The 243,793-nt window shown below is 30.7% G+C and overlaps 3 protein-coding genes, 3 long non-coding RNA genes and 1 pseudogene across 16 annotated transcripts; 4 read left to right on the top strand and 3 right to left on the bottom strand.

The window, feature by feature from the left end:
• Positions 1-4,248: 4,248 nt before the first annotated feature.
• Positions 4,249-43,545, bottom strand: LOC142334134 (uncharacterized). The gene is made up of 3 exons (XR_012758780.1): positions 43,348-43,545; positions 6,072-6,206; positions 4,249-4,642 (listed from the first exon to the last, which is right to left on the bottom strand). It is a non-coding gene; the product is annotated as an uncharacterized LOC142334134 (long non-coding RNA).
• On the bottom strand, positions 24,193-36,071 carry LOC142334133 (uncharacterized). Of its 3 annotated transcripts, none has more exons than XR_012758779.1 (3): positions 35,958-36,071; positions 31,551-31,961; positions 24,193-24,406 (listed from the first exon to the last, which is right to left on the bottom strand). It is a non-coding gene; the product is annotated as an uncharacterized LOC142334133 (long non-coding RNA). The 3 variants fall into 3 exon arrangements; XR_012758778.1 differs by lacking the exon at positions 35,958-36,071 and adding an exon at positions 35,290-35,483; XR_012758777.1 differs by lacking the exon at positions 35,958-36,071 and adding an exon at positions 34,717-35,282.
• Positions 33,205-92,777, top strand: LOC142334132 (uncharacterized). Of its 5 annotated transcripts, XM_075381882.1 has the most exons (5): positions 35,775-36,080; positions 51,618-51,801; positions 63,103-63,231; positions 67,185-67,313; positions 90,952-92,777. In XM_075381882.1, exons 3-5 carry the CDS (start codon positions 63,154-63,156, stop codon positions 91,054-91,056), a joined length of 312 nt encoding a protein of 103 aa, XP_075237997.1. In that variant the 5' UTR covers positions 35,775-36,080; positions 51,618-51,801; positions 63,103-63,153; the 3' UTR covers positions 91,057-92,777. The 5 variants fall into 5 exon arrangements, with proteins under 5 accessions (XP_075237999.1, XP_075237997.1, XP_075237996.1 ...); XM_075381884.1 differs by lacking the exons at positions 35,775-36,080; positions 51,618-51,801 and adding an exon at positions 33,205-33,226; XM_075381881.1 differs by lacking the exon at positions 51,618-51,801 and having other exon boundaries at positions 35,776-36,080; positions 90,952-92,776.
• Positions 92,778-114,150: 21,373 nt separating this feature from the next.
• On the bottom strand, positions 114,151-198,147 carry LOC142333556 (uncharacterized). 5 transcript variants are annotated; one of them, XM_075380839.1, is made up of 6 exons: positions 197,978-198,147; positions 187,141-187,351; positions 180,523-180,687; positions 131,628-131,765; positions 122,559-122,760; positions 114,151-119,368 (listed from the first exon to the last, which is right to left on the bottom strand). In XM_075380839.1, the coding sequence occupies exons 3-5, from the start codon at positions 180,559-180,561 to the stop codon at positions 122,605-122,607; spliced, it is 333 nt and encodes a 110-aa protein (XP_075236954.1). In that variant the 5' UTR covers positions 180,562-180,687; positions 187,141-187,351; positions 197,978-198,147; the 3' UTR covers positions 114,151-119,368; positions 122,559-122,604. The 5 variants fall into 5 exon arrangements, with proteins under 5 accessions (XP_075236954.1, XP_075236953.1, XP_075236957.1 ...); XM_075380838.1 differs by lacking the exon at positions 197,978-198,147 and adding an exon at positions 189,809-189,945; XM_075380843.1 differs by lacking the exons at positions 114,151-119,368; positions 197,978-198,147 and adding exons at positions 130,564-130,664; positions 189,809-189,945 and having other exon boundaries at positions 122,598-122,760.
• Positions 137,883-141,072, top strand: LOC142333728 (protein toll-like; annotated as a pseudogene).
• LOC142333557 (uncharacterized) lies at positions 192,850-203,778 on the top strand. The gene is made up of 3 exons (XR_012758631.1): positions 192,850-192,969; positions 195,063-195,284; positions 203,440-203,778. It is a non-coding gene; the product is annotated as an uncharacterized LOC142333557 (long non-coding RNA).
• Positions 203,779-204,513: 735 nt separating this feature from the next.
• On the top strand, positions 204,514-232,869 carry LOC142334000 (uncharacterized). The gene is made up of 5 exons (XM_075381666.1): positions 204,514-204,590; positions 212,843-212,875; positions 227,235-227,361; positions 229,734-229,841; positions 232,264-232,869. The coding sequence occupies exons 1-5, from the start codon at positions 204,514-204,516 to the stop codon at positions 232,759-232,761; spliced, it is 843 nt and encodes a 280-aa protein (XP_075237781.1). The 3' UTR covers positions 232,762-232,869.
• Positions 232,870-243,793: the final 10,924 nt, after the last annotated feature.

Below are 243,793 nucleotides of genomic sequence, written 5' to 3'. Positions count from 1 at the left end.
AATAAACCGTTGAAAATATTCAAAAGTTGTTGTAGTGCCGAATTAGGAAGGTGTGAAAGCATGGAAAGGCGAATGTTGTCCGGTTCAGGAGAAGTGTCCTGTGAGTTTTTAAGTGCATGTAACAATTCCTTAAATACGAATGGGGTGTTTAATTCACCAACCAAATCACCAATGTTTAACGATAATACTTCTATCTGTATCTTGTACCTTTGAAAATCGTTATTATACGATGAGGTGAGAGACACCGAGCGGAAAGATTTTGCTCGACTATTTGCCACTGCTGAAGGTGATGAAAGGAGTTCTCCTTCAACAATAAGATCGAGAATAGATTGTTTCGGTGATCTGAAAATTGCACGAATTTTTTTCCACACAGTAGACGTGGGAGTAGTGCGTGAGATAGTGCTCACGTATTTCGTCCATGAATTCCTCTTAGAATTCAAGAATACCCGACGGCACACTGCTCTAGCCCTGCGGTATAAATTTAGATGTTCAGCTGTAGGCCTATGATTAAATTTGCGTAGTGCCTGCCGTCGATTCCTAATAGCATATTTGCAATCATCGTTCCACCATGGAACGAAAGGACGTCTAGGATTACCCGATGTTTGTGGAATACATCTGTTTGCATTCTCAAGTATCATGGACGTAAAAGAGGAATATTGGTCAAGGATGTTCGCATCATCGTCATACTGCGATTGGAATGCTTTATGGTATCCATTCCAATCCGCCTTTTCAACAATCCATCTCCGTGGCCTTCTTTTAATCTCGCAATCTACATCGAAACCAATAATAATTGGTCTTTCACTACCGTGAAAGTCATCACAAACAGACCAATTAAAATGTGGGAGTAAATTCGGTGAGCATATGGAGAGATCAATGTTAGATACAGTACCAGATGATAAGGACATGAATGTGTGTGATCCATTATTCAGTAGACAAAGGTCAAAGTCTTGTCTCACTCTGTTTATCATATTTCCTCGAGTGGAGCAGAAGATTGAGCCCCAGGAAATATGATGGGCATTGAAATCTCCTACTATTAACAGTGGAGATGGTATTTGCGTGAGGAGATTTGAGACATCTAGAGCACTGAACTCAGTGTTCAGTGAGAGATACAGATTGCAGATATGCAATTTGAAGGGGATAGAGAGCTTTACTGCAATAGCAGGAATGACAGTGGTTAGTTGAATTCTTGTAGCCGACACCCCATTCTTCATGAAGATAGCCACTCCACCACTCTCCCTACTGTCTACTAGGCAATCGTATCTCTCACAGAACTATCGTCTGAGTGTAATTGGGTCATTTTGTAGAAGGTGAGTTTCTTGAAAACACATGATTAGTGGATCATGTGCATGCGCCAGTACTCTAATATCTTCAATGCGGGACCGAATACCTCTAACATTCCACAGAATAATGTTCATAAGCGTAGAAAAAATAAATAAAAAAAAAATTAAATAATTAAATTTTGGAAATTATATAAAAATTAGCTGTACGTGATCTGGTTTTTATTTTTTGTATTTTTTATTTTAAAGAACTCTGATGCCCTAGGGTCGGGTGGTTCTTCAACCATATCCTCAAGTATATGAGGTGATGGTGGAGGAGATTTATTTGAATGGGATGCTGCAGTTGACATCCCAGAGGGGGGGGGTGGTTATGTGGGTTCCCTTTATGGGGAGCTTATTAGGTGGCTTACTGCTAGCTGTAATAGTCGCTACTCGTGCCGGTACGACTTTGGGAACAGGGACATTTGTATGTATCACACTGTTGGATTCACTAACTGCGATGGAGGACTTTTTATTCATTTTTGTCAGCTCTGAGATAGTGGCTGTAAGTGAAGCTACTTGTTCAGAAAGCATCTGAACAAGTTTTTTAAGCTCATTGCAGGATCCACACTGCTGATTATTAACATTTGTAGGAATTTGTTTAGATGTAACGGTGGCAAAAGATACATCTGGTTTAACCAGGTTCCGTGAATTGTTTATCTTTTTATATTCTCTGCGTGCAGCCGGGAAAGATAGTTTTTGCTCCGTACAGATTTTGAGAATTGCCTTTTCTTCTTTAAAAGTTGGGCAATCTCGGGAGCGGGCTGTATGTGGACCACTCCAGTTTGCACATTTTTCACTTTCTTCGCAGTTAGTGTCATTGTGACCTTTAGCACGTCGAGCACAGATCTCAGTTTTCATGCAAGATGTTGTAGTGTGACCAAAACCTTGGCATCTGAAACATCGCCGTGGGTTGGGTATGAATGGTCGTACCCGAACCGAGAGGTAACCTACTTTAATCTTCTCTGGTGGAACAGGAAGATTGAATGTTAGTATAAGAGACAGTGTCGGTTCTTCTGTTCCGTTCTGTCGTTTCATTATACGTTTCACTTAACAACATCTTGGTGGCAAAGCTCATCAACTATTTCAGAGATATCTATATCTAAGAGGTCTCGACAAAAAATTACACCCCGGCTCGTATTTAATGTTTTGTGGCTTTCTGCACTTATATTTATACCACCCATATTACGGAGATGTAAGATAGATCGACTCTGTTCATCATTGAATGTTTCAATCACAATCGATCCGTCACGTAATTTCCTGATATTCTTCGGGGAGCCACTTGCACCTGTTTTGGTTTTGTTTATTAAGAAAGGTGAAACCTTTTGAAGGGAGTCACCTTCCTGACTATTTCTGACAACAACAAATGTAATAATAATAATAATAATAATCTAATTTTTAGAATTCAATTCTAATAATTTGCGGTTCTCTTTGGTAGGACTTTTATCCTCATCAGACAAAGCTGACCGAGGTCTCTTCACAAGACTAGATTTGGTGGTTTTTTCAGATGGACCACCAACCATCATTGTGTTTGTTATTGGAACTGAAATTTTGGTCCCACGAGTACCGGCGAAAAATGGACCACTCCAGCAGAGCGCATGCGTACTGGAGCTAGAGCTAAATACAACTAGGTTCGCCCTGGTGCCCAGTGGACATCGTTCGAGACTCACTACGTAGAGTCATTCACCCATCGGCACGATTTGTTCCCACCTTGGGTTACGGTTGCGTTTCATAAGATGTCGCAACACCACCGAGTGTAGATGTAAGAAATATAAGTATAGGTTGTTGTTGTGTAATTGTGTAAGTGTGTATGTTGTAATTTATGTAGTGTTCTTGGTGTAGTATATGTGTATTATGTAAAGTGTTCTGCAGCTCATTGTATAGTGGGAAGAAAAGCTGCAGAGGTCAAGAGAAAATTGCATCTTTATTCTGGACTACATTGGAGCATTCTCCATACAGTCTGGACTTATCGTCCAGCGATTATCATTTGTTTGGACCACTAAAAGTAGCACTTGGAGGACAGAAATTTGAAGAAGATGCTGCTGTTGAAGTGTTTGTGAGCAATTAGTTGACATCATGCTCACCTTCATTTTACGATAGTGGGCTTAAATGTTACCTTTGTGCTGGGAAAAATGTGTTTTCGAAAGAGGAAATTATGTAGAAAAATAATATTGTGCGTATATTTTTATTATCCAATTATAAAACAAAAATTCTGGTTTATATTTGATTCACCGTCATATTAAAAAATAATGAATATATTTATTTTCTATATTGTTAATAGTCATACAATAGTTTGCGGTAAAGTGAGTGCAAGTTAATTTTTTTTTTCAGATATAAGTAGCGTTTTCTGTTTTTCTTTTGTGAACAGTCAATCATTATGTATGAATTAAATAATAAGTGAATTAAACAGAAGTACATGAATAATTTTTCAAGTTTAATTATTCACCCCAATATTATTAGTCTTAGATCAAGGCCCAAAAATTAATACCTCTAAGGTTAAATTAAAAATGTAACTTTAAAATTTTACAATAGACAATTAAGTTAAAGTAAATGTGTTGCATAGAATAAATACTAAAAAATACAAGTCAAATATTGCATTTCACATATTATAAGGACCAAAACCATATTATTGTTTGTTAATGTTCAGTCGGGTCATTTAAGTTGTAATCTGTGAACAAATATGGTAACTGATAATTTGATGTGTCTTTAAATTAATTTTTTTGTTAAATCACCTTTTATTTTTATTATTTTGCAATTGGTTATAAGTAAGAATGATGAGCTCTTAAGTGAAAAAATTACCTTGCTGGAAACTGAAGACTATTTGATAAACAAGGAGTCGGTTCCTTATTCTCTTCAAACTCATTATAAGTAAAATTAATTACATAATGAAAATACATCAGATAAAAAATAAATTATCCAAATAAATGTAATCTCATAACATTTTTAATAAAGTGTTTTCTAAAAATCTGTTTTTATTTATTAACTTAAATCAATTTTTGTAGAATTTTCTGGTATTATTATAAAACATTTACAAAAATATTGTTTGTTTTTTAAATAATACTAACATTTTAATTTTTATTTTAGAAAAAAAAATTATACAAGAAAAATACATATTAATGGCTTTAACCAAATTAATCACATAAGAGAAGATATTAATCTTATTGACTCAAAGAGTATTGATAAATTAATAAAAAAATAATCATACTTGCAACTAACAGCAGACATTCTCTCTCGACTTCTTCAGCAGAACCAGAAAATTCAATTGTTGAACTAGATAAATTCAACGCCTTACTAGCCTGTGATATTACTACCTGCTGACAAGATATCTGTAATAAATAAAAAGATATTTTTGTTAACGTTACCATAAGATTTAAATTTATTTTCAATAATATTAACTAATACGGTAAAAATCATTTTTAGTGTTACCATTTCTATCAATTTACTGTTCGTAACTCTTACAACAGGTAAGACCTGTCCAGGCCTGAAAAGAACAATATTAATATTTCACACCTCTAATTGACATAATTTTTTGTACATATTAACCTAATGACAAAAAGTTATAAAGCATTTTTTGATGTTTCTTAATGCTTTGTTTCAGATTTAAGTAGCAGTTTCCGGTTTTTCTCTTGTGAATCATTACATGTGTGAATTTTTCATAATTAAATTACATTTTTCAAGTCTTTTCCCTAATATTAAGTTTTAACCAAATTTAATTTTTTGTTTCTAGAAAGAAAAATGAGTACTGAAAAGGCAGAGGTAAATTACACATCTTTGTAAGTTGTTTAACTTCTTCAAGTTGATTAACAATGGTAATTAATTAGCAGCAGCAGCAGGTGCTTTAACATCTGGCTCAGTGAAATTATACAATGAATACATAGTAATAAAGATAGTTTTGCTTTTTATCTTTCATGTTTATTGATATTTAAATATCACTGGTAGAGATGTGCTCAACCTACAGTATGATTACAATAGGTACATAAGTACGTGGCAAAGAAATTATGTAATTATGCGACAATGTTATTATTAGATTTCCAAATTTATAAACATGCAATTAATGATTGCAATTACTGTAGATACTAAAAAAACAAAGCTTTCTTTTAAATGCCGTATAATGTAAACAGGTCCAAGGGTAAGACACGTAATTCAGTATTGTGTAGAATAATAGATAATAAAATTAGGTTGTTCTTGAAAAATCATTTTATTGAATGTACAAATCATAACATCTGACAATTTCTACTGACTTAATTTGTTATGCATTTTTAGTACAGCAATTACAGAAAGAAATAGATAAATGTATTAACTTGATTTATATATTGGAATAATAAGAATAATCATACTAAATTAAAACAAATAGAATATTTTACTTTATAACAAAATCACTTAATCCCCCACTAACTTCATGAGAGGGGATCAAATCCCATCTACAGACACTTTCACTCTCTCTCTCTCTCTCTCTCTCTCTCTCTATTCTCAAGGTCTTAATTGCACTTAATATTCTGTGTATTAAGTGTAAAATTTCTCAATTTGTTAAATGCTAATGAGTCAGTATATACGGTAAAACATCTATCACTTCTACTAATAACTTAACTTTAAGATTAATCTGTTTCCTTTGAGAAAACCTCTAAGCATATTTTAATTTAAGTTTACAAGCATCTACTAATTAGCATAGCTTTACAATTAATAACAAATTTTCAAGAGGAAAAAATACATTTCAACATTATGGTAACAGCCAAGAATTAATTAGAAACAGCAAACCTGCTGTTGAAGTTCAGCTATGCTTCTTTCCACTGCCTCCTGTTGCTGACAAATATCTTCATCTGAAGATCCTTCACATTCTTCTCTGAATCCATGATGTACAACATGATGTTTTGGTGACAAAGGCTTGTGGCTCTGGAACGACAATAAAATATTTGCACATTCATTCTGGTTTAAAAAATAAATTATCAATTACAAGGTGAAATATAGATATAAGAAGAATTAAATACCACACAATCCTTAATTTCTATTAGATCATCACTAAAGGAACAGAGATACAGATGAGTGAGTAGTGATTGGCGCTTCTCGTTTTCATTGTATTATGAAACTCAAGAAGCATTTTGTGATATTAAAAACAAACACATTATTTTTATGAGTACTTCAGCAATATTGAGACTGATAAAGTGAGTTCTAGAAGAATTTTTATAGTGATATAATTGTAAATCAGATTTTTATAATTAGTATACCTGATTCAAAATCTGTTGTTTTTCCATTACCTAGTAAGCACTTTATATGTTCACAACTAATACACACACACTCACTATATGGTTCCTTAATATTTTGTTAATAACAAAATATTAAGGAACGTGGTGAAAGTAAAGAACTATATGGTCTGACAAAGGAGATAATTTAAAATATTTTTAGTTTATGAAAAAAGTGTGCAAAAGAGTAGCAAATGAAATTTTCCCCTGGGAGTCTTTAGAAAAAAGGAGCAAAGAATTTTAAAGGAAGCATTTCTTAAGGCAATTAAGAACATTACTTCCTGTAACCACACAAAAAGCAACCACAAGAAATAGAAACATAGGCATGAACGATTTTGTTAAGAGTATCATACCAAGTTTCTCCTTGCCAAAGATAAAAATTACAACTTTTCTTCCTGTATTAAATTTCATAACCAGAGAATACTCTATATAGAATATTAAATTTAGCAGGAAAAATCTAGCGTTTACGAAAAAATTGAAAAGCCTAATACCTACAAAGATAACTTCTCATCTTTGGGAATTAAAATGTAAAAATGATAATTTTATCCATGTTTACATAGATAAAATTTGCATTTTAATAATAAATTCTGAGCTCTAAATATAACATATAATAATTGAATTTTTTGTTCCTAGCAGTAATAAGAATGGTTTTGTTAAAATGATGTGTCTCATCTTCAAAATGGTTCAAAAGCCTGGAAATTACCATGACGTAGAGGAGCTTCTTAGATGAAAATAAAAGTTGATGATGATGATAGATTTGGTAGTCAAGAATCAAGTATGTTGAGAAAACCAAAAATTATTAATATAACCATCAATCAATCCATTTATGTAAGGCATATTATCTTTGAATCAATCTATTGAAAGATATAGTAGAAGCTCAATGATAAAGTCGGTGATGATTGTACAACTGATAAACTGAGGGTATGGAAATCAAATTAAATAGCATTTAACTTGCAACATTAAAATGTTTCTATATGAGATTATAAAAACTCCATTCCATAAACTTACACAATTAGCACTTACAATAATTAACACTGATTCTATTGTTTTTGCTATAGTTTTTTTTTCAAGGGATGAGGTATTTAGAATCAATTTTAATGAATATGCAACAACCTATATTCTGATTTTTTAATTAGTCCTTTACATGTAAACACTATTGGCGACAAATAATTCCTGTTATTTCCTTTGTATATTCATCTCCAAAATAAAATCATAAATTAAAGCGGTCAAATTTTTCACACTGTAATATTAAGCAAAAAAATAAAATCTTCCTGTTAAGGCTAACATGTACTTCATTGTTTACATTTTTTTATTATTATTTTACTGAACCAGCAATCCAAAATTATTAACAGTATTGTGAATTAGCATTTTAGTTATTTAGTAATGGATGATGTATGTTTTTTGAGAACTACAATCTCTCCAAATTCATTCATAGAAAGCAGTAGTTGTTTTATAGAATTTGTTTTTACTTACAGCTTTGTGAGCTGTAAGTAAAAACAATGAGAACAAATAAATTTCAATATTACCTTCCATGATAAAATAATATTAAGCATGTTGTGAAATAATAATTACTTGTTATTATGCACCTTCAATAAAAAATCTTTAAGGATATTAAAAAAAATTATCTTGTTCCTCTTTTAAAATAAAATGTTTATGAAATAAGTTATACTAATATTTTAAAATTAGTACGATTATTAAATGAAGAGTTAAATAAAGTTCGTAGGTACAAATATGTATTAAGATATACAAGTTCAGAAACAATAAAAAAAAGTAGTGTAACCAAACAGGTATAAGTTTAATTTTATTGCTAGTAAAATATTAGTCATTAGCAAAAGAGTATATAAAAAAATGAAAAAAGACTATGTCATTCATTTAACAGAAAATCAAGAGGTTTTTATAAACCATTGGCGAATCCATACACAAAATTCCTAACAAAGAAAAATTTTTAATTAATATACTTTATGAAAGAAAAAAAAATTGCATAAAAGATACATAACTTAATACCTATCAGAATACAAAAAATTTCCCATACAAATAAACTGCTGTAGTTGTCAATTATCATTATCCTAATGGTTTAAAAAATTTAATTTTTCCACTGGCTGCTTTACTTTTCCCCACATTATTAAATACTTTTACAGAGATCTCTGCTTTATCATAACATTTATATGGAGACTTAAATTAAAAATATAGGTTTTTTTTTTGTCTTCAGTCATTTGACTGGTTTAATGCAGCTCTCCAAGATTCCCTATCTAGTGCTAGTCGTTTCATTTCAGTATACCCTCTACATCCTACATCCCTAACAATTTGTTTTACATATTCCAAACGTGGCCTGCCTACACAATTTTTTCCTTCTACCTGTCCTTCCAATATTAAAGCGACTATTCCAGGATGCCTTAGTATGTGGCCTATAAGTCTGTCTCTTCTTTTAACTATATTTTTCCAAATGTTTCTTTCTTCATCTATTTGCCGCAATACCTCTTCATTTGTCACTTTATCCACCCATCTGATTTTTAACATTCTCCTATAGCACCACATTTTAAAACCTTCCAATCTTTTCTTCTCAGATACTCCGATCGTCCAAGTTTCACTTCCATATAAAGCGACACTCACTTTACACTTTCATACACTTTCAAAAATCTTTTCCTGACATTTAAATTAATTTTTGATGTAAACAAATTATATTTCTTACTGAAGAATCACCAAAGATGCAAAAAAAATTATGATTTTGACCAGAGGAGGGCTAACTAGATTAGAAGTTAATTTTTTTAAATGGGACACATTTGCACCTCGAATTTGGATTCTAGAGACAATGATACATAAGTCTTGTCAGAAACATTTTTCCATAAAGTGGAATCTAACCTCTAAATAACCTTCGAACTTTACCTTTCTTTTCTTTTCTTTTTCCTGTTCAGCCTCCGGTAACTACCGTTTAGATAATACTTCAGAGGATGAATGAGAATGATATTCAAACTTTACCTAGTCCTGAATTCCTTTCAAAAACTCTTTTAAGCACCAAAAACTTTATATTTACAAAACTTTTTAATGTTTTCTATGCAAACACTATAAATAAATAGAATGTATCATTAAGCTCACCCGGGAATTTTGTAACCTATTCTGCATGTGAAAATAATGGAAAAATTCATACAAACATATGTCCTAAAACGGATTGTTTGCAAGTTACGGCTTGTGCAAAATTTCACTCGATTTCAGCTACCCAGGTGAAATGAGATCGTATTGAAATTTTTAGGACGTTAATTAAGGGACGTAATTAGTGATTTCTTATGGTTTTTAACTTAAAAAAACCGTACTTATTTACAACAGAGAAATACACTGATGTGGTATACATTTTGGCTGTCTGTAATGGTAATGCTACAGCTGCAGCAGTAGAATATGAAATAAGTTTTCCGAATGAAGCCGATCGTCCAAGTTTCACTTCCATATAAAGCGACACTCCAAACATACACATTCAAAAATCTTTTCCTGACATTTAAATTAATTTTTGATGTAAACAAATTATATTTCTTACTGAAGAAATATTCGTTTAGCTTGTGCTAATGATATGCATCATTAACTGCTAGTTCCATGTAAAGATTAAAAAGTACCGGAGATAGGGAACATGCTTGTCAGACTCCCTTTCTTATTACGGCTTCTTTCTTATGTTCTTTAATTGTTACTGTTGCTGTTTGGTTCCTGTACATGTTAGCAACTGTTCTTTTATCTCTGTATTTGAACCCTAATTTTTTTTAAATGCTGAACATTTTATTCCAGTCTACGTTATCAAATGCCTTTTCTAGGTCTATAAACGCCAAGTATGTCGGTTTGTTTTTCTTTAATCTTCGTTCTACTATTAATCTGAGGCCTAAAATTGCTTCCCTTGTCCCTATACTTTTCCTGAAACCAAATCGGTCTTCTCCTAACACTTCCTCCACTCTCCTCTCAATTCTTCTGTATAGAATTCTAATTAAGATTTTTAATGCATGACTAGTTAAACTAATTGTTCTGTATTCTTCACATTTATCTGCCTCTGCTTTCTTTGGTATCATGACTATAACATTTTTTCTGAAGTCTGATGGAAATTCCCCTTTTTCATAAATATTACACACCAGTTTGTATAATCTATCATCGCTTCCTCACCTGCACTGCGCAGTAATTCTACAGGTATTCCGTCTATTCCAGGAGCCTTTCTGCCATTTAAATCTTTTAATGCTCTCTTAAATTCAGATCTCAGTATTGTTTCTCCCATTTCATCCTCGTCAACTTCCTCTTCTTCCTCTATAACACTATTTTCTAATTCATTTCCTCCGTATAACTCTTCAATATATTCCACCCATCTATCAACTTTACCTTTTGTATTACATATTGGTGTACCATCTTTGTTTAACACATTATTAGATGTTAATTTATATACCCCAAAATTTTCCTTAACTTTCCTGTATGCTCCGTCTATTTTACCAATGTTCATTTCTCTTTCCATTTCTGAACACTCTTCTTTAATCCACTCTTCTTTCGCCAGTTTGCACTTCCTGTTTATAGCATTATTGCCGATAGTTCCTTTTACTTTCTTCATCACTAGCATTCTTATATTTTCTACGTTCATCCATCAGCTGCAATATATCATCTACCAGTTCTCTTTATTCCGCCTAAGTTTGCTTCTTCTGATTTAAGAATTTCTTTTTTAACATTCTCCCATTCTTCTTCTACATTTTCTACGTTATCTTTTTTACTCATACCTCTTGCGATGTCCTCCTCAAAAATCTTCTTTACCTCCTCTTCCTCAAGCTTCTTTAAATTCCATCGATTCATCTGACACCTTGTCTTCAGGTTTTTAAACCCCAATCTACCTTTCATTATTACCAAATTATGGTCGCTATCAATGTCTGCTCCAGGGTAAGTTTTGCAGTCAACAAGTTGATTTCTAAATCTTTGCTTAACCATGATATAATCTATCTGATACCTTGCAGTATCGCCTGGCTTTTTCCAAGTGTATATTCTTCTAAAATGATTTTTAAATTGGGTGTTGGCAATTACTAAATTATACTTCGTGCAAAACTCTATAAGTCAGTCCCCTCTTTCATTCCTTTTGCCCAGCCCGTATTCACCCACTATATTACCTTCCTTGCCTTTTCCAATGCTTGCATTCCAATCTCCAACTATTATTAAATTTTCATCTCCTTTTATGTGTTTAATTGCTTCATCAATCTCTTCATATACACACTCTACCTCATCATCATCATGGGCGCTTGTAGGCATATAGACGTTAACAATCGTTGTCGGTTTAGGTTTTGATTTTATCCTTATTACATTGAGGGTTGTAAGGTTCAGTTAACCCTGCATTCTTCCGCAGTTTATTTTATTAACTCTCAAGAAAAATCTATGATTAAAAAATGTTGTGGCACATTCTCATAAAGTCTTTGCCATGATCCTGCCTCTGTTCTGACTACTTGATGCCAGTTAATAATAACATAAAATCAATGAATTGTAGATGAAAAGTTCGAATTTTAAGTGACAAAGCCTAGTGACAATATCATAACAAATTTTTTTTTTTTTGTAACTTATTTAATGGAAAATTATAAGCAGAAGAAGCCATTTGGCATTCTCAGAGGTTAGACGTGGGAAAGGAGCACCTGATAATGTGGGAGTATATCTGGGTATAAGCAATTTTTCATGCAGTGCAACTTTACAAACTTCAATTGCCCTAAAGGTTGTCATCAGGAAGGGTACCGGCCATAAAATCCTGCCAAATTGCTTCTTCATAACCCAAAAGACAGGATGAAAAGAAAAAAAATGGAAATAAGAGTGCATATTTTTCATTGTTTTATTGTTCCAGACTCTTTTCAGTATATTAAAACACCATGCTGTACATCATGATAAAAATTGAGTATTTTGGTCTCAAACATCTATTGTGGAGAGGGAAGCAAGTTGGAAATTTTCATTATTAAAATACAGCGTTTAGAACTATATTTCAGTCATTTCACAATGCAACGAACAACATGTGAAACGACCGTAATTTGTTTGCAGTTATTTTTTTCTTTATCTGTAAAAAGTCTTTTTTTTAATTAACTGTTTATTATTAGGTTAAATTAAAGTTGTTTTTTTTTTTTTTGTTTTTGAACTCTAGTGAAATTAATATTGAATCAATCCAGTTATTTGTCAAGAAATTAATTATTTTATTTTGTCTGTATTTACAGCTTAGATCTTGTTATTTCTTTAATTTAATAATCTAACTATTATCAACGTATCTTTAGTGTAGGGGACCAATACCTTGCTTTGTCTGCCAATACTTATTAAAAAATCATGATGTTGGTACCACCATGTAAACTCAGTCAGATACGATAATACAGCAACCTGGAGGGCTATATTAAATCTGCAATTTGGAACACCCCAAAACCTCAAGGTAGGTATGTTAGTAGACAACAGTATGTTGTGCAGGTAGTTGGAAATCAATGTCATGTTACAATTTACTAGATGGTTAAAACTGTATGGTTAAACTAGATGGTTTATCATGTTTTACACATGATAAAGTACAGTTTACCAGGCAACTGTGTGGATAATCATGTTAATCTTACGCATAGATATTCAGATGGATCATCAAACTAGTAAAGGTAACCCGTGAAGATGGAAAACAAGTCTGAACTGTTATAAATAAACAGAGGTAAGACTGAAGCAGTCCAACCTCTGTTTGTAAAATGATGAACACAGTATCAAAGTACGAGAAGATACACAAAATCATTTTGCAACAGAGAACGATTATAGATGATTGCAAATATTGATCAAACTTTAGTGAAATATTGGACAATACCTGTGTTCAGACATGAAATCAAGTAATGATTTCTTCTTTATTTAAAATTATTATTTTATCACTTATTATATCTTACACCTGTCACTTAATTTTGTTACATTGTAATACTGGTCTAATTAATTAAGTTTTACTGTGATTTCTCTTAATATATCCAGGTAAATGTTGGAACAATTTTTTTTATCTGTGGAATATCATATCTCTTTCTTTTTTCTGTTTAGCCTCCCAAACCACCGTAAGGTATTACTTCAGAGGATATTTATGAGTGTAAATGAAGTGTAGTCTTGTAAGTCTCAAGTTAAACATTCCTGAGATGTGTGGTTAATTGAAATCCATGTAAAGTAATTCCCTTTACTAGGATTTGAATCTTAGAACTCTCAACTTTGAAATCAGCTGATTTGCAATGACGAGTTCATAGAGTATCATATATATCCATCCTGTATGTGATCTATATAATATGTTATGTAATGATTACAATAAAAGAATTATTTTAGTTGACAACTACATTAAAGAACTTGTGTAATAAAATATTTAGTCGATGTTAATGGATACATACCCATACTTACAGATAAAATGTTATATAAAAAAACACATTTAACATGAAATATTTAATGTTATATATAGATTGGTTGTAAAGTAACTATTTTAAATTCCTAATAGTTTTATATTTAATAATATATTATAATGAAACAGTTTTGTTCTGTTTCTTAGAACTTACTTGGGTAGAAATAGAACAATACCTGTTTATCGGAGAATATGCTCAACAATGCTTTATATCACTTCAGCTAATGCAGTCAGCCTTCCACTATGAAGTGTATTTAATATGAGTTCACCAATGGTAGCTGGACCACTCATCAAATATTGCTGTATTTGATCCTAAGAATATTACAAACTGCCATGTAAAGCCAATATGATCTGTAGAACAATCATATTGGCTTGATGCCAACCCTCTACATCCAGGTTGTGAGGTTTTATAAAAGGTGTGGGCTTTACTTGAACCTGAAGTCATACCCTGCAAAATTTTCTTAAGGAAGTGGATGTAGAAGTTTTATTACATTTTTAATTCTTAGTCGAGTGTTGATATAAATTTGATGCATTCTGATCAATATTCCACTGCAGAGTTCATGCTGAAATGCTTTGTAAACATTCTCAAAACTTACAGTCATGAGAAATGCTGGTGCTGATGTTATGTATTAATAAAATAGGTGATCTCTTATATTGTAAACATCTCTTATATTATAGCAAATTAAAATATGGAGGTAATTTACAACCTTTCTGTATACCGATAAAACTTCATAAAGATTTTTTGTGTGTAACTTTCAAAACTACACACAAACAAAAAGATTTACATTATAAGACAAATCAATAAAACACTGTTGATCAAACAACCCATAAACCCATGAGTATAAAATTAAATTACAGTACCTGTAGTTAATATTACATGGACAGACTGAGTGTATATTTTCAAAATACAAGGGACATGCACAAAAAACATTACTTCATATAAATGAAGTAATATATATTACTTAAATATATATATATAGATATATTTAAAACAGGTGTCCTAGACCTCCCCCGTCCTCCTTTTCTAAAATTGAAGGAAGTGATTTTTCTGGAAGATGCAAAAAAAAAAATTATGATTTTGACCAGAGGAGGGCTAACTAGATTAGAAGTTAATTTTTTTAAATGGGACACATTTGCACCTCGAATTTGGATTCTAGAGACAATGATACATAAGTCTTGTCAGAAACATTTTTCCTTAAAGTGGAATCTAACCTCTAAATAACCTTTTCTTTTTCCTGTTTAGCCTCTGGTAACTACCGTTTAGATAATACTTCAGAGGATGAATGAGAATGATATTCAAACTTTACCTAGTCCTGAATTCCTTTCAAAAACTCTTTTAAGCACCAAAAACTTTTTAATGTTTACAAAACATATTTAATGTTTTTACATTAAATTTACAAAACTTTTCAATGTTTTCTATGCAAACACTATAAATAAATAGGATGTATCATTAAGCTCACCCGGGAATTTTGTAACCTATTCTGCATGTGAAAATAATGGAAAAATTCATACAAACATATGTCCTAAAACGGATTGTTTGCAAGTTACGGCTTGTGCAAAATTTCACTCGATTTCAGCTACCCAGGTGAAATGAGATCGTATTGAAATTTTTAGGACGTTAATTAAGGGACGTAATTAGTGATTTCTTATGGTTTTTAACTTAAAAAAACCGTACTTATTTACAACAGAGAAATACACTGATGTGGTATACATTTTGGCTGTCTGTAATGGTAATGCTACAGCTGCAGCAGTAGAATATGAAATAAGTTTTCCGAATGAAGCCGATCGTCCAAGTTTCACTTCCATATAAAGCGACACTCCAAACATACACATTCAAAAATCTTTTCCTGACATTTAAATTAATTTTTGATGTAAACAAATTATATTTCTTACTGAAGAAATATTCGTTTAGCTTGTGCTAATGATATGCATCATTAACTGCTAGTTCCATGTAAAGATTAAAAAGTACCGGAGATAGGGAACATGCTTGTCAGACTCCCTTTCTTATTACGGCTTCTTTCTTATGTTCTTTAATTGTTACTGTTGCTGTTTGGTTCCTGTACATGTTAGCAACTGTTCTTTTATCTCTGTATTTGAACCCTAATTTTTTTTAAATGCTGAACATTTTATTCCAGTCTACGTTATCAAATGCCTTTTCTAGGTCTATAAACGCCAAGTATGTCGGTTTGTTTTTCTTTAATCTTCGTTCTACTATTAATCTGAGGCCTAAAATTGCTTCCCTTGTCCCTATACTTTTCCTGAAACCAAATCGGTCTTCTCCTAACACTTCCTCCACTCTCCTCTCAATTCTTCTGTATAGAATTCTAATTAAGATTTTTAATGCATGACTAGTTAAACTAATTGTTCTGTATTCTTCACATTTATCTGCCTCTGCTTTCTTTGGTATCATGACTATAACATTTTTTCTGAAGTCTGATGGAAATTCCCCTTTTTCATAAATATTACACACCAGTTTGTATAATCTATCATCGCTTCCTCACCTGCACTGCGCAGTAATTCTACAGGTATTCCGTCTATTCCAGGAGCCTTTCTGCCATTTAAATCTTTTAATGCTCTCTTAAATTCAGATCTCAGTATTGTTTCTCCCATTTCATCCTCGTCAACTTCCTCTTCTTCCTCTATAACACTATTTTCTAATTCATTTCCTCCGTATAACTCTTCAATATATTCCACCCATCTATCAACTTTACCTTTTGTATTACATATTGGTGTACCATCTTTGTTTAACACATTATTAGATGTTAATTTATATACCCCAAAATTTTCCTTAACTTTCCTGTATGCTCCGTCTATTTTACCAATGTTCATTTCTCTTTCCATTTCTGAACACTCTTCTTTAATCCACTCTTCTTTCGCCAGTTTGCACTTCCTGTTTATAGCATTATTGCCGATAGTTCCTTTTACTTTCTTCATCACTAGCATTCTTATATTTTCTACGTTCATCCATCAGCTGCAATATATCATCTACCAGTTCTCTTTATTCCGCCTAAGTTTGCTTCTTCTGATTTAAGAATTTCTTTTTTAACATTCTCCCATTCTTCTTCTACATTTTCTACGTTATCTTTTTTACTCATACCTCTTGCGATGTCCTCCTCAAAAATCTTCTTTACCTCCTCTTCCTCAAGCTTCTTTAAATTCCATCGATTCATCTGACACCTTGTCTTCAGGTTTTTAAACCCCAATCTACCTTTCATTATTACCAAATTATGGTCGCTATCAATGTCTGCTCCAGGGTAAGTTTTGCAGTCAACAAGTTGATTTCTAAATCTTTGCTTAACCATGATATAATCTATCTGATACCTTGCAGTATCGCCTGGCTTTTTCCAAGTGTATATTCTTCTAAAATGATTTTTAAATTGGGTGTTGGCAATTACTAAATTATACTTCGTGCAAAACTCTATAAGTCAGTCCCCTCTTTCATTCCTTTTGCCCAGCCCGTATTCACCCACTATATTACCTTCCTTGCCTTTTCCAATGCTTGCATTCCAATCTCCAACTATTATTAAATTTTCATCTCCTTTTATGTGTTTAATTGCTTCATCAATCTCTTCATATACACACTCTACCTCATCATCATCATGGGCGCTTGTAGGCATATAGACGTTAACAATCGTTGTCGGTTTAGGTTTTGATTTTATCCTTATTACATTGAGGGTTGTAAGGTTCAGTTAACCCTGCATTCTTCCGCAGTTTATTTTATTAACTCTCAAGAAAAATCTATGATTAAAAAATGTTGTGGCACATTCTCATAAAGTCTTTGCCATGATCCTGCCTCTGTTCTGACTACTTGATGCCAGTTAATAATAACATAAAATCAATGAATTGTAGATGAAAAGTTCGAATTTTAAGTGACAAAGCCTAGTGACAATATCATAACAAATTTTTTTTTTTTTGTAACTTATTTAATGGAAAATTATAAGCAGAAGAAGCCATTTGGCATTCTCAGAGGTTAGACGTGGGAAAGGAGCACCTGATAATGTGGGAGTATATCTGGGTATAAGCAATTTTTCATGCAGTGCAACTTTACAAACTTCAATTGCCCTAAAGGTTGTCATCAGGAAGGGTACCGGCCATAAAATCCTGCCAAATTGCTTCTTCATAACCCAAAAGACAGGATGAAAAGAAAAAAAATGGAAATAAGAGTGCATATTTTTCATTGTTTTATTGTTCCAGACTCTTTTCAGTATATTAAAACACCATGCTGTACATCATGATAAAAATTGAGTATTTTGGTCTCAAACATCTATTGTGGAGAGGGAAGCAAGTTGGAAATTTTCATTATTAAAATACAGCGTTTAGAACTATATTTCAGTCATTTCACAATGCAACGAACAACATGTGAAACGACCGTAATTTGTTTGCAGTTATTTTTTTCTTTATCTGTAAAAAGTCTTTTTTTTAATTAACTGTTTATTATTAGGTTAAATTAAAGTTGTTTTTTTTTTTTTTGTTTTTGAACTCTAGTGAAATTAATATTGAATCAATCCAGTTATTTGTCAAGAAATTAATTATTTTATTTTGTCTGTATTTACAGCTTAGATCTTGTTATTTCTTTAATTTAATAATCTAACTATTATCAACGTATCTTTAGTGTAGGGGACCAATACCTTGCTTTGTCTGCCAATACTTATTAAAAAATCATGATGTTGGTACCACCATGTAAACTCAGTCAGATACGATAATACAGCAACCTGGAGGGCTATATTAAATCTGCAATTTGGAACACCCCAAAACCTCAAGGTAGGTATGTTAGTAGACAACAGTATGTTGTGCAGGTAGTTGGAAATCAATGTCATGTTACAATTTACTAGATGGTTAAAACTGTATGGTTAAACTAGATGGTTTATCATGTTTTACACATGATAAAGTACAGTTTACCAGGCAACTGTGTGGATAATCATGTTAATCTTACGCATAGATATTCAGATGGATCATCAAACTAGTAAAGGTAACCCGTGAAGATGGAAAACAAGTCTGAACTGTTATAAATAAACAGAGGTAAGACTGAAGCAGTCCAACCTCTGTTTGTAAAATGATGAACACAGTATCAAAGTACGAGAAGATACACAAAATCATTTTGCAACAGAGAACGATTATAGATGATTGCAAATATTGATCAAACTTTAGTGAAATATTGGACAATACCTGTGTTCAGACATGAAATCAAGTAATGATTTCTTCTTTATTTAAAATTATTATTTTATCACTTATTATATCTTACACCTATCACTTAATTTTGTTACATTGTAATACTGGTCTAATTAATTAAGTTTTACTGTGATTTCTCTTAATATATCCAGGTAAATGTTGGAACAATTTTTTTTATCTGTGGAATATCATATCTCTTTCTTTTTTCTGTTTAGCCTCCCAAACCACCGTAAGGTATTACTTCAGAGGATATTTATGAGTGTAAATGAAGTGTAGTCTTGTAAGTCTCAAGTTAAACATTCCTGAGATGTGTGGTTAATTGAAATCCATGTAAAGTAATTCCCTTTACTAGGATTTGAATCTTAGAACTCTCAACTTTGAAATCAGCTGATTTGCAATGACGAGTTCATAGAGTATCATATATATCCATCCTGTATGTGATCTATATAATATGTTATGTAATGATTACAATAAAAGAATTATTTTAGTTGACAACTACATTAAAGAACTTGTGTAATAAAATATTTAGTCGATGTTAATGGATACATACCCATACTTACAGATAAAATGTTATATAAAAAAACACATTTAACATGAAATATTTAATGTTATATATAGATTGGTTGTAAAGTAACTATTTTAAATTCCTAATAGTTTTATATTTAATAATATATTATAATGAAACAGTTTTGTTCTGTTTCTTAGAACTTACTTGGGTAGAAATAGAACAGTACCTGTTTATCGGAGAATATGCTCAACAATGCTTTATATCACTTCAGCTAATGCAGTCAGCCTTCCACTATGAAGTGTATTTAATATGAGTTCACCAATGGTAGCTGGACCACTCATCAAATATTGCTGTATTTGATCCTAAGAATATTACAAACTGCCATGTAAAGCCAATATGATCTGTAGAACAATCATATTGGCTTGATGCCAACCCTCTACATCCAGGTTGTGAGGTTTTATAAAAGGTGTGGGCTTTACTTGAACCTGAAGTCATACCCTGCAAAATTTTCTTAAGGAAGTGGATGTAGAAGTTTTATTACATTTTTAATTCTTAGTCGAGTGTTGATATAAATTTGATGCATTCTGATCAATATTCCACTGCAGAGTTCATGCTGAAATGCTTTGTAAACATTCTCAAAACTTACAGTCATGAGAAATGCTGGTGCTGATGTTATGTATTAATAAAATAGGTGATCTCTTATATTGTAAACATCTCTTATATTATAGCAAATTAAAATATGGAGGTAATTTACAACCTTTCTGTATACCGATAAAACTTCATAAAGATTTTTTGTGTGTAACTTTCAAAACTACACACAAACAAAAAGATTTACATTATAAGACAAATCAATAAAACACTGTTGATCAAACAACCCATAAACCCATGAGTATAAAATTAAATTACAGTACCTGTAGTTAATATTACATGGACAGACTGAGTGTATATTTTCAAAATACAAGGGACATGCACAAAAAACATTACTTCATATAAATGAAGTAATATATATTACTTAAATATATATATATAGATATATTTAAAACAGGTGTCCTAGACCTCCCCCGTCCTCCTTTTCTAAAATTGAAGGAAGTGATTTTTCTGGAAGATGCAAAAAAAAAATTATGATTTTGACCAGAGGAGGGCTAACTAGATTAGAAGTTAATTTTTTTAAATGGGACACATTTGCACCTCGAATTTGGATTCTAGAGACAATGATACATAAGTCTTGTCAGAAACATTTTTCCTTAAAGTGGAATCTAACCTCTAAATAACCTTTTCTTTTTCCTGTTTAGCCTCTGGTAACTACCGTTTAGATAATACTTCAGAGGATGAATGAGAATGATATTCAAACTTTACCTAGTCCTGAATTCCTTTCAAAAACTCTTTTAAGCACCAAAAACTTTTTAATGTTTACAAAACATATTTAATGTTTTTACATTAAATTTACAAAACTTTTCAATGTTTTCTATGCAAACACTATAAATAAATAGGATGTATCATTAAGCTCACCCGGGAATTTTGTAACCTATTCTGCATGTGAAAATAATGGAAAAATTCATACAAACATATGTCCTAAAACGGATTGTTTGCAAGTTACGGCTTGTGCAAAATTTCACTCGATTTCAGCTACCCAGGTGAAATGAGATCGTATTGAAATTTTTAGGACGTTAATTAAGGGACGTAATTAGTGATTTCTTATGGTTTTTAACTTAAAAAAACCGTACTTATTTACAACAGAGAAATACACTGATGTGGTATACATTTTGGCTGTCTGTAATGGTAATGCTACAGCTGCAGCAGTAGAATATGAAATAAGTTTTCCGAATGAAGCCGATCGTCCAAGTTTCACTTCCATATAAAGCGACACTCCAAACATACACATTCAAAAATCTTTTCCTGACATTTAAATTAATTTTTGATGTAAACAAATTATATTTCTTACTGAAGAAATATTCGTTTAGCTTGTGCTAATGATATGCATCATTAACTGCTAGTTCCATGTAAAGATTAAAAAGTACCGGAGATAGGGAACATGCTTGTCAGACTCCCTTTCTTATTACGGCTTCTTTCTTATGTTCTTTAATTGTTACTGTTGCTGTTTGGTTCCTGTACATGTTAGCAACTGTTCTTTTATCTCTGTATTTGAACCCTAATTTTTTTTAAATGCTGAACATTTTATTCCAGTCTACGTTATCAAATGCCTTTTCTAGGTCTATAAACGCCAAGTATGTCGGTTTGTTTTTCTTTAATCTTCGTTCTACTATTAATCTGAGGCCTAAAATTGCTTCCCTTGTCCCTATACTTTTCCTGAAACCAAATCGGTCTTCTCCTAACACTTCCTCCACTCTCCTCTCAATTCTTCTGTATAGAATTCTAATTAAGATTTTTAATGCATGACTAGTTAAACTAATTGTTCTGTATTCTTCACATTTATCTGCCTCTGCTTACTTTGGTATCATGACTATAACATTTTTTCTGAAGTCTGATGGAAATTCCCCTTTTTCATAAATATTACACACCAGTTTGTATAATCTATCATCGCTTCCTCACCTGCACTGCGCAGTAATTCTACAGGTATTCCGTCTATTCCAGGAGCCTTTCTGCCATTTAAATCTTTTAATGCTCTCTTAAATTCAGATCTCAGTATTGTTTCTCCCATTTCATCCTCGTCAACTTCCTCTTCTTCCTCTATAACACTATTTTCTAATTCATTTCCTCCGTATAACTCTTCAATATATTCCACCCATCTATCAACTTTACCTTTTGTATTACATATTGGTGTACCATCTTTGTTTAACACATTATTAGATGTTAATTTATATACCCCAAAATTTTCCTTAACTTTCCTGTATGCTCCGTCTATTTTACCAATGTTCATTTCTCTTTCCATTTCTGAACACTCTTCTTTAATCCACTCTTCTTTCGCCAGTTTGCACTTCCTGTTTATAGCATTTCTTAATTGCCGATAGTTCCTGTTACTTTCTTCATCACTAGCATTCTTATATTTTCTACGTTCATCCATCAACTGCAATATATCGTCTGAAACCCAAGGTTTTCTGCCAGTTCTCTTTATTCCGCCTAAGTTTGCTTCTGCTGATTTAAGAATTTCTTTTTTAACATTCTCCCATTCCTCTTCTACATTTTCTACCTTATCTTTTTTACTCATACCTCTTGCGATGTCCTCCTCAAAGATCTTCTTTACCTCCTCTTCCGCAAGCTTCTTTAAATTGCACCGATTCATCTGACACCTTGTCTTCAGGTTTTTAAACCCCAATCTACATTTCATTATCACCAAATTATGGTCGCTATCAATGTCTGCTCCAGGGTAAGTTTTGCAGTCAACGAGTTGATTTCTAAATCTTTGCTTAACCATGATATAATCTATCTGATACCTTGCAGTATCGCCTGGCTTTTTCCAAGTGTGTATTCTTCTAAAATGATTTTTAAATTGGGTGTTGGCAATTACTAAATTATACTTCGTGCAAAACTCTATAAGTCAGTCCCCTCTTTCATTCCTTTTGCCCAGCCCGTATTCACCCACTATATTTCCTTCCTTGCCTTTTCCAATGCTTGCATTCCAATCTCCAACTATTATTAAATTTTCATCTCCTTTTATGTGTTTAATTGCTTCATCAATCTCTTCATATACACACTCTACCTCATCATCATCATGGGCGCTTGTAGGCATATAGACGTTAACAATCGTTGTCGGTTTAGGTTTTGATTTTATCCTTATTACATTGAGGGTTGTAAGGTTCAGTTAACCCTGCATTTTTCCGCAGTTTGGCTACCAGACATGGCTCCCTGTGATTTTTGGCTATGCACCTTCCTATGTTTAAAATTCTGCTTAGAGGAAAGAAGTCTTGAAGAACAGAGAAGAGATCAAAAGAAATGCAGCAAAATGACTTATCGGTTCACTTAAAATGACTTTGGAAAAAGCTTCCAACAATAAAAACATTGCTGGGATAAAACTGTTACATCAAAAGGAGTCTAATTTGAAGGGAAAAAAGTCACTGAACTATGTTAACTATTTTTGTTTTTATGAGCCAAGATTGGATATTTTTTGTTTACACCTTGTATTTTACTTCATCTGAATATAAATCTGAAGCAAGTCTAATTTTACGTTTGTTAGTATCTTTGGATATCATTCCTTTAGTCTAGTATCTTACCAGTCAGTGGTTATCAGATGATTATTTTACAACCTAAAGAATTACAAATTTACACAACACTAAATTAATGGCCACTAATTATGGCTAATGAAAAGTTTTTTATAAATAAAATAAGCAAGCTATGAATAATAAAATTGTTTTTATTTGTTGTTGATTAGGGCTTAATGAATACAAGTGCCCATGTGTTACTTATAGCATGTACAAGGGATAAAATAATTTCTCACACATAAGATATCACATGAGAACAGAACCGATTGAACTGATGATGATCTAAACTGATAAATAATTTTTTTATAAAATCAAAATTATTTTCATAATCCTGTTAAGAATTCAAATCATTAATAATTTTAACCGTATAAAAACAATCTTTAGAAGTTTGAAAACATTTGAACTTAGGTATAAAAAGCTGCATAAATAATAAAACGTATTAGAAAAAGGTTTATTTGTTTATTTAAGTTGGTTCATTAAATTTACACAAACAAGGTTGTAAAATAAATAAAATGAATTTCAAATTTAGTCAACTGAAATTAACTTCCATGTATTTAGACTTTAAAAATTATGTTAAGAATATATTTAAAATTAACCGAAGTAAAATATTCCAACTGAGTAACTGGTTGGTGAAACTGGAATTTAATTAATGGCCATACCTGTAAAAGAAAATATATATATATATATATATAACTGATTAATAATTATTTAAAAAACATATTTCAGTAAAAATGCTATTGAAAAACTAGCTTTTCTTCTTTTATACAGTCAATTCAGATGCTATACATGTAAAAAGATGATGCAAGGTTATAAAGCATGGTAATAACAACAAAGAATTGAATGATCCAAAAGTGAATGATGATTTTTAACAAAACAACCACAAATTGTAAAACTTTTTAACAGTATTTTGCTGTAGTTGAAGAAAGTGGAAAAAATAGAAAGATATATATGAGGGCCTTGCAGGCATAAGTCTTATTATGTTGCCGCATACTTTGCTTCATGTTGGCAAGTGCAGCAGTAGCCAGTTCAATGTCAATGTCAAAAACACATGGCTACCCCCGCATCCACCAATCTGGCCTTCCCCACCAAGCACTGGCAGCTATGTAAACAGCAATGCAGGAAGGTGAAAGCATTTACTCTTGAATTCCCACCAGGGGGAGAAGAAAAAGATGGAAAATGTTTCCTGACCAGCCCAATGTGGGGCTAGGAGATCTGCTGATGGGATGCCAACATCCCCACCTCAGCAACAGGCCTGGTCGGCCCACCAAGTCACTAGGAGCAGACGGCACATTTCTGCCCCACCCTGCCAGGCTTCAAGCACTCTTGCTGGCAGCCTGACTAACAGGTTTACCAGCAGGAGCCGGCCCATCATGGGATCACCCAGCAGACGAACACATTCCCACTGGCCTAGCACAACAAAGCCTACTACAGCCAGGATACATAGTGGTGACAACAACAGATGCTGACCCAACACTGTGAGCACTGGGAGCCACACAGTATTGGAGAACAAACTGTCACTGAGGAGAAGCTCAGTCTGATTCCAATAAATGAGCTGCAACTCCCCACCAGCTGAACCAACCAACATCACCAGAGACCGGCAACTGAACTCAGCAGCCGTTTTCAGGGTTACCACATCAAATGCACAAATTGCACTTTTCAGGAACACCATTACAAAATCCCAAACACCCCTTTTCTGAGCTACAAGGTTGTTATAAGGTACCGTGTGCCATCAGAGGAATCTGGCAACAATTACAAAGAATCAATTCATAGAAGGTATTTATAAAAAAGTGATACTACAACCCTATAATTCTTCATACATTAGAGATGAGCAATGAAGAGAAGAAAAAATAGGCAGACAGCTTGCAAAATTAAATTTATTAATAAGGTATGTTGATGAGCAGGATCAATATTAAAAATGACCATGGATATGATGAGCAGTAATTAGAAAGAATAGGATCGTCAAATGAAATCATGATATATATTTTCTTTTTCAAAGAGTATACAGCGAAAAGGTTTTTACAACCTGAGCATCAAAATCAAAAGAATGCTATATTCAGAATTTATTGAAACAAGTATTTAAATTTTTGGTAAAGAAGAATGTTAAATTATTTAAAAAAGGGAAGACATTATAATGGTAAAAAAAAAAAAAAAATGGGAATGGATAAGCTCCTTTTATTCAAAAAATTGTTAAAGTAAATGAGGTTATGTTAGAAAATAAAAACACCTTAACAATAAATAAATCTATTTCAGTTAAATCTACTGTCCAGATTGTTATAATAATATGAAAAAATCATGCACTAACTGCATTAACCACAATTCAAACAACAAATAACATGTTAAGGCAACTATCACACACTGACAATTTTCATGGCAATAAAGTATAATCAATTCATCATAGCTTATTATGTACAATATGTGGTTGCGTACTCATTACACTGCTTTTTTACCAGTATTTGTTACATACATTCTATCTACAGGCAATGACTAACTGTGGAGGCTATTCAGAAAGTAACTTCTGATTCGTTAATAAAAAAACACAAACTGATAAATGAAAAACGATTTCTCATGTACATCTTACAACTACTTTTCTACATAACTGCCATCTGAATTAAGGCACTTTCATATCTGTAAACAAGTTGTAAAATATCCTCATCATAAAACTTTGCTGTCTGTGAATTAAGCAGGTAGTAACACTGTTTTTCAAATCATCATTTTCAAAATACTGTGTTGCTGATTTCTTTATTTTTGGGAAAAGGTGATAATCACTGGGAGCCAAATCGGGGCTGTACAGAGGATGGTTAAACAAATCCCACTTGAAATTGTCAATTTGGCGTTGAGTGTGCACTGCAGTATGCGGACAAGCGTTGTTGTGAAGAAAAACAATGCCTGAACTCAGCATGCTGTACAGTCCTTCTCAATTTCTGTAACAACTCACGATAAGTTTCAGCATTGTCATAACTCTTTACATAAAATCAACCAATATCACACCTTCACGATTCCAAAAAACTGATGCCATCAATTTTTAAGAAAAAAGTGTTTGACGTGTCTTTACGGGTTTTAGAGAACTGGTGCCCCCACTGTATTGATTAAGCTTTTGTTTCCACGTTAACAAATTTAACCAATGTCACATCACCTGTTACAATGAGGTCAAGGATTTCATCCTTCTCGTTACAGCAACGGTGAAGGAAGATTAGTGGGTGACCTCATTCTCTTTTTTGTGCGTTAGTCAGAAAGAAGCTTAAGCACCTAGCAAAGCACAAAATTTGTAAAGCCTAACATATCAGTTACAATTTTACAGCACTTTTGCAATATGCAAGGAAAAATTCAGATAACTCTGTTATTGATGATTTTCTCAAATTTTCACATTGACAATAATAATTGCAGGTGCTTACAAGAAGTGCAGAGTTAATCACTTCTTTCATTGTCTTGAATGTTTCTTCAACCTTTTTAAAAACATATAGCACCACTGTCTTACTTCACTGTCACTCATGATATTCTTCCATATACTACAGAAAATTCACGATGAATTTCAACATCTGACAAGTTTTTTGCATGAAGGAAATGGATGAGGTCCACACACACTTCACAATCAATGAGATTTTCTAAACAGCAGCCATTTTGAATGATAGTTTTACAAGAACAAACAAGAGAGCGATATTTCCAGTAACACTACTATAAAAGCTCACTGAATTGGGTTATTCAACTGTACAAAGATAGAATCACTATCCCCATTCCTTCACTCAATACCAAGGACCAGAAGTTAATTTCTGAATAGCCCTCCCAGTTCAGCGAGATGAGATGAGGAATTATTTTTTTCTCTGTGAAATCTAATTTCTCATTGCACTTGGTGATATCAAGCAAAATCTCTTTCCAAGATTTTAGCATTGTGTTCAGTTTGACTTTGCCAGTCATACAATTACATGAAATTGTGTAATGACAGTAACAATGAACGTGTTTATTGCACACTATGTACTGGAGAATTTTCTGTTGCACATAAAGGAAAGGGTGATATTGAAGACCATGTGAAAACAGCTAACCATAGGAGTGCTATTAATGGTACTGCTTCAGCAAACATGAGATTTTTTTTAAAGCCAAAAATGGGAATAACAATAAGAGTGATCTAGTGTGCTGTTAAAGAAGCTATAATTTCATACCACACTGCTAGACACAAACTCGGTTTCAAAACATCAGACTGCACATCTAAACCGGTTAAAAAGTTATATGACACAAAATTTTCATCTGCTAGAACCAAAACCGAGGCAATTATTGTTTCACCATTTATTTGATATGTTGAGTTCTTTGGAAATTCATTAATTATGTAACAGTAATGATGGATAGCTCAAACAGAAGTGAAATAAAATTTGTTCCAATTTTGTACGATATTTCAGTCTGGAGGAGGGAATCAAGTTAAACTTTTAAATTTTGATGAAGTGTCAGGTGAAACTGCTCAAATTTAGACTCTGTATCTTTTGCAGTGTGTGAAAAAATACAAACTTGGAGAAAGGTTGATTTGTTATACTGCTGATAACACTAATAGTAATTTTGGTGGTGTGAGGAGAAGGAATGTGAAGAAAATGTGTTCAGAAAAGTTCAAAGTGATTTAGATAGACCTATTTTAGGAATTGGTTATTCAGCCTACATTGTACACAATTCAATACAAACACTCCTGGACGTAGAAGTTATTGTAATAAAAATTTATAAATATTTTCACATATATGCACTATAACTTATATTTTCACATATAACTTAAAGAATTCTGTGAATTTTTGGAAACAGATTACAAAAAGTACTATCTCATAACAGTACGAGGTTCCTTAGTTTGATACCTGCAATAGAAAGAATTCTTTCCATTTTTGATGGCCTAAAATCATACTTATCTTGTCACAAATGCCCAAAATTATTATTTGATTTTTTTGGAAATCTAGAAAGTGAACTGCTTTTGAAATTTTTATATGGTACTCTACAATCGTTTAATAATATATTTCTGAAATTAAAAGCTAATTCTATCACAGCAACAGAAGCATTTCACACATATTCTGAATTAATTTGTCAACTTCAGGAAAGAAAAACCCACAGATTTATACCATCTTCTGCCAAAGAATTGCTATGCACTCTAAAAGAAAATGATGTTCAGGAACAAAAACAAAAATTCTTCTCAACCTTAGACAATTTTTATAATTCTGATATCGAATGCCTAGAGTTGTGGAAAGCCAGTTTTGACAAAGTTAATAAGTTTCAGTGGATAAAGTTACGAACTGAAATTGCCTGGTCTGATTTAGAAGAGTGCACAGGTTGTTAATGGAATTATAAAAGATTTTGTAACTATTGATGATCTATTTGATGAACTTACATGTTGAACCAGGTAATTCAAAACCAAAGGGTAGGTTGTGGTTCAAGTTCTGAAAAAGTACCAGATACTACTGAAAAGAAGTGGAAAGCAATTTTTAAGGTGTTTCAAAAGACTGATATTTCATGTTACAACATTTCTAAAATGGTGAGTTTGTGATGTCTTTGCCTGGGACATCTGCTCCAGTTGAGAGAATTTTTTCAATTACGGGGAATGTTTGGTCTGCAGAAAGGGGTAGACTTTCAGTATCTACTGTTAAACATCTGCTAAATGTTAAAATTAATTTAGAATTTTCTTGTTATGAATTTTATGATGTAATTAAAATAAACAAACCATTTTTGAAAAAAGTCATGTCTAATGAAAAATACAACTGAATAAAAATAGTTTAATGTTTCAGTAAACTGTTAAAACTTTTAAGTAATTTCAAAAATATGTCCTGGGTTGGACCCAAAAAAATATGATAAGCCTATTTATACTTAATAATCTCATATACTGTCATATGACAGTTAACATACTCTCATATACTATCATATGAGAGTATATAAGATTATAAAGATTTCTCTTATTGCTATAGAAAGACACAGATTTGTCCAGTATTACTGTACCAGTGTGAAAAATTCTGCAGTATTTTAAAGCATAATCCTTTCAAAGTTCATAGATTGATAGCAATCGTACATATCACCTCCCTATGCTTCAAACTTCATCCTTTGGTAGTACCCCTTCTAATATATATTAATAATATGATTAATATATATATTTTGAGAAAACCACTGATCCACTACACTTGCTATCCATTAAATTTTGTGATTAAATTCTTTATGGTCAGACATTCTGTTTTCATTCTTGGTTTTTCAACCAAGATGAAAACATTGTAACACCTTCAACTGTCTGATTTCACGGGGAAAAATAAAATATCATAGCATGTGAATTGTTCTTCAAGAAATGTTCTATTTTCAGAAAAAATTAAAAATCATAATAGGTCTAATATATTTGGGTCCCCTTGCTCCTCCATGGGACTCTTGCAAGAGTCCCTAATCCCTTTAATTAAAAAACTCTAGTGCCCTTAAATACCAAGAATTAAAATATTTGATGTTTGAATCATTCTCTTTGAAAATAATTTCTCTCAAAAAATATTTAAAAAAAAGCCGGGAAAAGTTTGCATATCCCAGGTTAACACTTTACAGGATATTTAAATATTTAGAGTACTACTGTGAAAAGGGTCAAAACGCTCATTAAAAAATTTTGATTTACTTGATCAACTGATGTTTTTACATTAAAAATTATGCAGTGTTAAATGCATAAATTTTTAGTAAAACATTTCCATCCCAGTAGATTCCCTTAACCAAATCATCAAAATTAATTTGATTTTATCATCAAAATTATTTTTATTTTAGAGTATAATTGCCAAAAAAAATTTTGGGTCCCATTTGACCCCCATCAGTCAACAGCTACTTCATAAAATATTTTGAATAATAGCCTGCAATTTGAAATCATCTGTGCTAAAAAGAATAGTCACAGATTCATAAATAATAACAATATTTACCTCCATCAAATCAGAAACAAAATGTTTTCATGTAATACAGTACAATACTTGGGCTTACAAGAAATAATGGTTGCATTGCCATTTTTAGTAAATTACTGGACCATTTAAAAACATTTCCCATCCATTTATTTAAAATATAATTAAAAAATGTTCTTTTACAGAAACAGTATTACTCTTGTTTGATGGATTTTTAAATAATAATTAATGAAAAATGAAAAAACCTGAATTTTCTGCATCTCTGTTCAACATATACATAAATGTAGGCTCATATAATTTTCATCACCTTTTGAATTGTGTTTATACGTAAATATTATTTCTAGTGTTTATAATTTTAAAAATACTGGCAAAGTATAACATGACTTTCCTGGCTATTAATAATAAAAATTAAAATAGTTAGAGCCAAAAAAAAAACATTATATATCTTTTAGAGTTGGGAATAAAATTTAAGGAAAGGTTTTCTAAAATTATTCATATATAGGTTAAGCTTAACAAAATTTACTTATCTAAATCTAACACCTTTTAATAACTCCTATAATAAGAAAAAACATTTTTTCAAAAAGACTTTTCTGCATTTTAGATCCAGGGTCTAATTTATAAAAAAATTATAGACATTTCTTGATGATCCTGTGTATGGTATATAAGTTTTAAAGATTTTTTGAAAACTGAAGGAAGTTGGAGCAAAAGAACAAAAACTTTCAATTTTAATTTACACAAAATCTCAATTTTAAGAGGTGGGGGTTGATTTTTAAAAAAGATCTTTTGGATTACTCATATATGCATTGTAGGTAATAAATTTACTTTAATACATTTTTCTCTAAAATGCCTTTGAAAAAAATCAAAATTGTTTTTATTGCAACCCCCTTAATGAAATTAAAAAAAAAAATTATCAGTATATATAGAAGAAATATTTGACCTGATTTGAAGATCCATTTGATCAGTCCTGAGAAGTAAGGTCAAAAGCGCATAAGTAGATTTTTTTTGGTTTAGATCAACTAGTTGGATCCTAAAATGTAAAAATTCACAAAAAATCCTAAAAATGTAAAAATTTGCTTCATTTTCGACATGATCGCCATACCTTCTCTTTTAATAAAGTAATATAAACTTTATGATTTCTTTATTTTTATTTTTAACTTAATTAAATTAGTTTTAATTAAAAAGACTTGATCGGATTTTTTATTTTATGATTAATTGTTAATTTTTGAATACTCCTCTGTTTAAGGCTTTATCATGGATTCCCTCGATCCATTCAGGCAAGTGCTGGTGCTATTTATATTTCTTTTCTCTGTAGAATAGCTTATCTACCCATTGACACTCCAATCTGTAACTAAAATTCAAATGAATTGCTTCCTGAAATCTGTGATAGTATTTTGGTCCTGTTGTTGCAGGTACATTTCGCAGATATAAAGTGAATAAGAATATTGTTGGGTATGATATTCTCCTATAGAGAATTGCAGTTAATTCAGTTTTTCATAACTAATGACAGATAACTATCTTTCATTTATATGGCTTATGTTAGGATATTGAATTTGTAAATTATTACAGTACTCTTTCGGAATCAAAATGAAAGTAATTTTACCATTACTTGGACTTGAATGCTGCCCATAATATTGTGTAACAGCTGATCAGCAACAACACTGACGAAAAATGAAAAAACCTGAATTTTCTGCATCTCTGTTCAACATATAAATAAATGTAGGCGCATATAATTTTCATCACCTTTTGAATTGTGTTTATACGTAAATATTATTTCATGTGTTTATAATTTTAAAAATACTGGCAAAGTATAACATGACTTTCCTGGCTGTTAATAATAAAAATTAAAACAGTTATAGCCAAAAAAAAAAAAAAACATTATATATCTTGTATCCGCATTAGTAAATCCTGTATCAGCAAGACAAAACTGTTTTGTTTGATAACAATTGGAAGTCTTGGGGTTTTTGATAAACTCCAGTACAGTTGTCATTTATAAATTTTTTTTCAGAATGTAATAAAAAAAACTATAATCATGATACAACTCTGTGCTCTTCAATAGGAATATCATTAAAGTTAATTTCTGTTTTATATTTATTCTTGCATGGAAGGTGTGTGTACATAACTCTCTGTCTGCCGGTCTTTCTGAGTGTGATCTTAGTGCAAAGGAACAAGCAGTAAGAATGGCTAAACCGTTTTTAACTGCTTGCTTGTACTATGTTAGTCTCTAAATTAAATCGGCTAGACTTATTAATTTTTTTGAGTTCTAAAGCAGATTTTTTTTAATGTGCTGCATGTATATAACTTAATCTATTATTAATTGGCCTCAGAATAGTAACCTTTCCCTGCCTAATTTAATTGAGAATGTAGAATCAGGTTAGATAATGTAAAAGGCCTGATGTGAACTTGTAAAAAGATATTACTGTTAAGCGATAGATAAAACTTCTTATTTGAGAAGTAATAATGGTTATCTTTTCTTTATTATAATGTATAAAATTTTAATTTAAGTTGGATTTACATAAAGAAAACTTGTATGTACGTGTCTGTGTATGTTTTTTTTTATATTTCAGGTCTATTACGTACATGTATTTTCAGGATGTGTAATTAATAAGTGTAGTGGTGAGTGTACACACATATGATTAAGTTGCATATTATTTTTTAGTTACACTTAAAGTTACTGCTTAAGTACTAACTTAAGCAGTTATTTGCATAGTTTTTAGATATGGTACATATTAATTGAATAGCTAGTTAAATAAATCAACATCACTATAAAATTTAAATAAGATATTTTTTGAGTTATCAGTTTACATTTAATTATCATTTTTAAACAGGCCATCTATTCGTTAACTAAGCCATACTTATTTTTTATTTCATAAATGTAAAATTTGTAATTATTTCAGCTGTTTATGCTCATGAGATGTTTCTAAAACTTTCAAGTTATTTTGGAAATTTACATTTGATGATTTATTTTTAATGAAATATTTTATAACATTTTCAATTTTTTCTGTTTATTTTTAAATTTATTCATTTATCAAAAAATCTTCCCTTCACATGGTCTTATGCATCTAATCGCAATAAATAGTACTTGTTCCAAGTTAAAATATTTCCTTCATCATTTAAAGTAGAGATTACCTTGTTCAAGTTGAGACCTCTGTTAATATTAAACAGTAAAAATATATTTTTTATTTTAAGACTAGTAAAAGGTTTTGAGAGTATAATGTTTACACGTGCCTGCTTCTTAAGTTCTTTTATTCTAATAATATGTATTGTAGTATTACTAAAAGTGATTTGTAATTTTTAAAAATAGAAAAGTTAAGACAAAAGATTACATGATCGTATATTATAATAATATTACTATTACGATAATTAAAGTATTACTAGTAAAGTATGTAATGTTCAGATATATTTGAACAATAAGAAGTTTAACTAATTGCTAAGTAAAATAATTAAATACTTTATTTACTTATGTAGTTAAAGTTCTGAATGACTTCCAACATGAAATGTTTATAATAATTAATTAGCAGCGATGCTAACAACTTGTCTATTTCATGGATTAAGTTATAACTAATTAGTGATGTTGCAGGATGCACATCCAAATTCAGTTTGTATCCAGTTTAAAGTATCATTACTTTTCTATATTCATGTTACCAGTGTTCTTGAACTGGTCACAATTTAATTAATTGATTTACATAACAAATGTCAACCTGAAAATTGGTGGCTACCAAGGTGATCACTGTTTTATTGTAACTAAAAAATACGTTGCTGAATAATCTTAAATTTAAAAATATATAATTGTAGTTACATGAGCTAAGTAATTTATATTTCTTTAATATTAATATAGTATAAGGATTCATTTATTTAGTTCATATTATGTGAAATAATTACTATTGATTATAGTCATATGGCATATAGTTAGAGTAGATCTATCTATTGCACAGATACTGGAAATGATTCACACCATCGCTTTTGGTGATGGAAATAATATATTGCTTTCAATCTTAATGTAAATTAGTAATAAATTAAAGATTTGCAGGCTGGAAATTGTTTTATTTATAAAGCAATGTTAAAAAAAGGGTTAAATCTTTATTATTGTAATATTCTAGAATTACATTTATCATATAGTAGTAAGTAATGTGAAGATAACGAGCTTTCTCATTCATATCAACCATTCCTACCCTATCCGGCTTCAAATTGAGAAAAAGCTTTTTCAGATCTTCACAGTTTCAGAAACCTCCATGCCTGCGTCTGAATAGAGGCAGTATTGACCTCAGGATGTTCCCTAGAAACAAATTAGGAATTTCCTGTTCTTCAGAAAATAAATGATTTAATGTATGTAATTCTGCAGTATTTGCAATTCAATACTCCCAAGTAAAATGTTGTCAGGGAATACGAGTTATTTTACACTTGGTGACCTTCATGTAACAAACCACTGCATTATCCTCAACTGAATACACTGTGGATACTGAAAGATTCATATTTCCTATGTATTAATAAAGCAAGAGTACTTTAACACTTAGTGCTGGGGGTATCAAAATGTGCCTGTTTGTAGAATGGTAGCCATTTTTGCTTATATTTGTAACTTCGTAAATTTAGAACTAAAAATAATATAAAATTTGTACTTAAAACAACATATAAAACCTCAACTCTTCTAGTTTCAAATGATATATAATATATACTTCTACCATTTATGAATAAAAAGATATAGCAGATTTTTGAAAGCCTGTTTTTAAATAAAAAATTTTTTTACATTCGGTTCACACTTAAACTATCACCAACACTAATATTTATTAAAATTACAGTAGGCCTACACCAAAATAGTTTTACTTTTTAAAAAATTTAATTTTTAGGTAATTTTTTTTTAATGAAAAGTTTTAAAACAAGGATCTTTACATAAAGCGATTTTGCATTCACAACATTGAAATGATGTATCCTTTCTTGTCACTTTCTCATTTTCATTCAATCTTCATCGCTTTGTAAATAAAAAAAAAACATCGACTGCATCATTATACGAACTGCATCAAACACGTAATTTCAACGATTGTAACTGCACGATACCAAATCGATTTTATAATAATCGATATTACCAAAAGCGCACTCCTTGCCTTATTTAGGTACTAAAATGTATACGAAAGTAGTGGACTTGAATAAATCCAATCTTTTTTTTTTTTTAATTCTTTTGACGTGGCTTGCTAGCAATAACAAGATGGCTGCATGTTGTGTGGAAACTTGTCTTTCTAAAATTATTTTAAATTCAGTCAGATTGAATGCTAATTGACTTACTTATAAATAAAGTATTATTTTAATAAAGCTGTAGTTTTACTATAACATTTAACGTATATTAAAGTGTTACCGTAACGTATGTTAAAGTGGGCCGTATACTCGTCCGTTTGACTGTGATGAGATTCGGCGTCCAGGTTCATCGCTCGGCTCTACCCTGCGTATTTGTTTTTACATTAGACTGTTGTTATTGTGGGTGAGTACGTTACGTTAATTGTACATAATTGTTTTAATTAGTTATTAAATAAGTGATTTTATTGCATCATATAAAAGAATTGTAAAGAACAAATATGGCTGATGCAATACATTCGTAGTTTTGGTCTGCTTGGACAGTGATATTTTTATAGATATATATTTTTTTTAATTTTATTATTTTTCCTGGATTGTAATATGACTTGAGTTTTAAATTATTATTTTTTCGATTATTTAATTGTAATTAATGTAGTGAGATGGACCAAACGTAAATTTATTTTCTAGCCTAACACTATAAATTTAGTGCGAAGTGTGTATTGAGTAAAAGTTTTATTTATTTTATTCGGTTAATTATAAACTTCGTGTACATTAAGTGTTTGGTGTTTCTGCCGGTGTATTGAGAATTTTTCGTTTCGCTTTCGCGTTCTTTTCGTCTCAGTATTATTAGTTGTCAAGTTCGTGTATTCATTATTTATTTTGTTAAGCCCTGTTAGAAATTTATAAATCATTACTTAAAGCATAATACATTTATAAAGCAATAACTTGTAAAGAATTTATAATTTTTTTACATTTTTATCTTTTGCAACTTTAATGTCATTTACATGATTTTATGGTGAAATGATTTTACCTTACCAGAGTAAAAAAAAATATTATATTTTAATTAAATTCATTCTTATTTTGTTGTAAGAATAATTCATGTAATATAGTGGTGTATGCCTACTTGCTGACATTGTGCTACAGTACCTGTACGTAATGTTTTGTAGCAGTATGAATTTATTTCTGTTATTTTTAATCCTTGAAAATTCCATTGAAAATTATTTTAATAGTACATGCTAGTTTCTTCTACAAATTTTACATATTCCTGAATTTGTGTTGACCATTGTGCCCTTCAACTTTAACATGTTAATTTTTACATATATGATAATGAAGAGGTAGGTTGTTTAGAAGTATACAGACAATTATTTATATCTACGTAGAATATAAAATTTAATTTTTTCATGCTGTGTATATGTGTGCTTACTCGATCATTGTCAAAAATATAGTATAGATATAAATTTTAAGATATCTTAAAATCTTTTTTTCTCTCTTTTTTAAATATAAGTTTATGTATATTTTATTGTTTTTAAATTATATATTTATTTATGTTTTCTATTTTACTTTATGCTGTAAACTCAAAATTAGTTATTAGTCAGATAGGAGTACACCTCGGACATTTTTGTTGCCACTATATTTTTTTTAATAAAAAGGATTCTATTAGTTGAACATGAGTTACGGTTCACTTACCGACTTAAAAATTATTTGCTTGACTTTTTTGTGGTGTGGTTGGTATAAATTTAATTGTTACTATTTATCTTCTTGATTTAAGTTAATGTTACATTAGATTTTCTATTTTGTATGTATATATCAGGTGAACTTCTAATATCATTACAATTAGAATCACTTTTACAGTTTGTCTGATGCCACGCCTTTTATGAATGTAATAACTTATAAAATTGTAAGCATTTTCCATAATAATTAACCGTTTGTCCAAACTAGAAAGTGCTGGCTTTTGGAGTTCTCTACGTGTTGAAGAAAGATAGTTTCATAAAACGATTGTAATTATTGCTTTTTCTTAATGTATATGATTGTTTTGACTACTGATGGTATTAAATTGCATAACTAAAATTATTTAAATTCAAGAAATTTTTGTTGTAAAATATGGTAATTCTGAGCAATTGATCAACTTCAGTTTTTTTCATGTTACCATAGAAGATGTTTAGGATCTAAATGTCTGAAAGCATGTTTGGATAGCGGGTGACCCGTAAGTTCACACCATGTTAGTACTCTAGTCGATTAGTAATCAGTTTTTGGAGTTATTGAGATTTGTTCAGTTTACTGATCTGTTCTGTGTTGGGAGATTAGGGTTAAGGTTAGGAATGAACCGTAAACTAACCTTAATGGTCATTAGAGTCGAATCGAACTGTGATTCTGGTGTTGAAGATGACCGATTGTGTTTTTTGTAAGGTGACATCCATCATTCAAATGACTTATAGCATAGAAAATGTATTATAGTCTCTTTATAGTGACCATATTTCCATTTAAAAATAAATTCAGCCAAGCGTTATATGAATCCATTTAAGTATTCTCATACCTTAGTAATTTATCTCCAACCTCTCTTCAAAAAAGTGTAACCTTAACTCAACCTCATGACAGAATGGATCAGCATCTGAGCATGTATCGATGATTCACAGAACCGGTTGCTGATCGGTTAGACTACTGTGATAACACGCTGCTGACTTTAAAATTGCACAAGTCACCTGCTTTCCAACATTTAGATTTTTTTCTCTTGATACTAAGCATATTTCCTATGATATATTAAAGTATGAAAAGAATTAAATTGATCTAGTAATTGCGCAAAATTACTTAAAATAAACTTTCCATTCTAAATTCTAATGCACGTTGAATCATTAAAACTATAAATTTTCATTTAATAATAGTAGATGATTTTTAAAACAAAAGTATGTTTATAAAGTTTCTGCATTCAAAATAGAATAAATCAAAATATGTGTGTGTTTCTTGAAAATAAAAATAAATATCGCGTTATAAGATAGATTAAAAATTTGTAAATAATAAATTACAGACTTTGCGTATAAAAATTCATAATTTCTCACTAGAATATTTCTGTTTATCGAATCAGCATTTCATGATTATTTTATCTGCATTTAAGATAAAACAGATCTTCTGATTGTAAATGCTTTAGGATCTGTTTAGTGTGAGCAAAAAAGACCATGTTATATCTTGGGAAAAATTTCTATTTCATTGAATATACTACTGTAATTTTACTAATATTATAACAAAGTAGCCGAATATTTCCAAATCATATGCTGTGTCTGAATATTTTGAAGTTATTCGGTTTGTTAAATTTATGTTTTCGATTTGTTGTAATTTAAACAGAATTAAATAAATTTTAATTATATGTTCATTTGGTTTTGTTGTTCAGTCAGAAACGATCTTCCCTGTTGTTCACAACCCTTCTCCCCCCAAAAAAGGCAATACATATATGCATTAGTTTATGATTACAGCTAAGACATATTTTCAGTTCTGTTAATTGACCACCACTGTTTTATAACTTACAACAAATATTAGTCTGCCATTAATTAGTATGCAACTGCACATTTACTCGCCACACACCTTTCTACACCTCCATCTCTCATGGTCGTCACTTACATCCGACACCGTATATTTGTAGTGATTTTTCTTTAGGTAAAATGTTAACATTTTCACTTTGAAATAGAAAGGACCAGCCAGAACACGCTTAACTATTAAATTCTGCCGGTGTATGTGTATTATAAAAAATAGTAGGGAACAGCTAACAGAACCTGTCCCTTATTTTTTACGGTTTGTAATATATATTATTTAAAAAACAGTACATGTTAACACCTTTTTGGGTCGAATGAATCGAGTCTTTTGACGGGATATTACACTTAATAACAAGTAAATATGAACTCCGTCAAATGACGGGAACAGCACTCTAAGTGTTAAAGTACAATGATTTGTGATTTTTAGACATGATGGTGAGGAATAATTGTATTATTTAATAAATAGGGGGTCTTAATTATAAAATGGCCGCCACATATTTGTTTCTAGAAGTAACAGTTATTACCGATAATTAATATCAATCAACTAATTAAAATACTATTAATAATAATAATAGTATCGGTGTTAATTAAGTATTTAAACATTTCACATATATAAACATACAAATATTTAACTTTATCGGTAAGTAAAGTATTTAATTATTATGTTTAATTAAATTCCCTGTTATAAAAAACATATTCAAACGTTACATTAAATTTTACAAAATAGCCAATTTGGTAACTACCCCTAATAATTACCTCTTAAGTAAGGGATGAATAAAATACCGAATTTACCGTCAACAGTTATTAATAAAAAGAAGGATTAACGCAGTTTAATTTCATTTCATTAGATTATAATATAAAATTATTTATCTACGAAAACAAATATCTTTTTAGAAACACCTTAAATAAATAATTATATAATACAATTTAATGGAAAGTTGTGTTTACATATCGGTCTTACGTAAAAGTTATAAAAATTCCTCAAATAAATTTTTTTTAAATATTAGGCATAGAGAATTTAGATTGTCAAAATGTCTCTGCTACAAAACGGTCTAATTTTTACTTCCTTGTACGAAGTAAAGGAAGTATTGTAATCGCGAAAAGTGTCTGTTTTCAGATTTCAACGGAAATATCCATTTTCATCATCCCCGATTTCATTTTGACTAGTTTCGGCGTGACTTCTGTACGTCTCGTATAACTCAAAAACGATTAGCCGTAGGATGTATAAATTTTTGGGTTTAGAACAGTTGTAACATCTAATTGCGGACCTCTCGTTTTGATTGCAATCAAGCGGACCAAAAATGTACAAAACAGCCCGAAATCCAATTTTTATTTGGATTTTTGAGGTTTCTTAACTGCAGTAATAAATCCTCATCGAGAGCTTGTCAACGATATATCATAAGCGGTATTTATTTTCATCGGTTTCATAGTTATAGCTCAATAAAATTTTAATTAATGAAATATTTGGATCTTACAAAGGGAAGGCACGTCGGTTCAAATCTGATTTCATATACATATTTTTTTATTTATTTAAATATATTGATTTATTAATAATTATTAATCTCAGATTGTAATAATAGTTTTAAAATAAATAATGATTCAATAATAACAAAAAACTATATGTATATATATATATATATATATATATATATATATGAAAAAAATCGGAAGTTATTAATGAAGTAAGATTTTATGTAATTTTCATTTTAAAAAAATATGTATATGTAATATAATAGGCGTACAAACAAGTCATGTGGTGTCCACATTAGATATTTCCTGTATGACACAAGTACATCAGGGAGGCTTCATGGAGAAAATCTGAAGTTTTTAATCGAAAGAGTACCATAACTTAGAGGAATACAAAAACACTATTTTCAAGTTAAAATAAAAAATTAATTAAATCTCTGAACGGGTATGGGGTGGGTTTCGAAGTAAATATTACGGGATTTTTTCTTTACCTTCTGTTCACTAAAGATCACGTTTCCAAAATTTAGATGGGGCTTGTCGTATGCTAAACATGTGCTTTTTTCAGTCACATTCAATACGGTGTTACTTTCAATATAATTTATTATAAATGTATTTTTTAAATGTTATTAATAATTTTTTTTCACAAAAAATGCTTCAATTTTGCTTTTAATTTTTATTTTCAATTAGAATTGCATTATCTTAAGTTAATTTCAGTAGTTTTCTTAGGAAGACTGATTATTAGACTAAAACGCTATGTTGCCATTTAAACTGATTTACTATTGTAACATTTAAACTGTTATGTTGCCACTTCTTCCGTTGTGGTCCCGTAGCCGCCGAGCTTGGCATTAGACAAATCGCCGCATTGCGTTTTTTCGTATTCAATACGTTTACGTAGAAGATGAATAAAAATAATAATTTTTAATATTTTGGTAAAATTTTTATTATCTATTTTTTTTTAAATTTAATAACGAATCAATATATTATAATTTTACTATTAAAAAAAAAAAAAAAAATTACTGCATTTACACCCTCGGGCTGCTCTTCATAAAAATATAGATCATAGGAAAGTAATTTGGAAGTCGTAAAAATATTATGGGCATTTTACTAAAAATGAATTAAACTTGCAAAATTAATGATTGCCTCCACTAGTAGTATTTTATGCATAAAATTTTTTTTGGAATCTTTGTAATTTTTTTTATTATTTTCATTTCTTAAAAATTAAATAATAATAATAATAATAAATTGTACTTAAGTTGTATTATTTTTTTATCGTTATATTTATCCGAGATATGATAAGGCGTAAATGTTCCTCAGGATTGAACAATGAGCAGCGCCCGTGCGAAGTTAGATACGATAACTAATTGTACTACATTGCATCTTGAGTGAAAAATAATATTACTGTCTCTTTTGTCAAATGAAAAATGACAAGTGACAAATGAAGAGGTATTGCGGCAAATAGATGAAGAAAGAAGCATTTGGAAAAATATAGTTAAAAGAAGAGACAGACTTATAGGCCACATACTAAGGCATCCTGGAATAGTCGCTTTAATATCGGAAGGACAGGTAGAAGGAAAAAATTGTGTAGGCAGGCCACGTTTGGAATATGTAAAACAAATTGTTTTACATATGTAGGATGTAGAGGGTATACTGAAATGAAACGACTAGCACTAGATAGGGAATCTTGGAGAGCTGCATCAAACCAGTCAAATGACTGAAGACAAAAAAAAAACAATAAATAATAATAATTCAATAATAACAAAAATATATATATATGAAAAAAATCAGAAGTTATTAATGAAGTAAGATTTTATGTAATTTTCATTTAAAAAAAATATATATATGTAATATAATAGGCGTACAAAGAAGTCATGTGGTGTCCACATTAGATATTTCCTGTATGACACAAGTACATCAGGGAGGCTTCATGGAGAAAATCTGAAGTTTTTAATCGAAAGAGTACCATAACTTAGAGAAATACAAAAAACTATTTTAAAGTTAAAAAAAAATTTAATTAAATCTTTGAACGGGTGGGGGGTGGATTTTTTCTTTACCTTCTGTTCACTAAGGATCACGATTCCAAAATTTTGATCTCTTTTGCTTTCCAAAATGTCACATTTCTTCGGTCCATCTATTCAGGTTTATACCTTCTTTTTCTTTTTCGCTAGAAACGTAGATTTTCAAATCAATTTTCTAAATTTATCTCTGTCTTTATACAGATCATTATAATGTTTATTATTTTTAAATCTGTTTATTTTTCTTTAAACCGGGCTCTGTTTATGTAGAGATTAAATAGGGTTTAGTCAAGCACCGATTCCGGTGGCGTATTGTACTTGAAATTACTGCGGTGCTGCTCCAGAAAAACCTTTTCTGGACCTTTTCAAGGCCGTGGTCAAATTTTTATGGAAATTAAAAGAACCGACAAAAATGAATCGAATAGAATAGCTGGAAGCAGGATATTAATCTAATTCTACACTTTATCGGTTTTTTAAGCACAGCACATTCTGCTTTAAAAATCGTATTCGGTTTAACCGAATTATTAATAAAATGTCAATACGGATAATATTTTTTAGTATTATTAGATAATAACTTAATAAAATGTCGGTTTAAAAACACTGCAGTCTAACGGTACTTAATTTAAATTTCTATTACATAGAAACAAATACGTAATTATTTTTTACTAATTACCTTCTCTTTTGCCCTTCCAGCGTATTTTTGGACGGTTGTGGCGATCAAAGAGTTCTTGCTTTACACAATCTTCTGATCGCTACTGAAAAACAACTAAACCGCTTTCGTATTCCTTCTACCGACTAAACTAGAAAAGGGAACGAACGTGGAACGTTCCACACACACGCGGAGTAAAAACAAAACTACCTTCTACCGGCACGCAAGGGTCAGAACTGCGGGAGCGACAGTGCTTTCTCTCCCTCAAAGCATCGTTCAGCGTTCTTTACGCGCATGCGTAGAATAGCCAAACAGTACGCCGCTGTAACTGTGAAGCTCACAGTTTCATATAAAGATTTTTGTATGTTTTCATACACGCGCAGTTTGTTTACTTGAATTCTATAAGCTAACCGAATAAGATATACATGAAAAATTGATGATTTTTGACATCGAAGTAACTTAACTAGGAAGATTTCCTTCAATTTTAACGCGATTCAATATAATTGTGTCAAGAATGCTTAACTTTTGAAAAGATTTAAATAAAACCTCTTTCTGCAATTCTAAATTATTTTATCAGAGCAAAGGTATTTAACTTTTCGCTGAAAAATAATAAAATAACAAACTGTAGTAAATCGTAAAGATACCGTAATAGATTTAGACAGATCTTAGAACTAATAATATGATTCGACACCCCCCTCAATTTATTTTGTATATAATCGCATAATTGAGGGTATAAATTAAAATAAAGGACTGTATAAATTTTATAATTGAATTTATTCATACGCATAAGAAATTTTACACCGCAATAGATTCATTAAATAAAAAGTCGAACTTTAAATTCACTTCTTTGATTTTTCTCCTGTTCTTTCTATTTTTATTAAAACATTCCTTTCTTGATTGTAATTAGCTTAAATTGTATGACACCCTACCATGTAATGCATAGAAAATTGAAATACAGCATCTATTTTAATGACAATTGAACACCTACCGCAAAAAAGTTGACAACACAGTTGTAGGATTTTCCTGTCACGCGGATTTTCTCTGATGCACGGCTTACGCACACAACTTAATTTGAAATATTTATCATTTTATTTAAATATAATATTTTTGTTTATTTAATTCGATGATTCTAACTAGAGTGCGCGCGCATACAGTGTATTATTCGCGCGTGTTAGGCGGTACTAGCGGTTACTTTAGATAATTTTTATACTTTAAACATAATTCATTTATTTAATTCTACCGCTCTCTCTCTCTCTCTCTCTCTCTATATATATATATATATATATATATATATATATATATATATACTACTGCTGCATCAGAACATTTTGTAAGTAATATTGTTTCCTTAATTCATCATGTTCAAATTTTATTTTATCACTAGGATCCCTCGTCCGCGCTATATGCATAATTTGGCATATGAAAATATTACTACCAAATCGAATGTCGAATTCATGCCAATTACGAGAACGGCTTACCCTGATGATGTAAATTCTTAGTTCGGGAACTAAAAATATACAGAATGTTACTCTGTACAGCCGCAAATTTCTAAACTGTCGTCATTTCCTATAATTTTATTATCAAATTAATTTATTTTTACGTATATTATGGCGCTAATACAAACTGATATTTTATAGACGACGAATTAAATTTAGTAAATCAAATAATTACTGTTTGAAGTCGATATTAACATAGACATTAAATCTTGGTAAAGGAAGTTATAGATTTTTATCTATAAGGTTTTTATTTAATGATTTACATAGCAGTGAAATTGATGAGATTTAAACTGCGGTTAAGTTTCCCGGTGTCATAAGAAAGTTACAGGTAAAATTTCGTAATGACTGATTCATTCGTTTTTGCGGTTATCGGAAACAAACGAAACGCACGGCGTCAATATATGTATAGATTGAGGTTAATTATATTTTTTTTTTTTTTGCTGTTAACGTATATTTTTCAACAGTAAAGGATTTAAATTTTTTGCCGTTATTTAAAATATTTCCTTGATATTTTACTACAAAGTATGTGATTATTTTTTCCTAATGTGTCAGAAAATAAAATCTATTTATGGATTATATTTAACTACACTTCTGTAAATGATTCTGATAGCGGTTTATTTATTATATATATATTTTTTTTATAATTTTTATCTTCAAATTATATTTTATAAACATTACGTTTAATTTAAATATATTAGAATTAACATTCATTATTAATTATTTTATCCGATCCTTTTAATTTTAAGATCGATTGACGAATTAGTTAAATGTATTTTATTTGAAAAATATATTCACGTCGGTATAAATTGAATGTAAAATATTCCAATGGAATATAAAAATTCATATTTCAATGATATGCACAGGTTAGTTCATTTTTTACCAGCGACTGAAATATCAAACATACAGCTCTCTACAATTTTAATATATTTATAATTAGAACATACGTACAGAGTGTTGCAGGACGTATTCGCCGAACTCCAGAAACTGATTCAGGACACCAAAAGATGCAAAAACGTTCAAACCGACTTAAGTCCTGCTTTGCTTTGTTTTCCTTCTGGACGCAATTTTGTGGTTTTCAACAAAAAAAATCCCTTCTCAGGAACGGGTTAACCTACAATAATTAAATTTGGAAAATTTAATTTTTTATTCTACATAATAAAAAATTTTGAAAACATCAACTTCAAAGATTTCAAAATGGAGCCATCTTAATTTTTAATTCTTCCATATCTTTGTAATTAATTGTTTGATAAAATTTTTACTTATTACAAAATTTATTAAGCATTTTATGCTGAACAAAATGGCACTTCACTTGTCATGGAAAAGATACCACCGTATTACAATTTGTCGGTAAGAGAATTTATTGGCCAGCGGGTCGGAAGACGTCGTATAGCTGATCATGTGACGATACATAAAAGTACATTCGCGTGCGCGGTTTTATATTTTTTTAATTTTAATTTAAAGCAGAAATTTAAAAAACTCGAATATTGTAATTAACAATAAAAATGTAATGTCGCCGCGACCGTTTCACAGAAAGCGTACTTCCTTGCTACATAATACACCAAAGGTTTTGGGTTCGATTCCAGAAGATATTTGAAGAATTTTCCACAACTAGACTGTAACTTCTTCAATAGCTAATCAAAGAAAAATAACTGAACTACAAATTATTATAGATTATAAAAACGATTAACGAGTGATACATAAGGATGTAATGTGTGCGCGCTCACACACACACAGTGAGAGAGAGATTTTTTTTTTATTAATACGATCAAAAAGTAATGTGTGAAGTTTATTCTATATCCACCACCGACAATTGTTTAGCCAGGTTTCATACATTAAAAAAAATTAACAGGTCTTGAATTCAATTCTTGTCTTACAACGATCTTTTCAATAATTACAATCGAAATAATGGCCACAAAGGATTTAAAAAAATAAATGCATCGGTGATGAAAACGTTTGCAATGTTAATTTTATATTTTTGGTTCGTTATAATTTTATAAAATACTGCAGTAATATATGGGATGCATTTAAGTTGTAATGTGTAACCTTGAACGGTTGTATGTTGTCGAAGTGTCGAAGGGGGGACCTCCCTTCCTCATACAACGAACTAGGTTGCTAGGAAACCGATCGGTTTCCTAGCAACCAGAGTTGCCAGACTTACAAATACACCAACCAGAGTTGCCAGACTTACAAATATACATTACCAGATAGACAGCGGTCAAAGACTTTGTTATTATGTCTTCCGCGCTACTAAAACAAATATTCAATTAACGCGTCAAAATGCATCTATTAACAAACTTGAATCGACAGCATATCAACGTTCAATTATTATTATTTTTTTTTTTTAGCATGTTAAAAATACAAAGACTGACTGGGATTCGACACCTTTATTTTAAAACGGATTATTTTTATAAACACAAGGGTCAACATTGTATTAATCTTTCATATTATACGTATTTTAAAGTTTATGTAATTTAACATTACATATTGTGTAGGGGGCTTGATGATGATCGTAAAATAATAATAATAATGAAAATTATTTTATATTGAAACGGTTTTTTATACTTTTTTGCATTTGAGAAACACAAAACATTTGCTTAGATTTAATACATAATTTACTACGCAAATAAGAATCATAATGTTAGTATATCATTTTTTTCATAATTCACATATACTTCACACTCACACATTTACACTCCCAATAAAAGTTATGAATTATTATAAAGCTAATCGTCGATTTTTCTTTCTCGCCATGATATCTAAAATTTCATCAGGATTAACAGTAATATCTCTACATGTAATCTATTATATCTCTAAAAGAAGCACAAAGACCGACATCATATTCATATCAATAATATTGCAATTCCTTTTGTATGCGTTTGTAATACAAACATCTCTTGTTTTGTGTTTGTTTTTTCTGTATCTGAATATGACTGGAAATGTCATTACTAGAAAAGAGAAAGCGAACGAATCGTCGGTAAAGTTGAATTTCATTTTATTTATTATATATAAACTATTTTATCATCGTGTTTTCCATTTGCTTAAGATTTGAAATTTTTTTTCAAAATTCAATTTGATTATAAACACGAATTTTCCTCAGTAACGATGGATTTATAATTAAAAACTTGCGCTTTACAAGTTCAAGAACGTTCACGATCGTAATTCTTCAACTTGCAGAAATCTGATGATTGCAATTTACATGTCCTCGGAACAGGTTTTGCACGCGTGCTCGAGATAGAAGGGGTGTTACATCTTGTACAATAGTTAGTTGTCATTCGTTTCTTTTGGTAACGGCACATTTCACAGAAGGTTCTCTATTTTTCTTGTCTTCCGGTCGGTGTCTGTGCTTCATTGTTTCCTAGGATCCCTCCAATAATTGTTTTCGATGACCGAGGTAAAGTAACAACTTGCAGAAGAGTTTCCGGCCAGGGTATAACTAGATCTTTCATGAAATTTGTCCTTGTCATTTATTTTTGCGGTATTAAAATTTACAATGCGTGAAAAATGCCAGATTTTTTTTGTGGGATTTGAACCCAAAACCTTCCCGATGAGTTAAAAAGAGCAATACTTACGCATCGTTTATTTTATAATTGAACATTTTTAATCATTTTAATTTTTCGATATCAAATAAATTTTTTATAAAGTAGGAAAATATACGGCTCTATAGTTTTAATTACTTTTATTATTTTGATTTTGTACGTGAAACGATTTAAATAATTCGATTAAGCTATCTCTCTACAAGAGTGAATGATTGTTTTAGCACTTTCCGACAAGACACGGCGCAGTACCGACATCGACAAGAATATTTTCACGTTACAAGTTTTAACTTAGTTGTTGTCTACCAGTTTCAGTGATTTTTTTTTGTTTTACTACCCGACATTATTTTTTATTATAGTTTATTTCTATTATCGTCATTAAACTTATCCCACAAGCAGGGCTTACTATAAGTTCGATTAATGTTACTACATCGTATTTAAAATTAGCCATATTTTAGAGAAAAATTGGAGACGCAACCGGTACAAAACAACGAACTGAGACGACACAGTACCGACGCCGACATGTCGGTCATTGTGAAAGGTATTCGTGAGTTTAAGTTAATTCTTACGACCGCCGACAAAGTGTCGGTAAGTGTGAAAACAGCCATTGCCTGTAAAAAGATTCTTTAATTTTATACTACAAATTCATTACAAAATTTGTTGATAAGCAATGGCTCCCAAATTTTGCCGAATTGCGCCCTTTTTCAGTTAAAACTTTTCCACGGCGCCATACCCTAAGTAAAATAATGACTACTCGTGAGTAAGAGATAAAAATAAATTAAACTCGTGTATCTTCATTACTTAACATTTTCTTTTTTCTTTATTAACGTTAAATTAATAATTATAAATGTCTTGGTTCAATTAATTATGAAGCTTTTACAATATTTCGAAGGGCGCCGCGGCGTCAGGTTTGGGAATCGCTGGTCGATAAGGTTTCTAACAAAAAGGTTTCGGTTACCGTCAATACGAAATTGGAAAATTATTCTCGATTAATTTTTCCTCATCGAGAAACAATTATTTCCATTTAAAAAGTTTTACTAGCGGTTTTAGCATTAGTTGCCGTTACATTCAACGCGTATAAAAGAAATTTCTTCTACTAAAATAACAGTTTGTTCAAAATATTGTCATATGCTTTATTGTTTCAACCGTGTTTACATTTACGTCTGCTATTTTGTCCCGATTTGGTTGAAAACAGCTCGGTCAGTTATGTATTATTTTTAAAATACTTTTTAAAAAAACATTTCTATAAATAGGCCAAAAATGTCAAATCTTGGCTTCGTAATAGTTATATCTATATGTAGCGATATCATTTCTGTTTCTAATTTTATCTTTTTTTATTTAGTCTGAAACAAATAAATTAGACGTTGAAATGGATTTTATTAGAATTCCTTTTTTTTCAGTAAAAGAAGACTGATCGGTGAATCATAAACGTAAGACCGCATGATATAAGGTCGGTTATAGTTTATTTTAAATGCGTTAAAGTAGCTTGTTCCCCTCCTTTCTTATATTTTAAATGGAAGAGTACTCGGATGAAATATCAGAACGTTTTACTCTTCGGTAAAAACATTAATATAGTATTGAGGTATATTATTTGAACAGCAGGTATTTTCTTAGCGGTTTCCACATCGTTGAGGTAACGAAATAATAATTTAAAAAAAAATCATGAGTATGCTCAGAGCAGAGAATGAAATAGCATTCGATCGCGTTGCAAATAAGTTTTTAATTTATATATCGCATCGACTATGTTTATATAATAATATTAACAAACAAACGAAACAAAATACACACCTGGGCTGTTTCAAAATTGGCCTCTAACTGTTGAAAATGTTTTGCAGATTATTTCGACTAAGCGGTACGGTCAGGAATGTCTCTAATCCTGTTGCACGACTGTCTGCCATCATCCGTTCTGTAGGGTGCCGGCAAAGCATCGTGTAAAGGCTGAAACTTGTCGTGCGCTCCCGTCAACCGTTACGAATATTGTACGATTAGTATTTTCTCCGGCAGAAGGAAGAACAGAGATCTGTCAGTGACTTTTTTTGGTCGATTTCATAAGAAAGCTAACTATTGTAATGATACCGTGGTTCGACTTTCGGAAAATTTCGACATATCTTCGCGTTTCACATCCTCCAGACTCCAAAACCACCCGGTTAAAAATGTTGCGCGCGCGCACACGCACACACACTTCACTTTCTTGTTGACACGATAATTTCCGTAATTTTGCGCCAATCGCTTTCAAATTTATACGTAAAATATAACCACCCAAACTCTCGGTCGAGTTTGTTAACGGGCAAAATCGGACCGTGGGACTGGAATTGGGGGCGCTTTTTTGAAAAAATACTATACCTTTCTTATTAAGTAAAATATCGAATTCGTTTAAAGATTCTTCGGGTAAGGACCTAGAACACCTAAGTAAAGTCTTTTGATATCACCGACCGTTGGCCCAGGGGGTGGAAAAAATGGGGTTTCGAAGACAAAAAAAATCGTACCTCCTTTAATAGGCACAGCGTCGAATAGGTTTAAAGCGGTAATTAGTTGTATAAACGTACCTAAAACTTTTGTCTTAAACAATTTTTGATATGACCTACCCTTACGGCAAGGGATGATCAAAATATTGCTGGAACTGTAACAAGATGGAGCTTGCCGTACGCTAAACATGTGAAACTTTTTTCACATGTACCTACTTAGCACCGGTGAAATCTACTACCGCCTTCCGACGTCTCGAAAGGAATTTTTTGTCATGAAATGTAGACGTTATTGTGCACTGAATTGTCACGATAAGTTTGGTAGTTACCGAACAATAAACACAAATAAATAACATTTATGTAAAAAATTTAAATATAAGGAAATAAACTCGTAAAATAAGAGCGTTACATTACGAAATTGACAAGTAAAATTCAAAAAATTACAATTAAATAATGAATAAACGTTATAATTAATTATTTTTTGGCATTTAGGGGTAGCGTGATAGATCCTTTCAGCTGTCAAAGAATTTATTTAACATATTAAAACATTTCTATTTTATTACAGATTTTTATTTTCTCTTAAAAGTATACGCAATTTCAAATTTTTAATTTCGGTTTATATTTTTGATTATTCATTTCGATGATAATTCATGAAAAACAGTCGTGTGTCTTTCAAATATTACTCGCTACGCTCTTAAAAGTTACAGATAACTTCGATCAAGCTTTTTTTGAATGTTTAGGATGAGAAACAACTCGAAGAGGTAACCGCATTCGTATGATTTGACATGTGATTTTTTTTTCAGGGAAATCTTCATGTTTTCTTCAAATCCGATCATCCTGAATTACCCCTCACAGGCGATTGAAAACTTATTTATTCAATTTCAAAAATCGGATAAAAGCTTTAGGAAAAAAATTTGTAATTCTGAAGTAAATACCATCGTGAATGCATAAGAGTGAAAGCATGATGTTTTGAACATATTCATTAAGGTATGTTAAACATATAATAATAAAAATAAATTTTTTGTTAACTTTTTCTTTTTAAATACTATTAGTAACTGGGTAAACTCGAGTTTTAGCCCGATCGATGAACTGGAACTTTTACAAAAAAAATTTTATCGGTAAATTTTCATCTTCAATTTGTGAGAAAACTGTTTGTCGTTGAATTAAGAGAGAATTCTTAATAATTTTTTGTTAATTTTGTAAAGGTATTCCCTTAAGATTACGATGAACTGTAATCTTGTACTCCATGTTGCGCTTTAAAAGTAGGTCTGATATTACAGAGTGACAAATGCGCAAAGTCGTAAAGTTTCATCGATAAGATAAATCGACGAGTAAGGTTATCTATCTAATTTGAAATATTAAAAAAAATTGTACCGTTTAAAAATTGATTATCGGTATCTCTCTCTTTTTCCTGTTTAACCTCCGGTAACTACCGTTTAGATAATTCTTCAGAGGATGATATGTACGAGTGTAAATGAAGTGTAGTCTTGCACATTCTCAGTTTGACCGTTCCTGAGATGTGTGGTTAATTGAAACCCGACCGCCAAAGAACACCGGTATCCACGATCTAGTATTCAAATCCGTGTAAAAATAACTGGCTTTACTAGGACTTGAACGCTGTAACTCTCGACTTTCCAAATCAGCTGATTTGGGAAGACGCGTTAACCGCTAGACCGACCCGATGGGTTGATTATCGGTATCTAATATTTCGTATCGCGTTGTTTTAGTCTCGTTTATACTGAGAATCTTTACTTCCTTATTCGAAGTAATAAGGAACCGCGAGAAATTTCTGTTTTCAGATTTCAACGGAACAATCCATTCTGATCATCCCTGAATCCATTTTTACTAGTTTCGGTGCGATGTCTGTACGTACATACGTCCGTATATATCTCGTATAACTTAAAAGTCATTAGCCGTAGAATGTTGAAATTTTGGATTTAGGGCTGTTATAGTATCTTTGGCACCTCTGCTTTTGATTGCAATCGACTAAATCAAAAAAGCCCAAAATCTAAAAAAAAAAAATAGGATTTTGGACTTTTTCTTAACTGCAGTAACAACCCCTCGTCGAGAGCTTTTCAACAATATATCATAACCGGTACTATTTTCGGTTGGTTCCAGTTACAGCCAAATACAATTTTAATTAATATAATATTTGGATCTTACAAGAAGGCACATCGGTTCGAATCCGTAATTACGTATATTTTATTTTCATTTTTTAAATTTAAATATATTGATTTATTATTCCTCCTCTATGAATCATGAGACCTTGCCGTCGGTGAGGGGGCTCAAGAAAATGTGGCTCTCTGCATTTTCATATAGCAATGATGGAGGCGCCTTCCTCGGTAAAATATTCCGGAGGTAAACTAGTCCCCGACCGGGTGGCGACTACAAAGGAATGGGTCACCAGAAAATTAAAAAATAACATTCTACGAGTCGGAGCGTGGAATGTGTTAGAAGTTTAAAAAAGGTTGGTAGGTTAGAAAATTTAAAAAGAGAAATGGATAGGATAAATGTAGATGTAGGCAGGCCACGTTTGGAATATGTAAAACAAATTGTTAGGGATGTTGGATGTAGAGGGTATACTGAAATGAAACGACTAGCACTAGATAGGGAATCTTGGAGAGCTGCATCAAACCAGTCAAATGACTGAAGACAAAAAAAAAGGAAAAAAAAGATTTATTATTATTTCAATAATATGTTTGTATTCATATAAAATGTTTACAATCAGAGGTTAAAAAATATTAATAAATCAATATATTTAAATTAATGAAATAAAAAATAAAAATACGTGTGTGAAGTCGGATTCGAACCGATGTGTGCACGGTTACGGACTCGACACGTTGTCATTTGCACCACTTATCTACTTGAGCGACGCGAAACAAATGTGTTTTATTAATAGTTTCGTTTATTTTTCTAAAATATTTAATTCTTTTGTTTTGTAGTTTTGTTTCGTTTAATACCTAATAAAATCCGTCACATTTTTAAATATATATATATATATTTTTTTAATAAACTTCGAAATTCTTTTGTTTCTGTGCAGATTATTCATAGTTTTACTCGGAATCAAATTCTCTACAAATTTTGTTTAAAACCTTAATGCGTTTTTATCACCGATTTAACAACGTTATTTTACACCAAACGTAAAATAGTGTTTTTTTCAACTCCGATCTTTTGTTTATTACCCCAGATTTCTCAAATACTAACTAAAAAATACAGTTATAAGACCTTTTTTCTTTTTCCTGTTTAGCCTCCGGTAACTACCGTTTAGATAATACTTCACAGGATGAATGAGGATGATATGAATGAGTGTAAATGAAGTGTAGTCTTGTACATTCTCAGTTCGACCGTTCCTGAGATGTGTGGTTAATTGAAACCCAACCACCAAAGAACACCGGTATCCACGATCTAGCATTCAAATCCTTGTAAAAATAACCGAATTTACTAGGACTTGAACGCTGGAACTCTAAGCTTTCCAAATCAGCTGATTTGGGAAGACGTGTTCACCACTAGACCAACCCGGTGGGTACAGTTATAAGACCTACCTCTTTTCAGTTTTTCAGGTCAGATTTCATATAAAACCGCAAAAGTTCCCCCTTAATTTGGATCCCAGTATTATAGTATAGCTTAATTTGATGGAAGGCACATAAATAAGGGTGAAACCTTTCGCCAGCCGACGTTTGTTAACGAAGCCGTTTCCGAACCTATAGTTGTACAAATTTTCTTCTTTATTTTCATCGGTATTTCACGTCCTAAATGTTTGTTATATACTTCGTGAATCACTCTGTATTAAAGAGGTAACTGATATGCGGAACGCTAGAACTATATCGAATGCTTTTCTTTTAATACAATATTCTGGAAATATATTTTTCTTAATTTGAAACCAGCAAGCCGAGTCTTTTGTCTATTTTGTGCCTGTAGCGTCGGAACAAATCCTGAAAGTTTGTGATATTTTTCGTGAATATCTCTTCTGTACATTCCTGTCTTGTAACTTCTCTAACGTTTATTTTCTTGTGCTATTTTTTTGATTTAATTTCCTGATATCTCAAAACGTAAAGAAAATTCAATTTCAACCCTCACTCCCACCATCTAACCGAAAGTAAAAACCGTATTTTTCTTCGAAAATTGTGTAAAAAATAGATTTTTGAAATTCAGATTAATTGTTTAAATACAAACGCACGAAAAAATGTCGACATATCTACATGAAATATAAAAGATTACTAAAAAATGATTCACAATTTCAGTATTAAAGATTATTTTGACCATATCTTTCAGTATACGTTGAACGGGAAGCAGCTAAATAGTGTTTTTTGTTGTTTTTAATTAGGATCATTTAAAATTTCACGAACAGAATAATATTGTTCCTGTAAAATAAATTTTTTTATCGCATTTTAAATAAATCGGTTAAAAGATTTTTCAAATGAGATTGGCAATTTTTTAAAACGATAACATAATAAGGCCGCCCTTTCTCGTAAATATAGTATCGAGTTATAAACGAAAACAGCTCCGTTGTCTGTTTTGGTAAAAGTGGATATTGTTATTTTTTTAATTATAAGTGACCGTTCTTTTGAACAAAAATTGCACATAGAATGCAGAAAAATTAAAAATATAGATTAAGAGATGTAAAATCTAAACTGAGTTTCCGATCTCTAGAATAGCGTTTTTTCTTATATTAAAATTATATTAGTCCTTTATTTTTTCTAAATGTATTTAACACTTGAATTAATAATTAAGAGTATTCTGTACCTATCCGTTGTGTCAAGACTCATTTTTTATGTTACGATGTAGATATTAAAATATTTCTAAACTTTTTTAACCTATTAGCGTGAAATAAAAAGTTTTTATAATGAAATTATCGTCTTACTAGATTTTCTTTCTGAAGTTGTATTAACTGTATCTTAAAATTATTCATTTACTGCCAAAGTTAACAAAGTTTGCGAATAATTTTTCTTAGATATAATAAAAATATCAACATTTGAAGAGGGATAGTAATATGACTTTAATGAATTAATTTTTGAAAACCACAATGTCGAACAATATTAAGTCCGTAATCTAAGGAGACCTTGTAAACGTTTTCAATGCGGCCAGTAACAAACCTCTTAATCCATTTTAGCACCTAGTGAATGTGCTTAGTACTTCCGGGTGATTCAAAAAGGACCGTAACTCTAAAAGCTTATAAAAGTCTATTTAGATAACTTACAGATTTAAGTTTCTATTCTTCTAGTGACTGTGATATATGTAAAATAATCTCCTACACTAATATTAATAATTAAGAGTAATATTTTCTATAAAAGTAATGATGTTTATTAATTAGACGATCCATTTGGCGATCGTAATGAACATTTTGAATCGGTATATCGATATTTAAAATATATATTCGTCTTTTGTAAGGACAGGAAACCATTTCATTTCTCATTCTATATTCCCTAGTAAGCCTGAAAAAAGGATTTTTTATTGAAATTTTTTTGTATTTGTTCGGTCAAGAGTTTTGTATATACATAAAATTATTGATGAACAAGTATAGAACTGTAAGATATATATATATATAGTGTCTAAAACTCTTTTTATAATTACCCTGCCGCTTGTGCTAAAAAAAATCAGTTAAAACTCTGACAGTAGTTAAAACAAAGACGCAAACGCTATTGTATGTAACCAATTCAAGGACAAGTATTATAAAAAAAACTACGTAACAGAAAGGCTTGTACATGACCACTGTTCGTGTCGGCAAGACAGAGGATGTAAAAAACAGGCCATCGTTGAAGATAAATCATTTATTTTAAGATTAATATTTGCTTTGTTTTTGTTTGAAAAAGCGTTTGTTTAAATCAAAGTTTATATATTTAAAATAAAGTAACAAAATAATCTGAATTATGTTGCTAAATTTTTTTAACTAAAATTTTTAATTTATCGACTTTAAATATGTTTTATTTATAAATATTTATATGAACAGTAAAGGAAAACCACAACTGATAATTTTTTATTGCGATTAAATTTATGAAATGTTTTTGTGTTTTGGTCAAAATGGATTTTACAGCAGTTAAAATGAATATAACGATTTTAAAAACCGTTTTTGTTTATAAATCGAGTAAATTTAATGTTTAAATGCAATTTTTATTTATATTTTCTCTTAAATTCACAGTTCAATAAGAACGAATTCACTAAACAACTTTTTATTTTATTTTTATTTCGGTATTATAAAGTAATATTCATTTTGGTATCCGTAAAAAAATAAGTAATATCTCATTTTCCCGTGTAAATTAGATTATTAAAAGCAATTTCTTTCAAAAATTGTTTTGCGATAATATTTTTAATTAAACTAAAAAATCATCAATTCTGAAGATCGACCAAAATAAAAATATCAGATCTATAGTTATAAAATTTTGAAATAAGTTATCTCCCATTTAGTTGATTTTCCATTTTAACAACATTAAATAGTTTCACATAAAAAATGGAAAATAATATTATTAAAAAAATATTTTATGAGCATAAAAAAAAATTATCGGTGATTCGATACCGAACCCCACGAATAGCAAAAGGAGTCGTTACCGTAGAGCCACACACGCTACACAAAGACTTAGTGTCAGTTGCACTTCATAAGATGTGTCCCCTGTTTGTTTGTTTAGTTTTTCATTCATTATTTTGAATTTTATCTTAATTAACAATCGATTTCAATACTCTTAAGAATCAATAGACTTGTATAAAATATTTATTTTTATTAAGGATTATTAAAAAAAAAATTTTAATATTTTTAATAAATATTACGACTTTATCAGTGCCAAATAATACTAATTAATATTGAAAGTGAATAATCATTCATAAATATTCGATTGTTAACTCGTTTAATCGTTATCATGTATTTAAGATTTTGTAAAATTTTTGTACGACTAAAAACTTTTGTCCCAAAATCCCTTACTTAAATGTTCAAATAACCCGGTAGAAAATGAGATTTTGTGACGAGCGTATACGCATGCGCGCCGAATACTGAGCGCAATGCTACACCTTGTTACTTTCATCATGGTGTGAACGTTTGTCTAAGACCTTTGTGTGGGAGGGGTTTATATTATAATATAAGTATTATTTATTTGGTGGTGTTCACTTTTGTTTATCTGACCAAGTAAGTAATTTTATACCATTCTAACATAAATTAATAGAATTTAAGTAGATTTTTTTTTATGATAAATTTGTCATTACTAATGCTGTACGGTTAATTGATATACAATGTAATCATTTCTTAAAACATTACTGTGTTAATTAGTCTTAAGTTAGCGAGCGTAGGTTAATTCGTTAAATTATGTTTATAATATAATAGTTATATCGGGCGATATTGACAATAATCCAAAGGTTTGCTGTTTATAGTTATAGATATAAATTAACTTAACCTAAGCTCGCTAACCTCGACCAATTAACATAAATGTTTTGATTATTTAAATAATAAATAATTGCAATAATTACTGAATTTATAATTTAAATACTCAAAACATTTAACAGTAATGACGTATACAATAAAAAAACATTAGGTTGGATAACATTGCATAAGTTCCACGATTATCTTTCTATTTATTGAAAATAATAATACTTATTTTCTTATTTATATTCTACGATACTAATAAATAAGAACAGTGTATAGTTGACAGTTTTGCAGTAGACTCTTGAAGTTTTCAATTAGGTTATAATTACAATAGGACCTCCATTGCTCGTTACCCGTTAATTCATCTCGTTCAATAATTCGTCATCCCTCTGGAAAAATTTGTGATTTTTATTTTAGAGGTACAATACTGATACACAAAAGAAAATTAAATTTTTAATTACTAATAAAAAGTACACCATCTGTTAGGCCTACAGCATAAAAGTTCACTTAATTGACTGATGTTTTTATATGAGCCTATTGTACATTATGTATAAATTACAGTAATCATGTGAGAAAAGAACTGATAAAATTACTTTACATATTTTTCATTCATATAAACATTTTCATTTGGGCACTATTATTTGATAAGTTTTTTTCATATTTCTTACACAGTATAGTACTTTATTTTCTTTAAAACACATGAACTAATATATTCACCAACAGTTCCAATAGTCCAAACTGAAGAACCAATAAAAATAAGAACCTGACCGTCTCCTTTCTACCACTAACCATCCTCTACCGTCTTCCTGTTCAGGAGTCGACTTAACTATATCCATTTCAACAGACACACTTGCCTGTTGCTTGTCAGCTGCCTTAACACCATTTACCTCAGTCGATTTCCCTTTAACATCTATACCAGTGACCACCGTCTCTGTATCCTTACTGCCAGGGGCAACATCCATTGGTTGGACTTATTCTTTTTTTGTCATCAGACGCCTTCCTAGACATCACTGAAGAACGCTTTCTGTCGTAGCAGCTAGAAATGAATTCTGTGGCTTCATAAACTTTAAATGTTTATAAATTTTTACAAAAAATTATTTTTAACAAACCGAGTTCAGAAACTGATTACACAAAAAAATCTGAAATTTGAGTACCCACTTTCACTATTTGGGGTAGCAGGGGGGTCGGAAAATGTATAAACCTAAATCTGGGATATGATTTGGGGGATGTCAGGGGGTCCGGAGATAAATGAAAATAAAAAGAAGGAATTTCCCCTTATAGCTCACCTTAGACTTAGAAAATATTCCAATTGGCAATACCTGTTTAGAATATTGCCACAGCTGTACACTACAAAACTGACAGTAACAATCCTGTCGAATCTAACTGGCCACTCTTAACGTAAAAACACTATAACAGTTGAAGTACACTTCACTGAAAACGTGATTACTCATTTACTCATTAATTTACAAAAGTAAATTACACCCACTCGCATGAATCTTAAGAAACACTCATTTTACGTAATCTAACACTTGACATTACCAAAATCACAAATAACACCACTAAAACACCTTTCACTTCTGGGAGTACAATTTAATGAACTCCTATACCAAAGGCTACTCAACAACACCTTTTCTTTTCTTATTCCTGTTTAACCTACAGGAATCATCATCGGGTATTATTTCTGAGGATGATATGTATGAGTGTAAATGAAGTGTAGTCTTGTACAGTCTCAGGTAGACCATATCTGAGATGCATGGTTAATTGAAACCCAACCACCAAAGAACACCTGTATCTTCGATCTAGTATTCAAATCTGTTTAAAAGTAAACTGCCTTTACTAGGACTTGAACGCTGGAACTCTCGACTTCCAAATCAGCTGATTTGGGAAGACACGTTTACCACTAGACTAACTCGGTGGTTCGCTCAACAACACCTAGGATTTGTCTAATTAGCACACACAAAGATCATCTGCTTGACATCATCAAGGACATCAGGATATGAGAACAAATCGTACTCGCTGGTACAGATACGACATGAAGCAGTTATGACATGACAGTAACTGAGTAAGGAAATAAGTCTACCTCACAGCTGTTTCTCATTGGTTCCAAATGAAATTATTAGACGGTTTATGTTTTTAAATCGTATTAACATATTTTAGAATGTGGTTGAAATAAATAACAACTATATAAACTTTTTTTTTTAATGCAAGTAGATACCTATAATCTGTTTGTTCAGGACAATGAATAAATGTTTACAACTGTCTTGAAGGAGAAACCTCAACGGCAAAAGTTAATTCTTATTTACATCATACTTCTCATAAAAGGATTTACTTCTTAAAGATCTTGAATTTTAAAAAAGGTCAATTGGATATAAATGTCAAAGATTAACTGTCAGAACATTTGGATGACTGTTGAGTTTTGGTTAAAAAATTGAGATTTCTTCTGTAACTATAGGTATCTTGAATCGTGTACATTGTTATTTGTATTGTACAAAGTTGTAAGGAAATAAAGTCTACCTCACAGCTGTTTCTCATCGGTGCCAATGACATTATTAGGTGGTTTATTGCAATGTGATGATGTGTAAAACTTTGTATTGTATACATAATATAATTATATTAGATCCTGTTAATATTTCTGCCATAAGTCCAGATCAAATTTTCGATGGCTTTGTAAATAATCTTGTTCAGAGATAATTTTGAGTTTCAATTTAGAATCCAGTACATTTGACAAAATTTAGTAGTATTCAGTTGTTCCTTTTTTTCCAAATGTGAGCCTTTTGTCAAGGTAAATACCAAAGCATTTTGGTATTCACTAAAATGCTTTGGTGAACACTTTAGTTGCTGCTTTGAAAATGCATAACTAAAATGTGTACTTTTAATTTTCATTAGACTTTATTTGTCACAACTTCTGCCACTCTTCAATGTTGTTAAACTCTTCTTGAAGGTGCTGTGAACTTGTGAATTACTTTTACACACTACAAGCAAATCGCTTATAAATATGCTATTTTAGTGTTGTGAGAACAAGCGTATTGGAAGTGCGTGTAGAATACACTTCCTTGAGCATTGCCTACAGTTACGGAAAATATTAGAGATAATTCAGTCTCGAATGTAATCTTGAAATATCTATTACTTAAAAAAAAACTGATAATGTAGATGTCGGATTAATTTTATAAAGGCCAGCATGTTACACTTCTTAAGAGTTGGCAGATATCAAGAAGAACAAGCAGAGCAGAATTTTTTGTCTGAAGCTGTGAATATTAGGGAAAATTTGATGAATCTGTTGGTTGAATGGTACTATGATCTGTTTGAAAGCCGATCATATCATACTGATATGATGTTATAAGAGAATTAGCATTAGTTATGCAAAAGCAAAAATTCTACTCGTTTATTAAAGACAGAATAAAATAATCTAATGCTGTCTGATTGTATATGTGATTTTTCACTCGTCATATTTCTTATATGTGCATGCCAACAATCTGGAAGTTTTTTAAACAACTTTCAAATTAAAAGTCCTTTTGGATGGTATTTGGGATAAATTTAATACATATTCTTAGAATTAACCTTCACTTCGACAAAGCAATACTTGTTGACACTTACTATCTCTTTTAAGAGATCTAATCCGTGCTTAATTCCTTTGGGCAACCAAGTTACAAGGTCGTGGGATTTTTGTACAGAAATTAAAAAAAAAAAACATTTAAATGACAATTTTTTGAATATACATTTTGTACAATGTTATTATACCATCCAAATTTAAAACCCTCTGTACTATCATACTGTTGAAATCGAACATTAATTTGGTGTAAAACATGTTTATATTTATACTACAATATGTAGTATCTGTATGTGTATCTGTATATGTAATAAGACACAGATCAATGACAACAATTTTTGTTGAAGAGAAAAATCATAACAATTATTTAGAAGGATGATGCGCATTCAAAAGTCAATAGACTTGGCATGTGTTGTTATAGTCATCATGGTTATTATCAATAAACAAGAAAAATGGGTCGCTCTACAGTAGTTTTTAAATGTTACAATCTTTTTTTTTTTTGTAATAATGATCAATTTTTAGTTATATGTTTATGACAATAAAACAATTACTGTCGTTTTCATTCAATCATTTATTCTTGATCTGTATACCGACTGGTAGAGATTGATTTGTTTTTGCAGTCAATAGGAAGTATAAAGTTTGTAGGAAATGTTTATTATGTCTACATATTTCCTCTATAAAGTTTAATATCAAATCTTGGCACTCCCTCAAAGTCAGATTGAGCTTTTAAGATAGAAAATTGGGCTGTCTGATCATTAACTGGTGTTTATAAGTGAAATTAAATATCCTTGTGTTTATATTTATGGATGTGCAATCTTTACTAAAAACAATTGTCACTTATTCTTAAAAAAACAACAATATCCACCTAAACTGAACCATATAACAGTACTGTTTTCGCGTAACTTGACATGGTACTTCAGATTACAAGAAAGGGGCCTTTGTGTGCTTCTGAATTCCTGAATCATTTGAAAAAAATCTTCCAGCAATTTATTTAAAATACAATTCAACATTTGTTTTATGGAAACAACTTTCCGTTGTTGATGAATTTTTAAATAATACTAATTAAAAAAAAATCTCAATTTATCTGGATTCCGATTAACATGTATTTAATTTTCAATAGTGCCCTCTAAATTGTGAATTATCATTTTGTGACTTTTTATTTTTAAATATTTACCTTAACATTATTTCATGTGTTTTTATAAAAAATTTGTATAGACTTTAAACACATCTTTTTTTATCGTATAATCTGTTTTATTATTACTAATTTATTTTATGATGACATAATATAATTATATAATGGTATTATTAAGTTACATTCAGAATAAAAAAAGACTATTTGTCGAATAATAATTAGTTTTTCAAATTTTTATAAGGTTTTTTTTTATCTTATTTAAAGGAGTCTGAGATCTCATTAAATGATGAAGTTTCACCACAGATTAATCTTAATATGAAAATCATTGAACGTGAAATAAATGATTTACACACTGTGAAGACAGAAGAAGAGATGGAATTTTATCCGGGTCATGTAAGTATTTATAATTATTGGATATTATAACAAACATGGGTTAATCTCTTGTTAATTTCATTTCTGTGTGTGTATGCGTGCACGCGTGTGTTCTGTTATAAAAAAAATTGTTTTTAATTCTCTTTCTATTTAATTAATATCGACTTATTAAGTTGTGTGTGAATGATAAACGGTTAATGTTTGAGGGCAAAAGTGTTGTTTTTAAACTTCAGTGATATCTGAAATGCGTGTATTTTTAACTTTTTCATAGAGTTATCATTTTAATAAGCTCTGGGTAAACGGTTGTTATTTGTAATGGCTTTTCATATTTGAATATTTATCAAGTTAGTAATAAAAACCTAACCTGATGCAGATTCAACAGAGTTGTGACATATAATTTTATTATTGAAATAAAAATAAAATAAAATTTAATTCTGTATTTACATTAGGAAAACTTAACATATTTACCATATTAAATGATATTTTAAGTTATGAGCTAACTTATAAGTTATGAGTAATGATATAAGTTATAAGCTGCTCTGTGGAGCTGATGCAGCAATGCTAAAGAAATCATACTAGAGTCACCTGGTGCAAAATGTTGTCAATAATTTCAGTTTTTTGTTGTGAACATTTGCCTTCAGTTATTGATAGTGCAATTTCAAAAATATGATAGTAGCGCAGAGGGTTTTATATTTGTACAGTATTATAATGTTATTAAAAGTTTATATTCAAAAATAATCATTTAAAACTTTTTCTAATTTTTGTAACCCTGTAACTTGGTTCCCCAAAGGGATTAAACACATGTTAGGTCTCTTATAAGAGACTAGATGTCTAACCAGAACCTGGACCATTCGAGGCTCAGGTCAGCCCATGCGAATCCCAGAGCCAACTCGGGGGCCACCTCAAGGTCTACCTCATGGCTGCAGACATCGCTTCAATTGCCATTCCCAATTTTCCAGGGGGACTGGTGTCCTGGACATCTGTAGATTTTCCTTTGGTTGTCGTTTCCATCTACCCAGGTGACTCCATATCCTAGACTCCCGCACTGTATGTTATTCTCATGGTTATGAGAATAATACTGATTAATAATAGTTACAGTATTCAGGCTTCACAGAAATCTGAAAAAGGAACTAAATTACAATAGGTAGAATAATGGGAACTATAGTAACTAAAGTACACACACCTTTGACGATGAAAAATTCTTAACTTATTTCTTTTTAAGGGCAGAAATATAATAATGAAGTAAAAGGATTAGTTTATTTTTTCCTTAATGAGTATCTTTAATTCATAACTTCACCCACCTTGGGGGCGAAGTTAAGTTATATCTTAACTTACAAGGGAGTTAGGGCCTCGGGTGATGGTTTAAAAGCTTCTCTGGGATAACATGAATGTATCCTGCAAATTTGAAAGTAATTGCTATTTTGTTTTTTTATCATTTTAGACGTTAACCAAATTTTCAATATTGTTGTTAGTGTAGCAATATTTTATATAAATATTTTCATCAACACTTTTATTATTTATAGGTATCAACATGCTTTTATTATTAGATTTAAAATTTTGCTTTTTATAACTATTATCAATTAATGACATGTTATATCCATTTTTTATTGTAATAACTTTAATCTAGTTTTTTTTTTATTATTATGTGTGTAATGTATGCTCTATTTAACATGTTTGTAAATTTATTATTAATTTTATGCGCCCAAGGATGATTTGAATTTTTGTTAATAGTTATTTTATTAGTTGTTGGTTTTTTATATACATGTGTTATAATTTTATTACGTTTACTAATTTCTGTCAACATCTAAAAAAAATTTTTTTCTGTATTTGTCAGTTTCGAATGTAAATTTTAAATTATTATAAGAATTAAGTTTTTTAAAATTATTAACTGTTCATTATTTATAATAGGTTCATAGATTACCAAAATATAAATATCATCCACGTATCAAACCCGTGTTCGAATTTTATAAATATGGGTAATACCATATACTATTCTACTCTCAAATTCCTGTAAATAAATTTTGTTCATAACGGCCAATGATGGAAATCCCATGGGTAAAGTATTATCTGGCGTGTAAAAATTTGTTGTTAAACTCAATTATTTGTAAAAGTGCTGTCATCTACTGCAGCTTTGGTTAATATGTACCTTTATAAGTTTATTATTTATAATATATATATATTCTCCATTTGAATTTTGAAAATCGGATGATTGTGTGCAAAGATATTATAACAGCACCACATTGCATCTCCTAAAACAGCGCCCTAGGGGCGTCCTGTTTGTTACCAGTGATGGTAATAATTGGTCTAGCCTCCCATGAGGTGCTCATATATCTCATCACTCTAGCCTCACACGCAGTCCCCGCTGGAAGTCCCATGGCTAAACAGAAATTTTATTACTGTAACAAAAATTTGTTGTTACAGAAATTTTTTTAATATTACTCGTATTATTTTTTTAATATTATTCAATTGACCGATATGAATCATTCATTTCAAACCCAGGTCACACAGTGACATCTCTGTCACTGTTCATTAATTCAATTCTCTCAGTTCATTAATTCAATTCATTAAAGTTTGTGCTTGAACCCATAAATCTCCACTACTGCATACACATACTCATTTTTTTTTTTTGTTGAGATTGTTCATATACCATCTAATTCATAAATTACCTACAATGTGAACTTTGATCGTCATAACGTTCTTGTTTAGCTAGTTTTAATTATTATTGCTTTACATCCATTCTCAAAAATAAATATTTTCTGGATCTATGGAAAATAGCTGAAACCAATCAAACTAGGTAAACCATCTAATGATATAACATCGTATCGACTGATAAGCTTGCGAGGTGTGTGGCAGTAATGGACCCGCTAGACTCAAACAACGTAATAATTTTTTGAAGTACTTTCTATAATTTTGCAATTTTCTTTGTTGTTAAGAGCTAATTTTCCATTTTTATCATCAAGCAAAGGCTGAGTAATTGGTATTTGATTTTTTTTTCAATTTCTGTAAGTGTGGTAAATGTTTAACATCATTTATTTATTTAATTCAGATAAATGGGCATGAAACCATAAAAAGATCATAAGTACATAAAGTAGAAGATCTGTCATCATTTTTGTTAGTAGATTTAAAAGAAATATTTGGAATCATTAGATAAAGATTCCTCAACTTTAACAGTATAATTAAAAATTAAATCTTTGTGACTAAAAATTTTACATATACATTGTTGTTAAATAGTCTTAATAATAAGTAGATCTATATTATTTTTGAAGCTTATGGAAATTTTTCTTATTAATAACTGTGATAATAAGTTCACTATAGAACCGCTTTGATAATTACATTTTTGTATAAGTATATTTGGTACATGACAAAAAAATTTCTGTATTGGTGATTAATATCAAATCCCAGTCAGGCATGGCATATGCTGCAAAATTCAGCTTCCATGTTCCATGCACAAACTTAAATATTACCAGGCAGTACAAAAAATAAATAAATATTATTTACTATCAAACTCTCATTTAGTAAATGTTGAACGTTACAAAATTTATATTTTTATATCTGGTAAGAATTTATGTAAATCTTATATTTATATTTATAAGATTAGAATTCAAAATTGTAGGTAACGTTTTCTCTAAGATAAATGATGTTTATTATGATAAAAAATTTCACCATAACCAGTATTAACATCAGTGTCAGTAAGATTAGAAAAAACAAAATCATGAGAATTACCGCAAGAGTTTTAACAAATTATTTGATTGTTAATTTGTAGAAAAATATGAAAGGTGAATAGCAGGATTTTTTGATAACATTTAGCAAAACCTGGCATATTAAAGTCGCCTAATAATATTAGTAATAATTTAACTGTGATTGCACTATTTATGTGTGTTAAGCGAATTAAGAGATACAATTATTTTTATTTTATAAATTATACAAATAAATCACATTTACTTTGAAGCATTCATGTTTGCTTTTTATTACAGCAAGCAGATTTACTGCAACTGGAAGTGGAACTGCTTGATATTAGTAATGGTGATATCATAAAAGATCTTTTAGCGATTGAAGAGACTGACTTGGTTAAATCAGAAAATTTAAAAGTTGAAAATGAAATGGTAAGAGTGTTAGATTTTGCGTACAGTGGAACACCAATTATCCAGATGGACCTTTGCAAGGCCAAATCTGGATAATTGAAAAGGACAATTTAAAAAAGTTTTATCATATAACACTTCACATATCATTCAGTTTAATGTGTAAGATACTATGTAAATAAAAAATACATAAAAAAAAAATTAAATGTATTTTAGTAAAATTAAAAAGAAATTTGGAACATATGTACCATGTAAGAAAAAAGAGATTCAGTAATACGGTTAAAGAAAATAGTGTGTAGACATTTGCTTTTATAATTAGTTTTACAAAGGCCAAAACACACATTTATATTTTTGCTAAATGACTTGGAAAAATTAAATTAAAATTTCTGTAAAAGTAACATCAATAAAAAACATTTGTATTGCAGCGAAGATTTATTTGAATAGTGTTTAAATTTTTTAAATAATGTATTGGTTTTTTTAAGTTGTCTAGTCTGGATTTAAGCAGTGCAATTAGTTGGACATCTGGAAAATTGGTGTCCCACTGATATCTTTTAGTCATCAACTCCTATGGTCATTAGCCCCAAATTTTCATTATTATTATTATTATTTTCATCAACATTTTTTTGTTATATAAGTGCTTTATTACAAACACTGCACATTGGTCTTTCTTCGCCGGTTAACAAATATAAATTTCTTATTCGTGTTTGACCAATTGTAAGTCTGGTCACCACCTCTTGTTCTCAGCGAGTTTTAATTCACGTGCCTCTTCCATTTATATGAAAAAGTTTTAACTGCATTTAGTTTTGTATTTAATCTTCTCCATTTATTACTCTACCTGTTTCTTATAGTATTAGACAATTTTTAACATCGGCCACTCGTACAGGAAATATATCAAAGTTATCACAGACTATTGCTGTACTGGCAGCTTCATCTGCGCTTTCATTTCTTGCAATGCCAACATTTCCTGAAGTTCATACAAATACACATCGCTGTCCTCATCGATTTAAAATATATAAAATGGACAGGATGTTTGCAATAAGAACATCCTTAATGTTCTTGTCCCTGTTTAGCCTCCAGTAATTACCATTCAGATAATACTTCAGAGGATGATATGTACGAGTGTAAATGAAGATTAGTCTTGTACAGTCTCAATTCGACCATTCCTAAGGTGTGTGGTTAATTGAAATCCAACCACCAAAGAACACTGGTATCCACGATCTAATATACAAGTCCGTGTAAAAATAACGACTTTACTAGGACTTGAACGCTGGAACCCCTCTACTATCAAACCAGCTGATATAGGAAGATGTGTTCACCACTAGACCAACTCAGGTGGGATAATGTTCTTGTTCCGAATTGCAGTAAGTGCACTTAACGAAACGAAACATATAAGCACCATCTCTTCGCGGAAATGTTCAGAGTAGTGAACAGATTGCTGTATGGCAATAACTTCTGCCGTTTAAACACTAAAAATTTTTGGCAGTTTCCATTAATGGACTTTTCCATTTACATATATGGGGCATCCAACACCATGTTTGGTTTTAGAACAGACAGTTTAAATTACTATACATTATTTGTAACTACTGATGGTTGATAGAAATTCCTGTCAGTTGATTACTGCTTGCTTGTCTTTTTTTTGCCCAAGGTATAAACCTCCCTAAAAAAATTAAGAATCTTTAAAATAAAAAAAATACTGTGTTGCCACCGGTATATTCTCTGATATATTCAATATATTTTAATAGATTTGTATATATGATTTTATTATTCTTTTTTTTTCTTTGACTGATGAATCAATTCGTCAAACGTTGGACGAATTGATAGGAAATAGATAATCGAATAGTTGTAAGAAATAGATAATTGTGTTTATCACTTTTTCAATTGTGTTTTTAAGTATTGTTTGTGAAATATGTTTATAATACATAAATTGTGATTTTTATGTGGTATAAATAAATAACATTTTGTCCTTAATGTAAACAATTTCAGAATTATGTACTATAACATCCACTTAAATATTTAAGCAGATTGATTATTGATTAATTTCGAAATGTACATTACAAATTATTTATTTTTTAATTTAATAAACAAAGTTACACAGAAAACAGGTTGTTTCTTTATTTTAATCGTATACCATTTCTTTCCATAAAAGCAAATCAATTGTATTACAGTGCGGACTGGATGCAAGTTTATTATTTATCTTGTAATAGTTGTGATAAACATTAAATCGAATCTTTCCAACCTGTATACTGAAAGTGGTACTAATGTGTGTCTACAGGTTTGGGGGTTTGAATCTGAGGTTGGTTTTGAATTTTTTATTTATAAGTGCCTGCAATTATTTGTCAACCTGTCTGTTTAATATTTTGAAATTTTTTTATATCGACATCATTTAAATATGATGTGCAATCTTACTCTTTCTATTTAAAATTGTATTGTTCCAACCATGGGAGTTTGAGCAGTGGTGGATTTCTAAATATGCTAGCTAGGCTGTAGCCTATTGTGGCAAATTTTCAAAGGCAGTAATGGGCTGCCTGAAACCGAGTCAGGCCCCGGACACTTGTTGGGATATAAGGTGGTTACCGTAGATTTAAGCTAATCAAGCACTACTACTATCTCCCTCCATTCGGTCTCTACAACTGGAAATAATCGTTTCATCTTCTCAATCGCCATTTCACCCAGGAAGAGGAGCTCTTATTCATGATAACGATTTAATAACCCACCTTATGCATAATGAAGAGAAAAATTATATTTGTAACTTTTGTCAGAAATCTTTTAATCAGAGTTCTAATTTAAAATTACATTTAAATAATCATACCCAAGAGAAAAGTTATATTTGTAACTTTTGTCAGAAGTCATTTAATCATAAAATCACTTTTAAAGACGCATATTAATATTTATACAAAAGAGAAAAATTATGTTTGCAACTTTTGTCAGAAGACTTTTAATCAAAGTTCTAATTTAAAATTACATTTAAATATTCATACAAAAGAGAAAAATTATATTTGTAACTTTTGTCAAAAGTCATTTAATCATAACAGCAGTTTAAGGACACATATTAATATTCGTACAAAAGAAAGAAATTATGTTTGAAAATTCTGCCAAAAGGCTTTTAATCATCTTTCGAATTTAAAGAAGCATATTAATTTACACACCAAAGAAAAAATTTGTTTGTAACATTTGTCAAAAATCTTTAATGAGAGTTATACTTTAAAAAATTACTTCTTTTTGTTGTAATGATGTTGTTTCTAAGGCAGAGATTATGTGCGTTCTCAATATTGTACAAAATAAGTTATACTTAAGTTTACGTGAAGATATTGGTGCAACTTTTACTTTTCCTGATAGTTGTATAGTGTCAAAATTCCAGCTTGGAGCTATTAAATGATGTCATCAATCATGTTCCTGTACTGTACTTTGATGGCATTCTGCAAATACACTGGACTAATAATGACAAAATATTTTTCAAGTAAATATTAGTAACGTTTGTTTTCTGTACAAAATAAGTTGTGATCATACATATATTTTTTGTTAAATTGAAATCTGTTTATTTTAGAATTTTTATGCAAACCAAGTTATTAAATATTGTTTTCTTTTTACTTGGCAAAATAATGTAGGCTAGTTTTTGTGAAAAAGTTTAGCAATCTTATGTAGAAGCCAATTATTTCTAAAAATGTCTTTAGTTAGTTTTTATTTCTTATCTATGTTACTTTTAGTTACCGTGATCATTTTTATGCAAGAAACTTGTTAAATTTTTTTTGTACTTCAGTGTAATTTACTGAAACAATTTATCACAAAAAATGGTGTAATTTTAAATGTATATTGTAAAAAAATCAATAAAAAATAAACTTTAAGAATGAATGTAATAATAAATAATGAAAGGTACGAGTTGGGCAGCTATAGGGATGGTAGAGGCTGCAAAAAAATAAAATGTTTATTTTTTTTCAGAGTAAACTGTGATAGCATACCATTATGAGAGTCAGGAAATTTTTATCAAGGTCAGTATAATAAGTCAGGGAAAACAAACCTTAAAATTCAGTGGGAATCCTGTTTATAAACATTTTTACAATCCTTCTTCTTAGAGATCCTTTTTAATTGCTTTTTATCTAATTTACTTTGGGTTTTTTTCAGCAGAAATCTGTTAATTTTTAAAGCACAAAATAATATTTCAAAATTGTTGCTATCAGTGTAGGTATACAATTTACAATATTAGGTACTTTTCTTTTAACATAAGGGGGGCCCACTTGCTTTTTTATTTGTGGATTTTTGCTTCTTTCTGTTACACAGTAAATACCTTGGTTTAATTGAGTTTAGGTTGGATGAGGAAATGTAACTGACGATTCAGAATACCGAACTTTGTATCGTATTACCATTGCGTTAACCTTGTCTAATTACATAAACCCGCGATCGATGTGATTTTTAGTTTTTGATAATTGATTATGTATTTTTTAGCGCTGAATAGAAAATAACCTTCATTTTTGTTTCATCATGTCAGGATTGCAAATTTCAATATTATCAAAAAGATTAAAAATTACAAAAATGTGATACAATAAAGTAGACATTTTTTTTTAATAATAAATTAATGTAATATATATAATATTGTATTTTATATGCTTGTTTGGCTTATATTATGCATTCTTAGAGCTAAACAGTTGAGTGGTCTGAAGAGGGGGGCAGGTGGGGTCATTGACCCCTAAATTTCTAATGAAAATTGCCATAAAATAAGCCTAATTTCTATTATAGTGGTTAATTTTTATGAGGTATGTAGTGCCTTAGGAAACCACTCCCCCTCTTCACCTACCTTTCATGATGAAGTATGTAACTTTTATTTCAAGTGTCGAACTTTCTTTGGACGGCTTATACTCTGCTTTGCGCTTTTCCTTCTATGTTCTCTATAGGGTTCATCTTGGTGTAACAGCCAGGCAGTAGTCTGCCATCATTATAGTAATCCATTTTCCTTGATATGTCCTTTCCATTTCTTTCATGTCCTGATGAAATTTCTCACCCGTCTCTTCACGTCTCGTCACAAACGGCACCCAGATTTTCAGGAAAATAGTTCACATGTGAATTTAGGAAGTGAACCTTCAAGCACACAGAACAGCCTAAATTTTTGTACTTCTGCAGCATGCTCGAGCGGTTGATTTGAAGTTCAGATTCTTCTTATTGGCCAGAAACTTGGTTAGTACTTCTTTAAATTCACCCCCAAACTTCTTTTACTGCAACTTCATTTGTTTATCAAAATTACCTTGTTTGAGAAGATTTCTAATGTCAGGACCAGCAAAGACATGCTGTTTATTTAGCATTTTATAAGACGGGAAATTTGTCGCAGATCTATTTACAACATTTACCTTCTTTTGGTAAGGCTTTGACCAAGCCTAACTTGATACGCAGAGTTGGAAGAACTTTATTCTGAACCGGTCTACGTACATCGGTGCAGAAGACTAATTCCTCCTTCTGAAAAATGTGTAAGAAAATCCTTTTCTCTATACCTGAACCAGGAAAGTAATGTGCCAGCTGCTAGTAGGTTCTTCACTTTAATCTTCAAACCAAGCAATTCTGAATTTTCTTTGATCAGATGTAATTCTCGAACCAAATCATTTAGTTCAGACTGTGAATAAAACTCTGGTGCATAGCTATCTCCAGGTTCATACACCTTGACATTATCTTCATTTAAATCGCTTGTGGAACCATCTGTTTCAGTTAAATTTTCTGATGGAATTGGCACTGGTATGTCTGGACCATGTGGAACCAGACATAAAGCGTATGGCATATTTGGATAAACGATTCTTTTTTATTCTTTAAATTGAAACCATGAACACCAGTTCAAACAAAAGTAACAATCGTCGGTGTAATTTTGTGACTCCATTAAAACTCCAAGTCTGTACGCTTCTTGTTCCCTTTGACCATCATCTAAGTCCTTCAACACATGTGCAGCAAACTTATTGGGATGCCCAAGTTTTGCCTTGATCTCCTATTTTCACCTGAAATATGACAGGTACACTTGTCAATCGAAACTTGTTATTTTTTTTTTTTGCCTTTTCACCATTAACTCATCACAAATGTAACGAAAAGAATCTGCAGCCTCTTGAAGCCATTTAGAGAACGGAAAGTTTGCTTATGGTCTGGAAACATATTTTCCACTGACAAAAACAGCAGTGGCGGATAGCTGCCAATAAAGTATTACATCTTGTTAAGTGTTATCGCAACCTGTTGACCAAGCTCTTCTTCCACTGTCTTGTCATCTTCAACCCAACCCCCCCCCCCAACCATTCTCTTCAGACCACTAATCTGTTTAGCTATATAAATGCATAGTAAAGGCCAAAAAAATGAATATGTTTTTTTTTATTTTTTAATAAAAAAATAATGTTTTATGTCTATTTTATAGTATCACATTTTCAACTTTTTACAAATTTTGAAATTTGCAATTTGTGAAAAATTCTGACATGATAGAAAAAATGAAGACTATTTTTGGATTCAGTGTTAAAAAAATACTTAGCAATTAATTATGTCAGTAGTTAAAAAACATTCCTCTACATCCCAAATTTTGCAGGTCTGTGTTATATATACAAATTTGATACAATTTATTTATAAAAAAAGCAATAATTAAACTAAACACAATAATAAAATTTGAAAAACCAGAAACTAGTGAAAATCAAATGGCCTCTGTTAATACAGAAATACTTAATACTTTTTCAGGACAATGTTAAGTTTTTAACAGCTTTTCTTTTACGATTGATGTTTCTGTTTTGTTTTTTTTATTACATTGTTGTCTGACAGGGCCGTGCATGTTTGTAAGTAAGATTTCTTCTTGTGATTTTATTTTTAAGATTTTTATAATCTGTACAATCTAATGTATTACTTTAATGCAATCTAACCAAAATAATAAATGAAAAAAGCAGTTTGATTTTTTTAAAACGGGTTGGTTGTAGATTTCTGTCATATTATGTATATGGATAAGTAGATATGAGTTATAAGCTGAAATACTTGGTTGCTATTTACTTTATAATTAAAAATAATACAATATAAAAATTGTTGTTTTAGGTCTCTCTGATTATATGTTTATGGATAGGTACATTAATGTTATTTTGTGATAGAATAATAGTGGAATTAAAATTGCTGGAAAATGATTAATGTTCAGTAATGACACCAATTTATATAATATCAATGAAATATTAGCAGTTTATAATTTGTACAGTCAAATACTTCAAAAGAATAAATAAAAAGTTGGGGATAGATTATTTTCTTTTTAAAAATGGATGTTTAGACATAACTTCCCTTCAGCCAAAATTGTTGTCAAAGATCTCTCTCATATTATATACATAAACAGATCATGAACAGAGTTCAGTAATACACAGAAATACATTTCGTTGCTATTTATTTTATAAAGTACTAGCTGGCCGTCTAGCCAGAAGCTGGACCCTCTGGACTCGGGTCAGCCCAGGCGAATCCAGAGCCAACTCTGGGTCAATTCTTTTAGTTGGTTCTAAAGTGATGCAATAACAAACAAACAAACTTTATATATATATATATATATATATACACATTTCCGAATAATCATGTCAATTTGTTAGATTGACAGTGTACCCTGATGCATGTAAAAAGTTAGCCTTCAACATACTAACAAAGTCCATGTTTGAATTTTGAAAATCTGATGACTTTCCAGAGATATTAGAGAAGCACACCATTTCACTTACCAAAACAGCACGCCGTTTGTTACCAGTTAATGGTGATGATTCATCATCATCATAACTTATTCCAACCTGTTCTGCAATTTCAGATACTCTCAACCTGATCGTCTTCAAGAATGCCTCAAATCGCACGAGTGTTTTTGTCTGTAATGCTGGTCCGAGGACGGTGATCGTGTTCTTGATTTTCCACTTGTTTTCGTTCTTCTTTGAACTCTTTATGCCAGGCAAACACAAGAGTCCTTGACAATTTTTGGTCCCTGAACTGTGCAGTCAATATATGAAAAATTTCCAACGCTTAAACTTCATGAGCAAGAAATTTTATAATTATACATTGCACGGTGGAAGGGTGCACCTATTGCTGCTACATTGTGAGCGTTACTGATGAATTGGTTGGAAGTGTGGAATGGCTGGCTCTCCCCACTCATAATGACTCCACCCAAGCATACTAGAAGCACAGGCCCAGTCCTACCAACCGTAGATCCTCTGGAACAAAAATCCCGTTTATATTTGATTTACCCTCGTATTTTATTTAACGTAAATTTAATTCTATTATGTTTGTAATATTATTCCTTTGATCGATTCGAATAATTCAGTTCAGTTCCAGATCATAAAGTGATAGAGACTGGTAGTTCACAATTCATTAATTCAGTTCATTGAAGTTTGTGCTTCAACCGGCAAATCTCCACTTTTACATATATATTAGAGATTTTTCAGAAAAACTCATCAAGAATAAAGCAGATCAGTTCATAATAACAAATTACTTGCAATTACTAGCAAAAAAGTGGATGATGAGTTATTTCTTCAAGGGCAATTTTTATTAAGGTAGTTAATGACAAGTTATCTCTTCAAAAACTGGTAAGGGGTTAATGATTATTAATCATGAAAATAATGTTTTTATTGATTTGGGTGACTTAATACCGAAAGCAAATTTGACACGATATCTGAAGAGAGCGTAGAAAAATTTGGGTCTGATTAGGTTCCCCACGCTTAACACGACATTAGTCAGGTGTAGAGAACTTTTCTTGTATTTGACATTAAAAAAAAAATGATTTATTTTGTCCCAGATATGTTTAGTTCTTGCAAGATATAATTGCGAATAAGATATTAGACAAATGAAACATCACTGGTAAACAAAAATTGGGCTATGTAAAAATAGTATGATAGAAGTTACATGTAATCAATATTTACTTATTGTTTGCATATTACAAAGATAAAACAATTTGCTTTGCTTTATATTTAAAAAATTAACATAATTTCTTATAAATTGTTTTAATTCAGTCACTGTCTTTGTTGACACATTCAACGCAGACAAAGACTGCCCTAGATACTGGCTCCTTATAAATAGGGGCTCTGCACTTGTTAGTGTACCTGTTCTTTCTTTTAGGGCAGTACTTGCACTTTGGAGGCTTTTGATCGTTAGGTTCAGCAGGCTAATTTTAAACATTGTAGGCAAGGTCTACAATGTAATTTTTTGTTTTGCGGGAATAGTCAGTGTTTTGATTTGTACTCTTTTCAGCAGTTGATTTTTCACTAACTCTTTTCCAAGGTCCATCAAAATCATTTTTTCTTATATTCACATGTATGTTTTGAAAATAATCAGAGCATTGATAGCACTGACATTTAGCATACCATTAAAAATAGTAAACGGCCATTTCAACCGACAACAGACTGATTCATGATACACAATATTCAGTTTTTAGACGATCGGTGATCCACCTTTAGTAACATTACAATAAGTTATAATTTCGGGTTTCAGAGCATGTCCACTACTTTCATACCATGGAGAATAGGAAGTACAAGAACAAGTTTCTTTTCTTTCTTATCCAGAATGCAAGAAACTATGGAACAATAATTTGGGGGATTTGATAAAGCAAATATAGATGAACATCTGGGATTTTTTGAAACGTTGAGAAGCTCTCCTGGAATTTCCCGTTTATCTTTGCAGAGAATCCAAATTATCGTAAATCCGTAATTGGCATAGAGATCGTTTACTAAAGGTGTAGAGGTGAAAAAATTATCCATAGTCGCATTTCTAACTGTACCATCTATTTCACTGACACAGAGTTTGACTACATTTGATACGGATAAAGGGGGGCTGTCTTTAAGTTGTTGACCTGTATATCTCTGTATGTATTTGTCTAGATGGTTCTTCAGTCTACGGTAGCATAGATTTTATTCTGTATCGACACAGTTTACTCTTCATATACACTAAATTTACAGCGTCCTCTGAAGACCTGCATCATCACGTCAACCGTGACACTTTTTCCTACACTGTATCTTTCACTACATGTTTTTACAAATCCATCAAAAATATTACGAATAGGGGCTAAATTATCAATCTTTTTTCATTCAACGTGTATAGAGTAATCATTAAATCTCAGTGCTTGCGGTAGCAAACGAAATCTTCACTGGAACATAGTGGCAGTAAATATTTCAGTTGCTGTTACATCTACAGCTCAAAGATCATTTAATTCAATGCGATTCTTTTTTTAACTCCAATGATATACATTAACCCTAAAGATACAGCTAATTCTGTTTCATTAGTTAAATAACAGTCCTGTACACCTCTTGAATATTTTATATTCATTTTAGTCCAATTTCTGGTTTGTAAAATTTATGATTTCATGCATCATTGAATCCAGACAAAAGTGTTTCCAGCACTCCATAGTTATTTTGTTGTCTTTTGCTACTACTCTTGCTAGTTTAGTAATGTTTTAAGAATGAGCATCAACTAACTGCCACGACTACAGCTCTTATAATTTTGGAGAAATTCCTAGGACGGTTTCATCCTTTTCCCAGTAGAGCAGAAATGGCGTATAAAAAGGTGAGGTTTTTTCTCACAACCTGACTAATGGCTGGTTAACCAAATGACATTTTTGATTATTAAAATTATGCAATATAATCACAAAAAAAATTGTAAATTCATTGACCTCTTTGCTGAACAGCTACCTCATGTGACATTTTTAAAAACAGCCACAGCTTAAGAAAGATGAAGTCTGAAAAATTGTTTATAACCTCTTTTTTTTTAAATTTGCATTTCATTTACATTAATACAATTAGATTTTTGATCATGAAATTAAAGTTAAAAAAAATGATTTTTTAAGTATGGATTTCATTAAGCCCTGTTGATTTTTGGGCTTAAAATTGTATTTATCAAAGTAATTATTTATTTTGATAAGTTACCCAATTTGATAAAGTATTTATTATTCAACAAAGGTAAAAAATGAAAGTTTTCCAAAAAAAATATAATCAAGTCATCTATAAGCTGGTAATATAAGTTGGTCTGAGATATATTCAAGTAAACAAAAATCAAATCCACTAAAAGAGAAATTAAATTTATTAAACTAACAAAGAGAAGTCAAAGTATTAATTAAGGAGCTCTGTAATATTATTAAAGGTTTTCAATGATGTGAAAATGAGACATTAAATAAAGACTTGAAAAAAATCACAAGTTATTACAGCATTAAAAATAGTGCTACACTGGTTGCAATAAAAGAATGAGTTCTTTGTAATTTAATGATAGTAAAAAAAATTTATATTTTCTATTTAAAAAAAAGACAAGCCGCAGCCTGCCCCGATCCAGTCTCCTTAGGTTACAAACCTTTGATCACTAACCTGGCCTTGGGCCAGACAGTCCAACTACTTGTACACCTAAGCAGACCCCCCGTCACCAAGGTGACGTCGATGTAACTTTCCCCCAGTTCAGAAGAGAAAGGTGGCGGTTCTGCCTTGTTAAGCTTGTAGAGGTTCCTGGCATCAATGAACTGTGCGACACTGGGGCCAGCGAGTGGTGAACCCCAGGCGGAAGACTGCGTTAGCAACCAGCATTCTTGATGCCCGGGAGATCGTTCAGAATCTTCGCCAAGCCATCGGCGTACTCCTTGTGACTCGCACAACGGTGAACTACTCGTCAGATAACTGAGGCGAAATATACCATATTTCGCTCGTTAATATTAGTACAAAGATTAGTTTCTCCGCGCCAAGCTTATTTTTTTGTTTAATTACAATAATTGAGTAATTATTCAAAAATACAAAGTATCTTAAAAAGAAATGAACACAAATAGTACGAAATGTGCACGAGTTGAAAAAGTAATAGGAAAAATAAAATATATACATAAATACGTACAGCCAATAGTAGATGTATCTTTTGCCAGCATATGCGTATACTGTTTTTAAAAATGTAATCTAATCGGTCTACTTATTATAAAACTACGCCAATAATATTTTTGTTTTGCTTTATTTTATTAAACGTGTTGAAGGTTCATCTAATAGATAAATGCGATTGTTTGTGAATCTGTCTGTTTGCAACAGCATTATACGAGAACCAACCGACCGATCACTTTAGTTCAGTCTGGAATATAACATTGAAATATCAATTACTTAAAAAACAACTGAAAAGGTACATGCTGACTAATTTTAAAAGAGTCGGTGTGACACACTTAATCTAAAGGCTTGGCAGATATCAAGAAAACCGGGAGAGCAAACGTTTTTTTGTCTAAAGCTATCTGAATATTAGCAAAGTCTCTATAAATCTGTTCGATGATACTATGATCTGTTTGAAAGCCAAAACGGTAGTCGGATAGTTTGTTTTGTTGTAAAAAGGTTCTTCTATATCTGAAAAAGACAGGATCGGTATTCAAGATCGACATTAGGCCAATTCATTAAACATAGTTATTTTTTATAAATCATCAATAAAATAAATATCTTTCTCCAATCTTATCTGTTTTAACGTAATTTAGGATTAAAAGTAAATAAAATTGATTAAATTTTCCTAGCTTCTTTAAATTCAAATTTCCATTATCAGAAGAATAGGAGATCGACTTTAGATGAATTCATTAAACATAATTGTTTATATATCATCAATAAAACTAAATATTTCTCTTTCAAACTTACTTTTTTTAACGTAATTAAATTTAACTTCATTTTTTCACGTAGGGGGTAAACGTATCCTGCAAATTTGAAAGTAATCGGTCGGTTGGTTCTTGCATGATGTGATAATAAACAAACATGCAAACTTTTATATATATATATATAAATTTCCGAATAACCGTGATCTGTTAGATCGAGACTGTACCGGATTCATGCAAAAGCTAGCCTTCAACTTTCTAAAAAATACTCTGTTTGAATTTTGAAAATCGGATGACTGTAGAGCACCCATTGTACCTTCCAAAAAAGCGGCACAGTGGCATCCCGTTTTATCAGTTGATGGTGATGATTGGTCTAGCTTCCTGTGAGGAGCTTGCGCACCTCACCACTCTAGCCTCACACACAGCCCCAACGGGAATCCCATTATTGTTAAAAAAATTTATTTAATGTGGAGTTAATTGTATTATTTTTTTATATTATTCATTTGATTGATTCGAATCATTCAGTTCAAACCCAGTCCACACTGTGATACCCACCGGGTTGGTCTAGTGGTTAACGCGTCTTCCCAAATCAGCTGATTTGGAAGTCGAGAGTTACAGCGTTCAAGTCCTAGTAAAGCCAGTTATTTTTATACGGATTTGAATATTAGATCGTGGATACCGGTGTTCTTTGGTGGTTGGGTTTCAATTTTCCACACATCTCAGGAATGGTCGAACTGAGAACGTACAAGACTACACTTCATTTACACTCATACATATCATCCTCTGAAGAATTATCTAAATGATAGTTACCGGAGGCTAAACAGGAAAAAAGATTCCACACAGTGATAGACACTCGCAGTTCACAGTTAATTAATTCAGTTCATTAAAGTGCGTGCTTCGCTCAGCAAATCTCCACTACTATACATATAATTTTTTTTCGAGATGAAATACATCTAAAAACCTTCTCGGTTATGCCAAGAAACATGGATAAACAAATTTGGTCGTAACTGATTGAGTAGTTACTTTGAGTAGTATCCCGAACAAAAAAAAACCTCTTCATCTTTTTTATAATAGTATAGATAGAGTACAGTATCTTGCATCTCTTACAGTATTTTAAATGCAATTAAAAAACTTTTGAAGAACTAATATTACTTTATCGATGCATTTTTAAATAATACAAATAAAAAAAACTTAAAGTTCTGCATCCTTCACAGTGTGTATATAAATGTCCTCAATTACTTTTTGTTAATGCCTTCTGATTTGAAGCTCATGACTTTTTATTTTTCTTTCTAGCCTCCGGAACCACCATTAATTATTACATCAGAGAATGAATGAGGATGATATATATGAATGTTAAGTGATGTGTAGTCTTGTACAGTCTCAGGTCGACCGTTCCTGAGGTGTGTGGTTAACTCAAAACTCGACCACCAAAGAACACCAGTATCCACAATCTAGTATTCAAATCTGTATAACAGTAACTCTCTTTACTAGGATTTGAACCTTAGAACTCTTGACTTCAAAATTAGCTGATTTGCGATGACTAGTTTGAAAAAGAAGTTGCTACTAGTAACTTCTTTTTTGAACTTTTTTTCAATGTCACTACTAGTGACTTCTTTTGATTTGTGATGACAAGTTCACCGCTAGACCAACGGTTGGTCTAGCGGTGAACTCGTCATGACTTGAAAGCTCATGACTGCTACACCATACGTCCAACAATGGACATGTTTCAAAGCAGCAGCTTACTGAGCAGTTCGTAAACTCCAACAATTCATTTGCTGCATTATATTAAAATTTCTTACCATTCATAACAACGGTTTAAAGAAACCGTCTGCAAAATTTTTCATTCTTTGTCTTGCACAACAAATAAGAGACAAAAGAGATCACATTGGCGGCTGCTGCAACTGCACCAGTTGTATAATTTTCATTGCGAGGACTACTGTATTTGATAGAGACTTTGCATTGCCATCAACGTTTAACACGCGGTGAGACAAAGCATAAAATGGCAAACATTGAAGTTAATGTTTGAAACAAATTTGAGATCAATGTTACATTTGTACATTTCTTATTATAACCCGAATGTATTCTGAAAATTTTTATTTTATTAAACTTATTTAACTGTTACGTGAATGAAAAATTATTTATTAAGTCTGTTGTGCAATATCATATGTGTGTGTGTGTGTGTGTGTGTGTGTGTGTATATATATATATATTTTTTTTTTTTCATCATTATAACCAGATATCGTTTGTATTGAAATATACAATTACATGTGTTGGCGTCACTGTTTAGTAGATTGGGATCATTTGTTTATAAGCGTTGTTAAAGTGAAATTTGTATTGTAATATCAGTATTATTTATTTGTGTTCACTTTTGTTGACCAAGTAAGTAATTTTATACCATTCTAACATAAATTAATAGAATTTAAGTTTGAATTTTTTGTGTTTATGAACTGAGTGTAGCTTTAACTTGTGATGAAAATTTATTTAAGTTCGACGTAAAATCGTTTATTTAAGCAGCACATTAAAAAATTATTATATCGTGGGCATATTATTACTAGTCGTTTTTTAATTAGTAATTTAGGCAATTAAGCAGTTTGTTCCACCTTAACTTTTGTATCGTATACGTTATTACTCACGTGGTGTAAGGCAAGGTTAGCCTGCGTAGGTTAACCCACCGGGTTGGTCTATTGAACGCATCTTCCCAAATCAGCTGATTTGGAAGTGGAGAGTTCCAGCGTTCAAGTCCTAGTAAAGCCAGCTATTTTTACACGGACTTGAATACTAGATCGTGGATACCGGTGTTCTTTGGTGGTTGGTTTTCAATTAACCACAATTCTCAGGTATGGTCGGACTGAGAATGTACAAGACTACACTCATACACATCATCCTCTGAAGTATTACCTAAACGGTAGTTACCGGAGGCTAAACAGGAAAAAAAAGAAAGAAAAGCTTCCGTAGGTTAAGTTTCGTTGAATTATATTTATAAAATAAATAAATAACAGTGGTAATATAATGGTTATATTGGATGATATTAACTATAACCCAAAAGTTTGCTGTTTATAATTATAGATATAAATTAACCAAATTTAACCTCTGAATCTTAAGTCACTCTGAGGTCAGAGCGTAAAAAGTAACAACTTTTTACTTGTCTAGAAAATAAACTACATAACTGCAGTCTGCATATCTAACCTTTAATGATTTTACATCAGATTTTCTTCTTTTTTTGTCTAGAATCCAAGCAAAACATTCAGTTCAAAAAATTCTGAGGTAGTTGATATTCACTTCCCTTTTCAGAAACAACTCAACAGAGGCATTTCCTTTCATTTTTGTCAGTGCTGTTCTATTTATTGTATATGTAGCAGAAAGGACTGCTTCATTACTTCACCCCTAAGCAATTTGGGTAAGTTGAGTGCAAATGCAACCAGGATCTTGCCACCTCACAAATGATTCTGTTTTCTTTCTCAGCTACTCTAGATTGTTGTGGAGTATTAGATACAGTCATAAAATGTTAACACTTGCATTAATTTTTCCAAGCCTGATTCAACTATAGCAAAGTGTTGTTTTATTAGATGGACATTCATTTGATTTATGCCATATAATTTGCTTTTACAACAAATAAGTCCCACTTAACAATTTTTAGAGAGATGACCTAATTTTCTACAACAAAACATTTCTTGCCATTGTGATTAGCCTTAGCATGACTCCCTTTTGCTAAAGTTTGATCTAGAAGCATGCTTCCTGGGTTGACTGACAATCAACCTTGAGTTAAAGATGTTTCGTATCATAATCCCAACTCATATTTAAAAGTTGTTTTGCAATTCAGACCGTGTCTTCTGTTGGCAAGTCATGCCATGTGATGTAAATGGGGTAAAACACATGAGGCAATGTTTATTAAAGCCTTGCGCACGCCATTCTCATATATTGTTTTGCCTAGGAGTATCATTTCATTTGAAGTTCACTGTACTTTGCAAGAGGAGTGTCAGATTTATTTTAATTTCAACCATACTTTGTGGGCAGTAGGATGTAACTCTACCCAATAAAAAATTTCTATCTAGAGAAAGAATAATTCTTTCTTGACTATTCTTCTTTTTTCTATTTGCTATGATCCATTCACCAGTTTCTTCTGATAATCAACACTTCCAGTCTCAGGCTTTTCAAAGGTTCTATTAACAACTTGAACAAAAATATGTTGCTCTAAACATGTCTGCACAATAATATGCCCATTAGTTTTTCAATTTTGTTTTCTTCTGATGTCTGTAAATATTCCATGATTTCCAACTAGATGTAGAAAAAAAACACCCCATCGCTTGATAACCGTAAACTTATATTTACAACAATATAAAGGAAAAACCTCCACGTCAATTTTCCATCTAATGTGTTTACCGAAAATTGCCTGCTCACCTACTATATTTGGTAAAACTCGCTAAAAAAAATCTGAGATCGGTTACAAAAAACTATTTCTTTAATTTTTGATTGTGAGATCCATGTAATCCTTACAGGGATCACTTGATAAATTTTAATATTATTTACAAAGTATTCTTATATATAAAAAAAAAAAAAAGTTATATTTATAACCCTTAAGGAAACTACCTATGTACATCTCTTAACTACTACTGCTATTATTACTTACATCATACTATGTTATAAAAAACTATTTACAGAAAACAATAACATTTCATTATATCTATCATTTAATTATGAATTTTGTTATAAATAATTCAATACAGATTTGTTTACACAAAATCATGATCACAACAACGTTTCAATCAAAAGTTTTATGAGATAACAAAATTAGTTAACAGCTGAAGCAATTAAGATAAAATAAAGCTTCATACACATAACATTTTGTCATTACCCTTTTGATAGTTTTTGTTGAGGTTTCTCTGTCTTCTGTCTGCATCTTTATTTTTTAGTAGCCACTGCAGCTCTGTCTTGCTGTTTTGATGACTTCTTACCTTCAGTGTTGATAAGCCTATATACTGTTGCAGTCTCTTTTGTAGCTCCATCTTGACTGATTTAAATTTGCATATCATTGTTAAAAATTTGTAAAAAAAAATGTAAAGTCAATTCTTCCCTAAATATTTTGGTTCTCATTGGAAGTTTATTACTTTCTTTAGTACACAGATAAAAGTAATCGATGCTGAACCACTCCCTTGTCTTAGTTCTGTTTTAATTTCTAATTCTTCTGACAATTTTACATCTGATTTTGTGTTTAGAATAGTCTGTCTGTTTAGTAATGTTAATTATGTTGAGATCCTTACCAAATACTAGAACATTAAATAAGGAAGTTCTATAGATCGAGTTGTATGCCTTGCCATTTTTTCTCCTTATTATTGTTTTAAGGGTTGTGTTTTGTTGTGCATATGATCATAATTTTCTGAATCCTTCATGTTCTCCCAGTTATTAAGTCTATGATTAATTCAATTCTATTTTGAAGTACTTTTCAAAGTATTTTATTTGTCAAAGGTAAGAGGAAAATCCCTTTGTGGTTGTTTACTTCTGTTTCATCTTTTTGTTTGTGTAGTAGATCTATTAATACATTTTTCTAATTTTCATGGAATTTTTCAGTTTCCATATCTCTTCTAGCAAGTTCTTCAGTATTTTCTTGCGTTTTTCATGATTCTTTCCATAATTCCATATTTTTCAAGCTATCACCTGCTATCTTGTTATTTAATTTCTGGCAAATTTTGTCTATTTTCATTTAAAAATTTTTTTTTTTAAATTTTGCAGTTTGTTGTTAGATTTTGGAATTGAAATCTTAACTTCTTGGTAGTGTAATCATTTTTCAAAGTACTTGCTGGAATTTTACAGTTGTCTTTGTTGTTATGGCCTATGCTATCAAATCATACAGCTAAGTCTTTAATAGAAGATACCTTTTGTATTGCAGTATTATTTTGTATTATTCAGTTCCACAATATATCGGCATTTGCAAACCTTCAAAATTGAGTATGAAATCAATTTTCTTTTTGTAATTTAAAAGAAATACTAAAAGAAAAAAAAACTAAAAAAAGAAAGATGTGAGTAGCTTATGAATAAACTGTCATTTATAAATACTATGAAAATTAGAGAACCGAAGTGCATGCCTTGTCTTACTCCACATCTAGCATAAATAGACTTAGAAATAAAATTATCAGTTTTAACATAGGGAATTCTGTTTGTACAAAAGGAACATTTTATGGGAAAAACACATCGTTGTAATCATTGAAACAATTTGAACAAGATGACTATATTTTGAAAATAAAGTATTTAATATTAAGCTTTTTATTGAGGTCAGAAAGTTATAAAAATATTCTTCCAAAAGTACAGCCGCAACTAGTAGTTTGCATGTATCCTGTTTGTTATAATAACCAGCGACACACAGTCATGGTTTAATAATGCCTTTCGTACAGTTTTATCAGACTACTTTATACTTTGTTGACATTAATATTATTATTATTATTATCATTATCACATTATTATTATTGTTATCATTATCATCATCATCATTATTATTCGCAATATTTCTGCCAAAGACTCATCTGTGTAAAAAGAATAACAAATTTAAAGACATTAAAATCATATCAGTAAACATTGTACAATTTAATATAATGGTGAAATTTAAAAAAAAAATATGTAAACGCAGTTGCAAGCAACCACTTTTTCTTAAAGCCACTGTTTGATTTCAGCTTTCCTTCAGTTGTTGTGGTAACTTTATTATTTACAACTTATTTACACACTCCACAAAGTACAGAATGAAAGAATATTCATACCTTACTTTTTTCACATTGAAGCGCTTTCGGGCATAAGCCTTTTTTTTTTCTTTCTTTTCTTTTTCCTGTTTAGCCTCTGGTAACTACCGTTTAGATAATTCTTCAGAGGATGAATGAGGATGATATGTATGAGTGTAAATGAAGTGTAGTCTTGTACATTCTCAGTTCGACTGTTCCTGAGATGTGTGGTTAATTGAAACCCAACCACCAAAGAACACCGGTATCCACGATCTAGTATTCAAATTCGTGTAAAAATAACTGGCTTTACTAGGACTTTAACGCTGTAACTCTCGACTTCAAAATCAGATGATTTGGGAAGACGCATTAACCACTAGACCAACCAGGTGGGTTTCAGGCATAAGCCTGTCTTCAGTAATGTTTACTGAATTTACACATAGGTAACATTTGTTAAAATTTGTTCAGTCAATAAAAATTTTGTTTTAAAAATTTTAATGTTATTAAAATTTACTTTAATTTGCGATCTTATGTTAACATATTACTGTACTGATTATCTAATTTATATGAAATTGCTTATAAATTATAAATTACCAACTTAAATAATATTTATAAGAATATCCCTAGTGAATTCTGTCTGCAGATTCATTAAGCTGAATTTACATTTGCGTCTGGTTTAAAAGTATCTAATTGTACAGTGTTAAAGTGTACAGTGTATATTAAGAGAACAAACAACTCTCCCTGTTTTATTATAGGTTATTCAACTTCAATGTATGCACCTTTTGTAGCTTGGCAGATGTCTAGAACAATAATCTAACTCTTGGCAGATGTTTAGGAGCATCTGCGGCATTATTAGACATATGAGTAGTATAGAAACCTCGGGTTCAACTGTCATTTTGCTTTCTATGAAAGTAGTGATTATTTGGAATTGAACCCGATGTCATGTTTTTTAGATGAACATGTGTTTGTAGTTAAATTTATGAGCTGAAAGAGTGGATTTACTGCAAAATATATAGCCAAACATGGATTTGAGATGTCCCCCAAAATTACAGTAAATAACCAACAATCAAATGAAGTTTGAACCTGAAGGTCTCTTTTCACGGGTTTATTAGATACATTAAAGAACGGCTACTCACGATGATGAATGTGTGTTCACGTTAAATTTACATGTTAAAACAGTTAATTTATTGAAAAATTCATAGTAAAACAATTGTTTTATTCATTGAATAGTTTGATGCTGTCATGGGGATTCCCCCGTCTCTATTAATAATGATTTCTCAACTATAAAGGGAACCACTGTTTTATTATTATATTCTCATCGAATCCAATCTTTCATTTAACTGCAATCACCATGATTAAGTGCAAATTGTATTATGATATTTGGTCATCATTACTTTCAGCGATTGTGTAATATATCATTGATTATTATTTAATGTCTATAATGTCAGTTTAAACTTCAAAATCATTGTTAGTTCCTTATCTCGAAAATGGTGTGTCCTAGGCCAATTCTAACACGATTTTGAATGGGTACTTTCTAACTTCCTGGAGCAATAGCTGCTAGTTTCATGCGTCTAGGTCCAACCATTCTCAAGATATGCTTTTTCTTACAATATTTTTTGTATTTGATGAAATAAAATAAAAATATGTTTTTATTATCTAGCAGTCAACAGGTTAACAGTTCTAATCACTTTTAAATTTATTACTATGTTTTGAAAAAATCTGTCATCATTACTTTAAGCGAAAGCGGGATGATATGTGATAAAAGTTGTGGATTGTTTATTTTTTTATTGTTGAGATAGCTAATGACATTATCTTATGTATATTATACATAAAAAATTGATATTTATTATATTAAATAATGATTTATAAAAAAGGGCGTATCTTGAAAAGGGTGCGTCCTACACAATCTTTGATGCGATTTTGAAAACCTTAACGGTTTAAAAGAGTACTTTCCAGAACAATAGGTCCTAGTTTCATGAATCTAGGTCCAACCGTTCCCGAGATACTTGCGCGAGTAGAATTCGCTAATGTCAGTTCACCTCAAACCTATTTCATTATCAGTTTTTAAAATAATCTTCTTTATAGTATATGTTCCTTCAGATTTGCAAGGCTAAAATAATTTCATATAAAACCGGAAAAAAACAGTAAATGCTGAACAAACTCTATAATGCTATATTGAACCCGACGTTGAATGTGAACGTGTTCAGTGTAGCAAACGTGAATAGCATAATATTTATACTCATCATTAGCTTTTTGTTTATTTAAAATTACAAGGATTAATTATATATATATATATATATATATATATATATATATATATATATTATTTTTTATTTATTTAATCAACCAAAGTACAGAATAAATAAAGTAGGATGACTTAACTTATTATACTACAGCTGCATTATATATTCATCTCAAATTACATTACAAACTTCGTAAAATATAACATATCATGCATTTATTTATTTTATTTAAAATTTAAAACCTTTAATCTTTTTTTTAAACTTATTCAGTTAAATTAAAAATTAAAGAAAGTAGTAATTAGTAAAGTAGTTGGTGAAGTAAGTTCAGTTAAATGGACAACATGCATAATTAATTGCTTTACTTAAAATTATTTTTTTAATTTTAATTTGATTTTATGCCTTGATGTCATATTTTTAGATATGTTAAAATGTTTAAATGTTAATTTTAATTTTTCATATTTTAAATTTTGTTTAATTTTTAATTTAACCGAATAAGTTTAAAATAAAAATAAAAGGATTAAAGGTTTTAAATTTGAAATAAAATAAATAAATGCATGATATGTTATTATATTTTACGAAGTTTGTAATATAATTTGAGGTGAATATTTGCATATATAGTGGAATAAGGTAAGTTATTCTACTTTATTTATTCTGTACTTTGGTTAATCTAATAAAATAAATATATTTATATATAGTGCAGAGGAGTATAATTCTTAAAAGAATTGTTTAAAACAAAAATTTATATATATATACATTTCTAAATAATTGTGTTCTGTTAGATTTTGAGTGTACTTTGTGCATCCAAAAGTTAGCCTTTAACCTTCTAACAAATACCCCATTTGAAAATCAAATGATTGTTTGCAGACATATTATAAGAACACAACTCTGCCCTCCCAAAACAGTACCTCAGGGACATCCCATTTGTTACCAGTTGATGGTAATGATTGGTCTAGCCTCCCACGAGGTGCGCTCATATATCTCACCACTCTAGCCTCACACGCAGTCCCCACGGAAAGCCCATTATTATTGTTAAACAGAAATTTTTTAAATTTATTTAATATTATTCTTATTATTTTTGTAATATTATTTAGTTGAATGATACGAATAATTCAGTTCAAACCTAACTCACACAGTGATAGAAACTCACAGTTTAATTAAATTCAAACTCTAATTCAATTCATTAGAGTTTGTGTTTCAACCGGCAAATCATATACTTATATACTCATATATATATATATTTTTTTTTTTTTTGAGATTGGTATAATATCTAAAATCTTCTTAGTTATGCTGAGAAATGTGGGTAAAAATCTGGTTTCATTGATCGAGTAGTTTTTTTTGTGTATCTCGAACAAACAAAAACCCTCTTCCTTTTTATATAATAGTATATAATATGTAAATATTAATATTTATACTATAGTATTATATAGTATAAATCTTTATGACTAAGAATATACTTTGTTCTTAAATAATTTTTGATAATAAGTAGATCCATATTGTTTTTGAAACCTATGGAAGTTTTTCTTATTAAAAATTGTGATAATGAGTTCACTAGAGAACCGCTTTGAAAATTACATATTTTTATGAATATTTTTGGTATGTACCAAAAATATTATAGTCATGTGACTAAAAATATTGAATAGTCATGACTATCAATATTTTGATAGTCATGTGACTATCAACAATATTATTTATTAATACATAGTTGCAATTCCTAAGCAAAGATTTCTATATCATGATCAATATCAAATCTCAGTCAGGTGAGATATTTTTCATACCCTGTAAAATTCCGTTTCTATGTTTCACACATGAGCTTCATGCTTATGTGGCGATATAAAAAATAATTATTATTTACGATCAAACTCTCATTAAGTAATTGGTGTATATTACAAAATGAGTTTTTTTATAATTTGGTAAGTATTTATGAGAAATAAGATAGAATTCAAAATCTTAGATAACGTTATCTGTGATGATGTTTGTGATAAATGAAAAATTTCACCATAAGCAATATTTACACTAATGTCAGTAAGATGAGTAGCAGCATTTTTTGATAACGTTTAGCGAAACTTGGCATATTAAAGTCACCGAATAATAATAGTAAGCAAATTAGATATACAATTTATTTTTATTTAATAAATTTTACAAAAAATCATAAACATATTTACTTTATAACATTCATGTTTTGCTTTTTATTACAGCAAGTAAATTTACTACAACTGGAAGAGAAAGTGCTTGATATTAGTAATGGTGATATTGAAAAAGATCCGTTAGCAATTGAAGAGACTGACTTAGTTAAATCATAAAATTGAAAAGATGAAAATAAAGTGGTAAGGGTATTAGATTTTACATAGAGTGGAACACCAATTATTCAGATGGACCTTTGCAAGACCAAATTTGGATAATTGTAAAGGACAATTTAAAAAAGTTTCATCATATATACTGCAGATATCATTTTAATGTTTAATAGGTAAGACACTAAGTAAAAAAAATAAAAAAGTAAATGTATTTCCGTAAAATTAAGAAGAAATTTGGAACATATGTACAATGTAAGAAAAAAGAGATATAGTAATACGGTACAATGTGTAGAAATTTGCTTTTATAATTATTTTTACAGAGGCTGGTATCTATGTTTTTGCTAAATGAATACAAAAACGTCAATTGAAAAACTCAGTAAAATAATTATCAATAAAAATAATTTACATTGAAGCAAAGATTTATTTTTTCAAATAATGTATTGTTTTTTTTTTTTTAAATTGCCTAGTTTGGATTTAAGTAGTCCGGTTAGTTGAACATCTGGAAAATTGGCATCCTACTGTATTTTTCATTGTTATTACTTTATTTGTAAATTGTAAATTTTGGATTACATGCAGTTCATTTCTTAACTCATATATATACACATATATAAAAAATGTTTTTGGGTCCATGCCCATCTTTAATGATATTTTTTATTTAATAAATTCTTCTTTGTTTACATTTACACATTAATTTTAAGCTTTTTACATTTCATTTTTTAAAAATTGTTTGTTAATAAAATTAAAATATTTTAAAACTTTCAGAACAAATATTTTGTTCAGTCAAGAGAATGAAAACATATTCCAATCTTATGATTAAAATTGATGTATGTATATATACACATTAATCAATTATATAATATATAAATATATTTATTTATTTATTTATTATCACATTTGGGTGTAACATTTAAGATCAGACTTTCTAAATTTTCTTCAAAGTAACTTTTACAAAAGTCAGATTGAGCCTCCACAGATTGTTCCACATATAGCTGTTGGCTATATGTGGAACAAACATGAGAAAATTGTCTGGTGAACTGAATCTAAACAAACTTCATAGCTTCATTTATCATCAAATCACACCTCACTAGATCACATCTAGAGTTGTAACTCAGGACCTAGTCTCACTACAGGTGAATGAGTTGTCTATATATATATATATATATATACCATCATTTGTATGTTTACATAACTAATTTATCTCCTTGTTTTTTTTTCTTCAAAACATCCAATATTTAAATCCAGTAATTAAAATTGTAATTAGCTGCTATAATTTTGTTGAGCTCATGAACTAAGTATTGCATTTTCAAGGTTTCTCTTTACTGTATCTACTAGATTTATTACTATAGTTAAATTAATGTTTTTACTAACAACAAGGTCCTTAAAAACCTTTGCTGCTGAAACTAAAATAAATTTGTAAAATAACATTAATACTTTTTTATTTTAAATGAATCAACAAAACTATATTTCTTTTAAAAATGTATAATGCTTGTATTGTATTGAATTTTGTATTATATATTTTAATGTATTTTGTTATTAAATAAATTAATAAATAAAGGTGACAGAAAAGTTAAATATTATTTGTTTATTGCTGACAAAATATACCTACATTTGTTATTCTCAATTGTGATATAACTTATATACATCACACTCTTTTTGAACTAGCATGAATAAGCTTGGTTCACTGCAAAATGACACACCAATTAGGTTGCTAATGGCAGCTTTAGAATATTATGGGCAGATGTAATTTTATGTATATGCATATTATTATAAATGTAATTATGTAAAATGTATAAATAATAATTTACTAATCGAATGTTAAGTGTATATGTGCCCCTGATTTTAATATATATATATATATATATTTTAATTCTCTGATTGTTTTTTGTTTTTTAACATTATATGAGCTTCAGTAAGAAATATAATTTGTGTACATCAAAAATGAATTTAAATGTCAGGAAAAGATTTTTGAAAGTGTATGTTTGGAGTGTCGCTTTATATGGAAGTGAAACTTGGACAATCGGAGTATCTGAGAAGAAAAGATTAGAAGCTTTTGAAATGTGGTGCTATAGGAGAATGTTAAAAATCAGATGGGTGGATAAAGTGACAAATGAAGAGGTATTGCGGCAAATAGATGAAGAAAGTAGCATTTGGAAAAATATAGTTAAAAGAAGAGACAGACTTATAGGCCACATACTAAGGCATCCTGGAATAGTCGCTTTAATATTGGAAGGACAGGTAGAAGGGAATAATTGTGTAGGCAGGCCACGTTTGGAGTATGTAAAACAAATTGTTGGGGATGTAGGATGTAGAGGGTATACTGAAATGAAACGACTAGCACTAGATAGGGAATCTTGGAGAGCTGCATCAAACCAGTCAAATGACTGAAGACAAAAAAAAAGGTCGTAAAAAAAGGAAGTTAAAAATAAGCCAGACGTAAGCTGTGTAACCCACTGAGTGGTGAACGCGTCTTTCCAAATCAGTTGAGTTGGAAGTCGAGAGTTCCTGTGTTCAAGTCCTTGTAAAGTCAGTTATTTTTACATGGATTTGAATACTAGATCGTGGATACCGGTGTTCTTTGGTGGTTGGGTTTCAATTAACCATACATCTCAGTAATGGCCGAACTGAGACTGTACAAGACTACACTTCATTTACACTCATATGAGTGTAAATATCCTCATTCATTCTCTGACGTATTATCTGAAAGGTAATTACTGGAGGCTAAACAGGAAAAAGAAAGAAGACATAAGCTATACTCGCTAACCTCGTGTTAAATACACAAATTATATATGATATTCTCTAACACTCTGGAGGCGATTAATCAAATTCACCGCATTCAGTATGCACTGATGGTAGAAGTTGAATAAAGATATTTAAAAAAAATTGAGCATTTTTGAACATTATCGTTCATCAATGCACTTAGCATATTCTTTATATCCTGATTGGCCCTTCCAAATTATAAAATGTGGAAAATTTGATTAATTTTTTTTTATAAATGAGGTGAATTTGATTAATCGCCTCCAATATTAGAGATTAACATATATAATTTTTATATTTAACGTTAATTAGACGAGTTTAGCGAGCGTAGGTATGTTTTGCTTAAATTTAAATTTTTTTTTTTAGAAAGGTTTCTCATAAAAAATTATTTACCTTAGAGGTTGGTATTAGATGATTGTTTTTTTTAATTATTATCGTTTCGACCCTCACCATAGGTTAACTGTGTTTGTCGACATATACCGGCGAAAGTCTGAATAAACAAATATTTCACTGACTTATTTGGTATGTGTCGACATTCAACGGAGAATATCGATATGTGCCATATATTGATTTTTCACAGTAACATTATATACTAAGCTTTTATTATGATGATTAGTCAAGAAATTAAATTGGTATTACGTAATAGATATATCCGCCGTACTGTGTGTGAAACTTCTATTTCTATTTGATTTGCTCATTCGACATCTTTTCGGTCAAGGAGATGACGGAGTGTGCCACTCTTCGCTTTGTTTCAGGATCGTACTCAAATATCCAGGATTCATCACCTGTGGTCACACGATTGAAGAATTCTTGGTCATTGTCAATCCTCTCAAGAAGATTAACGCACACGTTTCTTCGATTGTTCTTCTGTCCCGTTGTGAGGTTTTTTTGGCACCGATTTTGCATGTCCAAATCGTCTGTCAAAATTTGATGTACGGTGAAAGAGTCTAAATTTATCTGTTCACTCATCATCCTTATAGTTAAACGACGGTCTGATCTCACAAGAACCTACACACGCTCAACGTTTTCGTCAGATTTTGAAGTTTAAGGTCTCCCTGAGCGAGGTTGATCTTCAACGTGTTCTCGGCCTTCCAAAAATGATTTGTGCCAGCTGAAAACTTGTGCTCTTGATAAGCAATGTTCCCCATAGGCCTGTTTCAACTTTTCAAAGGTCACACTCGCGAATTGCAATAATAATTGATAAAAATATAGGTATAAAGGCAAATATATAATATTGAAAACATATATAGAATTGTAAGATAACGTAAAAAGCTCTTTCTTGAGATATTAACAGATCAGTATTATGTAAGCAAAGGAATCATTTATGCTGCTAAATTGCATGAAGTAAATAAATAAATGTTTGCTTTCAGGCTTTTATGCATGTTAAAAAAGCCGGCAACCAAGCACTCAGTTCATTTGTTTTGAACTTCAACTTGACTGATCAAACCAATTCTGAGGTATCGCTGTGAAATATATACACAAACATCTAGGAAAAATTATAAAACATTTTTTGTTATTGCAGCTTAAAATTGAGGGGCCGAACTACAAAACTCATATTCTTCATCCTTTTCTGAAAATTATATTTTAATGGATTCTTGTATTCTATGTTGAAATCTACATTTCTTTAACGTCAATATAAAGCAAAACAAACACTATCCTATTTAATAATGAATATAAAATCTGGATTACCGTCAAAAAACTCACATTCTCCTTAATGTCTGGCTGAAAAACTGATGTTCTCTTCGCCAACCAATGAGAGGCTTCGACTTTGATCACATGACATCAGCTGTTTTCAGCAAGCCTGTTGTTCAGGTAGTAGTGTTGCGAGTTAAAATATTTGTTTTTCATTTTATTTATGAAATTTTAATCTTCAAAAAGATTGTTATCCTTTCCTTTGACTGTAAAAAAGATCAACCTCTTCCCAACCTACCCGACCAGTCTAGTTATTACAGTAGACAGCTATATTTCAACAAAGTTTGTTTCGTTAAAGGACACTCAACTCGAAATCTAAGCTTACAAAATAAAATGCAACAGCCTGTGTTTGGACAGAAAATGAATACAGTAAAAGATCTGATGACATCTCATCCTTCTTTTTGATTGTTTGAATGCCACTAACCTTGAACTCTAGGGCACTGTTCGCCTTATAAGTGATGGGTGTGGAGAACAAAATAACAATTCTATTTTGACAACTATGATAGGTAATCGGTTATAAATTGCACCACCCCATATTGCAAAGCTGCAGATTGTATTTCCTATGACCGGGCATAGTTTCCTATCTCTGGGCTGAGTATTCAGAAATATCGAAAAAGGAGAATAAATATGATAAATATAAATATATAAATACGATGCTTTTTACGATAGAAATAAGATGAAAATAATTACAATGCAAACTTTTTTTAAAACATATAATATACCATGAGGTTGACTGAAGACTTGAGGTTGTGTTTTGTTCTGCCCTGCGATAGTACAATTTGTGATACGGTTTTATGTTTGTTAAAAAGGATTGTTTTACGTATTAAGATTATTTGGATGATGGACTATAACATGTTGCTGTGATTTTTGCGATTGGACCTGTTACACATAGGATACAATCTTTTTTTATATATTCTATTGTATATAGTATGTTACTATAGTATAGTTTTAATAAGAAAGAGATGTTTATTTGTTTACTGCATCGGCAGTAAACAACTTGTTTTGTTTGAACATTTAAATTAAATTGTTTCTTATCAGTGATTAATAATTTATTTTGACTTTAATAATAAATACTGCTCGAGGCATTCCAGAGGTCACCTGTGCGGAGTAGAAGGCCGCTCACCTTGTGGACTTCCTTCGAGAAGTCTGTTCCAGACTACTCCCCAAAAGATAGTTGGAAGAGGCCATGAAGAGAAAAGAATGTTATCGCTTTAGGAGACTGGCGTCGCGGGTGTATTACTACTCTATGAAAGATCTCTACACTGTCCGGTACAGAGAATATAGAAAACAGCGAACTCTACTTATTCGAGTCTCGAAAAGGGCGGCGGCTGAGGTGGACGCTGACTGTTGCGGGAGACCATAATCTATCTGATACCTTGCAGTATCGCCTGGCTTTTTCCAAGTGTATATTCTTCTAAAATGATTTTTAAATTGGGTGTTGGCAATTACTAAATTATACTTCATGCAAAACTCTATAAGTCAGTCCCCTCTTTCATTCCTTTTGCCCAGCCCGTATTCACCACTATATTTCCTTCCTTGCCTTTTCCAATGCTTGCATTCCAATCTCCAACTATTATTAAATTTTCATCTCCTTTTATGTGTTTAATTGCTTCATCAATCTCTTCATATACACACTCTACCTCATCATCATCATGGGCGCTTGTAGGCATATAGACGTTAACAATCGTTGTCGGTTTAGGTTTTGATTTTATCCTTATTACATTGAGGGTTGTAAGGTTCAGTTAACCCTGCATTCTTCCGCAGTTTATTTTATTAACTCTCAAGAAAAATCTATGATTAAAAAATGTTGTCGCACATTCTCATAAAGTCTTTGCCATGATCCTGCCTCTGTTCTGCCTACTTGATGCCAGTTAATAATAACATAAAATCAATGAATTCTAGATGAAAAGTTCGAATTTTAAGTGACAAAATCATAACAAATTTTTTTTTTTTTTTTTGTAACTTATTTAATGGAAAATTATAAGCAGAAGAAGCCATTTGGCATTCTCAGAGGTTAGACGTGGGAAAGGAGCACCTGATAATGTGGGAGTATATCTGGGTATAAGCAATTTTTCATGCAGTGCAACTTTACAAACTTCAATTGCCCTAAAGGTTGTCATCAGGAAGGGTACCGGCCATAAAATCCTGCCAAATTGCTTCTGCATAACCCAAAAGACAGGATGAAAAGAAAAAAAATGGAAATAAGAGTGCATATTTTTCATTGTTTTATTGTTCCAGACTCTTTTCAGAATATTAAAACATCATGATGTACATCATGATAAAAATTCAGTATTTTGGTCTCAAACATCTATTGTGGAGAGGGAAGCAAGTTGGAAATTTTCATTATTAAAATACAGCGTTTAGAACTATATTTCAGTCATTTCACAATGCAACGAACAACATGTGAAACGATCGTAATTTGTTTGCAGTTATTTTTTTCTTTATCTGTAAAAAGTCTTTTTTTTTAATTAACTGTTTATTATTAGGTTAAATTAAAGTTTTTTTTTTTTTTTTTTGTTTTTGAACTCTAGTGAAATTAATATTGAATCAATCCAGTTATTTGTCAAGAAATGAATTATTTTATTTTGTCTGTATTTACAGCTTAGATCATGTTATTTCTTTAATTTAATAATCTAACTATTATCAACGTATCTTTAGTGTAGGGGACCAATACCTTGCTTTGTCTGCCAATACTTATTAAAAAATCATGATGTTGGTACCACCATGTAAACTCAGTCAGATACGATAATACAGCAACCTGGAGGGCTATGTTAAATCTGCAATTTGGAACACCCCAAAACCTCAAGGTAGGTATGTTAGTAGACAACAGTATGTTGTGCAGGTAGTTGGAAATCAATGTCATGTTACAATTTACTAGATGGTTAAAACTGTATGGTTAAACTAGATGGTTTATCATGTTTTACACATGATAAAGTACAGTTTACCAGGCAACTGTGTGGATAATCATGTTAATCTTACGCATAGATGTTCAGATGGATCTTCAAACTAGTAAAGTAACCCGTGAAGAAGGAAAACAAGTCTGAACTGTTATAAATAAACAGAGGTAAGACTGAAGCAGTCCAACCTCTGTTTGTAAAATGATGAACACAGTATCAAAGTACGAGAAGATACACAAAATCATTTTGCAACAGAGAACGATTATAGATGATTACAAATATTGATCAAACTTTAGTGAAATATTGGACAATACCTGTGTTCAGACATGAAATCAAGTAATGATTTCTTCTTTATTTAAAATTATTATTTTATCACTTATTATATCTTACACCTATCACTTAATTTTGTTACATTGTAATACTGGTCTAATTAATTAAGTTTTACTGTGATTTCTCTTAATATATCCAGGTAAATGTTGGAACAATTTTTTTTTATCTGTGGAATATCATATCTCTTTCTTTTTTCTGTTTAGCCTCCCAAACCACCGTAAGGTATTACTTCAGAGGATATTTATGAGTGTAAATGAAGTGTAGTCTTGTAAGTCTCAAGTTAAACATTCCTGAGATGTGTGGTTAATTGAAATCCATGTAAAGTAATTCCCTTTACTAGGATTTGAATCTTAGAACTCTCAACTTTGAAATCAGCTGATTTGCAATGACGAGTTCATAGAGTATCATATATATCCATCCTGTATGTGATCTATATAATATGTTATGTAATGATTACAATAAAAGAATTATTTTAGTTGACAACTACATTAAAAAACTTGTGTAATAAAATACTTAAATAATAAAATACATTTAAATCTTTTAATGCTCTCTTAAATTCAGATCTCAGTATTGTTTCTCCCATTTCATCCTCGTCAACTTCCTCTTCTTCCTCTATAACACTATTTTCTAATTCATTTCCTCCGTATAACTCTTCAATATATTCCACCCATCTATCAACTTTACCTTTCGTATTACATATTGGTGTACCATCTTTGTTTAACACATTATTAGATGTTAATTTATATACCCCAAAATTTTCCTTAACTTTCCTGTATGCTCCGTCTATTTTAACAATGTTCATTTCTCTTTCCACTTCTGAACACTTTTCTTTAATCCACTCTTCTTTCGCCAGTTCGCACTTCCTGTTTACAGCATTTCTTAATTGCCGATAGTTCCTTTTACTTTCTTCATCACTAGCATTCTTATATTTTCTACGTTCATCCATCAGCGGCAATATATCGTCTGAAACCCAAGTTTTTCTACCAGTTCTCTTTATTCCGTCTAAGTTTGCTTCTGCTGATTTAAGAATTTCTTTTTTAACATTCTCCCATTCTTCTTCTACATTTTCTACCTTATCTTTTTTACTCATACCTCTTGCGATGTCCTCCTCAAAAATCTTCTTTACCTCCTCTTCCTCAAGCTTCTTTAAATTCCACCGATTCATCTGACACCTTGTCTTCAGGTTTTTAAACCCCAATCTACATTTCATTATCACCAAATTATGGTCGCTATCAATGTCTGCTCCAGGGTAAGTTTTGCAGTCAACGAGTTGATTTCTAAATCTTTGCTTAACCATGATATAATCTATCTGATACCTTGCAGTATCGCCTGGCTTTTTCCAAGTGTATATTCTTCTATTGTGATTTTTAAATTGGGTATTGGCAATTACTCAATTATACTTCGTGCAAAGCTCTATAAGTCGGTCCCCTCTTTCATTCCTTTTGCCCAGCCCGTATTCACCCACTATATTTCCTTCCTTGCCTTTTCCAATCTCCAACTTCTATTAAATTTTCATCTCCTTTTACGTGTTTAATTGCTTCATCAATCTCTTCGTATACACACTCTACCTCATCATCATCATGGGCACTTGTAGGCATATAGACGTTAACAATCGTTGTCGGGTTAGGTTTTGATTTTATCCTTATTACAATGATATTATCGCTATGCGTTTTGAAATCCTCTACTCTCTTCCCTATCTTCTCGTTCATTATGAAACCTACTCTTGCCTGCCCATTATTTAAAGCTGAGTTAATTATTCTAATATCACCTGACCAAAAGTCGCCTTCCTCTTCCCACCGAACCTCACTAATTCCTACTACATCCACATTTATCCTATCCATTTCCCTTTTTAAATTTTCTAGCCTACCAACCTTTTTTAAACTTCTAACATTTCACACTCCGACTCGTAGAATGTTATTTTTTAATTTTCTGGTGACCCCTTCCTTAGTAGTCCCCACCCGGAGATCCGAACGGGGGACTAGTTTACCTCCGGAATATTTTACCAAGGAAGGCGCCTCCATCATTGCTATATGAAAATGCAGAGAGCCACATTTTCTTGGGAAAAAAAAGCGGCTGTGGTTTTCCATTGCTTTCAGCTGCGCAGTACTCAGACTGAGTACTCGGACTGAGTGATGTTGATATGGCCGTTTAAGTCATTCTGACTCACACCCCTAACAACTACTGAAAGAGCTGCTGCCCTCTTTCAGGAATCATTTCTTAGTCTGGCTCTCAACAGATACCTCTCCGATATGGTTGCACCTTCGGTCCAGCTACTCTGTATCCCTGAGCACTCAAGCCCCCTCACCAACGGCAAGGTCTCATGATTCATAGAGGATTTATTTTCAGTCGGTATTTAAAATTGATACATTTTTTTCTTTCGACATGTTTCTTGTTTGACATGTTTTGTTTAAGTTTCTTTAACATTAGTAGGGAAGGATTGGCTAGTTTTTTTTTTATTATTTATATACATATATATTTTTATGATGACAGATATAAATTAAATTATAAAGGTAAGGGATTGATTAAATAATTCTAGATTCTTGCCAGTTGTTGAATCTTGTTTCAAAAAGTAGGTATGTTTATTAACAATTGGTTGACAATTTATTACTGGAATACAGTTAAATTAATGTGTTACAAAGAAACTACTTTTATATTTATGTATAAAAAAAAAAGAACTTATATCCTATAGTTACAATATGAGGGTGAAATATTCTGTTTTGCAAATATGCTAAGTCTAACTAGGATTCAAACCCACAAACTTCCAGATGAATAGTTGAGAGAGATCTTACTATTGTTTTAAAAAAGTTGATGGTATTTTAGATGTATTTTATAAAAAAATAATTTATTTTGATTTTTTTAATTTAATTGAGAGAATAACATGTTGGTAATGAAATGTGTCTATTAATGTGATTAATGTAGATTAACTGTCATTTGTCGGTTGTTAAGAAGTAAATAATCTTAATTTTAAAAGTTGTAATTTTTCTTTTATATTATGTTAATAAGGTAGTAAAAAATGTATGTCAGAAAACTTTAAATATCACTATTTAATGTTTATTCGTTACATGATGCGTAGAATAAATTATATACATATACATATATATATATATATATATATATATATATATATATTATATATTATATATAAATAAATATTATTATCTATAAATAAATAATATATTTTAATCATAAAGATATTTAATTGTATTGATAATATACACAAATTTTGTTTTAAATAAATTATAAAAGAAGTATATGCAGATGAAATAAGAAGAGCAGAAATTATTGCATTTTAGTAGCAGATGCTTTTTTAAAGTTTATCAGAAAAAATTAAAGTAATAAACTATTTTTTAATTGTTATTGTTAATGTTATTGTTAAATAACATAATAACATTGTTATTGTTTAATTGTTATTGTTAATTAGTGGTGATATTATATAATATAAAATGAATTGTATATTTTAATGCACGCTTATGTACTGTACTGTTCACAAATTATTTGTGCCCTAAAATTTAGATAGTGTGCAATTCATAATTAATGAAGTTAATTGTTCCTTCAGTGATTATATTATTTAAAATTAATTATGTTTCATTGAATTAATTATTAATTACCATAATTAATTATTTTAATTTAACAAATTATTTATTATATTTTATTATATAAGTAATGGAGCTAGTCATTAATTTAATGTTTTGTATATATAATTTTAGTGTCAATAAATGATAATGATTTAACTGACTTTTTTTATTGTTGTACAATCCTGATTATCTGATCTACATCTTAGTCTGTATAAAGCATTGAATATATATTACAGAATTATATTCTTCATTTTTTTAAATTAATATATTATTTATAAATATAATTTCTTTTCAGTAACATAAATAATAAACATGTATTTTTGTGTATTTTGAGAATAATGGTTTTTTCACTTAGTTCAGTAATCATGAAATGGGTTTATCACAAATGGCGTATTTAATTTTTCAACGAATTTATCACTTGCAATGGAATATGGCTTTCTTCACTTGTTTTATGCATTAGTTCATCCTTCGCTAAAGGAGAACAGTTTATTTTTAATGAATTACCATTAATTTATAATAATAAATAATTACTCACATATTTTAATCTTTGAAAATCCGATAGATTAAACTTATCATAATAATTTCCAATTATAGATTATCCTGCATCTTTGGTTGGTATAGAATTCTATAACTACATTAAAATATATTCTTTTAATAATTTGTTATTCCAGATTGTTTTCTGTTTTGAAATTTTGAATTACATTAAAAAATGTACCTGTAAACTTTGCTGTCCAGTACTGGAATGATTTAATCTTTGAAATACCTTTAATTCTTAAAAGAATACATTCTTATAATTATACAAGTAAGTATATTAATATAATATAAGCGTGTCCCAAAAAAAATCATCTGATTTGAATTATTTATATTTTGAAAACTATTCAATATAAAAACATAACATTAATTTTGTATTAAAGTTTTTCTACATAGAAAGTCATGGGTGCTCAACATACTCGGAATACATCCACACTAGTTGAATTCATCCCACACTTTTTTCTCGTTGGAATTGGGAAATTTGCCTAACCCAAATGCCCAGCAGCCCATACATACTGGGTGTGTGGGGTTCACCGTCTACTGCAGTGGTACCCACTAAAAACCACTCCCTCATGTGATGTGGTGTTGGAATTGCCATTAAAACATTACCTCAATATCATGTGCATCCCCACACCTTACATTCATACAAAACACATCTCATTCACATGCTACTGTACACTGTATGCAACTCTTCTAATATATACAAACTTCACTTATTTACATTTTTTTTTTCACCCTACTCCCCTGGGCCAGACATACAATTAAGTAAAGCTGAGCCCAGGGTATATATATTTATTCTTTTTTATTTTGTCCTTTTACTCTAAGGCAGCCAACCTGCCAACTGGCAGTAAATCTGGCACGGCAGTTCGGCCCCCCCTGTTCAGATCTTTGATCTTTATTTTGCCTGCCTCTAATCTCCAGGAGGGAGTAACAAGGCCCAACTATGTCACTCCTGGGACTTTTTTTGTCCTTCAGTTTGAAGATGGCTGCCGTCACCTCATCTTGTGTGAAGCGCTTTCTGTCACACTTGATGTATTCAGTAGCACCGTTATCTTTGCAAGAAAACAATCTAATCAGTGGGAGTCTCTCTATCTCCTCCATGAGGATGGGGAGCCGCCTACTAAATCGCTTCATAGCGATTTGATAGGCTCGCCCTCATGGATCTGAATTGAGCTCTCTGCAGAATTTTCTCCATTTATTTTTTTAGACTGCTTGATTTCATAATTTAGTAAGTGTCATGAAGCTACATATCTTTTTGCGCAGCCTCTTCATATGCATCTCCTCCTGCAACCCTTAACCGCTATTTTTGGCATCATAAACTCTGAAGATCACTTTGCATATGCACTATTTGCACGGTCCACAAATATACTGAGTAAGAGCATCAAATTTCTACCATCTCTGCTCTGTCTGGCAACATTTTCAACGACAGTTGCAACTTGCCTTCATGTCAGTCTTAAAGGTTTCTGAATGGCTATCACACAAAACAATGGGTCTTCGATTTCTAACAGTGTGGCCAAGTGATTACTTGCCGTTTTGTCCTGCAGGACTGTCCAGTTACACTTGGAGCGCTCCCATCATCTGTCCATTATGGTTAAATCCAGAATTGAGATATGTCCCCTCGCCACACAGGTAGGTGTGTGGTCATTTAAGCAGTAAAGACAATTCACTGTCATGGGGTCTGAAAGAACCTTGCCGTGCAGTTTTTGTAAGGACTACTGGCCATCTCTGCTCTTTGTAAGGACTTCTACCATCTCTGCTCTGTCTGGCAATATTTTCAACGACAGTTGCAACTTGCCTTCATGTCAGTCTTAAAGGTTTCTGATTAGCTATCACACAAAACAATGGGTCTTCGATTTCTAACAGTGTGGCCAAGTGATTACTTGCCGTTTTGTCCTGCAGGACTGTCCAGTTACACTTGGAGCGCTCCCATCATCTGTCCATTATGGTTAAATCCAGAATTGAGATATGTCCCCTCGCCACACAGGTAGGTGTGTGGTCATTTAAGCAGTAAAGACAATTTACTGTCATGGGGTCTGAAAGAACCTTGCCGTGCAGTTTTTGTAAGGACTACTGGCGACAACAGCCTTACAATTCAAGTAACCCATCAGGATGATCTTCCTGGGCGTTTTGGCAATGACATCGTTGAGTCTACCCACAAATGCCTCAAACTCATAAAAATTCACAGTTGGGACTGACATAGGCGGCGCCTATGTCAGTCCAACAGATATGATTTATGTGAAATCAGATATTTTTGCAAAACGTGGATTTCCTAGATGGTGGTAGGGTACATGATATCCTAAAAAAAATTTATTTTTTTTAGGATATCATGTACCCTGAGAGCGTGAGAGACATAGAGAGAGAGACAATGAGTGAGAAAGAGAGAGTGATAGTGAGAGAGAAAGAGAGAGAGCGGCAGAGAGAGATAGAGACAAAGAGGGATAGAAACAGAGTGAGAGAGAGAGAGAAAAAGAGGGCGAGAGAAAGAGACAACAACAGTCACAGAGAGAGAGAACGAGACAAAGAGAGATAGAGGGGTGGAGAGAAAGACAGAGAGCGAGAGAGACAAGAGGAGAGAGTGATACAGTGAGAGAGGCAGAAAGAGAGAGAACGAGAGAGAGAGAGAGATAGTGACATACAGAGAGAGAGAGAGAGTGAGTAAGAGTGTAAGACAGACAGAAAGAGACAGACAGAGAGAATGTGAGAGGCACATATAGAGAGAGAGAGAGAGCGACAGAGACAGAGTAAGAGTGTGAGACAGACAGAGAGAAAGTGAGAGGCACATAGAGAGAGAGAGAGAGAGTGTGAGAGACAGTGGCAGAGAGGCAAAAAAACAGAGAGTGAGAGAGAACGAGAGAGAGAAAAACACAGAGAGAGAAAGAGAAAGACAGAGAGAGAGAGAGATATACAGTGACAGACAGAGAGAGAGAAAGAGATAGACAGTGACAGACAGACAGATAGAGAGTGAGAAAGAGTGAGTGAGACAGAGATAGAGAGAGACGGACAGAGAGAGAGAGAGAGGCAGAGACAGATAGAAAGTGACAGATAGAGAGAGAATGACAAAGAGGGATAGAGACAGAGAGAGAAATAGAGCGAGGCGAAAAGACAGAGAGAGAGATTGACAGAGAGAAAAACACAGAGAGAGAAAGAGTAAGAGAGAGAGAGAAAGACAGAGACAGAGAGACAGATAAAAACAGAGAGAGAGGCAGATAGAGAAAGGCAGAGAGTGAGAAAGACAGAGAGAGAGAGAGAGACAGAGCGAGCGTGAGAGGCAGACAGAGAGAGCGTGAGAGGCAGACAGAGAGAGAGAGAGTGAGAAGACAGATAGAAAGTGAAAGAGAGAGAGAGAGAGTGACAGAGAGCAGGAAAGAGAAAGACAGATACAGCGTCACAGACAGAGATAAAGTGAGAGAGAGAGAGAGTTAGAGAGACAGAGACAGTTAAGACAGAGATATAGGCAGAGAGAGAGAGAGAGAGAGAAAGAGATAGAAAGAGAAAGAGAGACAGTGACAGAGAGGTAGAGAGACAGAGACAGAGATATAGGCAGAGAGAGAGAGAGAGTCAGAGTAAGAGAGTGAGTCAGAGAGAGGAAGAGAGAGATAGAGAGTGACACAGTGACAGAGACAGATAAAGACAGAGATATAGGCAGAAAGAGAGATAGAGTGAGAGTCAGAGTAAGAGAGTAAGTGATGAGAGTATGAGTGAGGGAGAGAGGCACAGAGAGAGAGAGAGAGAGTGTGAGAGAGACTCACAAAGAGAGAGCGAATGGGAGAGAGTCCGACCGAGACAGAGACAGCGACACAGAGAGAGAGATTGACAGAGTTTCGGATTGACATAGAGAGAGGGGGAGACAGTGAAAGAGCGAGAGAGAGTTAGGGAGAGTGGGGGAGAGAGAGAGACAGAGAGAGAGAAACAGAGAGAGGCGAAAATACAGCGATAAAGAGAGAGAGACAAAGAGAGTGCGAGTTACAAAGAGAGAAAGAGACAGATAGAGAGTGAGAAAGAGAGAGAGGCAGATAGAGAGAGAGAAAGAGAGACAAAGAGAGAGAGACAGATAGAAAGTGACAGACAGAGAGAAAGAGACAGAAATAGCGACACCGACACAGAGAAAGACAGCGACAGAGAAAGAGAAAAACACAGAGAAAGAGAGAGGCAAAGAGAGAGAGTGATACAGTGAGAGAGACAGAGTGAGAGAGAGAGACAGTGAGAAAGAGAGAGACAGATAGAGCGTGAGAGACAGAGAGACAAAGAGTGAGAAAGAGAGAGTGATAGTGAGAGAGAAAGAGAGAGAGCGGCAGAGAGAGATAGAGACAAAGAGGGATAGAAACAGAGTGAGAGAGAGAGACAGCGACAGTGACACCAACACAGAGACAGGGAGAGAGAGAGAGTGAGAGAACGAGAGAGAGAAAAACACAGATAAAGACAAAGAGTGAGAGAGAGAGAGAGAGAGAGAGAGACACAAACACAAAGAGATAGAGAGAAAGAGAGAGTGAGACAGAGATAGAGAGAGAAAGAGTGAGTGAGGCAGAGACAGAGAGAGCGTGAGAGACAGATAGAAAGTGACAGTGAGAGAGAGTGACAAAGTGGGATAGAGACAGAGTGCGAGAGAGAGACAGAGACAGAGAGAGGCGAAAAGGCAGAGAGAGAGAGAGAGAGAGAGAGTTTGACAGAGAGAGAATGAGAGAGAGAAAAACTCAGAGAGAGAAAGAGAAAGAGAGAGACAGACAGAAAGACAGAGACAGAGAGCGAGTAAGAGAGAGAGAGTGACAGAGAGAGAGAGACAGCGACAGAGACACAGATAAAAACAGAGGGAAAGGCAGCGAGTGAGAAAGACAGACAGAGAGAAAGAGACAGACAGAGAGTGAGACACACACAAAAAGAGCGAGTGAGATAGAAAGTGGGATACAGAGATAGAGAGAGAGACAGAGTCAGAGACAGAATGAGAGAAAGTGACAGACAGAGAGAAAGTGAGAGAGAGACACACACACAAAGAGAGAGAGTGAGACAGAGATAGAGAGAGAGAAATAGAGAGAGGCGAAAAGACAGAGAGAGAACGAGAGAAAGAAAAACACAGAGAGGGAGAAAGAGAGAGACAGACAGAAAGACAGAGACAGAGAGCGAGTAAGAGAGAGAGAGACAGCGACAGAGACAGATAAAAACAGAGAGAGAAAGACAGGGAGAGAGACAGAGAGACCGAAGATAGACAGATAGAAAGTGCAAGAGGGAGAGAGAGAAAGAGTGTGAGACAGACAGAGAGGGAGTGAAAGGCACATAGAGAGAGAGAGAGAGAGTGATTGAGAGAAAGAGAGAGAGACAAAAAGAGAGAGTGATACAGTGAGAGAGACAGAGAGTGAGAGAGAGAACGAGAGAGAAAAACTGAGAGAGAGAGAGAACGAGAGAGAAAAACTGAGAGAGAGAGAGAGAGAGAGTGAGAGAGAGAGACTGAGAGAGCATGAGAGACAGAGAGAGAGTGAGAGAGAGACAACGGGTGAGAGAGAGAAAAGAGAGAGTGAGAGAGGCACAGAGAGAGAGAGAGAGTGAGAGAGAGACTCACAAAGAGAGAGCGAATAGGAGAGAGTCCGACCGAGGCAGAGACAGCGACCTGTGTCGCTGTCTCTGCCTCTCTCTCTCTGTAGAGAGATAGATAGATAGATAGTCTCTCTCTGCTATCTCTCTCTCTGTAGAGAGAGATAGACAGAGTTACGGATTGACATAGAGAGAGGGAGAGACAGTGAACGAGGGAGAGAGAGATAGGCAGAGTGGGGGAGAGAGACAGAGACAGAGAGAGAAACAGAGAGAGGCGAATATACAGCGATAAAGAGAGAGAGACAAAGAGAGTGCGAGTTACAAAGAGAGAAAGACAGATAGAGAGTGAGAAAGAGAGAGAGGCAGATAGAGAGAAAGATTCAGAGGCAGAGAGAGAGAGTGCGACAAAGATAGAGAGAGAGACAGAGAGAGAGAGAGAGAGAAAGAGAGACAAAGAGAGAGAGAGAGACAGATAGAAAGTCACAGACAGAGGGAAAGAGACAGATAGAGAGAGAGAGAAAGCGACAGAGAGAGCGTGAGACAGAGACAGCGACACCGACACAGAGGGAGACAGCGACAGAGAGAGAGAAAAACATAGAGAAAGAGAGAGGCAAAGAGGGAGAGTGATACAGTGAGATAGAGAACGAGAGAGAGAAACAGAGATAGAAAGAGAGACAGTGAGAAAGAGAGAGACAGAGAGAGCATCAGAGACAGAGAGAGAGAGAGAGACAATGAGTGAGAAAGAGAGAGTGATAGTGAGAGAGAAAGAGAGAGAGCGGCAGAGAGAGATAGACAAAGAGGGATAGAAACAGAGTGAGAGAGAGTGATAGAGAAAGAGACAACAACAGTGACAGAGAGAGACAGTGATAGAGAGAGGGATACTGACGGAGAAAGAGCGACAGAGGGAGAGAGAAAGAGAAAGAGAGAGAGACAGACAGAAAGATACAGACACACACAAAGAGAGACAGAGACAGCGACATAGAGACAGAGGGAGGCAAATAGACAGAGAGATAGTGAGAGGGGGTGAGACAGAGAGAGACAGATAGAGAGAGTGACAGAGAGAGAGACAGTGTGATAGAGAGAGAGAGGGGAGTGGTAGAGAGTGCAAGACAGAGAGAGAAACAGAGAGAGGCGAAAAGACAGAGAGAGAGAGAGAGAGAACGAGATAGAGAAAAACAGAGAGAGAAAGAGAAAGAGAGAGAGTGAGAAACAGAGAGAAAGAGAGGGACAGAGAGACAGATAAAAACAGAGAGAGAGAAGAGAGACAGATAGAAAGTGAAAGAGAGAGATAGTGACAGAGGGACGCAGAGACAGAGAGACACAGTGAGAGAGAGAGACCTACAGAGAGAGAGAGACAGAGCGACAGGGAGAAAGACAGAGAGACAGAGTGAAAGAGAGAGAGAGTGTGACAGCGAGAGAGGGGGAGAGCATGAGACAACGAGAGAGAGAGAGACAGTGAGAGAGAGTGACAAAGAGGGATAGAGACAGTGAGAGAGAAAGACAGAGTGACAGTGAAAAAGAGAGAGAGGGAGACTGAGAAAGAGAGGGATAGTGAGAGAAACAGAGAGAGAGTGAGCGTGAGAGGGAAAGACAGAGACAGCGGGAGAGAGAGAGAGAAGGAAAGAGAAAGACAGAGACAGCGACAGAGTCACAGAAGGAGAAAAAGACAGAGAGAGAGAGAGAGAGAGAGAGAGATACGCGCACACACACACACACACACAGAGACAGAGAGTGAGAGAGACACAAAGACACAGACAGACAGACAGCCAGTCAGACAGAGACAGATAGAGACATAGACAGAGACAGATATTCAGACACAGACAGAGATAGAGTGAGGAGGGAATACATCCAAAATTGCCTCGTTTGCGAGTTATGGCTAATGGAAGATGTGGCTCAGATTTCAGCTACCTCTGTGAAATGAGGTCGAACTGAAATTTATAGGATGTTAATTAAGCGGCAGAATTAGTGATTTGTTATGGTTGTTGAGCTTTCTTTTTTCCTGTTTAGCCTCCGGTAATTACCTTTCAGATAATACTTCGTAGGATGAATGAGGATGATACGTATGAGTGTATATGAAGTCACAAGTCTTGTACAGTCTCAGTTCGACCATTCCTGAGATGTGTGGTTAATTGAAACCCAAACACCAAAGAACACCGGTATCCACAATCTAGTATTCAAATCCGAGTAAAAATAACTTACTAGGACTTGAATGCTGGAACTCCCGACTTACAAATCAGCTGATTTGTGAAGACGCATTCACCACTAGACCAATCCGGTGGGTTATGGTTGTTGACCTAAAAAAATCGAATAAAACAGGTCTCAGAACCGTAACTTCAGTAGGTTTTGAGAAATCTGCGGTGAAAACCAATAAATTGGAGGAAAAAACTCTATTTTTTACGTTTGATGTACAATAATTTTGTTAAGTGGGTTATGAACACATAAAAATTTTAAGCAGAACTTGTTGACAACTTAATTAATTATGAACAAATTAGTTTAACATAAGTTGAATAAAATAAACAGAATTTAGAAAAATTAGAATCTTTAACACTAGACCAAAGTGTATATGTAGAGGTTTATAAAAGATGTTCAAAAACGAGCCCGGCATTTTCAACACATTCTTGGCACACCTCTGTACTGCTTTTGTTGCGCTTTTTAGTTCTCAGGGCTGTCCTTTGTTGGTCAGCCGCACCCATAATGCGGACAATTAATTCCTCAAGAGAATGAATTTTTGTTTTTTATACAATATTTTTCATCCATCCCCAGATGCGTTTCCAGATTATCGCGTTTCACGGAACTATATTCTGAATATGAACGAAATCAGACCATAAATATGTTTTTTTTTTTTAATATCACGGCCACACCAACACCTAGGAGGTCCATGTTTTGCAAAAATATCTCATTCACGTAACTAATATATATTCTGTACCAAATCTGAACATAAATAATATTTTTTTGAAATATCTCGACTCCACCGTCTTTAGCAGGTTCATGTCTTGCAAGAATATCTCCTTTAACGTAACTAAAATTTATTCTGAATATCAGCCAAATCGTAGTATAAATAATTTTTTTGGGAAATATCACAATCTCACAACTACCTAGGAGATCCATGTTTTCCAATAATATTTCGTTTCACTTCACTAATATATATTCTGAATATGTAACAAATCGGACCATAAACACTTTTTTTTTTTTAAAATATCACGACCCCACAATCACCTAGCAAATCCATGTTTCCCAAAAATTTCTCCTTTCACGTAAGTAATATATATTCTGAATATGAACCAAATTGGATCATAAATAAATTTCTTTTGAAATATCATGACTTTAACACCACCTAGTAGGTCCATGTCTTGCAAAAATATCTTGTTTCATGTAATAATTATTATTTTGAATATGAGCCATACCGGACCATAAATAATTTTTTTTTTATATATCATGATCGCACTACCATTTAGCAGATCCATGTTTTGCAAAAATATTTCGTTTCACGTAACTAATATATATTCTGAATATGAACCACATCTGACCATAAATACATTTTTTTATATATCATGACCCCACCACCACCTAGGAGGTCCATGTTTTGCAAAAATATCTCGTTTCATGTAACTAATATATATTCTGAATATGAACCATATCTGACCATAAATATTTTTTTTAAATATCGCAACGCCACCACCATATAGCAGGTCCATGTTTTTCAAAAATATCACGTTTCAAATAACTAATATATATTATGAATATGAAGTTACCATTCAGGTATTACTTCAGAGGATGATATGTATGAGTGTAGTCCTGTACAGTCTCAGTTTGACCGCTCCTGAGTTGTGTGGTTAATTGAAACCCAACCGCCAAAGAATACCAGTATCCACAATCCAGTATTCAAATCTATATAAAAATAACCGCTTTTACTAGGACTTGAATGCTGGAACTCTCAACTTCCAAATAAGCCGATTTGGGAAGACATGTTCACCACTAGACCGACCCGGTGGGTTACTTGAGTAGAAGATTAGAAAAAATAATTCTAACCTTGAACAAATGCAAGAAATGAACATTTAAAAATTGTTTTAAATGCTTACAAAAAATTTAAATTCTTTAAGACTGTTTAAAAATTCATTAACTGTGTAATATTGTTTCTGTAAAATAAAAACCTTTCGTTATGTTTTATAAATAAATTGGTGGGAAGATAGTTTAAATAGTTCAGCAATTCATTAAAAATGGCAACAGAGACGTAAGACTCTTTTTTATAAGCTGAGGTATTGTGAAAATTTACCTGTAAAATGTTCTTTTGTCTGGTTTGGAAATTGTTATTTTTTTTTAATAAGCGATTTTTTTCTGTTAGTGACTGATTTCATAATTATAAACACAAGTATTAGTTAAAATTTTTAATTTTCTAAATACACAATCCATATTTATAGCCATTTTTTATTTTGAATACTTAAGTTTTTGAGGGAGCCCTAAGAAATGACATTACACTTCAGAGAGGAATATACATAAATATTTATATATGTTTAATAATGATGATAAACTCAGTATTCTACTAAGGTACTTCAAGTATAACAATACAGTTTCATTTTTTTAACTAACAAAATCAATTTGTTCATTCCAAGCAAATTATTCATCTAATAAAATAGCCAAAAAGGAGATGCTTTTACTGTATGAGACTCAAAAATCCTGTTATTAGGTGATGGAAAAATTATGCAATCAGCAATGTTAATCAAAAATACTGTCATGATGTTCTTAACAGCTGAACTCTTGTTCTTCCAATCCACGCTCTATTTTTTTTTATTCCACTTAATAATGGTGAATCCACATCTCATCATAGGTTAGAATATTGTCAAAAAGCATCACCTCCTGGGTGAAACCATTATTTCAGTTCTGGGCATATGCAAAGTGTTGTCTCCTTATGGTGGTCTATCGACTCTTTTGGAAACCATCTTCTGTTTGTTTTACGGTATGTGCTTTTAGGCAGTCCTTATATTCACAATTATATACCAGTATATAACTGTGAATATATACATAAATTTTTAAATGTTAACTTAACCTTAATTTATATTTATGAATGTGTAGTCTTGTTAAAAAGAATAGTAACTTATCGTTTACCTTATTGTTTCTATCAAAAAACGACCGCAAAACCTTTTTCCTCTTTACGTATTTAACTCAATACTTGGGCTCACAAGAAAGGGCCTTATTATGCTTCTTATTCCATATCTAATAAATTATCCATCTATTAAAAAAATCTTCTGACTAATTTATTTAAAATACAAGTAAAAAATCTTATCTTACAGAAACAATATTACTCTGTTGATGAATTTTTAAATAATACTAATTTAAAAATTGAAAAAACCCTGAATCTTCTGTAACTGTTAAACTTGTACATAAACATGTGCTACACAATAATCTTCATTAATGCCTTTTGATTTTTGAATTATTTGGCTGTTATCTTTTGTATTTAATATCTTCATACATTTTACAAAACATAATTTCATGATTTTATATTGTACGTAAATAAATAATATGGACTTTAATCGCTTCTAATTTTTATTTTCTAATCGTGCATTTTGTGATGCTACTCTGATTGCATGTAATTATACAATAAATTATTTATAATAATTATAATTAAAATAATCATTAGCAGAGGATGTGGGGTGATGAGACGTATAAGGATGTGGATTTATTAAGAATTCTCGTTTTCTTAATAAATTACCTGTTGCAAGCAACATATTTGAAAAATTAATATATGTATATCGTATCAAACATGTTAATCACAGAATATAATTAAAGTTAGAAGAGTAAGCCAGTCAAAAAGTAAAATAAATCTTTATTATCCTCAAATAACACAGTTACAATTAAACAAGATAGAAAACTCAGCCGATTATTTCAAGTACATAACCTAATCTTTATTTGTAACGTAAACCTAATCTTTATTTATAATTATAACATTCAAAACATAAATTATTTTAAATCTACATTTGATTCGATAAAAAATAAAAAGACATTTCAATCCTATTTTCTCCTGTATGCATCACATTCAGTTTAATATTCTATTAAACTGTAATATTTTGTCTCTATATTTTAGTATAAATATATATTATTCTGATTTGATTATAAGATAAAAAATTACGCTAAGCAAACCGTGTTTTTCATGGTACTGAATTAAGGATAATTTATATACACAGTATTCATGAAGTATAGTAACACTGAAATAAATTTCAACTCTTAAAATGAGATTCAGCAAATGGTTTTACCTAAAAAAAATAAATTTTTTGGTTAAAAAACCTACCGCATCCCAAGGTCCCCTCCTCTTCAGGGCCAATTCAAAAATGTTTAAAGGAAAAAGGAAAGGTTAGAGTTGAGATACGTTATTCTAATAGGTGAGACTAACTAAAATGGTGGTCATTTAATTTTTTTTCAGTTATGTACAAAAGTAACTCTTAAACAGCAGTTATTATTATTTTTTTAATACTGGTAGCATGTCATTTTAATAATTAAATACGAATGTTTTAACACGATTTGAAATGTGCTGTTGTATGAGAAAATAAATGAAATTCAAAATTAAAGAGAAAGAGTCATGGGAAATTAGAGTTGTTTTAGAGGATACATATTAACAATATCTGTAATCAAACAAACAAGAAGAGTAATGAAGTTTATTAAATACGATAAAAGAATTTCAAGGTTTTTTGTTTGCATGTTCATTAATAAATTTAAATTATACTATATAATATCATTTCGTAACATATCCTTTATGATTTTTTTTCTCTGAGCCCCCTTCAAAAAAAAAATTCAAATTCTGATGCCTATCCCTCACTTTTTCTGTTTAGTCTCTGGAACCACCTTAAGGAATAAACTCTGAAGTAATAACTTCAGAGGATGAATGAGGATGATATGTATGAATGTAAATGATGTATATTCTTGTACAGTCTCAGGTCGACCGTTCCTGAGATAAATTGACCGTTCCTGTGGTTAATTGAAACTGAACCGCCATAGAATACCAGCACCATCTAGTATTCAAATCAAAATAAAAGTAACTGCCTTCACTAAGGACCAATCTAAACCAGATTTAATCGGGAAGATTTCCTGATATATTTTTGCTTTCAATTTTCATCATTCAAAAAATATTTTTCACACAAGATGTACAGTTTTGAACACCTAATAGTCTCATTCCAAGACGTCGCCTGCCAAGGGAACCCACCCTAGTTTCGGAGGGCATGCCATAGGCACACCGGGAGAAGCTACTAATATAAATTAAAATAATTAAATTTATAAATAGCACACATAATAAATAAAGAACCCGACTTAATAGAGAAGGAGATGAAATCTGGCAGAAAATAGTGATACATTTTCTGTCATAAGTTGGTTATTTGTCAATCGATTTTCAAAACTAAGGTGTCATTTTGTTCTAAAAAAAATGCTTAGCATTTTCTTAAGAACACATAATTTGATAAAAATTTACACGGTCACCGTTAACATTAATATAGTGAAATACTAAAATAATATAAATAAATAATTAATAAAATGAAATATTTTATTTATTAGACAATGTTGTTAAAAATGTGTGTGTATCATCCTCATTCATCCTCTGAAGTTATTGTTCACTTCTCAATCCGATTTTCATATATAAATTTATTAATAAATGCAAAATGCCGGAGAGAAGGAAAATCAAAGGGAAATGTAACAGTTTTCCTTAAGAAACTTTCTGTTCACTTTTACACCTAGAATCTGTAATGTATAAGCCTACCGTTTTAGATACACACCTGTTTACAATTGGCAATTCTTCAGAATGTCTTAACATCACGACCAAGTGCAAAATAAAATTCATTTCACAACAGAAATTCTATGAATACCTTTAAACAGTATCAGAAATAAGTTAAATTAATTAATATTTTTAATAATTTTTTTATTTTAATTTCTGCTGACACAGGGGGAACCCGATGGGTTAAGTCCTACAGGATAATTTACAGAGAGGTAGTCAGTCAACTCCCATGGATCTTGGGTCAATTGATGTGCTGCTTAATGGCAGTTTCGGTTGCTCCAGGGGTGCTTAAATAAAATTAAGGGAGAAAAAAGGGAATGTTGGTATTGTGAAGCCGTTGTTTTTCACATATATTTATGTTTTATTTACTTTTTAAATTTTAATATCGGGGTCCTTTGCATCCTGTAAGTATGTTCAGTGTTTGTGTCTAAATTTTCTGTCTTGTTTAGTTTGGTGTTTTTAAATAAAATGTAAGGGCCCTTTCCACCCTTACATATGACAAACCTGATTGTGATTTAATCCCTATTTTACAGAGTGTGATGAGGGCTAATGACTGTAGCAGTTGATGCTCATATAACCAAAAAAATAATAATAATATCCTCGAGAAAAGATTTTATTAATATTATTTTTAAATTTAATAATAAACATAAAATGGGTATAATTCGTATTAAAATAATCAGAAGTACAAATTTTTTTATATTTTAATTTATTATTCAGGAAAAATCACAATATTTAATTAAACAAAAGCTATGAAAATTTTAACATCTTTTTTTAAATAGATTTTTTTTGTACAGATATTATATGTTAATCACTTTAAAACTGATATTATTGTGAATTAAAATTGCATAAAATTATAGAATACTACTTATACCTGTGATTTCAATTCAATTTGTATAAGTATTTTATTATAAATAAAAATAAATAAGCTACATTAATTATTATTTATAATTTATACCTCCAAGACGGATGTCAACAACTATAGAAGTATTTCATTGTTGCCAGTGACTTATAAAATACTGTGAAAATGTTATTGAATAGATTAGAACCCCAAATAGATCACATATAGAAGGGTGTGAAGAAGGATTTAAAAAAGGACGATCATATTCAGAATAAATACAAAGTCTGATCGATTCTAAAATATTACGTATCCAGAAACAAACCTTTCTTATATCTTTTACAAAATTTCAGAAAGCGTATGATTTTGTGGACAGAGACTTTTTTCAAATTTTGAGAGAATATGAGTTGACCAGAAAAATTTGAACCTCATTAAACTCACTCTTACAAACACATTCTCTAAATTTAAAATTACAGCAAATATAGGCAAAACTTTCCTAGTCAAAAAAGGGCTGAGACGAGGTGATGAACTATCACCGAACCTATTTAAACTGGTTTTGAACAAAATAAAGAAAATCTTTTGTGAGATGGATGATTTGAGTGCAAAGATCAGATACAAAAACCAAAACATCAAAATAGGATGCCTATTTTTTGTTGAAAACCTATATAAATAATTATAATATTATAGTAATATTTTACATTCACAATAATATTTTATACAATGATATTTATTTAATACAAACATTTTTATTATTTATGTATAAATGGCAATTTTTTAATATATTTTTTTAATTTTTGTTAACGTTTTTAACATATTGAAATGCCATACAAAAATATAAGCTAAAACAATCATTTTGTTATATTTTGGTTAAAACTATACCTTTCAATCCCCATGCACAACAAACAGCTTTTGTCATAATGCATTTCATTTTGTAACACAAATCAATAAATATTAATACATATCAATTAGTTCTGTTTTATCAATCTATCCAACCACCCCAAGGGGCCTGCACCATATCAATGATCAACTGCAACGATATCAATCTGTAGTTAAAATAAACATAACAATTACTTAACAATTACATAACAATTACAATTATATATATATATATATATTTTGTATATTACAATAGAAAATTATAAGAAACTTTTATCATATTCGCTGTTATATGTCATTACGGCCTGCTTATTATAATAACTTTTAAAAAAATTATCCAAGTATAACTGTTCAATATTACCAAAAGATGTCAAAGTAATTGTAAGCGGTTAAAACCATGTCAATATAAAAACACCATTACATGTATGTATGTATACATACATACATATATATAAATATATTTTTTTATCTGAAATGGAATATTAATAGTTTCAACAAAAAAAATCTGTATGACACCATAATTATTAAAATTAGTAATAACATACAAAATAATATACACATGTATCAGAATAAATTGTGAAGATATAAATCACATTTAAAGTTTATGATCATAAAAATGTTATATGTAAAAGAAATTAACAAAAAATGACCAGTAATTTACCATCAATTTATTTAAAAGATTTATTAAATATACCAAAGCGATACAAGAATATTTAGTATTTTGGCAATGAATCTTTGCAGATGATCTACTAAAAATATCAATTGTCAATTTACAGAAAAACTTTGTAATTAAAATAAACATTTTTATATAAATAGGGAATACAAGTAAAGTAATCAGCAACAGATTGTCATTATTAAACCAGAACCAAATATCTAGAAAAAAAAGGAAAAACATTAAGAATAATTTTTAAATTATTAAGCAAATAAAAACAAACACGGGAAAGAATTACAATAAAGGAATCAACACTTTTAAATCAACAAATTATTTTATAAACAAAAAATAAAGAAACAATTATTTGATATTATAAAAAGAAATAAGTAAAGTAATTACAGTAAAAAAAGCAGTAAAGTAATCATAATAACTTTTAAACCAAATAACATTTACTTGACATAAAATACAAAACATTAAAAAAAAATTGCATAATTAAAACAGAAGTATTAATAGTATTTATAAATTAAAGATAATAATTATTAGGTACAGTATATAAAATAATGGCCAATCATAAATAAAATTCAAAAAAGGTAGACCGAACAAACAATTGTACCAGTGTAAAGTAAATAGAAAATGAGCTCATTGTAAAAAAAATAGGAAAACTTAATGTTATTATAATAATTATTTTATCTCCTCTTAGCAGGTAGTGTTGCTTGAGTATGATGCATGCAGCCTTCTACGTTTTCTGGCCAATCACAGACATTTTCAGAGTGAACAAAAGATTTTATGGGAATAGCGTATGATGTTTTCTTTCACCTTCACACATATAGTACAAAGTGCAATCTGCTTTATCTCGGTGGTATGATATTTAATCGTCTTCCTCTTCACATGACACTGCATTTCCTGTGGAAAAAATATATTCATTATACTCTTAGTTTTCCGAACAAAAATATTCAAATTTTTAGAGATTTTGCTGGTTTTGCAGCTTAAAAAAGGAAATTATATCATATTTTTCCTGGTGTACACTATCTTTTCCATTATTTTTTATGATTATGATGCACATACAGCAACAACTGAGATAAAGATAACACCTGTCAGACTAACTTTCTCTGATAATAATGATGTTCACTATACACAATGAACAGTGAACAGAGTCCCCACAGTGAACAGAGTGAAAATGTAATTTGTAGTACTGAACATCACCAGTATTTTTTTTAAACAAATGCAAAAGTATATTCATTTAAGTGAAGAAGGCACAGGAAAATCTCTAATAAGCCCATCGTGAAATACTAGGTATTTTTGAGTACGGCTATGTCATTTTGCGAGTGACTTGTGACGCACATTAAGTTGCCTATTACAATAACAATACTCACACGTAAATTACATAGTTACTACTGATCATAAAATATGCTTTTGGATTTAGCAGAAATATAATTATTTTATCTAAACGTTTTTTAAAATTTAAACTACAGTCCAACTCTTGAAAAGTAATAACAAAAATGATTTTTCAATTACGAAAAACCTATAAAATTGTACATGTAAACTAAATTTTATGCCCGATTACTATAGTAATTACATTGCTTTCAACATAAGAGTTCTGTAACTCCTGGGTGATCTCAAACATTTCTGAAAATAAAATGATGTTAAGTAAGGATCACCTACTATGTTAACTGTTCTTAACACTGATAAAGCCACTGAAAACTATTAATCATCAAAGTTAAATTACAAGGTTATGTGCCTTTATGATAGACATTTGAAAGACAGAAATGAAACTACTCTGGTTTTGATGTGGTTGTTCCCGAGCGTGTAATTCTATTCTCATAGTATCCAGTAGATACTGACCGCATCAGTTGACAATACTTAAAAAATATATAAAAAATAAAATAGTTTTCAGTAATTAAAAGTAAATAAGCAAACCGCAGTTTTAGATCTACCTGTAGGAAAACATTTGAAGAATATTTAAAAAGTTACAGGATTAAAAGAACATTTCAAACAATAGATTAAACTCATTTTTCGTATACAATACCAGGCTTCCATGGATCCAAAAAATTTTGATTGTTGAAAAAAAACAAAAAAAAATTTATACAAATAGATATTATTGTAAATTGTAGTTACGTACCAAATATTATAGTGTATCAATCACGATTGATAGGCTTTTTTATATTTATAAGTTTCATATCTAAATTCTAATGCTAGTTTCTAATTTAATTTTTTAGGTCCTGTTATTCAGTGTTTCATGATGCACTACATATTTGTCAGGATATAACTCAACTGATCTGAAATTTTCTTTCTCTGTAAGTAAATAAATGAAGAGAAAGAAGCAGGCTGGTAGACAATATAATAATATTTGCTAAACAACTATAGAACAGGGAATAGAAACGTTGAAGGAAATTGATATACTTTGATAGGTTTGTGAACTGCATTGCTCCATCCATCTCTCAGCAATTATCTAAAAGGTATGTGGCCCCCTTGTGTGGCCTTGTAGTATTTGTTTACAAAGGTGTTGACAGGTCTTGAAAATTTCAATAATCGGTTTGGAAGGATGAATATTTTTGTGTTTTATATAGGTACGTAGAATGCAGTCATGAGCAGAATGTCTGTCATGTTATTTAGGTATGTCTACATTTGGGAGATTTATAGAGAAGATTGTGTCGCATCCAGTTACTTTTAAGATAATATCTACAATTGTAATTAAAAGAAACAAGTAAATAACCACACTTAAATACAATTCGTGTCTGAGTGTGGCTCAAAGAACTGTAATTCATTACTGCTAGTAAAGAATATAAAAAGCTAATATAGAAAGTAATTTTTATCTTAAATTTCAAATTTATTGTACCTTTTTATCACAAATAATAGAAAATTCACTTTCATTTGTTTTAAATAAATACTGATAAAGCTCTACAGCATTTTTATAGATTTCTCAAGTTTATACATTTTGTTGATGTCAATAATAATAATAATAATTAACAATCTCTTTTGATTAATGATAATTTGTGTTTAATAATTTTAATTATTATTTAATTATAATTTTATTTTTTTAAACTAATTGAATTATCTTTTGAACGATATATTTATTGTTCTTAACACAAAATTAAAACAATAATAGATAATTTAAAAAAGTATAACAAAAGAACTGAAAATTATATATTTGGTTGAGCAACATTCTAGTAAGTAAAATTCAGTAAAATAATAATCAGGAAAAAATGAAAGTATAGAGAAGATGAGACTTATAGTGGTGAAAGAAGTTATAATGAAATAAGGAAAGATGTAAGGAACAAGAAAAATATTCGGTAAATAAAATAATACAAATTTACAGAAATGGAAGAACCGTACAAATTTATGGCACTTCATTTTGATGAATTTGATATTTTATTTTGTTTACTTTTTTGTATGTAAAGTCTTAAAATATCCATCTTATCATAAATCTCAAATACAATTTACTTAAAAATTACATTACGTTAGGGCACAATTACAATTAGGCACTTACATCGGTTCAATTTCAGTCGGACAATTCCTGAGAAAGTTCTGTATTCTTTATCCTTATGAAAAAAGTAAAAAAAAAACAGTAACATGTAGGGGGTTCAAATCCATTAAAAGTTATACTTTTAGCTAGCTACTTGAATCTGAGGTAGTAGCATCGCAAATCAATTAATATCAGGAATATTATCTATTCACTCAAGTAAAGGATTACCACCACTTAACCCTCCATTGGGGGATCTGGGTGAATGGTGTATAATGCAGTCAGATAATTCCACAGGGCATACAATTTTAGGAATGGATGACTGTTTTGCTTAATAAAGAAAGGTTAAATTTGTTTTCAGGTAGCTGTTTAATACGTAAAGAATAGAGATATGGATATGATATGATAAAAAAAAAGTAAAGGTTATTTGGATACTCAAAATTCACAAAAAAATCTATCAAATAATATTTCTATTCTACTCCACAGTTAAACTAATTTTAAAACTACAGCTTGGAACAATAAGATAATTCTTACATTAAGTAAGTAAATTAAACTAGCAAATTAAAAATTGGTTATCGTTATACAGAATGTATACAGTATAATTTATTATTTTATTTTTGGTAAAGAACTTACGATCTTTAGTTGTATAACCAACACCACCAACAGGATTAGAAGTTTCCTAAGGACCATCATATTTTACTGTGTAACCATCTAATTCTTGTCCCATTGCATTCATTAAAGGGAATTTTCCTGTTCCACGAGACCCTCTGAAGTCTTCCGTAACTACAGACCAAACCATGATACCTCCAAATCCTTCTTCTTTTAACCAAGCCATCTACAAATGAAAAAATTAAATATAATTAGTAATAGTTATTTATATCTTAAAAAAACTGCATCTTGTAAATATCTGTAGTTCTTTTTACTGCAGCAGTAAACAGCTTAATCACTTTACATATTGGCTGCCAACTCTGTAGGATTTATGAAGCCTCCTGTGTGTTCTTAAATTCTGAGTCTGTTGCGTATGGAGTTTCACTATTGTTTAAAACTCTCCTCCATTCAATCGTCATCCGTTTAGCACGTTTATTTTATTTTAAATACACACAATATGAAATTTACTTCATTATCTAAAGCTGGATTAAGAGATTTTTATTTTTGTAATATAGTAATTTTTTCAGTTTGGATTTTTGAGATAACTCAGCCGATAAATTTTTTCTTTCATTTAACTATTTTTAGTGTAAGGTGATACACAATAGGCATAGATTTACAAATAACTTATATAGACCACTGCTATTGAAAAAAATAAAATAAAATGTGCTTTATTGACAAGGCAAAAGTAAGTTACTTTACTTATTTACTTACTTAGTAAGTAAGTAAGTTACTTGACTTAGTTATTTACTTCACAGAAAATAATAATAATAAAAATTGAATAATTCATTCAATGGAATAAATGATAGATTTGCATAAAATTCATGTAATAATTTATTTAATTTAATGGAATTTACAACTACATAAATTCAGATGTTTGGCTACCTTTGTTATATCCATTGAATTGCAGACCATGATTACTAATTTGCAGTATCATTATAACAACATTTATATTACACAAGTAAATGCAATTTTACCCATCATGCCTGATAAAGGCATTTGAGGTTCTTTATAGATTGTTGGTATATGTCTTTGTTATGCTATTATGAATCTTGAAATACAAAACTCTCAGTTTCCATTTTCTGAGCAAAAATTCTTTATTTAACAACAAACTTGTTCATCAATATTTTATTAATATTTTGCTACTTGCAAAAATAAAAACGATACAATATTTGAATCTTTGAGGACGAGTCTACAGTCACAAATTAAGCTTTTTATATGGAAAAATTATTATTAAAATATATTTAATCCACTGGCAAAGAGTTAAAAAAATAATTGAAGAATGAAAATATATATAAATATAAAATATTGCAATATGAGATATTAATAAAAATCATTCGAGAAAAACTATTATTCCATTTAATGTTAAGTTATTTTATTTTAAGATGAAGAAAATTAAGGTTCTTTATTTTTTTTTTTATTATAATTCAATTAGATTTTAACAATTGCTGTTTGTACAACAGCAATATTTGTGGATAAAAAACGTTTAATTTTATTCATATAAATTTATATGAAGATCTTTCAAATAATTCAGTAATTTATTAAAGACTAGTCGGAACCTGGACCCCCAAGGCCAAGGTAAAACTTCCACCCAAGTCAGGGTCTCCCAGGGCCGCAGCGCTCGCCATTCCTGTGTTACAGAGGGACGGCGCCTTGAACACCCAAAGAGTTAAATTCGGTCGCCATTCCCGTCTACCTAGAAGGCTACGCTCCCCTGGACATGCGCACTGTTCATTATCCTCATTAGTGTGAGAATAATACTGATAAATAACAAATATTCAGACCTATATACTGATAAATAACAAAAAAATATAGAAACCTGAAAAAGAAACTAGAAAAAGACAGAATAACAGTAGCTTTTAACCTTGCTTTTTCTGTTTAGCTTCGGAACCATAACACTTCACAGGATGATGGGTTTAAAGTGTAGTCTTGTACAGTCTCAGGTCGACCATTCCTGAGAATTGTGGTTAATTGAAACACAAGAACACCGGTATACACGGTCTAGTATTCAAATCCGTATAACAGTAACTGCCTTTACTAGAATTTGAACGTTAGAAAGATCGACTTCCAAATCAGCTGAAGAGTTAACCACTAGACCGACCCCCGGTGGGTTAGAATAACTATAGCTAAAGTAACTAAAGTACACACACTTTTGACAGAAAAATTCATAACTTATTTCTTTGCCATAATAATGAAGTAAAAGAATTAATCTTTTTTTTTCCGTAAAGAATATCTTTAATTTACAACTTCACGCTCCTTGGGGGTGAAAAAATAATACAATTATTAATGTTCAAGGGAGCAAGAGCCTCGGTCTGTGGCTTAAAACCTTCCCTGGTGTAATACGAATGTATCCTGAAAATGTGAAAGCAATCGATCAGTTGGTTCTTCAGAGATTTTTTTAAATGAAATACATCAAAAAACCTTCTCAGTTATGCCCAAGAAACATGGGTAAAAATCTGGTTGCGTTTGATCAAGTGGTTTTTTGTTTATCCCGAACAAACAAAACCCCTTTTCATCTTTATGTAATAGATATACGAGATCTAAAATAACGAGACAATTTTTTTTGACAACCACTTTAAAGCTACTAGTAAACATATGGTTATTATATGACCAGCTGATTTATATTGGGTATGATACTGCTCTAGTATATTCATAACAATCTTGATAAGTTGCAAACTGTAATGCAAGTGATCTGGATAATTTAGGCTTATGTCAGTAAATTAGTTCATAACGCTTTAAAATAAAATATCAAATTTTTAATTTTTCATCTAGTTTCGGCTTATTAGTTACATGAATACACCATAATGGTGACTGTGCTTATATAAATGCAACTGAAGTGAAATATCAGGTGAATTTTATTACATACTTGGGTTGATGGTTTATTAAATTTAAGGAAGTTTTTTCCACTCTATCTTCTAAACCAAATCTACTTTGTCCTAGTTAATTTGAAATTCAATTATAGATTGCATTGCCAACATAAGAAAAATAATAGAGGTGTGAATTATGGCAGCTAAAAAACAATAAAAAATTAGGGAATTACTTACCGAAAGATAGTGGAGAACTATAAACCTAGGTAATACCTAGGTTCTATAACTGCCTGCTGGGTAGTGTAAGAAGTACCTGTAACCTTATTTTAAATTTAACTTAAGAGTGGATTTTCTATTTTGCATTTGATGAGATGGAAGCACTGTCTGGCATTGTGGCATTGACTTCTTACTAAATTGTATACTTATAATGTTGTCAATCTATAATATCTATAATGTTGTTATATAATCTATAATATAGTGTGGATGACAATTTTGTATATTGTATAATTTTTATACACATATATATATATATATATATATAGCCTAGGACACTCCCAGTAAAATAAGGAATCCAACTTAGTCATACTTCTAAATTGGTTCAACTGTTGTGCAGCTACATTGGAACAAACATACAAACACACACATATATATATATATATATATATATATATATATAGAGATATATATATATAGATGCTGATATATATATATATATATATATATATATATATATATATATATATATATATATACACACACACATTCTAAATACATTACACTCGTTTTTGAGCAGTGTAAAAATTGAGATACACCAATGAACTGTTAAAACTTTGTTTTTCAAAAACTGTCTGCCTTAAAAAAATCCTATCCTTGAACCCACCTTCAATTTATAATTAGTACAAAGTAACTGTGTACCACCTTAAGGGAGGTACAAATAATGTTAATTTTTCCATTATGTTAATATAACAATATATATTCTATAACATTAGAAACAAACCTGCAAATCCACTTCTAATAACACTTTACTCGTACATCCTTCCAGCTTTCCTTTCTAATTACACGCTTCACTTAAGACCTGAAGAATACATGTGCTGTTGCTGCTTTTTGAGGTTACAAATCAAATTTTATGATCAAATAGTAAATGTAATCATAACAGCAAGTGTTTCCTTAAACCCAACTGATATAATATTGAATATTGGACTTAAATAAGAATTTGTGTGAAGATTACAGTAGGGATGATGTACAGCGTAATAGGCAGTATTATACTGTGTATCCAATTAACAGGATTTGTAATCGGTGATCAGTGACAGCTGATTGGCGATTATAATAATTATTATTTATTATGTTACAGTTATGTTAATGTGCTATAATGGGTTAACTAATACTATAATGCCAGATTAAAGTAATGGTTAAAACGTAGATAGACATTGGCAATATAAGTTGTAAAAATGTTTAACTTCTTAGTAAGCAGTATTATATTTTATTTGATAATGTAAATCTATTTCATGTGTTCTTGTTGCTTTTTACTACCCTGTCTAGCGCTATAGCAGTAGAAGTTAAAGTATGGTAACCCATCAAAATAACCTTTTAAATAAAAACTACAATGAGACAAGAGGATGGTCTTACAATATTACTCGATTGTGCTCTGGAAAAATTAATTGCAGAATATAATAGGAAAATAAAAATACTTAATAAAAATGGGGGGGGGGGGGGTTAACATCTTAATATTTAAATGTAAATGTTTTACCATTAGCTGATGATCTGATAACTTTGGTAAAAGACTTTAGATAGAGAAAATTAAAATCAAGAACTAGAAAAATGTGCAAACAAAATTAGGCTACAAATTTTATATAATGGATTCCAATAATAAAAGTAGAATCCAAAAAGTGAAAATTTCAGAATAAGAATCAATCAAGAGTTAAAAATTTAAAGCAAAATAATTATGCTGAACATTTTTTGAAAAAAATAAAAGCCAGAACACAAAAAATCAAAGTGGCTTTCATCTTACAAAATTTCTTAGGGAAATCTAATAATTGTAACTTTACGGCCAAAACTCAAAATAATACTGCTAAATTAAGCAAATCTGAAGAATTTTACCAAAATTTTGAAAAGTTATACAATTAGAAAAAGAACTAATTTTATGGTCACTTGACTGGAATGGATGAAAATAAATTAATGAAACAAATATTTAACTTTTTTTTAAAAAAGGAAAACCAAATAAGCTAGTTAAAAAAATGTAAAATCTCAAATTATTAAATATTTCCACAGAAGTAATTTCTGATGAAATCTTTCAGAAAACTAATCTTTCAAGAAAACTAGATAACAGCAATAAAGTAAGCAATAAATAGCAAGATAATAAAGCAAGTAGTAACGTAAGCAAGGTAATAGCAATAAAAGGACTAAAATAAAATAGCAATAAGATATGTTTCTAACTTTTGAAATGTACTCTAGCTTATCAGAAACAAAACTGAATCAATATGTAATGACACCCTTAGCTATTGAATCTGCACGTTTTTTTTTTTATTTATTAGTTCACATCTTATTTGCATTGACAGTAGGATTCACACATTTATACACTGAACCACCCTAATTGAATGACTAATTACAAAATTTATCAGGAACATCAAAATAAAAGATTTTAAGACAGATTAGCTTTATAATTTCATCCAGATTAGGATGAAAATAACTTTATCAAAAATTCAACAATTTTCTCAAGAACTCTTATGACTTGAAATTATAACTACAGTGGCTTCTTCAAAACAAACAATATAGTACATTCAGAGTTGTATCATTCATTGAGTTGTAACTCATTCAGAGTTGTATCTTCCTGTGCAATATCTTATCTGTAAAAGCATCTTCAAGAAAAGAATTTCATTTAAAAACATTTCATTACAATGAATAAACATTGAAAAACATTTTTTTGAAATAATGATTGCCTTTACACAGTAATTTTTAATATAATTTAAAACATAATTTCAAAGACAATGTTAAACATTGCCAATATTAACATAACCATCTACTCACCATTTGTGTTCCGTAAAAAAGCAACTAACGTTTAGTAGGTTTGAACCTGATCTCTCTAAGAGAGAGATAACCTCTCTCTCAGAGAGAGAGAGAGAGAGAGCGACACAAAAAAAAAATCAAAATCTGCAAGAGCTTAAAAAAGTTTTATAAAGATTTTTGGCCCTTCTATGATGATCTTCCATTCAGTTATGCAGTTATGTTCCTGGAAAACACTTCTCCAGATATTCGATCAGACGAGGAAGTCCAACTGCATGGCCACTTTCTTTCTTTTTCCTGTTTAGCCTCCGGTAACTACTGTTTAGATAATACTTTAGAGGATGAATGAGGATGATATGTATGAGTGTAAATGAAATATAGTCTTGTACATTCTCAGTTCGACCATTCCTGAGATGTGTGGTTAATTGAAACCCAACCACCAAAGAACACCGGTATCCACGATCTAGTATTCAAATCCGTGTAAAAATAGCTGGCTTTACTAGGACTTGAACGCTGGAACTCTTGGCTTCCAAATCAGCTGATTTGGGAAGACGCGTTCACCACTAGACCAACCCGGTGGGTTAAGGTTAGGATGCACTAAATTTAGCTATCATTTTCATTGATTATTTACGAAAACCATTAATGATACCGTACGAAATATGTAATAATTAATTTTTTCCCTAATTATGTTATGTGCTTAAGGTATTGACCTATAAGCAAAATTTGTTTCAAGATTCTTTAGAAATAACTTTTAGTACTCTCATTAAAAATCTGTTATGGTTACATTTTTCCTTATAACTTAAAGTATCTTAAAATAGAAAGATGTCACTCTCAGATATCACTTCTCTGGATGTTTTTGCTTGGGGTTTTATTATAAATTATACCAAAGAAAATATTGAGATTTTAATGATTTAACACAAAAAATGTTAAAGGTGTTTGGTCTAATAATGCCGCAGATGCTCCCAAACACCTAGCAAGAGTTAGATTATTGTCTAGGCATCTGACCAGCTAAAAAAAGTGCATACACTGAAGTTGACTAGCCTACATTAGAACATGACGAGTTGCTAAGTTTAGTAAAAAAAAAAAAAGAAGAAAGTTATTAACATGTACTTCTGGATACTTTTAGTCTGGACATCCTGTAGATTATGAAGTGTGTGTGTGTGTGTGTATATATATATATATATATATATAAAAACAAAGAAAATATTATTTATAATATATAATTATATATTAAAATTAATATAATATATAATTAATATAATATCTTATAAGATATAAATAATACAATGATAATAAATTTATAATAATTAAAATAAAAACACCTCATACTGCATGATATTTTTTTAATTCATACAAATTAGCACTTCTGTGGTACACACCTTAGTTAAAAACCACACCATATGGCAGAGTATTTCTTCACTAAAAGAGGATGAATATATTCTGGGCCCATCAAAGAATTAATTCGGCAAATGGCCTCTTCAACACCACTGTCAGTTAAAATAACATTTGCTACATACACAGCAGATGTATATTCACATATTTCAGTCAACATCACGTCCAGTTAGTTAATTATATAATTTTTGTCATTAAACTGAATAATAATAAAAGTACTTAAATTAGTTTTTGTGGAATTTCATTATTTCAAACCAAAATGTGAACTAAAAAATAAATGGGTGAAATAACAAAGGTTTAGTGAAAAATAAAGGGCATAATAACATGGTTTTGCACTAAAATAAAGAACAAAAAGGGATTAAAAACCATAATTAAAAAAATAAAATCAAAGAATTAAGACAGAAATATGCCAGGAAATGAAAAATCTTGTTGAACATTTTTTTATACCAATTTACTATCTATGGAATTTACAAAAACTATTACAAATATGAGTTTTAACTATTACAAATATGAGTTTTATTTTCTTAATGTGTGAGTTGTAATAAAATGAACAACAAAGTAACGTCACCATGGTCCAATTGGATCAGCATGATGCGTAAACAATGTGTAATTATGTACTCAGGCCTACCATTCCTGAGAAATAAGGTGCCACCAAAGCATATCAGTATGCATGGTTTAGTTTTTAAATCCGTATAAAAGCAACTAACGTTTAGTAGGTTTGAACCTGATCTCTCTAAGAGAGAGATAACCTCTCTGTCAGAGAGAGAGAGAGAGAGAGAGAGAGTGACAGATACCTGAGACTGATACCAGTCAACCTGAGACTGTACAAGACTAAACTCCATTTATATTCATATATATCATCATCTGAAGAAATATCTTGCAGCGATTCCAGAACCTAATCAGAAAAAGAGAGAATGGTAACGTACCAATTAATTTTTCAAAGTAATGCTTCTAAATAATTAAATTTTTTATAATGATTTAATAAATGTAATCTGATATTTTCATTGGCTTTTAATTATTGCTACTTAAAAATTATACCAAGAACATTCTAGTATCGAGTTAAATTTTAAAAGTGTTTATTTGGTTATTTGAAATACCAAATGAAGTTTTTCATTTGCCCAAGTAATTTCCTTTTCAGATAATGTGTATCTATGTCCAGAAACAGTTTACAAATTAACTTCTGTTAGTATTTCCTGTCGAGGTAATATTAGAATATCACTGTGTGCTGGAAAAACATAAAAAGGAGATGGACCTTGAAAGTGAGGAAAACTTACTTCCGCTTCTTCTGTTGATTCTTTTCTAGATAATACACAAACTAACCACAAAGCACCATTATAATGCACAAGACAAAACCTTTTATATCATAAATTTGAGGAAAACCAACTTCTCTTTCGTGCAAAACTCTAAGTTGTTCATATTCTTCATTTCTGGAAATAATTTTTGTTTTAAAATATCCTTTCCTGACTGGTAAAAAAGCACGCAACTTCTTAGTACCTTAGATTGCCATCGTTTTGCTAAATACTTTTCATTTGAAACAAATATGAAATTCATATTTTTAATATTTGACCAAGCCTAATAATAAAGCTGAGTGACTGTTGTTACTTGATCTTGCTATGGGCGTTGTAAACTTGCTTTTGATGTTAATCTTTTCTTTTAAGACTATCACCAAAACCAACAAATGCACTTTTTAATGTGATGTGGCAAACGAATGCCATTCTGCCCCTGGACCAAAGTCATCCTCATCATACATTAAATTCACAAAATTTTTACGATTTTTATATTGAGCTGCTGAGCAATCTGAGAAGTAAGTTTATTCACAATATTATACTATTCTTTTAAAAACTGAATTAGTTTTTACCTTTTTTAAGGTGACACTTTCATTTTCAACTTTAAAATTTTCTAATTTAACCAAGTTGGTCTCTTCAATTGCTAAAGGATCTTTTTCAATATCACCATTAATAACATCTAGCGGTTCCTCTTTCAGTTGTACTAAATCCTGTAATACAAAACAAAATATGAATGCTACAAATTAAATATGTTTATGATTATTTGTATAATTTATAAAATAAAAATAAATTGCAACTCTAATTGACTTACAACACACATTAACAGATCAGTGACTGTTATATTATTATTATTATTATTATTAGACGACTTTAATGTGCAAGGTTTTACATGAGAAAATCACAAAAACCTTTCTTTTGTTAAATATTAACATCCAAATTTAAATGTTAAAAATCCTAAAGACAGCAACAAAATTCTAGCAAGTACTTTGAAAAACTATTAAACTACGAGGAACCTAAGGTAAGATTTCAATTCCAAAATTCAGCAATATGAACTGACAAATCAAAAACACATAAGGAAATAAAAATAGACAAACTCATCAAGAAAATAAACAAGGTAACAGGTGATGGCTTGATTGCAGCAGAATTACAAAAGAATCATGCAAACAGCAAAGAAAAAACTTAAGAAAGAGATATGGAAAACTCGAAAAAATTCCATTAATACATCCACTACACAAATATGAAAATGATACAGAAGTAAATAACTACAAAAGGATTAACCTCTTACCTATGACATACAAAATCCTTTCAAAAGGACTTCAAATTAGAATCTAATTAATCGCAGACTACGGCTAAAAACATTTACCAAAAAGACAGAATTCATAACCATCCAAGATTCCCTAAAGTTGCAAAATAACAAAATATGGGAAAATCAATAAATTCAACAAATTTAAATATATGGGAGAAATAACCCAAATTAATGGTTTAGATAAAAAAAGCCAATCAAGCGCGAATGAGAATATTAAAATAAGCCTATCAACTAACAAAAGATATCTTCAACAAAAAGAATATTTCAGAAGATGCCTAAATCAGATATTAAAATAATCAAGTAGTAAAAAGTAGAGATGCACCTGTTTACATCAGATGCATAATCAGTTTAAAAACAGACAACTTAGTCCAGCAGAATAAAAGAAGGTAAAGACTTGAGAAAAGTCCTATGACCAATGTTTAAACAGTTTCCCTAATATGGTGTTTATTATGGCCACTATAGATTAGAATATTACCGGGTTACTAGGGTATATTTTGGGCTTCTCAGTCAAAATCTTTCATTAACTAAAAAGGGTATGAAACAAAAATGCATAAAGAGCATATGACAAAAGAGACCAATTTTTAAATAAAACTGATGATTTAGTTAGTGAATAGTAACAGTGAAACTGAAGGTAGTAGACAACTCAGAAACAAGGTGAATCAAAATCAATAAAACTTAAGGAAAATTCCAAATTCAATTTGTTTGATTCAAAAAATCTAAGAAAAACGTTTGATTTTTCATTTTTTATTCTAACAAAAGAACATCAAAAAATTGTTTTATTGGAAATATGAATATTTGAATGAAGCTCACCATCCAGATAAAAAATTATATTCATTAAGTACAGAAACTGAATATAACAGTTTTATGAGGAGAACCTTAGTTTAGATCGAAGAAAATTTAAATCTTCTGAGTTAGGTAATAAGATTAAAAAACTGCAGTTTATTTTTCATATTTTTTCTGTCTCAACCGCTTTACAGATTGAATCGATTGTCAAAATAATTCTTGTTTTTTAATTGTAATCATTATTACTCAGCCTTAAAAAAAAATTTATCTTATCCGGTGACAGGAATATAAATTTACCAAATAACAATAATAAAATAAATAAGTATAAAATCCTACAGAATAGTCAGGGATAAAAATCACAAGTTAATATTACTTTGAGGCCAACATAAGTTTAAGATCATTTGCAGACTATTTGTTTAAAAGAGATAAGATAACCTTGTTTTAAATTACAACCAGAGCATTTAGACCATACGATAGTTCTAAACAGTAAACAGAAAAATAAGTTACAATGTAAAGATAGATTTTAGTTGTTTTAATGATTTAATTAACGAAAAAGATTCTAGTTCTATAAATAAATAAAGGCCTATACCCATAAAAAAAATAACATTAATGATGTTTTCATTATCAATAAACTGAATAAAGGAATTGAATATGCCAAAAATACTGCTAAGACTATTAAATTTCTGTAAAGCTAAGCCTTGGTCAGTTAAAAACATAACCCTACTTCTTTTTTTAACTAAGAAAGTGTATTAAATTAAAAGATAAATTATCCAGATGTCAATGTTTAAATAAGTATTACAAAAGATAAAACAAACTTAATACTTAAAATTTTTAGAACAGATTAAACAATAAACTGCGTATACAGAAAATATAAAATCAAAATGCTAAAGAATAAGGGTATGACAGATGAGCAGAGATAGTTATGAATCACCTAGTGAATTTTTTATTAGAGTTGGCAATAAAATAGATATACACTGAATGCAATATTGACATTAGTAATTAAGCGACAGAAATAATCCTTTATAGATAATTAGATAAAACAATAAACTGTGAGCACACAAGTAGGCGCAATATAAAAAGTATTATTTTTCCTTAAAAGATCATAGAGTTGGTTGTTGATGTGGGGAAAGCAATATAGCTTTGGTAAATATCTTTTATTTAAATAGCGATTTATCAATTTTAATACTACTCAATAAAACAACAACTCACTTTAAAATGTAATTAGCGCTTATCGTACCAGGATAATGTGTTCTTAGCCAAATATTATAAAATGTATATAGTTAAGAATAAAACATTAGTAACTTGTTATAACATCAGTACTATTTAATGAAGATGATTTGAGAACTGAAATACTTCCTGTGTTGTAGAGGGCATTATTTGCTTTCTCATGGCTCCAATTTAACAGTCTTGTGTTAATTACCATCTGGTGGTTCATAAGGTTGTGGTTGTCACTACTATTATAAATATATTTCTCTGACTGAACGTCTTTCTATGTCATATTTTAATATTAATAAACTATTTTGTTATAAATTAACATATTTACGTTAAATTATAATTTTTTTTAGGCTAATGATCTTCATTTTTGCTCAATGAATTATGTAACAGTTGATTTATCATACAACAATATTTCAGTGATTGATCTTCAGCCGATGGAATTACTGGTACTTGCACAATATGAATCGAATTCATCAACTTCACACCATTACAAAACATTAGAAAATCATAGTGCTAGAATTAATCTGATTGGAAATCCATTATTATGTGACAATAGAAATTATCACCTTAAAAAGTTTTTTGAGGGAACTCTAACACCAGAAGCTTATTATTTGATTGATATCATTTCAAATAATCAAATAACATGTTCTGGACCAAAGCAATTAGAAGGTTTGTACTGGAATATGGTGCCATCAAAACTTCTAACATGTAAATTAAGTCAAAATAATAAACGAATCTAGTACTAAATGTCCAAAAGAATGGAAATGTTTCTACCGCCCGCAAGAGGAAGGATTGATTATCGATTGCACTGAACTAAGGATAAAAACTTTCCCCTCGAAACTTTCTTCTTGGAATATTACAATTCTACACTAAATCATATAAAAATGTTAATCATACTGAGCTATATTTAGCAAAAAATTATTTATCATCACTGCCACTAGAATTAGATGAAGGTTTCAAGTATATCACGACTTTACCACTTCCCTCAAATAACATTTCACAAATAACTTTGACCGGCTTATCGCCTAATATAACAGTAAATATCAGAATAAATTATTTTAAGTATAGCCATAATGATTGCACATTTAATAATAAATATTTTATTTAATGATTTTCACACTTGTTGACTATAAAATACAGTAATTAGACAAATTGTACTAAAATTGGTGTTATAAAGGAAGAAGAGGAAGTTGAGGAGGATGAAATGGGAGAAACAATACTGAGATCTGAATTTAAGAGAGCATTAAAAGATTTAAATGGCAGAAAGGCTCCTGGAATAGACGGAATACCTGTAGAATTACTGCGCAGTGCAGGTGAGGAAGCGATTGATAGATTATACAAGCTGGTGTGTAATATTTATGAAAAAGTTCCGTCAGACCTCAAAAAAAGCGTTATAGTCATGATACCAAAGAAAGCAAGGGCAGATAAATGTGAAGAATACAGAATACAGTTTAACTAATTAGTTTAACTAGTCATGCATCAAAAATCTTAACTAGAATTCTATACAGAAGAATTGAGAGGAGAGTGGAAGAAGGGTTAGGAGAAGACCAATTTGGTTTAAGGAAAAGTATAGGGACAAGAGAAGCAATTTTAGGCCTCAGATTAATAGTAGAAGAAAGATTAAAGAAAAACAAACCAACATACTTGGCGTTTATAGACCTAGAAAAAGCATGCGATAACGTAGACTGGAATAAAATGTTCAGCATTTTAAAAAAATTATGGTTCAAATACAGGGATAGAAGAACAATTGCTAGCATGTACAGGAACCAAACAGCAACAGTAACAATTGAAGAACATAAGAAAGAAGCCGTAATAAGAAAGGGAGTCCGACAAGGATGTTCCCTGTCCCCGTTACTTTTTAATCTTTACATGGAACTAGCAGAACTTCAGAGTAACAGTACAAGGTGAAAAGATAAAGATGCTGCGATTTGCTGATGATATAGTAATTCTAGCCGAGAGTAAAAAGGATCTAGAAGAAACAATGTACGGCATAGATGAAGTCCTACGCAACAACTATTGCGTGAAAATAAATACAAAACAAACGTAATGAAATGTATTAGAAATAACAAAGATGTACCAATGAATGTGAAAATAGGAGGAGAAAAGATTATGGAGGTAGAAGAATTTTGTTATTTGGGAAGGAGAATTACTAAAGATGGACGAAGCAGGAGCGATATAAAAGGCGAAATAGCACAAGCGAAACGAGCCTTCAGTCAGAAATATAATTTGTTAACATCAAAAATTAATTTAAATGTCAGGAAAAAATTTTTGAAAGTGTATGTTTGGAGTGTCGCTTTATATGGAAGTGAAGCTTGGACAATCGGAATATCTGAGAAGAAAAGATTAGAAGCTTTTGAAATGCGGTGCTATAGGAGAATGTTAAAAATGAGATGGGTGGATAAAGTGACAAATGAAGAGGTATTGCGGCAAATAGATGAAGAAAGAAGCATTTGGAAAAATATAGTTAAAAGAAGAGACAGACTTATAGGCCACATACTAACGCATCCGGGAATAGTCGCTTTAATATTGGAAGGACAGGTAGAAGGAAAAAATTGTGTAGGCAGGCCACGTTTGGAATATGTAAAACAAATTGTTAGGGATGTAGGATGTAGGGGGTATACTGAAATGAAACGACTAGCACTAGATGGGGAATCTTGGAGAGCCGCATAAAACCAGTCAAATGACTGAAGACAAAAAAAAAATGGTATAAAACTACGTTTCTAAAAAAGTTAAGAAAAAAACTTGTCTAAGAAAAACGAATTACTTGTCTTCACTCCAAATAAAAGGCAATGTGAGAATCATAAAATTAAATTTTGAATAATTAAAAGCAATTAAGTTGAGAGAAATTAAAAATTTTGTATAAAATGAAAGCTGTTTAGAAAGAAAATAACATTTACACTTGTTGGTTATGCTTCCACCAATGAGATAATTCAATTACTTCCCGTTTAGCTCAACAATATAATATTTTAATACAATACAATATAATTTTAATATTTATTGAAAATATAAAAAAATTTGGCCAAACATGAATTGTAATTAAATTTTAACGCAAGAAAAATTCACACTATAAAAATTTATATAGGTAAAGTATATGGTGATAAGAATATTTATAAATAAAATGTGAGAATTAATAAAACATATTCAATAAAGCTACACTGAAATTTATCAGACTGAAAAGAGATTGTTTTGAATGATCTTTTCTTGTATTAAAGAACTGAAGCAAGAAATCAACACTGAAATTTTGTAAGGTTAGACAAATCATTACTGATGAAATATGAAGGTCATCTCATTCATTAGATTTCAAAATTTCACATATACATAATTTTTATTGAACATTATCGGTACAATAAGTTTTGTATGATGACTTTCCCTGATCAATGAATGAGGAAAACAAAGGGTGGATTAGCCTTGACATTTCTTGACTGATATAACCAAGAGGGAATAAATTTCTTAATCGTACTGTCGGTGGTAATCGACACAGATTTGTCATAAAACTTCTGAAAATAAACACTGGATATTGAATATGTATCATTCAGCTACTTCAAAACCAAACATTAAGGTAAATTTACACAAAAAAAAAATTATAATGGATATTTTCTGAGGCCAGAAATGTAAGAAGTCTTTCCTGAAACTATCACAATAATTACAGTTACTAAAAATACTTAATAAAAACAAAACTTTATTTGAAAACAGAATGTGATGAAATAGAGAAAGATGGTAACAGGGGATGTTTTTTCATAGTTTGATCTGATTTACATAAAACTTGATCAAAATATTGCATATGAGAACAGAATCGACTCATCAGTATAAAATTCAGGTGACGATAATGCCGAAGCATTTTTCACCCAGAAAAAAGTCAAATAAAAAAATAACCATTATAAAATGAAGTAGAGTCAGTTATAGTCTCTAAACATTAAGAAGCAATAGATTTGGGATCGTATCACCGTATCAGTAATTAAAAATTACACAAATTCATAATGAACCCTTATATTTAATAAATATTTCCTTTAGTCTGGAGAAATATTTTATAACAGTATATTGAAATTTACTGAATTTCATGAAAATGTACTTAAAATAAAAATTGAATTCTTACATTAGTTAATGTAGGAAATCAAAGGTACTGGACTAAAACTTCAAATTAAGAAAAGACACCATCATTTTTACTGGACTGAATAAATTAACTGCAATTATTTACTCGGGTATAAGTTGGAATAAGATTATGTAAAAAAAAAAAAACTAGCTGGTCAGGGCTCACTTTTCTTACCCAATCGTCTAGCCAGGACCCCCAATGTGCTTCGATATCCTCATGCTTGCGAGAATAATACTGATAAATAAAACTTAAACCTCGTTCAGTTTACAAAAAAATATCATTATATGGTAGGTAAATTTCTTCAAAGCACAGTTTAGTCAGTACAGGACCCAAAACTCTGAGCGATTTGAAGAGTGTGGGTTTCAAAATAGTCAGCCTTCATCTTAAAAATAGTAGTTATATCCATCCATATTTAGTCTGGTTCTTAGTATTACCCTACAAACACCACTAGGAGGTTATCATATTTTGTTTCTTATTTTTCTTAAGTGTTTTTTGGCCAAGTAACTGGAGGCAGGTGCAGCCAGCTGGGTCGCACTACAGTAACCGTGGCTATTGGTTGAGCTACCAATAGTACACGAACAAATCCCTTAAAAAATCGAAAATAAAAAAAACACCAAAAATGATCTTTAGAAATTATCTGAAGAATAATTGCAGCCCAAATCTACTATTGTAATATATTGTCTAATCAGAAATGGGAAAAATTTGGAATCATTTTTCAAAATTTTTTAACTTTCTTCATCCCTTTGCAAAAAATCTAAAAATTGGTTTTTAGATATTCACATGAAGATTATTACACACACACATAAGTTCACGTGCCAAAACTCAAGTTGATATCTTCATTTGTTACTGAGAAATTAAAAAAATAGTAAAAATTTCATTGTACTCCATTTTAACCCTTTAAACCCAGAATTTAAAAAAATCCTTTCTTAATGTGCACTTACACAGTATAAAAAAAACTTGAATACAATTTTTCATTAATTTATCTTCACTAGTTTTCGTTGGGCATTGATAAATCAGTTATCAGTCAAGTCAGTCAATCACGACAAGCTGCTTTATAGGTACAGTTTTTCAAAATTTATAGCTGGCTTAGACATGAACCCCAAGCCTATGGCACATATGGAGAGTTCAAATAGAAACATACACTGCCTAGAAATATCTCTTTTCCAAAGAAATTTAACAAGGCAGCAAGATAGACCGGTTTAAAGTATAAAGATGATTTCATAAAAGGTTGAGATCCTAATTTATCCCCACCGGTAAACATTTTTATCGAGTACACAATCAATTATACAAAATGGTTAGCCAAAATCAGCAGAAATCATAAGTCAGTGCACGCATAGGAAGTTTTATAAATGTAAAATGATTTTACATTCGTAAAACGTAGAATCTCCTAAAATGGTCACAAACTGACCACTAAAAACCGAACTTTAATGTCCTTTGTGGATGACTTCTAGTAAGTATATGTTTTTTTTTTATAAAGAATAATTTTAAAAATTATTTAAAAATCACAAAATATATCTTTTGAAAATAACTAAGATTTATAGCGATATATAATTCATTTGATTAACTTAATTTTTATTAAATGACTTCTTAATTTACAAGATTTTTTCTGTCTTAATATCTTTTAAATATGATTATTAATCTGTCTATTGTTTTTATATTTCAGATCGACAATCTGAATAATGTAACTTGCTTGGGAGGAAAATCTATATCAGAATTAACAGTAAATGAAATTTGTCCCACGTCTACAGCAGGCGTAATAATTATTATTAGCATTCTTGGGCTCATAGTAGGTCTTCTTATAGCTCTCTACTATCGATATAATCAAGAAATAAAAGTTTGGCTTTATGCACATCAGATGTTTCTTTGGCTTGTTACTGAAGATGAACTAGATCGTGATAAGCTGTATGATGGTTTCATAAGTTATTCTCACCGAGATGAAGATTTTGCGATAAAACATTTGGTTCCAGGGCTGGAGAATGGCACCCCTAAATTTAAGTTACATTTACATTATAGAGATTGGATTATAGGTGATTATATACCAAGTCAAATAGCACGGTCAGTTGAATATTCACGTAGAACTATTGTTGTGTTGTCACCTAACTTTCTAGAAAGTGTTTGGGGGAAAATGGAATTCAAAACAGCACATTCCCAAGCGTTGAGTATGGGAAGAGCAAGAGTAATTGTCATACTTTACGGTGATGTTGGCCCGGCTGATAATTTAGATCCTGAACTTAAAGCATATGTATCAATGAGCACATACCTAAAATGGGGTGACCTTGGTGTTGGGATAAGCTTCGATTTACTTTACCTCATCCTACCGACTTATCAAAAGGAATATACCACCTCTTTTCCAAAGAAATTTAACAAGGCAGCAAAATATACCGGTACTAAGTATCGATAAAGATGATCTCATAAAAGATTCAGTTCCTAATTCATCCCCACCAGCAAACAGTTTCATTGACCAAACACCATCGTTTAAACAAAATGGTCAGAAATCATAAGTCAGTGCGCATAGTATTTAGTGTTTAGGTACCATAATTCTCAAATAAATTAAAAATAAGTAACGTACATCATTTAGAGAATGTTGCTCATATAGAGTTTAAAATCTAAGATAGGAATTAGATTAAACAACTTTTTAAGTTTTATTTAAGTATATTTATAGATGAACCTTAGGAATTTTAGATTTAATCATTTGTACAAATATAAACAAAAATAAAAGAAAGAAAAATTTTACTTAATGTTAGTTAGATCTAATTTATTACATATGTATAGTAATTTATTATTTAGTTCTGCAAGTCATAATTTTCAATATGATATATTTATGATAAGCCACGTTTTTAGTATAGGCATAAAGTATACTTTTTTAAATTTTATATTGTCAATCTGCTAATGGATAAATTAAACCTGACTGTAAGTTAAAAATATGAGATATATTCTTGTAATTTACAACTAAAATTTATTTTAAGACTGATTTTAAAATAATAATTGTCTATGTAAGTAATAAAATACGATAAGCTCATTTTAGAACTTAAATGATACATAATTGTAAAATCTAATAAAATTGCTATCAATATTTCATTTTTTATTCTTTAATCAATTATTACAAGCCATAGAGAAAGGGTGACATAAAGCAGAAAAATTAACCTTGTGAAACTAATGCTGACTCCAAATATCTGGGATCATTTGCTTAGCAGAAATAAAATATTACAACCTTTATGTATCTGATTTATCAAACTATGAGTCCTGGGGCAGCACCCAGAAAAAATATTATTTTATCCCAGAAATCTCATTTCTTAATACTTAGATATTTCTTCTATTTAGGTAAAGAAAACAACACATCTTTGGCAAAAAATTAATTACAATACTTTAGTAGTTGAAAAACTAAGCTTTTTTTTTCAAGTTTAATCCTGTCACAATTAACTAATTTCCATTGAACTGAATTCAAACATGTAATGTTTGAATATGTTTGTATAACAGGAAATTTAATTAAACATAATAATTAAATACTTTACTTACCAATCAAGTTAAACATTTGTATGTTTATATGTGAAATGTTTAAATACTTAATTAACACTGATACTATTATTATTATTATTAGTAATAGTATTTTAATTAGTTGATTGATATTAATTATCAGTAATAACTGTTACTTCTAGAAACAAATATGTGGCGGCCATTTAAAACTATCATTATTTTATATCTAAGAGCCCCTATTAATTAAATAATGCAATTATTCCTCACCATCATGTCTAAAAATCACACATCATTGTACTTTAAAGTACTCTTGCTTTATTAATACATAAGGAAATATGAATCTTTCAGTATCCACAGTGTATTCAGTTGAGGATAATGTAGCGGTTTGTTACATGAAGGTCACTAAGTGTAAAATAACTCATATTCTCTGACATCTTACTTGGGAGTATTGTACTGCAAATACTGCAGAATTACATACATTAAATCATTTATTTTCTGGAGAGCAGGAAATTCCTAATTTGTTTCTAGGAAACATCCTGAGGTCAATACTGCCTCTATTCAAATGCAGGCATGGAGGTTTCTGAAACCTGTGAAGATCTTAAAAAGCTTTTTCTCAATTTGAAGCCGGATAGGATAGGAATGGTTGATATGAATGAGAATATGAGAATGCTCGGTATCTTCACATTACTTACTACTATATGATAAATGTAATTCTAGAATATTACAATAATAAACATTTAACCCTTTTTTTAACATTGCTTTACAAATAAAACAATTTCCAGCCTGCAAATCTTTAATTTATTACTAATTTACATTAAGATTGAAAGCAATATATTATTTCCATCACCAAAAGCGATGGTGTGAATCATTTCCAGTATCTGTGCAATAGATAGATCTACTCTAACTATATGCCATATGACTATAATCAATAGTAATTATTTCACATAATATGAGCTAAATAAATGAATCCTTATACTATATTAATATTAAAGAAATATAAATTACTTAGCTCATGTAACTACAATTATATTTTTTTAAATTTAAGATTATTCAGCAACGTATTTTTTAGTTACAATAAAACAGTGATCACCTTGGTAGCCACCAATTTTCAGGTTGACATTTGTTATGTAAATCAATTAATTAAATCGTGACCAGTTCAAGAACACTGGTAACATGAATATAGAAAAGTAATGATACATTAAACTGGATACAAACTGAATTTGGATGTGTCCTGCTACATCACTAATTAGTTATAACTTAATCCATGAAATAGACAAGTTGTTAGAATCGCTGCTAATTAATCATTATAAACATTTCATGTCGGAAGTCATTCAGAACCTTAACTACATAAGTAAATAAAGAATTTAATTATTAAGTTTACTTAGCAATTAGTTAAACTTCTTATCGTTCAAACATATGTGAACATACATACTTTTTCGATATTTAATTGTAATAGTAATATTATTATAATATACATCTGCTACACAAAATGGCAGTCCACTTCAACATTCCTTTAAAATAACACTTTCTATGTACGATCATGCAATCTTTTGTCTCAACTTTTCTATTTTTAAAAATTACAAATCACTTTTAGTAATACTACAATACATATTATTAGAATAAAAGAACTTAAGAAGCAGGCACGTGTAAACGTTATACTCTCAAAACCTTTTACTAGTCTTCAAATAAAAAATATATTTTCACTGTTTAATGTTACCAGAGATCTCAACTTAAATAATGAAGGAAATATTTTAACTTGGAACAAGTACTATTTATTGCAATTAAATCCCTGTCCGATGAAACTACGCTACAGTAGATGATTCTTTAAATGAAAATAACAAGGTATTACTACTACTAATTTATGTAAGGTAGTAGAACACTAATGATGAAAGGTAAAGAGGAAAATGTTCCATATTTTTATATGATCAGTTTATTGATGAAAATGTCATTTTATGGTTATAAATTACAAAACCAATATGTTGCAATTTAAAAACACTGATGGTAATACTCAAAACTGGTAAGGAATGTAGGAAAAGACAATTGAGAGGGCGTCTTTTGCAATCTTTTGTGTGTTTTACACACAGCTAAAATCAGTAACGTTAAAAAGTAGTAAAGAAGGATAACTTTTTTTTAGTTTTCCAGTTTTTGAAGACTAATCTCAGTAACACCTGTAGTTTTGTGAGTTTTAAAAAAAGAAAAAGCGATTAAGAAATAAAATATCTACAACTCTATTTTTTATTACTATATTGAACAAAGCTTGAACCATATTGCCAATTATATAACTAGTGCTATGTTTTACAAATTATTTCTTTTTTAGTTTCTACAAAAGAAGATCAAGGTGATTCTATATTGCCAAGCCTGATCGGGTACAAGAATTCTTTGCTCTTGCACAGATTGTTTTTAAAAAGAACAGGCTGTAAATGCACAAGAACATGCAACAACAATGTCAGCAACAACCTCAATAAATTTAAGGAAATAAAATAAAAAAAAGGTTTAGCAATATTAATGATTGTTTTTTTTTTTTTTTTTTTTTTTTTTTTTTTTAAAGAAAATAGCTCTCTAATCTGAGTTACTGTTAATGAAATATTGATACATCACATAGCATCATAAAGTGTTATATAATTCATATTAATTTATTTTGAGTTATATACACATTAAATATTTAACCCTTCGGGCTAGTCTAGCGGTTAGCTTGTCGCAAATCAGTTATTTAACAGCTGACTTTTTAAAGTTGATGGTTCTGAGGTTCAAATTCTGGTAAAAGATAGTTGATTTTATGTGAAGTTGAATATTAGACAGCAGATACTGGTGCACTTTAGTGGTTAGGGTTCAATTAACCACATGTCTCAGGAATTGTCAGCCTGAGTCTGTAACAAGACTGCACCTAATTTACATGTCATACATATCATCCTCATCTCATCTCATTGGGCCGTTAAGAGGGTTGCTTATTGATGTTCATCACCAGTTGAACAGATTGCAACATGCACATTAAGGGAAAAAATTAGATATTCAACAAAACAATTATTGATCTAGAAACTAAAGTAAAAAATGATAAATTTTATAATTTCTTTTGTATCATGATAAAAAAACAAATTAATTAATCAAAATATTGCACGATTTTATTACTAAATAGTAAATCAGAAAAATTATGTAATTTAATTTTACATTGAATAAAATTTCATAAATCCACTAAAACGGTTTTTTTTTTTTTTTATTATATAAAGATTTTCTTTACTCATAGAAAGAAAAAAAATTAAAGAATGCCAGTTATAACTAAAATTTCACTAATTAATTATATTAATGAAAAACTGAAACAACTTACTGTAGATAAAGGGCATAAATACTGTTATTAATTTAATTTGAATTATTATAATTTATTAAAACCGACTAAAAATTATTTATAAATAAGAAATAGAAATTACATGCTTCTTTCAGCAAAAACAAAACTTGCAGACAAGGAGGAAAGAAAACAAAGGTCAGTGGCTTAGCTAAGAATAAAATAACCTGTAAAAAGAAAATCTTTTAGTAATGGACGAAGTTAAAGTCTTTTAACAAGAAAATTTCAAAGTTTTGTTCATTTCAGATGAAAAGAACAAAATTGAGATTGTAGACAAGCAAGAAAAAGTCTTACCAAAAGCTCTCAGTAAATAATTAAAATTTTAATTACATTCTGTGTCCAACTCAACACAAAATGATGGAAGAGGGTGCAGGTGTTTCCACATTCATTCACAACACACAATTTAAATCTACTCAAATATAAAATACAACTTATAAGCTACTCATATGTCTTTTTCATTTGAAAAGATTTTAAATATTTCTGTCCAGTCCCAGGGCATTACAGGCTGAGAACTTGCCACAGTTGTTTCTGATTTCAGATATTCTATAACTGCTGGAGAAAACTTTAATACCAGACACTTTCAAAGAGCTTTTAGAAGGCATACTTAGTACACATAACAAGGATAAAACACCAACTTAATAAAGTACATCTTTTGGCTCCCTTAGTTCACTAAATTTAATCATTGTCTCACCTACCGCATATTGACTGTAGGTAAAGAGCTCTCAAGAAACCATTTTCTAGTACATTTAAGTTTCCTTCTACACATGAAACAAGGGAACACTTCTGTCATTTTAAAATGAAAGTAAACTTGGAAGTTTTTAAGAAAGAAATGAAAATTATATAAATTACAAATTGAAAAATGTAAACATTTGGAGAGCATTACAGACATATTATTGAAAAAGGGATTCCAACAATACCATGTGATAACTGAGTATGAACCAATCTATGTTAGAATCCTCACTTCAGCGTGTAGATAATTCCTGTTATCAGAACTATTTTTGAAGATGATTTTGAATGAATCCAAGCAATCGATTGGAAAAACAGTAAAATATTGCACCACTAAATGATGACAAAAGTGTCTTCATCAATGAAAGAACCATTGTCATAATTTTTTGCAAGTCCATAAAATAAAGGTAAAAATTAATATTACAATGCTCAACATTCAAGGAATGCTAAGTGGTATTTTAAATGATACTACTCTTTCACTCAAATCCTACTCTTTAATATCTTTGCACTTGAGTTAGCTTGTTTAACATTAGGAACATAAATTTCACTGATGATGTCAAATTTGGAAAAAGGCCCCACAAGTTATTTTAAAATTCACTTGGGCATTCCACAAAAAAAGTGAAATCAAATCTATCCCTTTAATTTCTCTAAAATTTCTTTTCAAGATAGACCGCTGAAGAATTCTTTTCCTAAATCAGGTAGGAGAGGAAGAAACCCCTGGAAGAATCTAAATCCCAAGCTCTTTGGTGTTATGTTTGACAAAAAACTTGTACAGAGTGGTCACACTCTGTATATATATATATATATATATATATATATATATATATATATATATATATATATATATATAAATATGTGTGTGTGGGTAAAACTAATAGATTTTTAGAACAGATTAGAAATTAAAAAATGGCAAATTGGTTTTATCTAATGTTACTTACTACCTTATTAATAACAAACATTCTGTATCTGATCTTCAGACAAATTTGGAAATAGGTGGAAATCAAAAAATTGAATTTAATAATAATAGCAAAAATTTGGACATTTTGGACTTGGCTTTTATAAATATATAAATACAAAAAAATTTCCAACTTGATGAACTTTCAGACAGAATTATGAAGATGACACTCTTATAAAAGTGGCAACAGATGGCAGCACGTTTTTAAATAAAAATAGATATGATCAGAATGTAGATAAATAATTTCAAATCAATATCATCAAATACAATGTATATATATATAAAATTTTAATCTTAAAAAGTTGGTCTGTACAAATACAATAATTAAACTACTGGTCCTAATTCTTTAAAGAATATACTTTTTAAAGCAGTTTATGTTTATATAAATACTATGTTTTATATATAAATAGTATGTTTTATGTTATTATGTGTAAATTCTATGTTTTCATAAACTACTATTTAAAACATTTTGATTCGAACTCACAGTAATTCATACTCAATACTCACACTCCATTAGTCCTGAATTAGTAAAGTTTCAGTGCACTGGCTGTTTTTGTTTTTGAACTATTCATAACTGTAACTATTTGTGGAGTCCAATTTTATAACAAGAATGTTATTTGTTTAGATAATATTTACATTCCCCTCTAATTCATGTAGATCCCACGGTGAGTGTAGAAAAAGTAATACAGCCGCATAAAAGGAAATTTATATTTTTACATTCATCTACTACTTGCATTATCTTTCTTTTTTTAACTTTTATAACCAGATTAACAGATGAAACCTCATAAGTTATACCAATGTACAACATAAATCAAAGTTACCTTTCTTTTTCTGAGATAGTGAAATGCATCACATTTACAAGATATCTATGACCATAATTGTTTGATTCCCCATAAAATCAGTAATGCCATCAATCAGCACTGTACAGTTTTCATTTCAGGTATCATTAATGAGCTTGTAATGTATTGCATTAAATGAAATGCAAGAACCTAGAGCTCTAGGATAGACAGCTGACAATTCAAATCCCAATAGGTTCAGATTTAAACCCAAATTCTCTCTTACTAGCACATGGAGATTACGATCCATGGCCAACTGAAAACATAATTAATTCCTCACTCTCACAAGACTACATATAGATTACTGAATACGTTACCTCTGGACAACCAATTTTTCTTATGTCATAGAACTTTTAATGTTTAATATAGAACTGCCGTTGAAACTAAATAAGTTTGTGGATTTTTTAAATCCATAACAAAAGTATAATTTCTAAGAACATGAGTAGTAGTATAACACAGGGCTTCTTAAACTTTTTTATATAGCGACCCCCTTCAAGCTTAGGAAATTTTAAACGACCCCCTCCTCCATATAATGAAATATATATTAACCGTAGATGTAGATGTAATATCGCACTATTTTACAATGTAAATAAAATAAGGATTAAAGAATACGTACCCATTCATTTCACATATATATAATTGGAAACGTTGACGGGATATCGGTCGTAATAAAACACAATAAATAGAATGACATAAAACTATATATATATTTATTCAATAGAAAAAATAAACTTTTGTAACAATTTTTTTAATAAAAACATATTATTAACATCAAACAATATTAATGTGACGGATGTGATTGTTTATTTTTACACAAATAATTAAATCTAGGCTCAATTTGAGTTAGTGCAGATCGTAATAAATTTTCAATGTTTATTAAAGTTGAACGGTATTTTGATTTTATGTAAGTTAATGTGGAAAAGGCTGATTCACATAAATATGTTGTACAAAATGGCAGTAATTTGTTCATTGCCATTTCCGATAGTAGGGGATATTCTGATTTGATTTCTATCCAAAATTCATGCACAGGCACTTGAGAAAATCTAAGTCGCAAGGTAGTATCACTTGTTAATTGGGCAAATTCTTCTTGTGCTTTTAAGTTTAAAAAATTAATTTCTTCCATTTCAATTGAAAATGGATTGCAAATCCATTGTTGTGTATCGATATCATTGGGAAAATACCTATGCATGTAAACTTCCATATCCTTCAAATGATTAACTATAATTTTTGTTATAGGAGTATCTTTTTTTGAAATATTGTTACTAATTATATACTCGTCAGTAAATGGAAACATTTCGAGCGATCCACTTTCCACTCTGTTCTTCCATATAAGAATTTTTTTAACAAAGGCCTCAAGTTTATTTTTTAACATAAACATATTAACGCAGACTCCCTGCATTGATAAATTCATATCATTGATTTTATCAAAAATATCTGCCAAATAGCATAGCTTGAGAAGCCATAAATTATCTTGAAAATAATCGGCCAAATTAGAATTTTGCTCTGTTAGAAATATAAGAACTTCATCTTTTAAAGTTAATAATCGTTTCAAACTTCGACCTTTTGATAGCCACCTAACTTCAGCATGTCACAATAAACTTGTATAATCCGAATCCATATCGATGCACAAATTTTTAAACAATCGACTATTAAGTGCTCGACTTTTAATAAAGTTAATGATTTTGACTGCATCAAAAAACACAGTGTTTAATTCTGGCGCAATTTTTTTAACAACAAGTGCCTCTCGGTGAATCATACAATGTGTAAATGTAATATGATCATTTCCAGCTTTAACAAATGCTGTAAAACCAAGATCTTGTCCGGTCATTGCTGCAGCACCGTCCGTGCACACACCAACACAATTTTTCCAATTTAATCCTTCTTTTTCAAAAAACTCATTTACTTTTTTATATATATCTTTTCCACGAGTATGACCTTCCAGAGGACGACAAAACAGTATATCTTCATGAATGCTTCCCTCATAAATATATCTTACAAAAAGTAACAACTGTGCCATTTTTGAAAAGTCTGTCGACTCGTCCAGTTGTATTGCAAACTTTGAGCTGTCTTTAAGCCTCATAAGAAGCTGTTGAAATTGATCATTGCTAATGTCTGAAATTCTTTTGGACACAGTGTCATTTGATAATGGAATTTTACTAATTTCAGCAGCATACTGTTTTCCATGAACAATTTCAGACATTCTTATAGCTGCAGGTAGTAAAAGTTGCTCTCCAATAGTAAAAGGCTTTTTCGTTTTTGCTTTCAAATACGAAACTTCATACGATGCCAATAGATATTTATCATTCAAAGTAACATACTTCTCCAAAGTGTTCTTTTCTTTATTTGATGTTTGCAAAAGACGCTCAAAATATTCTATTGGCTTTTTTGATAACGTTGCATGTTTAGTATTCAAATGTCGTTGCAGTTTTGACGGTTTCATGCTTTCTGCAGCCAAAACTTCTTTGCAAATTAAGCACACTGGTTGTTCTTCATTGTTGTGAGAAGAGCATGTGAAGCCATACTGCAAATATGATTCGTCATATTTTCTTTTTTTTGTTTTGCTAGAAGTCGGATTTGAAGCACTGCAACTTGGTTGTGACGGCGTGGCAGACTTATTAGTTGGAATTTTAATTAGCCATTTATCCATTATGGTTAAATAATAATAAATAATTAAACAAAATGTAGTTGAACATTAACGTAATAATTAAAAACACCAACTGAAAATTACACAGTAAATACACACATGTCACTACGAAGACAAAGCTGAGTCCAAACTGAAGTACAAACAGAAAAATAACTACACTCGAATCTTTACCAGTGCAATGACAACAAATTACGATCAGATCAACCCCGACGCATGGCGTGTTCAAAGTGTGCAGCGCACAAAGGCACCGTATCACAAAGACGCCGAAAAAGAAGCTTTCATTTAATTTTTTTTATTATTCTTTTATAAAAATAATATGCCGATTCGCCTAGCCTAGCTTGATTATGCTTCCGTATTGTATGTGTAAGCTGTAAGGCGACGCGGCGTCTGGGTACTTATAATCACTAAGTTATCTTGCAAACACTGACGCCGGCGGCCAGACATCAATGTCGAACGTTCAGTTGAAAATCGAGGAGCGCGTTGTATTTATTATTTTAAATGCTACTTCCATATTTTCATTTATAGGCCCTACATAACAGTTTTGCATTGCCACTTTTTTCAAAAAATAGTTATAATAAAACTACAATAGTATTTTGTATGATTTTTATTTGTATTTATATTTGTACGTAGTGTGTATACTAATTTTAAAATTTTATTTATAATGATTGAAAAGTATCAGATCTTTGCGACCCCCTTTCAGTAGTCTCGCGACCCCCCTGGGGGTCGCGACCCACAGTTTAAGAAGCCCTGGTATAACAGATAAACTAATATTACAATTAACAAGACAAATTAATCCTGTAGGTCATATTACATTTTTAAGTAATTGTATAATATTTCATTGTTTTCAAGTGTACTGCTTTCTTTGAAAAAATTAAAAACTATACCGCTCAGAAATGCAACATCTCTTCAACATCTTCTTCTGCAACATCTCAAAGTAACATTAACTAATTCAGTAACTACAGCTTTCATAGATAGACCAAAAATTATTGAAGAAGCTGAATTTTTCTTTTGTGATATATGTGTGTGCACTCTTTTTGTATAATATGTGTTAAAAATGCAATTTTATCATTATAGTAACATAGTTAAACAGTTTAAATACAATATAAAGGTGGTACATAAAGTATGACATTTGTGTACATAATGGCAGTTATCAAACCTCCAAATCAATTTAAGCATTAGATGATTATAATTTAACAACTAATTATTTTGGAAAATGATCAATCCATAAAATAAATTTAAGTTCATAAATAGATAACATGATTTATTTATGCTTTTAAAATTAATGTATACATTTTGAATATTCTTATCTTGAATATTATGTATTTTTTCTCTGTGAAAATTCAACTAAAAAATTAAATTATATATATATTTTATTTAAGCCAATGAAGTAAAATTAAAAATTTACAGTAGATGAAAACATTACCAGTTTGTTTTATATGTAACACTAATTCATTTTTATATTTATTATAAATTACAATTTTTTTTTTGTCTTCAGTCATTTGACTGGTTTGATGCAGTTCTCCAAGATTCCCTATCTAGTGCTAGTTGTTTCATTTCTGTATACCTCCTACATCCTATATCCCTAACAGTTTGTTTTACATATTCCAAACGTTGCCTGCCTGCACAATTTTTTCCTTCTATCTGACCCTCTAATATTAAAGCGACTATTCCAGTTTGACTTAATATGTGGCCTATAAGTCTGTTTCTTCTTTTAACTATATTTTTCCAAATGCTTCCTTCTTCATCGATAAAGTGTTTATTTCTAATTCTGATGTAAGAAAACATACTTACAGTATTTCAGAACTATTTAATGTTTTAATTCTAGTCAGCAAAAAGGTGATTAATGTATTATTTAATATTTACTGCTAACAAGCCCTGTTTTCTATATTTTAATTCCCATGATTTTTATCTCTAATCTTATACCACTGAAGTAAATGCAATCAGTATTTAGACGACCTAACATTAAATATCCAATTATAATAAAACACCCATTTATTGCACAATGAAAGACATAAATGTACTCGTCAAAATGTTTTGCGATAGTATTTCAGATAAATACTGATTGCAGTAATGGAATAAATTTTGCATTACTGCAATCAGTATTGTTGATTTCAGTACAGTAATCTTTACCTTACGTTGGTAAGGTATTTGACTATAATACCATATATTTTTTTATCCCCCCTACATAGTAATGTCAAATCACACAATGTAAGTACAGTCCTTACACACAGGGCTTTGCAGCAGGTGCATGGAGCAAGTGGAGCAACAAATCTTTACTCGGAGCAACATGGAAATTTGTAGTATTTTGCTGCTCCGATGTATATATTTTTGTAATATTTGAGCTGGTGAGAATAGAAGTGACATAAGTCATAAAATTTAAAAATTGAGTTAAGTTGATGTGTGAAATCCTCTGACATAGTTCTGTTTTATTTAGAATGAAAATGGCTTTAGTCATTAGTACAGAAATTCACCACTAGGAACAGCACTAATATTCATTTCTTACATTTGATTTTTCAATAAAAATTTTAACAAACCATTAAATGTTAAACTAAATTTCTTCAATTGGCCAAAAAGTGACTTACCGACTCATTCTCACCGACTCATTTTTCTTTGTTAAGTTTACAACACTGGTATTATTAAAAATGTGACAAAGTTGTCAAGCAATACATAACCTAACTATTTTTGCGCCTGGTCGTGAGTGTGAGAATCGTTCATTTCTGTTAGCAATCAGTTTGTTGTAATTGTAATTTTTAATTTGTTTGCCGAGGTAAGATTATTATTATTTGGTTATTTTGTATGCACAATTGTTTATATGCATTATTTCTAAAATAAAAACACTTAAATGTTTTGATTATTTAAGACATGGTGTCAAACCAAAATTTAAAACTATCATTGCTGATAGACAGTCGATTTACGAAAGAGCTTAAAGAGATTTTCGTATTTGAATATGATAACAGGAAGAAGACGTCAGTTATAAACAAGATGGAACGCATTATAAATGGCAAATCTATACAATGCAACTTCAAGGCAAGTGGAACTAGTGTGTTGAAAATGTTCAATCTTTGGCAGCATGTGAAGCGCAATCATCCTGAAATTTAGGAATGGTTACTTAAAAAGAAGGATCCACTGCAACAAAAAATGTAATCACAAAAATTTTACCATTGCATTTTCATGTCATAAGAAATGCAGAACTGATCGACCAAAAACTGATACGTATTTAGCATTGTTGAAGATTACAATCGCTATGGATAGTAATACTTTCCGCAAGGGACTTGTTGAGATGGTTTGTATGAGTATGACACCACTCACTACATTCACATTAAATAACAAAGGATTCCAAAAAATTACTGGTGAAATGGCTCAGAAGCTTAGTGTACCAACAGGACATGATGCTGTTCGTAACTTAGTAAAAAGCACAGCAGAGTCTACTCACATCAATTTAAGACAAACTTTAAAAGGACAATCACGCTGTTTAAAGCTAGATGCTTACAACCCATGGAAATAAAAATTTTCTTCCCATCAATGTAGAATTTTGGAATAAAAAAAGCAAGAAACTGAAATAAAAACAATGGATATTATTGATACTGAAGGAAGGCATAACTCATTATATGTGAAAAATCAGATTAAAGAAACTTTAAACAAATTTGAAATCAATGAACAGCAAGTACTAAGTATTTGAGTAAATAATGCAGAAAACATGACATGTGCTGTAAATAAACTTTGAGATCGTGGAAATATTTCCCAGGATAAAGAAGATGACAAAACTGAAAACATTGAAGAAATGAAGGTAGACATTTTGCAACAATGGGTTAAAGATACAGGCAACGTGCTCCTCAGATAAATCCTTAGCTAATTCTCAACCTCATGAAGTACAAAACACAGAGGATCCCCCCATGCGATAGTTCAAACCCAAACAATTCTGCATAAAGTTTATCAAGTCATGTATTAGCTTGTAATCCTTTGCTACCTTTCGTTTCCTTGACTTGATGACACTGAAGCCATCACACCAAGTGTTTCCTCTCCCATTTTTGAATGGAGAGATGTCACAGCCAACCCGCATCAATTTTACAATCAATGTAATTTCCCACAACGGGTACAATCCCATAAGTAGAAAATTCCCGCAGCTTGTAATAGTTAGACCAAAACCTCCTCTTTAATTGGAAGATTGAAATCAGAACATCCCCCTTCTGATCAAAAACCTTCAAAATTCTAGTAGTCAATTTTAAAATGCACTCAGAAATAACAAAACTTAAAGGTTAATTTATATGATTAGCTACAAAAATGAAAACTAGAAAAAAAAATTAAACCTTTATAAATGAAGAAGCTATAAAACATTAAAGCGCTTAAAACAAAACACACTAACTGAAAAACATTTATGTTTAAATAGAAATACTTAATAATAGAAAATAAAATAAATAAAATAAAACAAAGGACTTGAATTAATATTAAAATTAATCTTCAAGCTTTAAACTTCTAGATCCACTTAATCAAAGCGTTGTATAGAGTTCAAACACCAATTAAAATATTTATTCATTAAAAAAGCAATATTTTAAAATGTTTGTATAATATCAGTACTAACAGTTATTTATCAAGTTGTTATCTTTCACTTAAAATAATTTTACATCAGAAATGTTAATTTTACAGCAATGTATGGTAGCACCTATTTTGCTGTTAACTTAAACTTAACGACTGTAATTAAGCAAGTAATATCTTGATTCCATCCATATTTTGGTAGCAAGATAAATATAATATTGTTTTGTTAATGAATATTTACAAAGAGGCATTCAAGTTCTGCTTATTTTTACAGAACTTGAATGTTTCCTTCATTCTCTACTCTTTGAAGCTTTCCAATTTTGTCATCAAACTAAATGCGTCTCAACAAGAAACATACTTTTCTAAGTAGATGGTCAGTTATAAATATTAGAATGAAGAACAATTTATTTTACAGAGGATCTGATCAACTAAATAATTACTAAATTTTCATATGACAGAAAGAAAAACACTCCTCACAAATTTGTTAATATATTCAAATGTAATATCTCTTGTAAAATACGTTAAAAATTTGTTACTAATTTTCAAAATTAAAAGAAAATTGGCTTCCAGAACTAATTATGCAGCTGTTTCTTAATTTTTTACCAGTGCCACTATTGTTAATAACACTCACTTAAAAATGGTTTCATAATAGCTTTAAAGGGGCTTTTAACATATGTGCATTTGTATATGTGTGAAATAATATGAATGATCTCAGTCACGGCTGTTCTTTTTCTGTATATTTTTTCAACTTAAGGATTTATAAATTTCATTCTAGGCAGCTCTGCACTGATCATTAGATAAATAAATAAATATTCAAGTTTTAAAAAACTATAGCGAGTATGATTCTTTCAAAGAAAAATGTTCACACATTAATAAACATGGTTACGTTTTATGCATTATCATCACACTATACTAGCGAATGACTATTTTAAAGAAGAACAATATTTCATTTTCTTCCAGTGTTTCATCTAACTCTTGTTCTACCTGAATTTTTATCAAACTCCTAAAAAGTTCTATTGGAAATGGTTTTATTGGAAAGTGAAGGTCGACAGACCTTCCAATAAAACCTCAAAAATACTTTTGTTGATCCAGGTTACTGTACATATTTTTCTTTCGATATAAAAATTTTTTAAAATTCAGAATACTCTTACAATGAAAAAATTATAAAAAAATAATAAACCGGTAAATAAAAAAAATTCCTAGTGAATCATTTTTTAGAAAAATGGGCATTCATAATCATTAATTCAATTTGTACAGATTTCTGAAAGCCTCCATCCTACTACCCTGACTAAGTCCAAATTCTCAATTCCAACCTCCCAATATTATCACATTAATCATACTCCTAAATTCATAAAAGTCATCCAGTGATCGATTTATTTTTTGATCCCATGTTACTTTCTAATATTATTGCGATTTATATTTTTGTAAATAAAAATATATGAAATGCGTGTTAAAATATAATAACAGTCTAATGTCAAAAACATAACTGAGATGGATTGTTTGATAATCATTTTATTAAAATTGGGTAGCCATTCCTGAGTAAATTGTACAGTTGTAGGGAACCTAAGTGTGAAACTAAAATCAAACCTCAAAATAAGAATGGATGAAATAATTTAAATTATTAACCCTGTTAAAGTTTAACAGTAAACAAAAGAAAATTCATTTCAAACCAATGTTTTAAGTTCCCTCTCTTTTCTTGATCTTGTTTATTGATCCAATATGCATTCAATAAATAAATTCATAATATAACATATACTAGCTGTAATCAAAATAGAGAGAATTCAAATAATTTAAATAATAATAATAATAATAAGAGGAATGCTGGCTTCTGATGTGAAAACTAGCAACATTCATTATTATTATTATTAAAGTACTCATTTACTGAGTTTTACAATCAGGCACTGTTTAATATTATTATCCTGTAACAATAGTGGCATTCTGTTGTAATTAATGAGTAAAATATTAACTGATACACAGCGAGCTTGTTTGCATTGGTTTTTTATTTTTTACACATATACATGTAAAGATTGCAAATAATGAGAAAACTCACACAATTGGTAATTTAAAAGCAAAGAAACAATTTATTTAACTTTCAATTCATCAAAAGATAGTGACAGAAGCAATCCGTAGTTTCTTTGACATCATCATTTAGAATTATTCAAATTCTTGAAAAATAGTGTGATCTGAAAAATAAACTTTGAATATTACATAATTTAATTTACGAGTATATTTTGAAGAGGACTAAGCAATATAGAGAACATAAATGGGCAACAGGGTTCAACATACTTACAAATTTTACTGGCATAAAGAATTATGACTATTTCTAAAAGGCAAAATTAAACATCTCAATATTATAAATTTACTTTTAAACTTTAATTTACTTTTATTTAAAGGGGGCTAAAGGCTTTAGGAAGGAGGCATGCGCTTTCTGGATAACATTGTCTATTTCAATTTTTCCAGATGGTTAAACACACTTTGTCAAAAGCTCACTTATTCTATTATTCCTATCTTTGTGAATTATGAGGGGTTAAAGGGCTATGACCACTTGGAGGGGGGGGGGAAGACACTTTTGGTACATCTGTTTCTCAATTTAAATATTTAGAACGGTTTTGAAATAAAGGGGTTCAGATCTAGCAATATTTCAACTTTGTTTTTTAATTTAGTGCGATAGGAATATTGAATTTCTTGAAAGCAAGGGGTCTGAACCTTTTGAACAATACTATATTATTTTACTTTTTCTGAAGACAGAACACATATTGAAAAAGAGCTCGAGCACTATAATAATTTAATCTTTGTAAATTAGAAGGGAAGGGTTCTTTTGGAATTAAGGGAAGCCTCATGAATATCATTATGAATGTTAATTTTTTCATATGGTTAAACATATTTTGACAAAAAAACTATACAAAATAATTTTAATTTTTTTGAAAGGAGATAAGGGACTAGAACTCTTTATGAGCAAAGGGATATTTCCATCTTGGATGTAATTATTTTAATTTTTTCTTTAGTAGAAACACCGGAAAAGAATGCTTAAAAAATTGTAATATTTTAATTTTTATTATTTTAGGGGAATCAGGGGCTAGAGACCCTTGAGAGCTGAGGTAATCTAATCTTCCCAGCCATAATTATTCTTTTAATCTTTTCTTCAAATAAAATGAATTTGAAGAATACTCTCAATACCAGTATTTCCTAAGCGGCTAGGGTATGTAGCTTCAGGGAACAAGATTGACTGAACATGGGGTATTGTGGATTTGAAATTTTTTTGATTGGCAATACTTTTTAACAAAATCCATTTAAATAAACTGCATTATTTGAACTTTTGTGAGTTGAATGTGGCAAAGAGCTAGAGCTCCTAGAGTAATAATATGACCTAATGTATTTAACATCTTAATGTTTTTACTTTTTCAGCTAGAGCACTATTTATTGCAGTTTTAAAAACATAACGAAGGGAAAGTTGGTCTGTATTTTGATATCTCCAATCTGGGTTAATATACATTGTGAAAATGTTCAAACAATTTCTATACATGGAACATTAATGGAATTAAATTTTGAACAAAATTAAAAACGGACAGGGATAGCTTTCACATTTTTAATTCTTGACTTCTTGTATGGTGGTCATGGAAAGTTGATCTTTAGTACATTGAAGGTTCCTTCAAAAATACTAGAATTATTTAAAATTCCAAAGTTTCAAGTTAATCGAATTTAGTGGTGTGAGTTACTCAATATTATTTCTAAACAGCTTTTGGCTCCTACCTTCAAAACCTATTGCCCAAAAAGTTGAAATTTGGCACAAATATTTTGCTGTTAATAAACCTATTTCTAGCTTGATCTACAACCCCGTTAGACAAGAGGGCATTATGTACCTATAATTTCTTTTAGTTAACTGTAATTTTTTTTTACCTTTATTAAGTAACAATGCACTGAACTGGGCCAACTTATTAAGTGAATATTACTCCAGAAAATAAACTTTTAAGCACCCCTCCCAAAAAAGTATAATTCCATTCAGGGACCCATAAATAAAATATAACTTTTTTTAATTGTAATTTTCATGACTGAAAATCAAACTATATTTGTATTAAATGTAGACGATATGCAAATTTAAAAGAAAACTCAAGTTGGATCCCCAACTTAACAATTTAAAAATTTCTTTAATTTTTTTTATAATTTTTGATACTACATCTGTTTTTCAAATTGTAGGCTATTATTCAAAATATTTTATGAAGTAGATGTTGACTGATGGGGCTCAAATGGACCCAAATGTCCATTTGGGTCCTGACCCAACCCAGGACATAAATAAAAATTAAGTTAGATATTTTTAAATAACTAAAAATAAAAAATAGTAAGATAATGCTTTTGAGGGTATGTACCCTCAAGTATCTACTACACAAGTGAATAAAAGCGAAGCAAATTTCTTGTCATCTTCAATAAATTTGCATATTTTTACACCACCACCAGTAATATATAACAAAGAAATAATCTCAAGAAAAGCTTTTTCTTATCCTTTTTACATTTTTCAGCCCATTCAATAGGCGTCAATAGCATTTAGGCCCATTCAATAGCAATCGATACGTAGTATTCGATAGTAGTAATTATATTATGTTTATTAAAAAAAAATACATAAACTACTAAAATTATTATCTCTACCACAATAGCTAACATATAATATATAAAACTGATATGTAGCATACAAAATGCTTATCTATCCCCTCCTGTAAATATAAATAAGTTCAGAACGGTGAAGACTGCACCGTTCTGAAAGTAAAAATGGCAGAATCAAAAAGGGACTATCCATAATGGGGCTATACATTAAATCAATTACAGTTCATGAAAAGCAAAAAAACAATGATGTTTATGATGAGATCATTGAAGGAAAACCACAAAGATCTTATCGCTTCATCTGGCATAATTTTAGAGCTTGAAAAATACAGAGGATAAAATACAGACAAATTCTCTTCTTACACAATTAGAATGGTGTTCAAAACTAGGATTTTTACTTTCTGTTAACAACACCGCTTTCTTATTGGAGACAGCATGACAAGAAATTTGCAGAGAATATCAGATGTTGAATAAACACCAGATTACTAGGAAAGCATATCAGTTTCTTTACAGAACAAAAGTTGTTTTAAAGAATTCAAAAGCAGAATATAAACTGTGTACACCGGCGTGCAACTGTGAGGAAAGGATGGCATATGTAATGAAAATTTACATGTAATGTTAATGTGGTCTTTGGGGATATTAGTGTATATTTTGTTGAACAAGCTGAAATGAAAACTGTAAGTATTTTGGATAAGATGAGAGAGCAACAAATATTCAAGAGGTAAGAAGAGGAAAATATGTTGAAGAATGTGACACGTATTGAGGTCAATAACAAAAGGAGAAGGGACAAAACTGGCAAATAAAGGACTGTAAGGATATGGGCTCGACTGCAATTTACAAAAGCTGCCAGCTCTATGAGATTTATCCATTTAATTACATTATTATTAAGAATGTGTTCACTTATCAGAACTTCATCACAAACTATCAGAATCAATTCTCACTATCGGCATTGAAAGTTTTCATCACACCAAAATCATATAGCCAATGAATTATAAGTGTTAAAGACTTCAAAGAAAAAAAGAATTCTCAATCTGACGTGCTTATAATTTGTTCCTACAATTTAAAAATTCCTTAACTGTTATCAGACATCAAGCTAAAATTTCATGCAAGGCTCTCAAAATGATATAAAGAGATATGTAAAAAGTCATTTGACCTTTATTTTCTTTTCTTGCTTAGCCTCCGGTAACTACCATTTAGATAATACTTAAGAGGATGAATGAGAATGATATGAATGAGTGTAAATGAAGTGTAGTCTTGTACATTCTCAGTTCAACTATTCCTGAGATGTGTGGTTAATTGAAATTCAACCAACAAAAAACACCGGTATCCATGATATAGTATTCAAACCTGAGTAAAAATAACTGGCCTTACTAGGACTTGAACGCTGGAACTCTTGGCTTCCAAATCAGCTGATTTGGGAAGACGCGTTCACCACTAGACCAACCCGGTGGGTTAAGGTTAGGATGCACTAAATTTAGCTATCATTTTCATTGATTATTTACGAAAACCATTAATGATACCGTACGAAATATGTAATAATTAATTTTTTCCCTAATTATGTTATGTGCTTAAGGTATTGACCTATAAGCAAAATTTGTTTCAAGATTCTTTAGAAATAACTTTTAGTACTCTCATTAAAACTCTGTTATGGTTACATTTTTCCTTATAACTTAAAGTATCTTAAAATAGAAAGATGTAGGTGGCCAAGCGGTAACTGCTTGGCCATATCTCTCAGATATCACTTGTCTGAATGTTTTTGCTTGGGGTTTTATTATAAATTATACCAAAGAAAATATTGAGATTTTAATGATTTAACACAAAAAATTTAAAGGTGTTTGGTCTAATAATGCCGCAGATGCTCCAAACACCTAGCAGGAGTTAGATTATTGTCTAGGCATCTGACCAGCTAAAAAAAGTGCATACACTGAAGTTGACTAACCTACATTAGAACATGACGAGTTGCTAAGTTTAGTAAAAAAAAAAAAAGAAGAACGTTATTAACATGTACTTTTGGATACTTTTAGTCTGGACATCCTGTAGATTATGAAGTGTGTGTGTGTGTGTGTATATATATATATATATATATATATATATATATATATAAAACAAAACAAAGAAAATATTATTTATAATATATAATTAATATAATATCTTATAAGATATAAATAATACAATGATAATAGATTTATAATAATTAAAATAAAAACACCTAATACTGCATGATATTTTTTTAATTCTTACAAATTAGCACTTCTGTGGTACACACCTTTTCATCAATGTATTTAATGTGTTTTAATACGTCTGATGAAGTGCATACTGCAAAAGCGCTAATATGTATATTTACACATATAGGGTGAGAAACATAAAACTGAACTGAGAGAGCTTGGAATTGCAGTTATTTGAACGTTACCTTTAACACTTCTATTAACATCATTATTGGTTGTGAATGTTACTACTCTAATCTACTGCTGTCAGTTGTAAACTATTCATGGTTTACTGCAATAAGTTTTGTTCCTTAAGTTGTGCTTTTCTGATGCCTTAATAGCTCAAGGAATGGATTACTATTTTGGAAGCTAATCACTGCTCTTAAATCCTTTCCAGGAACACATTAAATATTCGCTAAAAAATTTCTGACTAATAGAATCCCAGCTAAGAGCAGCATACACAATTCAGTTAGAAAAAGGCATAACAAAAGGTTGAATGAATAATCCAAGAACAAAAAGAAAAAATAGGCCAAAAAAGAAGAAAATTGTTTTAAACAATTTTCAATTGTTAAACATTGATTTCCAACGACTTAACTATTAAATCAGCTTGGTGGGTGAAAAAAAATATATACACACACACACACACACAAACAAGTTGAGATACTGTATGTATCCAAAATTTACATAATGAAAAGTTAACACGTGGAACACCAATTTTCCAGATGTCCAACTAACTACACTGCCTAAATTCAGACTATGTAATTAAAAAAAAATTAATACATTATTTGAAAAATGTAAAGACTATTCAAATACATATTTTCTTCAAAAGGACTCTTTTTATCAATCTTTATTTTACTGGAAATTTTAACTGAATCTTTGCAATTCGTTTAGCAAAAATAATACGTATAAAACCAACAATAACAAACATAACATCTAAAGTACAATTTAGAGAACTTTCAGACCCATTCATGATATGCACAAGGCTGATACAGGAAGATGGACTACCCCACTGTTCAATTGCGCCTTGGAATTCGCAATGAGGAGTGGTATGAAATAAATATCAAGGCAAAAGAAAACATAAAACTAAACTGCCTAGGCTTTACTGACGATCTAGTCCTCCTGGAAAATAGCATCCAAGAAGCCAAAACATAAATAAGTTCACCACTGGAGATACCACACAGAATAAGCTTAAAAATCTCTTTTTAAAAGAACAAAACTGATGTTAACTAACTTTCCACTTACAAACAAAATATCAGTAAATAATCAAGAGATTAAAAAAGTAGAAAAATTCATATACCTTCGAAAAATAGTCACATACAACTTAAACAAGAAAACCACATGCAGAAATAGAATCGACAAACTGTCAACAGCACAAAACCTCACTAACAACACACACAACAAAAAATGCCTCTCATAGCCACCAAACTCAAACATTACCGGTCGTCGTCCAACTGTAATAATATAAAGTAGTGAAACTATATTCCAAACAAGCCACACAGCATTCTAAAACTCGAAAGAATAGCAATGACCTGCATAAACAAAAACTACTACACAGAAGGGCACTGAAGGGTAATATAGAACAAGCCAGCTTATAAGGAAATGGAACCTGTAACGATCACAATATGAAAACCGAAAAAAGAATTCCATATGTTAAAAAAATAATTTTATCTCTAAGCCAATTTTTAAGTTAGATCTGGAGTAAGGCAAGCTACACATCTGTTCTCCACGTTTCCTAGTTTTTATAAATCACATTAGTTTAATTTAGTTATATGTTACATATACACGATTGAAGAGCTTAGTTAAAAACCACACCATATGGCAGAGTATTTCTTCACTAAAAGAGGATGAATATATTCTGGGCCCATCAAAGAATTAATTCGGCAAATGGCCTCTTCAACACCACTGTCAGTTAAAATAACATTTGCTACATACACAGCAGATGTATATTCACATATTTTAGTCAACATCACGTCCAGTTAGTTAATTATATAATTTTCGTCATTAAACTGAATAATAATAAAAGTACTTAAATTAGTTTTTGTGGAATTTCATTATTTCAAACCAAAATGTGAACTAAAAAATAAATGGGTGAAATAACAAAAAGGGATTAAAAACCATAATTAAAAAAATAAAATCAAAGAATTAAGACAGAAATATGCCAGGAAATGAAAAATCTTGTTGAATATTTTTTTATACGAATTTACTATCTATGGAATTTACAAAAACTATTACAAAGATGAGTTTTAACTATTACAAATATGAGTTTTATTTTCTTAATGTGTGCGTTGTAATAAAATGAACAAAGTAACGTCACCATGGTCCAATTGGATTAGCATGATACGTAAACAATGTGTAATTATGTACTCAGGCCTACCATTCCTGAGAAATAAGGTGCCACCAAAGCATATCAGTATGCATGGTTTAGTTTTTAAATCCGTATAAAAGCAACTAAAACGTTTAGTAGGTTTGAACCTGATCTCTCTAAGAGAGAGAGAGAGAGAGAGAGAGAGAGAGAGAGAGAGAGAGCGACACAAAAAAAAATCAAAATCTCCAGGAGCTTAAAGAAGTTAAGATAAAGATTTTTGGCCCTTCTATGATGGTCTTCCATTCAGTTATGCAGAAAAAGAGGAGCGCAATAGAACATGTTAAGGTAAAAAGAAATTTAAAAAAAATTTAAAGACAGGTGTCAACAAATTATAATATTTATGATATTTATAATATATTATATATTTATAATATTTATTATTAATATTTATGAAAAAGTTCTGTCAGACATCAAAAAAAGCTTTATACTCATGATACCAAAGAAAGCAGGGGCAGATAAATGTGAAGAATACAGAATACAGTTATAATTAATTATAATTAATTTATAATTAAATAATTTGTTCTGGACCAAAGCAATTAGAAGGTTTGTACTGGAATATGGTGCCATCAAAACTTCTAACATGTGAATTAAGTCAAAATAATAAACGAATCTAGTACTAAATGTCCAAAAGAATGGAAATGTTTCTACCGCCCGCAAGAGGAAGGATTGATTATCGATTGCACTGAACTAAGGATAAAAACTTTCCCCTCGAAACTTTCTTCTTGGAATATTACAATTCTACACTAAATCATATAAAAATGTTAATCATACTGAGCTATATTTAGCAAAAAATTATTTATCATCACTGCCACTAGAATTAGATGGTTTCAAGTATATCACGACTTTATCACTTCCCTCAAATAACATTTCACAAATAACTTTGACCGGCTTATCGCCTAATATAACAGTACGTATCAGAATAAATTATTTTAAGTATAGCCATAATGATTGCACATTTAATAATAAATATTTTATTTAATGATTTTCACACTTGTTGACTATAAAATACAGTAATTAGACAAATTGTACTAAAATTGGTGTTATAAAGGAAGAAGAGGAAGTTGAGGAGGATGAAATGGGAGAAACAATACTGAGATCTGAATTTAAGAGAGCATTAAAAGATTTAAATGGCAGAAAGGCTCCTGGAATAGACGGAATACCTGTAGAATTACTGCGCAGTGCAGGTGAGGAAGCGATTGATAGATTATACAAGCTGGTGTGTAATATTTATGAAAAAGTTCCGTCAGACCTCAAAAAAAGCGTTATAGTCATGATACCAAAGAAAGCAGGGGCAGATAAATGTGAAGAATACAGAATACAGTTTAACTAATTGGTTTACCTAGTCATGCATCAAAAATCTTAACTAGAATTCTATACAGAAGAATTGAGAGGAGAGTGGAAGAAGGGTTAGGAGAAGACCAATTTGGTTTAAGGAAAAGTATAGGGACAAGGGAAGCAATTTTAGGCCTCAGATTAATAGTAGAAGAAAGATTAAAGAAAAACAAACCAACATACTTGGCGTTTATAGACCTAGAAAAAGAATGCGGTAACGTAGACTGGAATAAAATGTTCAGCATTTAAAAAAAATTATGGTTCAAATACAGGGATAGAAGAACAATTGCTAGCATGTACAGGAACCAAACAGCAACAGTAACAATTGAAGAACATAAGAAAGAAGCCGTAATAAGAAAGGGAGTCCGACAAGGATGTTCCCTGTCCCCGTTACTTTTTAATCTTTACATGGAACTAGCAGTTCGTGATGTTAAAGAACAATTTAGATTCAGAGTAACAGTACAAGGTGAAAAGATAAAGATGCTACGATTTGCTGATGATATAGTAATTCTAGCCGAGAGTAAAAAGGATCTAGAAGAAACAATGTACGGCATAGATGAAGTCCTACGCAACAACTATTGCGTGAAAATAAACAAATACAAAACAAACGTAATGAAATGTATTAGAAATAACAAAGATGTACCAATGAATGTGAAAATAGGAGGAGAAAAGATTATGGAGGTAGAAGAATTTTGTTATTTGGGAAGGAGAATTACTAAAGATGGACGAAGCAGGAGCGATATAAAAGGCGAAATAGCACAAGCGAAACGAGCCTTCAGTCAGAAATATAATTTGTTAACATCAAAATTTAATTTAAATGTCAGGAAAAAATTTTTGAAAGTGTATGTTTGGAGTGTCGCTTTATATGGAAGTGAAGCTTGGACAATCGGAGTATCTGAGAAGAAAGGATTAGAAATGCGGTGCTATAGGAGAATGTTAAAAATCAGATGGGTGGATAAAGTGACAAATGAAGAGGTATTGCGGCAAATAGATGAAGAAAGAAGCATTTGGAAAAATATAGTTAAAAGAAGAGACAGACTCATAGGCCACATACTAAGGCATCCTGGAATAATCGCTTTAATATTGGAAGGACAGGTAGAAGGAAAAAATTGTGTAAGCAGGCCACGTTTGGAATATGTAAAACAAATTGTTAGGGATGTAGGATGTAGGATGTAGGGGGTATACTGAAATGAAACGACTAGCACTAGATGGGGAATGTTGGAGAGCCGCATAAAACCAGTCAAATGACTGAAGACAAAAAAAAAATGGTATAAAACTACGTTTCTAAAAAAGTTAAGAAAAAAACTTGTCTAAGAAAAACGAATTACTTGTCTTCACTCCAAATAAAAGGCAATGTGAGAATCATAAAATTAAATTTTGAATAATTAAAAGCAATTAATACAAACGACACGCATAAAGGTAAGCGATTTGACGAGACTTTGAGATGTCTCTTAATCGGCACGACGTTATAAGATTTACAAACAACTTTCTTACTTTTCTGTGTGTCTGATCGGTCGGTGATATTAGAGGAGTTTACTCGCTCAGACTCGAGCGACTCGTTTGAGGGATTTGGTACGAGTTTAAAAGAATTCAAAAAGAACTTAATTACTTTTCGGTGTTTCTGAGTGAGTGTTACAATTGTTTACTCGCACTAACAACCCCCTCGTGACTAAACCCCCTGTTTAAAATATAAATTTGAATTTTAAATATATACTTTAAAATAAAAATTAGAATCTAATTTCAATATGATTTTATTTACTTTTTACCTGCATTAAAATATTATTTAATAAAAACATTCGTTATCAGAATTGCTAATCTAGTTGAAAATTAACAAATTTGTTTTTTGAATAGTAATTTACAGAACTGAACTTTCGTTTTATACACCGATAATTACATTTTCAATTAGGAAAAGTAAGAAAGAAAATTTAATAAAGAGAATATTTTATGTTCTCTAAGACTGAAAACGGTATTATTTGATCAATTAAAATTGTTAAATATAAAATGTATTTGGTTATAAATTATTTTCTAGACATATATCCGTGCGTAAATATTTATTTGATTTACTGATAACCTTTTTTTTATTGTAATGGTACAGTTTTGAATTTATTTAATAATACATCATGTACTCGTGTACGCTAACTTTTAAAATAATATAAAACGAGATTGATTTATTTCTTCCTTACAAAGCTGAACATTTGCTACTGTAAAACAGTTAAAAAGATAAAACGCGTGTCTGTCTATTGAGTCACGTCTGTCTATCTCCCACTTATTCGTTTCTCATTTTACCCTCTCCACTCTTTCTATATGTTTTTTATTGTAAGCTATAGTGGTATGTATTTTATTTGTAATAGCACGTACTCATTTTTGTCCTTGAACGTTAACTAAACGGCATTTTTTGTTTTAAATATTACCATCAAAACAACACAGATTTTATTCTATACTCTTGACCATAGGGGATAAGACATGTTCTTTTCTGTACTTATTAACAACTATACTGCAGCTGCCTTTCTTTTTTTGTTTTTATCCCTCTCAGATACAAACACATACACACACACAGAGAGAGAGAGAGAGAGCAACAGATCAAAAGACTTTGCTTTGAAGGAAGCACAGCAGCGACTAATGGTTGTAAAAATTGATTTTTATAAAAATGCTACCGTATTTGTATAAAAAAACTGTTCTCCTGGAAACAAATTGTAGCGTGTATACGTATCCTTGAATATATTGTTAATTTAATACGTGCATTAATCTGCACATATCAAAAAAGTATCTTGGAATTAATTTTTTTTTTTTTTAATTACAATTTAATGTTTTCGGTTATGTGTTTTTATACTAATTAGTACATTTATTAATTTTTGCTTTACCACTAACGATTGTATAATAATGGAAAAACGCATCCCGCATCTACTATTACAAACCCTAATATGGAGAACTTGAAAGTAGCGGATTTACCAAGAATTTATAGAAATCGCATTTGCTACTGGTCAGATTTTCTAAGAGCATGTCGCTGGGAGAAGGAGGGAAACAACCTTTTCTGTACGATTTGGTGTCTCCTGAAAACGATTCTGCAACGTTTATATATATATATATACATTTAAAAGATTTTTTCACCCGCTCTACCGGACGCAAATTTTAACCGATTTTGAAGAATCGATGGGGGAGATGTAAACCTGTTGAAAATACATCCCTAATGAATTTCAAATGAATCGGTTATCAGAAACCGGAGTTAGAGGAAACAAAATTGGTTTTTGGATACGTTTTCAAAGATTTTCAAGGTTTTCACGTAGTAATTTGAAAGGTAACTTGTTATATAGAAAGCCAGAATTAGATTTCTGTGAGCAATACGTAGCGCGAAATAATTTTGTACGATTCATATTCAAAATATATATTTGAACCAAAAACTGTTTGTTTAAAGAAAAACAAACCAACATACTTGGCATTTATAGACCTAGAAAAGGCTTTCGATAACGTAGACTGGAATAAAATGTTCATCATTTTAAAAAAAATTAGGGTTCATATACAGAGATAGAAGAACGATTGCTAACCTTTACAGGAACCAAACAGCAACAGTAATAATTGAAGAACATAAGAAAGAAGCCGTAATAAAAAAGGGAGTCCGACAATCCTTGTCGGACTCCCTTTTTTATTAGGATAGGTAACATCCTGTTACCTATCCTAGTTACTTTTTAATATTTACATGGAACTAGCTGTTAATGAAAGGGCAATTTAGATTTGGAGTAACAGTACAAGGTGAAAAGATAAAGATGATACGATTTGCTGATGATATAGTAATTCTAGCCGAGAGTAAAAAGGATTTAGAAGAAACAATGAACGGCATAGATGAAGTCCTACGCAAGAACTACCGCATGAAAATAAACAAGAACAAAACGAAAGTAACAAAATGTAACGAAGATGAAAAAATAACGAAGAAATACGAAGAAAAAAAAATGTAACGAAGATAGACCACTGTATGTGAAAATAGGAACAGAAAAGATTATGGAGGTAGAAGAATTTTGTTATTTGGGAAGTAGAATTACTAAAAACGGACGAAGAAGGAGTGATATAAAATGCAGTACATCACAGGCGAAACGAGCCTTCAGTCAGAAATATAATACGTTTACATCAAAAATTAATTTAAACATCAGGAACAGATTTTTGAAAGTATATGTTTGAAGCGTAGCTTTACATGGAAGTGAAACTTGGACGATCGGAGTATCTGAGAAGATATTATTAGAAACTTTTGAAATGCGGTGCTTAGGAGAATGTTAAAAATCAAATGGATGGATAAAGTGACAAATGATGAGGTGTTGCGGCAAATTGATGAAGAAAGAAGCATTTGGAAAAATATAGCTAAAAGAAGAGACTGAATATAGGCCACATATTAAGGCATCCTGGAATAGTCGCTTTAATATTGGAGGGACAGGTAGAAGGAAAAAATTGTCTAGGCAGGCCACATTTGGAATAAGTAAAACAAATTGTTCGGAATGTAGGATGTAGAGGGTATAACGAAATGAAACGACTAACACTAGATAGGGAATCTTGGAGAGCTACATCAAACCAGTAAAATGACTGAAGACAAAAAAAAAATGTTTGAAGCCAAAATCAAATTTTTCCAAGCACTATCGCTATAATATTTTAATTTCACAATAATCCAAAATTTGATCTGGTATGAAGAAAGGGAATCAGTTTTGAAATTTTAATCGTTTTGAGATAATTTTATAATTTTATTTTTTGTGAACATAGCTCCAAAACCACGTAAATTATACGTAATAGTATCAAAACAGGTTGATGGCAAGTAGCAGTATTAAGCAATTGATGCCGTCAAACTCAACAATTATGTAAAATTGAGGAAGAACCGAAACATAAATATACAAGTATAAAATACTTAGTATCTCGCAGTATTATCTATGACATCGAATACTGAGGCCGACCATTCCTGAGATTTGTGGTCAATTGAATTTTTGTTTTTTGTTTAATTTCCGGCTCCACAGTTAAGTATTGCTTCAAAGGATGAGATGAATGATTTGTAGCGTGTGTTAAAATGCCATTCCTGACCGGTATTCAAACCCGGAATCTCCAGTCAATTGAATCCCAATCACAAATGTTCACCGGTATCCACTGTCTAGGATTATAATCCGTATAAAAGTAACTAGCTTTTACTAGGACACAACACTGACAGCAATATTATTTTCAAAAATCATTACACCAGCGGAACATCCTTTACAATTAATTCTTAACTAAAACCGGAAATCCGCCCTTCTGACGCACTTACTGCGACAGAGTTTTTTGCATTTTTTGTATTCCGTTGGTGATTATCCTCTAAAATTTTCATAATGTATTTAATTTGTCGGCAGCCACACCCTAATATATATTAGTTGAAAATATTTCAATGAAAGCTTATTACTGCAGTTAAGAAAAGCCCAAAATCCAAAAAAATTGGACTTTTTGGCTACTTTTGGTCCGGTCGATTGATATAAAAATGGGAGGTGCACAACTAGATGGTACAGCAGTCCTAAATCCAAACCAAAATTTCAACATCCAACGGTCAATCGTTTTCGAGTTATGCGAAATACCAAATATCTTACAAAAAATCTGATCTGAGCACCACATGACTTCCTCGTACGCTTACTAAATTACATATACACATTTTTAAAAAAATGAAAAGTACATAAATTTTTATTTCATTCATAACTGCTGATATATTTTTTTTTATTACTATTATTGAATTATTATTTATCGTATTTTTTTTTACAATCAGAGGTTAATAATTATTATAAATCAAAATATTTAAATTAATAATTTAATTTCGGAAGCTATTAACAAAAACAATAATGATGGCGTAAAAATAAATTTGGTTCGACATGATGAATAATGTATTTGAATGAAAAAATAATTTTTTTATATATAGAGATATGAAGGTGAAGAAGAAAAATATTTCCAAGAAAAAAGGCGGACGCGGTATATAATCGGGTCAGTAATCAATAAGGCTGTAGATTTATTACCGTTTGAAGCTCATATTCCAGGTTACAATTATTGCAGTCCTGGCACGAACTTGGATAAGAGGTTGAAGCGTGGTGATAGAGGCATAAATAAATTAAATGAGGCGTGTAAACTGCGCGATATAGCTTATTCGAAATATTCGGATAATAAAACAAGATCTCAAGCCGATAAAGCGCTTGCCGAACGGGCGTGGAAACGTGTGCTCGCGCCGGATAGCAGTTTGACTGAAAGAGCGGCCGCCTACGCAGTAACTAACGCGATGAAACTTAAATCCAAATTTGGCGATCGATTGAGATTGAAGAAATGCGGCGGTACGGCTAAGAAAATATAATCAATTCAATACCAAATCGCGCTTTGTACGATCGCGAAACGATCCGCGGTGTTTTTTATGTCGGACGCTTTACCGAAAAAGATTTGGAAAAATGAATGCTCGATAGTGAATTTAGACGCCTCAAAGGGCCGCGGTACGCATTGGGTTTGTTTCCGAAAAATCGATAAAAATGTAGATTATTTTGATAGCATAGGCGATGCGCATCCGCCTCCAGAACTGATGAATTATTTCAGAAACTCCAACGTAACGTACAATTACCATAGATATCAAACCGACGATGATGTGATTTGCGGTCGATTATGTTTAGAATTTTTATCCGAATAAATTATACGTTTTTTGTTTTTTATTTTTTGTAAAAAGATATGTCGCGTCTATTATCAAGTGATGGTAACAGTTCGATGATTAAAAATCATTTTTTCCTCCGATCGACCTTTCAAAAGGCCAATACGAATCGGGTCTCAAATGGTAGATGACCGCCAACACACGTCGAGGACAACAAAAATAATAAATTTTGTTTCGCTTTGGAAAAGGATGTCATAAAAGATGAAAATAATAATTACGTGTTGACAAAAAAGCATGCATAACAATACCAACAGGTAGTTATGAAATTGAAGATATCAGTAACTATATACAGAATAAAATGAATAAAACCATCATATTGCAAGCAAACCCAAATACGTTACAGTGTGAAATTAAAAGCACCGTATGGATAGACTTTTCGGATACAGATTGCAGTATCGGCAGGCTGTTGGGCTATGGGCCGAGAATTCTCAAAGCGAATGCGACGCATCTTTCGGATGAAATAATAAATATCGCTCCCGTGAATGTAGTACGTGAGAAATGTAACATTATTTCGGGCAGTTATAGAAATGAAAATCAAGACCGCATTTTATATGAGTTTCCGCTGAGTGTAGATCCGGGCGATAAGATTGAACAATATCCTCCTTATACTGAATTTCTACCGGTAGATGTGAGAGCAATTTACGATTTAGTTATATCGTTGACCGATGAAAATTATAATTTATTAAATTTGCGCGGCGAACGAGTAAACATCATGTTGGTTTTGAAAGAATCAAGGACCCATCGGAGTTTCTGAATAGAATATTGTAATTTTATTTTTATTTTTGTTATTTTAGATAGATATGCCGCTAGTACTTGAAAGTGATGATGAAATTGGTGTTAGAAACCGTTACAAATTGACCGAAGAAAGGGTTAAAAATTAAAATCTTTAGGTTTTGAAATCGTCGAAGGGAAACTTAAAAGTACCATTACGTTATTGAAATAAAAAATTAAACTTTTTCTATAGAGATGAATTATTTAACAGTTAATAAGATAGCGCCGTTCAGATGAGTCCCTAACATATAATCAATTCACAATCATCCTTAGCGAATAAAATCGAAAAGGAGATTAAAATCCCAATAAATCAACCGGACGCGTATACCGTTCCGGGTGAAAGTTATTTGATTGTTTCCGGCAAACTCGCCGGAACGGACGGAAAAAAATCGACTACTTCAGAATTAGTTAATTTTGGTGCGGCCTTCTTATTCCAGGATATACGATATCTTATTAACGCGCAAGAAGTAGCTTCGGTGAGAAATGTAGGCGTGACAACTGTTATGAAAAATGCTCTTTCAGTGACAAATTCTACGTTGACATCTGCCGAAATAGCGGGATGTATTTTTGGAAAAAATAAAGTCGATTTAGATGAAAATGGTAATTTCAATTTACGCATACCGTTATCGATGCTGTTGGGTTTCGCTGAAGACTATAAAAAAATAATCATAAACAACAGACAACGATACGCGATACGCGCTACGGTTCCCGACCACAAATCTAAGATAGAATTAACAGACATCGTGTGGGATGTCCCGTACCTCAAGGTGGCGCCCGAATATGAATTGGAACTAGCTAAAATAAGAGATCAAAATAAGGATGTGCGTATGGCGTTCAGAGAGTGGGACCTTCAGGAAAATACGGCGGTTCCTCAAACGAATTCTTTTATATAGAATGTGACAACGTTGTCGCAAATAGATAAACCGCGCTATGTTATTGTAGGTTTTCAAACCGATAGGAAAGACAAAGCCATGAAGGACGCGTCAGAATTCGATTCGTGTAACGTTAAAAATATTTGTGTAATGATCAATTCGAATAAATATCCGTATGAAGATTTACGAGGGAACCAAGCGATGATGTATAGAATGTTTATTAATTTTCAAAAATCATATTATAAAAATATAGATTCGCCGTACACGTTTTCCGATTACAAAACCAAATATCCTTTATATGTGATCGACTGTTCGCGTCAAAATGAATCCGTAAAGACTGGTGTAATCGATTTGAAGATTGAAGTTGAAGCGGAAGAGAATTTTAAACGAAATACAGTCGCATATTGTTTATTGCCCTGTTTTCTTGCCCTTCCGTCCATAAGTTTGCAAGTTTCTCGCGTGGAAATATCTCAAATATTACGAAATATTTTTTTACCCGTACGGAGGACAGATAACCGATTATAACTACTATTTTTAAGATGGAAACCGACTTTTTTGAAACCCGTATACTTCAAATTATTAAAAGTTTTGAATCCTGTACTGACCAAACTGTTGCTCTGCAGAGATTACAATACAGTGACGTTTTTAAAAATTGAAGAGACTTTGATTGTTATTTGTCACAAGAAGGATAATGAACGCAGTAGGGCTAGACGGGAAGTATTCGGTGTAGTGACCGGTTAGTATTGTAGATGAAAAAAGCCAGTAGCGTAATATTCGTTGAAATAATTACATAATGATTAAAATCTATCATATAAAAAGAAAATAGAGAAAAAAACTTTTAGAGGTAATTATTATTTATTAAAATTTTTGGTGGTAGCTTTGAGATGAATCGCTAGAAAACATTTGTCGTTGGGGATATATACTATATTTTTGTAATATATGTTTTATATTTGTAAAAAATGTTCCAAGCGATGATACTGAGTGTCACCTGAATTTGCGTCAGTCGCAAGAACTTTGACAGCAACGTTTTGCACATTGTTGTCAACGGCATTGATTTCTGTCGAACGTTCGGCCTTAAGTTCATCGATATTGAGGGTTGTAACATTTGTTAAGAAATTTATTAATCTATATATATATATATATATATATATATATATATATATATATATATAAAAATATAAATGAATGTTTGTCTGAGTGAAACTGCTCGAGAGGTAGTTGTTTCTTGGAAAGAGCTTCGGTAGTACAAGAAAAAATATGTATCTTGATTTATTCAACAGATTGCTGCTCGATCTTTATAGTCTAAGCGATATATTTTTTTTACGATTTTCATTTCTACTAAGGTTAGCGTGCTTTTAATTTTTGTTATTTTAATTAAAGACATATTTTAAAATGTATCTGTTTTTTTAGATATTGCGGATATTTTAATTAACGCTTTAAAAACTATCGAATAAATTGATAATTTTTTAAAATATAAATACAAATTTTCTGTATAGTTTAAAAATCACTTAACAGTAAAATCATTAAAAAAAACCGTTTAAACATCGGTTGAAAATTAGCAAATAAAAATGAGAAATATCAAATTTCTCTTCTGTAAAATCGCTAGTTTCTTGATATTTTGTCTTCTACGTAAATAAAATAATATGCACATAAAACATCCGGTTTATTTAAAGGAAATTCTATTAAAATATTTTATTAATCAGAAAATTGTTTGTTTAAAGAGTTAAAACTTTCTAAACAAATAACTCACATTAATTTTGCCTTTTTTTTATCGTTCTATCTATTTTGTTTCGAAGCCTATTATTAGAAATATTAACATAATATAAACCAAAATGTTACACAAATCACAACACTTTTATCATCCCTTCCGTTCGTATAATAAATTTTATACCGCATTGCTAGGCTATCTACTTTCTTCAATTACGGTATACATACCGCAATTACAAATAATTTAAAAAATATACAAAAAAACTAAATGCAGTTTTCATTATTACTATTATTTTTTATAATTATTATTATTATAGTGAAATAAATTTTCCTTCGTTTTTATTCACCGTAAATTATTTGCAAAGAGTTTAATTTTAAATCTAACAGACCGATAATAGAAATGTAAATAAGAAACCAGGTATACGAGTAAAATTAATTTCACACAATTCCAAGAATTTAGAGCCAGAAATTATAAACTAGGAACGAAAAAATAATAAAAAGGACACGTACGGTAAGGTCTCTGAAGTACACAGATCGGAAGGTGCGATGTAAGGACACAGACAGACATCAAGGTCGGATGGACAGGTCATTTTAGGTAATTTCCTCTGTAACAAACAACACGTTCGCGCCCGCTTTCATTTAGTAAGATTTACCAGCCTTGTTGTCAGTTTGACTCTTTATTGATACGCTGTTGTAAATTGTTAACTTGCTTTCAATATCGTGTACGCACAGTTTATATAGTCGATCCGGTACAATAATACAACATACACCGATCTATCGATCACAACGTATTTACTACACCGTAAAGACCTTACTTCGATCCTCGGAGACCTTTCTATTCAAAAATTATTTAATCGCTTTTTGCCGGTATTATATTCTTAGAATTCGATACGATGTCCTTGAATGAAATACCTACATTTTACAAAAAATAGTTTTAATAATCGACTATTTGATTTTGATCGATCGATTTTATAATAAGAAGCTTCGATATTCTGACCGTAAAATTTTTAAATCTCAACTAACGCATTATTTTAATATTTACGTCGATTATATTTAATATATATTTATATATATTTGAAATCGTACAATAAACCCGCTTAGTATCATATAAGTCATATTTGTTATTTATTTATTTATACACCGACCGACTGCAGTAGCAGTAAAATAAATGTACCCGGTAATAGAAAAATGAGAACAAAAATGTTGAAGATATTAACATTTTTGCTGCTGTTTTTAGTTAAAGGAAAATATACATAAGGTGTCGTCCAAAAGCCAGTAACCCGGTTTTAAGTTGTTCTCACTCCTACCTCTCATCTATATAACAAGGTGTAACCGAGCGAATCACCCCTATTTCTGGTTATGTAATGCCTATTATCCTGCTTCTTTTTTAAAAAACAAAGAATTATAATTTTTTATATAAACGTACATATTTACATGATTATGTAGGAACTCTTTAAGTTAGATAATATGTGGATAAAGGTTAGTTTAATTTTCACATTTTATTTATTACAAAATTTTTTCAGCTTTTTTTTTGTATGGAAGGATACAAAAAAACTATCAAGGACTGTAACCCCTCCGAACTAAGGGTAAATAAGTACGCTACGCAAAATTATTACAAGTGTAGTAAGCTACCTAGTGTTTATTTTTTCTTCTAAATTAGAACGGTTTTTTTTTAATATAAAAAAAAGATTTATGGAAAAAAAGTATTTTTTAAAACAAAAGTAAATTCACTTACACTTAAAATATCATTCGCAGGTTCCTTTTGTACGAGTATTTATGTCATCGTTACACGCATTTTTTATGCTAATATAAACAATATTAATCGGCTGTTGTTTGGAAAACGGTAAATATTAATTTACTCATCTCCAACCTTCTAAATAACATATCGTAATCTTATATTATACCTCTACCCTGTTCTAAGACAAACTGAAGTCAGGGGGGACAAGAAAATTATCAGTAACCAAAAACTGAATTCTGTTGCCTAGAAAAATTCAATACCAAAAAATTATAAAACTAATTATTTTCCGTTATATATTTATATCGGTATATGTACAGTTCTGACCGGCAATGTAGCTCAGAAGGCAACCGGGTTCTTTATCCAAATAAATAAAGAGATTCTATCGGTTTAAATTTGTAAACTAATAAAAAATGAAGTTTATTTTATCAGCACCTCATCCCATCTAAGTTACTTTGATATGAACTTTAACTGCTAGTGTATTAAAAAATAAATAAAAAATACTTTTTAAGAGAATTTTGACATCGTATTAAAAAACGAATAATACAAATGGAAGAATAAATAAAATATCCGCTGGACAGTTAGATGCGATAGACGTAAGATCTAGAATTTGTACAAAAACAGTACTATTTTGTAGATTTGTTATTCGGTTTTTCCCAGGGTAACAGGTCGCAATCAAAGACGGTAATAAAATAGTAAAGCGTTGATGGTAAGGATGACGATGATAATAGGTGTAGATGCAAATAAGTATCGGACAATAGTTTCACGTTAATCGCCCCCGTCTCGTAACGGAACAGTGCTGTTAGTTGTTTGTATTTCTCCGGTTGTACTCCGATATTTGTTCCCACAGTCGCACCGCAATTCTACAACAAAAATTATTAATTAGCCCTCCTTCCCTTCTCTTCGTCTTTTCTTTCGGTCGTTCATTCGTTCTTTAATTTTCTTTCTCTAAACCGAATTCACTCGTACATCATTTTATTTCTATTCATTCTTTTACACGAGATCTAATGTCGTAAGTAAAATGCGTTGTTTCTACACCGGCACGCGTGAATTCACAAAAAGGTAATGTTAACCTTCATAAATCAGATGAAACGATTTATTTTTTTACTGTCTATATCAACCGACTCCCTCCCGCTCGTAAAATTTATAACGTATCGGTTATAAATTACTTAACAGCCGGCAAAAAAGTTTTCGATATTTTCCTGGCATTAATTATTTTCATACGGTGGAAAAATAATGATACGTGAAAAAAGTTAACTAAAATTTATTTTTTCGGCTTGGATATTTATGATGGTTTACTGTAAAATTATCGTGTGTTTAAATAAATTTTTTAAATTCAAAAAATCCCCTCCTCCAAAATTTCCCTCTAATCGCCTCCATAAAAATCATCTTCCAAGCAATTTTTTTGATTTTTCTAGTTTCTTTGTTAAATGAAAGAAACTAAAAAAAATTACACTAAAAAATATACGGTCGATAAAATGTTACCTAAGTTTATTTTTTGGGTGTCGGATTGAATTGAAATAAAACTTTATTCTAATACTGTTATTAAAAGCTTATTACTTAAACTTTTAATAGCGTTAAAATTTTAAATAGACCAAATAAAGCTTTACAAAATTCAAAAAATCGATATTTTTAAAATATGATCGGGGGCCCACCACACCCACATTGCCACCAAAGTATTTTTTGGAAGGTCACTTGTACTACTACTATGTCAAGGAAGATATAAAAATAATTTTATTTCTTCCTAAAAAAACTGTTAAAAAATATACGATAAATAGAAAGATAGCTTTTTAGTTTTTTTGGGGGAAAGGAGGTGAATTTTGAGGCAAAAACTTTATTTAAAATTGTAAAATAAGCATGTACATATGTACCGAGTTCAATATGAAATGGGGTAATGTTAGTAAAATTTTGAGAAAACCGACCTCAAAAAACTATTTACTCCCATGGCGATATTGACCCCAATATGTGTTATAGTCATGATACCAAAGAAAGCAGGGGCAGACAAATGTGAAGAATACAGAACAATTAGTTTAACTAGTCATTCATCAAAAATCTTAACTAGAATTCTATACAGAAGAATTGAGAGGAGAGTGGAAGAAGTGTTAGAAGACCGATTTGGTTTCAGGAAAAGTATAGGGACAAGGGAAGCAATTTTAGGCCTCCGATTAATAGTAGAAGGAAGATTAAAGAAAAACAAACCGACATACTTGGCGTTTATAGACCTAGAAAAGGCATTCGATAACGTAGACTGGAATAAAATGTTCAGCATTTTAAAATAATTAGGGTTCAAATACAGAGATAGAAGAACAATTGCTAACATGTACAGGAACCAAACAGCAACAGTAATAATTGAAGAACATAAGAAAGAAGCCGTAATAAGAAAGGAAGTCCGACAAGGATGTTCCCTATCTCCGATACTTTTTAATCTTTACATGGAACTAGGAGTTAATGATGTTAAAGAACAATTTAGATTCAGAGTAACAGTACAAGGTGAAAAGATAAAGATGCTACGATTTGCTGATGATATAGTAATTCTAGCCAAGAGTAAAAAGGATTTAGTAGAAACAATGAACGGCATAGATGAAGTCCTACGCAAGAACTATCGCGTGAAAAAAAACAAGAACAAAACAAAAGTAATGAAATGTAGTAGAAATAACACAGGTGGACCACTGAATGTGAAAATAGGAGGAGAAAAGATTATGGAGGTAGATGAATTTTGTTATTTGGGAAGTAGAATTACTAAAGATGGACGAAGCAGGAGCGATATAAAATGCCGAATAGCACAAGCAAAACGAGCCTTCAGTAAGAAATATAATTTGTTTACATCAAAAATTAATTTAAATGTCAGGAAAAGATTTTTGAAAGTATATGTTTGGAGTGTCGCTTTATATGGAAGTGAAACTTGGACAATCGGAGTATGAAGAAAGAAGTGTTTGGAAAAATATGGTTAAAAGAAGAGACAGACGTATAGGCCACATACTAAGGCATCCTGGAATAGTCGCTTTAATATTAGAAGGACAGGTAGAAGGAAAAAATTGTGTAGGCAGGCCACGTTTGGAAAATGTAAAACAAATTGTTAGGGATGTAGGATGTAGAGGTTATACTGAAATGAAACGATAAGCACTAGATAGGGAATCTTGGAGAGCTGCATCAAACCAGTCAAATGACTGAAGACAAAAAAAAAAAATGAATTCAGTAGCACATGAAAGTGCTACATATGATTAGGAAGAAAAAACCAAGTATATTCTGGAAGAAAGGTAGAGTTGCTATCACTTCACCTCAAAGGTAAACATAATAATGATAATTATAATAACAATACCTGGTTGAAACAACTGTTGTAGAGTTGTATATATTTCATGGTAATCACGTACTCTAGGAACAACAAATGTAATGGATAAAAATGTTTTACATCGTAACTGTCATGGCGATCCTGATGTAGTCAATGGCAACTTTTCTTTTCACTTGCGATATGCATATGTAAAACCTGAAAAATAAAAAAATGTATTACATAATTATAACAATACTAGTAAAATAAATTCCGGTATTTCCAATAAAGTCCGGTATAACAGACCTGAGTAAAGATTCCTGCCAATTAACAAGAAAGTAGTAGAAAATATAATGGGAGGAATCCAGAAGGGGACTAAAAGGGATCCTTTTTCTAAAGCTAACAGGTCCATTTACAACAAACAAACAACAAAGAACAATAGTTCTTTTTAATACCGCCCAACAACACACCTACCACAGATGTTGTTCCACGAGAAGAAATACCAGACCAGGGTGGGAATGTATGGGAAAATGTCTCTGAAAATCACTATCATGCTTCAACTTGGGTCTGGTTCTGTAAGTAAAGAGGATAAGAGTATAAATACCCCAGGGAAGGCAAGGTGAGTTCAGTTTTGAAAAAGGGAGGAGTTATTACACAAGTCAGTGAAGAAGTGAGATTGTGCATATTTGACCATGCGAAGTGACATCTCAAGCATTCCGTGAGGACAGTAGGAGGCCGCAGGAGGTTGTTCGGTGAGTGACTATAGAAAATTAGTGAAAGAGATAAAGTATTGAACTCATTTATAAATTATTAGGGTAATTTTATTTGTGAACAGGAAAGGTATTTGAATGAAAGAACTTTGGGCTAATATTATCTTCATAGTAATACAAAACCAGTTGTTAGAGGTGTAAATATTAGCGGTCATGATAATGTCTTTTGTCAATGGGCTGAATTCTGGTTTTTAATATTTAACTACCTGCAAATAAATCCTGATCTTACTTTAAATTCTATTTTGTATGTAATCATTGTTTATTACAATTACTGACAGTTGTCATTATTTTTATTATAAATGTTTGTTATTGTTGATTGGTCTTATTTTATTTATGTTCTATACTGTTAAACTAATAAATTGTAATTATATAAACATTCTCAAACATTTCTCAATATCCTGATCGAGCCATGAACATGCGACAGTATAATGTTAAAAGATCTGCTGTTTATAGCAATAGTAACTGAATGTAGATGGTGAAATACTAGTAACCAAGTTATGTTTACGAAACTAGTGTGTGTAGATAATCAAAGTTAAACACAATGCTAGGTGCAGTTCCACTGCACGTTGTTGGAATTAATTAGTCAGTGACTAATGACCTTATCAATCAATGCCAGTTAAATAAAGAGTAGTATTTTAAAGGGTAAAGCCTTAATAGCCAAACCTATGCTTAAGCTGGTTTTTATACATCACCACCAAGAACACTAGTTCGGTTTCATAAAACGTTGATATTTTTGAGTGACAATTAAAAATTGATCTAACTGATCTCTTAGCAATAGATCCAAATAAAATAAAATTAATATAATATGAACCTTAAGGAGTTCATCTAATTAACAGAGGTTTTGTTAATATCAAATCAAGTTCCATACAGTGTTCTGAAAAAATACCCTTCTCGGCATTTCATGAGGAGGTCCTGGATTTGAATCCCGGTCAGGAATAGGGTCTTTTCATACGCTACCAACTTTCCATCGGGCTAATGAACATAATTTTTGATTCCCACTCTTTCATAAAAAAAAAATACATATAAATTGTCATTAGTTTTCTTGTTTTTAAAGTAATTACTTTATTTGAAATCACTAAAGCTTCTTTTCCATATTTAAATTAAGAGGGACATCCTGAACTAGTACAGACCAACACCCACCATGTGACAGTTACAGTCGCCACATCACCTCCTCCGTACCTAGCCCTTATGGGCTTTTATTGGGGGTCATTTTTAATACCTCGGTTATGACAGCTTCCAGTCTTAACCTAGGCCAGGATGCCACCAATATGAATGCCAACAGCAACATTCACATCGATGTACTACTAACTAAGAACTCTAATGAACAAAACACATCTCAAGTCTTAAACAAGACTTTTTTGTATCTGACCCCGCATAATCCGAGATGGCCGGTCACACATTCTTAAGACATGACGGATTAGAACCACCTTTGGTAGTATTCTTCAAAAATGAACTTTCCATTTTTATTGTTTCTTAACTGCACAGAAGTTTAGAACTCCTGAAAAAGGACGACAGTTAGAAGTTGTACAATTCTGGCATCAGCTATACGACCGGCACTACCAGTTACCGGAGGAATTCCATTTTAGTTCACTCTCTTGGCCTTGTTTTCTCTACAAAAAGAACTATCCAGCCAAACAACATGGAGGCACGCACCAAATTCGAAGTATTAAAGATGTTAATATGTATTATATCACCATCGTATTAAAATGTAATATGCTTTAACAAATGTAGAGTACTGGTGATATAAATATGTTGATGTTTTTAAAGATGTTGAGGCAAATAATGAATTTAAAAAATTCTTGAACGGGATATATGGAAAGAGAAGTAAAGAGGTAAGAGAAGATAAGGAAACACCGATAAAGAGGGAAGAGAATAGTTGATGCCTCCTCCCTACCAAGAATGGAGCAGAAACTTGTGTTAAAGACAACTAATTAATAAGAACAGAGCTCCAATATCTAAGAATTGATTGATAGACATAACAAGATCGCATCAACATGATTGTTAGCATGAGAAGATAACTAAAGCAGAACCTGGTGGTGGACTTCTTAGAAAACAGACAACTTAGATTATATGATCGTATGAAAAGAATGAATGATACGAGTATGTCAAAATGAATACTGAAGAAGAGACTGGATGAATAGTGAACAAAGAGAGGCAAAGAATGGATTTAAAAAACCTGAATAGAATATGTGGAAAGAGAAGTAAAGAGATAAGAGAAGATAAGGAGATGCCAACGAAGAGGGGAGAGAATAAAATTTGGCTGAATATTCTGCAACTCCAAGGAATGTAATGAGATATTATGACAAAAAAAGGTGAAGAAAAGAGACAAAAAGGTGGCATTAACAGAGGTTGAAAGTATATAAGAAAGATAAGAATAACTAACATAAAAGTTATAATATTGTAATAAAAAGGAATGATAAACAAGTTAACTTAAGACTGAAATCTAATTAACAGTTCAAAACAAAAGCTATAAAATGTAAACTTTTCCTGCATTTAAAAAGTTTTAAATTACAAGTACATTAAAAAAAGAAGGATTTATTGCTAATAAAGCTAAACTTTTTAGAAACTTTGTTTAGAAATAGCAAAAACTATCTATTTATTAATTAACAAATTTAACACATTGTGACAAGACTGACATAAAGCTCACACAACTGTTAGAATGGAAATAACTGTTTTCAGTTGTTAACATCAATTTGATTAAGGACTATAATAATAAAATGAATTTCCTTTAAATCAATCGCACTAATTTTCAATAGATTACTGCTGAAATATTAATTTACCTTAAACCAATAAAACGATTGATCGCTACTAAATAAAAACAATTCACTGGAAGGGGTTATTCACAAAATAATTTTTTTACCAAAAAGGAGGTTTCCAATATGTAGTTAAAATTGATCACTGGGAGATGGGGCAGTATCAATTAACAGGATATCCTTTGTCTATTTTGGTTTAGGGTACAATGAAATTTTCTTGTTTTTTAACAAAAGCTTTTCTAGGGTTAGGTGAATGAGACTCAGTAAAATTTCCGAGATGCTCTACATAAAGTAGAGCATCTCATAGATAACAAATAAACAATAAAATTAAACAATAGATAATAATAATAACAATAAATAAATAACAATAAAAAATAATATTAGATAACAAATAACAGATATAAATGGATAAAAAAATAGAAAATTAAATTTCATCTGACTGTTATTCAACAGTCTATTAACTTCAACAATAGCATAGTAGTTCGTATAACAATACTGTTGTCATGTCATGTCAGGTCTGCAAACTGGTAATTTGTAATGTTTTTTTTAAAGATTTTAATTTACATTTTCAGTGACAAAGAGCAAAGTTTTGGCTTTTACAAGAGCAATGACCCCTAGATCAAAGATTGTAATTGATGATTATTCTATTGAGTACGTCAAGTGTTTTAACTTTCTTGGATGTAACAAATCTTATCACAGTAAGGTTAAAATAAACAATAAGACCGAACGAGTCAACAGAATGAATAGCGCAGTGAAACATGCTTAAAAATAAAATAAGATGAGAAATCCTCCTGAAATTTAACCGAATCGTGCACTACTCTTTATCGAGGGATACTGACGTTCGAAAACTTAGCGAAAATATTTTACGTTTCTCTTGAAAGGATCCAACGCTTCCTCGATAGCAGCCCTTTCCTCGGTGGAATACTGTATTTTAGGATAAACATGATCGTAAAGAACGAAACTATATCGCACTGTAGCAGGAACAGTTTACAACCGACAAAAATAGACTATTAGTAATAGCAGTGTTAAACGCGACGCTAAAATAACTGCAGTTCGAGCTGATTAGATTTGATTTTAAGTCGCTCGCCCGGTATTACAATATTGAAAAAGCTGCTTCAGAAGACCTTGTATTTTTCTCAAAAGTCTGCATAGGTGTATATTTATTTATACATATATTCAAATATTAATCCTTTTAGGCCTTTTTTTGAAAAAACGTGCTTAAATCAAAATATGAATTTATATAGCAATATGTGAATTTTTCTTTTGTACCGGTAAATGATTCGTGTGATTTAGTAAATTAAAAATTCTGATGTTTCCCCGCATTTAGATTATGAACGGTAACATTTGTTAAGAAGTAAAGAAGAAGTAAACGTATTTAATATTTTAATAAAAATTAAAAATTGTAATTATGTAGTAACGGATTTCTTAACGGACGTTCGCACGCACGCGCGGGTGTGCGTGCGTGCGAACTCTTGCATTACTGATAAAGACATATACACATATAGTTTTATCAAGCTGTAACATTAGATTTTATTAAATAATAGAAAGCTTCAACAACCCCTTGTAAATAAATTTGTACCTTCAAAACTAGATTGTATGTTAGTTAAATCTAGTTTTGAAGGTACAAATTTATTTACTGTAATACATAATTTGTGCTAGATTTAAAAAAATTCAGATTATAATAAAAGCGAAATGTTTAATAAAAAAATTAAATATAAATAAAATAAATGTAATAAGTAAATTCTTTATAGTAATAAATGCTTTAATAGAAAAACAATAGTTCGATAGGCAATGATAAAATAAAACAATAATTTATAAACTTGTATGGTTCATACGCTCTCAGAGGTAATTATTTTTTTGTTTAATTTTATTGGGATGACGCATAGTAAAAACAACTTGTCAGTCTGACTACTGCGACGATGGTGCTGGGAGAGGGGGGAGATGAAACAAATCCAGCAGGTGGCTAACTTCACTCTGATTGGCTACTCTCGGACAGTACTGGTCACGCGATGGTACAACAATTCAAATACAACCGTAAATGTGCGTACATGTGTACGTACGTGTGTGTGTATTACTGTCGAATAACAAAGTTAATATCCCTATTATATTTCTTATATAGACGTTCGATATAATTAAATTAAATAAAGATTTGTTGATCATTTTATATCTATTATTACATTTTATTTAAAATAATAATTAAAATCCCTTAATTTTAATAATTTTTTTAAAAATATTACGATTAAATTTATCAGTTTTGTAAAGTAATTTACAAAAAAATTCTAATATTACATAATAACAGATAAAATTTTTCCAGTTTTATTTACAATTCGACCTAGTAATCTTTATTAATGCTATTTCCTAACACGTATTAATACCTAATACATTTTTATATTTATTTATTTATTTGTATGGGCAATAGACCCACATTCAGTTCGTCACGTACTTTTATTTCAAATTTTAGCGTATAAAAAAGCCAATTCTGACCGAAATTTGAACATAGAACTTTCTGTCTACCTACAATTCTGGTGTCTTTTGCCAATGTTTTTTACATTACTATTATTTTTGTTTTTACTTTTTATTCTCGTAAATACAAGTTTAAAATTATAATTTATCACCGATAAATTTCAAGCATTTTAAAATACGAAATTTAATATTCCAGAAACGAATAAAAGTGAAATACAAAATACCGTAAGAATTTGGTACGAAATTATATACTTATTTAGAGAATACGATTATCAAAAGAAGAGTCGCTCTTGGAAAGTAATAAAACATCACAATCACTATCATCACCCCGTCTCTTAAACCTCACTCTGTCCCAGACAGCGCGAAAATTCTCTAACACTCTCTCTCTCTCTCATTCTCTCTGTGGGTGCGTGTGAGCGCGTTTTTACACATTAACCGTACTTTGCTTAACCCACGAGTACGGTACGTTTAGATTGTGCGATAATTATTTTTTCTATTTTATTTGGTTAATTATTTATCGGCCGATTAACCTAAAATTTATAAACAAGCGTGTAACTTTTGTTTATTTTTGGGGGATACTATGTAGCCGGTGTTATAAATAGAAAATGCAGTACGTGATAAGAAAACAAAAATAATAACACTTATTTTAAGCTATATTAAAATAATATTAATATAAAGAAACTTACCTCGATTAATAATGAAGGTCATTAAACACCAAAACAAAATAAACAACGTATAAGAAATAGTTAAACAAGAATGACCGCAGACACGAGGATCCAAATTGCATATGCATAATGCATATCACAGCAGCATCTGTAATGTCGCTAGATTCCATAAGCTTTCGTTCTCTGCCACGCACGTTATTTTTCTGTCGCTTCAAACAACGTCCGAACAAATCTGCAAAATAAATTATGAAAATTGGCGCGCCAACTAAAATGTATTACCTACACTGTACTGTTTCTCCTCTCATAATAACAACCGACAGTATAGCATTAATGTTTTACAGATTTGAAAACTTTTAATTTTACAAAATAATAACTGAAACCAAATTTTCGCTTAAACCTATGTATACAAAGTTAACAAAGGAACGTAACCAACGTTAAACTTTAATGTTAAGGTTTTCAGTTATTTCCTTTTATTCGAACCCGGGACCTCCGGATAAAAGGCCCCGCAATTAGTCGAAAAATGTTTGAGATATGGAGGTCCGAATAATCGACGTTTTAACAAACATTTATCTCAGATTATATTTAATTTGAATCACAATTTTGTAACAAGAAAATCTCTGATAATTCGAGTACTTAAACAAGCAATAGTTTATGTAAATTTTACGGATAAATAAAATATGTAATCCGGTTAACCGAGAGTCGGATGTATAAAATCAGTGATTATTTTACTAATTGTATTATAACAACATAAAAAAAAATTAAAATAAACAAAAAAGTTATCACGTATGATTTTTAAGTTTTTAACACTGATACATAAACGATAAATATCAAAGTTCATTGACCTTATAAGTTCATTGACCTTGTTGTCAAACAAAGAATTTAACACGATTTAATTTTTTTTTTTTTTTTTTTAATATATAAATATAAATAATAGTAAAATAATAATATGATTCATTATTAAATTTTAAAAAAAAATAAATAATAAAAATTTTACGAAAAATATTAAAAATTATTTTTTTCATTCATCTTCCTTACTGGTTAACTTGGAAGATGTGTTCTATGTGTTGAATAACTCAAACGCAACGCAGTAAATTAACTGATGCCGATCTTGGCTGCCAAAGGGCCAGGGGGGAAGGAAAAGTCAGGATAATTGGCAACATAGGCACCTGTTGTAGTCACAATGTTAGAGCTGCGATTATATACCACTCCGTATTAAGAATAGTATTAGAAGAGAAGAGAAGTAAGAGAGAGAGAGAGAGACCCTCTGTCTCGCTTCCTCTCCATCATTGATCCCCCGACCAAACCCTCTCTCAATTTCTCTCAATCACCCTCGCTCTCTCACACTACCCGCTCTGTCTCTCACTCGACCCCTCTCTCTCCCAGTCACTCTCTCACTCTCCCCCTCCGTCAATCTCTCTCGCTGTATGCGGTGGGCTACTTAAACATGTTTGTATTTTTTCAATTTTCTCACTCAAAGTGCATTTTTACAAAAACTTTGTAATAAAAAAATTGACCGTTAAGGTTTTCGACACTTTTTAAATTTATTAATGCCATTCCGTTCGTGAAAAAGCTTTAAAAAATTTCTCGTTGGAATTATAACAAAAAAACGGTAACTGTAAATGAAAAATTTACGTAAAATTTAACCTCTGATCCAAAGATTTTTCCCGACGAGAAGAAAAGTTACAACGTCGTTTGTAGTAATAAAAAATTACGCGTATAGAATTTTATTTCGAAAATACGAGTACATCGTTAAATTATGTTACTTCATAAATTGTTAGCTTAAAAATTATAAAGTAAACACGGGAAATGTTAAATATAAAAATTTGTAATGACTGTTTGTTGTATATATGTCGTACACTTTTTACGAATAATTTCTGCTTTAAATACTATGTACGCATAATTATTAAGATATATGACAATTACCCGGGGTCGAACTCAGAACCTCACATAAATTATAAATATCGGTCGCCTTCTACAAACTCGCTACCGATGTTTTTTTCTTTTCTTACGATTAATTATTGTTAAATATATATGTTAAATAAAAAATACGCCGATAGATTTCTAAAAATATTTTTACGAATTTATTAAAATGATTATTTGTAGCTTTCTTTCCTATCAAAAACTATTTTTTTCAAATTTTTGTGTTATTCCCGAGAATACACTCATTTATGAATATTTAACGACATTAACCCAGATCGGTGAAGAAACGGTAAGCTATTTTGGATGTCGAACCCAGGAGCTCCAGAGTAAATCAGTATATTCTTTATAACGATACAGACGCGAATTATTTTCTCGCTTAGCACGATTCATTCTCGTTATCAGACTTAAAACTTAATATATCTAATATATCACTCACGAAATACCCTTTGCTTATATCAGTTTAGTTAAATATATACACCGTTAATGACCAAATAACCTAAAATACAACCATATAACTTGTTTCTCTTTATTTATTTTTTTCGATAGTGTTTACCCGCCATTTAGTACTTGGATAAATTATTAATTGATAAATACAACAAATTTATTGATTTATTATTATTAAATTTAGTTTGTAAAAATCAATCGGCGTTAACTGGAATCTAACATTTTTAATCTAATAAATAATTTGAATAATACATACACAAAATAAAACAACTGCCAATTATTGTCTAAAAAATGTAATAATATTAACAAAATAAATAAAACTCACCTTAAATCAGTAATAAGGAATATCTCAATAAAAAGATGAAATTTGGATAACGTTACATGTGGATTAGGACTAAACAACACTGTTATATGAAGACAATTTCACTGCGTATTCAGTCGCCTATCTACCGATAATTCCCGCCAATAACTAACTACAAGACAAAACATCTCGGTGAATTTCTTTAGTTACACAACACATAATGCTTCTCATCGTCTCCCCACTCCGGAATGGCGTCATCGATAGACTAATTTGGTTCGCAAACTGTTTCATTCATCATCAAATTTTTTTAACATAAGATCATCCATCATTACACGTCGTCTAATATTAAATTGTTTTTAAAATTTACTATCAATGTTGCCGAACTTATAATTAGATAAAATATTAAAGAGAATAAATTTTCACTTAAAACTATAAATGGAGAACAGCCAACCGTACACAAAGGGGTAATAACGAGATTCTTACTTATTATTTAATTACATGTAATAATCATTTTATATACGTAATCAAGTTCAATATATAAAAAAATTGTAGTACAATACAATTTTGTTATTAAGTATTACTATATTTTTTAAATATCAAATCAGGAATTAAAAAAAAACAGTATTAATCTTTTTTAGATGTAACATGACTCCGTGCTATTAAAGAGGTAGCTACTTTACCTGCTAGACTAAAAGTTCCAGATTCGATACCCGGTTACATCTAGGAAATAGGACCTCAGAAATGGGTCAGAAAAAAAAGAAAAAGATTAACCGGATTAAAAAAAAAACTGAAGGTACTGGGTTCGGCTCTTTGAATTAACGTTTTTTTGTTTTTTTTTTTTAATATTCATCTTAATTTGCACATAAAAATAATTCTTAACCCGACAAGAAATTCAAAAACAAATAAATAAAAACCATCAAACAAAGCTTAAAGTTGCTTTAAGTTGTTTTATTTTATATTTTTGCCACTGGGTAAAGGGATATATAAAAGCGATAAGACTCTGTTAACCTTGAACGTACGTGACTGGAGTGAGGAACGGTTACATAACTGTGTACAGCAACAAAACGTTGATGAGACAGGGCGGCAAGGAACTTTTATCTTCATCACGCATTATAAAAATAAATATTCATAATCTATTTCATCTTAAATAATTTATTAATATCAATTGACAACATTAACATCCAGTTATTTTTTCTTTTTAATTATGAAATAAGAATGGCAGTTAACGGTTTGGAAAGAAACGTAGTTATTATTACTTTTTTTTTTTTTTTAACCTCCGGGATCACCGTTAGGTATTCCTTTCAGAGAATAGGATGAATGATTTGTAGCGTGTGTGAAAATGCCATGCCTGACCGGGATTTGAACCCGGGATCTCCGGATGAAAGGCCGAGACGCTACCATTCGCGTCACGGAGGCCGATTATACTTAGTATACTTGATTACTTTTTTTATAATCGTCATTTATTTTTCTCGGAAAACCACAAAAAAATTCATTTAAAATAATGTAATTCTAAAATAAAATAAAAGTTTAAAGCAATTTTTTTTTTTTTAAATTATTGATTACAATTAAAAAATACGCTTATAATAAATTATATTGAAAGTAGTTTAAAAGTGTTATAATATAAAAAAAACCTTTCGGCAAGCCGGAAGGCGAATGTAGATTTCACCGGTGCTAAATAGGGGATAAAAAAGATTTCCACCTTAATGTTAAGAAAAACTTCATATTTACTCGATACAAAAATAATTTGCACGTGAAAAAAAGTTTCACATGTTTAGCGTACGAGAATTTTAGCCCATCTTACAATTGCCGTAAGTAAGGGTTGGTCATATCAAAACTTGTTTCAGACAAAAGTTTTAGGTAATGTTTAGAGGAATAACGATCACTTTAAACCGATTCGAAAATTGTGCCTATTAAGGGAGGTATGATTTTTTTTTTGTCTTCAAAACCCCATTTTTTCCACCCCATGGGCCAATCGTTGGTGATATCAAAAAACTTTACTTACATATATTTTAGGCCCTTATATGAACTTGAACAGAAGTTCAATATTTTACTTAATAAGAAAGTTATAGCGATGTTTTGTTTTTTTCGAAAAACCCACCCCATTTCCACTCCCATAGTCCGATTTTTCCCATTAACGAACTCGATCGAGATTTTGGGCAGTTATATTTTATGTATCAATTTGAAAGTGATTGGCGCAAAATTACGGCAGTTATCGTCCATAATATAAAATAAGTGAAATATATATATATACTTATGATATATCGTTGAAAAGCTCTCAGTGAGGGCTTATTACTCCCAATTTTTTGGATTTTCGGCACTTTTTGTTCAGTCGATTGCAATCAAAAGGGATAGTGTACAACTAGATGTTACAACAGTCCTAAATAAAAAATTACAATAATCTAAAGCTAATCGTTTTTGAGTTATGCGAGATACATACAAACAGACGTCACGCCAAAACCAGTAAAAATGGATTCAGGGATGGTCAAAACGGATATTTCCATTGAAATCTGAAAAATTTTCACGATCATAATATACTTTCTTTACTTCGTACAAGGAATTAAAAACTATTAACTCGAAAATTAAAACTAATGAATTAAGTAATCTGTATTATTAATATAAGGAAGTAATAATAAATAAAAAACTAACATTAGTAAAATAAAAAGATGGCTCTGAACAAAATTTACTTCCTGTGATAACTTTGTACGTAGTGATGATTGTGAGGGAGTGTGCACGTGAATGGTAATGGTAAAGATAGCAAAATTTCTAGAATGTTCAGACTCTCGTCCTTCCATCTGTTCGCGCCATAATTCGTCAACAAAAAAGAACTGCGTCTGTCAAAATGTGTTACGTTGATGAAAAATTATATTTCTTTATAATATTATTACCTGTTCCATTACACAAAGCAATGTAGAAAAAATAAACCAAACTTAATCTAATCTTTTCTTTCTGATAATTTGTTAAATTAGTATTACTGTTATTAACGATTAAAGTTGTCAAATACACCAAATAATATTTCTTTACGATTTGTAGCGTCGTTATTAAAGCCGTATCAAATTTTGTTTACTTAAAGCCGTATCAAATTTTGTTTACTTGATTATTTGTAATTGGCGAACATTATTAATATTTAGGAATATTTTAAACGAATCTAAACGACCGTTCAGAAAAGAATTCAACATGTAAACCAGGTAAGTTCTTTTAAAATTCTTATAAAATTTATACATAGATTACTTTATACATAAAAATAATTTTCTTTCAAGTAAGTTATACATTTCTCTTTTAGTATACACTAAAAGAGAGGTTTCAGATTCTTTTGTAGACTAAATTTTTTGTATTTAATTTCTATTTAAATGTCCTCTAATAATTGCTACTTATTAATTATTTCGGGTGTCAATATTTTATTTAAATTCTGTTTTTTGTTTTTAAAAAAAATTTAGATTTCTGTTAATAACAAAATCTTTTTATCTGTGTCTGCATTTGATGATTAATAAATTAGCTATATATTTTAAAAAGGTAAAATGGCCTTTATTGTTACATGAAATACTTTAAAAATATTTTCTCGCTTTTTTAAACTTACATTGATGTTTTTTGCAGATCAAAACGGTCGGTTTTTATGTTAGGTGGTCATATTTATTATTAATTTTTTTTGCAACAAAAATTTATTTTGATTTTTTTAAATATTATTTATTAAGCGTGATAACTTACAATTGTACAATGAATGCAACTTTTAAAATTCACCCGCATGATTAGCTAAATAACATAGCCAACAGTACATAAACGGTTAATGATGAGGCCTTCAATTATTTAATTTTATGTAATATTCAGTATGTATATATATAATTACAACCGCGCACGTAAACGTTGATTATGTGTAATAGTACAAATATGTGTAATAGTACAAATATGTGTAATAGTTTGAAAATGCTTTAAACCACTTAAAAACTTGAGCTTGTGACAGAGGATCATTTCCATACGCCCGTTTTAATTTTGAAAAAGTTTCAGCAGCAGTCTCACCGAGTTTAACACAAAACCTAATTGCACAACGTTGCTCATAATTATAGTATCACTCATTTTTGTAACGCACAAGAACTCATTTCACGAAAAGTTTGTTTACGTCTCATGTGAGAACAATAGACTAAAAATATTAATACCTAATATAAATCAGCTGTTCATATAACCTAATGTTTATGTAACTTTGCAGTGTTGTCACTTTGGCTGCCAAAAAAAACTAGTGTCTACTTTATTTAGAGACCCGTAAATAAAATAATTTGATAAAAAACTAAAGCTTATTCATTATTTCTTTTGAATTAAGCCCATTTTTATTAGCAATTCTAGTTTTATTCATGTTTGCGACTACAATCTTACTAGATTTACAATTTGAAATCTAAACAATGAAAACTGAATTATCTCTTTATTATATAAAAATTTCATTTAAAATATAGCCTTGTATTGATTTATTAATAATTAATTATTAATCTCTACAAAAATGTTTGAATTAAAACCGGAAAGTATACAACATTTTATTTCACTAATAACTTCTGATTTTTTCATTTTATTGCTAGAGATTTACAAAAAAAAATTTACAAAAAATAACATTGCAGTAGTGCAATGTTATTTTTTGTAAATCTTCTACAATCTGAGGTTAATAATTATTAATAAATCAATATATTTAAATTAGAAAAAAATAAATATATGAACATGAAGTCGGGATTCGAACCGATGTGTTCTGATTTATACAACATTTGTTGCAATGTCATGTCTACAATCCTTTCTGTATATTTTTTATGAGTTTGAATGAATACTAAGAAAGACTCCTTCATAACTATAGTATGTATTTCATATACAGGTATGATACCTATATGAACGATACATACCTATATGAAATATAGGTATGTATCGTTCATATAGGTATGTATTTGATACTAAATTTTGCTTTACGTATTAAAAAGGTCATGGTCAAACTCTTCAAGAAGCTTCAGAAGTTCTATAAAATTTCCAGTGTTTCTGTCACTCCTATTTTTCAGTTTCAGTGATAGTTTCTTTTTCTGCAGTCTCTTATGGCCAAATTTTGTTTGGCTAAATATTCTATGCAGGGTTACACCCTTTAAATACTTGTCAACATTTCTTTTTCTCTTTAACAATGTGATTTTGAAGCTGTGCAACTATTAAACCTTTTTTTAATCAGTCTTATTTTCACGTTGTGAAAGAATTTTAATACCTTTGAGAATTCTCATGTTCAATAATTTTGTCTGGTTTTTTCAATTATTTAAACCATTTTCAGTTTCCAGAGAAGAACAACCATATCCCTGATATCCCTGAGCTAAAGTATCGCATAATAAGTGCAATCAACTCTAGCAAAAATGACATGTTAGAACGAGTTTGGCAAGAGCTAGACTTTCGTGTTGATGTGTGCTGTGTCACCAGAGGAGCACATATTGAACATTTATAGATTTTAACAAAAATTGTTTGAGTCCCTGCATCACCTCGTACAACTTTCATTTAGGTAAGTGAAATACTTTTTTTGTACTGAATTTTTATAACTCCTAAGAACATTATGAAACGCTTTGTGTATACTGATTAAATAGTTGAACATATCACAAATGTTTATGATAGTAATAAATTTAAACTTGCGTACCAGACAAATAACCACGTAATAAAACACCCAATATCTGATTTATATAATTTGAGTGGTATTTATAAAATTGGATGTAATGGTTGTGACCGTATTTATATACGAAAGATCACTACATCATGTAAGACTACATTTTTGGAATATTTTAGAAATTATAAAAAAGGTAAACTGGGTTTCTCTAATGTATCTGATCATCTGATTAAGAACAAACATACAATATCTGATCTGATATTAGGACAAATTTAAAAATACTGGAAATTAAAAAATATAATATGATTACAAATAGTAAGGGATTTGACATTTTAGAAAGATACTATATATATAGTATATATATTTTTATGTGTATATAAATTTAATATGATCAACCATCAGACAGAGAATATGAGGATGACAGTATTTTGAAAGCTGCACTAAGATGGCACCACTGTCTATTTTGATAGTGATGTATATATTTCAATCAGTATACAAAAGTAAGCAACAATGTAATATAAATTCAACTAAATCTAAAATATATTAATATATATTGATCATTATAATTTATGAAAATATATTCTTTATACATAACTGAACCTGTATTTTATTTATCGTGAAACATGAACCACCAAAATCAGTTCATAAAAAAGATACCTTTAATATGAACATATTTTAACCTATATTTTTTTAAGGAACATATTTTATGTTCCTTTTATTTGAACATATTTTTGGTTCTCCGACCACGAATATTGAAAGTTCTACAATGTAATAAAAAATACTGTAATTTATGATTAATATCAGAGAAAGGAATTACTGGAGACAGACATTATTCAACATTGGAATTGGGTTAGCAATTCATATTATATCATTTTAATTTAACGTTATTAATATTATTATTATTATCAAAGAGCAGTTGCTTTACTGAGAGGTACTTTCATTAACTTTAATGTAATTATGAAATAAGTGAAGAAGGATGCTGTAAAATTTAACACTATTTTTCAACCATTATTTCAACTATTTTATCTAAGTGTTTGTTGGGTATGGTAGAAATAATATTAATCAACTAGTTCATAACAATACAGGATTAATGATACCATCAAAGGGATATTTTAAATTAACTGTTCTTTCTACAGTAGTAATTTATGTCATGTCAGACATTGTAATTCAGAAACAAATATTTCTCTTTATAATCGCATTAAACAGCGATTTAAAACATTAATTGTAATTTATTGAGGCAGGTTTTCTTTGGACCTAATACAAGGTTTTCAGATATTATTTTCAAACAAGTTTTCTTCAGACAAGTTTATTTCCTTTTCAAATATTACATATTACAATCTTACACCTATTTCAGAATTAAAAACAGGATTCAAACATGGGTTTATATAAAGAGAATAGTTTAGAATTTAAACAATTTGTTCAAGGTAGAAAAAAATCAATTATAGAGGAGATATCTAAAAATGTTAATGTTGATTCACTGATTTGTACATATAATTTGTCTAATCTGGGTAGTGAGCGCAATCATGTGTTTGATATTGACAGAAATGGCAAAGATTGGCTGAAATGACTATCGAATTCCATTGATTTCAACTACAGAGTGACTCTTTAGTCCTGTTACCCAATTTTAAATGTAATTTATTAAGAAAGAGAAATTTAGGTGGAATAAGAAAATGTATTTGTTACAAAAGAGATTTAATAAAAAGCTATTACTTACATAATTGTTAAAGAATATGCTCAAAATGCCCACCCCTTGCAGTTATACATGCACGGACTCTTTTCAGCATATTAGCAGAAGCCTTTTTAAGAGTCGCATTAGAAATATTCGTGATTAAGTCTGTAACATTGACTTTCTGTTGTCACATCAGTAATGTGAGGATTGTTTTTGAAGGCCTCAGACTAATATAGCCCCACAAAAAGCAGTCAGGAGATGTATGTTCTGGGGACGTTGGAGGCCATAAGACCTTATATTACTTTAATTAGAGTATATTATGAATAACCTATAGAAAAGTTTGATACTCAACTAAGTTGTCTTCACGGTTTATATCAACTGTGGAGTCAATTAAAGGTAAATGATATTTTAATCAATGTTCTGCTACACAACAGAATATTACAATGTAAAACATGTTATGCAGTATTAATAATACAGATTTACTTATTTTTAAAAGGTTGTGCATCAAATACTGATAATGTTATAAAAAAGCTGGGCAATAAAAGTAAACCTAACAACCACTGAAGAGAATATTCCATAACATATTAAACAAATTATTATTCTAATAACAGTACTGCACAAAGTACAATTGCACCCTTAACTTCATTAAAGTTAATGTTACGTTATAATAGACGCATTAATGCGATTAGATGAAATAAAATAAACAAATATTGTTTAAAAGCTGCAAGTTTTAATCAACACGAATACATATATAATTCCATAGCTAACTAATCTCATTTAAAATAAATCCTTAATGCAATACTGAATATAACTATAATCCAATAAAATAAAAAACTTATAATTTATAATTATTCTTTAATATCAGAATACGTAAACAAAAAAATATCTATCCAATATAAACACACAGTATTTCAACGAAACTTACTTGACATCCCTTTTTATGATGAAAACCGACCACTAACACGTGCAGAACTGGGTCTACTTTATTATAACCGTTTTCACCCATTTTAATGATTATATTTAATGAAATTCAAATACTATTTGGTATAATATATTTCGCAACCACTTTTGCTCCGCCATTACCGTATGTGAACTATAATCAGATAAAGAAACGAACACTGGCATTCAGTAACAAAACATCTGATACGATCGGTCAAATAGCAGGTGTACAAACATTATAGATTTTATAGACAGGTGGTTTAAAATAAAAAATATACAAATAATGTATATTTTTGTAACATTAACACAAAGAAATAAATAGTTGTCGGTGTTTAAATTGTTTAGTTACTTCAAATAAAAAAAAGGTTACAATGATTAATTTACTTGATTGTAAATTAATTCAGCACTGTATTAAAAGGCAGTCATTTCAAAATATTTATGAAATATTTAATTTTGTTTTATAATAATTATACAATAAATGAATTATTGTATAATTCATTTATTGTATTTGTACATTGTATTTGTTACAAATACAATGTAACAAATAATTTATAATAGGCTACTTCCGAATTCTTCGTGCATGTTTTTTTATTATACCAAAAACTAACATTTTTGTAAACTAAACGTATCAATAGCAATACGTCTTGCTGTTAACGGTGACAGGAGGCTACCATATGATGACATGAGTCAATCTTGGTGATTGCTGGAGTGAATCCAATTGATCTAAGCAACAGTGATATGTTGCTAAGAAGTCAGGAGAGTTGACTTCAGAAAAAGTGTGGACTATTTGGCAACAGGGCTATCCTTTATGGCAGGCTAGATGGGGTGAAACAGTTGATGGGCTTGATCTGTTTCCTGATGTTGCTGGTTTGCAGGGCGCCTCTTCGGTATGATCAAAAAATTTGTGATGCAATTTCTTTCAGGGTATGGCACGTTTAGGGCAGATTGGCTTGCTTTGGCCTGGTTGATTCCGTGTTATGTCTGCAATGTGGTGCGCTGGACAATTACGTTTAAGTTTTCTATTAATGTTTCAGTATGATATGAAGCATACAGAAGTGATTTGTTAGCTTGATGTTATTAGGTCATGAAAATTGGAAAAACCAGGCTGAATGGACCATCATTGAAGAACATATGGGATCTCTTGTAAAAGAAAGGATTGCTGAAGGTGTGTAGAGTAGGTTCCCCCTTGGGTTTTCCATTTGTTGTTCTGTTATGGTATTAGTGTTCATGTTTTATGTTCTTGCTCTTGTTCCCTATTTACTTTTTGCTACGTTCCGTTTTATGTTTTTGTTTTATTTTATTCATGCTGGTGTGTGTTTCACTCACCAACTCAACCTTTCCTATTAGGTGTAGTTTATTTTATTGTCAGCTCAATCGGTCAGTCTTGTTTAAGACTCATTGATAGGTTTTTATAGGGATAATATGGAGAGGATGACATTGCGACCAGAATCATCACATGGAGGGTGTCTATTCCTACAGAGTCAGGATGGACGTGATACAGATGAAACATAGTTGTGAAATAAAATTTTATTAATGAAATGAAAATAAAATAAATTTTAATTCTGTATTTATATTAGGTAAAATTAAAAAATATTTACAACTAATCCATCAGATCTGGTGAACAGAGGCTATTGTCCTCTGCTTACTGTAAAAGTTGTATGAATGTATACTAATAAGTTGTTTAATGTGCAACACATTGACTTCTTCCATCAAGACAAAGAAACAGTGTGTTGCACGTTAAACAACTCAGTATAATGTTTAAACAACGGTTTTTATCCACAATCTTAATCGAGTAAAGAATTCTTGAAAATTGTATAGAATACTTTAGTACTGACAATACAGTAACAAAAATTGAGATTAAAGCCTAAATTCATAAAATACATAACACTCCTTTTTTAAAGATAACTTTGCGTCTAGAAATAATTTTAAATACAATTTTAAGAGAAACTAAAAAATGATAAATAATCTGTTTATCCTACAGTGACAAAAATGTATAAGAATGCTGCAAAAACTTTTCTGTAGATAAGTATGTCTCTGTGAGTGATTGAGAATAAAATAAGTAGGGTATTAATGCAGTAGGCGATCCACCACTATAGCCAGTTCTTAGATGGTGCCACTGAAACAAAAAAATGAATAAAATTATAAATATAATCTAACTAAATTTAATCTATGCTCACTAACCTTGACTAGCAAGTGAAGCGAGCATATAGGTTAGTATATCTAGATTATAATTTTCTTGATTTTCTTATTTCAATATAGGGTTTCAGTGGCACCATCTACGAACCCACTACAGAGGCAGATTGCCTACTACATTAATACCAATAGAATGACACAAACTTTATTGAATTTTTTTTTTTGTTACTAGAATTTATTCAGTTATTACAATTTACTTAATGGATGTTGATAACTGGCATCACTCATTTTAGAATATGAAAGAAATCACCACTAAAAAAAGCCTTTTCTGAATAGGCCCTCTCTTCTCTTTCTTTGTAACCTGATGTCTTAAAAAAAAGAAGAAAATATACTGTTGGTTGAGCAAAATTAATTTAACATTTTAACAAGTAAAATATCTCTAATTTTTTTCAATATTCTATTATGTTGTAAAAATATATAATTGGCAAAATACTGAACTTACATCTGCAATATCACTCTGGTTGGCTCTAAATGGTAAGCCTCTCATATGTATGTTGTGATGAGCACCACCACCATTCCAAGAGCCTCCAGAGTTGCTCATATTCCCAAATATGCTACTTGCTCGACTATTCATTATACTGCTACCACGGCTGGATCCACGCATTTCTCTTCCGTTGCTCCAAGGGTTCGGCTCCCATGGTCCATCATCAAAGTCCCCAAAACCTGAAGAAATCCCTATCATCTTCAAAATGAGATATCATCCTTCCAAACAATTTTCCCTTAAAATACTTAGGTCAACAATAGCATACACAAATTTGCTCGCATGTATTGTATATCTATACTGAATGTTATCTTTTTAAGGATTTTTTAAAAATAAACTTCTATAATTTTAACTTTAAATTAAACTTCAGAAGAATTGCAATGGTTAAAATGAATAAGTCTACACTATCACAACGGTGATGACAAGAAATTTACATTAAAAACAGTATAGAGTTACCATTTATTTCATTTATAAAGTATATATTAAAGCAGTAATAAATACTTTGTCAATTTATTACAAACTTAAGTGAGAAATGTAAAGCGAATAATTGTTTATTAAAAAATAATTAAACATGAAGCTCACTTATGCAAGTTATTAAACGCTTTACCACACTTGAATAAAATTACTGCCGATTCTGAAGTTATAAAATATGAACTAAGTCTATGACTTACAAACTTTCCTAAGATAGGCACACCAATGACCCTTTTCTTGGCTAAAAAAAAAGTAGCAAACATATAAACCTCTCAGAATCCAGTATCAGTTTAAGCTTGTAAAAATGTCAAAGTTTAGAAACTTCAATTGACATGCAGATTGCTAGAACAGCAACTGGTTTCTTACAAAGGTATCCTCTCCATTGTATTATTAGCATTGCCAACACCAATATTTATTTGTCTTTACTTTTCACTTAAAATGATAAGGACGACGCTTAAGAAAGCAAGTTAACAATAAATAACTTACTGATCAAATGAATTTGTTAAGGCAAGTAAGAGAGTATGTAAGAAGCCCATAAATATATTGTTTTAAATTATCAAGTAGTAATTATCCAATTATATGTACAAGACGAAATGGCAGTAATAGAATGCAGAACAAAAATTGTTTCCTCCCATATATGTTCACCAGAAACAGCAGGAAATTCATTCGCTAGTCTTGAAAATGAAACCATGCCCCTCATCTGACAAAAAAGTGTAGATCGGGTGTATCTGATATCGACAATGTTTTTGAGAAGTCAATCTGCATTAATTAAGGTGTTACGGCTAGTTCTCATATGTTGTTACATAGTACGGTTTCAGATTTAAATCGGCAAGAATCTAAAGGCAAAATGTGTAATTTACATCGCTTTATTGTGCTATTTAATATATAAATTTTTTGGACAGGCAGATCCTTCTTTGAATATCAGCAATGGCCTCTGGAGTCATTATAATGGAAGGTCATCTATTTCATTTTTCAATTTGAAATCAACTTTGTTGTATGCCTTTTTGAATTGTGTATGATGCTTTTTGCTTGAATTCTGTCATTCAGAAATTTTTCAGCAAATATTTGATGTGTTCCTTTAAAGGATTCGAGGTGTGTAGAAATGTGTGAAGTGTGTACCACAAAAGTGCTAATTTGTAAGAGATGTTTTTATTTTATAATCTTATATACTTATAATACAGGATTATATTATTGTAATTATATATTATAAATATATATTTATTTACTTATATATACAATACATATACTATAATCTACAGGGTGTCTCCAGACTAAAAGTATCCTAAAGTACAACTTGTATTAAGAAAACCAGGTAATAATTTTTACAACTTTCTTCTTTTTTTTTTTATTAAACTCAACATTTTAATGTAGGTTAGTCAGCTTTAATGTATGCACCTTTTTTAGCTCATCAGACGCCTAGACGATAATGAAACTCTTGCCATGTGTTTAGGAGCAACTGCGGCATTGTTAGAGCACACCTTTAAAAATTTTTTTTTTAATACGTTCAAATCTCAAATTTTTCTTTGTTATAACTAGGCCACCTAATAGACTTATCTAGACTGGCAGTGAATGCATCGCTTACTTGATTCACAGTCTCTTGTAACTAAAAAAACCTTTTGATTTCCAGTTTGTGAAACCAAGCTTCCAGTCTCTCTTGAAGTCATATGTTGGGAATATGATGTCTTGGATGTAGGAGAATTGATATTTAATTCAGTTTGTACAAGCCGTTGAACACGCATAACTAATTGAAACTACTAACCAAAGCATGTATCTAGACAGTTGCATTGGAGTCAGCTTGTCTGCATTTGTGTATTCTGCTGAATCTGAGAGTATACTGAACAAATCTTGGGGATATATCGTGTCGTTTGAGCTTATGTTGTAAGAGATTTCAAGGACTGGTTTCCTAAATAGGGCCATAGTTTTAGATACCTTCACCCCAGACATCGTGTATATAAAATGTGTGGGTTTGTAGATCTGATCAATATGAATGTAGAAGTAATAAATATATTGACCTGTTATTAATTTGCTAACTAGTTGGTTTTCTTAAAACATGCATTTGATAATAAAGTTTCAGTCAAGAGTATAAACATACTATAAAATAAGTAAAATTCCTTATTATACTAAAGTTAACTCTATGATTAATTAATATTCAATACCATGTTAATTATGAATATATGTTTAAATTATTCAATTTTTTATATGTATTTAGTGGCTTTTTGGAAGATAACACTTATTAATGTTATTGTAATTGCAATAATTTTTTATTAATTCATAATTATAACAAAAAATAACTTAATTTGCAGGTTGCTATGGATAAAGGAACTATCAAAGTAAGTACCAAGAATTTTATTACTTGTAAGAGCATAAATAATTCGTTAAATGATGGAATTATAAGTGAAAACTCCAGTGAATGTAATTGTGCATATGGTGATGTAACGGTAGAAAATTTAATAGAGAATATAAGTAGTGAAAACAAGTTGTTCGAGCAAAAAGGAAAAGAATTGGTTTGTGAATATTGCAATGAAAGATTCAGATGTAACTGTTATTTAAAGAGACACATTAACATTCATACTAAACAGAAAAAAAATAATCGTAACTTTTGTCAAAAGTCATTTCATTTTGAAAATGTTTTAAAGAGACATCTTAATATTCATACAAAAGAGAAAAATTATATTTGTAACTTTTGTCAAAAGTCATTTAATGACAAAAGCCGTTTAAATAAACATATTAATAATCATACAAAAGAAAAAATATATTTGTAACTTTTGTCAGAAGTCTTTTTATGATAATTCTACTTTAAAAACACATTTAAATATTCATACTAAAGAGAAAAATTATATTTGTATCTTTGTCAGAAGTCTTTTAATACTAAATACAATTTAGTGAGACATCTTAATATTCATACAAAAGAGAAAAATTAATTTATAACTTCTGTCAGAAGATGTTTAATCGTTTTTCTAATTTAAGTTGCGTATTAATTTACATCCCAAAAGGAAAAAATTATGTATGTAAATTTTGCCAAAGTCTTTCAATTGCAGTTGTAATTTTAAAACACATTAATTTCCACTTAAAGAAAAAAATTAATATTTGTAACATTTATCAAAAATCTTTTAATCAGATTTACATTTTGGAAAGACATCTTAACAACATCCTTATTAGAGAATCATTATGACCTTTTAAGAAAGTTGATTAAGGAAAAACGTAATAGCATTCTTTAATATGTGTTTAATTTAAAACTAGTATGACAAAATTTTTCTTATGTCTATAATGTAACGTTACATTTTTCTCATTTTTGTATGTTACAACTTAAGGCGGGGAATTTCTATCTTGTTTGCCTCAAACGCAGATTTGTATATTACTGTAGTTTATAATATACGATGAGTATGTACATTTTAACCCCAGAACGATGGCAGTCAAGCACATTTGGTGTAAAAAAGTTGTGTAAAGTTCTCAAGTGAGACTTGTATAAATCACAAGTTACGTTTGTTTTTCTTGAACATTTTACGCCGATTTTGAATGAATCTAAAAGCCTCATTCTGATTTTATATTAACTTTAACTTCACATCGTGTGTCTTACATTTTAGTAATGTTTTCAAATATTAAAACCAAACAAGCTGTGCCTGTTATCAGTATTGACCTCAAAATCTTTACTATCTTTTAATTTATTACCAACATACAGGTAAAAAAATTAGTGCTACTTTCACGTATCAAATTTCTTTAAAAATGTCTATTGTTATCTGGGGTTGCGAATTATTTTCCTCTTTTTATAAGCTTTTATTTAACTCGTTTTAGTTATAATCAAATCTTGCAACCGCTATATCTTTTGATCTATCGTATGAAAATCAATGAAATTTGGTACACGTATGTAACTTCGATGACAATACAATACTATGGTGATAGAATGTGGATATGACCTAAATCAGACGCGCTAACCCTACACTATTCATGCATGTTGCTAAAAATTTTTATTTCTCATGAACTATCGTATGAAAATCAATGAAATTTCATTCGCGTTAAACATTTCATTTTTTATTAATTATGAATTTTTATTAACGAATTCATAATTACGATTACGATTATAATAACGATAACGATTAATCGTTTTTCAGATTACTGTCAAAATGTAATAACTTTGTGCAAGATTTCTAAATTTAATTTTTATTTTTAATCTTATTAACCCTTAAAGGTCATCTCGGTGCAAATTTGAACCGTCAAAGAATTAAAACTCGAGTAATTTTATTACAGATAAATAAAGTATATACATATACTAAACAACCTCATTAAATAAAAAATATATTTTAAAATACAGCAAATGTCTATAAATACTTATTCGAAAAGATTGTTATAAAAACTGCGCCACGCTTTTATTTATTTATTGGTTATTTAACATATATAATTAATTTTTTACTTTTCAGTTAATTTTTATATTTGTTAATATATTATATTTTTTTGTTTAAAATTCTCAATTTGATTTCTTATTTCTTACTTTTTAGAGAGTTTTACTAATTTGTTTCCTTTTGTATATTAGTTAAATAAAAGCTTTTTTTAGAAAATAATGTTTTTTACTTTTGCAGCAACAAGCATTATATCTGTAGCGATATCATTTCTGTTTCTAATCTTCTTTTTATTTAGTCTGAAACAAATAAATTAGACGTTGAAATGGATTTTATTACTGATCGCTGAATCATAAACGCAAGACCGCATGATATAAGGTCGGTTATAGTTTATTTTAAATGGAAGAGTACTCGGATGAAATATCAAAACATTAATATAGTATTGAGGTATATTATTTGAACAGCAGGTATTTTCTTAGCGGTTTCCACATCGTTGAGGTAACGAAATAATAATTTTAAAAAAAATCATGAGTATGCTCAGAGCAGAGAATGAAATAGCATTCGATCGCGTTGCAAATAAGTTTTTAATTTATATATCGCATCGACTATGTTTATATAATAATATTAACAAACAAACGAAACAAAATACACACCTGGGCTGTTTAAAAATTGGCCTCTAACTGTTGAAAATGTTTTGCAGATTATTTCGACTAAGCGGTACGGTCAGGAATGTCTCTAATCCTGTTGCACGACTGTCTGCCATCATCCGTTCTGTAGGGTGCCGGCAAAGCATCGTGTAAAGGCTGAAACTTGTCGTGCGCTCCCGTCAACCGTTACGAATATTGTACGATTAGTATTTTCTCCGGCAGAAGGAAGAACAGAGATCTGTCAGTGACTTTTTTTGGTCGATTTCATAAGAAAGCTAACTATTGTAATGATACCGTGGTTCGACTTTCGGAAAATTTCGACATATCTTCGCGTTTCACATCCTCCAGACTCCAAAACCACCCGGTTAAAAATGTTGCGCGCGCGCACACGCACACACACTTCACTTTCTTGTTGACACGATAATTTCCGTAATTTTGCGCCAATCGCTTTCAAATTTATACGTAAAATATAACCACCCAAACTCTCGGTCGAGTTTGTTAACGGGCAAAATCGGACCGTGGGACTGGAATCGGGGGCGCTTTTTTGAAAAAATACTATACCTTTCTTATTAAGTAAAATATCGAATTCGTTTAAAGTTTCTACTATTCTTCGGGTAAGGACCTAGAACACCTAAGTAAAGTCTTTTGATATCACCGACCGTTGGCCCAGGGGGTGGAAAAAATGGGGTTTCGAAGACAAAAAAAATCGTACCTCCTTTAATAGGCACAGCGTCGAATAGGTTTAAAGAGGTAATTAGTTGTATAAACGTACCTAAAACTTTTGTCCTAAACAATTTTTGATATGACCTACCCTTACGGCAAGGGATGATCAAAATATTGCTGGAACTGTAACAAGATGGAGCTTGCCGTACGCTAAACATGTGAAACTTTTTTCACATGTACCTACTTAGCACCGGTGAAATCTACTACCGCCTTCCGGCGTCTCGAAAGGAATTTTTTGTCATGAAATGTAGACGTTAGTGTGCACTGAATTGTCACGATAAGTTTGGTAGTTACCGAACAATAAACACAAATAAATAACATTTATGTAAAAAATTTAAATATAAGGAAATAAACTCGTAAAATAAGAGCGTTACATTACGAAATTGACAAGTAAAATTCAAAAAATTACAATTAAATAATGAATAAACGTTATAATTAATTATTTTTTGGCATTTAGGGGTAACGTGATAGATGCTTTCAGCTGTCAAAGAATTTATTTAACCTATTAAAACATTTCTATTTTATTACAGATTTTTATTTTCTCTTAAAAGTATATGCAATTTCAAATTTTTAATTTCGGTTTATATTTTTGATTATTCATTTCGATGATAATTCATGAAAAACAGTCGTGTGTCTTTCAAATATTACTCGCTACGCTCTTAAAAGTTACAGATAACTTCGATCAAGCTTTTTTTGAATGTTTAGGATGAGAAACAACTCGAAGAGGTAACCGCATTCGTATGATTTGACATGTGATTTTTTTCAGGGAAATCTTCATGTTTTCTTCAAATCCGATCATCCTGAATTACCCCTCACAGGCGATTGAAAACTTATTTATTCAATTTCAAAAATCGGATAAAAGCTTTAGGAAAAAAATTTGTAATTCTGAAGTAAATACCATCGTGAATGCATAAGAGTGAAAGCATGATGTTTTGAACATATTCATTAAGGTATGTTAAACATATAATAATAAAATAAATTTTTTGTTAACTTTTTCTTTTTAAATACTATTAGTAACTGGGTAAACTCGAGTTTTAGCCCGATCGATGAACTGGAACTTTTACAAAAAAAAAAATTTATCGGTAAATTTTCATCTTCAATTTGTGAGAAAAATCTTTGTCGTTGAATTAAGAGAGAATTCTTAATAATTTTTTGTTAATTTTGTAAAGGTATTCCCTTAAGATTACGATGAACTGTAATCTTGTACTCCATGTTGCGCTTTAAAAGTAGGTCTGATATTACAGAGTGACAAATGCGCAAAGTCGTAAAGTTTCATCGATAAGATAAATCGACGAGTAAGGTTATCTATCTAATTTGAAATATTAAAAAAAATTGTACCGTTTAAAAATTGATTATCGGTATCTCTCTCTTTTTCCTGTTTAACCTCCGGTAACTACCGTTTAGATAATTCTTCAGAGGATGAATGAGGATGATATGTACGAGCGTAAATGAAGTGTAGTCTTGCACATTCTCAGTTTGACCGTTCCTGAGATGTGTGGTTAATTGAAACCCGACCGCCAAAGAACACCGGTATCCACGATCTAGTATTCAAATCCTTGTAAAAATAACCGGCTTTACTAGGACTTGAACGCTGTAACTCTCGACTTTCCAAATCAGCCGATTTGGGAAGACGCGTTAACCACTAGACCGACCCGATGGGTTGATTATCGGTATCTAATATTTCGTATCGCGTTGTTTTAGTCTCTTTTATACTGTGAATCTTTGCTTCCTTATTCGAAGTAATAAGGAACCGCGAGAAATTTCTGTTTTCAGATTTCAACGGAACAATCCATTCTGATCATCCCTGAATCCATTTTTACTAGTTTCGGTGCGATGTCTGTACGTACATACGTCCGTATATATCTCGTATAATTTAAAAGTCATTAGCCGTAGAATGTTGAAATTTTGGATTTAGGGCTGTTATAATATCTTTGGCACCTCTGCTTTTGATTGCAATCGACTAAATCAAAAAAGCCCAAAATCTAAAAAAAAATTGGATTTTGGACTTTTTCTTAACTGCAGTAACAACCCCTCGTCGAGAGCTTTTCAACAATATATCATAACCGGTACTATTTTCGGTTGGTTCCAGTTACAGCCAAATACAATTTTAATTAATATAATATTTGGATCTTACAAGAAGGCACATCGGTTCGAATCCGTCATTACGTATATTTTATTTTCATTTTTTAAATTTAAATATATTGATTTATTATTCCTCCTCTATGAATCATGAGACCTTGCCGTCGGTGAGGGGGCTCAAGAAAATGTGGCTCTCTGCATTTTCATATATAGCAATGATGGAGGCGCCTTCCTCGGTAAAATATTCCGGAGGTAAACTAGTCCCCGACCGGGTGGGGACTACAAAGGAATGGGTCACCAGAAAATTAAAAAATAACATTCTACGAGTCGGAGCGTGGAATGTTAGAAGTTTAAAAAAGGTTGGTAGGTTAGAAAATTTAAAAAGAGAAATGGATAGGATAAATGTAGATGTAGGCAGGCCACGTTTGGAATATGTAAAACAAATTGTTAGGGATGTAGGATGTAGGCGGTATACTGAAATGAAACGACTAGCACTAGATAGGGAATCTTGGAGAGCCGCATAAAACCAGTCAAATGACTGAAGACAAAAAAAAAATGGTATAAAACTACGTTTCTAAAAAAGTTAAAAAAACTTGTCTAAGAAAAACGAATTACTTGTCTTCACTCCAAATAAAAGGCAATGTGAGAATCATAAAATTAAATTTTGAATAATTAAAAGCAATTAAGTTGAGAGAAATTAGAAATTTTGTATAAAATGAAAGCTGTTTAGAAAGAAAATAACATTTACACTTGTTGGTTATGCTTCCACCAATGAGATAATTCAATTACTTCCCGTTTAGCTCAACAATATAATATTTTAATACAATACAATATAATTTTAATATTTATTGAAAATATAAAAAAATTTGGCCAAACATGAATTGTAATTAAATTTTAACGCAAGAAAAATTCACACTATAAAAATTTATATAGGTAAAGTATATGGTGATAAGAATATAAATAAAATGTGAGAATTAATAAAACATATTCAATAAAGCTACACTGAAATTTATGAGACTGAAAAGAGATTGTTTTGAATGATCTTTTCTTGTATTAAAGAACTGAAGCAAGAAATCAACACTGAAATTTTGTAAGGTTAGACAAATCATTACTGATGAAATATGAAGGTCATCTCATTCATTAGATTTCAAAATTTCACATATACATAATTTTTATTGAACATTATCGGTACAATAAGTTTTGTATGATGACTTTCCCTGATCAATGAATGAGGAAAACAAAGGGTGGATTAGCCTTGACATTTCTTGACTGATATAACCAAGAGGGAATAAATTTCTTAATCGTACTGTCGGTGGTAATCGACACAGATTTGTCATAAAACTTCTGAAAATAAACACTGGATATTGAATATGTATCATTCAGCTACTTCAAAACCAAACATTAAGGTAAATTTACACAAAAAAAAAATTATAATGGATATTTTCTGAGGCCAGAAATGTAAGAAGTCTTTCCTGAAACTATCACAATAATTACAGTTACTAAAAATACTTAATAAAAACAAAACTTTATTTGAAAACAGAATGTGATGAAATAGACAAAGATGGTAACAGGGGATGTTTTTTCATAGTTTGATCTGATTTACATAAAACTTGATCAAAATATTGCATATGAGAACAGAATCGACTCATCAGTATAAAATGCAGGTGACGATAATGCCGAAGCATTTTTCACCCAGAAAAAAGTCAAATAAAAAAATAACCATTATAAAATGAAGTAGAGTCAGTTATAGTCTCTAAACATTAAGAAGCAATAGATTTGGGATCGTATCACCGTATCAGTAATTAAAAATTACACAAATTCATAATGAACCCTTATATTTAATAAATATTTCCTTTAGTCTGGAGAAATATTTTATAACAGTATATTGAAATTTACTGAATTTCATGAAAATGTACTTAAAATAAAAATTGAATTCTTACATTAGTTAATGTAGGAAATCAAAGGTACTGGACTAAAACTTCAAATTAAGAAAAGACACCATCATTTTTACTGGACTGAATAAATTAACTGCAATTATTTACTCGGGTATAAGTTGGAATAAGATTATGTAAAAAAAAAAACTAGCTGGTCAGGGCTCACTTTCCTTACCCAATCGTCTAGCCAGGACCCCCAATGTGCTTCGATATCCTCATGCTTGCGAGAATAATACTGATAAATAAAACTTAAACCTCGTTCAGTTTACAAAAAAATATCATTATATGGTAGGTAAATTTCTTCAAAGCACAGTTTAGTCAGTACAGGACCCAAAACTCTGAGCGATTTGAAGAGTGTGGGTTTCAAAATAGTCAGCCTTCATCTTAAAAATAGTAGTTATATCCATCCATATTTAGTCTGGTTCTTAGTATTACCCTACAAACACCACTAGGAGGTTATCATATTTTGTTTCTTATTTTTTTTAAGTGTTTTTTGGCCAAGTAACTGGAGGCAGGTGCAGCCAGCTGGGTCGCACTACAGTAACCGTGGCTATTGGTTGAGCTACCAATAGTACACGAACAAATCCCTTAAAAAATCGAAAATAAAAAAAACACCATCATCCAATCTACTAAAATGGATGATAAGTATGAATGTAAATGAAGTGTAGTCTTGTACAGTTGTAGGTCGACCATTCCTGAAATGTGTGGTTAAATGAAAGAACACTGGTATCTACGATCTAGTATTCAAATCCAAGTAAAAGTAACTGCTTTTACAAGGATTTGAACTTCTGTTGAAGCCTGAACATCTGTAAATGAATAATGAAAAATGAATTTCAAAATCTCATGCATTCTCAAGTGAGTTAGAACAGTGTTGTTAATTGTACAACTATAGAAAGGAGGATTCCTTTAATGAGTGAAGAAGAGAATTCCCTTATTCATATCCAAATCGCTTTAAAATTCCATCTATATTATTAAATATATATTCTCAATTATTAAGTAATTCGGTTAAAAAATGTTTATTTAATTCACAAACATTAAATAACTTGAATTCTTGATAACCGATGGCAAATTGTTTACAAATAATAAAAACAATAGAGTACTAATTTGTTAACGAGCAAAATTTCAGATACTGGGCCAAAGAAAATCCTACGCAGCTACACCAGCGTCCGTTGCACAGCCGGAAAGTGACCGTGTAGTGTGCTATGTCATCATACGGTGTTATAGCCCCTTATTTTTTTTTGAGGATGACAATGGTCTTGCGATTACAGTGACGTCGGCTCGTTACGTAGCCGTGCTTGAAACCTTTGTTGTGGAACAACAAAAGAGATTTCCACCGAGTCTTTAACACAGCCTGGTTACAACAAGACTGAGCAACGTCACGTACTGCACGAATATCGATGGCAGCTGTACGCCTATTGTTTGGACAACGTCTCATTTCACGAAATGGTGACGTTAGATGGCTTCCCAGATCGCTTGATCTCTTAGCTTGCGATTACTTTTTGTGGGGTCACCTTAAAAGCAAAGTGTTCCACAGTAGACCTGCTACAACGGAAGAACTGAAGGCAAAGATCCGAGAAGCAATTGCGGAAATTCCAGTCGAGATGTTACGTCAAACCGTGAACAATTTAACGAAGAGACTTCTTGAGTGTTTACGTAGAACAGGTGGTCACATGCAAGATGTCATTTTTAAAAAATAAACTAAAATGTATGTATCCTAGAATGGCATCATTTGTACAATTACATGAAATAAAATTAATTTTCTAAAAAAAATTTTTCATTAACGTTATTTTAATAATTTACGTTATTATTATTTATATTTATTATTATATATTATTACGTAGTTATTATTTATTAACGTTATTTTAATATTTTTCAAATTTCCCGTTTCTTTGAATCACTTTGTACAATTACATGTGTTGGCGTCACTGTTTAGTAGATTGGGATCATATGTTTATAAGCGTTTTTGTGAAATCTGTATTGTAATATCAGTATTATTTATTTGTGTTCACTTTTGTTGACCAAGTAAGTAATTTTATACCATTCTAACATAAATTAATAGAATTTAAGTTTGAATTTTTTGTGTTTATGAATTGAAAGTGTAGCTTTAGCCTGCGATGTAAATTTATTTAAATTCGACGTAAACTCGTTTATTTAAGCAGCATATTAAAAAATTCATATATTGTGGGCATATTATTATTATTATTTGTTTTTTAATTAGTAATTTTGGCAATTAAGCTGTTTGTTCCAACTTAACTTTTGTATCGTATACGTTATTACTCACGTGGTGTAAGGCAAGGTTAGCTTGCGTAGGTTAAGTTTCGTTGAATTATATTTATAAAATAAATAAATAACAATGGTAATATAGTGTTTATATTGGATGATATTAACTATAACCCAAAAGTTTGCTGTTTATAATTATAGATAAATTAACCAAATTTAACCTTCGCTTGCTAACCTCAACTTATTAACAGAAAAGTTACCTTTAGATCAAACAGTTGATCTAGAAGCATGCTTCCTGGGTTGACAATCAACCTTGAGTTAAAGATGTTTCGTTTCTTAATCCCAACTCATATTTAAAAGTAGTTTAGCAATTCAGACCATGTCTTCTGTTGGCAAGTCATGCCATGTGATGTAAATGGGATAAAACTCATGAGGCAATGTTTATTAAAGCCTTGCGCACGTCATCTTCAAATATTGTTTTGTCTGTGAGTGTCATTTCATTATAAGTTCATTGTACTTTGCAAGAAGAATCAGATTTGTTTTAATTTCAACCGTACTTTGTGGGCAGTAGATGTAACTCTACCTAATAAAAAATTTCTATCTAGAGAAAGAATAATTCTTTTCTTGGCCTCTTTTCAAAGGTTCTATTAACAACTTGACAAAAATATTATCTTGCTCTGAACATGTCTGCACAATAATATGCTCATAGGTTTTTCAATTTTGTTTTCTTTTGACGTCAGTAAATATTCCATAATTGCCAACTAGATGTAGAAAAAAAACACCCCATCACTTGATAACCATAAACTTATATTTACAACAATATAAAGGAAAAACCCACACGTCTATTTCCCGTCTAATGTGTTTAATGAAAATTGCCTGCTCACCTACTATGTTTGGTAAAACTAAAAAAATCTGAGATCGGTTTCAAAAAACTATTTGTTTTGACACTCAACAAAGAAAATAAAAACAGACAGAATAAAAACATCTTCATAGCTAACTAAATACATACGTCTACTTAATAATAACGCAAACTATTGATTCTATTAAAACGCCTCTGAAATTAATTGGCATCTCACAAAAATTAGAAATATAAATATTTGTAAGTGATGTATGTAAAACGTATGAACATTGTATATAAATATTAATACCCCTTTATAATTAGTTCTTTCTCTTGTTTATTAACTTTTAATATGTTACATAAATTGTTACATAAATAAATTTGTTGTTAGAAACGATGATGAATTGAATAAATCTGTTATCGCTAAAGTGAGTGCTACTATTTCCTGAGGGGTGCTAGGAGACTTATAGTGATCTGGCTTTAATTAAAGTTTAATAATTTATTTATTAAATCTAAAATTCCATAAAATCTGTATATATACATAATTTGAAATGACTTTTGATATGACATGATGTACACACCAATATTTTGAGTCTTTCACAAACATGACACTACTATAATAAATGAAAGTTACATAAACTTGTGCCTATTGACATTTATATACCTAAACAAGCTTGCATTGTTCATTTTTTTGAATTCTGTTTTATCTGATTAATTCTCATTTGTTATTTACCCCATTTTTGGTAACCTTTATTAGTGTGAGCATGTTAAAAAAAATTATTTATTCTAAAATCAGACTAACATAATTGTCATCATTATTTTTTTAACGTAATTGTCATCAGTTGAAATTGATGTCTGCAAATATTTTATTGTATTCTGTTATAAAGTTTTTATCTTAATTTATATGATTAATGATTAAATCTCTCATAACATCATTATATCGCATCTAAGTTGCTTGCACATAATTTCGATGTTGTATTTTTAATTAAAATTCTGTATAATTTACATTGACTGCCAGTAGATATTTGTTGTGCTCCGTTAAGCATCAGGTAATGCATAAAACCGATATCTGGGCATGAGACTTATCTTCTTTAACACGTCATTTAAATGTAATATTTATTAAAATTGTAACAAATACGCAAAAATTCAAAAGTTATTGTTCCTGATATTCTTTAATTTTTGATTGTGAGATCCATGTAAGCCTTAGAGGGATCACTTGATAAATTTTAATATTATTTACAAAGTATTCTTATATTAAAAAAAAAAAGTTATATTTATAACCCTTAAGGAAACTACTACCTATGTACATCTCTTAACTATTGCTATTATAACTTACATCATACTATGTTATAAAAAACTATTTACAGAAAACAATAACATTTCATAAATTCTCTATTCTTTATATCTATCATTTAATTATCAATTTTGTTATAAATAATTAAATACAGATTTTTTTACACAAAATCATGATCAATAACGTTTCAATCAAAGGTTTTATGAGATAACAAAATCAGTCAACAGATGAAGCAATTAAGATGAGAGAAAGCACCACACACATAACATTTTGTCATCACCCTTTTGATAGTTTTTGCTGATGTTTCTCTATCATCTGTTTACCTCTTCATTTTGCAGTGTAGCCACTGCATCTCTGACTTGCTGTTAACTTCTTACCTTCAGTGTTGATCAGCCTATCTACTCTTGCAGTTTCTTTTGTAGATGCGTCTTGACTGACTTCAGTTTGCACATCAGTGTCAATCATCCCTAAAAAATTGAAAGTCAATTCTTCCCTAAATATTTGGGTTTTCGTTGAAAGTTTCTGTTCTTTGATAACAGGGGGGTTGGGGGGTTTAGGGGGGTTGTATGAAAACCAAGCACTGACAATTGATGTTTTTTGACGAAAACAGTATTTCAAAAATGATTTTTTTATATCACTTGATTGAACATCAAGGCTGGTGGAATATGAGCTCATTTGGTCAGACAAATCTACACAGTATGTCTGAAAAACTCCCGATCTAAATTAAGTAAAAATACAAATTTAAAGATAAACGAATTTACTCACATCAGCCCTCTACATAGAACCCTTCAATAGTTATACTACTGTAGTGCCGGTAGAGGCTGTCAAACGCTCTGGAGAAATCACTTTGTGGGATCACTTTTATTTAACTGCTCGGTGCAAGCCCTTTGGGTGGCCAGAATGTAGTCGAAAAAGCGGCTTTTCGGGAGTTTCGGGAACAGAAAATTGTCAGCTGGAGCCAAGCTGCGTGAATTTGCTTGCTTTGACGGAGGGGTAAGTCGGTGATTTTATTTTCGGCGTAATAACGCGTTAAAACTATTGCCATGTGTACCAGGGAGTTGTCAAGCAAGAGAGTCCATCTGCCCGATCCCGGTATTCGGACCGGATTCGAAGGCATCAGGTGTTTTGTTACCTCCAAATAGAATTTAGAGTTCACAGTTTGACCAGTTTGGACAAATTTATCAGGCCCTTTGAGTGGAAGAATGCCATCATCATTTTTCTCACTCTTGATTTTTGTTGCCTGACTTACACCGGTCTTTGTGTTGTAGGACTCAACCAAGCAGCGGATTCATGCTTTGTTTGTAGATCATACATGAAGCAGCAGCTTTCATCCCCAGTTACAATTGTTTGCAAAATATTTGGGTCACTATAGGCAATTTCAACAGTCTTGAGCGAAAGAAAGACGCAAAGATGCGATCAACAAATAATGGAATGAAATGAGAGCACACCTTTCAGCAGTTCATTTTTTCTGTTAAAATTTTACGTGCCGCATCTTTACCAATGTTCAACACTTCAGCTATGGCCTGAAGGGTAAGATGAGGTTGTTTGAGCAGGAGCGTGGGCACTTTGGCAGTATTTTCACCATGAACAGCTATTGACGGCCTTCCACTTCGTTCATCATCATCCAACGACTCTCTACCGTTTTTAAAACGATTCTATCACATGTTATATTGAAGCACAAGATGGGGTTCATTTTCCGAATGCTTGCTGTATCATAGAATAAGTTTCAACGAAAGATTTTTGAAATCGAACACAAAATTTTATCGCTCTTTTCTATTCCATATTGTGAGCTCCCACAAGATCACAGGAACACAACATATGTGGCCGAATATAACTCGAGACTGGAGTGACAAAACGTGATGAAAAAATGTGACTGGAGTGACAAAAAATTGTACACACGCTCATCAGGCATTATTGCTACACATTTCCCTGATTGTTCGAGAGATGGCGCTACTTGTATCGAATACAGAAATTTTATTCGGGAACTTTTCAGACCTACTGTGTATGTAAGTACTTCTGCAATGTTGTAATCTGTAACTACCTTGAATTTCAAGGTGTCCTTTCCTTCTGTTTTTTTGAAATCATTAACAAATGTTTGTTATTTTTCCATTTCAATATTTTTTTTTTTTTTTACTTGAATATTGGGCTGGAACTACTTCAATTTTTTTCAGTTTGGTTTCTGTTAATTGTTTTGTATTTCCTTTTTGATTAGCCATTAATATACCGGCAAGATTTGTGTAACAATGAAGTCACTAAGAAGTCAACGATACCCTTGTATACCAGTTTTCAAAATACTGTTCATCCAACATCAAGTAATGGTCCAATGGAACCCCTTTGCTTGAAATTACTTCTTTTCTAGCATATATCTTGAGATTCCATATATAGCCACAGACAAAGCATAATTTTAAATGTTTCACCCTGTGCTGATGTTTTTTTTTTGTTTATTTTTTATAGTTTTGATGAAAGACAAGCTGTCCCCCTGAAAATAATTATTTTTCATCGATTTACATCTCTTCCTGAGGATTCATACCTTCTTGAAACTTTGGAAGAAGCTAGTCGATGAGTTGTTGAATTTTGTACAGTCTTTCATCGTATGGAACATTCTCAGAAGAATCTCAAATATGTTACAATAAATTAGCTTACCAACTTGGTTATAATACAACAGACTTGCTATATCGTCAGCAATTTACTATCACCCATCCACAAAATTATTCCACAGAATCTTTGCATTACATTTATATCAGGTGTATACCATTTTTTCACTCTAGAGCTTTTTTATAATTATTGATTGCTCAGTTCTCCTTCAAAATTCAATCTTTTGTTTTGCATAATGATGTCTCATTGCCTTAAGAAATTGAAAATGCATGATTAATGAAAAGTGCATAATACACTTCTTGGGGGTTGGCATCTGTACCTTTGCTGTTATTTTTCATCATGTAACTAATAGTGGAAAAATGTTGGGATAAAATATCATGTATATCTAAGTTATTAGATTAAGTTAGATTAGATTCATTATCTCCTTCGTTGTTATCATTGTATAGTGCATTGTTGAAAACATTGGAACATTGGAGACTCCAACGGTGCACACTCCAATATATTCCCAGCTTGACCAGGAATACAAGAAATCTGAAAATTATTGCTGCTACTTATGTCAGCCGAATTACTGACAGAATCATCAGACATTCATAGTTCTATCATAACTTTCCTTTGAATCACTCTCTACAAACCTCTTAATTTTTTGTCTTGTCATTTGGTTTGTCAAATTTTGACAAATCTGTCATTCAGGGTTTTCATCAGTCAATGTCAAAATCTGCATTTTCACTAGAACTCGTTTAAAAATAAATCAAAACACGAATGTGTTATGCTGGATAACACTAGAATTAGGTTTGAAATAAAATAAATGTTTTTAGGTTTAGAATAAAATTTTTTTGTTAATTTTCCAGTAGACAATTAAACATTTCTAGTTTGTAGAGAATTTATTTCTGAGGATATGAATTAAATAACATCGGTTAAAATTAAACAAAAATTTAGTTTAATAAGATAAAAAAAAGAAACTAGATCTGGAACTAAATGAAAACTTATTAATAACAGAAAAAATTCATAAAAAATATATTTAAAAAAATTAAAATCACGTACATCAGTATGTATCAAAGAATCAGTGAGCCAAGGGCCATGTCACATGGCCTCTTAGAGAGATTAATTTGAGCCACATATATGGCGTCATCTGTTAATATCATTCGTCTGTTCTTGTGTTCTCTTACCTTTTTCATTGAGAAAGCTTGCATCTACCTTTTTCATTGAGAAAGCTTGCATCAGTATCAAATATAACCCCATTCAAGCCACCACAAAACATAAACAAAGAACAATCATTAAGGAGTTATAAGACAGCTGTTTATGAAAAACTCAACATTATTTTTATACAGATATATATATTTTTTTTTTATTATGGATATTTATTTTGATTTTTGGTTTTTTTTTTATAGATAATGAATGGGCCTGTAAATAATACTTTTATTAATGAAGCTGTGCCTCTTAATAAAAATATTAAATTAGAGACTGAACAGGATAATGTAGCACAAATGATATCCTTTTTTTTCCCACATCATATGACTGAAACTAATACATCACATGAACATGCAAGTTTTTTTAATTTTTTTTTTGTACGTTTGAGGCAATATTTTACTTTACATTCATTTCTTTCTAAATGTTTATTCCAGTTTTCCAACAGTTCTTCATTCTTTTGCTTTATTTTTCCCTTCTCTCTTCTGAGCAAATGTTGTTTCTTTTTTCTACCTTTCTGTGAAATCTTTACTGGTTTTCTGAACATTATTCTGTATTGTACTATCTCCTTGAAAAAATATTAACATTTTCACTTAAAACCACTGAAATCTGTTGATTTCCATTCTTTTTTTCTGTAAATGTGGTTGAAAATCTGTTTCGTTCATAACGAAAATGTTTTTTGCCCGCTAAAAAACTGAAGCAAACATGTCCTCTGGTTCGATTACTGTATTTTAGTGCCTGATTTTGGTATCTACTGAGATGTCCTTTTTGCTCAAAATATCTTTTGTTAGTTGGTCGGCTAATTTTATTTTTCTCACTTTTGTTTGATTGCCTTTTTCATCTAAATCATTAATTTGGATTATTTCTCCCATATATTTAAATTTGTTAACTTTAATGTTTTACCCGAATTTCATTTTTAGGGACTTGGGGAAATCTTGGTTGGTTGTGAATTCTGCCTTTTTGAAAGAAATCTTTAGCCTTATTTTCCCTGCAAATTATTTTAAGTGTTTTACTTGTTCAGCTGCCTTTTTGAGGTTCTCCATGAAAATTGTAATGTTGTCAGCAAGGGCTAAGCACTTACTTTCAATTTCAGACTCAATTTTATTTACTGGTCTGTTCCAATGTTTTTCATCTTGTTTTTCCAATCTTTTATTACTTTCTTTTGGTCACAGATAAAAAGAATTGATGCTGAACTCTCTGTTGTCTTACTTCTGTTTTAATTTCTAATTCTTCCGACACTTCTCATATGAATTTTACTTCTGAGTTTGTTCGCGTAGATTACCTTCCAAAAAACCATGTTCTTCAGGAACTATATTAATTTGTTTATGCAAACTGTGATTTTCATACAAAAGAGCTTGGCAAAAAATTGCATTTGCTGGGGTAGGTTAAATGATTGTTTCTCAATAATTATTATTAAGATTTTAGCCCAAAACTAGTATTATTGAAGCGTACAGTGTTTTTTACGAGACAACCTATCTTTAGTTTCAATGATTATTTTATGGGGAAAAACACATCATTGTAATCATTGAAAAAATTTGAATAAGATGACGATATTTTGAAAGTAAAGTATTTAATATTAAGCTTTTAATTGAGGTTGGGATGATTTAAAAAAGATCATTCAAAAAGTACAGCTGCAACTAGTAGTTCAGCATGTTTGTTGCTATAATGACCAGCAACACTCAGACTTTATACATCGTTAATATTACAAATTTTAGTTTTTGTAAGTAGTATTATTATTATTACTATATTGTTGGTGTTGTTATTTCTATTTATTTTTATTTTTACAATTATTCGCAATATTTCTATCAAAGACATCTATATAAAAAGAATAACAGATTACATAAAGGCATTAAAATCGTATCTGTAAACATTATACATATTATTAGAATGCAATAATTTAAAAAAAAAAGTGTAAAAGCGGTTGCAAGCAACCACTTTTTCTTAAAGCTACTGTTTGATTTCAGCTTTCCTCCAGCTTTTGTGGTAATTTTATGTACCACAAAAGGGAGATAAGTTGTGTTATCTATTATTACTGCACTCCCATCTTGTAAGTTATTTGTACTTCATTCATAAACCAATTTTTATGATTTTCATTAACCCATGTCTCATCAATGTAAAATATAGCAACCACCTCCAATACCTCACACGGCTTCCTGGGGAACAGTACCTCCATGCAGTCCTCCAGTAGCCCCTCAACAATTCAGGTAACGCTCTCCTGAACTTTTTACTAACAATCTTGAAGGCGTCTCCCCATATTTCGCTATCGAGGTGATCACATAACTCCTGCCACTTCTCTCTCTTACTGCTCATAATTTCTTTCTTAAAAGCTTTCCGACACCTCCTTAATTCTTCCAGTGCCAAATCAGTCTCCCAGTCTCCTCCGTCGCATCTCTACAATTTGCCCACTGCAGACGCCTCTTGCACCAAAAACACCAAAATAAGCCCTTCTAGCTGCCGCTACCTCATGCAACCACCAATATACACATTTATCCTTTGGTCGTGCCTTCTCTAGCGCCATATGGGAAGCCTTCAAAATTACCTCTGTTAAAAACTCTGGTGAAATGTCACTGAGGTGACCTAAACACTCTTGTACAATATGTTGCACCCTCTCAATGTCCAACGCACTAACCACTCTTCTTACTTATACATCAACCCCTCATGACCATGAGGCCTCCAGTTCAAAATAGATCACTTCATGGTCGCTAAGCGACTGTTCCTGCTGAAGCACCTCCCAACCTCTAGTCTTAGTCTGGCATTGAGTGATATTACCTTTTTACTGCAGGTGTTTTTAGTTAATTGATGGCTAGCCATTTTACTGATTTGGACAAATGGCTTTTTTTCAGAGATGTTGACTTTACTAATCTCCCCTGGATATTTGAAATTTTCAGTTTCTTTAATTTTTCCTGTAGGTTATTAGTTTTTTAAACAGCTGATTAAATATCTTTATAAGAGATTTTTGTAGAGTTTCCTTTATAATGTAGTTCTAATAAAAGGAAAATGTCGAAGAGTATAGTTTATATTAGTTATTCAGAGAAATGTTCATAATTTACACACAGTTTAACAAAGTTAAAAAAATTACCGAAAATATAAGACTATCAGATGCATGGTATAATCATATACTATTTATTAATCTTTATTTCTACAGTAACCACAGGTTTATGCCCATTTACATTTCCTCATAGATGATAATGAATTTTGTAGTGTGCGGAAATTGACATGATTGACCTGGATTTGAACCCATGACCTCCTGATGAAAGTGTGAGATCCATGGAGATGAGCATGAAACAATGACTATAATAATAAAATGATTATTATAGTAGAAATTGATTTTTTTTAGTCAGAAAGTATGCAGTTTGTAGGAAATGTTTATTATATGCCTGCATATTCTTACATAAAGTTTAATATCAAATCTTGGCGCTCCCTCAAAGTCAGATTGAATTTTTAAAATAGAAAATTGGGCTGTCCGATCATTATCTGGTATTTATAAGTGAATCGTGTAGACCATTCGTTTTCAGAGTGGACGATAAACATCCCCTTGTGGGCGCTGGAGGCCTTCAGGAGGGGTGGTAAAAAGCCTACAGAAAGTTGGGGGCGTTCAGGCAGTCTAGGAAGGTGACAGCTGATTAAAAATAAAGGCAAAAGTTATGTTTTCCTGATATTTAAAACTAAATTTAAATACCTACTATACTAGTACAAAAAATTAAAGGGACGCCTATATTTTATGATAAAAAATGATTGTATTCACACTACTTTAAATTTGCAACCGAGAAGCTTAGAGAGAGGAATAAAACAAAGATTAAAGCTTGAATACTCTACTTTTTGACAGTGTACTTCAGATCTCAAAAATCATCAAATTTTTTAAAAAAATCTGTGAGAAAGTTTTTCTTCGTGTTTGATCAAGCGCAAGGTGGAAACAAAATTTTTTCAGTATACTATACTCCATTAACATTGTTTGAAAGCTTAAGACTTCAGCTGCGATTTCTTTTTTTTTATATCTGAATGTTTTTTCTGAACCAAAATAATCCACTTCAAAGAGAAAAGGACACTTTTGTCTTTAATGCTGCATATCTCCCGATCTAAGCAACGTATTGATACAAATAAATGTGGAAATTAAAGGATTTTTTAAATACTGTTTTTAAGAGTGCAACTTAAAAACAGCAATTGCAATTATTATTTTTAACAGATGGTAAGTTTAAACATTTTGGGGGTGCTAGAAAATTTTTGATTCTCAATTTGGGCGGCAGTGAAAAGATTTAGAATTAATGGTGTAGACCTGTATTTAGAAAATTAAATATCCTGTTCTATCCTTATGCTTATATTTATGAATGTGCAATCTTTACTAAAAACAGTTGTCACTTATTCTTAAAAAGTAACAGTGTCCATCTGAATTGAACCAGACAGCAGTACTGTTTACACATAACTTGACACAATACTTCAGCTTACGAGAAAGGGCCTTATTGTGCTTCTCTTTAATGGAAACAACATTCCACTGTTAATGAATTTTTAAATAATACTAATTACAAAAAAGGCACAATTTATCTGCGTTCCGATCAACATGCATTTAAATATATGCTCAAGATAATTTTCAGTAGTACCCTCTAAATTGTGAACTATCTTTTTGTGATTTTTTATGTTTAAATATTTACCTTAACATAATTTCATGTATTTTATATAAACAATTAATATAGACTTTAATCACATCTTTTTTTATATTACAATTTGTTTTTCCATTAATAATTTATTTATGCTGACTGGATATAATTATATAATGGTATGATTAAGTTCCAGTCAGAATAAAAAGATTATTTATTGAATATTAATTAGTTTCATATTTTGTAAGGTTTTTCTTTTATCTTATTTTTAAAGGAATCTGAGATCACATTAAATGATAAAGTTTCACCACAGTTTAATCTTAACATGAAAACCGATGAACTTGAAATTAATTATTTACACTCTGTGAAGATAGAAGAAGAGATTGAATATCCAGATCATGTGAGTATTTATAATTATTGGATATTGTAACAAACATGCTTTGTCTCTTGTTAATTTCATGAGTGAGTGAGTGTGTGTGTGTGTGTGTGTGTGTGTGTGTGTGACAACTGTTATTAATCTGTATTGGGTCAGGTTGTAATTACTAACCTGATAAATATGACAAGTGAATATAATTAACAACTGATTACCCAGAGCTTATTAAAATGAGAACTCTATCAACAAGTTAAACTACACACATTTTAGACATCACTGAAATTTAAAAATTAACCATTCATCATTAATCAAAAATACATACATACATACATATATATATTTTTTTTGCTATTTCAGTGTGTTCTGTTATAAAAAAATTGTTTTTAATTCTATTTACTTCGATTTCATTTATATAGATTTAAGTTGTGTGTGAATGATAAATGGTTAATGTGCGAAGGCAAATGTTTTTAAATTTCAGTGATGTCTGAAATGTGTTTCTTTAACTTGTTGATAGAGTTCTCATTTTAATAAGCTCTGGGTAATCGGTTGTTAATTATATTTACTTGTCATATTTATCAGGTTAGTAATTAAAACCTGATCTGATACAGATTAATCACAGTTGTGACATAAAGTTTTATTAATGAAATGAAAATAATGAAATAAAATTTAATTTTATATTTACATTAGGAAAAGTAATATATTAACCATATTATTATAAAAGATATTTGAAGTTAGCTCCCTGCGAAGTTATCAATGACTTCAGTTTTTATTGTGAACGCTCACTTTCAGTTATCGATAGTACAGTATCAAAAATATGATAATGTATAGGGTTTTATATTTGTACAGTATTATAACAACATAAAAAGTGTATATTCAAAAATAGTCATTGAAACGTTTTTTTTTTTAATTTCTGTATAAAAACTCCATGATCCTGTAACTTGGTTGCTGAAAGGGGTTAAGCACATATTAGGTCTCTTATAAGAGACTAGCTGTCTAACCAGAACCTGGACCCTTCAGGACAGATCAGCCCAGGCAAATCTCAGAACCAACTCATGGGCTCCACAAGGTTCTGATTTGTTAGATCGAGAGTATAGATTTGTTAGACCTGAGCATGCAAAAGTTAGTTTTTAACCTACTAACAAATACCCCATTTGAATTTTGAAAACCGTTTGATTGTTTACAGAGCTATTATAAGAGTACCACATTGCATATCCCCCTCCCTAAACCACCCCAAGGGCACCCTGCTTGTTGCCAGTTGATGGTAATGATTGGTCTAGCCTCCTACGAGGTGCTCGTATACCTTACCATACTAGCTACTCGCGCATTCCCCACAGGAAGCCCATTCATTATTGTTAAACAGAAATTTTTTAAATTTATTTAATGTTACTCATATTATTTTTGTAATATTATTCAAACGACTGATACAAATCATTCAGTTCAAACCCAGTTCACACAGTGATAGGGGACTCACAGTTCATTAATTCAATTCATTAAAGTTTGTGCATAACCGGGAAATTGCCACTACTACAAACATATACTCATTTTTTTTTTCTAGATCAGAAAGGTATCTAAAAACCTTCACAGTTATGCTGAGAAACATGAAGTAAAAAGTTTGGTTGCAATTGATTAAGTAGTTTTTTTTTGTTTATCCCAAACAAACGAACACTTCTTCCCGTTTATATAATAGTATAGATGTAGACAGGAAATCTTATCAACAAGTACTGCTTTGTTGATGTTAAGCTTAATTCTAGGAATATATATTAAATTAATTTTAAGTTCTTGCAAAAAGATTTTTGATTTAAAAGTTGTTTTAAATAAATTACAATTGTTGGCATGTAGAAATAAGAAATATGAGTGAAAAATCTCATACACAACCCAATATCTGTTTTTGATATATGAATAAATTTTTTTAAGGACTTTATATATGCATTCAGAACAGATAAATTTTGCTGCTTTTGTAAAATTAAATGCTAATTTTCTTATCATTAAACTATTAAACTCCCCAGTATCCTCATCGTTTGAATACCATCTAATTCATAAAATATGTAGTGTCAACTTCACTCATCATAAAGATCTTGTTTAACTAGTTATTATTACTTTACATCCATTTTCAAACTTGAATATTTCCTGGATCTATGGAAAATAGCTGAAACCAATCAAATTAAGTAAACCACCTAACGATATAACATCATATCAGCTGATTAGCATGTGAGGTGTGTCGCAGTAACAGACTCGCTAGACACAAGCAACATATAGATGTCATGCTTGCTAGGGTCATAAATTGGACGGTGAAGTCCTATCATCTGTGCTGAGTTTTTTTTTTTTTTGGTTGGATACATGGAAGTTTAATAATATTTCAAAGGACATTCGTTCATTTTGCAATTGTCTTTGTTGTTAAGGCATAATTTTCCATTTTTATCCTCAAGCAGAGGGTTGGGTGATAAAATGAATTGGTATTAGGTAAGTTTTAAAATTTTTGTAAGTGTGGTAAATATTTAAAGCTTATTTATTTAGTTAATTCAAATAGGTGGGCATGAAACCCACGAGTACAAAATACTAAGTACATAACAAAGAAGATGTAACTTCATTTTTATTAGCATATTTAAAAAATGTTTGGAATCATTAGATAAAGATTCCTTTTTTTAGTACAAGACTATCAACAATATTATTAATACATAGCTGCAATTCCTCAAAATTTCTATATCAAATTCCAGTCAGGCATGACATTTTTCATGTACTACAAAATTGAATTTCCAAACTCCATGCACAAACCTCAACATTACGTGGCAAAATAAAAAACAAAAATTATTTACAATCAAACTCTAATTTAATAAATTTTAATTGTTACAAAATTTATATTTTTATATCTGGTAAGAATTTATGAGATATAAGATTAGAATCCAAAATCTTAGGTAATGTTATCTCTAAGGTAAATTATATTTATTAAGTAAAAAATTTCACCAGAAGCAGTATTTAACAATAATGTCAGAAAGATTAGAAAACCCAAAATCTTGAGAATTTACCGCAAGAGTTTTAACAGTTATTTGATTTAAAAGATTACAATTTATAGAAAAATCCTTAAGATTAGTAGCACCATTTTTTTGTAACATTTAGCAAAACCTGGAATATTAGTCACCTAATAATAGTGGTAATAATTAAACTGTAGCTGCACCATTTATGTAAGTGGTAAGCGATTTAGAGATATTAATTTTTATTTTATAAGTTATACAAAAAGTCATAAACATATTTACTTCATAGCATTCGTGTTTTTCTTTTTATTACAGCAAGAAAATTTACTACAACTGGAAGAGGAACTGTGATGTTAGCAATGGTGATATTGAAAAAGATCCATTAGCAATTGAAGAGACCGACTTAATTAAATCAGAAAATTTAAAAGTTGAAAATAAAGTGGTAAGGGTATTAGATTTTGCATACAGAGTGGGACACCAATTATGCAGATGGACCTTTGCAAGGCCAAGTCTGGATAATTGAAAAGGATAATTTTATAAAGGTTTATCATATATTCTCCACATATCATTCTAATGTTTAATGGTTAACACAACAGTAAAAAAAAAATATATAGATGTATTTCAGTAAAATGAAAAAGAAATTAGTTGTAGTACTGTTAGAACATAAGTACCGGTGTACTTTGATTGTTTGGGTTGAGTCGAACACATGCCCCAAGAATGGCCACACATCTGTTTGTTTACATTTCATAAATATCATCATCATCAAATTGTCCCACGGTGAACTGAGTTGATATGATGATGACTGAAGGATTGAAGGATGTAAATATACATCTTCTGTGTATATTTTTCACAATAATAAACATATCAAAAAGCATTAAAAAAATGATTGCAGAGGATATGTGTATTTCTTCTAAACTAATAATTCTTATTCCTGCTAATTTTATTTACAGCAGAGTGAACAAAAAACTCCTTAATGAAATAGATGATTGGATAATGACAAATAATGTATATGAATTACTATTCGAATCATGTTTTTTGTGTTCCTTTGTAACTGGTACATAATTAGTTATTATTCTAATCCATTCTTAATAACTTGTGGTTTTTTATGTAAAATCCTGTAATGGAGCTGATGAAAACCAAGGAAGGCAAACTTAAGGGTAAATTTATAATTATAATTATAGTCATTGACACTAATAATATGGGGAATTTTTTTTTGTATTATTTAAATTGTTACAAATTAGTGTTAACACAACAGATATAACAATATTCAGTTTTACAATATACTAAGCATAAAAGTTTATAGCAATATAAATGTTATTTACATATCTGTATGTTCTTGTACCTTCTTCATGTAAATAAATCCAGAATTTTAATGCACAAGTACGGGTGGTCATTTGTTACAGTATTATTATGTTTAATTACACAGATAAACATAATTTTTGTTTCCTAACATGCAATACATCATTTTATTCTGATTTTTGATGCTAAAAACAAATATGAACTCAATCTTTTTATCGCCCACCATTTTTGAAAAAATTATAATTTTTAATTAAAGGATTTTTTTAATTTTTCAACATATAGTTAGCATTTTTTGCTTCTATATTGTATTTTGCTAGCTCATTTTTTATTGTTTAACTTTGTTAACATAATTTGTAAGCTATAAATAAACAATACTAGGCAATGAATTAAATCATATCACAGTCGCATATTATATCATATCTAATACTGAAGAGGTAGCCTTCATGGAGAAGATTAATCATGTCTGTGCAGGTCAAAAAATGTAGCTGAAAACACAGCTGTGTTTGTATTAAGCACTGGGTTTAGGAATGAATCAATTTTGTTGAGTCTTATTACTGTCTTAAGTTCATTAAGAGTGCAGTGTGATAATGCCTCAAAATTGTGTAAATGATGTGGATGCCTTTTGTTATACATGTGATGAGTTTACCGTAAAATCGAATAGAAAAAATGTTACACCTTTAATTAAAAAAGCATATAATTTGTACTTTCAGTATAAAATTGGTGATCAGGATAAGACGTGGGGTTCTAATATAATATGCACTAATTTTTCTGTGTATTTAAAGAGGATGGCACCTGAAAGGTACACAGAAGGCTTTGCCATTTGGTTTACCTATCTGGAACTGATTGTTACTTTTGTTTAACAAGTGTGTCTGGAATTTCTAAAAAATCTAAACATACTGTAAAATATCCTTCATTGCAATCTGCAATCGGGCCTGTACCTCACAGTGAAATTATTTCAGTTGCTGTGAAAAATTTCTGTTTCATGATCGATATCAAATACCAGTCAGGTGTGACATTTTTCATACGCTATAAACTTCCATTTAATGTTCCACACACAAGCTTCATGTTTATGTGGTGATATAAAAAATAAATATTATTTGCAATCTTAACACTCATTTAGTAAATGCTGAAAATTACAAAATTGATATTTTTATAATCTGTAAGTATTTATGAGAAATCAGATTAGTATTCAAAATCTAAGCTAACTTATCTCTGATGATGTTTGTGATAAATGGTATATTTATCGCTATAAAAAATTTAAACAATTATTTATTTGATTGTAAAAGATTACAATTTGTAGAAAAATCTGTAAGATGAGTAGCAGCATTTTTTTATAAAATTTTGTTAAATCTCGCATATTAAAGTTACCTAATAATAATAGTAAAAATTTAATTGCGCACTAATTTAGTAATTGGTAAGCGAATTAGAGATACAATTTATTTTTATTTCATAAATTATACAGTAAATCATAAACATATTTACTCTGTAGCATTCATATTTTGTTTTTTATTACAGCAAGTAGATTTACTACAACTGAAAGAGGAACTGCTTGATATTAATAATGGTGATATAGAAAAAGATCCTTTAGCAATTGAAGAGACCAACTTGGTTGAAAATGAAGCGGTAAGGATATTAGATTTTGCATATGGTGGAACACCAATTATCCAGATGAACCTTAACCAGGCCAAATCTGGTTAATTGAAAAGTACTATTTAAATAGGTTTTATGATATATACTGTACATATCATTCTAATGTTTAATGGGTAAGACATTAAATGAAAAAAATAAAAAGTATATGTATTTCAGTAAAATTAAGAAGACATTTTGAACATATGTACAATAAAAGAAAATAGAGATATAGTAGTATATTGACAAAAAGTACAATGTGTAAAAATTTGCTTTTATTATTAGTTTTACATAGGCCGTTATATACCAGGTGATTGTTTGAAAAGTTACCACATTTATTATTTAACAGCTGTCAGCCCCATTATATTTCTGTTAGCAGCCATGTATACCATTCTCTGAAGGGAACCTTATTAAAATTATTTTCAAAGGGGTGGAACCCACCCTCTTCGCTATACATATCCCGACTCAAAAACCTTAAATGGCAATGGTAACATTTAATTATAGTAATTGACAATCCGAAAAAATAATGAATTTTGGTTAAAAGAAAATAAAATCCGCCCACTCCTTTGCTCAGTAGGTGCGAAAAACCATTTGAAGTATTACTTTTTTAAATCCCAGACCAACAAAGATAACTATAAAATTACTGATACTACTTCTTAAACCATTTGAAATAATCATAATCTGTAGATTAAAATTGTGAAAATTATTTTTCATAACGACAAAATATTGTCGTTTGACAATATTATCTTTTCATTATTATCTAGTATGTAAATTTTGGATTACATACAGTTCATCCTTAACTCTTACATGTTATTATTATTTCTGATTATTCCTCTTCACATGAACTTTAGCCAATCATGGCTTTACTTTCTTCTTCTCTTTTATTCTTTGCCAAAACTCTTAATCCATTCACTATATTGCTTCTTTCTACTCTGTCCATCTTCTTATTGTTTTTTTTTCTTTTTCGCTTTTCAATTTTGTTATTTCTATTCATCTGAAAATTTTCTTCTGTTCTTGATTTCTTCTTCTGAGATGTTGAGTCTTTCCAGGTTATCTTGTGTTTCTTTTATCCAAATGGACTTTAATTTACTGGCCTTGACAACGTTGAAAATTTTCTTAGCGAGTCTGTCTTCACCCATCCAAATAATGTATTTGGATAGTAATAATGTATTAGTTTTTTTTTAAATTGCCTAGTTTTGATTTAAGCAGACCAGTTAGTCTGGAAAATTGGGAACCTGATGTGTTATTTTTCATTATTATTACCTTACTTGTAAATTTTGGATTGCATGCATTTAATTTCTTAATTCAAATATATATATTTGGGCGTAACCTGTAGGACCAGACTTTGTAACTATTCTCCAAAATAACTACTTTTACAAAAGCCAGTTTGAGCCTCCACAGGGTGAGCTTGGATATATTCTGGAATAAATAGGAGAAATTTGTCTGGTGAAATGATTCTAAACAAACTTCACTGCTCCATTTGTAATCAAATCACCTCTGGTGTTTTAACTCGGGACCTAGTTCGACCGCAGATGACCCCTTGACAATCATCCCTGAAAGGTCTATTAAGAAATATTTCATCAGCTGAACCAAGCGACACCAGAGTTCAGAAAAGGGAGCATTGGAATGCCCGAACAATATACATGAATAAGAAAAATACAAAGTCCAAAGTAAAACATATATATTGTTTATCTTATTATTTATAATATAAAATTATATATTATAAATAATGTTTGCTTAGTTTTATCATATATATATATATATATATATATATATACAGGGTGTCTCATCTAAAAATATCTAATTGTATAGTGTGAAAATGTAAGTCTACAGCATATATTAACAGAACCGGGCAATATAATTTAATTTTTATTTTTTAAATAAACAGCAACTATCCATGTTCTAATGCAGGTTATTCAACTTCAGCGTATGCACCTTTTGTAGCATGGCAGACATCTAGAACAATAACCTAATGCTTGGCAGATGTTTAGAAGCATCTGCAGCATTATTAAACCATGTATATATGGTTCTTTACCAATAATTGTTATAAATCACAAAAACTCTACTTTTATTTTGTACAACTTATAATAAAACCCAAGGAAAAAGTCCAAAAGAGTCATATCTGGAAGATCTACGTTGCTGTGCAGTTGGACTCATCTGATCCAATCCGGGAAGCGTTATTCAGGAACACATCTCGATAAATTTATGGTGGAGCACCACCTTGTTGGAAACTGTATCCTGTAGGAATCTGAAGAACAGCAAAGTTTTCAAGCAGTCGAGGTACGTTTGTCTTGTAACAGTGGGCTCCATGAAAAAACAGATTGATTGTGCCAGTTTTATTACGTCATAATCTGACATTGATTTTTGATTTGTCTCTTTCATTTGCGATTGTAATTATTAGTTATTTTTAATTTGACAGGTTACCGTCAGTAAAGAAACCATCAAGGGAAATACCAAGCATTGTATTACCTGCAAGAGATGCATAAATAATTCTGTGCATGATGGAATTACAAAAAAAAAATGTGAATGTAAGTGTGCATCTGGTGATGTAACGACAGAAGAAAATTTAGTCAAGAACGTAATTAGGGAAAACAATTTACCTATCCAGAAAGGAAAGAAATTGGTTTGTGACTGTTGCGATGAAAGATTCAAATGTAAATGTTATTTAAAGAGAAACATTAACTTTCATGGTAAAAACAAAAAAAATAATAGTAACTTTTGTCAAAAGTCTCTTATTCATGATAATAATATAAAAACCCACCTTATGCATAATGAAGAGAAAAATTATATTTGTAACTTTTGTCAGAAGACTTTTAATGATAGATCTAATCTAAAATCACATTTAAATATTCATTCAAAAGAGAAAAATTATGTTTGCAACTTCTGCCAAAAGGTTTTTATCAACCTTCTAGTTTAAAGAACCATCTTAATATTCATACAAAAGAGAAAAATTATGTTTGCAACTTTTGTCAGAAGACTTTTAATCAAAGATGTAATTTAAAATTACATTTAAATATTCATACAAAAAAGAAAAATTATGTTTGCAACTTTTGTCAGAAAACTTTTAATCGTAATTCTTGTTTAAAATTACATTTAAATATTCATACAAAAGAGAAAAATTATGTTTGCAACTTTTGTCAGAAGACTTTTAATCAAAGATGTAATTTAAAATTACATTTAAATATTCATACAAAAGACAAAAATTATGTTTGCAACTTCTGCCAAAAGGTTTTTTTATCAACCTTCTACTTTAAAGGCACATCTTAATATTCATACAAAAGAAAAAAAATTATGTTTGTAAATTCTGTCAAAAGGCTTTTAATTTTCTTTCAAATTTAAAGAACCATATTAATTTACACACCAAAGAAGAAATTTGTTTGTAACATTTGTCAAAAATCATTAATGCGAGTTATACTTTAAAAAATTACATCTTTTTGTTCTAATGATGTTTCTAAGGCAGATATTATGTGTGTTCTCAATATTGTACAAAATAAGTTAAACTTAGGTTTACGTGAAGACATTGGTGCAACTTTTAAAATTACTTTTCCTGATAGTTGTATAGTGTCAAAATTCCAGCTTGGAGCTACTAAATGCTCTTATGTCATCAATCATGTTCCTGTACTGTACTTTGATGGCATTCTGCAAATACACTGGACTAATAATGACAAAATATTTTTCAAGTAAATATTAGTAACGTTTGTTTTCTGTACAAAATAAGTTGTGATCATACATATATTTTTTGTTAAATTGAAATCTATTTTAGAATTTTTATGCAAACCAAGTTATTAAATATTGTTTTCTTTTTACTTGGCAAAATAATGTAGGCTAGTTTTTGTGAAAAAGTTTAGCAATCTTATGTAGTGGCCAATTATTTCTAAATATTGCATTAGTTAGTTTTTATTTCTTATCTATGTTACTTTTAGTTACTGTGATCATTTTTGTGCCAGAAACTTGTTAAATTTTTTTTTGTACTTCAGTGTATGTAATTTACTGAAACAATTTATCACAAAAAATGGTCTACTTTTAAATGTATATTGTAAAAAAATCAATAAAAAATAAACTTTAAGAATGAATGTAATAATAAATAATGAAAGCTGCGAGTTGGGCAGCTACAGGGATGGTAGAGGCTGCAAAAAAATAAAATGTTTGTTTTTTCAGAGTAAGCTGTGATAGCATACCATTATGAGAGTCAGGAAATTTTTATCAAATTGGTCAGTAAAAGTCAGGGAAAACAAACCTTAAAATTCAGTGGGAATCCTGTTTATAAAAATTTGTACAATTCCTTCTTCTTAGAGATCCTTTTTATCTAATTTACTTTGGTTTTTTTTTCAGCAGAAATCTGTTAATTTTTAAAGCACAAAATAATATTTAAAAATTGTTGCCATCAGTCTAGGTATACAATTTACAATATTAGGTACTTTTCTTTTAACATAAGGGGGGCCCACTTGCTTTTTTATTTGTGGATTTTTGCTTCTTTCTGTTATAAAGTAAATACCTTGGTTTAATTGAGTTTAATTAGGTTGGGTGAGGAAATGTAACTGACAATTCAGAATACTGAACTTTATATCGTATTACCATTGCAAATTTCAATATTATCAAAAAGATTAAAAAAAACAAAAATGTGATATAATAAAATAGACATAAGATTTTTTTTAATAATAAATTAATATAATATATGTAATACTATATTTTATATGCTTGTTTGGCTTATATTATGCATTCTTAGAGTAAAATAGTTGAGTGGTCTGAAGAGGAGAAGGGGGCAGGTTGGGTCATTGACCCCTTAATTTCTAATGAAAATTGCCATAAAATAAGCCTAATTTCTATTATAGTGGTTAATTTTTATTAGGTATGTAGTGCCTTAGGAAACCACTCCCCCTCTTCACCCACCTTTCATGATGAAGTATGTAACTTTTATTCCAAAAGTCGAAGTTTCTTTGGACGGCTTATACTCTGTTTTGCGCTTTTCCTTCTATGTTCTATATAGGGTTCGTCTTGGTGTAACAGCCGGCAGTAGTCTGCCATCTTTATAGTAATCCATTTTCCTTCTTCCCATTTCTTTCATGTCCTGATGAAATTTCTCACCCGTCTCTTCACTAACGGCACCTAGATTTTCAGGAAAATAGTTCACATGTGAATTTAGGAAGTGAACCTTCAAGCACACAGAACAGCCTAAATTTTTGTACTTATGCAGCATGCTCTCAGTGATTGATTTAAAGTTCAGATTCTTCTTATTGCCCAGAAACTTGGTTAGTACTTCTTTAAATTCACCCCCAAGCTTCTTTTTCTGCAACTTCATTTGTTTCTCAAAATTACCTTGTTTGAGAAGTTTTCGAATATCAGGACCAGCAAAGACACGCCTTTATTTAGCATTTTATGAGACACGAAATTTGTTACAGATCTATTTAAAACATTTACCTTCTTTTGGTAAGGCTTTGACCAAGCCTAACTTGATACGCAGAGTTGGAAAAATACGCAGAGTTGGAACAACTTTATTCTGAACCGGTCTATGTACATCGGTGCAGAAGACTAATTCTCCTTCTGTAAAATGTGTAAGAAAATCCTTTTCTCTGTACCTGAACCAGGAAAGTAAGGTTCCAGCTGCTAGTAGGTTCTTCAGTTTAATCTTCAAACCAAGCAATTCTGAATTTTCTTTGATCAGATGTAATTCTCGAAGCAAACCATTTAGTTCAGACTGTGAATAAAACTCTGGTGCATAGCTATCTCCAGGTTCATACTCCTTGACATTATCTTCATTTAAATCGCTTGTGGAACCATCCGTTTCAGTTAAATTTTCTGATGGAATTGGCACTGGTATGTCTGCACCTTGAGAAACCAGACCTAAAGCGTGTATGGCATATTTGGATAAACGATTCTTTTTTTATTTTTCAAATTGAAACCGTGAACATCATTTCGAACAAAAGTAACAATCATCTATGTAATTTTGTGACTATTAAAACTCAAAGTCTGTACGCTTGTTCCCTTTGACCACCGTCTAAGTCCTTCAACACATGTGCAGCAAACTTATTGGGATGCCCAAATTTTGTCTTGCTCTCCTATTTTCACCTGAAATATAAGAGGTACACTTGTCAAATGAACTCAACCCAACCCCATCCCCATCCTCTTCAGACCATTCATCTGTTTAGCTGTAAGAATGCATAGTAAAGGGCAAAAAGTGAATGTTTTTTTTTTATTTTTTAATAAAAAAATAATGTTTTATGTCTAGTTTATAGTATCACATTTTCAACTTTTTACAAATTTGTGATTTGTGAAAAACTCTGACATGATAGAAAAAATGAAGTTTATTTTTGGATTCAGCGTTAAAAAAATACTTAGGAATTAATTGTCAATAGTTAAAAAAAACATTCCTCCACATTCCAAATTTTGCAGGCCTGTGTTATATATCCAAATTTCATACAATTTATTTATAAAAAAAGCAATAATTAAACTAAACACAAATATAAAATTTAAAAAAACCAGAAAGTAGTGAAAATCAAATGGCCCCTGTTAATACAGAAATATTTAATACTTTGCAGTACAATGTTAAGTTTTTAACAGGTTTTCTTTTACGATTGATGTTTCTGTATTGTTGTTTTTATTATTGCATTGTTGTCTGACAGGACCGTGCATGTTTGTAAGTAAGATTTCTTCTTGTGATTTTATTTTTTAGATTTTTATAATCTGTACAATCTAATGTATTACTTTTATAATGCAATCTAACCAAAATAATAAATGAAAAAAGCAGTTCGATTTTTTGTAAAACCGTTGGTTGGTTGTAGATTTGTTTCATATTTTGTATATTGATAAGTAGATATGAGTTATAAGCTGAAATACTTGGTTGCTATTTACTTTATAATTGAAAATAATACAATATAAAAATAGTTGTTTTAGGTCTCTCTGATTATATGTTTACTGATAGGTACATTAATTTATTTATGCTATTAGTGTTATTTAGTGATAGAATAATAGTGGAATTAAAATTTCTGGAACATGATTAATGTTCAGTAATGACACCAGTTTATATAATATGAATGAAATATTAGCAGTTTATAATCTGTACAGTCTAAAACTTCAAAACAATAAATAAAAAGTTGGGGATAGATTTTCTTTTTAAAAATGGATGTTTAGACATAACTTCCTTTCAGCCAAATTTGTTGTCAAAGATCTCTCTCTTATTATATATATAAACAGATAAGAGTTCAGTAATACACAGAAATACATTTGGTCGCTACTTATTTTATAAAGTTCTAGATGGCCTGTCTAGCCCAAAGCTGGACCCTCGGGACTCAGGTCAGCCCAGGCGAATGCAGAGCCAACTCTGGGGCTCTTCTTTCAGTTGGTTCTCACGTGATGCAATAACAAACGAACAAACTTTATATATATATACATTTCTGAATAATCATGCCGATTTGTTACGATTGACAAACCTGATGCACGTAAAAAGTTAGCCTTCAACATACTAACAAATTCCATGTTTGAATTTTGAAAATCTGATGACTTTCCAGAGATATTAGAGGACCATCCTATTTCACTTACCAAAACAGAATGCTGTTTGCTACCAGTTGATGGTGATGATTCGTTTAGCCTCCCACAAGGTATACCAATATCCCACAAGGTATACCTCACCACTTTAGCCTCACAGCCAGTACCCATGCGAAGCCCGTTATTGTTAAACAGAAATTTTTTTAATTTATATATTGAATTACAAAAGACAAATATAATTTATTTTCTGCATAGTTTCCTGCTTTAGAAATACATTTTTCCCAGCAAGAAGGAAGGTTTTTTATCACAGCATCGTAGAATGAAGCCGATTTTGTTAGGAGCCAATTGGGCACAAATCCCTCCAAGCCCTTGTCATCTTCAAGTCACCCTTGTAGAGCTTCTTTAAGCAGCCCAAACAAATAAAATTTGCAGGGTGAACTTTGAACTCTTGAACTCCTTATGCCAGGCAAACACACCTTGACAATGTTTGGTCCCCGAACTGTGCATTCAATCTATGGAAAATTTCCATCGCTTGAACTTCATGACCAAGATATTTTATCATTATACATTGCACGATGGAAGGGTGCAGCTATTGCTGCTACATTGTGAGCGTTACTGACGAATTGGTTGGAAGTGTGGAACGGCTTGCTCTCCCCACTCGTAATGACCCCACCCAAGCATACTAGAAGCACAGGCCCAGTCATACTAACCGTATATGCTCTGGAACAAAAATTCCGTTTATATTTGATTTACCCTTTTATTTTATTTAACGTAAGTTTAATTCTATTATGTTTGTAATATTATTCCTTTGATTGATTCCAATAATTCAGTTCAGTTCCAGGTCATAAAGTGATAGAGACTGGCAGTTCACAATTCATTAATTCAGTTCATTGAAGTTTGTGCTTCAACCGGCAAATCTCCACTTTTACATATATATTAGAGTTTTTTCCAGAAAATATATTAGAGAAAGCAATAAAAGAAAACAAATAACACAAAGAAATAAAACTAACATCAACTCAACTTAAGGAGCAATGAAAACAAGTGCACGGTATCAACTGTTACGAAGGATAGAATAGAGAATCAATATGCTACTAGTGCTTGACTGTTAAATTAGAATAAATATGGAACTAGACTCACACGTTGCAGTAACTCATCAAGAATAAAAGAGATCAGTTTATAATAACAAATTACTTTGTCAGAGGCACTTTTAAGCAAAAAAGTGGATGATGAGTTATTTTTTTAAGGGCAATTTTTATTAAGGTAGTTAATGACAAGTTATCTCTTCAAAAACTGGTAAGGGGTTAATGATTATTAATCATGAAAATAATGTTTTTATTGATTTGGGTGACTTAATACCGGAAGCAAATTTGATACAATATCCGAAGAGCGCGTAGAAAAATTTGGGTCTGATTAGGTTCCCCCGCTTAACATGCCATTAGTCTGGTGTAGAGAATTTTTCTCGTATTTGACATTAAAAAAAAATGATTTATTTTGCCCCAGATATGTTTAGTTCTTGCAAGATATAATTGCGAATAAGATATTTGACAAATGAAACATCATTATCATATTAAAAAATAATGAACATAATTACTTATAAAATGTTTTTATTTAGTCACCGTCTTTCTTGACACATTCAAAGCAGACAAAGACTGCCCTAGATACTGGCTCCTTATAAATAGGGGCTCTGCACTTGTTAGTGTACCTTTCTTTCTTTTAGGGCAGTACTTTTCACTGTGGAGGCTTTTATCATTAGGTTCAGCAGGCTAATATTCAACATTGTAGGCAAGGTCTTCAGCAGTTTTTAATTTTTTGTTTTGCGGGAATAGTCAGTGTTTTGATTTGTACTCTTTTCAGCTGTTGATTTTTCAGTAACTCTTTTCCAAGGTCCATCAAAATCATTTTTCTTCTTATATTCACAAGTATGTTTTCAAGTAATCAAAGCATTGATAGCAGCAACATTTAGCATACCATTAAAAATAGTAAACGCTCATTTCAACTGATTCATGATACACAATATTCAGTTTTTAGACGATCAATGAGCCACCTTTAGTTACACTATAATATGTTATAATTTCGGGTTTCAGAGCATGTCCACTACTTTCATACCATGGAGAGTAGGAAGTACCAGAACAAGTTTCTTTTCTTTCTCATCCAGAATGCAAGAAACTATGGAACAATAATTTGGGGGATTTGATAAAGCAAACATAAACACCTAGTATTTTTTTAAACATTGAGAAGCTCTCCTGGAATTTCCCGTTATCTTTGCAGAGAATCCGAATATCGTAAATTCATGATTGGCATAGAGATCGTTTACTAAAGGTATGAAGGTGAAAAAATTATCCATAGTCGCATTTCTTCCTGTACCATCTATTTCACTGACAGAGTTTGACTACATTTGATACGGAAAAAGGGGCACTGTCTTTAAGTTGTTGACCTGTATATCTCCATGTATTTGTCTAGTTAGTTCTTCAGTCTACAGTAGCATAGATTTTATTCTGTATTGACACAGTTTACTCTTCATACACACTATATTTACAGCGCCCTCTGAAGACCTGCATCATCACGTCAACCGTGACACTTTTTCCTACACTGTATCGTTCACTACATGTTTTTACAAATCCATCAAAAATATTACGAATAGGGGCTAAATTTTCAATCTTTTTTCATTCAGCATGTGTAGAGTAATCATTAAATCTCAGTGCTTGCGGTAGCAAACGAAATCTTCACTGGAACATAGCGGCAGTAAATATTTCAGTTGCTGTTACATCGACAGCTCAAAGATCATTTAATTCAATGCGATTCTTTTTTTAACTCCACTGATATACATTAACCCTAAAGATACGGCTAATTCTGTTTCGTTAGTTAATTAACAGTCCTGTACACCTCTTGAATATTTTATATTCATTTTAGTCCAATTTATGATTCCATGCATCATTGAATCCAGACAAAAATGTTTCCAGCACTCCATACTTATTTTGTTGTCATTTGCTACTACTCTTGCCCCTGGTAGTTTAGTAACTGTGTTTTGAGAATGAGCCTTTGTTGTCCTGGAGGTATGATGAATGTTTCTCACCGCATTTTATTTTTTGCCAATAAAACATAATGAAGGGGGAATTGGTTGACCTTCAGGAGCACATGCATGAACAGAAGTACGATCAGCCCAACCATGACCCTGCACAGTGCAACAACCACAAATACCTGTTCGATGAACAGTAGTGTGTTCACGTTCAGTAATGGCAATCAGTTGACCACAGACAATTCAAAGCATCATTTACAAATTTTGTATTGTCAACAGATGAAGGTCCTATTTCTATATACTCACACTAACATCAGGAAAGTCAGAAAGGAGTTAATATTGTGGGATATTACTTGATTGAAGACGCTTGAGATATTGTTCTAAAAATAAATTATTGTCAATATCCATTGGAGCATTTTCAGCCGATTTGAGGATTTTCTAACTGATGCAATTTCCCCAACTTCTAATCCGTATCTCTTGGCAGATGGGGGTATCAACTAACTGCCACAACTGCAGCTCTTATAATTTTTGAGAAATTCCTAGGACAGTTTCATCCTTTTCCCAGTAGCAGAAACGGCGTATAAAAAGGCGAGATTTTTTCTCACAACCTGACCAATGGCAGGTTAACCAAATGACATTTTTGATTATTAGAATTATGCAATATAATTACTAAAAAAAATTGGTAATTCATTGACCTCTTTGCTGGACAGCTACCTCATGTGACATTTTTAAAAACAGCCACAGCTTAAAAAAGAAGAAGTCTGAGAAATTTTTTATACCCTCTTTTTTTTAAATTTCCATTTCATTTACATTAATACAGTTAGATTTTCGATCATGAAATTAAAGTTAAAAAAAATTGATATTTTAAGTATGGATTTCATTAAGCCATTAAAATTGTATTTGTCAAAGCAATTATCTATTTTGATAAGTTACCAGATTTGATGAAGTATTTATTATTGAACAAAGGTAAAAAATGAAAGTTTTCTAAAAAAAAAGTATAATCAAGTCATCCGTAAACTGGTAATATAAGTAAGTTGGTCTGAGATATATTCAAGTAAATAAAAAGCCAATCTACTAAAATAAAAATTAAATTTATTAAACTAACAAAGAGAAGTCAAAGTATTAATTAAGGAGCTCTGTAATATTATTAAAAGTTTTCAATCGTGTGAAAATGAGACATTAAATAAAGACTTGGAAAATATCATAAGTTATTATAGCATTAAAAATAGTGCTACACTGTTTGCAATAAAAGAATGAGTTCTTTGTAATTTAATGATGGTAAAAAAAGTTATATTTTCTATTTAAAAATAAAAGCCGCAGCCTGCCCTGATCCAGGCTCCTTAGGTTATAAACCTTTGATCACTAACCTGGCTGGCCTTGGGCCAGACAGTCGAACTACTTGTATACCGAAGCAGACCGCTTAAGTATCTTAAAAAGAAATGAACACAAATAGTACGAAATGTGCACGAGTTGAAAAAGTACTCTAGGAAAATAAAATATATACATAAATACGTACTGCCAGTGGTAGATGTATCTTTTGCCAGCATATGCTTATACTGTTTTTTTTAATTTAATCGAATCAGTCTTATTTAAACCTTTACGCCAACAATATTTTTATTTTATTAAATGTGTTGAAGGTTCATCTAATAAATAAATAAATGCGAATGTTCGTGAATCTGTCTGTTTGCAACAGCATTATACGAGAACCAACCGACCGATCAGTCTGGAATATAAAATTGAAATATCTATTACTTAAAAAACAACTGAAAAGGTAGATGCTGATTAATTTTAAAAGGGTCGGTGTGCCACACTTAATCTAAAGGCTTGGCAGATATCAAGAAAACCGGTAGAGCAAACGTTTTTTGTCTATAGCTATCTGAATATCAGCAAGTCTCTATGAATCTGTTCGATGATACTATGATCTGTTAGAAAGCCAAACCGGTAGTCAGATAGTTTGTTTTGTTGTAAAAAGGTTCTTCTATATCTGAAAAAGACAGCATCGACATTAGGCCAATTCATTAAACATAGTTATTTTTTATAAATCATGAATAAAATAAATAAAATTGTCTTTAAATTCAAATTTCTATTATCAGAAGAATACGAGATCGACTTTAGACGAATTCATTAAACATAATTGTTTATAAATCATCAGTAAAACTAAATATTTTTCTTTCAATCTTATTTTTTTTAACGAAATTAAATTTAACTTCATTTTTTCACATAGGGGATAAATGTATCCTGCAAATTTGAAAGTAATCTGTCGGTTGGTTCTTGCATGATGTGATAATAAACAAACATACAAACTTTTATATATATATATATATATTTCTGAATAACCGTGATCTGTTAGATCGAGAGTGTACCGGATGCATGCAAAAGCTAGCCTTCAACTTTCTAAATAATACCCTGTTTGAATTTTGAAATTCGGATGATTGTGGAGATATTATAAGAGCACCCATTGTACCTTCCAAAAAAGCGCTACAGTGGCAACCCGTTTTACTAGTTGATGGTGATGATTGGTCTAGCTTCCCGTGAGGAGCTTGCGTACCTCACACACAGCCCCAACGGGAATCCCGTTATTGTTAAAAAGAAATTTATTTAATGTGGAAATAATTCTATTATTTTTTTAATATTATTAATTTGATTGATTCGAAGCATTCAGTTGAAACCTGGTCCACACAGTGATAGAAACTCACAGTTAATTAATTCAGTTCATTAAAGTGCGTGCTTCGCTCAGCTCATCTCCACTACTATACATATAATTTTTTCGAGATGAAATATATCTAAAAACCTTCTCGGTTATGCCAAGAAACATGGATAAAAAAATTTGGTCGTAACTGATTGAGTAGTTACTTTGAGTATCCCGAACAAAAAAAAAACCTCTTCATCTTTTTTGTAATAGTATAGATAAAGTACAGAATCTTGCATTTCTTACAGTATTTTAAATACAATTAAAAAATCTTTTGAAGAACCAATGTTACTCTGTCTATGCATTTTTAAATAATACAAATAAAAAAAACTTTAATGTTCTGAAAATACTTTTACTTTTTTAGAAAATAATTTTTTGTGAAATAAAATAGACTATTTTATTGTAATAAAAAGTGCAATTGATTTAAATTTCAGTTTTAGAAAAATGTTTATAATACCAATTATGATGTTAATAAATAACACTTTGTTAAGTAACATCTACTTAAACATTAGTATTATCAGTTAATTTTCAGTCTGTTATTTTATTTTTTTAATCTAATAAACAATGTTCCACAGAAAACAGGTTGATTTTTATTTAAAATGTACACCATTCTTTTCATAAAAACAAATTAATTGTATTTCAGTGTGAAAAGGTATCTTCAACATCTATGAAGGGCAATTCAGAAAAAGCGGATAGGAATGTTGTCATCAGGCATTGTCTTTCTCCATGACAATGCTCGGCCGCACACTGCAGCTTTAACAA

The sequence above is a fragment of the Lycorma delicatula genome, chromosome 13 (assembly GCF_047948215.1).
Source record: "Lycorma delicatula isolate Av1 chromosome 13, ASM4794821v1, whole genome shotgun sequence".
NCBI lineage: Eukaryota > Metazoa > Arthropoda > Insecta > Hemiptera > Fulgoridae > Lycorma > Lycorma delicatula.
The sequence above is the reverse complement of the archived record's forward strand: the minus strand, read 5'-3'. Positions and strand labels throughout refer to the sequence as shown.

Bases quoted from the DNA above. Each gene is read 5' to 3' on its own strand.
- LOC142333556 (XM_075380839.1), bottom strand. From the start codon at position 180,561: ATGAAATATATACAACTCTACAACAGTTGTTTCAACCAG. The intron at 131,766-180,522 runs GTATTGTTATTA...TTTGTATTACAG, and splicing joins ACAACAGTTGTTTCAACCAG to GATTTAGTACAACTGAAAGA. The intron at 122,761-131,627 runs GTAAAAACTAAT...TTTCATTTGTAG, and splicing joins AAAGTGTCACCTTAAAAAAG to ATGGCTTGGTTAAAAGAAGA.
- LOC142334000 (XM_075381666.1), top strand. From the start codon at position 204,514: ATGAGTATGTACATTTTAACCCCAGAACGATGGCAGTCAAGCACATTT. The intron at 204,591-212,842 runs GTGAGACTTGTA...TTGTAATATCAG, and splicing joins AAGTTGTGTAAAGTTCTCAA to TATTATTTATTTGTGTTCAC. The intron at 229,842-232,263 runs GTAAGGATATTA...TTAATTTGACAG, and splicing joins ACTTGGTTGAAAATGAAGCG to GTTACCGTCAGTAAAGAAAC.
- LOC142334132 (XM_075381884.1), top strand. From the start codon at position 63,154: ATGAAAATCATTGAACGTGAAATAAATGATTTACACACTGTGAAGACA. The intron at 63,232-67,184 runs GTAAGTATTTAT...TTTTTATTACAG, and splicing joins TGGAATTTTATCCGGGTCAT to CAAGCAGATTTACTGCAACT. The intron at 67,314-90,951 runs GTAAGAGTGTTA...TTTTTATTACAG, and splicing joins TAAAAGTTGAAAATGAAATG to CAAGTAAATTTACTACAACT.